Raw genomic sequence first — 221,602 nt, forward strand, 5'->3', positions numbered from 1 at the left:
CGAGAAGGATAGAACAATGTTATCTATGTTAGGTATTTGAGGTTACGATTTATGTAGCATGTTCGACTTTTTCGCAGTGTACGGTTCCGGCTAAACATCCACTTGCATCTTCCCTAGAACCGCTTTCATATTATTCGAGATAGACCTCATTTGTGGAGCTAAACAATCGTATCATTTTGAGTCTGCGCTCAGACTACCGTCTTTTTATACCCACATCGAAATATCCATTTCCGAACCTATAAAGTATATATATTATTGATCAGCGTAAAAAGCTGAGACGATCTAGCCATGTCCGTTCGTCTGTCTGTTGAAATCACGCAACAGTTTTTAAAAATAGAGGTATTAAGCTGAAACTTTGCACAGATTTTTGTTTGTCCATAAGCAGGTTAAGTTCCAAGATAGGCTATATTGGAGTATATCTTGATATAGCCCCCATATATACATATATATATATATATATATATATATATATATATATATATATATATATATATATATATATATATATATATATATATATATATATATATATATATATATATATATATATATATATATATATATATATCAATGCATGTGTATGTACATCGGAGATAGGCTGTAAAGCTTTTTCGGTAAATCGGTGAATCCGACTAGCTTATTGTGGGGATCCCAGATTGGCGGAGTTTACACCAAATATACTCAAATAACGTTCCAGCTTATCTTACCAAAGTAAAGTTTCCCATAAAGATTTCTCATGTGAATAAATGCTGCCCGTTTCAAGTTATAGCTTTCCTATTATAAAGGAGACCAAAAATGTGTTTGATGTTCTCCCCAGGATTCGAAACCAAGAATTCTATATACTACAGGAGAATCTCTAACTTTATACATTACATTGACACCTGTAGCTCAGGATGTAATTATAAGTTGAGGTCATGCGAACAGCTGAGTGCAATTTTTTATACCCTAAACCACCACTGAGGTGCAGATTTGTGTATTTGTTTCCACCGTTAAGAAGCGCACAAGTTCGACTAAAGCTCTCTCATTTTTGTAACCACCACCTTAGGATAGGGGGTATATTCATTTAGTCATTCCGTTTGCTATACATCGAAATATCAATTTCCGACCCTACAAAGTATATATATTTCGAATCGTAAAATTCTAAGACGATTTAACGATGTCCGTGTGTCTGTCCGTCCGTCTGTTGTAATCACTCTAGAGCATTCAAAAATTCAAATATTGAGCTAAAATTTTTCACAGGCGCGTCTTTTTGATGTACGCTGGTTCTTGACTGGGCCAAATAGGACCATATTTGAATATAGCTGCTATATAGACCGAGTTTCCGATAAAGGGACTAATGCCCATAAAAACTTTATTTTCCATCCGATTTTGCTGAAATTTGGAACAGTGAGTAGATTAAGGCTTCCCGACAACCGACTCAAATATGGTTCAGATCGGACTATATTTAGATATAGCTACCATATAGACCGATCTCCTGATAAAGGGTCTGAGGACCATAAAAGCTTTCCATATTTAGATATAACTGCCATATAGACCGATCTCCCGATGAAGGGTCTGAAGACCATAAAAGCTTTATTTATTACCCGATTTCGCTGAAATTTGCAGCAGTGGGTTATTTTAAGCCTCCCGACATCTAACGTAAATATAGTTCAGATCGGATTTTTAGATATAGCTGCTATATAGACAGATTTCCCGATAAAGGGCCTGAAGGCCATAAAAGCTATATTTTTTATCCGATTTTACTGAAATTTGGAATAATGCGCAGTTTTAAGCCTCCCAACATCCGACCCAAATATGGTACAGATCCGACTATATTTATATATAGCTGATATATAGACCGATCTGCCGATAAGGGGTCTGAAGCCAATAAAAGCTTTATTTATTACCCGACTTCGCTGATATTTGGAACAATGCGCAGTTGTAAGCCTCCCAACATCCGTCCCGAATATGGTACAGATCGGAATATATTTAGATATAGCTTCCATCTAGACCGATCTGCCGATAAGGGGTCCATTAAAGCTCTATTTATTACCCGATTTCGCTGAAATTTGAAACAGTAAGTTTTTCTGAACTTCACGATATTCAACCTTTATATGGTTCAGATCGGTTTACAATTGAATATATCTGCCAAAAGGACCAATATTTTGTTCTACAAAATTTAATAGTGACATATATAATAGACCATTCAATGTCCATGACAAATTTGTGTCCTTAAGATATCCAATTTTCACCGGGTTGTGAGGAAATGGAGTTTACATATATACCCGAGGTGGTGGGTATCCAAAGTGCGGCCCGGCCGAACTTAATGCCTTTTTACTTGTTGTCTGTATTTTTGTACCAAATTCCTGTAAATCTGTGCACAATTATCTGTGTCTTTCATGCGTTTGTTTGTGGAAGTGTGAATAATATGTAACATTTCTAAAGTAAATAGTCTTTTCTGATTAGATTCTTGTGCTAGTATGTCTACGTCTTTAAAATGTGGTGTATGCCCTGTTAAAGTGCAATGTGTTGCAAGTGCAGTTTTTTGTTCTAAAGGTTTGTCTTTCATTTTCTGTTCAGATGATAATCTTGTCTTTAATTTCGTTGTTCCCACATATGTCATTGGACATAAATTTGCTTCATCCCCGTTACATTTAATCTTATAAACTACATTTGATTTGTCTTCCTTTTTCATCCTTGATTTAGTCCTGCTGAATAAACTACTTAATGTGCTGTGGCTTTTTAAGGCAAGCTGGTATCTTTCCCTGTGTTACAAATTTGAACTAGTAAGTCTTTCCGAAAACCCTGGAATATACGTCGTTTTCTTGAAGATTTTTGGTGTTGATTTTCGGAATGACTTATCAGTTCAAATATATACAACATTAAATAGTCTATTCAGCAGGACAATCTCAAGGACGATAAAGGAGGACAAATCAAACGTAGTTTATAAGATTAAATATAACAGGGATGAAGCAAATTAATGTTTAATGTCATATGAAGGAACAACTAAAACGAAATTAAAGACAAGATTATCATTTCACAAATCTGACCAGAAAAATGAAAGACAAACCTTTCGAACAAAAAACTGCACTTGCAGCACATTGCACTTTAACAGGGCATTCACCACATTTCAATGACGTAGACATACTAGTATAAGAATCTAATCAGAAAAGACTATTTACTTTAGAAATGTTACATATTATTGACACCTCCTCAAACGCATGAACTTTAAGAAAGATACAGACAATTGTGTGCAGATTTACAGGAATTTGGTACAAAAACACAGACAAAAATGAGAGAGCTTTAGTCAAACATGTGCGCTATAAAGGAAAAGTCTATTGTTTTGCTTCAAAATTTCAAACCCTGATAAAGATCACCGGCGATGGTCGAAATATTGGTAAAAATTACAAAGAAAAAACCCCCAACTGCTGTTTTTGTAAATTGTTCGATGACCTCGAGCCAAATCAAGAAGTCAAAAGTTATAAAGTTCCAAAGGTCAACAATAAAATCACAGCATTTCTTAAAACATCATACAGTTAGGCTTTGCCCAAATTAAAGCTTTTTTTACATGTTTTAACTTAAACTCACCTTACTTATCTGTGATTCCAAAGACGAATTTCAAACAATAGCATGTTTATAATTTTTATACAATTTTGCATTTTTTATTCATTTCACTTTGACTTTGTAATCAATTTTGTAATAATTTTTTGTTATTGGTTTAGTTGTTTTTTTTTGTTCTTTTTTAAATTATTTTCATTTTTGGTTTTTGTGTTATCATTTCGTACTGTTTTCTTGTTTAGTTTTTGTTGAATTATAATTTCCTTTTGTTTATTTGGTAAATAACTTAATAATAATATTGTTGTTGGTTTTTGTTTCTTTTTTGTGTTTTTTTGTTTTTTTTTGAGTGTGTAACGCTTGTTTTTTTGGTTTGGGTGACATACGTCTTTACTAGAATTGTTTGTCATAATTAATTAATTAATTACTCTTCATTTAAATTTATTTGGTAATAATTTGTTTGTTTTAGAATGCTTGTTTGCTTGGTTGGTTTTTATTATTATTTAATAATAATCTCATAATCATCATTTCATTAATTTGGTTTGGTTTTAATTTCTTTTAGTTTTGTTACAATTTATTTATTTAAATTTTATTTTTGTATTTTATATAATGAAAATTAACACAGTCAAATATTAATGATCAACAAAATGATCATTTTTTGTATTACATCCTACAAATACGTACATATTATGTTTTAATTCAGTTTCTTTTTTCTTTAGAGGAAGGAAGGGAGATGGATAGAGGGGGTAGGGGGAGGAAGAAGTATGTTTTGAAAAATCTTTCTATGCCTTTGGGTAACTCTCTTTGTGTATGTGTGTAGGTTGGGGGTGGGTGTGGGGAAAGGTAGACTATGATTTATGTAAGAAAGTGTGGCCAGGTATGAACTTATAAACGTTTCAATTCATGGATTTTTTTCTTGTTATTAACTTTCATTTGTTATAAATTGCGCTATATAAATACTTTTTTCTTTGTTTTTATTATTTAAATTTCGTTTAATTTTTTTTAATTTAAGTGAGTGGTTGCAGGATTTAGGAGGGTGTGGTTCTAGGAATCTGCTTATTTATGTGTGTGTGTGTGGGTAGTGATATATTTCTTATGTGAGCGGAGAGGGAAGTTTAAGGGTTTCTCTTTGCTTTCGTTTAAACAATTCTTCTATATAGTGGTATAAATATTCGCGTTTTGCATTTTTGATTTCTAAAAAAATTTTCACATTTTTGCGCTCTAATCTCATTTTGAGGGGTAAGGGTTTTGTGATGGTTGGTGATGATGGTGCATTGGATATTGATATTAAAATTAAAACCGTGAATGGTGTTGCATCTAAATGTGTAATTCTTTTAATCATTATAGTTAATATTTGTAATTCATTATTGTTTGGAAAGGGGGAGGTTCAGTAGCGATTTGCTTCATTCATAAAAGTCTCATAAAATCTATATGCAACGCAAGATGTTCAAACAAATTGTTTTATGATTTTTCCCACAACTAAACTAAACGGAAAATTATCCCATAACAAAATATGTACTGCTTGTTAATGAGAATTTGCTCTGGGAGTAGGGGAGACTTGGGAGACATTTAGGAGTTCCCCCGTTTAGAGAGTTTCGATTGCAAATGCGAAATAATAAAAATTAATTGTTTTAATAAAGTAAAATTTAGGAACTTGTATATTTGTTAATAAATTGTTATTATTTTTATGGACGGATAAAAATAAAATTAAGTTTTAATTTGAATAAACAAATTTAATAGAGTTAAATTTTTGATTTATTATTATAATTATAATTATTTATAATTATATTATTTATTTATAATTATATTATTTATTTTTGCATTATTTTGTAATTTTAAAATTTTGGTGGATTTTTTAGTCTTTGACTTGACCTTTTTTTTATTTGGTACTTTAATATTGTCGCTGACATTTGAACCTAGATTTGCATGGGTTAGCAGTCATTTTAGAGAAAGAAGTATTCCACTGTTCCTTAATGGGTTACATTAACTTCTTTGGGTTGCATTTACTTCTTTTTTTGGGTTATGCAAATGGGCTAATTCCAGTAATATTCAATTATTGCTCATTTATTAATCGATGAGGCGATTTTTTAGATATTGGGCTGGAATAACTCTTCACGGGTAATAAATGCAGCTTTTATGGGTTTGAGACCCTTAACCGGCAGATCGGTCTATATGGTAGATATATCAAAATATAGCCCGATCTAAATCTTATTTGTGTTGGATGTCGGAAGGTTTAAATAACTTGCTGATTAAAAATTTAGCGAAATCTTTTTTTATTTGATATTTAAATATTGTCGCTTATAGTTGAACCTAGATTTGCATGGGATACCAGCCATTTCTGAGAAAGAAATATTCCACTGTTCCTTAATCGGTTACATTTTGCTTCTTTGGGTTGCCTTTACTTCTCTTTTTGGGTTATGCAAATGGGCTAATTCGAGTAATATTCAAATATTGCTCGTTTATTAATCGATAATGCGATTTTTTAGATATTGAGCTGGAATATCTCTTCACCATCTATAGTTAATTACAACCTGCACCATTCATACCAATTCTGTTTGGACCATAAATAGTTAGACAGATCGCCCATATAAGTCGAGCACTCAATTTGTCTTCCCGAGCCACTGAAGCACTTATTTTCATCTGATTTGACTGAAATGTGGTTTGTGAAATACAGATCTAACCTACTACACTCATATTAAATCCGGACCAGATAAGTTTTTAGTTTAGGTTGAGGCTGCTAACGAAGCAGTAAAACGAGAAAAGAATGGAATAATGAACGGAACCGGGCGGACCAGAGAAAAGCTCTCATACGCGAGTGTTGAACCCAGTTCAACAACAACATCTGTTTGTTAATATAAATACCAATATCTGAATTCACACTTGTCAAATAGCAACCCCAGCCATGTTAACTTGTACTAAACTTAAACACACATACCTGCCTCCTTGTAACTTCAACTTATAATGCTGAAATACATTTTTTATTTTAACCGATATATTTTGCATGACGCCTTGTTTTACTTTGCCACTGCCATATCTCGCTTATGCAGCAGCAACGATAGAAGGCGGTAAGGGTCATAATCCAACAAAACTGTTCAACATTTCGAAACTACAACTGTGCCTTTTTTTCCTCATTTTATTTGGGTTCCTTACACTTCCGGGAGATTTATTTCACCCAGCTACAGTCCACTAGAAGGGTCTGCCGAAGTTGTACATGGTCCTTCGAGCCGGATATCCAAGAGGAAAATTTTGTCAATTGTTGCTAAACTTTTCGATCCGGCGGGTTGCCTGTTGGTTCCTATCATTGTATTAGCTAAAATTCTAATGCATCAACTTTAGATAGATGGGACCGATTGGGAAAATTCTAATGCAGCAACTTTAGATAGTTGGGATCGATTGGGATGAAGAGATAAACCGCACTCTTTAGAAAAATGGGATATATTCATATCTTATTTCCCTGAGATTGAAAATTGAGAATTGTGCAGCAGCAACGATAGAAAGCGGTAAGGGTTATCAGCCAATAAAACTGTTCAACATTTCGAAACTAAAACTGTTCAACATTTCGAAACTACAACTGTGCCTTTTTTCTTCATTTTATTTGGTTTCCTTACACTTCCGGGTGATTTATTTCATCCAGTTACAGTCCACTAGAAGGGTCTACCGGAGTTATACAGCCGGGGCTTCGCTCAGTCCACCATTTTAGGCTTCTACAATAGTCCATAATGGCGAGGGGGCTTAGTGACTCGAGGTATAAAAAGAAGTATTTTAGGTATGGAAAGAAGTGATCACCCATAATCCTATGTCTTCTTCTCGCAATTGCGGGACATTAGCACAAAAAATAATTCGACTGTCTGTCTAACTCCTCCTTGTTTCCTCAGGCAACGTCAGCGATCTGATGTTGCAGTAACACTTTAGAATTCCTATTACAAGTTCAAAGTCATACTTTCTCAGCTCTAGGATAAGCGACATTATGGCCCCTGAAACGCTCGAACACAGGTGCTAGGGGAATCCTGCAACCCATGCCTCATTAGTGCGGTCACTGTAGAAAGTGTCCATCATACCAAGAAGCCCGCATAGGGGAGGGTTTGCTGGTTCGCGGTTCCCATTTCTAGCTAGCTCATCGGCCGCTTCGGTCCCTGGCACCTCTTGATGACTCAGGACTCAGTTGATCTTGAGAGTTTTTCCAATGGTTCCAAGAAACTCCTTGCTTTTCAGCGCCGATCGGTCGGCAGTTCCTACATAGCCATCCGTCTGAGAAAAGCGAATATTTCCTCCTAAAAGATGGCACCTCCGCCCAGAAGCCTATCAGGCCTGTTCCAGTTTGCGAAAAGAATTTCTTTGCCTTATTTCTTGCAAAGCTTGCAACATCGATGTTTGAATGCATACTCTTAGCAAACCTCTATAAAGTAAGGGAAGTACTTGAGAATTCGAAAACCTGGGACCCAGGCTTTTCGGGGTCCCTTGATATAAAATCCTCCGCGCCGCATATAGCTTCGGGTTTTTTTCTCTCTCGACCTATGAGTTGAATATAACTCCTGGACATCCATGCCGAACAAGCGAAAATTTTCGAGATCCAACTATATTTAAATACGACTGAATAGATTGGTTTACTGGTTTTAAGTCTCAAGGGCTAAAGCATAGATGGGCAATAACACCCACACGCATATAAATTGCTATGCCAGCGTACATAGGAAAAACGAACGGAAGCATACGGACAATGAAAGCAACTTCGTGTGCCTTCGTTCGGTCGGCGCATTGTAGTTACTTTGCCAAGCATTGTTTTTGTTTTACACTTGGTCGATTGTTCGGGTTTCGTCGCCTGTCTTACAAACACGATTTAGTATTTTCAACTATGGTGGTACGCCCATCACTGTGTAAAAGTCTTTTCCAATTGGGAAAAAAATTATTTCACCCTTGGAATATGGAACAGATCGGGTTATATTTGGATTTATCTGCTATGTGGTCGAAACTCTTGATTTAACGCCTTGAGCTCATAAAAGGTCTATTTATCTAAAATTTTAAATAGGACGTTGCGTTTCACCATATACCAAAGCTAATAATGTGCTGAATTCGATCAAATGGCACCATGTGTAGACAAAGTGCTTTATGCTCCGCCTTGCCGATTGGGTTCCTTGAGTTCATTCAATCAAAGTATATGGAATATGGAGCATAGAGATGGAAAATGCAAATTTTGCCCATGAACATTCCATTAAGAAACAGGGGCAAACTTCTCACATATCAATGAGTGCAGTCCGATTCAAGTTTAAGCTCAATGATAAGGGGCATCCCTTTTATAGTCGAGTACGAACGGTGTGCAGCAGTGCGACACCTCTTTGTAGAGAAGTTTTACATGGCATAGTACCTCACAAATGTTGCCAGCATTGGGAGGGAAAACCAACGCTGAAAAATTATTTTTGGATGATCTCGCCAGGATTCGAACCGAGGCGTTTAGCGTCATAGGCGGACATGTTAACCTCTGCGCTACGGTGGTTTCGTGTAATATGGAGCGTAAGGTTTTGTTAAGCTTATTTTCATCGACCATAAATATGGTCCACTTCCATCCATATGGTCCACCAAGAGCGTAATTCTGCAAAGCTTTAACCTGGCTTTTATATCCATAAGCTAGTGATCGGCTTATTGTATGCTCTTAGAATTCTTAGAGAACCTAGAAAAAGTCTTTTCCATGAATTCCGTGGTTCACATATTCTTAAGCTTTTTATAATCAGTCCCACATTGGTTAGAATCTGCTATAGTGCCCAATCCCAATCGATGAGACCTTTTATCCCACGCGAATTGGGAATTGGAATTACTCCAAAGAATTGCTGTCTTCTCCACAGGTTCTTCCAACAGCTTCGGAACTATTCTGTATAACTGAACCTGTAATTCAATGTATCCTATGGGCCGAAGGTTTTTCTGTTCCGCAAATTTTAGTTCTATTCGAGTATTTAAATCTCTCTTTTTTTAATCTTTAGTAATAAGCCACATGCATGGTTTAGTTTGGTATTCTCAAGACTCGCCGTCTTCTCCACTGGTTCTTCCAACAGCTTCGGAACTGTTCTGTATAACTAAACCTGTAATCCAATGAATCCTATGGCCCGAAGGTTTTTCTGTTCCGCAAATTATAGTTCTATTTTAGTATTTAAATCTCTCTTTTTTAATTTTTAGTAATAAGCCACATGCATGGTTGAGTTTGCTATTCTCAAGACTCGCCACCTTCGCCACTGGTTCTTTCAACAACTTCGGAACTATATTGTTTAACTGAACCTGTATGTATTCTATGGGCCGAAGGTTTTTCTGTTCCGCAAATTTTAGTTCTTTTTGAGCATTTAAATCTCTTTGTTTAATTTTTTAATTTGCTATTCTCAAGACTCGCCGTCTTCTCCACTGGTTCTTCCAACAACTTCGGAACAATTCTGTATAACTGAACATGTAATCCAATGAATCCTATGGGTCGAAGGTTGTTCTGTTCCGCAAATTTTAGTTCTATTTGAGTATTTAAATCTCTCTAAAGTAAATGAACATGTAATCCAATGAATCTTGTGGGCCGAAGGTTGTTCTGTTCCGCAAATTTTAGTTCTATTTGAGTATTTAAATCTCCCTTTTTTTAATTTTTAGTGATGTGCCACATGCATGGTTTAGTTTGCTATTCTCATTACAAATGTTATTTAATTTTATTTATTTTTATTAAACTACTTTATTTTGTTATTTATTAAATTAAAATTTTTTATTAAGTTATTTGGTTTTAATTTTCTATTATCATTTTTAAAAGTTTTCAACATTACTTTTATTTATTTTCTCCAATTCTCATTTATATTTTATTTAACTAAAAACTTGATTTGTTTATAACTGAATTATATTTGATGGTGCCAAACATTTGTTATTGTAATTCTTCTAAAAATGTTCAAAATAATTAAAAGAATCCATAAATGCAAATCATTTCAACTTCTGGTTTTGTAGCTTAAAATCTCATATAAATAGGTTATCCCAAATGGTTGGCCCACTAAATATCTTAACAAATGATAATGAGAAAAAGAAAAACAAAATGTAGAACACATTTGTGTATTATCTTTGGATAATAAAACTCAAAAAATAATTAACACTTTAGCGCTTGCAATCCAAGGGAACCACTTAAAATGTCCTTTTGAAACTAATAACAAACTCTTCTCATAACTAATTTTATTCACTTTTGGTGAAACAATATAATAATTCCTATTTCGATTAACAAAACAAAAAACCCTTTCTAACAATTAAACAAATTATTGGGTTTATAACAAAACATTTATATTATTATTTGTTTTTATTTTTTAATGAAATATACAACCATAAGTTTTTGTGTTCATAATATAATTAGCGAAGAAGAAGAAGGAGACAATTATTCCATATACAATTATGAAGTGGGTTATTAAATTATCTATTGGAAAAATATTTGAGTGTCTGTCTGCAGTTAGTTGACAAGTTTGCCTTTCACTTAAGTATTTGCCATAGTTGGAGAAGACTAAATGGTATATTTTTTACTTTAGAAATCCTGAATGTGTTTTATGTTGGAAGCTACCTCTAAAGTGAAATCCTGCAGGGTTCACATCATGTGCGCCCGGTGGTTATTTCACGGGTACCGACTTACTCCCAATCCTTCGATATGTTCTCGCCCATGGATGAGCAGCGAAGTAACATCTTAAACTTTTTGTACTCTTTGGTTTGTGGAACTCGACGATTGTTTTAGCTTTAAGCCACAGCCACCATGATGTCCCAGAGGTTTGATGAGTTCCGTGGTAGCAGATTAAAGTCCCAAGGACACAATTATTATCAATCGGGAAACAAATAGTACAGGACTGGCGGCCCTCATTTGTCTTTATAGTAGCCACTTTAAACGGCCCCTGCACGGACAACTACGGTTCGCTCTATTCCTGCGTCTGCGTTTTAATTTCTTAAGACGTAATAATAGGTGATAATAAACTTCGAGGTAATAAATAATAGGTGTGCATATTTGCCTCTTATGCCCTAAGCCAAAGCAAAAATTCCTAGGTAACATCTTTATAGTTTTTCGGCCGTGGTAATCTGACGCTTAATGGCTGTGTTCGTGGCGTTATAATTAAAAACAATGCTAGAAGTGGTTATCTCCTTACTAAATGTCCACTACATTTCTTTAGTCTATAAAAACTTCTCTGCGAAATAGTTGCGTTTATCGGACTTGGCTAGAAGTAAACATTCCCCTATTATGACTGGCACTGGTGAAAAACGGACATTTTCACAGTTGAAAACAAATATTTTTCGCAATTACTTTTTAGAAGCACTACAAAAATCTCAATTTTAACATAATGCAAATGCAAATTTTGCCCATGAACATTCCACTAAGGAACAGGGGCAAACTTCTCACATATCAATGAGTGCAGTCCTACACCACTTTGTAGAGAAGTTTTACATGGTATAATACCTCACAAATGTTGCCAGCATTAGGAGGGGAAAACCACCGCTTAAAAAATTTTATGCTAACCTCTGCGCTACGGTGGCCTCCAAATATTTTCGCAATTACTTTTTAGAAGCACTACAAAAATCTCAATTTTAACATGATACTTTTATTAACATTGTTTCATAAATTATGGGGGAATGTCCTCCTTAATAAAATCAGCATATTTTATTGCTTCAAAAACTATTATCTTAAAAAAAAGTAATCACGAAAAATTTCGCGAAAATCGAACATACACAGATAGGAAAAATATGTTTCAAAATCATGCGCCAACGTTGCCATTATCAAACACGGGCGTTGTTGGAAATATTGTCAACAAGCGTGAATGATTTGGTGAACAAGCGTTGTTGATTCATGCATCCCTTCGAAATGTGTATGTATACCAACCTTAAGTTTAAATCACTCTTAAAAACTTGTATGTGTATAGCCGGCCGTGGTGCAATATGGTAAGGCGTTTGTAAACACACAATGAGATTGATGGAACACAGGTTCGATACTCATCGGCACACAAAATCTTTTTGTAATCTTTAGATAAACTGTGGACTAGAAGTTGTCAGAATGTGAACATCGTGGACGTTTTGTTCAACATAACTGTTGTTGGTTTATAAGTATTTGTTGTTGATCTAATAACATCTGTGTGTTGATTCACTTTTATGAACGAATGTGGCCACTTTGTCAACGCCATCCGTTATTTTTTCTATGGGTGTAAAAAAATCCTTTATTGATTACACTCAAAGCGCAGTATGCACCTCTGGCGAAATTTTCGTTACCACAAGGAATGCATTGACATATCCTAAATGAAATTTTCGTTACTTCTACCATTACCGAAAAGTTCGCTTGCAGGTACGCAGCTCAAATGCAATTTTCTTTGCGTTACAGGGTGACATAATAGGCATTGGAAGAATTTTCTTGCAATAACGAATGAAAATGTAAATAAAACTATTTGCGACATGAAATAAAATTGTATAATAAAGTTATTTGCAAATAAAAACGATTAACTACAGCTCATATGTACTTTATTGGCCAAAAATTATTAAAATTTGGTCAAAATTATAAATCGATGTTTGTCGTCATCTTGTATTCTACACAACTATTTTTCATTGGCGACATAAATATCTTGACTGCAACTGAGAATTTCGCTAGTGGGGCATACTCAGCTTAAATGTGAATCAGACAACACTCACACTGAGAAAAATCTACAGGTTGTAGACTAATGGGAAAATCGTACGACAAATCGAATTTGACTTTGGCGCCTTACGCCATGACATAATTACCAGGTAGTGCACTTCTCTCTGTCATCGAGTTTTGGTTGTGTGTGTGTATTATAGTTAAGAACCATAACACACACAAACAACGAAAAATGGCGTAAACAAGTAACCCAGTGAAAAATTTTTGCCAATCGCTTTGAAGTCAGAGTTTTTTACGAAGTTTTCTGATATTATATAAGAATATTTGCCAATTTCTCAAAATTTCCATTAGCAATTTATCCGATTTTCGGCCAGGTTTCTTTCGATAATTTCTGCACATTTTATTATGGTTATGATCAAAAATCTGCAAATATTCTGCACATACTCGTAATGCAAATTTTGCCCATGAACATTCCACTAAGGAAAAGGGGCAAACTTTGCACATATCAATGAGTGCAGTCCGATTCAAGTTTAAGCTCAATGATAAAGGACATGTTTTTTATAGCCGAGTCCGAACGGCGGGCCGCAGAGCGACACCTCTTTGGGGAGAAGTTTTTACATGGCAAAGTACCTCACAAATGTCGCCAGCATTAGGAGGGGATAACCACCGCTGAACAATTTTCTGATGTTTCTGCCAGGTTTCGAACCCAGGCGTTCAGCGTCATAGGCGGACATGCTAACCTCTGCGCTACGGTGGCCTCCGTATTATCGCCTGCAAATGTTAAAAGTTACGATACTGTCAAACTGCATAACATTTCAAAGCATTCGATGTTTCAAGCCCCATGTGCAATGTCCGATTGTAAGGTTTGCTCCGAGTAGGGCCTCTCCATTGCCGCGCTTCAAATGCAAATTTGCCCATGAACATTCCATTAAGGAACAGGGGCAAACTTCTCACATATTAATTAGTGCTGTCCGATGTAAGTTTAAGCTCAATGATAAAATACCTCCATTTTATAGCCGAGTGCGAACGGCGTGCCGCAGTCTGACACCTCTTTCGGCAGAAGTTTTTACATGGCTTCTATGCATGGCATAGTACCTTACTGTCGCCAGCATTAGGAGGGGATAACCACCGAAATACTTCTGATGTCCCTCCCAGGATTCGAAGCCAGGCGTTCAGCTTCATAAGCGGACATGCTAACCCCTAACGGCCTCTATTGTCACGCATGGCTTTTGCAATATTAATTATGATGACCTACAATAACAATTCTGCAAAAATTACAGAAAAGTTTGAATTGGTACAGAATCACACTACCCATTTTGAATACAAAAGAATTGTAAAAGAAAGAAAGAAAAGAATTGAAAGGAGTTGTATTAAATTAATTTTGTATATGGTGCCTTTTATAAATTATATGGATTATGTACTCTGAAAGTGATTCTGAATCTGAATCGGTGCCTTTTATAAATTATATGGATTATGTACTCTGAAAGTGACTCTGAATCTGAATCGGAACCAATTATTATTCAAGATCTTGAAGTTTTTTCAACTATATGTTACCTGGAATTTAGCTCCTTGTATAATTTTGGATTTTTGTTGTTTGACAAATACTTAAGTGATTAAACTATTCAATAAAGGATATATAAATTGCTGTTTTAAGGACTGCATATATGAAATGACAAGCTAGAATTCTTTGAAATAAAAACACTTGGAAACGGATGAAATGTTGTCTCCTAATGTAGAAAGCGATTTTTTTCTCTAGGGGGGAGTTTACTGACAAACAAAAAACTTTCTCCCTAAAAATTGATATCCTTTCTTTGTTTGAAACAATAGTTCAATGTAAATGAGCTGAGTGTATGAATGGCCTGGCATATGATGTTGGCGTTTCTCTCTTTACTCGAACATTTTGTTATCCTATTTTCTGGATTTATTACAATTTAGTTTTAAAGTTTTTGGGAGAGTTGGGGGTATTAAGTAGAAAATTTGTGGTAATTTAAAATATATTTTATTTGGGAAGAAATTTCCTCAAAATACTTCATTTATTTGTTATAAATGTGGGAGTGATCTCGAACGTTTCGTTAAACAAGAGAGAACATTCAAACTATATTCCTTGGGAGTTGTGTTTTGGTTTTCAAAAATTTTTAATTTTTTTGTAAAAATTAAAAAAAAAATGTAAATAAAAGCTTTTGGATTTTGTTGGTTTTACTTGTCTCATTGAAATACATAAGTATAATGCTAGAAATACGCTCCGAAACCGTTGAGCATTTTGTTGTTGTTGTTCTTGTTCTTGTTGTCGTCTTTGTCGAGTAGTTATCAAATAGTGTCTTGTTTGTTGTTTACTTTTGTCTTAAAAATAAATTACTTTTTTTCTTGATTTTTTTTTTTGTTTTGATTTTATTGAGAATATATAAGTATTTTATTTGTTGTTGTTGTTTTTAGAATTTCTTGTTGCTGTTGTTGTGGATAAAGGATTTTTTTCCATTCTGTTGCTCTATTCTCGGCTTGGTTTAACAAAACGTAACGTTAATTTTTTTGTTTTCTATTTTTTCTTTTATTAAAATTATCACTTTGTCCATTTTCCCCCTTTGTTATTGGTTTTCCTTTTATTTTTGTGTTTTGGTTTTTTTTTTGAAAATTTATTTCTCGTTTTTTTTTAGAACATTTAACCCTTAACTGCTGTTGTTGTTTATTTTTTTGTTTCTTTTTTTTTTTTTTGGTTAAGTGTGTTTCTAAATTATATCCTTTTTAACTGTTTGCTTCCTTGCACTAACTTTCGTCCTGTTTTGGTTTTTCAATTTTAACATAACTGTCTTCTACTACACACATAGGAATGAAGTTTCGCTATGTGTTTTCTTACTTTTTGTTAGTTTGTTTGCTGGCGTTTCTTTATGAAATGTTGACTATATCTCTTTTTTTTGTTTTACTTTTTTCATTTGTGTTAAAAATTAAAAACCACAACTATATAGAATTTGTTTATCTCCTTTGTTTTTCCCTATCAGTTATTTTGTGTGTGTGTGTGTATGTGTGTAAATACATACGAGTATTAACGGCATAAGGGTGTTCAAAAATAACATCCTTCTTTGAATCTACTTTTATATATTCATTTCTTTTGGTTTTTTGTCTCTGTGTGTGTGTGTGGCTCTGTGGTGTATGTGTTATTTTGGTAGTTTGCGTGTGTATTTCCTTTCCTTGTTAGTGTTCGCATCACTTTCATAGTATTTTGCCTTGCATGCTTTTGGGCTGTGAATGAATTACTAAATCTTTGCGTTACAAGTTTAGAATAAATTGAATACCGTTTTTACAGTTAATGAATGGACTAGGACTTTTATTATAGATTTTTAATTTTGTTTGCCTTCTTCAAGCAGAGATAGGGAGAGGAAGAGAGAGAACTATATTTATGTTCTTTTTTTTATGATTTATATTTTTCGGGGTGGCAGCAATGATTGACAATTGTGTCCGAACGTCATCTGTGAAAGTGAAAAGTGTTCAGTACACTCTGCCACTTCATCATGTACAAAACTCGCAACGAAGAGAAATCGAGAAGGGAAGATATGAAGACGTCAAATGAAGCACCTCATACCAAATTTTGTAAAGGTCGGACCAAAATTGTGGCTGCTACAGACTTAAAAGTCTATATCGTATGAAAGATATATATGGGAGCTATATCTAAATCTGAACCAATTTCGTTCAAAATCAATAGCGTTCGTCTTTCGACCAAAAAAGAGACTTGTGCAAAATTTCATGGCAATCGGGCAATAAATGCGACATGTAACTGGATCACAAGAATACATGGACAGACAGACGGATCAACGGACATAGCTTAATCGCATCAGGAAGTGATTCTAAGCCGATCGGTATACTCATCAATGGGTGTAGCTCTTCTCCTTCTAAGCGTTGCAAACAAATGCACAAAGTTATAATACCCTGTACCACAGTGTTGGTGTAGGGTATAAAAAGAAAATGGCAAAGATCAATTTATTGAATCAAAAAAAATTTTGATTATATCCTGCAAATTTTAGTTTTTTGAGAGATTTAAAAAAAATATGCTTAAAAATCATATGTTATTTTTTATACATACATATGACAATCTTAGATTCTCTTATGAGTACGAAGAAGGAATATTGGCCCATGAGAATACCTAAATAACCTTCTGAAAGCTTATTAAAAATAATTACCTTATACACGCTAAAAGAATAATTCGTTTCACACAAAGGAATTTTTCGCCAAGTAAACTTCTTTTCTGAAAAACTTTGGATTTTGTTTACAATAAAAGTTCATGTTTATTTGCGATAAATTCTTGCAAGAATTTGTGACAAATATAAGGATTTTTTTACACTGACAGTGAGGGCGTCAAGTTCAAATTAATTTTGTAGTAACATAATTCAACCTCAAATGTTTACAAAACATAAGCAGATCTCAAATGATATTCAAACTCATTTTTAAAAGCATTTCATGTTCGCACAACTTCATTATGGCTTTGTATTATGATCTGCTGTATTCGCTATGCTATAATTAATACAACAAATTATTGTTGCTTTCGTACATTTAAATGCCTACTTTGCGATGGATATTTCTTTATAGCGTAAATATTACCAAACAATGTACAGTGCCACACATAACTATTGGCACAACCATCAATTTTTTACTTGACCGCTATTTTTCAGCCCCGTCTCCGAGTCTACTGAAAAAAAATATTTTTCCGAAAGAACCCATGTTGTTACTTATGGACAAATCAGTATATTTAAATATTTTAAAGGAAAATGTAAAAAGAGCGCAGACAAACGAATCTTACGAGGTCATTCACATTTTAACAGGACCATGACCCCAAATATTTTTCTCATGATGTGCGTATGTTGCTCATAACGAAAATCGCACATGTCCTGCCACATCCTCCGCAGTCTCCAAACCTCAACCCCATTGAGCATTTGTGAGATGAACTGGATAGACGTGTAAAAAGGCGGCCCATTTCCAATAAGTCCGAACTTAAGCAGGCACTTGTAGAAGAATGGCAAAAATAGGGGAGAAAACTACGTAAAAATTAGTGCATTCCATGCCAAATCGTTTGGACGCAGTGATCAAGCAAATGGGCTTGCCAACAAAGTTTAAATTAGACTAAACTTTTTAGATATTTAAGATATAATTTTTTTTTTAAATGAGATATAAAAAATTTTAAAAAAAATTTTTGGAACAAAAATTTCTGCATTAGTTAAGTAACAACATGGGTTCTTTCGAAAAATATATATTTTTTTTGAGTAGACTGGGAGACGGGGCTGAAAAATAGAGGTGATTGTGCCAATACTTATGTGTGGCACTGTATGTGCCTTAGAAATTCCTGTTGGGATTTCTTGTATCTGGAAGCCTTTTGTCTGTTGCTTTAAGATGTTGGTCATTGGACATAGCAGCTTTTTTGTACCTACGGCGAAACTTTAAAAAATTTCAATTTCGGAGTTTACCATCTGCACTCGACCGAGCTGCTCAACATACTGACTGCTCTTGCTCAGTAAAAAAATGGAAAAAAAGTTTTGTGAAATTGTCTATGCCAATGAGGAGTACACAATTGCAAATAATTGCAAGCCCATCGGCTTGCTTGTGATTATTTGCTTCTATACGTAAACAGTAATGTGCTATAGTTTGAGTATTTTTGCCCATCACTGGTCTATGTGCTCATATACTCATCTCTCTCTCTCCCTCTCTCTCTTATGCAAATGCAAATTTTTGCCCATGAACATTCCACTAAGAGACAATGCGAAACTTCACACATATCAATAAGTGCAGTCTAATTCAAGTTTAGGCTCAATGATAACGGGCCTCCTTTTTATGGCCAAGTCCGAACGGCGTGCCGCAGTGCGACACCTCTTTGGAGAGAAGTTTTACATGGCATAGTACATCACAAATGTTGCCAGCATTAGGAGGGGAAAACCACCGCTGACAATTTTTCTGATGGTCTCGCCAGGATTCGAATGCAGGCGTTCAGCATCATAGGCGGACATGCTAACCTCTGCGCTACGGTGGCCTCCCTCTTTTTCTCATAGGAGAGATACAAAGAGAATATTTATTGGTTCGGTAAACGAATAATCGTTTGCTGCTACCATACGGTTTCGACTGTGCACCTTTTGTGTCCTGTAGTGCCTCTAAGTAGGGGTTTTGCAATGAAGCAAATTGACTGTTTACCGAGTCAACTTAGCTTTTTGGTGGGTTATCCATTCAAAATAAGCTGGGTAAATCTACCGAATTTAAAAGAAATTGCTAACATTAAACTATGGAGATAAACTCCATAAAATCTTTGTAAATTATCGCAAGATTGAACTGGCTAGCTGATAATGTATTGAAGGCGCTAAAAGAACGTACTGTTCTCAACCTGAATAGAAAGTACCCACGATTGGATAGAAAAAAGCAAGAACAGTGTTCTTGGAACCATGAGGGTCTTATTTCGTAGGGTTCTTGGTGCCGTACGCATCTATGCCATACAAAGGCAACAGAGAACCAGTTCGTCACTATGCAAGTGCTAGCTTCAATGCACGTTTTGTAATACATTTCAATACTAGCTTGATATTGAACATTTTGGGCGATTTCGGTCGGAACCTCAGTTTTCAACGTTTAACAAATACAAATATTGCCCATCAACAATCCACTAAGGAACAGGGGAACAGTTCTCAACATTTTCAATATTTCTTTGCAAGTTTCAAATGCTTTTTCGGGACCAGCGTTTTCTTCAGACTTGCATGACAAGTGTCTACTAACAGATCTATTAGACAAAGTTCTGAAAAGGCAAAAATACTCGAAAGTGATGTGGGACCCCTTTATAGGCTGCAGGATTTATTGTAGGTTGTTAGGGATTGGCTTGTTGTTTTGTTTTTGTTTCTTATATTTCTTTCGATAGTATAAAAGTGTTAAGAAGTTTAAGATATTATATTGCTTGTCCTTGTGTTTAGGTTTTTTTTTGTATTAGGTTTTAAATTTTTTTTTTTGTTTAAATTTTGAGTTTTTTTTTTTATTTTTTGCCTAAAGAGAGTTTTGGGGTTTTAGTCCTTTTGGGTATCATTTTGTTTCGTTTAGCGTATATTTCAGTTTGTTTTTATTTTCATTCAAGGTGTGGAATAGACACTTTGATAAAGTAATTTCTCATTTGGTTTGGATTTTTAGTTTTTCGTTTTCTTTATTTTTAGAATATGATGTGGTTGGTGACATTTGAAATGACCGTATTTGGTTTAATTTAAATTCAATTATGGGGAGAGTTTCAATTATAATACCTAAGGGTGTATGGGTGTGAGGGTAGGTGAAAATGGATGAAGGAGAGTCCGATTGAGTCTGATAAATCGATTCAATTTGTTGGAGCGAAAAATTTCGTTTGAAAGCATTTACTGAAAATCGATAAACTTACATTTAAAGATTAAATTATTTAGAATATGATCTCAAATTTTCACAAATGTTCTCAAGAGAAATTTTCCCGCTTTTTTGTGTGGCCGTGGTGGATGTAAGTAAAATGGGGATTTGTGTGTGTGTTTTTTTTTTTTCTTAATTCTCAAAAAATTATATGTTCGTCTGTAGGCATGTGTCTATGTGTGTTCGTGTTTGTGGGTTTGTATTAGTGGAAATTGAGTTTGAGTAAAAAATATATAGTTCTAAATTTCCTCATTTCTTTTAACAGAAGGGATTTACTTTGTTTTAACCTTTTAGTGATATTATGTGTTAATTTTCCTACTGAGATCTTTATTTTGGGTGTGGTTTGGTGGCATAAAAATTAGAGTGTTTTTGTATTATTTTTTTTTCATTTTGGTTTTGTTTTTAATTCATTTTTGTGTGACGTGACTATCTGAACGGCTTTTTTTGCTTGTGATATTTTCATATTTACAACTTAGTCATACTTAAATATGAGAGAGAGTTTATTTTTGTTGTTTTTTTTACTTTTTTTACTTCTTTTGAGGAACTGTTGAAGACTTTGTCTTTTGTTCTAAACTAATACGTTTTTTAAGTAGAAAAACTATTGCACTTGTTATCTGAATGTCACAAGTTTTGCCATAAAAAATTGGAAAATTTTTAGCATCCACATAAAGTAAAAATAATCTAACGACACGCGCTGGATGAGCAGCGGCAACTCTATGCTTGTGAAATTCTAACCCCTGCCAACATATTCGATAAGGAGTCTGATAGAAATATCCATGGTCACAGGACTCCAATCGATATGGAATTGATAATGTAAGCATCTGCGAATAAGTTAAGCACAAGTCTATGCTTTGAGTTACTTATTCATAGCAAAAGTTCGGTAAAGTTTGAGCACATCTAGCAGATTTTTAACTGAACTATTCTCAAACTTCAATTGATAGAATTATCATTCTCAAACTTGATACTCAGTTATCATAGTAAATTCTTCTCAAAATTTCAATTTAATGAAAGTAGTATTCAAGGTTAACTGCGTTATTGAAATGATCCATTAATGCCATCTTGATATACACGGATCTGGATTAAGGGAAATTATAAAAGCCGTCAAGTGTTTTAATAGTTACGTATAAAGCATGAGATATTCGGGGAGTCAAGTGACTTCGGCATAATTAACCGCTTTAAAATAGAAAGCATACCATGACTGAATCTTGTTATGCAATTTTAAAATGGCTTCTAAGGAACAGTTGAAGTGGCAATTAAACCAGTAAGGAAAGACAAAAGTCGGGAGGAGCCGACTATAAAATACCCTACACCTACCCTACAATTATAAATTCCGGTAATATTCAAATATATATATATATATATATATATATATATATATATATATATATAAAAGCTATATCTAAATCTGAACCGACTTTCAAATCGGGCGATACATATACGTGGGAGCTATATCAAATTATGAATCGATTTTGATGACATCTAGCAGATATGTTAAGATCAGCAACGAAACAATCCACGCCAAATTTTGTGCAGATCGGTTGAAAATTGTAGCTACGGCCATTTAAGTGAAAATCAGGCGATACATATACATGAGAGCTATATCTAAATCAGAACCCATTTAGATGAAATCTTGCAGATATGTTAAGATCAGCAACAAAACAATCCATGCCAAATTTTGTGCAGATTGGTTGAAATTGCAGCTGCTACGGCCATTTAAGTGAAAATCGGGCGATCCATTTTTATGGGAGCTATATCTAAATCTGAACCGATTTTGGTGAAATCTTGCAGATGTGTTAAGATCAGTAGCAAAACAATCCATGCCAAATTCTGTGCAGATCAGTTGAAAATTTTAGCTACTACGGCCATTTAAGTGCAACGCGGGCAATACATATATATGGGAGCTATAACTAAATCTGAACCGATTTCTACCAAAATCAAAGCGCTCATTCTTGGGTCAAAAAAGTGATATGTGCAAAATTTCGTGATGATTGAACAAAAATACGAACTGCACTTTGGTTACAAGAACACATGGACTCACAGACGGACGGACGGCCATGGCTAAATCGAATCAGAAAATGATTCTGAGTCGATCGGTATACTTATCAATGGCTCTAGCACTTTTCCTTCTAAGCGTTGCAAACAAATGCAAAAACTTATAATACCCTGTACCACGGTGATGGTGTAGGGTATACAAATTTCTTTTTAGAGCCAAAGCCAATTCGAATGTTACATCTTTTTCATATATCCTGCTAGTTTTAGATATTCGCTTGGTTCACCATGCGATTTCACTTCGTTATCTGTGAATGTGTTATTATCCGTAACTGCGATTATCGGTAAGAAAATGTTGAATGAGGTACTATCCTATAACATTACCATGTTACGTTAGTTTACAAAAGTTTAAAGGCATTTCATCATTAAGCCTAGTTATAAAAGGTATTAAAGCTCTGTAATAAGAGATGGAGAGTATTCTTTAAATCCTTATTACGATTTGAAATTTTCATGTAATCGGAAATTTTGTATAACAATTTGAGGCCACCATAGTGCAGAGGATAGCATGTCCGTGAACCTGGGCTCGAAGCCTGGCGAGAACATCAGAAAGAATTTTTCAGCGGTGCATATCCCCTCCTGGTGTTGGCGGCATTGGTGAAGTCCATATAAAAACTTCTCCCCAAAGAGGTATCACACTGTCGCACAATGGCTCGGTTTCAGTTTTTCGTTGCAAAAGTAATATAATTGAATGATTTAAATGACATGATAGATAAGTGTTCTGCTTATGATTTCAATGTTTGATGCTACGACTTTGCTTATGCTTAGTTATGGCTTATCAAATTCAAAATTTGTTGAAAAATGATAACTGCGTCCGTTGTGGGACGTGTTTCGTAATTTGGTTTAGAATTACTCATCAGCCATATTAGGTGTGAAGGCTTCAAGAGCCGTACCAAAAGCGTCCCAATTTGCAAAGAAACATTTTCGATCATTCTCGTCTCGAAAGAGAAAAAACACAACTTATTTTTGGCATTTTATCACCACTGCTATGGGTGACAACCATAAATGACCTATTACGGAAGCTGACTGAGGAGGGAATTGAGCCTGTCTGCTACGCAGACGATTTTAAAATACTTCTAAAGGGTAAGGATCCGAACGAGCTATGCAGATGGCCCGAAAGGGTTTTGCATATGGCACATGACTGGGCTAGACCCAGAGGTCTCAATGTTAACCCTGAGAAGACTGAAATATGCCTGTTCACGAGGAAGACGAAGGTGGGCCAATTTAACACACCACGTTTCCTCAATAAGACGATTTCGATATCTGATATGGTCAAATACTTAGGTGCGATTTTGGACAGGAAACTGAATTGGAAGTGTCACATTCAGCAGCGTACTGAGAAGGCTTACAGATGTTGGGCACTATGTAGACGGGTTGTAAGTTTGAAATGGGGCCTGAATCCTAGGATTGTCTATTGACTCTGCAGGAGCGTGATTAGACCAATTCTTATTTACACCTCAGTAGTTTGGTGGACTGCTATGGAGAAAAAGTGCATTATAAAGACCATACAACAGGTTCAGAGAATACGTTGTCTGGCCATAGGCAGAGCGATGAGGACCACGACAACAGGGCACTGGAGACTATTCTAGATATCCGACCCATTGACAAGCAGATTAAGTGTGAGGCAGTCACTGCGGCTATGAGACTTAAGGCGATGGGAGAATGAATTGAGGATGGGTATAATCGAGGCGACGATAGGAAACCTGGAAGGAAGGGAAGAGGTTTCAAATCGGATACCTGGAAGGAAGGGAAGAGGTTTCCGATCGGATACCTGAGATGAACCTTGAAGTGGTCCTGGGGGTCTACATTGAGAACCCAGGTACTGAGACTGCCTGACCATAATACTACAGAAGCGCGATTAGACCAATACTTACATACGCCTTAGTAGTTTGGTGGACTGCTATGGAGAAAAAGTGCAACATAAGGACCATACAACAGGTTCAGAGAACATGTTGTCTTGGCATAGGCGGAGCGATGTGGACCACGCCCACTAGGGCACTGGAGACTATTCAAGATGTCAGACCCATTGACAGACAGATTAAGTGTGAGGCAGCCACTGCGGCTATGAGACTTAAGGCGATGGGAGCAGCTCATACCACCATCGCAGTATATTCGAGGGGACGATAGGAAGCCCGGATGGATTTGAAGAGGATTCCGATCGGATACCTGAGACGACACTGGAGGTCGAGTGCGAGACACTGCTGCCAGCGGCATAGTCTTGGATTGACGGAACCCTAGTTTTGCCATTTGGAAGTTGTTACACGGATGGATCAAAGTCAGAGGACAGATTGGGCCTGGGGGTCTTCATTGATCTGTTTTAGACTGCCTGACCATAATACAGTACTGCAGGCGGAGATCCGGCCGATCACGGAATACGTTAAATGGTGTGGTGCTAACGTCGAGTGTGAAAATTTTTACCGACAGTAAAATTGCCATTTGGGGCAATGACAACCAGGACGGTAAGGGCACGAACAGTTTTGCAGTGTAAGAAGGAGATAGACGCCTCTGAGGGTGGCAAAATCCGCCGGGCCATAACGTAGTAAGCGGAAATGAAAGGGCAGACGATTTGGCGGTCAATAAACTTGGTTAACCCGAAGCCTTTCGGATCGACGCTGTCAAAGTTAACGGAGTAGGCGACGAATGCGCATGCAACATTGTGGAACAGCAAAACGTTCGGCAGAACGGTGAAAATCCTATGGGGGGATCCAGATCGTGAGAAGACGAGGCTATTACTGAAAGGAAGTAAGAAGGAGGTTGGTTGGTATGGTATGGTTGGATGTTGGCATCACAACGGGACACATAGGACTACGAGCTCACTTATGTAAAATCGGTGCGGCAAGTGATAGCATGTGTAGGGAATGTGGGAAAGATGATGAGACGTTGCAGCATTTCCTTTATCATTGCCGGGCTTTCGCGTCTAACTCACACCGGCACTTAGGTGGAGACACAATACCAGATATGAACCAACTTAGGGGAGTGGTAATGAAAACAATTAAGGATTTTGAAAGTAGCACGGAATTCCTAACTTAAAATTTTCTTTTTAGAGGTTACTTTATAGTATTTAGAGCGCACAACAAGCCGATTACTGGCTTAGGTGTATGTCCATAGTGGCATGGGGCGGATTAATATCTGAATCCTCTTTTCAAACTAACCTAACCTATATGATTTGGGTACCACTAACATATTGCCTTGTATTGTATGGCATTTTTCGGCTTTTAAGTGACTTTTCAGTTATTTGCATTTCTTGTGGAAACAATGAGTGCAATAGTTTAGCTTGTGGAGTTTGTTGTTATAAATCGTTAAAAATGTAATTATTTGTGTGGTGTATAAGTGTATTTTTGTTGTTCATGTATTGGTGTGGGTGTTAAGAAGAGATGTTACATGTTTTGGTTGTCAAATTAAATAATATTTGTAGGCATGTATGTGTGTTATGTTGCTGTATGAATGTATGTATGTCTGTTTGTTTGTATAGCACTTAATAGAGTGTTGTATACTAAGAGTTTGTTTTTATTTATTTTTTTTTTGTTTTTCATTTATTGTAGTACAAAACAACAAACTATTAATTTTCATAAATAATTAATAGCGTTGATTCGTTCCGTTTGGTTTGGTTTAGTATGATTGCGAAGTTTTATTCCTACTTTCACTTGTTGGTTTTGTTTTTGGTTTTTGTTTGTTTTGTTTGCTTGTTTCTTTGGTTTACCTTAAAACATAATACCAACATATATAAATACACATTATGTATACTTATGTATATATCATAATCATAATCTGTAATTGTATTAATAATAATCATAATCATCTTTGTTTGTCACCTCCATAATAATTAGTTATTATTTGTGACATTGTCTTGATCGTTTTTAATCATTTTTTTTGTGTTTTTGATTCACTATATATATAATATAAGTATATATATACAATATTTGTTTTACTTACAAACTAAACGAATTTCTTCTAGGTTTTCTCTCTTTATTTCTGTACATGGTTTGTTTAGTTTTTGTTTTTCGAATATTTACATTAAAAAAGTTTTCCCGATTTATTCTTTTAGATGTTGGTTTAGTTTGTATTTGGTTTTGTTTTAGTTGGTTTTTAATACGTTTTTCTTTATTTGGTTTTTTAGTTTAGGCAGTATTTTTTTCTCTTAATTTTATATATTGTTGGTTTTGTTTAATTTTTTGTGTTTATTTTTCTTTTTTTTTTAACTTGCTCCTCATCATCGCTTAACGTTTAACCTAGATTTCGTTTTGTCTTCTAATTATCTCATATAATTTGTTTTTTTTTTTTTGTTCTTTTGTTTTGCTCATTCATAAAAAATTATAACTTATAAGTGCTTAAAATTTAGATCTTTTCTTACTGTGTGTTGGTAATTTTTTTGGATTTTTTTGTTCAATTTTCTTATAATTTATATTCCTTGGATTTTTTTTTGTTTTGGTTTTTTTCTTCTTTTAAATAATACAACAATTTATCAATCTGGTGCAAAAAATATGTAAAATTTCTTCTTGTTTTCCTTGTAAGTGCAAAATAAATGAGTATTTCAAGTGACCACCGATGCCTCGATTGAGTCCGTTTTGGTTTTTTTCCAGTCCACAGTATTAGTGATGTCGTCATAAGCGTCGTCAACCTTGTCCTTTACGTCATGGATTAATTGTAGTATAAAAATATGACTATGACTTAATATTCGTTATTTAGTTTTGGATTTTTCTTTTTAGTTTTTATTTTTTTTTTCATCTCTTTAGTTACCATAATTTTTCAAATGCCTAAAATATAAATTTGGCAATTCATCTTGGAAGCGCTTAATTTAAAAGAAAACAAATCTAACAATAAAACCTATAACATAAAAAATATTTATCGTGTTTTTTTTCTAATTAATATCCTATTTGCGCCATTCCTTTAATGATTTTGAGTAAAGGGTTTTTCTTTCATTTAACTTAAAGAAAAATTAAAAAACTAAAAATTTAATATAAAGATTTCTTTTGTTGATATTTCGTGTTTTCTTTTGTTGTTGTTGGAAAATTGTGCTTTGAATATAATTTGTTGTTCTTGGAGTTTATATGTTTTAATGTGCTTTGTGTGAAGAGATATACAAAGTCCTTGGGCCATGAAATAACAATATGATCACAAATATTTTTGTTAATAGCAAAATTAAAAAAAAAATTGTGACTTAAGGTTCAAATATAAGTAAAGATGACAAAATTGCAGATTTCCGTTAAAATGGGTATATATACCCATACTCATACATACACCTTGACTTACCTTGTAAAAATGCAAATTGCAAATTTTGCCCATGAACATTCCACTAAGGAACAGGGGCAAACTTCTCCCATATCAATTAGTGCAGTTCGATTCAAGTTTTAAGCTCAATGATAAGGGGCCTCCTTTTGATAGCCTAGTCCGAACGGCGTGCCGCAGTGCGACACCTCTTTGGATAGACGTTTTACATGGCATAGTACCTCACAAATGTTGCCAGCATTAGAAGGGGAAAACCACCGCTGAAAATTTTTTCTGATGGTCTCGCTAGGATTCGAACCCAGGCGTTCAGCTTCATGGGCGGACATGCCTCTGCGCTACGGTGGCCTCCAAAAAAAAATGCTAGTATCAAGCAAAATTGATAACGATCTATTTTTGTTTAGGAACAGTCCAAAATCTTCTCTGCGTCAAATAAACTCCCTTTATAACAACTGTATTCGCAGCAGCATCGACACCTTTCGTACAACTCCCATCAAAATCTTAGTTATACAGTCTGGGCTACCGTCTTTGGAGGAAAAGTTTTTATATTCTAGAAATAGAATTTAATCAAAGATTTTGTTTTTTTACGATAGCATTACCGATAGTGAGGTTTCCAAAGTTCTAATAGCAAAAAGGAAACCAAGATTACCGTCAGTCATACATGACTGTGTTAAAAATAATGTGTTGAATTTCAGTGAGAAGCTACCCAAATATCGATTAAAATATCCTGTTTGGATGTACCGGGAACACAGCTGTAATCTCTGTCTTGCGGACTTTGTCATGAACAATACTGCGAATGAAACATTTACCCAGCTGCACAGAAAAGACTCTCTCTCAACATTCTGTCTGGAGTTCTTATATACAGACGAAACCAAGAACGATGGTAACATCTCTTATCCAGTTGCTTAAAGTGCTTAAACAACTACTCATCTACATTACTGGCATCTTGCATGCAATTGATCACGCCATAGCAACAAAGAAGACTATAATTTTTTCTAATAGCTTATCGGTTTTAAAAGCCGTCACCAATACCTCAAACTGCCTCTGGTATAAAAAAATAAAATCATTCCTTTCTGGGTACCCGGGCATGTTGGTCTGACCGGAATGGAACATGCAGACTTCGCGGCTAAAAATGGGTGCTTTGCACAGCTGATAACAGATCAATTAATTGAAAGAATAGATTTGAAAAGGGCTATTACTATGGAACTTCAAAAACAACACTCCAACAATCGCAAACTATTTCAACATTATCACCATAGTGTAATAAATTCCAGCAACGAAACGCCAGTTTACCCCACAAATATTGGTAAGAGAAAAATTCGGAATTTTAACCGTCTTAGGATGGGCCATACCAATGCAACGCATCGACACCTGCTAGATAAAAACTTAAATCACTCTTGTCCGAAATGTGGTAATCCTCCATCTGTAAAACACTTCATAGAAACATGCGTTTCTCTTATTCAATATCAACGTACAATTCTTCATAACAAAGGCCTGGTGATTCTTAGGAACCCGTCTATTGAAAACATCAACATAGTATTCAATTTTTCAATATCTGAGTAAAAATTATATGTTATAAACAAATTCTTATAACTGTTGAAGCTGATGGCCATAGCCTTTCTTTTTTTTGTGTTTGTACATACATATATTTATATTATGTTGGAACTACTAAATGTATAAAATATTGGCATTTTGTATTTGTTTCTCTGCTTACACCCTGTTTATGTGCTGCATTAAGCCTAGTACTGACTTCGATTGTGCGGAAAATGTTGCTAAACATCAATTAAATTCTGTGAAATCTTACAATGATTCTAACAGTGTTGCCAAATTGTTTAGTTGTAATTAAAATTTTTTAATTGGCGTGTAAAGCGTTGTTTTGGTAGTGAACAGTTGTATGTTGACATCATTGTTATGATATGACTGTCAACCAAGCTAAAAACAAAATGTTCTATTTGCTGTCTAGCCAAACACACAGGTATTTTGCGCTTTCAGTAAATGGAACATTCTCTCCTCCCAAGGAGACAGATGCCACTGTAAGTAACTTGCATCTCCTGCTGAAAAGACCTGTCTTGTACGGATTTTCGCCTTTACCACTTTCGATAGGCAATTTCGCTGTCGCACGTAGAGCTTCCTGAAGAATATCTCTAAGAGTGCTGGCAAACTTCCCCTGCGTTGAGCAAAGTCTTCTGACTGAGAGAGTCAGGAACTCGCGCTTTTCGGATTTCGGGCATTCGTTAGTTTTGCGGTAGGCCGATGGCGTGGGACGACTACGTGGCATTGGCAACGCCGGACGGATCTTTCTTCGATGGCAACTTGGAATCTGTCTTCTCGGAGAGGTAGCTTTGTATAGGCAATTTCGCTGTCGCACGTAGAGTTTCCTGAAGAATATCTCTAAGAGTGCTGGGAAACTTCCCCTAACCGCAACTATCACGTCATCAGCATACGCGACCACGTTTACACCTTTTTCTTTCAGAGACAATAATATATAGTTAATGGCTATATTCCAAGGTAGAGGAGACAGTACACCTCCTCGACGTGTTCCTCTTCTGACACATCTTTTATAGATCTACAGTAATGCATATCTTAGTAAGTAAGATTTTAATATTTTAATATATTACGATAGTGTTGTTGATGAAGAAGGAACAGGGTATTGTGGCGGTGCTGATATCGGTGGCGACGAGGAGTGCTTCAAGAGTAGAGGCGTTCCGAACTTCACTGGTCCTTCTATATACACGGATTGGTCCAAGCTGAATGAGGGCACCGGAGCAGATGTTTTTATGGAATTCCTAGGGATTTGAGACTCACAAAGTCTTCTGGTCGGGCTTAGTGTCTTTCATATCCCTAATATATCCCAAAAAAAAAAAAATAACACAAAAAAAAAGACAAAGTTTCTTAAGCAATTGAAACTAACAATTTTTGTAAACAGATGATTGTCATTGTTCGCTGCATTTAATGAACATGTACATTAAAAAACTGCGAAATTCGACAATGTTGCTAGCAACGTAATTTGTAACGTTACGAGAGCCACTTTATTGTTTTTTCCCTTTGTTATTCTATTTCGTTTGTTTTGCATTCGCCCTAAAAGAGTAGCGACATTGTTTTTGTCAAGTTCATCAGCAGTTGAACGATCATAGCAGAACACACGTATGTAATACATACATACTTATGTATATTCGTTTTTTGGCACATAAGTACGCACATAACAACGCATATTTTTCTATGCCAATCGTTCTGCTTCTGTTTGTCGCTCCTCTGCTGTGAATGCAAGAAATGAGAAACCGCTAGCCCTTTGGTGGTTTGCTTGCAGTTCATCATAATAAAGCATTGCTGTTGTTCAAAGAAAATACAAGTGTTTGATTTGGTGGCAGACCGGGAGGCAAATATACATATTGAAAAAACCAAAGTTGAATTACCCAACAAAGTGGTTGGTACAATTATTGTAAAGTAAAGAAATACATTTTTGTGAGACAATAAAGGGCGCAAGTTAATATAAACTGGCAATGCTATTGGTGCCAAATTCATCAAAGGAGAAGAAAATAGATTACTCTGGTGAAAGTCAATTGTTCCTGGGACAACATATAAAACATCGCTGCCATAAAGAGCCAACAGTGTAGACCAGGGGTAAGAGACAAACATTAGAAGAGGTCTCGAAGACAATTCTGGTCCACGGAGTAAGTACATTAACATACTCAAGTCGAACCCTTAAGTTAGGAATTTGCCTAGTCGCATACTGGGCAAATTCCGGGGTTGTCAAAACAGGCAATCCTCAAACACCATTTAATATGAATTTTCTCATAAAAATGCTATTAAGGAATCGGAGATAGTTCCTTCACCTTCACCGTGCTGCTTAACCCCACCTCTTCGTACAGAAGTCTTAAAGGGATGAACAAATAACAAAATAACAATATTCTGAAGTTCTATCGCGGAAAAACCACTGATAGCGACACCCCGTTATTTTGCATCTATTCATACACTCGTTGTGATTTTCTAGATTGTTTGGGGATTTCCATTAACATTGCTTATGCTAGTCACGATCAGTGTCGCCGTTTTTGGTAGATTCCTACCAAAGTTGGTAGGTTTTTCTAACATAAAAACACCAAGTTAATTATGAAAATAATCGACATGGATAACTCACTCGCTCAGAGCGCAGGATAAAACCATGGATGTCTAGGGTCCAAATATTGTTACAAGAGGTCTCACTGCTTCAAAATTCAGGAAAAAGTGCGTAGGTTCTGATATTGACCATAACTGGTATGAGTTTGAAGGTATCTATTCTACATTTAGTAAATTATGGGTAGAGAATGTGACTTTTGTGCATTCAAGGTCATTAATCGGAAAACAGGGCATACAAATATGGGCAGATCTGTTTCATACTCATATGTTGAGGGGTCCATGCAACTCACTGTGATGACGAAAATTGGTTTCTATGCTCAAACACTTAAATCAGTAGATTGCTTTACCCAAACCCGGCAGGGTTGTACATTACAATCGGGCCAAAATATGAGATTACAAGATTTCTTTTCGGGAGATCAGCATATAGGGTTCTTATCAATACGTTGTATTGCCAATTATATGCATTATATCCTAAAACTATGCCTCAAATAATTAATAAAAGTAGTGTTGGCGAAAAAAGCTTTGCAAAAGTTACATTAGAGATTGCGACTAAAGGCATGCTACTAAAAATAAATTATCAGTAGCATTGCCAACTATAGCAGTTATGTTGCCAATCATTTTCGGCAAACAAAATACTTGCGCCTCAAAGTATGGTACAAAAATTTATTTATGAATAGCATTACCAACTATATAAACAAAGTTGCCAATTGGCAGATCACATTAAAATTGCTCCTAAAAGCATGCTAAGAAATTCCAGAACATTGCCATATATCGCATGCACCTAAAATCCTGTAAGTAAAATGCAGCACAGCGTTAACTACTGTTGCCAAATCACATTAAAGTTACTCCTAAGGGCATACTAAGAAATTTCATCGATTGCAACATTGTCATATATCACATGCTCCTAAAATCCTGTTAGTAAAATGCAGCACAGCATTAACCACTGTTGCCAATTTTTTCGTAGTTTTGTAATAGCATGCTATTAAAATGTTGGAAGTTTATGAGGCTTTGCAATGTTTTTTTTAAGTTCCACAGTATCTGGGGCACTAATTAATTCAAACTGAACGAATGAATTGGGTTAGACTGAACACTCATCGCGTAAATGGATTTTCCTTATCAATACCAATTTTCTTCTTTAAGGAACCCCAAAGAGAGCCTCGATTAGGAGAATTTTTAAGTTTTAAACGAACTGGGAAAGTAATAAGGAAATCAATTTAAATCATTTTGTAGAATCTACTCAAAAATGGCTAATTTGGAAAAACTATCAGTGCAGGAAATCTTTCTTACTAAAGTGTATAGGCCTTACAGTAATAAGTTCACTCCACCCCATTCAATAGCAATTTGTAGATAGAAGATTTTTTCTTACGTGATTTTTGCGGGCTCTTAGGGTTAATATGTTTCAAAATGTAAATAAAACAAGTTTATTTTATCCTTTTCTCGAGATTATAGAACAACAGTGGTCACTAACAAAAATAATAGAAGATTTTTGGTTGGGTTGAAAATTTTTTTAACTAAAAATGAATTAATATCTTTCTTGCTTTGCTTTCAAATGCCACAGGATATTTTCACAATTTCGAAAAATTGATCCAAGACATCTGTCGAACTTTTCCTTTTCTTAAATGTTTTTAAAAAATGTGATTCAATTGTCATTTCATATGGAAAACATAGCTTTTTTTGAGTGTGTAATTAATTGACATCTAGAGCAAAAAAGCAACGCTTTTGGCAACTCATCTGCCCAAAAGACCAAGGATTTATTTAGAAGTGTGTATGTGTGTGTGTCTCTTTGTGTGGTTAAGAACTTGTGGGATATTAAGAGGAAGACCATGTATAACTTTTGCCTTATGTTACAAAAGTGAATGAGAGGGAGAGAGAGAGTGAAAAACATAGTATGCCTTAAAGGGGAAGTGTTTTTACTATTCATATGAGATTTGGGTAAGAAAGAGGTGATTTTTTGGTTTTTGATATTCAAATGTTGGTAAGGCTTTTTAAATTTTAGTTCTTTTGTTGTTGTTGTTTTTATTGTAATTATATCTTAAAAAATGGGAAGCCTGATATAACTCGAAAGAGAGCGATGATGGAGAGACAGTGTTATTGAGTGCATGACAGAGTGCTTGCAAGGGGTAGAGGGGGAAAGAGAAATAGTTTTATAGAAATATCATTATGTAGATATAGTGAGAGTGTGGAGAGAGAGAGAGAGAGAGAGTGAGAAAAAATAGAATTGAAAGATTTTAGAAATAAAGACATCTGAAGTGTTCTTTGTTTTCAGAGGCATCGGTTGGCTTTGTCATTTTTGCTTGATTTGGTTTGTTTAGTTTTTGTTTACTTGTTCTCTTTCTTGTTGTTGTTGTTATTGAAACGATTTTCATTATAGTTGTGTTTGTGGGTTTTCTAGCTTCTAGCTCAAATATATAATAGATGAGAGTTTTTTTTCACGTGTGCTCTCTCTCGCAAAGTTTCAATTTGCTCGTTTCAATGTGAGAGATTAATTTAAGTCTTAATTTGTTCTTGTTACTTATCGAAGGGTAGGGGGAAGGGGGGGGGGGGGGGGTTGGGTGTGGTTAGGAAGTTTTGAGGGTTGTTGTGGAATAAGGGGGGTGGGGGGGGGGGTGGTTCATAAACAATGCTACTTGTTGACAGTATATAATTTTGATTTGTATGCGTGTTCATGTTTTAATTTTCTGTGTCTGTGTGTGGGTATCCCTCCTTGTGGGCCTTTTATTGCACCATTTAGAACTGAATATCTGTGTGTGTGGGTGTTTGTATTGGATTCATCATTATTTATGGTAATTAACATTTGTTTGTTTATTTTTGTTTTATATATATATATTGTATATATATGTATGTAGGTATAGGTTTCCTTCATTATTTTTTTTTGGATTTTTTTATTTATTTTTTGTTGCTCTGTGTTTCAGGGGAAATCTTCTCTTTACATTAACAATAAATTATAGCTATTCTTGTTCTTTGCTTACTAAAATTATGTTTTCGGGTTTTTGTTTCTTTTTGGTTTAATATGTATTAAATTTCATTTAACTACAACTAATGCGTGTATCTCTTGGTTTTGTTTGTTGTTGCGCGGTTGCTGTTGCTATAATGAGCCATTGTTGTTTGTGTGCCTTGGGCTGAACGTGGGAGATGAGAATGTGAGCATCTCCATCAAGCCTGGAATTTCTTGCACTTGCATTGCGAATTCACCTGCCTTTGCGTGTGCAAAGATTACTGTGGTAGTGTTGTTGTAGGTTTACTGTTTCACAGTTGTTATTGGTAGTGGTGATGGCCAGATTGTGGTTACGACTCTCTCTCTCTCTCTCGTGTGCTGATGTTGACCGTTGACTCTCTTTCGTTTTCGTTCTCGCACTTGCATTTGCATTGGATAAGTCTTTTTTTGGTTTTTTGGTTTATTTCTCTTCGCCCAGTAAGACCAGATCATCGGCCACCACATCGCTGACATGCAGATAGATTATCCAGTACATGAGATTAAAGCACACGAAACACACCGGAAACACTATGCGTGAGTATTTGTCTATGTCCGATGGCGTTATGCCCAAGAGCTTGTTAATATCCTAGAGTTAAGTTAATGCAAATAGAGATTGTCATCAAAAAAACAAAAATAACAAAAGATCATATAAAGCAAATAACATGAGGAGAAAGAGAGACAAAAGAGAGGGAGATAATAGATTAGTTGTGTTTCTGATCTCTGTGGGGTAGAAAAGTGTGGGCATAAAATTACTTTTTTTACCTTGCCCGGGTGTAGCAAGTGTGCTGGTACGGCGGCCTCAGCATCACCACCTTCGGGCGGTGCTCCTCCTCCACCTCCGCCACCAGCTGGCGGTCCACCTGGGGGGCCCTGGGGTCCAGGACCGTGTGGTCCAACGGGCGGGCCACCCCGTCCTCCGTTGACGGTATTCTCCAGGGTTCCACCCTTGGAATGAGCCTTGGGATCGTGCACTTTGAATCTCACCTCCTGGAACAAGGGTCCCACTATCGAGCAACCGCGACCACCAACGTTTTGTTGCATATTTTGAAAGCCAATTGGGCGGTTACTCACTGTTTGTTTGGGTACATGAGGATGACCATGGCTGTGATGGCCATGGCCATGCCCATGTCCGCCATGATCCACCACCGTATTCGGATTTGGATTGGGAGGCGGTTGCACCCCATCTAGTTGTTGCTGCTTTTTTTGCTCAGCCATCTTTTGGATCGTCATAAATCTTTGTTTTCGCATTTGAATTCGTTTTGCCATATAGCCCACAGTGGCATATTCTATTCGATTCAATTCAATTCAATTCATTTTATTCAAAGTTGGTCAAATTAAGTTGGGATGGGATGTTTTCGTTTAGGATTCGATTTGGTTTTGAAGAAAACAACATTTTTCGTTTTGGATTAGGTTCAGAAATCAATCATGAATTTGTCAGCAAACAAATCGTTAGTTCAAGGAGGGGTTGGGGAATGTACAGGAATATCACAACGAATCGAATTGAGTTTTGATTTTTCAATTAATCAATTTTTAGTTTTTTTTTTCAAATGTATGGATTTTTTTTTGTTTGGAGTAGCGGGTAAAGCCGTCGAATTTTGGTTTGGTAAAATTTTCAAGATTTTTTTTTGTATTCGTTTTGGTTATTAATGTGAAAAGAAAAAGACAAATGTAGAAGATAATAATAATGAACTTCGAATTGAGGGATTTCAAGAAACATTTTGAAAACTAAAAACCAAAGAAAAAAAAAATACAAAAAATCCGAAGAACACCTAGGTAACATTCAAAAGTAGAAATCATAACAAACTGTAGCTGTGTAACAACAATAATTGAAGTAAATTGATATTATTATGTATTTGGTAAGTACATCTGCTTACTAAAAAAGGTTTTCTCATTGCCTCACTGTGCCTTTGTATAGATAGTAATGTCCAAAAAGTGCTAAGCTAAGCTTTAAGCTTTCAGGTATGTACACAAAAAAAAAAATGGATTTGCAACTTACGAAATTTTCGACAAGTAAACTTCTTTTGTGGCAAACGTTGGGACTTTATTTACGATAAAATTACATGTTTTTTGGTAGATTAAGGAAAAATATTGTGACGCATACAAAGTTTGCCCAAATACCACCATTTACTACTGATATATGCAAATGCAAATTTTGCGCATGAACATTCCACTAAGGAACAGGGGCAAACTTCTCACACATCAATGAGTACAGTCCGATTCAAGTTTAAGTTCAATGATAAGGGGCGTCCTTTTTATAGCCGAGTCCAAACGGCATGCCACAGTGCGACACCTCTTTGGAGAGAAGTTTTATATGGCATAGTACCTCACAAATGTTGCCAGCATTAGGAAGGGAGAACCACCGCTGAAAATTTTTTTCCTTATGGTCTCGCCAGGATTCGAACCCAGGCGTTCAGCGTCATAGGCGCACATGCTAACCTCTGCGCTACGGTGATATATAGAACATGTTATTAGAAATTCCATCTGGTTTGTTAGTAACAACTCTTTTCTATACAAACTGTTTTTTATACCCTACACCATAGGATGGGGGTATACTAATTTCGTCATTCTGTTGGTAACACCTCAAAATATACGTCAAGACCCCATAAAGTATATATATTCTTGATTGTCATGACATTTTAAGTCGAACTAGCCATGTCCGTCCGTCTGTCAGTCCGTCTGTCCATCCTTCTGTCCATCCGTCTGTCCATCCGTCTGTCCGTCCGTCTGTCCGTTCGTCTGTCCGTTCGTCCGTCTGTCCGTCCGTCTGTCCGTCCGTTCGTCTGTCCGTCCGTCCGTCTGTCCGTCCGTCCGTCTGTCCGTCCATCTGTCTCTCGAAAACACGCTAACTTTTGAAGGAGTAAAGCTAGCGGCTTAAATTTTGCCCAAATAATTCTTATTAGTGTAGGTCGTTTGGAATTGTAAATGGGCCAAATAGGTCCATGTTTTGATATAGCTGCCATATAAACCGATCTTGGGTCTTGACTTTCTGAGCCTCTAGAGGGCGCAATTATCGTCCGATTTGAGTGATATCATTTTCAATAACTGTGCTAAGTATGGTTCAAATCGGTTCATAATATATAGCTGCCATATAAACCGACCTAGATTCTTGTTTAGTTTAACAAGGGAATTTGTCTATTTTAAATTTTAAAGCACTCAAATTAATTTTGCAACATGAATTTGGATTTTATGATACCTTAGGTTGGGTTAGGTTAGGTTTAAGTGGTAGTCTGCCATCAGACTCACTTGGAAGTTTTCGTCCATTGTGATACCACAGGAACAGAAGAAGGAAGATGCCTTCTAGTACCTACCGTTGAACCATCCAGATCGCTTTAAAAAGCCTAATAACTTGCTAATGTTCACATCCGCTAAATCAGACAGGTTCTCAAAGAAATGAGAACCTAAAGTGGAACTCCTTCTAACTGCTAGTGCGGGGCACACACACAGAAGGTGTTCTATAGTCTCTTCTTCTTCGATGTCCTCACAGCTTCTGCAAGAGTCGTTGCTGGCAACCTTCAGTCTGCCAGCATACTTTCCGATTAGACAGTGACCTGTCATGACGGACACCATGACTGAGACGTCTGTTCTAGCCAATGACAGCAAAGCAGTAGACCTCTTCAAGTCTAGATTAGGCCACATTGTTTTGGAATGCTCACAGCCACCTCTTTGTGACCATCTACCATTCGTTGTCCTTCGGGCCTGGTCCTGAAAACTTAGCTTACATGTCGCTAGAGGCATACTCACAGATTCCAGTATCCCTGGAATGTGTAGGGTAGTTCCTAGTCTTGTAAGCTCATCCGCTTTACAATTCCCTGGGATATCTTTTTGAACTTTTTTGAACTTCTTTCCAGGGATTTATTGGCTGCCTAGCAGTCTGAGAAGATATTTAGCCATTCCACCACTTCCTTAATTGCAAGGATCCCTGCTTGATACACACTGCAGTGATCGGGTAACCTTTGACCAGTTATAGATCTTTACAGCTCAGGTAGGATGTAATCCGCACTACCTGGAACATCGGATATTGTATCAAGAATAACACAGAGTCCGTAGCCGCCACATGACCAATGAGAAAGCTTCCTTTAACCTCAAGGCAGTGGTCGCTGCAATTTGGGTAGCCACAATGTCCAGAGGCATAAGATGTAGCATAAAATTCAGTGCATCAGATGGTGTCATCCTCAGTGCGGCTGTGATGCACAAACAAGCCATCCTTTGGATCCGGTTAAGTATTGACCATAGGTGGACTTTTAAAGCGCCATCCACCAAACAACAACACCATATAGCATTATAGGTCTGACAACTGCAGTATATACCCAAGGCATGACACGCGGTCTAAACCCCCAACTTTGCCAATGGTTTTCTTGGAGGTGTATGGGGCAAGAGTGGCCTTTCTTGCCCTTTCCAAAATGTTTTACGCAGCAATGAAATGCCCATGAACATTCCACTAAGGAACAGGGGCAAACTTCTCACATATCAATGAGTGCAGACCGATTCAAGTTTAAGCTCAATGATAAGTGGCCTCCTTTTTATAGCCGATTTCGAATGGCGTGCCGCAGTGCGACATCTCTTTGGAGAGAAGTGGCATTGTACCTCACAAATGTTGCCAGCGTTAGGAGGGGAAAACCACCGCTGAAAATTATTTCTTCGAACCCAGACGTTCAGCGTCATAGGTGGGCATGCTAACCTCTGCGCTACGGTGCCCTTAGGGGCGTGGCATTGAAAACAATTAGGGATTTTGTAAGAAGCACGGAATTCCTAACTTAGATTTTCTATTTCGAGGTTACTTTTTATTAAAAATATTTAGAGCGCACAACAAACCGATTACTAGCTTAGGTGTATGTCCATAGTGGCTCTTTTTAACCTAACCTAGATGCTAAGGCGTACACATTGGCGGTATGCATTGGCATCGAGGGGCTTTTATCAATATGCGGACCGGCACACTGATCCAATTCTTAGACCAGCACCGGGTGGATCGAGTCCTCAGAGTCTGAATAAACCATATGCTAAGGAACAGGTGAATAAATAGTGGGGACCCATGACATAAATATAGGGGAGAATCATTATCGCCACTCTTATCGGTGACTACAATAAATTACGTATTACGGATGCTGACTGAGGAAGGATTTGAACCCGTTTGCTACGCAGACGATGTTATAATTTGTCTAAGGGGAAAGGATACGAACCCACTATGCAGAAGGACCGAAAGCGACTTGCGGATAGGGGTCTCAATGTTAATCCAGAGCAGGCTGAAATCTACCTGTTCACGAGGAAAACAAAGTTGGGTCAATTTGACGCACCACGTTTCCTCAATTGAACGATTTCGATATCTGACAAGCAGCGATTTTGGACAGGAATCTAAACGGAGTGTCACATTCAGGAGCGTACTGAGAAGGTTTGCAGGTGTTGGACACTATGTAGAAGGATCGTAGACTCGCAATGGGGCCTGAATGCCAGGGTAGAACAGGAGCGTGATTAGACCAATACTTATTTACGCCTCAGTAGTTTGGTGATCAGCGATGGAGAAAAAGTGCAACAGGAATAATACAACAGGTTCAGTGAACATGTTGTTTGGGCGTTGGCGGAGTGATGAGGACCAAGCCCACAAGGGCACCGAAGACTATTAAAGATATTCGACCCATTAACATACAGATTAAGTGTGAGCAGTTACTGCGGCAATAAGACTCTAGGCGATGGGCGAATGGATAGAGCAAAGAAATAGGTAATACCATCGTGGTATAATCGAGATGTCAAAAAGAAACCTGGATGAATTAGAAAAGGTTTCCGATTGAAGCACAGTCTTGGAGTGACGGAACTCTGATATTGCCCTTCCAGATGGCTATACATGCTATACAGATGCATCAAAGTTAGAGGACAGAGTGGGCCTGGGGGTCTACATTGAGAACCCAGGGACTGAGATCCGTTTTCTACTACGTGACCATAATACGATCCTGCAGGCAGAGATCCGTGCGATCATGGAATGCGTGAAGTGATGTGGTGTTTAGGCGAAGTGTGTGGCAGTTAACTGGCCATTAGGGCAATAACAACCAGGACGGTAAGGTCACGAACAGTCGATTTGGCAGTGAAGGCCACAGGACTGCCCTCAATAAACTTGGTTACCCTAGAGCCTTTCGGGTCGACGCAGTCCAAGTTAGGGGCATGATCGACGAACGCATGTAACATTGTAGAACAGCGAAACGGTCGGTAGGACGGCGAAAATCCTAAGGGGAGATCCGGATTGTGAAAAGACGAGGTTATACTGAAAGCAAGTACGAAGGAGGTCAGTATAGCCTTCGGCATCAAAACAGGACACATAGGACTATGAGCTCACTTATGCAAATTCGGTGCCGCAAGTGATAGCATGTGTTGGGCATGTGAAGAAGATGATGAGACGTTGGAGCATTTCCGATGTCCTATGTCAGATTTCGGGGCTAACAGACACCGGTACTTAGGTGGGGACACAATACCAGACGTGCACCAACATAGGGACGTGGTATGGAAAACAATATAGGATTTTGTAAGTAGCACAGAACTCCTAACTTAGATTTTATTTTCGTGGTTACTTTTTATCATTTAGAGCGCACAACAAGCCGATTACTGGCTTAGGTTTATGTCTATAGTGGCATAGGTGGATTACTACCCACACCTTTTTTTCAACCCAACCTAATGGTGAAATCTTCAGGAACTTCGTCTGTGGTGAAGAATGGTTCTTTTACTCGTAAATTCAAAAATTGGTTTTAGCCAAAAATGTTTCGCTTTCAGCGATAGACGCCTTGTCACACGAAAAATTGATTCGTTTATTTTTTATTTATCACATGTGTCTTTTCCATTTGGCAAAGAGTGTGATCGTAGGAAGACGTACGCTCATAAGATTTATTTATTTTTTTTTATTGACAAACGGTGCAAGCATTTCTCTTTGAAAATAGAGAAATACATACCCTCCTTTCTTTTCTTTTGATGGCAATAAGCAAATTACAAAATATTGTGGCGATCGGTTTATGATAACACTTGCTGCCACGTAGACCAAACTTAGATGTAGTGGTTACTAAGGAGTCCAGTAGAGTATTTTAGGTCCTAGCATGAAATTGGTTAACTAAGTACACATTTATAAAGAACGTATTATTGAAATACAAATTGTACCAGGCTCCACTACTGTGACTATTGTAAAATTAATGGTTCTACTCAGAAACTTGTCCTGATGTGGCTTAGCCATGTCCGTTTGTCCGCACATACTTCTGTGCGGTTTGCCCGAATGCCATTTTTTTTATAATCATGGTGGTGATGGCATTGATTATCCAATCATCACGACTTTTTCCACATTTGTTTAAAAAACTTGGTATTCGTCACAAATTCTTGAATGAATTTATCATAAAAGGTGTAATTTTATCGTAAACAAATTCCCAAGGTTTGTCACAAAATAAGTTTAGAAGTCAACTACATTTGAAGAAACTTTTGGGAAGTACTAAAAAAAAGTTATTCAATGTCAATTTTAAGAATAAATTTCAATGAAATGTTCCCTAAATTTTACTAAGGTCTTCCCTGCTAAAAAAATTTAATAAAATTTTCATTAATGAAGAATATCAATAAATTTTTCTAACAAAAAAAAATTGTTTTAAGAAAAAAAAAAAAAAAAAAAAATTATAAAAGTTATAAAATATTATTCCATACACTGAATAAACTGTTGTCCCATTTTCTTAAGGATTTGAGCTAAGGATAAGAAAATTTAGTTTAAAGATTGTCAACGAATCTAATATCCAAATGTGTGACCACCTTTTTTGGGGGTCCATCCCTTCCCTAAAACCATGGGAATATGGGGCTTAAATATATGGTATTTGAGTGTAGAATTCGAATCTGATCTAAATATGGGGCAAAATCATCCCCTAAAGGGGTCAAATTGAGGACCATAGCAATATGGGGCTCAAATGAAAGGTCTTTGGGAGTAAAGCACGAATTTGATATCAATATTCGGGAAATGAGTCTATGGGGCCACCCCACCCCTACAAGGGCCCCATAAACTAAGGGTCAAATAAGAGGGTTCTTAGAGTAGATATATATTTTCAAGGCCAACTCACTGAGTGGCCGCCCATCCCCCAAAACACCCCCCATGCCGGTCTGTTTGCCGACTATGGAAATATGGGTCTCAAATTAAAGGTATTTAAAGGTATATAAGTTAAAGGAAGTTGACCACGTATCTGATATCAACATTAGGGACCAACCGTCTAGGGGACGTCCCATCACCATAACAACCCTCAAATAGGACGTATTTGCTCACCAAGACAATTTGGGTCTTAAAGAGAGTGGAACTAAATATTTATAGTTTTTAGGGCCAACCAAAAGTACAAATTTGTTGTTGAAAGTCACTCTTTGCAAGCCATACGCATGTTGCTTTGTTTGGGTGGTGGTGTTTTTGTTTTCTTTTTCTAGCTCGCGCTGCTTTTTTTTGGTTCATTTTACTGCAGCTCTCGGGTTTTCCTCTATCACTCTCTACTGTTACCTTTAAAAACAAATTTTAATAATTTTGGTATTGAACTCATGATCTCATGTTTGGTAGTCTTGTACGCATCCTCTAGCCTACCGACATCATCTTCTTTGTGATGAAATAAATCAATAAGTACTGCTGCACAGTAATAGGACTGGGACTCGAACCTGGGTTTGCAAGTCATGATTGGCATGGGAGTTTTGTGCTTTACATGGTAGTATGCCTATTTTTACAACTACCTAAACTTAAGAATTTGTTGAAAATCAACAAAATTTCAATAATTTTGTCTGTCAAGTCTCAAAATATTTTTGCCGAAACCCTACTTAAGGAATGCAAATGCAAATTTTGCCCATGAACATTCCACTAAGGAACAGGGGCAAACTTCTCACATATCAATGAGTGCAGTCCGATTGAAGTTTAAGCTCTATGATAAGAAGTCTCCTTATTATAGCCGAGTCCGAACGGCGTGCCGCAGTGCGACACCATTTTGGAGAGAAGTTTTACATGGCATGGTACCTCACAAATGTTGCCAGCATTAGGAGGGGAAAATCACCACTGACAATTTTTTCTGATGGTCTCGCCAGGATTCGAACCCTGGCGTTCAGCGTCATAGGCGGACATGCTAACCTCTGCACTACGGTGGCCTCCCTACTTAAGGAATAAGTTGACATAAATATGTTTATGTTGTCGAATCTTCAGAAATATGATGTTATGACATTATGGCTGAGTAACAGAAGGTCAGTTGCCGAAAACAAAAAGTGAACAGGGCCTAATGAACTTTGAGGATATCAAAATAAGCCGTAAACAAAGAATGTATGTAAAATTAGATAGAGAATAGAAATAGAAGTAGACATCCTCAATGGCAATTACTGTAAAATATTAAAAAAAAATTTTGTCGGCTCAATGCTTTTCGCAACCTCATTCAGTGAATCCAGTTCTGACATGGAAAATCTAGAAAGTTTTTTTAAACCCTACACCACTATTGTGGTACAGGGTATTATAACTTAGTGAATTTGTTTGTAACACCCAAAAGGAAGAGAGATAGACCCATTGATAAGTATACCGATTGACTCAGAATCACTTTCTGATACGATTCAGCTATCTCCGTTTGTCTGTCTGTTCGTCCGTCTGTCCATGTTAATTTGTGTACAAAATACAGGTATCAGTTTTCATCCGATCGCCTTCAAATTTGGTACAGGCATGTTTTTTGCTAGAGACGAAGCCTATTGAAATTGAAAAAAATCGGTTCAGATCTGGATATAGCTCCCATATATATGTTCGTCCGATTTGCATTAATATTGCAATAAAATGGTCTTTTGTTAACCGATTCTCTCGAAAGTTGGCAGGAGGGATTTTCCCTTGACTCTCAATATTACTGGGGAATTTCATGGAAATCGGTTCAGATTTAGATATAGCTCTCATATATATATCGCCGATTTCAACTTCTAGAGTCGCAGCAAGCGCATTTATTGATCCATCTTGCCAAAATTTTGCAAAACGCTTTCCTCGACGACTGCCGCAATACACATAGAGTTTGGTCAAAATCGGTTCAGATTTAGATATAGCTCCCATATATATGTTCGTCCGATTTGCAGTAATATTGCAATAAAATGATCTTTTGTCAACCGATTTTCTCGAAATTTGGCAGGAGGGATTTTCTCTTGACTCTCAATATTACTGGGGAATTTCCTAGAAATCGGTCCCAGATTTAGATATAACTCTCATATATTTATCGCCCGATTTTAACTTCTTAAGTCTCAGCAAGCGCATTTATTGACCCACCTTGCCAAAATTTTGCACAACGCTTTCCTCGGTGACTACCACAACATACATAGGGTTTGGTCAAAATCGGTTCAGATTAAGATAAAGCTCCCATGTATATGTTCGTCCGATTTTCAGTGATAATGTAATAAAATGGTCATTTGTTAACCGATTCTCTCAAAATTTGGCAGCAAGCATTTTCTCTTGACTCTCAATATAACTAGTGAATTTCATAGAAATCGGCCGAGATTTAGATATAGCTGTCATATATGTATATCGTCAGATTTTCACCCCAAGAGCCACTGCAATCGCATTGTTTGACCAATCTTGCCAAAATTTGGCACAACGCTTTCAGCGACGACTACCACATTATCTGAGAAGTTTGCTTGAAATCGGTTCAGAATTAGAAATAGCGCCCATATATATGTTCTTCAGATTTTGGGTAGTTTGCCATAATGCTGTCATTTTTCAACCGTAGTTTTTTGCTCGCCGAGATTTATCAAAATTGGTTCAGAATTGTATATAGCTCCCAGATTGTACTTATGGGGTAGATGTAGGGTATTTTACAGTCTGCACCGCCCTACTCTTGGCCTTCCTTACTGGTTTTTCACAAATTGATACAAGTGCAAAGGCTGGGGTATGAAGTCTGCAACACTGGAGTACATGCCACCGAAGGTCTCCAACAAAGCTTTTCAGAAGGCACCGAGAAAGTAGTTTACATGTTATATTGTGTAAGGATTTTTTTTATCGATTGTTTGTAGTATTCGAAAAAAGCATTTGCAAGCAAAGTACAACTAAATATGTTAAAATTTTTTGGCGCTTGCCGTATGTCTGCCTGCTATTTTGAAACTTAGATATGTGGAATTATATCGCCTTGGTCACCAAATTGCCTATGTGACCAGATGTAAGCTTTGCAAATATAGATTAAATATTTTTTTACTTTAACTCGCTGCTGTTTATATGAAATTAAAAAGGCATGAAAAACAAGCCTTAATTGGTATACGCTACTAAACAAAATATATTCCCTGGTTTCCACATATTTTATGCATTTAGCAACTTCGGTGCCAAATTTAAAGTATAATCCAGGACCAGAGGGATGAAGTCCATCCAAATCATTGTTTATGTAAAACTCGTATGAACGATGAATACATTCATTACAACCCATATTGAAAAACATTTCTGGAATCTAATAAAAGGTTTGGCAACAACATTCGTTTGCGTGTGCGTGCGGGTGGGTGTGATGCTTGTGATGCTATATTTCTTGAGCACTGAGGATACTAAAATATTAAATACTAGAAAAAAATGTCTAAAATTTTATGGCCATTGGGTATGCTTAGGTCGCTTTTTAGGGGTCGCCGAATTAATATTGCAAGGTACTTTAAAATGAATGGAATATGCAATATTAACGGGGTGACCTTAGGGACATAACATGTTCAAATATGTAACTTTGAATGCACAGAGAATGAAAGCGAAAACGAAAATAAAAAAAAACTCAAAGTAACAAAATGTGACAGTACTTTGCAAGGCACAGTGGGACATTTTAGAAAACATTGTCTTGGTTTTTGAAAAAAAAAAATTCTATATATTGTTTCACAGCTGTTTAATGTTATATTCTCTTTTGTAAGGCACACAACATTTAAAGACTTTGAAAATAAATTTAAGAAAAAAATCAAAATAAAACTAAAAACTATGAACACTACACATTATTTAGATGTAAGAAAAAACAAATTTTAATAAACTTTTTTTGAGAGAATAGTGGCCATATTTTATGATTTTTTTTTTTTTTTTGGAAAATAAAAGTTATCAATGTTATCTAATACAAGGCAATAGTGATAGAGTGACAAAGAAAAGTAAATGTGAGTGAGTGATAAAGTGAGAGCGATTGAAAAGGCAAATCCATAAGAAAAGCTTTGTATGTGTTTCTGTGAGTTAATGTATTATGTAAAAGCTTTGTTTTCTTTTTGCAATGTGTTGATGGCAAATATTTTAGGAATATATAACAAAAGTTCTACTTAGATGAAATTAGAGAGCAATATAGAGAGAAAGACAGATATCTACGAAAAATTAAAAGTAAAGAGGTATGGTGTTTTTTTGCTTTTGTTTTTGGCTTAGATTAGAAATGAGTGGTAGCGGTGGTATGGTTGGAAAAGAAAAGAAAGGTGGAAAATTGTTTTTGTTTTGATTTGTTTAGTTTCAAGCTTTTTAAATTTCTGTTTTTGCAGGATTAGTTTGTTTTGCTTTTTTTTAATTGTTTTTGATTACTAATTATATTTTTTTTTTTTTAGTTATAAGAGAAAATTTTGTATTGCTATTCAATATTTTTGGTTGTTGTTTAAGACCATCACTTAAAGAAAATTATTGTGTTGACACAGATACAAACTCATTGTAAGGGCGCTAAAACACCTTCGGCTAAAGAGTTGCAAGGTATGTATAACTCCTTAGAATATCTGCTTAAAGAAGGGTTAAAGACGTATGATTTGCGTAGATTTCTGTGCAAGCCAAACACAGACTTTTTCCTTCTCTTTTGAAGAATTGATTGATTGCTCTCACTATATTCATTTTCCAGCCTAATTTGGGCTTAATTATTACTTCAGAGCTCCGCTATTAATCAAACTACCAAAGAGCACTAACGTTATGTTACTCAATTCATTTGAAATCAGCTGTTTCGCCTTTATAAAATCAGCTGATTTCAAAGAATTGACGTGCGAGTTACAAAATGTTATTGTTTCTGGCAGTAAATCTTTTGGTACCACTGCACGTATAAGTAACGTTATCATTTATTTTAATGAAGTATACGCTCCATTGTCCCGAATTGTCTAAGAACGGCGCTGTACAACTCTCTGGCCACATTACATTAGATTTAAAAATAACGTTGATCACTTTTTTCGTTTTATTAACTTTGAGACCACTGTGGCATTGTTGACATAAAAATAATTGATAAAGGATGTTTTGCACAAATTGCGAATTGTATACCAAATATTGTGCGACAAATATTTAATGGATTTTTTAAAAGGCTTGAATGCGTTGTATTATTTTTTTTTTCAAGTTAGGTTTGGGTAGAATTGTAATGCGTTTCATGATGATACAACGTTTTATGTTTTAAATGAATTTACCATTATTGGCAAGGAAATGTTATTGAGTTTCATATATCATTTTGAAATGGATTTTTATGAGTGGAAAAAAATACATATGCCTAAATCCAAGGTATAACGTATAGTTGACATTCCATATCTGAAATTCAAAATGTTTACGCCTATATTAATCTCTTTAGGGACCATTTGGTGTTCGTCAGTCATAATTTTGCAGCAAACATAGTTGTAATGTTTTATGTATTCGAATTCAATAGGGCCAATAAAAGTAGCTTAAATGATAATTTTAGTTATTATACCCACCACCTTAGTATAGGGGGTATATTCATTTAGTCATTCTGTTTGCAACATATCCAAATATCAATTTCTGAACCTACAAAGTATGTATATTTCGGATAAAATTCTAAGACGATTTTACGATGTCCGTGTGTCTGTCCGTCCGTCTGTTGTAATCACACTAGATCCTTCAAAAATTGATATATTGAGCTGAAATTTGGCACAGATACGACTTTTTGATGCACGCTTGGTAAGTTCTTGAATGGGCGAAATCGGACCATATTTTGATATAGCTGCTTTATAGACCGATTTTCCGATAAAAGGAAAATCGGTCTTTTATTCATCCGATTTTGCTGAAATTTAAAACTGTGAGTAGTTTAAGGCTTCCCGACAACTGACCTAAGTATGGTGTAGATCGGACTATATTTAGATATAGCTACCATGTAGACCGATCTCCCGATAAAGGGTGTGAAGCCCATAAGAATTTTATTTTTTAACCAATTTCGCTGAAATTTAAAACAGTGAGTTATTTTAATCCTCCCGACATCTCACGTAAATATGGTTCAGATGGGACTATATTTAGATATAGCTGTCATAGAGACCGATTTGCCGATAAATGGTCTGAAGGCTATAAAAGCTTTAATTAATACCCGTTTTTGCTGAAATTTGCAATAGTGGGTTATTTTAAGCCTTCTGACATCTGACTTAAATACGGTTCAGATGGGACTGTATTTAGATATAGCTGTCATATAGACCGATATCCCGATAAAGGGTCTGAAGGCCATAAACGCTTTAAATTATAGATCGGTTCATATTTAGATATAGCTGCCATATAGACGTTCTCCCGATAAAGGGTCTGAAGGCCATAAAAGCTTTAATCATTACCCGATTTCACTGAAACTTGCAGCAGTGGGTTATTTTAATCCTCCCGACAACTGACCCAAATACGGTTCAGATGGGACTGTATTTAGATATAGCTGTCATATAGACCGATATCCCGATAAAGAGTCTGAAGGCCATAAACGCTTTAAATATTACCCGATTTCGCTGAAATTTTGAATAATGCGCAGTTTAAGCCTCCCAACGTCTGATTTAAATATGGTTCAGATCGGACTTTATTAAGATATAGCTGTCATATAGACCGATCTGCCGATAAAGGGTCTGAAGCCCATAAGTATTTAATTTTTTAATCGATTTCGCTTAAATTTGAAACAGTGGGTTATTTTTAGCCTCCTGACACCCGACCTAAATATGGTTCAAATCGGACTATATTTAGATATAGCTGCCATATAGCCCGATCTGTCGATAAAGGGTCTGAAGGCCATAAAAGCTTTAATAATTACCCGAATTCGCTGAAATTTCCAGCAGTGGGTTATTTTAAGCCTTCTGACATCTGACTTAAATATGGTTCAGATAGGACTATATTTAGATATAGCTGCCATATATACAGATCTCCCGATAAAGGGTCTGAAGCCTAAAAGCTTTATTTATTACCCGATTTTGCTGAAATTTGAAACACTGAGTTGGTTAAGACCTCCAAATATCCGACCTAAATATGGTTCTGATCGGACTATATTTAGATAGAGCTGCCATATAGACCGATCTGCCGATAAGGGGACTGAAGCCCATAAAACCATTATTTATTACCCGATTTCGATGAAATTTGAAACTGTGAGTTTTTCTGAGCTTCACGATATCCGACCTTAATATGATTCAGATCGGTTTATAATTGGATATATCTGCCAAAAAGACCAATATTTTGTTCTACAAAATTGAATGGTGACATATATATTAGACCACTCAATGTCCGCGCCGAATTTGGGTGCATAAGTAATCCAATTTGCACCGGATTGTGACGATAGGGGATTTACACATATACCCGGGGTGGTGGGTATCCAAAGTTCGTCACGGTCGAACTTAATGCCTTTTTTTCTTTTTTTTAACTAATTTATTATGTGAATAAATGTTAAAGCCTTGTGCTGCTTGTCGTGTGTCTGCCTGCAAATCTCTTTAGTTGTCCGTCCGTCTATGAACTTCAGCGAGGGACATGATACTGCAGCTGATAATTTGGAAACTTGGTCATTTCGTAATATCGTTACAGCCAAACTTCGAGGTGAAATAAAAGGGTTTTATACCTATTAGCATTGGATGAAGGTATAGTTATGAAATCACTCCCCTTATTACATCGTAAAGTATTAACATGAGTCTCCAAGAACAAACGAATATGGGTTTGGATATTGTAAATCGATGTCCTTTGATCTTTCAAAATGGCCCAGCAATATAAATTGGAAGTTATTCTAAAAGAACAGCATTTTATGTACTTCCAAAGTGACAAAATTTATTCTATTCCCACATCTTGAGAAGTAACGTAGAATTATATTGCATATCCCAAATTTAAACGCTTCCATGGAATATAAACTAGGGGGAGTTTTGAATGAATTCCATTATTTTTAGTTGGAAATCGACATATCCTTGATTGAGTGTTCTGTGTTCCATATGGCCTTTTTGAGCATTTGAGTTAGGTATTTAAAGAGGGGTTTCGCCATACGCCTGCAGTATTTAAGGTGGGCTTTCTTGTAACAGTTTTTGTAGCAGATTGTTTTCATGTCGACTTAACGTTGAGCTTTTTTTGGAAAAAAAACCTTGGGATTATTAAACGAACAGAATAAAAGAGCAAATAATATTTGGATGTAGAAAAAATGTTGCAACCCTGTGTTAAAATCACAACATTTGGTGCAGTTTTGGAGGACATCCCGATCCCCAAAAACTAAATTTTTTCTACGTGTTTAGAAGAAAACATTTTGCTCGGCGCCCTTTCTTAGTTCGTAAAGTACCCTAAGGTTCTATCCAACTGTTCAATGTTTTTTTTTACGGTTTTTTTTTGTACTCCCTGAACCAGCGGTTAAAAGTATGCCAATTTGTTTATTGTACACGACTTCACTCAAAATTTGATTTGTGGTTTAAGCTGTGGATAGAATTTTAAATTATCAAGTCTCATTTATTTAAAAAGAGTGATAACTCAACATTTTGTTTTATTCCGGCACATGTGTAGCAATAACTAACCATCAGTAAGATGATTGATTTTGAGTTATGACACTTTTTAAGTAAGTGAGTAATTTATGGAACTTAGTATCTAACATAGTGGAATGTTTCATGTGACTCTTGATAAATTAACAATAATTCGATGGTAGTACATTTGATTTTCAATAAAAACGGTGAGTAAAACAAGAGGGATTCATATGTATGTATATTAAATAATTTTTGTTTTCTTTAAAAAAATTGTCAACCAAAAATATGAAAAGTTTGCTAAATTTCTTAGTCTAAAGTGTCTCAATTTGATATGGGCACAGACAATGATTTTCTTGCAATTTAGTCAATTTAATGTATGAAGGCATTTCTGTGCAAAATTAACTACAAAAGACAAACAATTTATTACTTTTTTAATTGCATTGGTAAATAAAATAAATAAGAAATATAATAACTTAAAACAAAATTTGAAAATTTGAATTTTTATACCCATTATACACTATAGGATGGGGGCATATTTAATTTCATCATTCCGTATGTAACATATGGAAATATTGAACTGTGTCCCCATAAATTATTTATATATTTTTGATTGATGGTCTTAAAAATATAAGTCGATATAGCTAAGTCCCTCTGTCCGGGCGACTTTCATATGGAAATATTGATCTGTAACCCCATAAGTTATTTGTTTATTTCCGATTGATCGTCTTGACAATATAAGTCGATTTAGCCAAGTCCGTCTGTCTTTCTGTCCGCGTGTCTCTCCGTCTGTCTGTCCATGTGTCTCTCTGTCTATCTGTCTGTCAGTCCGTGTGTCTGTTCGTCTGTCTGTTCGCCTGTCTGTTCGCCTGTCTGTCGCATGTGCATTTACTTTCGAACGAGTTAAGATAGCCGCGTGAAATTAATTATACCCTTCACCACTACTGTGGTACAGGGTATTATAACTTAGTGCATTTGTTTGTAACATCCAGAAAGAAGAGAGATACATCCATTGATAAGTATACCAGACGAATTAGAATCACTTTCTGATTCCATTTATCAATGTCCGTCCATCCATGTTAATTTGTGTACAAACTACAGGTCGCAGTTTTCATCCGATCGACTCCAAATTTGGTATAGGCATGTTATTCAGCCCAGAGACGAAGCCCATTGAAATAGGAAAAAATCGGTTCCGATTTGGATATAGCTCCCATATATATGTTCGTCCGATTTGTAGTAATAATGCAATAAAATGGTCATTTGTTAACCGGCTCTCTCGAAATTTGGCAGGAAGGATTTTCTCTTGACTCTCGACATTGTTGGTGAATTTCATGGAAATCGGTTCAGATTTAGATATAGCTGTCATATATGTATATCGTCAGATTTTCACTCCTGGAGCCACTGCAAGCTCATGTATTGACCAATCTTCCCAAAACTTCGTACATCGCTTTTCTTGATGACTTCCTCAATGTTTGTAAAGTTTGGTCGGTTCAGATTTAAATATAGCTCCCATATATATGTTCGTCCGATATGCAGTAATATTGCAATAAAATGGTAATTTGTTAACTGATTCTCTCGAAATTTGGCAGGATGGATTTTCTCTTGACTCTCGACATTACTGGTGAATTTGATTGAAATCGGTTAAAATTTCGATATAGCTCTCATATATAAATATCGCCCGAAGTTAATTTCTTGAGTCACAGAAAGCGCATTTATTGGCTCATCTTGCCAAAATTGTGCGAATAGCTTTTTTCGACGACTGCCACAGTATCTGAGAAGTTTGCCTTAAAACGGTTCAGATTTAGGTATAGCTCCCATATATAGGTTCATCCGATTCTGAGAAATATTGCACAAAAGTGCTCATTTTTTGACCGATTCTCTCGAAGTTTGGCAGGAAGGATTTTCTTGTGACTCTAGACATTACAGGTGAATTTCATAGAATTCGGCATAGATTTAAATATAGCTGTCATATATGTATATCGCCCGATTTTCACTTCTAGAGTCACTGTAATCGCATTTATTGACCAATATTGCCAAATTTTTGCACAGCGCTTTCCTCGGCAAATGCAAATTTGAAAATGCTCCCCATGAACAAGAGCAAACTTCTCAAATATCAATGAGTGCAGTCCGATTCAAGTTTAAGCTCAATGATAAGGGGCCTCCTTTTTATAGTTGAGTCCAAACGGCGTGCCACAGTGCGACACCTCTTTGGAGAGAAGTTTTATATACCTCACAAATGTTGTCAGCATTAGTAGAGGAAAATCACCGTTGAAAATTTTTTCTGATGGTCTAGCCAGGATTCGAACCCTGACGTTCAGCGTCATAGGCGGACATGCTAACCTCTGCGCTACGGTGGCCTTCGGCACCTACCCCATTATCTGAGAAGTTTGTTCGAAATCGGTTCTGAATTAGATAAAGCTCCCATATATATGTTCGTCAGAATTTGCGTAATTTTCAATAATGTTCTAATTTTTCCATCACAGTTATTACAGTTTGAACATATTTACTCGAAATTTGATAAGGATTGCTTATTAACACATCTGAAATCATTCGCCGAGGTCCATCACACATTGTAGGGTATTATACAGTCGGCACCGCGCGACTTTTGCCCTTCCTTACTAGTTTTTTTACTGTAGGCAGGGGTCATGTATACCGATGCTAGATTTAAAGTCTTGGACACATTGAAGGCACATTGATATATCAATTTTGCTCAAATTTCGCACAGTGACTTGTGTGGTGCCCCTTGACATCTGTATGGAATTTACTTCAGATCGTACTACATTTGGATATAGCTGCCATATACACCGACTTCCCGATTTAGAGTCTTGGGTCCATAATATGCACTTTTTATCCGATTTTACCAAAATATGGCACAGTGACTCAGGTTAGGCCCTCGGACTTTGAAGTCGAGTATGTTCTATATCGGCTTATATTTGAATATTGCTGCCAAATATATCGATTAACCGGTTTGCCCATAAAAGCTTAATTTTCCGATTTCGCTGAAATTAAACACAAAATGCTGCGTTTAGATTACCAGACATGCTGAGTATGGTTTAGATCGGACCGTAATTGGATATGGCTGCCATATATAAAATGCGTATGATTAAGACGAAACTCGGAGAAGTGAGCTGTTTTGTAAGGCTTGAAAGAAAGGGTCCACATTAGACTGTAATTTGGTAAAAGTGTACGAGAACGTACGTAGAAAAATTTAACGAACAGTTGGTTTAACAAAATGCGATATTCGTGGTGGTAGGTATGCATGGAGTATTCGAGAGAAAGATTCTTAAATATATGAACCAGTTTGCGATAATGGAGAATATAGGCGACCACGAGCTCTATGACGATGATAGCATAGTAACACGCATCAAAATACAACGCCTGCGTTGGCTAGGTCATGTTGTCAGAATGAATGTCTTCATCCGCTCTAGCAAAGAAGTCTTTTGAAGGCAATCACGGTGGTACACGCAAACCGGGAAGACCAAAAGCCCGATGGAAAGATCAAGTAGTGGGAGACACCTCGAAACTTGGTGTCAGAGATTTTAGAATGACCGCAGAAGATCGAGGCGATTGAAACGCTATTCTACGTTCGGCTAGTGGAACAAATATTCTGTCATAGCCAATTAAAGTATAGTAAGTAAGGTTTCCAAAGTTCGGCACGCCCAACCATAATACGTTGATACTTGTTTTTTTGTATACCCTCAGCCATATGATGGGGGTATACAAATTTCGTCATTCAGTTTGTAACACCAAATATTCGTCCAAGACCCCATAAAGTATATATATTATTGATCGTCGTGACATTTTCAGTTATCTAGCCATGCCAAGCACCCTTATTTTCGGAGGAGCACAGCTAGGCGCTTGAAATTTTGCACAAAATTTTTCTTCGTATAGGTCGTATGGGATTGTAATTGGGCCATATCGGTCCATGTTTTGATATAGCTGCCATATGAATCGATCTAGGATCTTGACTTCTTGAGCCACTAGAGGGCGCTATTGGCATTCGATTTGGTTGAAGTGTTGTGGTATTACTTTCAACCACTGTGCCAAGTATGGTTCAAATTGGCTTCCATATAAACCGATATAGCTGCCGTATAAACCGATCTGGGATCTTGACACGACTTGATCTTGAGCCTCCAGGCGGAGTAATTATTATCCGATTTGGCTGAAATTTTATGTAAAGTTATTTTTGGTTCGCAACAACGATTTCAAGAAAATGGGTTCATAACCTGATACAGCGCCCATACAAATCGACCTCCCGATTATACTTCTTAGGCCCCGAGAGGACGACATCTCCCATGACCTTCAATATATGTGTCGAATATGGGCTGAATCGGCCAATAGCCTGATACAGCTCCCATACAAACCAATCTCCCGATTTTCCTTCTTAAGCCCGTAATGGGCGCAATTCTTATTCGAATTGCCTGAATTATCACACAATAACTTCCACTATGGTCTTTAACATTCGATTCCATTATGGTCCGATTCGGACCATTACTAGACACAACTCCAGTAATTCTTATATATTAGCATAGGAATTTTCACCCATTATCAATTCTTTGCGTAAAAAGAGATACCGGGCAAAGAACTCGACAAAAGCTATGCTTAGTGGAGGTTAATTAACATTCGGCCCGGCCGAACTTAGCACGCTTTTACTTGTTTTTTAATTCTGAATTATAGATAATTTATAAAATGCAAGCACACTATAGTAAGTGTAATTTTGTTTTTTTTTTTATGAAGATAGACATTAAAATAAAAGAAATTAAGCACACATTTCGATTTGCCATAAAATCTTAAACTCATCATTAAAATAAAAATGTTGTCCAATAATAATTATATATGAATAATATTTAATGCAAATAAAGGCTATACAATTGTAATCAACCAAAACAAAAAAAAATGTATCGATACCGTCATAAAATATTAAATAAATTCGTACAGTAATTTTTTTTTGCAAATTTTATTTGAATTGGAACTATACTCATAGGACTAGTTTGCTTGGAAATTTAATGTATTCTTCTCAAAAATTTGTTATGCAAAATTCGTGAATTCCAAGCTACATAAAAAGAATACTTAGAAAAAAAATGTTTTTCAATTAAAAGATCTGCAAATTTTCCTTTTTTAGAATTTCCAGTTTTTAGAAACTGAACTCGTTAAAATTAAAGATCTGAATTTTATATGACATGATTCTTTAATGTCAAAGATAATTTTTTTAAATTTTAAAAAATATATCTAGAAAAAATTACTTACCGTATAAAATTCAATTCACTTTATCTACAAAAATCGAGTTTGACGAGTCCAGCGTTGGTCGCCGATTTTATGGTTGCTCTTATAGTTTTGCAATGAAATAATTAAATACAGTAAATGAATTTCGCAATTTCTATATCATGGAAGTATGGATGAAGATTTATCGAAGAGTTGGTAACGTCGTTACCAAAGAAGTATATTTTTCGATTGTGATTTTGAGAGTTGTACAAAATTTTTGTTTGTTTCTCTTTCGAGACGAGCTCAATGATCGGAGATGCAAATGGAAAAGGAAAGCCAAAGATAGCAACACACACACCAACCACTATAGGGCGCGTTTCGTCTTTGGTTAGAAGTCTTTGCAACCTTATTAGGTGTGATGGCTTCAAGGGCCGTGCTTTGGTATGTTGTATATGAATCGTATTAATAGCGAAAACGCATCAATGATACATTTACCACTTTAACCACACTCGACAACCCTGACTATTAGCTATACTTTTCCCAATGCATTTATTTTTGTGTAATGACAGACATTCTTTCTGTGACAAATTACACTTCTTCCGTACTACACATGATTTTGTGAATCTGTTGGAAGTTGTATTGAAGGCTTCGAACGCTAATACAACGGCAATGGCTCTCGCTGTTGCTCCGTGTGCCCAGGTTCGAATCCTGGCCGGGCTCTGCCTAATTTTTCCATTTGCATTTCCGATCTCTGGTGTGTGTTGCTATCTTTGGCTTTCCTTTTCTATTTGTATCTCCGATCATTGAGCTCCTCTCGAAAGAGAAACAATCAAAAATTGTAAAATTTAATGATCTTCGCCCTAACAGGCAAAAACTTGAAATTAGGTTATATACAATATATACGAATATCGAATTAGAATAGAATATATGTTTTAAACTCGAAATGCATTTTGATTATGATGACATATCGAAAAAAGCTGGGCGGTGAACAATAAAACTCAACCCATGTGTACATAAATGGATAAGCAAAAAGAATAATGAATTAAGTAGGCTCGTTTAGGTTTAAGTGGCAATCTGCCATTAGACTCACTTAGAAGTTTTTGTCCATTGTGATACCACAGGAACAATAGAAGGAGTTGCAGAAGATGTAACTAACTATGAAATAACATGGATACGAGTATATCAAAGTGTTTGGGTGAAATGAAAAAAATGAAAACTGGAATTCAATGCAGAGTTTTACATCATTTGGAAAATGATACCATTGGATAACCTCCCCCATTGGCTAGGTCGTAAAATTATTGTCATATAAATATACCAACACAAGGGTAGAAAAAGTTCGGACCCATTGTTATGCCTTTTTTCAACAAAGTGGGTTTTTTATACCCACCACCGAAGAATGGGGGTATATTCATTTTGTCATTCCGTTTGCAACACATCGAAATATCCATTTCCGACCCTATAAAGTATATATATTGTTGATCAGCGTAAAAATCTAAGACGATATAGACATGTCCGTCCGTTTGTCCGTCTGTCTGTTGAAATCACGCTACAGTCTTTACAAATAGAGATATTGAGCTTAAACTTTGCACAGATTCTTTTTTTTGTTCATAAGCAGGTTAAGTTCGATGATGTGCTATATCGGACTATATCTTAATATAGCCCCCATATAGACCAATCGGCCATTTTGGGTCTTAGGCCCATAAAAGCCACATTAATTATTCGATTTTGCTGAAATTTGGGACAATGAGTTGTGTTAGGCCACTCGACATCCTTCTTCAATTTGGCTCATATCGGTTCAGATTTGGATATAGCTGCCATATAGACCGATCTCTCGATTTAAGTTCTTGCACCCATAAAAAGCGCATTTATTATCAGATTTTCCCAAAATTTAGGACAGTGAGTTGTGTTAGGACCTTCTACATCCTTCGTTAATTTGGCTCAGATCGGTCAAGATTTGGATATAGCTGCCATATAGACCGATCTCTCGATTTAAGGGTTTGAGCCCATAAAAGGCGCATTATTGTCAGATTTCGCCGAAATTTGGGACAGTGGGTTTTGTTAGGCCCTTCAACATTCTTTTTTAGTTTGGCTCAGATCGGTTCAGATTTGAATATAGCTGCCATATAGACCGATCTCACGATTTAAGGTTTTGGGCCCATAAAAGTCGCATTTATTATCCGATGTCGCCGAAATTTGGGATAGTGAGTTGTGTTAGGACCTTCGACACCCTTCTTTAATTTGGCCCAGATCGATCCAGATTTGACCCCGATCTCTCGACTTAAGGTTTTGGACCCCTAAAAGTCGCATTTATTATCCGATTTCGCCGAAATTCGGGACAGTGAGTTGTGTTAGGCCCTTCAACATTATTCTTCAATTTGGCCTAGATCGGTTCAAATTTGGATACATCTGTCATATAGACCGATCTCTCGATTTTAAGTCTTGGCCCCATCATGAACAGATTTATAATCTGATTTCGCTGAAATTTAATACAGTGACTTATGTTAGGCTTTTCGACATCCGAGTCGCATATGATTCAGATCGGTCTATATTTGGATATGGCTACTAAAAAGACCAATATTTTGTTCTACAAAATTTACCAATGTCTTGTAATTATTAGACCTCTCAATATCCGTGTCGAATTTGGTCCACATCGGGTCATATTTCGATAATGCTGCTATGGGGGCATATATAATGCTATTGTACCGAATTATGACAAAAGGTGGTTTACATGGATACCCACTACTATTTAAAGTTCGACCCGGCCTAACTTAACGCCTTTTTACTTGTTTTTTGTGTAGATAAGCTAAACGAAAACAAGTGTATATGGACTTAAAAAAATATATATATTGACAAAAATTCTGAGAGGCTACAGATTCTCTGGGGGTGGCTAAGTCCACCTCCCCCCCCAAAGGACTCCCTAGCCACGCTAATGCACTTAGGTCAAATTAACCCTAATTTTTGTCAGTTTTTCTAAAAGTTTTTCCATAACCTACACTATATATTTTTGTTTAGTTAAAATAATGCTAATGTAGTTAAATAATAAAATTTATTTTTATACCCTCCACCAAAGGGAGGGGTATACTAATTTCGTCATTAGTGTAGGTCAGTTGGGATTGCAAATGGGCCAAAATCGGTCCATGTTTTGATATAGCTGCCATATAAACCGATCTTGGATCTTGACTTCTTGAGCCAATAGAGCGCGCAATTCTCGTCCCATTTGACTGAAATTTTGCACGTAGTGTTTTGGTATCACTTCCAACAACTGTGTTAAGTATGATTTAAATCGGTTGATAATTTGGTATAGCTGTCATATAAACCGATCTTGAATCTTGACGTCTAGAGCCAATAGAGCGCGTAATTCTCATACGATTTGGCTGAAATTTTCCATGAAGTGTTTTGTTATGACTTCCAATAACTATACCAAGTATGGCATAAATCGGTACATAACCTGATGTAGCTGGCATATAAACCGATCTGAGATCTTGACTTCTTGAGCCTCTAGAGGGCGCTATTCTCATCCGATTTGGAAGAAATTTTGTACAACGGCTTCTATCATGACCTTCAACATACGTGTCTAATATGATGTGAATCGATCAATAGCTTGATACAGCTCCCATATAAAGCGATTTCCCGATTTTGCTTCTTGAGCCCCTACAAGGCGCAATTCTTATCGGAATGCACTGAAATATTACACAATGACTTCTACAATGTTCAGCATTCATTTATATTCGCAATTGGACTATAACTTTTTATATCTCCAATAGCATAACAGTTCTTATTCAATATTCTTTGTTTGCCTAAAAAGAGATACCGCGCATTGAACTCGACAAATGCGATCCATGGTGGAGGGTATATAAGATTCGGCCCGGGCGAACTTAGCACGCTTTTACTTGTTATTATTAAAATAATTATACCAATTCATGAGCAAATAAAAAAAGATGTTCGCATATGTTCTCAAATGTTGTTGAAATTATCCCTCACATCTTAGAATTCAAAAATTTTGCATTTTTTTTTTGTTTTTCAATATCGTGGCTAATGTAAAATGGAGAGAGATTCCTTTGAGTATATTTCCACAAGCATTTCGTCTTCTGGTGTTCGTTCAACTCAGCTGAAAAGTAGCAAATTTTCATTAGCAATATGTGGTTTATAATATGTCTATAATACTCAAACGATAAAAAATTATGATAAGTATGTTGTATTATGAGATTAGAATATTAATTTTGGTAATCGATATGAAGTACATGTAGAAAAATAAGATATTTCTGAAGCATATGAATACTTATTATATATTTTAAGATATTTTGTTTTAAATTTGTATATCTAATACTACACATAATATAAAATATTTAAGGAATAAGTGCAAACGATAATAAAGCCTTGAAGTTTTTTTTAGTAACTTCATTGTAGTTCTCGAAAGTTTAAAAGACCTGTACAAATAATGTTAATTCTTAAATACTATGTGCTCATATAAGCCTGCAGTACCTAAATTATATAGTTTAATTAAGTAACTATGTTGTTTTAATTGTAGTTGTATTAAATATTTCACATATATATATATACTTTTTTTAGGGTTATATATCTGATTTTCCTAATATACTCAGGTTCAATCAAATGCACTTGAATCGAAATTTATTTGAAACTGATACAAAAGTCACATCTAACAAACAGAATTATTTTCATTATACCAAATTGCCCTTGATTACATATCTCTATTAACATAACATAATCTGTATTTAGAGACAAAGAATTAGTAGATCTCATAGAAAACAAACTTGAAAAGGAAAAATTAAGAAAGAGTTAAATTATGCATTTAAATTTTATGCCAATTGGTCACCCAATTTTTTGTAGTTTGAGGTTTGATGGTGGCAGTTTGTTTGTTAAATAAACACTACGTTAAAGAAAATAGTAATTAATGAAGAATAAAAAACCACATTATATAGTTCCATTAAATATTTAATATAATTAACACTTTGGTTATAAAGTGATTGAATTCATAATAGATCAATTTGATAGACATCGTTGATATTACCTATAGATTACAAGTTAATTAGTCAATTGTTAATGTATATGTGGTATTTTTCAAAGCATATTGGTGTGGTCATTGTGTTGTGGTAATACATTGTAGTATGGTCCTAGATGATAAGACAATAAATGTTTGATTTTAGGTAAATATTGAAGAGCTGTAATAGTTCAATACATGCTGAATTTGGTCGTATTGAATTTCGTTGTCGTCATAATGGTGTTGAATAAACAGTTCTTAAAACTAAACCAACCTTGTTGTTGTAATGATTTCATATCATCAAGAATGTCATAACTCAATGTCAATCACTGCAACAAATGTAACACTATGCGAAAGGATTTATGTTTATATTGCAATTTAATTTAAGTTTTATATTAAAATATTTTACAATAGAAAGACTTTGAGTTTATGTGAACTTTAAAATTTTATCTTTTAAATTTTTTTACTTTAGTTTATTTTATTTGAATTTATTTCATTCTTTCTATATATTTGAGTTTTATGGTTTCAATTAGTTTTTATTTTAGTTTTCCTATAGTCATATAATATCGTAGCCTATTTCGCAGTTTCTCTTATATATATATACAAATAAATTCTTGTCTAATGTTATCATAATTGCCTATTGTTTGTTGCATATGTTACAAACTTTTCATTTAAGGGGTTTTAGTAAACCAATGGCTAATGGCTTAGAGTATTATAAAGTTCTGTTTAAGACTTCATTAAAAAGAAAAGGTATTTTGTTTCATTTTTTAAGGTTTCTTAGAATGTCATTGTAGCATACGACATGTTTTTGAGTTAACAGTTAGCATAATGAAATATGTATGGCATGAGATAATTTCGTCACAGTTAGAGTAATCGAGTACTCAAGTAATCATGTAATGAAGTCAATGCAGTAACCATATGATAATGTCACAATGTTGTATTTTTATTTCAATTTAAGACTGAGACAACACGAACATTTTTTACGTCGCGTTTTCGCCCATACGATGACCCACATACTCTATCTATGTGGGTGACGAAAATGGGCCGCAAAAAATGGCTCGGGTTGCCTTGGCCTCCATTAAGTCATTAGAGGTAATGAAGTAATCAATGTAAAGCGAATGCAGATTTTTCTCGTATATGGTTTTGGGTGCAATGTTTCGTATAGGTATTTAGTTTATGTTTTCTATGCTGTTCAATAAATTCTCGCATTATGTTCTACCGGTATCCAATTAGACCGAGTTAGGTTGTTTTTTTATTTTTGGGGGTCATGTCCTTGTATTTGTTTTAGGGATTTTTAGCTTGGACAGCCCCCAAACCGTTCCCTAAGTTCAATAATGTTTGTTGTTATGCTAATTAAAGTTTTTTTTTTCAAAAGGAAAGGGGTAGCCGTTGCATGGTGGTGGTTGTTGTGGTGGTGGTGGTGGTTATGATTATGTCGAAGTGCGTAGAATATCTGATGATAACCGCTGGAACGACGCCAAAAGCTATAGAAAGCAGGATACCTGTACCATTTTAAAAAAGGAAACTAATTGCGGCAGACACGTGATATTATGTGGCAAATATCACATGGTCGTCTTTGGTTATTGTTTATTTTTTTTTTTTTGGTTTTTTGCTTTGCGTGTGTACTTACTTTTAATGTTTCGCATATGCTTAGTGGTTGGCGTGACAAGCGTTTTGTTTTGTTTTTATTTTTGTTTTAAAAGGCGGAGAAGAATAATATCTGTCTGGCACATCGGCCCCCCTCTGATGTATCAGAATGGGAATAAAGTGCCTGCTGCGTTTGCGTTTTATTGTTTTGTGATAGCAGAACCATGATGAACAGATTGGTCCCAGCATGCAGCATGCTGCAAGCCGAGTGTCTGTGGCAAAAGTCTTGGCTAAGTTAGATACATACCTTGTTAGTCAGTGTCGAAACGACAGAGTTAAAGCGGGTAGGGAAGGAGCAGGAAAGACTTTAAGTAGGGGATGGGAAAGTGGCTAAGATATGGGCAAGTAGGGAGCTTGGGTAGCAAATCATCATCAGCAGCAGCAGCAGCAGCAAAGTTCAAGTGATTTCACCACACGCTGCGTTTTTATCTTTCATTCTGGGTTGTAATTTAGCATTTTGGATATTTCGTTGTTGGACTCTTGACGGAATTGGCGGAAGCTGGGCGTATATGATATCAGGGTATCATTGCAGGTTATGGCATGTTTTCACCCCATGTAAAGGCATGCATCTCTGCCCATTGTCGTCTAAACAACAAGGAGCAATGCATTTTTCATTGATTTCGTTTTCTATGCAATCGCATATTGCATAGAGACACTCTGGCCGACTCACTTAGGTGGCCGGCCCAAGTGCAGGGAAAACATGACATAATCTTGCTTTGCTTAACAGTCGGATGTCTGTCTCTGTTGGCTTATCTGTGATCAGTTTTTCTTTAGATTTTCTTTAAGTTCTTTTACTTTTAGTTATTTATTTTCATTTCGAAGCTGCTCTGCTGTAAATGCATGACGCGCGTGCCATGGGTGGGTGTTAGTTTAATATTTTTTTTATACTAATATTTGTTGTTGTAGTTAAAAAAGTGGTCTTTTGGCGGCATTAGGAATGATTACTTTTTTTGTTGAACGTTGTGTTTTTATAGTGGTATAGAGGAGAGCGAATGTAGAGCGAGAGAGAGAGAGAGAGAGGTAGTGAGAGTTCAAAAGGGGTCCGGTGGGTTCGAGTGACTCGAAACTCTTTGGCTTGGAAGGCGAAAAGTCGCAACAACAATGAGTTTGTATTTATTTTCTTCGCATGATGGTGATAAAGTTTCTTTTCGTTAAAAAAGAAACAAATACGAAAAAAGAGATTTCTTTTGTGTGTTTTGCTGTTCATTTTATCATGTTTGCATTTGCTTTTGTTTTGTCTTGTTCTGCAACGAATTAAGTTATTGGCATTAAAATTTTCTTGGATGGACAAGAGAGACTTAGAGAGATAGAGAGAGAGTGAGTGTGTGTTTTGTTTTATGTAGACCTCAAGGGGTCCTTGTTTAGTGGCTTTGTGATCTGTCCTCTTTGGATTGGGTCTCTTGTTCCAAGAAACTTTTGGCCTACACTGAAAGAATTGTTTCGTTTAGTAAAAGTTTTCAAATGTTGGCTTTGTTGATAATTTGAGAATTTTTGCAATTTTTTGTTTATACCTTAAAAAAAAAAAAATTTGCCAGAATTACCAATAAAATGTTGCCAGGGATTCCCTTTCCATATCCATTATCTCCTTAACCTCAGAATATGTGTCGCAAGTAAATGGGCGATCTGGGTTGTAGTTTTTTTTTTTAATTTTTGTGGGTTTTTTGTAGTAAACAAAAAATTTAAACAAAATATGTGAAGTATCAATACGAAGTAGATTTTTATAGCCCACGTCATAAAACGGAATTATCATAACTGCGTTATGAAGCCTAAAATTCGCAGATAGCATACGAACGAGCTAGATTTAGAACGTTAATCCAGAGAAGACGTTGCCACGAATTGGCCCACCAGGAAGACCCAATTCGTGGCAACGTCCTTTCTCCAAAAAACGGGTTTTATATCCGACCACCTCAAATCTTGGCCAGGAAACTCAGGAGCGTACTAGTAAGAGTTACAGTTGTAGAGAGGTACAAAGGTTGGAGGTGGGTCCTGATAGTCCACTAGCTCTATAGGAGAATAAAATTGCAAATTTTGCCCAAGTTCTCACGGAGAACAGGGTCAAATTTCTCACATATTAATGAGTGCATTCCGATTCGATTTTAAGCTCAATGATAAAGGACGTCCTTTTTATAGCGGAGTTCTCACGGCGTACCGCAGTGCGACATCTCTTTGGAGAGAAGTTTTTACATGGCATAGTACCTCATTAATGTTGCAATCATGTTACAAGAAGGTGAAAAAACCGCAGAAAAATTTTTTTCTGATGGTCTCGCCAGGATTCAAACCCAGGCGTTTAGCGTCATAGGCGGACATGCTTAACTCTGCGGTACGGTGGCCACCACTTTAGGAGAATAATTATAGCAATACTAACATACGGCTCAGCAGTATGTTGAACGGCGATGGAGAGGAGGTACGAAATAAAGACTTTAAAAAATTACAACAACGGAGGAGTGGAAAATGGTAGCAGCAGGCCATACTATCGCTGGCAGCATTCGAAGAGCTTTCGGATCGGAAACTTAGAAGCCACTTAAGGTCGAGTGCGTGACACTGTAGCCAGCGTCACTGTCTTGGTCTGATGGTATGTTATGCACCACTAATGGATCGAAGCAAACAGGTCTTGAGTTTTCCTTCTATCTGTCTGACCATAACACGGAAATGCAGGCGCCAATCCGGGCGTTCACACATTGTGAGAAGTGATACAATGCCAATGCAGGGACGTCGAGCGTAAACAGAGTATTGTAAGTTGGCTATAAGGGCCATAACAGGACGTTAAGGTTGCGAATGTATAAGAAGTAGATTAACGCCCTTTGCATTTTTTGCGTGTTAGGCCATAACCGAGTATCGGCGAATGAGAGGGCAGAAGATTGGAGTCGACTAACTTGGCGAAAGTGAATCTCTTAATGACACTTTTAAAGTGTTTGGTATTGAATAAAATAATAACGGTAGTTACTGACGAAAATTGTCTTATTTCTCTAAGTTAACATTTTTTAAAACGGTTCTTGACTACTATCGCATTTTTACATAACTCATAAATAACATCTCAAATCGATGCTATGGGCTTTTGCCCAATGGATTTCATTTCCAGTGTACTTTGTGCAGTACCGCGGAAATATCCTGGAAACTTGAAGAGTTGGCGTATTTGTCGAACGGGAACCTATTAATTTGCTTTAAGCGTCATATAACAGACATATTTAACATATCTCCAACAAGCGTAATGTAATCACGTCTATAGATACGGAAAAATTATGTCCAAATGCAAAATTGCTCATGCAAATGCAAACTTTGCCCATGAACATTTCACTAAGGAACAGGAGAAAACTTCTCACATATCAATGAGTGCAGTCCGATTCAAGTTTTTAAGCCTCCTTTTCATAGCCGAGTCCGAACGGCATGCCGCAGTGCGACACCTTTTTGGAGAGAAGTTTTACATGGCATAGTACCTCACAAATTTTGCCAGCATTGGGAGAAGAAAACCACCGCTGAAAATTCTTTCTGATGGTCTCGCCAGGGTTCGAAACCGGGCGTTCAGCGTCATAGGCGGACATGCTAACCTCTGAGCCACGGTGGCCTCCAAAATTCAAAATTTGCCCTTGAACATTCCATTAAGGAATAGGGGAAACTTTCCACAAAAAAAATAGTGCTGTCCGGTTCAACAGTTTAGCTCAATGATAAGTCCGAACGGCGTGCCGCAATGCGACACCTCCTTGGGGAGAGGTTTTTACATGCAATAGTACCTCACAAATGTTGCCAGCATTTGGAGGGGATAACCAAAATTAGTTGGCTTAGATGAAACTGGAAATTGTCCACAGCTTTGTTATCATTGGCTAAAACAGAGATCGCACTCAACGATTTCTGCGAACATCGCGAGTACTCTGAAGATGAGGAAACTAACAACACCTGCTGCATAAATGCTCCATATACGAAAATAGAAGAAGTTTCATATAAAGGAAATGAACATTTGCAGAATATCAAACGCTAATTAAAGGTTGCGACAACTTGTACAAAATCTGTGTTATTTAGGTCATGTTGAGTGAATATAAGAACGAGAAGATAAAAGAACTGGTCCTTCTAGGAAAAATCAATCGATGGGAGACATTTCGACACTTCGTGTTACTATTGGGGAAACGCCTTGAGATTTTTTCGGCATTCGTTTCGATCATCTAAGCAAGGATGCTTCCCTTTACTGTAACAATGTTTCTAAAGAAGTTTGTTTGCAGTTAGGGTGTACACTCGATTAATCGTTATTCGATTAATCCATTAAGCGTGACCTTTCAAAATAATCGGACAATTGAAAATGAAATATTTTCTAATAAACAAACAATCGAATAATATAGAACGATTAATCGATTAATCGTTTTGATGTTAAAAAAGTTTAGAAACATATGAATCGAGTCATTCGTCTGTGTTTTGTTTAATCATTTGAACCTTATTTGGGAAAAATTTCATTCGAATGGGATGAGAATATTTTGAATAAACTGGCTCCATTTGTCCTATTCACAAATCAAAACGACACCTATGTAAAGGTCAAAATCTCAAAAACGTAAATTAGACATATAAACCGATTAATAGTTGAATCGATTAATCGACAACCGCCTTCGGTCTTGTTCGATTAATCGTTGAGCCTGAGTTTTAAAATAAACGAATAATCGAATAATATTAAAATACACATAACCTATTTGCAGTATACTTAAGCAAACCAGCATGTTATGGTTATCTATTCCCATCAAGATTTCGTCCAGGGTAAAAGTATGATTAAGAGAAAGGCCAAGGGATACAATTTTCTTATTGAAAATAGTTTCATAAGTTAAATTTTCTTTAAGTATTTGAAAAAGTACAAACCGCTATAGCAGTAAACCTTTAGGAGGTTCATTTTTCAATAGTGCTGGAATTTTGTTAGTGTGTTAAATGTCAAATGTATTTTTTACAATTGCGTATTGCGTTATTCTTACGAAACAATTTCTTTCAGTGCATGCTTGTTAGAAAGTGTTGACTCTTCTGTTATATGTGTATATGTTAATCCTGTTTTTGTGGTTAGTATTAAAGTGTATTTGGTCTGTATATAGGAGTGCTCTTTTGTGTGATGAATATTTTTTATGTTTTTGTGTTTCTTGTGAGAGTATAGGCAATAAGCACAAGAAATTTCGAACTTATTGCGAGGTTTATAAAAATGTTGCTTTGTTTCTCTTTTGAAAAAGTAGCTTATCGAGGGCTTACTGTTGAAGTGAATTGGTGGTGGCTGTGGTGGTGTTCGTGGTAGTAGTAAAGTGTGGTGTATTTGTATAAGTGGTGTGTATGCAAACGAACACAACAGGTACTGGCTTGGTATTGTGGTTGGCAGCACATGTTGTCTTCGCCAGATAGCAGAATTTTGTACTATTACGTTATGCGTTTGTTTGTAAGATTTGTATTTGTATTTACTTTTCAAATAATTTACAGATAGAAGTAGAAGAAGAAGAAAATCTATGTAGTATACAGTAATAGTGGTAGATAGTAGTAGTAGTAGTAGTAGAAGTAGTAGTAGTATGTACGTTATATTGGGTGTCCAAGGCCATAAGCTAACAAAACATTCGTTATTGCACTTGTAATAGGTCTGTTCCCTTTGTTTGGAGAGGGTTGGGCCAATGTTTTGCCAGCTTTTATGGTTTTTGATTTTGTTGGGAAAGAAGGCTTGGATCAGTGTGTTCTCTTTGATTTTCTCATTAATTTTCTACAAAATGTACACGGATAAATTAAGGACACACTTATAAGAAAGACGACATAAAAATGTTTAAAAAGAAACACAAAAACGCAAAAAATGTACAGGAAACTCAATGATAAACGGAAAAGATATAGAATTAGACCAAGTACTTAGTAGATGTAGTAGAATACGGTTTACAAAGAAAAAAAAAAAGTTACACATGTACAAAATGTCAGAAGTTTGATTTTTGTTTACCCAATAAACTGGCAAAGACCATCACGAAACATGTTCCGAGATAGACGTCAATCGATTTGACATAAGAAATTTTCGGCAGCGCAGCATTTGTCGATGACATCAAAGTTGTCATGGTCAACACAGTGGTGACACCTAAAGCTACACGGGCTGGTGTAGCATTACGATTAAGCCAAAATGATACCCATGATATAATAACGATCAGTCCAGAGGGTATATAAATTTGAATAAGATAATAGCCCATCGAACGCACAAATTGTATCTCGCATGCAAGACGCGAGTAATTTCCTGTTGTTGTTAACGTCGTCGTTGTTGCAAATTAGTCCAATTTTTGCAACAAATTTGAATTCCATACAGCAGACATCGAACATCAGACATTAAACACCCGACATCGTGGACATACGTTTTATTGGGTAACGCATGTAACGCAGCGTGGCGTAACGTAGCGTAGCACATCGTTGTAACATCCATTATGATTAAAAGTGTATGTTTGAGTGTGTGTGATTTTATTTGGATTTTTTTTTTTCAAATGTTGTCACAAACACATACAAACGTCGCATTCGATCGCCGTGTTATAAGGGAGTTGTAGCAAAAAAAGTAGAGTAGAAAATTATTTATGTTATTACAAGGAATCTTCTCAACAAATTCTCATAAATCAAAAGACACAACATTTATAATTTTTATAAAAAAAAAGGAAAACGAAACAAAAAGTTCACAAAATCAAATAACTCAAATACAAAGGAAGAAACAAAATAAAAATTATTCAAACCAAAAATCGCTTAGGATTTCATTTGTAGGGATTTTGTAATAAGTTAATGTTGTTAATAATTAAGGTTACGTACATACACGCAGACGCACACTCACACAAAATGTTAGTAAATTAGTAATAATGTTATGTTAATTTATGTTGTTGTTTATTTTTAAAAAAATGTTTTCTCTTTAGACAAACCACAAAAACAAAATTCACAACAAACAATTTGGCATAGCATCAAAAAATATTCGAAACTATAAAAACAAACAACAACGAGACTAAACCAAACCATGGAAAAAATATATATATGTAATAACAACAACAAAACAAAAAATAAATAATTGTACAACAATGGAAAAATCAAAAACATACTTGTGGCGGGCAACAAATATTCGACTGACACAAATTATAAAATGATTTATTTCCTTTGGATGGTGATTGTTTGTGTGTTGTTAGTGATGGTGTAGTTAGGAGGTAGTAGAGTCTTGGTGGCGGTGGTGATGGCGATTACAGCGAGACACAAGGGTATAAAACACACAAATGAATGAAATGGTCAATAAGACAACAAAAAATCTCACAAAAAAAAGAAAACAAAACCAAACGGCAAAAGTAAACACAAAAGACCAATGACAAGTGCGAGTTGTGATGACAACACAAACAAATACTAAATCATAGCTGTGGCGTTGGCGGCTGCTTAGACGGCGGCGGCGTTGTTTGCTGCGCCTTTTTCTACAATATTCGGATTACAAAAACAGTGGCGCAAAGAGTATTTAATTTTTTTAAGCTGTCAATCATTTTCTTTTTCTTAAAAAGAGGCCTTTGGCCAAAATGTCAAAACTTTTTTCCATTTATTTCCTTTGATATTGGAATGTGATAGACATTGATTGTTGAGATTATTAGTAGCCTTTGTATACTCTGTGTCCCCCTGTAACTTGTAATGCAAAATGACTGTAAAAGGGAATACAAATGGCATAATAAATCAAATGAGACATGAAAATGTTAAAGTTAACAAATAAAGGGAAAAAAATTAAGGGAAATGTCAATACAAATAGAAGTAAAATGAAATATTTGAATGTAAGAGGAGGAAAGTCTAAAAAAGTCAATGTTCATTTTGTAATTGGGATTACAATTTAAAAGAGGTAACTAAAAAATGAAAATGAAAAAAATGAATCATATATACCTAAATAAGAAACAAAAAACAAACAAAAACTTTATAGAAAGAAAGACCTCGAGCTTGAATTAAAAACAACAATATTAAAATAAAATAAAATAAAATAAAATAAAATAAAATATAATAAAATAAAATAAAATAAAATAAAATAAAATAAAATAAAATAAAATAAAATAAAATAAAATAAAATAAAATAAAATAAAATAAAATAAAATAAAATAAAATAAAATAAAATAAAATAAAATAAAATAAAATAAAATAAAATAAAATAAAATAAAATAAAATAAAATAAAATAAAATAAAATAAAATAAAATAAAATAAAATAAAATAAAATAAAATAAAATAAAATAAAATAAAATAAAATAAAATAAAATAAAATAAAATAAAATAAAATAAAATAAAATAAAATAAAATAAAATAAAATAAAATAAAATAAAATAAAATAAAATAAAATAAAATAAAATAAAATAAAATAAAATAAAATAAAATAAAATAAAATAAAATAAAATAAAATAAAATAAAATAAAATAAAATAAAATAAAATAAAATAAAATAAAATAAAATAAAATAAAATAAAATAAAATAAAATAAAATAAAATAAAATAAAATAAAATAAAATAAAATAAAATAAAATAAAATAAAATAAAATAAAATAAAATAAAATAAAATAAAATAAAATAAAATAAAATAAAATAAAATAAAATAAAATAAAATAAAATAAAATAAAATAAAATAAAATAAAATAAAATAAAATAAAATAAAATAAAATAAAATAAAATAAAATAAAATAAAATAAAATAAAATAAAATAAAATAAAATAAAATAAAATAAAATAAAATAAAATAAAAATAAAATACTCAAACTCAAATAATCTGAAATAAACTTAACATATAAAATTAAATAAATTAAATGAAATAAAATAGAATAGAATAAACAACTTCAAATTAAAAAAACTTGAAAAAATTAATGCAAATTTGCACACAAACATTCCTTCCCTCGAAATATGCGTCAGAGACCCCATAAAGTATATATATTCTCGATTGTCATTTCATTTTAAGTCGACCTTGACATGTCCGTCCGTCTATCTGTCGAAAGCACGCTAACAATCGAAGGAGTTAGGCTAGGCACTTGAAATTTTGCACAAATACTTTTTATTAGTGTAGGTCGGTTGGGATTGTAAATGGGCCAAATCGCTCCATGTTTTGATATATTATCAATTATCGCCCGATTTGGCTGAAATTCGGCTCGTAGTGTATTTGTATCACCTCCAACAACTGCGCTAAGTATGGTCGGCCTACAACTGGTACAGCTGCCAAATAAACCGATCTTAGAACTTGACTTCTTGGGCCGCTAGAGGACGCAATTCTTATCCGATTTGGCTGAAATTATGCGTGAGGTGTTTTATTATGACTTCCAACAACTGTGCTAAGTATGGCTCAAATCGGTTCATGACCTGACGTAGCTGCCATATAAACCGATTTTGGGTTTTGACTTCTTGAGCCTGCAGAGGGCGCAATTCTCATCCGATTTGGCAGAAATCCGGCACCTGGTGTATTTGTATCACCTCCAACAACTGCGCTAAGTATGGTCGAAATCGGTCTGCAACCTGATATAGCTACCATATAAACCGATCTGGGATCTTGACTTCTTGAGCCTCTAGAGGGCGCAATTCTCATCCGATTTGGCAGAAATTTTGTACCACGGCTTCTTCCATGACCTGATTCGATCTATAGCTTGGTACGGCTCCCCTATAAACCGATTTCCCGTTTTTGCTTCTTGAGCCCCTACAAGGCGCAATTCTTATCCGAATGGACTGAAATATTATACAATGACGAGAACTACAACTTAATATAGCTCCAGAACAGTTCTTATTCATTATTCTTTGTTTGCCTAAACAGAGATACCGCGCAAAGAACTCGACAAATGCCATCCATGTTGGTATATAAGATTCCGCCCGGCCGAACTTAGCACACTTTTACTTGTTATAGCTGAGCCCGAACTGCATGTCCAATCTCACCATCTGTTGGTTAGATTGGGACAAGAAAATGCGACCTGTAAATGGTCGGATAGGAAGAAATGCATAAATCTTCTTCTCGATAGTGGTAGAAAGTAAAATATATTGTAATTTACTCCCGATTGTCAAAATCCACCTCAACGGTGTTAAGAATAACTTGACACTCCGACTTTATCAGATAATGTGTGCAAACCGCCTTAATTTATTTACTATAAAATTTTTAATTTTTTTTATTGCATTTAATTGTATAAGAAAAAGTTTTAAAACTGAAATCCCAACACTCGTTGACTTAAATAGATAAAAATATTTCAAATCATGGATGGACATTTCTGTTGAAAAGTATTGGATTGCCCAAAAAGTAATTGCGGATTTTTCATATAGTCGGCGTTGACAAATTTTTTCACAGCTTGTGACTCTGGAATTGCATTCTTTCTTCTGTCAGTTATCAGCTGTTACTTTTAGCTTGCTTTAGAAAAAAAGTGTAAAAAAACTATATTTGATTAAAGTTCATTCTAAGTTTTATTAAAAATGCATTTACTTTCTTTTAAAAAATCCGCAATTACTTTTTGGGCAACCCAATATAACAAATTTAAACACATAAATGATGGTGTGTATTATTAAATGAAAAGAAAAAAATAGTTTTAAATATTTGAAAAAAAAAGTTTAACAAAATATTTGAAATTGAAAATTAAGTCACAATTTGTAGCATTTGATACGAGTTATGTTAATGACGGCGATTATGATATATCTGTCGTTTGTGGCTTGACCTGGTTTTTTAATTGTTTTGCTGTTTTGCAAGACCATGACTACCGTGGGCTCCTACGAAATAAGGTGGCTTTTCTGACTGGTGGAATGGAAAATTCAACGAATAACCGAGTTGATGCTGTTTTATTTTTTTTTTTTGTCTAAGATGAGAGAGAGAGAGCATGCTGGGGAGGGCATTTCATATGCAGTTACGACTAAATGTAATATGAACTCCTTTATGGGCTGGCGTAACTTAAGTAAATCGTAATTACATTCGCTATGACTTTTGGGGATGTTTAGCATGATGATACGTTGATGAAATGTTTGATTGTTTTCATACTTTTGAATAATTATACATACACAGAACAAATGATTTTCAATAAATAACAATATATGTAGTAATGTTGGTTGGTTGGTTGGTTTATTTTAATTGGTACGATTAAATTTAAATTTGTTTAGCAAGTTTTTGTAGATATGCTATAATGATTATAGTTTATAGATGAAATAGTGAATAGATGATTAACTGATAGTAGTTTACTGATAGATAAAGTTATTGATTATGTTGATTATTGCCATAAAAATAAATAATTCTATGTGGTTAACAGTTCTAGCTTGGCTTTTTCTAATGTTTATAAAATTGAGGAAAACTAAAATAATGTTTGCTAAATTAAACGTTTTCTATGATACATTCCTCGTAAGATTCTATAAGCTAATTTATTTAAAACTACAAATAGGTCTTTTCAGATTTTGTTCTCATTCATAAAAGAATTGGTGTCATTGTTGTTGGTTTGTTGTTGATTTAGAGAGAAGATGAGGTTATCATGAAGGCCGAATTCGAAACTATCAACATTTTCTCACTATATCCTAAATCCAAATTTGTATTCTTTTCGGATTTGTTTTTCGCCTTAGTTTGAAAATGTTACAGTTTGAACTCTTATGTTGTTGTTTGAAGTACGAGTTTATGCGAAGACATTGAAAACCAAAGGAGATAAAGAGACAAACTCAGTGGGGATGGTAAACAATGAGCAAACAAAACTGTTGGAATATAATGAAGAGTTCAACAAAACTAAAGAGCTTCACATGCCATAAACTAGAATTCACAGAAAATGCATTCTTCCTAAAAACAAACAAAAGAATAATAAATAATAAGGACTTGAATATTGCATACGGATTCACAGAGTAAATTTTATCCAGACTGAACTAAAGGAGTTTAAGGCAACCATTTTATAAAGTTGGTTACAAGTCTAGGCCCTGACTCACAAATAACTCAGAAGTTAGTATAAGCCACACAACTAGAGATCACAAAATTTCATCATATCATTGAAGTTTGAATTTCGTGGCCTAATTGAGAATTGCTCTTGATGAAGATATACCAGAGCCTATATATATATAGAAAAGAAGTCGACTATATTGAAACATACGGTATACTGTATTCAAATGTAGTTGAAGCGATGCAGATGTTGCACAACACAGTAAATTGCTAAAAAGGCAATGTTGATATTAAAGATATCAGAATGAGGGCGTTAGAAGTAATAGTTGGATAAAAGTATGATAGTTGCCAGCAGTTGTAATTGAAACATTAGTATAAATATTTGCTGCATGCTGTAATTCAACGATTAGATTTAAGGTATGTACAGTGGAATTCAGATTTCGTGTTGCAAAATAAGACCAACTGATATGGCTTTTAGATTTTTCATTATACCATCCATCAAAGATGGGGGTACGCTTCCTAACCTGCTAGTAATCTGAAAGTTTGTACAAGTACTTCTTATTGGTCGGTTGAGATTGTAAAGGGGCCAAACCCGTTCAGATTGAGCTATTACAAATTTGCCCATTAAGAACCGCCAGGAGACATCTCAATAAGTGCGGTGCGATGCAAGTTTTGGCATGGCTGAATGCATCACAAATATTGTTGGGATTATTGAGGTGATAACCACCGTTAAAAATTTTTTCTGATGTAGTATATGAACCCAAATGATCATCATCACATTAGCGCCACATTAGCTTTCTAGATAAAGTTGTCATACAAACGGATGACCGATTCGAATTTTTTAGCCACTAGAGGGGCCAATATTGTGACAAATGAGTTATGGTAGGCGTTTTAATAATAATGCTGTAAATGTTGGCGGTCGAACAGAAATTTCTTTCAACTGCCATGGCACCACCACTGTGGTACAGGGTATTATAAGTTTTTGCATTTGTTTGCAACGCTAAGAAGGAAAAGAGCTACCCCTATTGATAAGTATACCGATCGGCTTAGAATCACTTCCTGATTCGATTTAGCTATGTACGTCTGTCTGTCTGTCTGTCCATGTATTCTTATGATCAAGGTACAGGTTGCATTCCTTGTCCGATTGTCATGAAATTTTGCGCTGATCTCTTTTTTAGCCCAAGGACAAACGCTATTGATTTAAAAAAAAATCGGCTCAGATTTAAATATAGCTCCCATATATATCTTCCATCTCATATGGTCTTTTAAGGCTGTAAAAGCCACAATTTTGGTGTGAGCTTTACAAAATTTGGCATGGATTGTTTTATTCAACGTCCTAATATGTGTGCAAAATTTCATAAAAATCGGTTCGAATTTAGATATAGCTTTCATATATACCTTTCATCCGATATGGCCTTTTAAGGCTGTAGCAGCCACAATTTATGGTCCGATCTTTACAAAATTTGGCATGAGGTGTTTTCTTTAAAGTTTCAAAATGACTACGAAATTTCATAAAAATCGGTACAAATTTAGATATAGCACCCATATATATCTTTTATCCGATTTGGAGTTTAAAGGCTGTAGCAGCCACAATTTTGGTCCGATCTTTACCTTATTTTACAAGGTGTGCTTTATTTGACGTCTTAATATGCGTGCAAAATTTCATAAAAATCGGATCAGATTTAGACATACCTCCCATATATATCTTTCATCCGATATGGACTTTAAAGGCTATAGTAGGCACAATTTTGGGCCGATTTCTTCAAAATTTAGCGTGAGTTGTTTTGTTTAAAGTTCCAATGCAAGTGTAAGGTTTCATATAAGTCGGTCTATGTTAAGACATAGCTCCCATATATATGTTTTGTTCGATATTGTCTTTTAAAGATGTAGAAGCCACTATTTTAGTCCGATCTTAACAAGATGTTGTACGAGGTGATTTATGTGACGTCTTAAAACGTGTGCAAAATTTAATAAAATTCGGTTTGTAATTCGGATATAAGTCCCCGATATATCTTTCAATCGAAATAAACTTTAGCCTGTAGAAACCACAATTTACGCATGATTTTGCATGAGACGTTGTATTTGACGTTGCAATACGTGCGCAAAATTCCATTAAAATCGGTCCCGATTTAGATATAGCTCCAATATATATATATATATATATATATATATATATATATATATATATATATATATATATATATATATATATATGTCTTCCGATATGGACTTTTAAGGCAGTAAGAATCACAATTTTGGTCACATCTTTACAGTATAGGGCGTGAGATGTTGTATTTGACGTTCCAGAATGTGTCATCAAAATTGGCACAGACTTCGATATAACTTCCATAATATCTTTTATCTGATATGGCCTTTTAAGAATGTGGAAATCCAAATTTGTTGTCCTATCGAAGGAAAATCTTACAAGGTTCTCTTTGATATTCAATAGGTATCCAAATTAAAGTCTGACAAGATTTCGAGATAAGTTCTACATATAAAGTACTACGTACGCCAGGTGGTGTAGGGTATTATATAGTCGGCTCCGCCCGATTTTTGCCTTACCTTACTGGTTTTTTTATGAACATTCACCATCCCATCTGAATCAAAAATTGTTAAATCTAGTTGGAATTTGGAAGAAAATCTTAAGACGCCCTGTACGACTACTCAATGTATTGAGTATTGTAGACTACTGATGGACAATGTAGCTATATTTGAAGGAAATCCCTATATATTCTAAGTCTTTACATATTTTAACTAATGCACTGTATCTGTCTGATGATGAAAAGCTGCAAAATCAAAATTCACAAATTTTTTATATATCATTTATAGTTAGTAAAATATATTGCAGCCTTAATTTAGTTGAATACCTAGTGTAGAAATTATGAATTAGGATTCACAATAAACTCGTGGCATCATTCTCCTCCAACCTTACCTATTTAAAAATTATGAAAATTTTGTATTGTTCATTTTGGGGTTCTTTTTATCAATCTTCAGCATTGGTAATGTAAAAACTCACTCTGTGCTCGTAAGCTGAATTGAAATTATAGAACTCTAATGTGTCCCAAACATTTCTATATTCAAAAGAGAAAGCTAGAGGCATTAAACAATGAACAAACCCTCAAATTTGCATGAGGGTGAATGATATTGAAATTACTTGATTTGACAAAATAACTTCTAGTTATCTATTATCTAAAAGAATTAATTTAGTACGTCTATGTAAGTATTAGCAACGATTAATAGGAATTCTATTACCATAAATATTAGTAGTTTTAACAAGTAAGGGTAAATGAAAAAAGAAAAAAAAAAAACGATATTGGTATTAAGATAAACATGCTAAATGTCTTATGAATGAAATTAGCGATTAGCTGGAATGAAGTTAAGTTTAAAAATTTCATTAAAAAAAATATAAGATAAAAAACTAATGTTGATTAGTAGCCAGCCAGTTTAAGGTATCTTAAGATTTTCCATAACTGCATTAAAAAAAACCATATTACAATTGTTGAAGCTAGTTCAACAGCATATATCTTTAGTTCTCTCAGTTTAAGCATTGAATTTTACATCAAGCATTTAATATTACTGAATTGTAAGATATGTTTAAGGAAACTTTATTTTTATCTATCAACTTTCACATGAATTCCTACGGTCTGGTATCTTTATCGCTTAGCCCTGTTGCGCAATGAAAGATTTAAATCAAGAAAAACAATAACATTTTCACCTCCATCTATGTAGAAGCGGTGAGCATGCTGACAGCTGATATAAACATAAAACAGAGATGGCAACTTGAATATGCCAACATCAATGAATATCGCTAATTGTCAGCTGAACACTCATTATCAGTCAAATACCTAAATAAAATTTACCAAAAAATTTTAATTATTTGGTTTTATTTATATACCACAGTAGTGGTATAGGGTATTATATCTTAGTGCATTTGTTTGTAGCACCCAGAAGGAAGAAAGATAGACCAATTGATAAGCATACCGATCGACTCTGAATCATTTTCTGATTCGATTTAGTTCTATCTCTCCGTCCGTCCGTTTGTCAGTCCTTCCGTCCGTCCGTCCGTCTGTCTGTCCGTCTGTCTGTCCGTTCGTCTGTCTGTCCGTCCGTCTGTCTGTCCGTCTGTCCATGGTAATTTGTGTACAAACTATAGGTCGCAGTTTTTATCCGATCGTCTTTAAATTTGGTATAGGCATGTTTTTCGACTTAGAGACGAAGCCTATTGAAATTGGAAAAGATCGGTTCAGATTTTGATAGAGCTCCCATATATATATTCATCCGATTTGCAGTAATAATGCAATAAAATGGTCATTTATTACCCGATTCTCTCGAAATTTGGCAGGAAGGATTTTCTTATGACTTTCGGCGTTAGTGGTGAATTTCATAGAAATCGGTTCAGATTTGGATATAGCTCCCATATATATGTTCGTCCGATTTGCAGTAATAATGCAATAAAGTAGTCATTTGTTATCCGATTTTATCGAAATTTTGCAGGATGGATTTTCTAATGACTCCCTACAATGCAGGTGAATTTTATTAACATCGGTTGAGATTTGGATATAGCTTCCATATATTTGTTCGTCCGATTTGCAGTAATACAGCAATAAAACGGTAATTTGGCAGGTTATTGATATCAACGCCTGGTTATTGATATCAACGCCATTCTAAAGGGTGGTATGCTAGCTTATTTCATACCGAGCATAAGCTTTAGAAGTGTTACCAAGTTCACACTGGTATATCTGTCAAACTAGAAATGACAGCTACATAATATTTGTTTTATTGACAGCTCATTAAAAAATATTTGTTTCTGAGTTTGTTCTAAACGATCGTTATACGAGATGGAATTCAGACGCAACAGTTTTATTGTGTTATATTTGCCTATAACATCATAACCTGCTATTGTTGGCCAACTCAATCACTTCAAAGTTTTTGTGTATGACACCATCAATTTTTATTATGGTACTGACGGCGTTGTCAAATGCCATGGTACTGGTCCAAAAAGCTGCAATAATATCTGAAATGATTCGGCGAGTGAATGGAAATCAAACTGCTAAAGATCTGAAAATATTTTGTGAAAGTATGCAACATATATTGAAAAAGGAGTTCATGGTAAAACCTTACAAGTTCCAAAAGGCACACGATCCTACTCCTAATCAACATAAATGTTAGGCTTGAAAGAGCAAAAAAAAATCCCAATTGAGCAATTCTTAATTTAACAAAACGATAGTGTTAACTTAAACGAGCGCACGTTCGAAAATTTGAGCCTATGGAGCAACCGAAGAATTTTCCATCTCAAGGGATGGTATGGGCCGGTATGACCACCAATGACCGCTCTTCTATCTTTTTCATTGATCCTGGTGTCAAAGTAAATGCGTCTTATAAACGGAACAACATTTGGAAATCTCCCTTAGCAGTGGGCACGGAAACATTTTGGTCATAGACCATGAACGTACCAACAACAACCTACCTAAATATTAACTTTTGCAAAATATTTCCTTTTAAGTACATATTACTAACAATTAATTAAATTTTCTTAAACTAAACAAACGAAAATGTTTACTTTAACGAACGCACGTACTAGAATATGAGCCTATGGACAAACAACCGAAGTAATTTTCCATCTCAAAGGATGTTATGGGCAGCTATGACCACCGATGACCGCTCTTCAATCTTTTTCATCTATCCTGGCGTCAAAGTAAATGCGTCTTATAAACTGAAAAACATTTTGAAATCTGCCATAGGGCCGTGGGCACGAAAATATTTTGGTCACAGATCATGACTCGGCACTGTGACAAAAGTCGGCACTGTCACCTAAAATACGTATAATCCAAGTATGGCTAAAAAATTATGTTCCGCTCTCTATTTCGTCCACATATTGGTGGCTGCCCAAGTCGCCACATGCTAATCCAATGGACTTTTTAATTTGGGAGCACGGTTAGGATTATGCATAAAATTTTTATACAAAAACGAAGGATAACTTTTTTTTATATGTTGTGATTTATTTGGCTGCTCTTGAAGGAACTTATTCTTTCGACTCAAATTAATACCTACCTAAATCAAACATAACCTACCTATATCTTAATTTATGTAAAATATATCTTTTTAAGTACATATTAACAAAAATTAAGTAAATGTTTCTTTGTAAAAATATTGACAGTAAGCAGCAAATAAAAAATGTTCAAAATTTCTTAACTCTTAAGTTTCGTTATAAGCAGAAAAGCATATTTTTTTTCTTATTTTGGAGTAAGCAAAATTTTTCCGACTGCTAAGTTTATGTTTTCCTTATTCTTAATAGTTAAGCTGGCTGGCTACTTTCATTAATATGGAGCATGTTAGCAAATTTTAGCTGGCTTTCGGTAACAAATTGAATTGTGAATGCAACACACATATAGTTGTTAGCTCTGAAATGATCAATAGCTTTCTCAGTTTTTGTTTTGTTGGTGATAGCTTTTCTATGTTTTAAATAAAAAATATATATATTTAAAAAAGAAAATAAATGAATATCATAAGGGGGTAGTTATAGAAAAGTAATTAATTAAGTAAATAAAGTTTAAGAACATTAACATAAATAAATATATAATAACAATAATATAAAATTGAATAAATATTTTTTTTTTTTTTTTTTGGTTAAAAAGAAATCGGTAACCGTCTACAGGTACCTGTGGTAAGACTGATTTCCATAGCTCTCTGACGATGACCCAAGACCTTAAATTGCGGTAGCGAGACCTCACTCGAGACACCAACCGAGTTCGGTCCTTCATTCCACTTATAGCGAATGTCACGCATGGTATAGCCGACTTTAGTTCATTACGTTACGTTAGGTTTCGAGTTCGGATTCGATTTGGCATATATATATTTTTTTGTATATATAAATATATATTTGATTTTTGATTTGGTAACGCAATCAATGTGATATGTTTTTGGTTGGTCGGTCCGGATGGGGTGGTTGGTGGTGGGTGGTGGTATATTTTGATTGTGGTGGGTTTTGTTTATACAGTTTGATATTTACAGTTATGGTTTTTTTTATTATTATTTTTTTTTGGGGGGGGGGGGGGACATGAAGAGATTCATAGTAGAGGTTTTGTTTTGGTTTTTGATTAAGGTTTTAGCGTTGATTTTCGATTTCGATTTTTGGTATCGTAGTAGGTTTGGTAGGTAGTAGTAAAATTGGTTATAGAGGCATGGCCATAAACAGAAGAAAAAGAAACAATTCATTGGATTTTTGTCAGTATTTAACCTTAGCAAATATAATGAGACTATTAACTAGAGTTTAGTAAACAACGTTTTTAATTTTAAGTTTATCAATTTTTGTCTATATATTAAAACAATTTTCATATTAAAAAAAAATCTGTAACATATTCCCTTTTGTTCTTTTCTTAATAGTCTCATTCAGAATTTCGTTTTTGTTTTGGTTTAGCTTTGCGTGAGAGGGATTTTTTGAGGGTTTTTGGCACGTTTCATAGTCCTGTCTTTGGGTTTAAATCAAATCAAAAAGCTTCACTGTTATATATGTTTAGATATATCATAAGAATGTGTGGTTATAAGTTGTATTAAATGAGCTACTGTTTGTTCATATCGGCAGTAGTAGTAGGTAGTAGGTTAAAGTGATCTATTAAATAAGTAGTAATTGCTTGCAATTGCTGCTTTGACTACGGCTGCTGCTTTTTTTTCACCTTGGTGGGGCAACAATTGCTGTGGCACTATTTTTAATAATTTTTTCTTTTATTATTTGTAAGGCATATGGCAAATAAACTCAGCTTAGCTTTAGTTGGGCATGGTTGTAGTATGGCACCATACCTGCTGATATGATATAGCTTAGCTTACATACTAAATAGAAGTTTAAATACTAAGTATAATAAGAAAATACAAATAAGATTTCTAAAAAATACGATGGAAATATTCAAGCGAGCTTGAGTTGTGTTCAGATCAAGTTATGATTTTCTGATTCTAGAAGCTAAACTGTTGTACTTATTTTTGTTTAGCTATGATTGTTCAAACCAAAATTATGATTAGGTAACACTTCAGTATGTGATTATGAAGGTTCTTTTGTAGTAAACACTGATGTAAAGATTTGATACTAAACCTACCTAGGATTATATATACATATTAGGTCAATGTATATTGTATTGCATTGATATCCCTAGCTAAGTTTCTAAAGCCATTTAAAGATATTCTTTCACAGCCATTTTGAATTTTTATACATAAGCTATTTAAACTAAATAATATCACCATTTCAGTGTCAATTTTCCCTTCTCCCAAATACCAGCAGCTTCAAGTGCACTTGTGTTAACTGCTGTATTTACAGTTTCCTTCTTTTTTGTCAATTTCGTTTTGGTTTTGTATGCTACATTTGTATATAAAAAAATATGTATGTATGTATTCACTATAAATGTTTCATGTACCTAGATGTGTATGCATGAATGTGTTTATATGCCATATATACAACTTCTACTATTATGGCAAAAGTAGCAGTAGTTGGCATTTGTTTTCATTTATACACACCACTACATACAATAGTATCTAAATGTTTTGAAATGATGAAAAGACCCTCCTCCTTGAAGATTTTGTGGTTATTTGTGTCATCGTAGTCGTTTTCATCGTTGCTGTTGTTGCTGCAAAAATTATATTTCTTTGTTCTCGAGTGTTCATTCATTCATTCAAAATCCACTTTTCATTTTGCCATATTGTTTGTTTGGCTAAATTGAGTTATAACTTATATTTTGAAAGGGTGTTCCATTTGCAGAAAGTATATGAATGTATTGTATGCAATTTGAAATTTAATTTATTCAAGTAAAAAAAACAACATGAGAATGTAATCAGAAATGAAATTGATCGCACACCAAGGGATTTATGATTATTTATTTTGAAACAAGTAAAGAGGCGTTAAGTTCACGACCTCGGGTATATATGTAAACCACCTTTAGTCATAATCCTGTGAAAAATGCATGCCTTATGCCCCCATAGCAGCTTTATCGAAATATGGTCCGATTTGGACCACATTTGACACAGATATTGAGAAGTGTAAAAAATAGAAGTAATTGTTCAATTTTGTAAAACAAAATATTGGTCTTTTTGGTAGCCATATCCAAATATAGACCGATCTGAACCATATACGACACGGATGTCGAAAAGCCTAACATAAGTCCCTGTGTCAAATTTCAATGAAATCGGATTATAAATATGCCTTTTATGGGGCCAAGACTTTAAATCGAGAGATTGGTCTATATGGCAGCTATATCCAAATCTGGACCGATCTAGGCCAAATTGAAGAAGGATGTCGAAGGGTCTAATATAATTCACGGTCCCAATTTTCAGCAAAATTGGACAATAAATACGCCTTTTATGGGCTCAAAACCTTAAATCGAGAGATCGGTCTATATGGCAGCTATATACAAATCTGAACCGATCTGGGCCAATTGAGTGGCCTAGCACAATTCATTGTCCCAATTTTCAGCAAAATCGGATTATAAATGTGGAGTTTATGGGCCTTAGACCCCAAATCAGCGGATCGATCTATATGGGGGCTATATCAAGATATAGTCCGATATAGCCCATCTTCGAACTTAACCTTAATCACGCTACAGTCTTTAAAAATAGAGATATTGAGCTGAAATTTTGCTCAGATTCTTTTTTTGTCCATAAGCACATTAAGTTCGAAGATGGGCTATATCGGACTATATCGTGATATAGCTCCCATATAGACCGATCCGCCGATTTAGGGTCTTAGGCCCATAAAAGCCATATTTATTATCCGATTTTGCTGAAATTTGGGACAGTGAGTTATGATAAGCCACTCGACATCTTTCTTTAATTTGGCCGAGATCGGTTCAGATTTGGATATAGCTGCCATATAGACCGATCACTCGATATAAAGTTTTGGGGCCATAAAAGTCGCATTTATTGTCCGATTTCGCCGAAATTTGGAACATGGAGTTGTGTTAGGCCCTTCGACATTCTTCTTCAATTTTGCTCAGATCGGTCCAGATTTGGATATAGCTGCTATATAGACCGATCTCGCGATTTGAGGTTTTGGGTCCATAAAAGGCGCATTTATGGTCCGATTTCGCCGAAATTTGCAACATGGAGTTGTGTCAGGCCCTTCCACATTCTTTTCAATTTGGCTCAGATCGGTCCGGATTTGGATATAGCTGCCATATAGACCGATCTCTCGATTTGAGGTTTTGGGCCCATAAAAGGCGCATTTATTGTCCGATGTCACCGAAATTGCAGACAGTGAGTTGAATTAGGCCCTTCGACTTCATACTTCGATTTGGCTGAGATCGGTCCAGATTTGAATATAGCTGTCATATAGACCTATCTCTCGCTTTAAGGTTTTGGGCCGATAAAAGGCGCTTTTATTGTCCGATATCGCCGAAATTTGGAAGAGGTAGTTGTGTTGGGCCCCTCGTCATTCTTCTTCAATTTTACTCAGATCGGTTTATATTTGGATATATCTGCTATATAGACCGATAACTCGATTTAAAGTCTTTGCCCCATAAAAGGCGCATTTATTTTCCGATTTCACTGAAATTTTTCATTGTGACTTATGTTAGGGTTTTCGACAACTGTGTCGTATATGGTTCAGATCGGTTTATATCTGCCATTTAGACCGATATCTCGATTTAAAGTCTTTGCCCCATAAAAGGCGCATTTATAATCGATTTCACTGAAATTTTTCATTGTGACTTATGTTTGGGTTTTCGACAACTGTGTCGTATATGGTTCAGATCGGTTTATTTTTATTTGGTCCAAATCGGAACATATTTTGATATAGCTGCTATGAGGGCATAAGGTTTGCCGTTTTCACCGAATTTTGACGAAAGATGGTTTACATATATACCCGAGGTGGTGGGTATCCAAAGTTCGGACCGGCCGAACTTAGCGCCTTTTTACTTGTTGATTGTCGTTTGAACTGGTAACACTTCGTTTCAGCAACCCTGTTCCTATTCTAAAAGAGTTGCACCAACTTAAAGCTATGTTTGCAAAAATCGAAGACTTTGGTGTGCTTTCAATTTAAATTTTTTGCTAAAAAGTGATTTTAAATTTTTTGAGCAAATTTTTGATTAATTTTCCGATGATACTGGAGATACAGTAAGTTTTAAGTTTACATAAATATATATTTAATGAAGATCAAGCATGTCATTTTGTGGCATCAAAGTTCTAATTGTAATTTTTAATTTTTGTTTTCAATGGAACACCCTTTTCCCTTCTCTACCTATCCAAGCGAAATTAATTTGCTATTGTGACAAAAACATTTAATTGCAAATACTGGCACCTCTTTGTGCACGACCATATGAGAGGAGGAGTTTTGCGAGTGTTTTTTTTTACCTATAAAATTTTTCTTTTCTTCTTTGCTACATTTTTTTTGTTTCGTATTTTTTCCTTGCTTGTGAAAATACGGAAATAAAGGAAAATTAAGTGCTTTTCAAAGCAGAATACAACAAGAAACAAAAAAATTAACATTAAATTAAAACCCCTGGAAAATTTAAATCAAAGGAAAAAGGAACTTATAACAATAAAAACGTTGAGTGTTTCATTTAAGACAAACCAAATAACACTTGTCAGAGTTGATTTCCTTAGAGCAGGGGCTCAGGTTTGAGGACTGGGCTAGGGGTGGGGGCAACAGGAAACAGGAAACTAAAAAAAATTAATTTACATCAACCAAAGACAAATAAATTGGTGGTACTGGCTTGGTGGTGGTGGTGGTCGTAGGTGATTGGGTGAGTGGTTGTGGCAATTGTTGTTAATAACGAAGAGAAAAGAACTTCTCGAGTAGTAGTAGTAGTAGTGGTAATTAATTGAGAGAATAAAGATGTGTTAGTGTTGATGGTTTATATTCAATGATATTCGATTGTTATTGTTTTCCATTTTCTGGAGGGGGAGGGGGGTTTGTGTTTCGTTTTTTCTTCTTTTTTGATTTAGTAGACGGACTAGAAGATGATGTAAACATGTAACAAAAAACCTTGGAAATGAAAACAATGAAACAGAGAAAAAACAGGAAGATACAACAATTCTTTATGTAGGGGCCAAAGGACAAACAAAATTAAAACAAAGAAGAAACAAATTAAAGTTAATTCAAAACGCAAGGAAGAGAGAAATTAAAATGTAAAACTGTATTTTTTCTTATTTAGTTTTGGAAATTGTTTTAATGGAGGGTACCTGTGGTTAGGTTTATTTCGGTCGCCCTCTGCCTGTGTCCCAAGACGCGGAACTGAGGTAGTTCGACCTCACTGCTCATGCCAACACTACTCAGTCCATCTTTCCAGAAGTAACGGATATCTCTCATCGTGTAACCGACTTTTGTGGTGTGGTATATGTGGTGTGTGTGTGTTTTTTTTCGATTTTATTCGGGGGCAATGTTCGAATTCAGTTCGGTATAACGAAATCGATTCGTGTTCATTGGCATTTACGAGTGTGCGTTCAATTTCATTTGTTTGGTCGTTCGTTCGTTCGATTTGTAGTGATGGGATGATTTGCGAATTGCATTCGTATTGGGTATTATACGCACGCACGCGCACATAGATGCACACACACACACGCATACCAAAAAGAGGACATTTCAAAAAAGTATAACAATATAAAATGGCATTTAATCCCAATTCAATGTTTTTGGTTTTTTTATTTTTGTTTAGTTGCTTCGTTCTTCTGTGAGAGCGATATGTAGTAGTAGTAGTAGTAGTAGTAGAAGTATTTGCTAATGCTTTATATGTAAATTAAGAATGAAATCAAATCAAGTCAAATGAAATTTACACACAGACACAAACACACACCGAGTAATAGGCTGCTGTGTTCTGCGAAATGATTACATTACATATTATTTGATTGTATTGATATCTAGATTTGAATTAAAATGCTGCTGGTGGTAGTGGTGATGGTGGTGGTGTTGGTAGTAATGGTGATAAAAAAGTTAAATGTTATTTCATTTCAATGTAATTTTTTCTTCTTCTATATATTCGGTGATATTATAGAAATGAAACAACAATGGAAAAAAGAAATTAAATTAAATATCATTGAAGCGTATGAAAGGAAGGTAGGCGTAAAATAAAATTAAATGTTGGGTGAATGACGACTGAGAGCGAAATGAACCGCAATGCAGGACTCCGTTGCTTAGCTTATCACACCGCAAGGTGCTGAATTATCACAACAGCTTTTTGAATTTGGCCAAAAAACGCAGTCCTGTGTTGGTGGCGGCGGTGGTGGTGATATGAATAAAATGTTAGAATATTGGTGTTCTTTATTTTCACGGTTTCTTTGGCTGTAACTGTACATCATGTTTCTTTAATGGTGCTTTGTTTGATTTGGTGAAATGTGATATGAACGTACAGAAATTAAAATATAGGAAAAATGTCTCTTGAGAAAATTGTTTAATATTGGTGCTGTTGAGTTTTTTTTTTTTTAATATTTCTTGTTATTGTCAAAAGTTGATTATGATGACGGAGGGAAATGTGTAAATGTAGGTGTATGGTTGATTGTTCTATGATACGAATGTGAATTAAAAAAGTTTGTTGTTATTGCGAATCGTTGGCAAAAAATTCAAAAATTTTTACGTTTCACAATTGGTTTGTATGTAAGAAAAATTAAAACAAAAAAAATGGAAATATTCCTAAAATGATTTTAAAGGGAGTGTTTTAGCAAGATTTCCATTATTTATTATTATTGTTTGCAGAACTACCAAAAGGAAATGAGATTGTTGTCTTAGGAAATGAACCCATCTTCACGATCTGGCTTTTTGAAAATTAGGGTAAATGCTTTTTAGAGGTGGGAGTGCCTCTCAGACAATTCCCTCCATATATGGATATCAATATCTTGCTCTACTCTCCAATACCGTTTATTTGAACTCCATATTGCCAATGTTGGAAAATAAGTTTAGTTTAGGAAGTGTTTTAGAGCGTTCCCTCCTAAGCTTGGCCCCAAAATTGGATATCAGAGTCTTTTTCTACTCTCAACTTCCTTTTATTTTTATTTCCATATTGCTATGACGAACGAATGACGAATAATCCATAAGAGGTGTTTTTTGAAGAGGTAAAGCTCAATCTAGATACTTGGGCAAAAATTTTAATGTCATATTCGTAACGTGCTCCCAAATACCTTTCATTTAAGTCCCATATAGCCATGTTTGGCTAATGGAACTGAAATGGGGTTTTTAGGGGAAGGGCTGTACCCATTACATGGTTCTAATTTATTACGCCATATTCCTTATTTTCTCCCTAATGCCTTTCGCTTAAGATCTTTATTGACATGAACATACCAAATGGGGGAGATTTGAGGCTGGGGCGCCCTCTGGGTACTTCGACCACATCTCCAATACTTTATTAATATTTTACTTTCCAATACATTTTATTTGATACACATATTGCCATAAACGGAACAAGCAAATACAAACAGATTTTAATACCCACCACCATGGCAGGGGTGTATACTGACTTAGTCATTCCGTTTGTAACACCTCGAAATATTGATCGGCGACCTCATAAAGTATTGTATATATACTCGGATTCTGGATCGTCTTGATATTTAAAGTCGATCTAGCCAAGTTCGTCCGTCCGTCCCTCCGTCTGTCGAAATCACGATAGCGGTCGAGCGCTTGAAATTTTTCATAGAGACTTATTATCGATTTAGGTCGTTGGGGATTGCAAATGGGCCATATCGGTTCAGACTTCGATATAGCGCCCATATAACCCGATCTCCTGATTTGACTTCTTTAGACCCTGAAAGCCGCCGTATAAGCCGATTATGGATCTTGACTTCTTGAGCTTCTAGAGGGCGCAATTATTATCCAATTTGGCTGAAATGTCGCATAAAGTGTTTTGTTATAACCGCCAACAACGGTGCTAAGTATGGTCTAAATCGGTCCATAAACTGATATAGCTGCCATATAAACCTATTTCCCGATTAGACTTCTTGAGATTCTAGAAGGCGCAATTATTATCAGATTTGGCAGAAATTTTGCACTCATCGTTTTGGTATGACTTTCAACTACTGTGCAAAATATGATTTAAATCGGTTCATAACCTGATATTGCTGTCATATAATTCGATCTTCCAATTTGACTTTCGGAGCCTCTTGAGGGCGCAAATATAATTGAGCTTCACTGAAATTTTCATGGTGATATTTTTCTATGACTTGTACGGCAAGACAAGTACAGTCCATATCGGTCAATAACTTCATATAGCTTATATATATTTGAAAAAGTAATTCAAAGAACTTCTTTGTTATGGTTTTCAATAACTTTGCCAAGTACGGTTTTAATCGGTCAATAAACTGATATAGTGCCCATATGAATCGATCTCCTGATTAAACTTCCTAAACCCCTGAAAGCCGTAATTTTTGTCCGATTTGGCTGACATTTTGCTGGAGCGTTTTGGTTCTTCTTCCAACAACCGTGTCTGTTTCGGTCCGAATCGGTCAATATCCTGATAAAGCTCCCATATAAACCGATCTCCTGATTAGTCTTCTGCATCCACTAGAAACTTTAACTTGTGCCTGATTTTCAGAAATTTGGTTCATAAAATTCATTTGTGGAAATATTTCGTAAAATTCATGGTGGTGGGTTACCAACATTCGGCCGGCCCAACTTAGCACATTTTTATACCCACCACCGAAGGATTAGGGTATATTAATTTTGTCATTCCGTTTGCAACACAGACCCTATAAAGAATATTTATTCTTGATCAGCGTAAAAATCTAAGACCATTTAGTCATGTCCGTCCGTTTGTCTGTTGAAATCACGCTACAGTCTTAACAAATAGAGATATTGAGCTGAAACATTGCACAGATTCTTTTTTTGAACATAAGCTGGTTAAGTTCGAAGATGGGCTATATCGGACTATATCGGAATATATCTTGATATAGCCTCCATATAGACCGATCCGCCGATTAAGGGTCTTGGGCCCATAAAAAGCCACATTTATTATACAATTTTGCTGGAATTTGGAACAATAAGTTGTGTTAGGCCCTTCGACATCCTTCGTCAATTTGGCCGAGATCGGTCCAGATTTGGATATAGCTGCCAATTTAAGGTTTTGGGCCCATAAAATGCTCATTTATTATCCGATTATTGAAATTTGGGACAGTGAGTTGTGTTAGGCCCTTCGACATTCTTCTTCAATTGATCCTAGATCGGTTTAGACTTGGATATAGCTGCCATATAGACCGATCCGCCGATTTAGGGTCTTAGGCCCATAAAAGCCACATATATTATCCGATTTTGTGACAGTGAGTTGTGTTATATCCTTCGACATTTCTATTCAATTTGGCCCAGATCGGTCTAGATTTGGATATAGCTGACATATAGACGTATCTCTCGATTTAAGGTCTTGCGGCCATAAAAGGCGCATTTATTGTCCGATTTTGCAGAAATTTGGGACAGTGAGTTGTGTTCAGCCCTTCAACTCCCTTCTTTAATTTGGACCAGATCGGCCTAGATTTGGATATTGTTGCCATATAGACCGATCTTTCGATTAAAGGCTTTGGGCCCACAAAAGGCGCATTTATTGTCTGATGTCGCCGAAATTTGGGACACTTAGTTAAGTTAGGCCCCTCGACATACTTCTGCAATATGGATCAGATCGATCTAATTTGGATATAGCTGCCACATAGACCGATTTCTCGGTTTAAGGTTTTGGGGCCATAAAACGCGCATTTATCATCCGATTTTGCTGAAATTTGAGACAGTCAGTTAAGTTAGACTCCTCGATATACCTTTTCAATATGGATCAAATCGGTCTAAATTTGGATATAGCTGCCATATAGACCGATTTCTCGGTTTTAGGGTTTGGGCCCATAAAAGGCGCATTTATCATCCGATTTTACTGAAATTTGAGACAGTGACTCGTGTTAGGCCCCTTGACATCCTTCTTCAATTTAGTTCAGATCGGTCAAGATTTGGATATAGCTGCCATATAGACCGATCCACCGATTTAAGGTTTTAAGCCCATAAAAGCCATATTTTGGGACAGTGAGTTGTGTTAAGCCCTTCGACATTTTTTTTTTTTAATTTGGCCCAGATCAATTCAGATTTGGATAAAGCTGTCATATAGACCGATCCACCGATTTGGGGTCTTAGCCCCATAAAAGGCATATTTATTATCCGATTTTGCCAAAATTTGGGACACTAAGTTCCGTTAGGCCCCTTGACATCCTTCTGCAATTCGGCTTAGATCGGTCCAGATTTTGATATAGCTGCCATATGGACCGATCTCTCGCTTTAAGGTACAATGACTTGTACTTATTAATATTTGTTCCAAATCGGAACATATTTCGATAAAGCTGCTATGGGTCTTAAGGTATGAATTTTTTCACCGTATATACCCGTATATACCCGAGGTGGTGGGTATCCAAAGTTCGGCCCGGCCGAATTTTTACGTCTTGTTACTTGTTCAACTGATGTTTGGTGCACTATTGTAAATTGGTGCTTCCATCTCCGCATACAAAGCACTCCCATGTGCAAGCATTGTTTCTGCGTTGTTGGCGCACCTATAGATACAATATGTTACGATATTTAGCGGACATGGGAGTAATAAAAACAAATCAGTAAAGTTGTTAAGATTTCCTACTCTCCACTTTGTATGTAAAAGAAGTGCTTGAGAAATTTACTTTGTTTGTAAACTGTATCACAGACTAATCTCTAAGTGTAGTAGTATGAATGATCCTTTTGGTAGCCACTGCAAAATGGTTAAATGCATCTTTCCACAACACTCTTTTTAGTGCGACATTGATGAGATTTTGGTTCATGAGTAAAAACAAAAATCTTAAATTAAGATGAGTATTTCACGATAATTATAGAATTTTTTAATATGACCCTTAAATTGTTTTAATAGACAATAGGTTTAAGAACGCAACAATATTGGATTAGTTTTGCTTTATGCAAGCAAAATGTTCAGATTATCCTTGGATTGTTATGGAATCAACCTTCTGCGGTTGCTGTAGAAGAGAAGGCGACCGAAAACCAACCAATTCGTTACGAAATTATTTTCACTGTTGATGTTCACTGAATTCTATCTTTTCTAAATCAATTAAAAGCAAAGGGGGTTTGACAATTTTATGAAGCAAAAAAAAAAAAAAATATTAGTTTTTCCGAAAAGTTCGTACAGTTTATACGAGGTTAAAAAATTAATATTATTTTTAATTTAAACTTTATGAGTTTAACATAACTTGCAATTATATCCTTTAAAACTATATGACTTAAACAACCACTTTTGCCATGGGTATAAACATGATTTTTATTTTTGTAGTGGAAAAACGGTAGATTTGAAAGAAGCTAGTGATGGCAATAGTGTCATGGACTTATGGGCAATCCCACTGGTGCTGTGTCATTCGACTTAATGGCTTGATTCATTCATTTTATACAGAGCCATGGTATACACGATTTCGGCAAAAAAAGATGTGTTTCTATTTTTTAAATTTTTAAACGGTTTCAAATGAACACATAAGGTAAGCCTGAACAAAGGTTGTGTGTCTCAAAGGAAAAGCCTTTGATTCCTTTGGTATGGTTCAATCAATTCAATAATATCAGCTGATTTGGTTGTACCATTTTGGTTTTCACACACAACCCTTGTGGGTCTGCTTATATCTCTAAAGAAATAATGAAACTTATTTCGTAACGTTTCTTAGGTGAAGACTCATCTTTAAGTGTTTCAATGCTTTATGTTATTGAGTCCGTTACTGAGTCAGCACCTTTTATTCCATTGTGATCATCATTGTCGTGATTTATTTTTTCATTTTTGTTTTTGGTTAAAAAAAGTGTGTCTCCTGGGATTTGGTTGGTGGAGTTGGTGAGTGTATATACTTGTAGGTGTAGGGATGTATTGGTAGATTTGTGTGTGTGTGTGTGTTCCTTCTTTGGGCAAATTCAAAAACAAAAATTTTGGTTTTATTGTTGTAGTGTGTGGGTGTGTAATCAAAATACAAAGAAAATTATTTTTAAAATAAAATTAATATCTTCATCTAGCATATCTTCCTATACATATTTCTGTTCGTTATCTGTCTGAGGCTTGTTCATATTTTTTTGCTTTATGATACAGTATCTAATTGCTTATTGGTCGTTGTTTGTAAATATATATATTTTTTTTGATATAGGTAAAAAAGCAGTGGTTTTATTTATATAAATTATATAGATAATATAAATATATAGATATGTTTTTTTTATACAGGGTGGCTGATAAATATTGCTACAATGATGAATATTGCTACATTTTTTTTTCGGTGTATGGAATACATTTTTCTTTTATTCATGTTAAATTAAATTATTAAATTAATTATTAAATTATTATTAATTAAATTAATTAATTAATTAATTAAATTAATTATTAAATTATTATTATTAAATAGAAAAAAAGTTATTACATTTTTTTTTGGTAGCGGCTTTCATCAGCCACCCTGTATATATGATATAGTTTATAAAGTGCCAGGTTAGAAAAAAAGCCGTTGATTTCTTTCTTATATTACGGTTCTTGAAAGTTTTTATTTTTTGTATATTTTTCGTTAGTGGTGCTATATTTTATACGTCGAACAAACAGCGCGTTTAATTTTGTTAGACCTTACACTCATAACAGGAAGTCTATAGCATGGTATAGGGTATTATCAAATGTTTTTATATTTAGAGTCGATAAAAATAATCATTGAGCTTAGCAATATATGTTTATTCATCTTGGAGTTTTCTTTACAGTTACAAAATAATATTGACCATTAACATTAGAAAGACTAAACAGGTCAAAATTACCGGTTGGAGCTAATTTTGAATTTAAAGTTTTTTTCTATGGATTTTTTAGGTTTTAAAACAACAATTTTAGGTCTTATAAGTTTTCGACCAAAACATCAAATCATTCATTTTGGCGAATACGGCAAAGTGTAGAAGCGCTTGGCCTTTGAATGAATGACCAAAACCAAAGAGAAAGAATGCCCTGCTTCTTCGTTATCGTATTTTTTATTGTGGGTCTCATTTATAAACAAGTAAGAGCGTGCTAAGTTCGACTGGGCCGAATCATGTATACCCTCCACCATGAATACCATTTTTCGAGTTCTATGCGCGGTATCTCTTTTTAGGCAAACAAAGAATAATGAATGAAAACTGTTATGCTATTGGAGCTGAATCAAGTAATAGTCCGATTCGGACCATAAATGAATTGAATGATGAACATTGTAGAAGTCATTGTGAAATATTTCAGTCCATTCGGATAAGAATTGCGCCTTGTAGGCGCTCAAGAAGCAACTGCGGGAGGTCCGTTTATATGGGAGCTGTATCAAGCTATTGATCGATTCAGACCACATCGGATCAGATTTGCATATAGCTCCCATATACATGTTCGTCCGATTTGGAGTAATACAGCAATAAAATGGTCATTTGTTAACCGATTCTCTCGAAATTTGGCAAGAAGGATTTTTTTATGACATGGAAACTGGTTTGGATTTAGATATATTGTAGTTCTCATAAGTATATATAGCCCGATTTTCATTCCTAGAGCCACTGCGAACACATTTATTGACCAATCATGCCAAAATATTGCACAACACCTTCCTCGATGACTACCACAATATATAAGAAGTTTGCTTGAAACCAGGTCGATCAAAATTGGTTCAGAATTGGTTCCCACATTGTATTTATAGGGTAGATGTAGGGTATTATAAAGTCGGCACCGCCCAACTTTTGCCCTTCCTTACTTGTTTATTATTCTCTCCACCATAAGGTGGGGGTATACTAATTTCGTCATTCTGTTTAAAACTCCTCGAAATATTCATCTAGGCCCCCATAAAGTATATATACTCTTGATCGTCATCACATTTTAAGTCGATCTAGCCATGTCCGTCCGTCTGTCCGTCCGTCCGTTTGTCTGTCTGTCCGTCCGTCTGTCTGTCGAAAGCACGCTATTTTTCAAAGGAGTAAAGCTAGCCGCTTGAAATTTTGCATAAATACTTCTTATTAGTGTAGGTCGGTTGGGATTGTAAATGGGCTATATCGGTCCATGTTTTGATATAGCTGCCATATAAACCGATCTTGGATCTTGACTTCATGAGCCACTGGAGGGCACAATTCTTATCCGATTTGGCTGAAATTAAGTATGAGGTGTTTTATTATGACTTCCAACAACTGTGTTGAGTATGGTTTAAATCGGTCCATAACCTGATATAGCTGCCATATAAACCGATCTGGGGTCTTGACTTCTTGAGCCTCTAGAGGGCGCATTTTCAATCCGATTTGGTTGAAATTTTGCACGACGTGTTTTGTTATGACTTCCTACAACTGTATGAGTATGATGAAAGTCGGTCTATAACCTGATATAGCTGCCATATAAACCGATCTTGAATCGTGACTTCTTGAGACTCGCATGAGGGCGCATTTCTTATCGGATTTGGTTGAAAATTCGCATGACATGTTTTGTTATGACTTATAATTACTGTGCCAAAAATGGTTCAAATCGAGCTATAACCTGTTATAGCTGTCATCTGGGATCTTGACCTTTTGAGCCTATAGAGGGCATAATTATTATCCGATTTGGTTGAAATTGTGCTTCTCCCATGACCTCCAACACACATGTCAAATATGGTCCGAATCAGTCTATTGCCTGATACAGCTCCCATATAAACCGATCTCTCTATTTTACTTCTTGAGCCCCTAAGAGGGCGAAATTGGTAGTTGAATTCGCTGAAAATTTTCACAATGACTTCTACTATGATCTTCAATATTCAATTCAATTATGGTCCGATTCGGACCATAACTTAATATAGCTCCAATATTATAGCAATTCTTTTCTATAGTCTTTTGTTTGCCTAAAAAGAGATATCGGGAAATGATCTCGACGAATACAATCTATGGTGGAGGGTGTATAAGATTCGACCCGGCACGCTTTTACTTGTTATTCGTTCGATATTTCGCCCATCCATTAGGGAGCATTTATATGAAAATAATAATTAGAGTAACAAAAAAATGACAAACAAAATTGAAAAGCTATATAACCTTCTTTACAAGTCGTTGTATGTTTTGTCAGCTTGATTTTAGAAAATTGAAGTTTTTAAAGAATAAAAAAAACGCACGGTCTAAAACCATACAAAAAGGAGTTGAAAGCAGAGTTTTATATATAGATTCTTAAAAAACAATTACGCCGAAACTTTTTTGCCTGCCAGATGAACTTAATGTTGCCGTTACTCAGAATCTAGTTTAAGTATAACTCTATGTTTCAAATGTTTACAATAATACATTTTTTTTTTGGAAAAATTTCACCCCTTTACCACTTAACTTTTTACGATATCAACTTCCTGTTTCTGTTGTAAGGCCTTTTTATTTAAGATAAAAAAAATTGTAAATATTCTGAATGAGTTGATTAGCTTTCATTTTTGAAATATATATAGAATATGTCGTCTAGGATTTCTTTTTGTTTTGTTTTGAGAGGGAGCATAAGCTGACTTAAAAACTATTTTAGATCTGTACAAAAATTATTATTACATATTAGATATGTTCTATACATTTTGTGGTGTGGGGGGGATTTAAGAGCAGGGCTATATAGTGGCTATATATGTATGTATGGATATAAATATATATGCAAAAAATAGTTAAGTACTTACAGCTTTCAATTTCAATGTGACACAATTGACGATCCATGGGGAAGTACTGAAGATTCATAGGGCAGGATGCGGTAATGGTTAATCTAGTCATGGCGGGAGAGACAAAGAGAAAAAGACAAATGTTAATAAATAGCAATAACACAATGGCCGCAATCATATTTGGAGGAGGGACGCTGAAAGTGAACTGTTCATAGTGCCTTTTTGTTTTTTCGAAACTTCAGCAACAGTAAAAGCAGTTCGGTGGTAGTGTGGGGGTGATAGTTGAAGCTTTAATGCACAACTTTTTAAATTACACATACACACACAAATATGGTGAGGTTAGAAGGACGTATAACTGAAGAATATTCACTTTGATCTCTTTATTTGTTAAGTGTTTACAAAAGAGATGCTCATTCCAGTGAAGTATGCACACAAACACTCTTAGATAGCTCTAAATAGCAACTCTTATATATAACTATGTTATTTACAGATACACTTATTTATACATATATTGAAGTATTTTTTTTTTTTTTTTTTAATTATTAAGAGAGAGAGAAAAATGTACAGATTCATAGATAGATAGAGTAAGAGTAGAGGAAAAGAGTATGTAACGAGTATTCAGCGAGTTCAATTGGTGAAATGATAATAAAAAAACAATGAACAAAGGACTAAGGAAACCCAAAAAATAAAACTTACTCTAATGCATACTTGTTAGCTGTATGCATTTTTCGTCTCAAGGAGTGGAGTGAGAGAGAGAGAGAGTTAGGAAATAAACATAAACGAAAAAAAAACGTATTTTACACAACTACTTAGAAAGCCGTTGCATTAAAGGAATGAGAAAAAAAATGTATTATACTTTGTAGGTTTGTTGTTTAAACTTTCTTCAATTGCTTTCTTATAACGATACTTGTTCAATACTTATTGAGTGGTTGATTGATTTAATTGTTTTCGTTTGTTTTTGTTTTGGTTTTTCTTTGCTTAAAATGTGTTGTTAATTGGTACTTACATTAGTTTGGAGAGCAAGAACTTACGCTTATGCTTACGATTACGATTGCGTTTTGCATGGATTCTTTGTTTCTTTGATTGAATCGAGTGATAAGTTAAGGCTTTGTCGGTAGCGGCATCCACGCCTTGGGCTGCTGCTGCTGTTGGCAGCGGTTAGCGTTTGCTTGGCGGGCGCAGACTTTTGGACAGATTCTTGTTTTAAGGTAGTAGAAAAATTACAAATCGAAGAAATTTCTTCACTTCTCCAAAGAAACTTCTCCATTGGGCAAACCTTTTTGTGGTGTAGCAAAACACACATTCTAATATATTGATTGTTGTTATTGTTTTTTGTTCTTGGTTCTTTGCTATGCGGTGGTGTTTCTGTATCGTTAGACTTTTGAAAGTGGAAACAATTTCGATTTATGGACATGCTTTGATAAATGTTTGGCGGTGGCGCTACATTGCCGGCTAAGGTATTTGTGCTGACATGTTTGGCAGGGCGAGAGGATAGTTAGGTATTTGATCTTTGCTTTTTAGTAATTTTGTATTCAGTATGATAAGGTAATGTGGGGGACGACAAATTGAATTCCCAGTTGGTTTCTGTTTTTTGTTTTGGCTTATGCTACTTTATAACACTCTGGCAAAGAAGATCGATAGTGATTTGGAAAGTTCCTTTTTAACTCAAAAGATTTTAAACTTGTTAGGTGGGTTATGAACTGAATATCAACTTTCAAATTTTGTTTTGAAAGTTTCCTTAGAGAGCGAATGATGCTTGTTTTTCAATAATCTTCACATTTTCTCTTTTTTCGGTAAATCTTTTGCGATTTCAGAGTGGTGTAAAGTAATTTAAATAGTCGGTTCAGTCCGACTTTGACCTTTTCTCACTTATTATGTTCCGCTTAACATTCATTTGTTATTTGTTGAAAACAAAATAAAGCCAATTGAACTCACTTTTTGTGGTGTGACATTTTAATTGATTAATGATATTTAATTATGGATATGATATATAAGTGACTAATGTGATGCGAACGACATGATGCAAAGGTGTATTTTGTTATTACATGAATATACATATATACCATACAATACTATTAACAATCGCTATTATATTGTAGATAACCAATCGATTAATTTTTAAATTTTGGGAATAGTTTTCCTGAGAACGCTTGTGGAGCATATCTTTAAGATATTGAATAATAGGCATCGAATGTTGTAACTACAGTCGCAGAATACTGAACACACTGTAGCGTAGGTTGATTACCAAATAATGATTATGGCTAACCTGATGTCAATTAATGTCTTTAAATCTTAATTAAAAGTTATTGAAACTGTCTATAAAGCCCTAGACCCGAGTCCGAATATCGAGTGTTCAAAAATCAATATTTAACAGATCATGTGTATAGAGATGAATGCCTTGTTACGGAGTACAGCAACAGAATACTGAATAACAGGCAACGCATAATGAGTATCAAAGAAATAATATTTCTGTCTTCATGTCTGTTAATGGGTATTGAATTTGTCAGCTTCGAATAAAAGTTATCTGTACCGGTTATAGAGCAAATACTGAATCCCTGACAATCGGTAGTAGAGCTGGCAAAATATCGATGGCACTATCGATATTTTAGTTTTAGCCTGAATATCGATTGATATTTTTCCTATCATACCATTGGTAAAGAAAAATTTTTTGAACAATTAAATAAAAATAAGCGATTCGATCCGATTGCGCCTATATAGGTTGTAATTTTCATCCGATTGGGCTAAAATTTTGCATAATAATTTATCTCATGACTTCCAAGTGAGTTTTATTCGGTTTGTGTATTGATTCTATATAAATCGACCACCTGATTTTTATACCCACCACCATGGGATAGGGAGTATATTTATTTAGTCATTTTGTTTGCAACACATTGAAATATCAATTTGCGATCCTACGAAGTATATATATTTCGGGTCGTCGTAAAATTCTAAAACGATATAACGATGTCCGTGTGTTTGTCCGTCCGTCTGTTGTAATCACTCTAGAGCCTTCGAAAATTGAGATATTGAGCTGAAATTTGGCACATATACGTCTTTTTGATGCACGCTGGTTCTTGAACGGGCGAAATCGGACCATATTTGGATATAGCTGCTATATAGACCGATTTTCCGATAAAGGGTCTGATGCACATTATTTTTCATCCGATTTTACTGAAATTTGTAACAGTGAGTAGTTGAAGGCTTCCCGACATCTAACCCAAATATGGTTCAGATCGGCCTATATTTAGATATAGCTGCCATATAAACCGAACTCCCGATAAACGGTCTGAAGCCCTTAAAAGTGTTATTCATAACCCGATTTCGCTGAAATTTGGAACAGTGTGCAGTTTTAAGCCTCCCAACATAGGACCCAAATTTGGTACAGATAGGGCTATATTTAGATATAACTGTCATATAGACCGATCTGCTGATAAAGGGTCTGAAGCCCATAAAAGCTTTATTATACCCACCACCGAAGGATTGGGGTATATTCATTTCGTCATTCCATTTGTAACACATCGAAAAATCCATCTCCGACCCTATAAAGTATGTATATTCTTGATCAGCGTAAAAATCTAAGACGATCTAGACATGTCCGTCCGTCTGTCTGTTGAAATCACGCTATAGTCTTCAAAAATAGAGATACTGAGCAGAAAATCTGCACAGATTCTTTTTTTTTGTCCATAAGCAGGTTAAGTTCGAAGATGGGCTATATCGGACTATATCTTGATATAGCCTCCATATAGACCGATCTGCCGATTTAGGGTCTCAGGCCAATAAAAGCCACATTTATTATTCGATTTTGCTGAAATTTGGGACGGTGAGTTGTGTTGGGCCCTTCGACATTATTTGTCCATTTTTCCCTGATCGGATCAGATTTGCATATAGCTGCCATATAGACCGATCCCTCGATTTAAGGTTTTGGGCCCATAGAAGGCACATTTATTTTCCAATGTCACCGAAATTTGAGACAGTGAGTTAAGTTAAGCCCCTTGACATACTTCTGCATTATGGCACAGATCGGTCGAGATTTGGATGTAGTTGCCATATAGACAGATCTCTCGGTTTCAGGCTCTGGGGCCATAAAAAGCGCATTTATTGTCCGATATCGCCGCAATTTGGGACAGTGAGTTGTGTTAGGCCCTTCGACATTCTTCTTTAATTTGGCTAAGATCGGTCCAGATTTGGATATAGCTGCCATATAGACTGATCTCTCGATTTAAGGTTTTGTGCTCATAAAAGGAGCATTTATTGTACGATTTTGCCCAAATATGGGACAGTGAGTTGTGTTAGGCTCTTCGACATTTTTCTGCAACTTGGCCTAAATCGGTCCAGATTTGGATGTAGCTGCCATGTATACCGATATCTCGATCGGCCCGGCCGAACTTAACGCCTTTTTGCTTGTTACTTCTAATATCCCAGCAAGCGCATTTATTGACCCACATCTTGCCAAAATTTTGCAAAACGCTTTCCTCGACGACTGCCACAGTATCTGAGAAGTTTAGTATTTAGTAATTATAGCTCCCATATATATGTTCATCCGATTTTGAGAAATTTTGCACGGAAGTGCTCATTTTTTAACCGATTCTCTCGAAATTTGGCAGGAAGGACTTTTTTATGACTTTCGACATTACTGGTGAATTTCATTGAAATCGGCCCAAATTTAGATATAGCTGTCATATATGTATATCGCCAGATTTTCACCCCTAGAGCCACTGCAAGCGCATTGTTTGACCAATCTTGCCAAAATTTTGCACAACGCTTTCTTCGACGACTACCACATTATTTGAGAAGTTTGTTCGAAATCGGTTCAGAATTAGATATAGCTGCCATATATATGTTCGTTAGATTTTGGGTAATTTGCAATAATGTTGTCATTTGTCAACCATAGTTATTGGGTTGCCCAAAAATTAATTGTCGGTAATATAGTAGTAATATAGTCGGCGTTGACAAATTTTTTCAACGGCTTGTGACTCTGTAATTGCATTCTTTCTTCTGTCAGTTATCAGCTGTTTCTTTTAGCTTGCTTTAGAAAAAAAGTGCGCGAAATTTTGTTTACATTTGTTTGGCGTCAATTTAAATATGGGTACCACATGTATTGAAAGAAATTCATTTAACAAACCGAATCAACGCTTAAACCCAATGAATTCGACCCGTTTTTAAAATGAATCATAACTGGAGATGAAAAATGGATTGTTTACAACAACGTTAGTCGAAAACGATCATGGTCCAAGCATGGTGAACCAGCTCAAACAACTTCAAAGGCTGATATCCACCAAAAGGAGATTATGCTGTCTGTTTGGTGGGATTGGAAGGGTGTGGTATATTTTGAGCTGCTTCCAAGGAACCAAACGATTAATTCGGATGTTTACTGCCAACAATTGGACAAATTGAATTCAGCCATCAAGGAGAAGCAACCAGAATCATAAAGGTGTCATATTCCACCAGGACAACGCTAGACCGCACACATCTTTGGTCACTCGCCAAAAACTGAGTGAGCTTGGCTGGGAACTTTTGATGCATCCACCATATAGCCCTGACCTTGCACCATCAGACTACCATTTATTTGGATCTTTGCAGAACTCCTTAAATGGTAAAACTTTCGGCAATGATGAGGCTATAAAATCGCACTTGCTTCAGTTTTTTGCAGATAAAGGCCAGAAGTTCTATGAGCGTGGAATACTAAATTTGCCAGGAGGATGGCAAAGATTATCGAACAAAATGGCAATTATATATTTGATTAAAGTTCATTCTAAGTTTTATTAAAAATGCATTTACTTTCTTTTAAAAAATCCGCAATTACTTTTTAGGCAACCCAATATTACAGTTTGAACATATTTACTCGCCGAGATCCATCAACATTGGCTTACAATTGGATATTGCTCCCACATTGTATATATATAGGGAAGGCTTAGGGTATTATACAGTCGGCACCACCCGACTTTTGTCCTTCCTTACTGGTTTTTATATGCAAGAGAAGATGCTTCACGAAACATTACTTACCATACATACAGATATAGACTAAGACCGGGTATCAAATTTGAATATTGAGTATTGAATGCAAATTGGAACGTTTCATGTAAAGAAGCATAATCCCATGGAGCAAAAGCCATTGGTAATTTCAATTCCTGCCGGTTGTAGTTGTATCAGAAAATCGGACGTATGCACTGATTATCTTGCTCGGTAGCTTATATTTAGGGGCCTGTGTACCATATATGTCTTGTCAGGTGCTTGATGACGGCATGATTTATATAAGTTACAATTTAGAGGATATCCTGAAAAGAATGCTCAAAATATTGTTTTCCGTATATCTTATACAAAGAGTTTTGAACGTCTCGTTCCGTAGATAGTATTTGTAGACGATTATCAACTACTGATTACTTTAATAATGACTAGAATTCATTGAATACTTAATTATTAACCTGGCGATTTAGTATTGTAGGGTATTGAAAGTCGATAGCTACCGACCTCTCCATGACAAACAGAAGGGTGATGATATTTGAAAGAATGTGTGAATAACCAAATATTTAAATCATACACGAATAGACAACATCAAAAGTTAAGATTTGTTTTGGCAAATATTTTTTTTCATTTAATTTCTTTTGTTTTTGTACACAAAATCAAATCAAATTGCACATACACACACACACACAGAGATAGAGAGAATGATAGAGCAAGAAAGAACAGTTAAAGAAGTGTTGGAAAAAATGTACAGAGAAACACAGAGATAGACAGAGAGCGACAGTGAGATAGACAGGAGATGGAAATCATAAAAATGAATGTGAAGAGATGAAATGCAAAACATAAACATTGACAGACAGATTATTAAATAGTTTGATAGGTAGACAGACAATCACAAAGACAGAGTTAGGAGATAGATGACGTTCATAGTTGTTGTTAGTTTACAGTAGTATTAGTAGTAGCAGTAGTACGACATTCAAATGTTAAAGCTTTGGATATGGCACCAAAGTGTTTTTGTTTTAGGGCAAAGGGATTTTTTTTTAATGTTAGTTGGTTGTTTTTAACGGGAGTATACACATAATTTTGTTTTGTTTTGCTTTAGACAATTTTTTAATTTTCTTCAAACAAAAAAAAATGGTGATTGTTGCTGTGGTTTTTAGTGGTTTTACCTAATACTTCTTGTTATTGATCCGGAGTGATGTACTCGTATGAATTCGTTACTGGTTGTTGCAATATGAAAATATGATTGTTTTTCATTTACGAAAAAGGTGTCAGGTACCCAAATGTTTTTTATGAACTCTGATCCAACCGATAGTGTTTCTACACCAGGTCGTTTTCTATACGCTAAACGAGGATCGGTCCAAAATTGACGGAAGTAAAAATCCAGTGTAAAGTCCTGTTTTGTTGTTTATTAACAGGACATAAACGCGCACATTTCGTTTGTGGTCCGTCATCATCATCAGGTGTGGCATTGTGGTGGTGATATCAACAGGATCATCATGTTACAGATATTTATTGGTGTTGGTGGTAGTGGGTAGTGGGGTATGACATCGTTGTCGTTGCCATGGGGTGTTGTTTAAAAACCAATAGGGTAATGGGGGGTTTTTAACCAAAACATGGCAACACAGACAGTTGGAGGGGAGTGAGAAAGAAGTGGGAAAAGAGAAAAAACCTTGTTAGTTGATACTTCTATGTTAAGGAATTTTTCTGGTAAAGAAATTCAAACAAAACTTTGAAAAATAAGAATAAATCAAATATGAAAACAATAGGAAAAACTTAAAATAATTCCAACTAAATCCCAAGAAACGTAAAAAGAGAACACAAAACACACACACACACACACATACACATAAAATTCGTGCAGTTTTTGTTGTTTTAATCTCCTTGCGGGACATTTATTTAGGCCAAACATGCTTTTTCACATACACAACGAACGTACGTACGTCACAACACTGATTGGAAATCAAAAAGAATTAATCACAATACCAACGGAAGATTTTTTGTTGAAATTCGGAAACACACAAAACTCAAAAAACAAGACTTAAAAGCGTCAAATCCGTTTTCAAAACAAAAACAGTCCAATTGTTATGCGATTGGTTTTGCTTTGCTTTGCGTTTTTTCAGGTTATTGCATTTGCAGCATGAGTTTTTCAGACATGTCTTTTGCTTATAAAAAAACAAAGACATCCATAAATACATTATCTATATATATATACATATATAGGCGTGGCAACTTAAAACATTTTCCAAAAAAAATATATATTTTCATTAATTTAATCGAATATCACAAAATTTTACACAACGAATATTTTTTTTGGTTTTTTTCGCTTTTTTGAGGGAGAGGGGCTTTAACACACACAACAATTACGCACACACTTAGTGAGGCAAGTTGGTTGCTTAAAGTGTTCTTTTTTTTATTAATGACTTGATTTTTAGCTGTGGTGCGTTTTGTGGCGCTTTTCCGTGCTTTCACTACAAAAATAACTTTGAACATTGCAATTGCTTAAACAACAAAAATTAGAGAAGTGAAAACAAAAACTTTGCATTTTTTTTGATAAATATTTACAAAAAAGAAATTTTACAGAATCCTCTCACAAATACTATGTCACAACAAGTACTTTTCGTTTGATGAGTTTGGCTTCTCATTTATTATGGCTTTGCTTTATGGATTTGATCTGAGCTCCTTGCAGCATTGGCTTATTATAATGGAGCCCTGTGTTAAGGTTAGTAGTCTCATAATTACTATACAAACTTATTGACTTATTATATGTATTTCGTTCTATTGTTATTGGTGGTAGTTAGGGTAACTGGTAGCATAGATAGGGGAATAGTTATAATTGAATTACTTCTTCATGTTACATTTCTCAATTTTACAGAACCAAAAATGATAGTAAAAGATGGGGTGACTAGGGAACTAGAGAAGGTAATCAAGTAGGGAAAGAAGTGGTATATATAGTTTAGCATCAGATAAATTAAACTATAGAGTAATTAATTGGACACATGAGTACATTTTTTAGCGGAAAAATAACGAGTTTTCATTTACTAGCAAACAATTTACTACAACACTGTGGGCTTTGGCAGTCGATTAGATTTAATATTGGCTTACATACGAAGGATGAGGTATATTCATTTTGCCATTCCATTTGCAACACATCGAAATATCCATGTCAGACCATATAAAGTATATATATATTCTTGATCAGCGTAAAAATCTAAGACGATCTAGACATGTCCGTCCGTCTGTCTGTTGAAATCACACTACAGTCTTTAAAAATAGAGATATTGAGCTGAAACTTTGGCCAGATTCTTTTTTTTTGTCTATAAGCAGGTTAAGTTCAAAGATAGGCTATATCGGACTATATCCTGATATAGCCCTCATATAGACCGATCCGCCGATTTGGGGTCTTAGGCCCATAAAGGCCAGATTTATTATCCGATTTTGCTGAAATTTGGGACAGTGATTTGTGTTAGGCCCTTCGACATCTTTCTTCAATTTGGCTCAGATCGATCCAGATTTGGATATAGCTGCCATATAGACCGATCCTCCGACTTAGGGTCTTAGACCCATAAAAGCCACATTTATTATCCGATTTTGCTGAAATTAGGGACAGTTAGTCGTGTTGAATCCTTCGACATCTTTCGTCAATTTGGCTCAAAACGGTCCAGATTTGGATATAGCTGACATATAGACCGATCCTCCGAATTAAGGTCTTAGGCCTATAAAAGCCACATTTAGTATCCGATTTTGCTGAAATTTGGAACAATGAGTTGTTTAAGGCCCTTCAATATCTTTGGCCTTGATCGGTTCAGATTTGGATATAGCTACCATAGAGACCGATCTCTCGATTTAAGGTTTTTGGCCCATAAAAGGCGCATTTATTGTCCGATGTCGCCGAAATTTGGGACAGTATGTTAAGTCAAGTCGCTTGATATACTTCTGTAATATGGCACAGATCGGTCTAGATTTGGATATAGCTGCCATGTAGACCGATATGTCGTCTTGGCCGCATGTTTTGGGGAATACCAAATACCTTTATTTGGGCCCCATATTGCGATGGTCAATAAAAAATTGTTGTTTGTGGAGTATTTTGGAAAAAGGGATCTACCCCTTTTTCCAAAGAAACTTGGTCCCGAAAGTGGATATCAATTTCGTGCTCTACTCCATACTACCTTTCAATTAAGCCCCACATTGTCATTGTCGGTAAATATGCCCGATTTAGGGGTGTTTTAAATTCTTGCTCTACTCCCCAATACCTTTCATTTAAGCTCCACATTGATATGGTCGGTAAATATGCCCGATTTAGGGGTGTTTTGGGGAGTGGGTGGTCCTCCAAACACTAAGCCCTGAAAATATATTAGCAACGTGCTCTATTCTCATATAATCGTATATCGTATATCATTAATTTGATCCCCATACCGCCATTGGCCTCAAAATTAGATATCAAATTCGTTTTCTAATCTCAAATACCATTCATTCATACCCCTTATTGCAAAAGGCAGCAAATATGTACGGTTTGGGGTATGGACCCTAAAAACTATGAATATCTAGCTTCACTGTCTTGAGTGTTCACTGTCTTATTTGGGGATTGTTATGGTGTTGGGACGTCACCTAGACAGTTGGTCCCAAAATTTTGATATCAGATTCATGGTCTACTCCCAAATACCTTTAATTTGAACTAATTTTTTCATAGTCGGCAAACATGACAGTTTTGTGGGGTGTTTTGGTGACTTGGCTTTGAAAATATATATATGATTCGTGTTTTACTCTAAAAAACCTCTAATTTGAGCCTTATATTGCAATGGTCAGCAAATACTTCCTATTTGGGTGGTGCTATGGGGGTGGGATGGCTCCATAGACACTTTTCCCGAATATTGATATCAGATGCGTGCTTTACTTCCAAAGACCTTTCATTTGAGCCCCATATTGCTATAAACGTAAATTTGTCTTCTTTGGGGGGTGTTCTCGGGGATGGGCGGCCCCCAAACACTTGGTGCCACATCTAGATATTAGATTCGTATTCTGCACTCAAATACCTTTTATTTAAGCCCCATATTGCCATACTTAGTAAATTAGACCTATTTGGGGGGTGTTTTAGGGAAGAGGTGGACCTCCAGAAACTTGGTCCCACATTTAGATATCATATTCGTATTCTACTCGCAAATACCTTTTATTTGAGTCCAATATTGTCATGGTCGGTAAATATTGCTGATTTAGGGGTGTTTTGGGGGTTGGGGTGGTCCTCCAAACACTTGGTCCGACAATTGGATATCAAATTCGTTTTCTAATCATAAATACATTTTATTTAAGTCCCATATTGTCGTGATTGCTATATATAAATATATGGTAGGTTTTGGGGTGGGGCGTCCTCCTTAGGTACCCCATCCGATATTTGGATGCCAAATTTTTATTTGTAGGTTACTATAAAAGAGCACACAAAATTTCGCACTACCAATCTCTGAGATCCGGCGTTTCTAAAAATTAGGGTAAGGCGGAGGGTCCGCTCCTCCATCAGATATCATTATGCACCATCAGTGAAAATTTCAAGAGTATCGGTTCAGCCGCTTCTGAGACTATAATGAACACACAAACAAACACAAATTGATTTTTATATATAAGACAAGCTGGTCCGGTCCACTTCGCTTAACCCTCAAAGGGTTTAAAAAAAATATTGTGCTTAAAATTTTTTGAAGCTGGTCTCAGAGTAGAGAGATATACAAGATATTGGTCCTTTATCAATCCACATTATTTAAGTCGAGAAGTGCACTACTCATAGACTTTTGAAATGAAGTCATAAAGTTACTATTGGATATAACATTAAAATAACCCTAAGGTTAACTCTTGGTTACTTCATGCCCCAAATTGGGATGCCAGTCTGTACTCCTAGGAAAGTTTAATTGTAGTCCTTCTTCATCCCGATCGGTCAACATGGCCAATCAAGGGATTCCTTAGGCGTTGGAGCACACAGCAAATTTTGACATTAGATTCGTTCTTTACTCCCATTGATCTATCATTGGAATACCATATTGACCTGGTCAGTCGTAATGTCCATTTGCAAGTTGTTTTTTGGGATGGGCGGCCTCCTGGACACTAAGTCCTTAATATTTATATCAGATATCTACTTTACTCTCAAGAACCTTACATTTGATTCACATTTTATCCCGCTTCAGCCACTTTTTCTGAAGGCAGATTTCCGGGGTTTGGTGGATCCTTAGATACTTATTGCTAATATTGCCAATTCGCATTACATTCTTAAAGATTGCTAATCTGATTCCCATATTGTCCCGATATGTTTGTTCGTCCTTTTGGGCGTTTTTGTGTGTAGGGCGGCCCTTGACTTTTGGTTTAAATACTCATACCCTCCACTATAGGATGGGGGTATACTAATCTCGTCATTCCGTCTGTAACACATCGAAATGTTGATTTGAGATCCAATATTAGAATTTGGATATAGCTGCCATATAGACCGATCTATCGATTTAAGGCGTTGGGCCCATAAAAGGCGCGTTTATTGTCTGATGTCGCCCAAATTTGGGACAGTGAGTTGTGTTAGGCCCTTTGACATCCTTCTTTAATTTGGCTCAGATCGTTCCAGATTTGGATATAGCTGCCATATAGACCGATTTCTCGATTTAATGTGTTGGGCTCATAAAAGGAACATTTATTATCCGATTTTGCTGCAATGTGGGACAAAGAGTTGTATTCGGCCCTTCGACATCTTTCTTCAACTATTGGATATAACATTAAAATATCCCTAAGGTTAACTCTTGGTTACTTCATGCCCCAAATTGGGATGCCAGTCTGTACTCCTAGGAAAGTTTAATTGTAGTCCTTCTTCATCCCGATCGGTCAACATGGCCATTCAAGGGATTCCTTAGGCGTTGGAGCACACAGCAAATTTTGACATTAGATTCGTTCTCTACTCCCATTGATCTATCATTGGAATACCATATTGACCTGGTCAGTCGTAATGTCCATTTGCAAGTTGTTTTTTGGGATGGGCGGCCTCCTGGACACTAAGTCCTTTATATTTATATCAGATATCTACTTTACTCTCAAGAACCTTACATTGGATTCACATTTTATCCCGCTTCAGCCACTTTTTCTGAAGGCAGATTTCCGGGGTTGGGTGGATCCTTAGATACTTATTGCTAATATTGCCAATTCGCATTACATTCTTAAAGATTGCTAATCTGATTCCCATATTGTCCCGATATGTTTGTTCGTCCTTTTGGGCGTTTTTGTGTGTAGGGCGGCCCTTGACTTTTGGTTTAAATACTCATACCCTCCACTATAGGATGGGGGTATACTAATCTCGTCATACCGTCTGTAACACATCGAAATGTTGATTTGAGATCCAATATTGACTTGGATATAGCTGCCATATAGACCGATCTCTCGATTTAAGGTGTTGGGCCCATAAAAGGCGCGTTTATTGTCTGATGTCGCCCAAATTTGGGACAGTGAGTTGTGTTAGGCCCTTTGACATCCTTCTTTAATTTGGCTCAGATCGTTCCAGATTTGGATATAGCTGCCATATAGACCGATTTCTCGATTTAATGTGTTGGGCTCATAAAAGGAACATTTATTATCCGATTTTGCTGCAATGTGGGACAAAGAGTTGTATTCGGCCCTTCGACATCTTTCTTCAATTTGGCTCAGATCTGTTAAGATTTGGACAAAGCTGCCATATAGACAGATCTCTTGATTTAAGGTTTTGGGCCCATAAAAGGCGCATTTATTGTCCGATGTAGCCGTAGGAGGAGGAGGAGTAAAGCTACCTACTTGAAATTTTGCACAAATACTTCTTATTAGTGTAGGTCGGTTGGTATTGTAAATGGGCCATATCGGTCCATGTTTTGATATAGCTGCCATATAAACCGCGAGTGCGCAATTCTTATCCGATTGAAATGAAATTTAGCACGACGTGTTTTGTTATGATATCCAAAAATTGTGCCATGTATGGTACAAATCGGTCCATAACCTGATATAGCTGCCGTATAAACCGATCTTGCATCTTGATTTCTTGAGCATCTAAAGTGCGCAATTCTTATCCGATTGCAATGAAATTTTGCACGACGTGTTTTGTTATGATATCCAACATGTGTGCTAAGTATGGTTCAAATCGGTCCATAACCTGATATAGCTGCCAAATAAACCGATCTTGGGTTTTGACTTCTTGAGCCTCTAGAGTGCGCAATTCTTATCCGACTTGAATGAAATTTTGTACGACGAATCCTCTCGTGACAATCAACATACGTGTTTATTATGGTCTGAATCGGTCTATAGCCCGATACAGCTCCCATATAAATCGATCTCTCTATTTTGCTTCTTGAGCCCCCAAAGGGCTCAATTCTTATTCGAATTGGCTGACAAATGCCGAGAAAAGCACTCGACAAATGCGATCCATGGTGGAGGGTATATAAGATTCGGCCCGGCCGAACTTAGCACGCTTTTAATTGTTAGATATAGCTACTTGAGAGACCAATATTTACTAATAAGTAATAGGTCCGAATCGGAACATATTTCCATATAGCTGCTATGGGGCATAAGTTATGAATTTTTCAACGGATTTTGACGAAAGGTGGTTTACATATATACCCGAGGTGGTGGGTATTCAAAGTTCGGCCCGGCCGAAGTTAAACCATTTTTACTTCTTTTTTGTTTTATTTTATTGTACATTATCCTATTCTGTTGGATATTTTTCAATAAAGTTTTATGTTATTTGGTTTTCATTTAGATTTATTTTATAATTGCAATTTTTGTTGTATTTTTCTACCTTGTCCTGGTTTATTGTATTTAATTTTAATTATTTCTTATATTATTTTACTTTTTTATCATTTTCGCTTCTTTTAGCCGACATTTGATTTGTGATCCTTTAAGATTTTGTTTTGTTTTGCCTTCAGCTAGTTTTTAAATACATTGGCAAAAAATCTTATTCAGTTTTTACTACCGTTTGATTAGCGAATAAGTCACCTGACTCTCATCCATTTACATAAACTTATTTTCACATTTTTTTTACGATTCCGCTATGAAATGTACTCAAATGTATATTTTTTATGGGTTAGTAGTAGTTTATAAATGAAATAAAAAAATATAACGAACGGAACAGAATATTTCGATTTAGTTTCGTCTAAGCTTTAGGACAGTCACGTCTTGAGATGACCATGATAGGAGATGCAGGGCAGGCAAGCAGCTTTAAGGCTTAGCTCTGGGCTCACTACTGAATGCGGGGAGCTTGTGTGAGAGACACCAGGGAATGATTTAGTGTCCTTTGACATCTTCTTGGATGTTATCATATACTTTTTTCTTGAAGGGACATAAAACAAAAAAATAAATAAATAAAAAAAGTTACAGCCACACATACATATAAGTGGGATTCTGTTTTGTTGTTGTTATCACTTAATGTATTGATTTGGTTTCCACTCGATTTTATCTTCGTCACTACGGTTACACTGGGTATTCTTTTCTTTGTGGGTGGGTTTTGAGGATATCCATGAGGACAGGGCAAAACTCAAAAAAAGGTATCCCTTTAAGGATGGGGAGTGTTATTTTGCTATTTTACTTTTCTTCAATTTCTTCTTGGGAGGTTTTTTACACTTCTGCTTTGGGGTTTTTTGTTTAAAGACTCTATACAAGAACACTTACGGAGTATGTGTGTGGCTAAGCCATTCAGACGATAACGACATGAGTATAGTATGTATGTATGGTTCTATGTGTTGGTATATTTCAAGTAGTAGATACGAGATGTATGCTAAAATTTCGAGAGGAAAATTAAAAGAAAAAAAAAAACATTTTTTTTTGGAAAAAAAAGAAAAGAAAAATATTTTAAACTATGAAAACAAAGCATTGTTGATTGTCGGCAAATATGGAAAAAGCTTCAAATTAACACATACGTAATATATTTATGTGTATGGGTGTGTTGACAAGTTTTTGCATGTGTGTATACGTGTGATTTTCACTGTATATATGAATTGGTTGTATGTTTTTTTTTTCAACTACAAGTGATCGATCAATAGTTGCCCCAATATTGCCCCGACATGGTGTTTACTTGTGGTGGTGGTGATGTGCGTCAAAACGATTTGCTAAATGTTTTTTTTTTGTCTTATGGTTTATCTTTTTTAATCACTAATTTATTATAGTTGAATGTGTTGGTGGTGTGTGTGTATATATTCCATATTCATCTATATCCATGTATGTTAGTATTACAAATGTATTTTAAGTCTTTTTTTATTCTTCATATATTCGAGCCACTTACACGCGACCCTTATCACTATTACATAAGTTCTAAATTTGTTGTTGGCAAAGTAAAATTAAAAATTTCCTCTAGTTGCAAATTAGGTGTAATATTTTGGTAATAACTTAAAATGAAAAATAAATTTTCGCCAAATTAATTGTGAAAATTACTATTTTTTTTAGTTGAGAAAAATTAAAATTTATACAAAGTTCAATTTGAAGGAATTTTGAAAACAATTATCAAAAGTCTATTGAAAAGGTGCTGGAAGGTTCTTTGGTTGGTAATATGATTATATTATTGGGTTGTTTAATGACTAATTTGAGGTGATGTGGTTGTTATAGAGTCTGACTGAAGATTGTAAGGCATTGCATCTTTGGCTTTTGATGAGGTGACCACATTTTTGGTAAGAAGAACATTTTAACAGATTTTGTCAGTACAAATAGTAATAATATGTTGGAATGGTTTTCAAAGATGTAGCAGGCCCATTACCCACTTATACGAAATAAAACCCAAATCTTTAAAAGCCTATGAAAAAAAAAGTTTTAGAAATCTCAAATTATTATTATTTTTATACCCTCCACCATAGGATGGGGGTATACTAATTTCGTCATTCTGTTTGTAACTACTCGAAATATTCGTCCGACAACACCCCATAAAGTATATATATTCTTGATCGTCGTGACATTTTGTGTCGATCTAGCCATGTCCGTCCGTCCGTCTGTCTGTCGAAAGCACGCTAACTTTCGAAGGCGTAAAGCTAGCTAGCCGCTTTGCACAAATACTTCTTATAGTGTAGGTCGGTTGGGATTATAAATGGGCCATTTCGGTCCATGTTTTGATATAGCTGCCATATAAACCGATCTTGAGTCTTGAGTTATTGAGCCTCTAGAGGGCGCAATTTTTATCTGATTGGAATGAAATTTTGCACGACGTTTTTTTTTTATGATATCCAACAACTGTACCAAGTATGGGTCAAATCGTTATATAACCTGATATAGATGCCATATAAACCGATCATGGGTCTTGAGTTTTTGAGCCTCTAGAGGGCGCAATTCTTATTTGATTGGAATGAAATTTTGCACGACGAGTTTTTTTACGATATCCAACAACTGTACCAAGTATGGGTCAAATCGGATGGTATCCTGATATTGCTGCCATATAAACCTATCTTGGGTCTTGAGTTCTTGAGCCTCTAGAGGACGCAGTTGTTAATCGATTGGAATGAAATTTTGCACGACGTGTTTCGCTATGACTTCCAACAACTGTGGTTAGTTAGGTTCAAATCGGTCAATAACCTGATATAGCTGCCATATAAACCGATCTTGGGTCTTGAGTTCTTGAGCCTCTAGAGGGCGCAATTCTCATCCGATTGGAATGAAATTTTGCACGAAGCGCTGCTATGACTTCAAACAACTGTGCTAAGTATGGTTCGAATCGGTCTATAACCTGATATACCTGCCATATAAACCGATCTTGGGTCTTGAGTTCTTGAGCCTCTAGAGGGCGCAATTTTTATCTGATTGGAATGAAATTTTGTACGACGTATTTTTTTTTATGATATCCAACAACTGTACCAAGTATGGGTCAAATCGTTATATAACCTGAGATAGCTGCCATATAAACCGATCTTGGGTCTTGAGTTCTTGAGCCTCTAGAGGGCGCAATTCTTATTTGATTGGAACGAAATTTTGCACGACGTGTTTTCTTATGATATGCAACAACTGTACCAAGTATGGTTTAAATCAGATGATAACCTGATATGGCTTCCATATAAACAGATCTTGGGTCTTGATTTCTTTAGCCTATAGAGGGCGCAATTGTTAACCGATTGAAATGAAATTTTGTACGACGTGTTTCGCTATGACTTCCAACAACTGTGCTTAGTTAGGTTCAAATCGGTCAATAACATGATATAGCTGCCATATAAACCGATCTTGGGTCTTGACTTTTTGAGCCTCTAGAGGGCGCAATTGTTATTCGATTCGAATGTAATTTTGCACGACGTGTTTCGCTATGACTTCCAACAACTGTGCTTAGTTAGGTTCAAATCGGTGAATAACCTGATATAGCTATTACATGAACCGATCTTGAATCTTGACTTCTTAAGCCACTAGAGGGCGCAATTCTTATCCGATTTGAATGAAATTTTGCACGAAGTATTTTGTTATGATATCCAACAACTCTGCCAAATAGGGTTCAAATCGGTCAATAACCTGATATGGCTGCCATATAAACCGATCAGGGATCTTAACTTCTTGAGCCTCAAGGGGTCGCAATTATTATCCGATTAGCCTGAAATTTTGTACTACGGATCCTCTCAAGACAATCAACATACGTGTTTATTATGCTCTGAACCAGTCTATAGCCTGATACAGCTCCCATATAATTTAATTGTGGTCCGATCCGGACCATATCTTAATATCGCTCTAATAGCAGAGCAAATCTTTTCTTTTATCCTTGTTTTGCCTAAGAAGAAATGACGGAAAAAGAACTCGACAAATGCGATCCATGGTGGAGGGTATATAAAATTCGGACCAGCCGAACTTAGCACGCTTTTACTTGTTTTTTTTTTTTTTTTTATCAAATAGATTGTAGTTTTCTTTTTAAGTTAACTATTGAATGACTTGGGTGAAACATTCATGTTTTCTTTCTATATTTTTAAATTGTTCCAAGTATGATCTATTTATACCTGTCTGGTAAAATTGTTTGTGATTATGAAGTAAGTTCTATCAGTGCTGGCTTAAATTCATTTTCGATTGCTAATAAGGTTTGCCTATCCAAATTGGAGATGTAACAAAAAGACCTCCTTCAATATATGATTCCTTAGAGATAATATTGCATTTAACACGATTGTTTGGCTTACTAAATGGCAATGTTAATTGTTACCAAAATGCAATGTTGAATTGATGGCAGCTTACAGTAGGTAACTTACTTTCTACATATAAAAAGACACCTATTGTTTGCAATATATGAAAACATTTTGATGAGACCCTGTGTTTATAGAGAACTTAATAATGTTAATAAGTATTTTCCAATAAATTCTAGTTCAATGCTAGATTTGGTCTTAAGTGCCATGTCATATTGAAGTGTATGTAAAGTATTCGACAGGGTTTAATAACTAAGTTTATTATTTCAACCAAATGCACAAGGAAAATGAACTGTGTATTGTGATCGACTTGGAATCACTTCCTGATTCATTTAAGCCATGCCCGTGAGTTCATATGTTTTCGTATACAATTTATGGGTCGACTCAATTATTAAAATCCACTAAAACTGATTTTCTTGAAACATGATACAGGTGAAAGAGGAAACCTAATTGGATTGCGGGAAATTGTTTTAGATTTAGGCCCGCTCCCGCCTAAATCTACTCTCAAATACCTTTTATTTGAGTCCCATATTGCCATAACGGGTCAATTAACCTATTGACATATTTTTAGGAAGAATAGCGCCACCTGGACTTGAACGCAAATTTTAATGTCATATTGTTATCTACTCCGAAATACCTTTCATTTGAGTCTCACATAGCCATGGACGGCTAATATGCCCATTTTGGGGTATTTGGGGGTGGGGCGACCTCCCAATACTTGGACCTATTTTTTATACCCACCACCGAAGGATGGGGGTATATTCATTTTGTCATTCCATTTGCAACAGATCGAAATATCCATTTCCGACCCCATAAAGTATATATATTCTTGATCAGCGTAAAAATCTAAGACGATCTAGACATGCCCGTCCGTCTGTCTGTCTATCTGTTGAAATCACGCTACAGTCTTTAAAAATAGAGATATTGGCACAGATTCTTATTTTGTCCCAAAGCAGGTTAAGTTCGAAGACGGGCTATATCGGACTATATCTTTATATAGCCCCATATAGACCGATCCACCGAATTAGGTTCTTAGGCCCATAAAAGTCACATTTATCATACGATTTTGCTGAAATTTGGGACAGTGAGTTGTGTTAGGCTAGCGGACATCCTTCTTCAATTTGGCACAGATCGGTTCAGATTTGGATATAGCTGTCATATAGACCGATCTCTCGCTTGTAGATTTTGGGGTCATAAAAGGCGCATTTATTGTCCGATTTCACTGAAATTTGAGACAGTGAGTTAAGTTATACTCTTCGCCGTCCTTCTTTAATTTGACCCATATCGGTCCAGATTTGGATATAGCTGCCATATACACCGATCTCTCAATTTAAGGTCTTTATTGTCCGATGTCGCCGAAATTTGGGAGGGTGAGTTCTGTTAGGCCCATCGACATCAATTTGGCCCAGATCGGTCCAGATTTGGTTATAGCTGCCATGTAGACCGATATCTCGATTTAAAGTCTTGGCCCCATAAAAGGCGCATTTATAATCCGATTACACTAAAATTTGACACAGTGACTTATGTAAGTATTTTTGGCATCCGTGTCGTATATAGTTCAGATCGGTTTATTTTTAGATATAGCTACTAAAAAAGACCAATATTTTGCTATACACAATTGAACAATGACTTGTACTTATTTGTATTTGGTCCAAATCGGAACATATTTCGATATACCTGCTATGGGGCATAAAATCACCGAATTGTGACGAAGGGTGGTTTACATATATACCCGAAGTGATGGGTATCCAAAGTTCGGCCCGAACGAATTTAACGCCTTTTTACTTGTTATATGTGGAACTTATCCCGAAATCTAGTTAGACTTTAATTTGAATACCTGACTAGGCACTGGTTGCTGGCTCTACTTTTCATTGAACTAGAACTGTATGAGAAATCACTCATTGACACGAGTGAGTTTTCCTTTTGTCATTAATGAGAAGTTTCGTAAAATACTTACGTACTCAATTCATGTTAATATTTGTCTACATAAATTAATAAAATTAGTTTTTTTTACAATTCTTGTTATTTGTGACGTTGGTAAGCTTTGAATCAAAATGTGCTATTGAGTGTGGAGTGTGGTATGTCAGTGTGTGTAACCTCTCTTAAAACACCTACAACATATTCCCTTTTACACACACATTCACACCTGGTATTTGAGAGTGCCAATTTAAAGTGAATCATTTATGCTTTATATACAAAGAGAGACAAATTTATGAATGTAAGTGAACATCAACAGTTTCGAAGTTGTGGACTTTAAAGAAATCACGATAAGGCTTTATACAGTTATTTTTGTTTTTGTTTTTCTTTTTGGATAAAAGCTTCTAGTGCAAATATTTATTTATGTCTGATGTGATAACCTCAAATGTGGTCAGTGAAATCGTCCATTGTGCATTCGAGCACTCGTGTTGGATGTGGCCTACATAAAAAGCCTTCAATTTACACTATTGAGCGTTTAGGTGGGCAGATGGGCAGGTGGTGGTTGGATGGAAGGGTCTGGTGTTTTTTTTTTTTTTTTTTTGATTTATGTCAAAAGAGTTAATGTCGTGCAGAATGAAATTATTATGGAAAAGGAAAAAAAGGAAGACGACAAAATTTACGATCGGGGATGCGAAACAAAATTTTGAAAACCAATGTTATGCTTAGAGAAATAAAAAAAAAATTGTACAAGGAACAACAAACCAAAGGAAATGATGTTTAATTTTTTGCTTCACATAAGGAAACTGTTTGGTAATAACAAAGAGAAAGAGAGGGAATCGACTTCTCAGTCATTTCATTAAAGAGCAACAGAGAGAGAGAGAGAGAGTGGGAGTAATATAGACAAAGAGAGAGAGAGAGAGACAGATAGCTTAGAAGGGTTGGAAGAATATTGTTTTTGTTTTTTTTTTTTATTAAATACAACGACAGCAGCAGAGTGATAGTCGAAGAGTTAGAAAGAGAGAGAGACAGAGAGAGGGAGTAAGAGATTAGACTATAAAACAGAAATAGAGACAATTGAGAGGGATCAAAAAGAGTTTAGAAGTAATCTTTAGATTATTGAAATGTATTGTTGGTTTAGAACATAGATAATATAGACACAGGATAGAATTTTGATAAATACAACTCATATATATGGCATATATATATGTATTAAGTTAATTTGTTATATATTGATATATATTGATGTATATATTTATATATATAAAGGTAGATATATAGATATTTTGAATGTTGAAACAACAACAACATCAACTATAACGCTTTCATTTCAAACATATTCAAATTTTGTTGTCAAATGAACACAAAAAGTATGGGAAACGAAATGAATTTGGAAAGAAAACCCTTGGAAACTCAACAGTAATAAATTTAAGATAAAATGTATGTATTAAACATTTTCTTTTTTATTTATTTATAACCTTTAAGAATTTAGAAGTAAACATTACATAAATCCATGATTATTTAGATTATATTTTGAATTATTATTAATTTCTTGGTTTTAAATCTTAAATTCTTTCCAGTTTTCAGGTGATGTATTTTCTTTGTACAAAATCAAACAAAAATTACGATTATAATGCTCCAAAGCGCTAAGCATGTATCGTACAAAATTTGGTTTTTTTTCTTTTGGAATTTTCAATTTTAAAACATCTCTGAAATCATGTTTGAATAAAAGATGATGTTAACAACAACGCTGGGAGAAAACAAAATGAAGAATTATTAAAACCAAAAATTTATTGCATAAGAAAAAGAAAATAGTTTAAAAAAAAAGAAATATCATTGACAAATTATAAAGACACATCGATTGTAGGCGTGAGATTTGTAAAAACCAAAAATTATAAACAACTCAATTAAGATAAACATTTAATCATTGAAAATTTTTCAAAAATATTTCTCTTTAGAAATTGTGAAAGTTACCAGAAAAACCCAAAAGAAAATCATAACTGAATGATTTGAAAACAATTGAAAAGTGTATATAATTGTGATTGATAATTATCGAAACGCAAAAAAACACATTTTGAATAAAATTGAAAAAAAAAAACATTTATTTTTGCTGAGTGTAGAGTTTTAGTTAAAAATTGTTGTTGCATATGTACCATGAGAACTTCCGAAACCGAACTGATACTGAGAACATACATTGTGACGCCAACCTCCACAGGGGGACCTGTAACATATACACACACACGTTTGTTTGCTTTTGTAGTAGTAATTTGAAATCAATCTTTGGTTGTTGTAGTTTTTTGTTTTGTTGCTTTAGTTTTAAAGAGTAATTTTTAGCATTTTATCTTAGGTTTTTTTTTTGTTTTTTGCATAATACATTTGATTGTTTGTCATAATTCAACATATTTATGGATTTTTATTACAACTATTTTTGCTTATTTGCACAGAGACGTTGACAAAAATTAAAACCTTAAGTGTAGATATGTTTTTCCTCTAAAGTGTCATGTGTTAGTATTATTGGTAGCATTTCATATCGCATATATACTTTTTTATTTAAATTTTCGCTTTGCTTATTTTACTTTTTGTGAAAGAGGGAGAGGTGCAAGGCAGGGTACGATTCTTTTGTATTGCAGGTGCTAATAAAATTTTTAATATTGTGCTATTGAACCCTAGGCCTTTTCACATAACAAATGCCGTCCAGTATTTAGATTTAAAAATACTCATAAAGGTGAAACTTTGTTTTAGGTAGCCGAATTTCGTATTTCGCCCTTTGACCAGAATGAGGGGTAAAGATGCTAAGGGTTTATATTTTTCATGGACAGTCTTATAGTAACATGACTAAGGATACACCGTGCTAGGGTCGTATTTAGCTTCATAGTTGGATTTCCAAAACAGTAACCTAGCCTAGAAAAATTTTTGCATTCAAAGATGAAGAAAAAATGTAAAATGGGGATATGGATCTAATGCAGAACTGCACCAAATGTTGGGATTTCAACATAGGGCTATCGCCAAACAAGTAAAAAGGCGTTAAGTTTGACTGGGCAGTACTTTGGATACCAACCACCTTGGGTATATACGTAAACCACCTTTCGTCAAAATGCATACCTTATGCCCCATAGCAACCATATCGAAATATGTTCTGATTTGGCCCTAATACTAATAAGTACAAGCCATTGTTCAATTGTGCATAACAAAATATTGGTCTTTTTAGTAGCTTTGTCTACAAAAAAAAAAATTCTTAACCATATATGACACGGACGTCGAAAAGCCTAACATAAGTCATTGTGTCGAAATCGGATTATAAATGCGTCTTTTATGGGGCCAAACCTTATTGAGTTATCGGTCTATATGACCGCTATATCTAACTCTGGACCGATTAGGGCCAAGTTGCAGAAAAATGTCGAACACAAAGCACTATCCCAAATTTCGACCAAATCGGACAATAAATGCGCCTTTTATGGGCCCAACACCATCCAAATCTGGACCTTACACAACTCACTGTCCCAAATTTGGGCAAAATAGGACAATAAATGCGCCTTTTATGGGCAAAAGCCTTAAATCGAGAGATCGGTCTATATGGCAGCTGTATCCAAATGTGAACCGATCTGGGCCAAATTGAAGAACGTTGTCTGAGGGCCTAACACAACTCACTGTTCCAAATTTTGGCAAAATGGGACAATAAACGCGCCTTTTATGGTCCCAAAACCTACAACCGAGAGATCGGTCTATGTTGCAGCTATACCCAAATCTGGACCGTTCTAGGCCAAATTGAAGAAGCATGTCGAAGGTCCTAACATAACTCACTGTACCAAATTTCGGCGTAATCGAAAAATAAATGCGGCTTTTACGGCCCCAAAACCTCCAATCAAGAGATCGGTCTATATGGCAGCTATATCCAAATCTGAACCGATCTGGGCCAAATTGAAGAATGGTCTAACACAACTTTGCAAATTGCAAATTTTGTCCATGAACATTCCACTAAGGAACAGGGGCAAACTTCTCACATATCTATGAGTGCAGTCCGATTTAAGTTTTAAGCTCAATGATAAGGGACCTCCTCTTTATAGCCGAGTCCGAACGGCGTGCCGCAGTGCGACACCTCTTTAGAGAGAAGTTTTACATGGCATAGTACTTCACAAATGTTGCCAGCATTAGGAGGGGAAAACCAACGCTGAAAATTTTTTCTGATTGTCTCGCCAGAATTCGAACCCAGGCGTTCAGCGTCGTAGGCGGACATGCTACTGCAGACACACAGACGGACATTGCTAGATCGTGTAGATTTTTATACCATCCACCATAGGATGGGGTTATACTAATTTTGTCATTCTAATTGTAACTACTCGAAATATTCGTCTGAGACCCCATAAAGAATATACATTCTTGATCGTCGTGACATTTTATGTCGATCTAGCCCTGTTCGTCTGTCCGTCCGTCCGTCCGTCAGTCCATCCGTCCGTCTGTCTGTCGAAAGCACGCTAACTTTCGAAGGAGTAAACCTAGCCGCTTGAAATTTTGCACAAATACTTCTTATTAGTGTAGGTCGGTTGGGATTGTAAATGGGCCATATCGGTCAATGTTTTGATATAGCTGCTATATAAACCGATCTTGAGTCTTGACTTTTTGAACCTCTAGAGGTCGCAATTCTCATCCGATTTGACATTTTGCTCGTGGTGTTTTGGTATCACTTCCAACTACTGCGCTAAGTTTGGTTTAAATCGGTTCATGTTTTGATAATGATTCCATATAAATCGATCCTGGGTCTTGACTTCTTGAGCCTCTAGAGGGCGCAATTATTGTCCGATTTAAGTGAAATTTTGTACAACGACTTCCCTTATAACCTTCAACATACGTGTAAACTATGGTTTGAATCGGTCTATAGCCTGATGGAGCTCCCATATAAACCGATCTCCCTATTTTACTTCATGCGCCCCTAAATGACGCAATTTTTATGCGAATTGTCTGAAATTTTACACTTCTTTTGTTTCATCATATGTTGGCATAAAAAGAGATACCGGGAAAAGAACTCAACAAATGCGATCCATTGTGGTATATAAGATTCGGCTCGGCCGAACTTAGCACCCTTTTACTTGTTTTATTATACCCTCCACCATAGGATGGGGGTATACTTATTTCGTCATTCTGTTTGTAACTTCTCGAAATATTCGTCTGAGATCCCATAAAGTATATATATTCTTGATCGTCGTGACATTTTATGTTGATCTAGCCATGTCCGTCCGTCCGTCTGTCCGTCCGTCTGTCCATCCGTCTGTCCATCCGTCTGTCTGTCCGTCCGTCTGTGCGTCCGTCTGTCCATCCGTCCGTCTGTCCATCCGTCCGTCTGTCCATCCGTCCGTCTGTGCGTCCGTCTGTCCGTCCGTCCGTCTGTGCGTCCGTCTGTCCGTCTGTGCGTCCGTCTGTGCGTCCGTCTGTCCGTCCGTCCGTCTGTCCGTCTGTCCGTCTGTCCGTCCGTCTGTCCGTCCGTCTGTCCGTCCGTCTGTCCGTCCGTCTGTCCGTCCGTCTGTCCGTCCGTCTGTCCGTCCGTCTGTCTGTCTGTCCGTCCGTCTGTCCGTCCGTCTGTCTGTCCGTCCGTCCGTCCGTCCGTCCGTCCGTCCGTCCGTCTGTCTGTCCGTCTGTCTGTCTGTCTGTCTGTCTGTCTGTCTGTCCGTCCGTCTGTTCGCCCGTCTATCCGTTCGTCTGTCCGTCCGTCCGTCTGTCCGTCCGTCTGTCCGTCTGTCGAAAGCACGCTAACTTTCGAAGCAGTTAAACTAGGCGCTTGAAATACTTCACATTAGTGTAGGTCGGTTGGGATTGTAAATGGTCCATGTTTTGATATAGCTGCCATATAAACCGGAGGCCACCGTAGCGCAGAGGTTAGCATGATACAGCTCCCGTATAAATCGATCTCTCTATTTTACTTCTTGAGCCCCCAAAGGACACATTTATTATTCGAATTGGCTGACATTTTACACAGGTCTCATATATATAATTTAATTGTGGTCCGAACCGGACCATATCTTGATATCGCTCTAATAGCAGAGCAAATCTTTTCTTTTATCTCTTTTTTGCCTAAGAAGAGATGCCGGGAAATCAACTCGACAAATGCAATCCGTTGTGGAGGGTATATAAGATTTGGCCCGGCCGAATTTAGCACGCATTTACTTGTTAATTTATTTATCTTTTTTTCACTGAAGGAAATGACAAAATCGATTTAGAATGTTAGGACGATCAAGAATATATATGTATGTATAATTTGTTGGGGCTCAGATAAATTAGTATACCCCCTATCCTAGGTGGTGGGTATAGGGAGATCGGTTTACATAAGAGCTATATCAGACTATACACCGATTTGGACCATACTTATTGCGATTTCAGCCCTATTGGATAATAATTACAGTTTTCAGGTTTTCAAAATTTAAATTCGAGGGACTACTTGAAATGGGAGCTATATCGGAATCAGAACCGATATTGCCCATTTGCAATCGCCAACGACCAATATCAGTAAGAAATATCTGAGCAAATTTTCGTGCGGCTATTCCATAGACGGACGGACGGACAGATATGGCTAGATCGACTTAGTATGCCAAGACGATCAAGAATATATAAATTTTATGGGGTCGCAGGTTAATGTTTTAAAGGTGTTTCAAACGTAATGACTAGATTAGTTTACCTTCCATCCTATGGTTGTGGATATAAAAGGTAACCATGTATTTACACGTCTGATTATGTGAGTACTCTTAGTATCTCTTATTAAAAACCGTCATAAAAATGAGTATTTTTAAATGTGTTATCTGGACGTGCTGTACAAGTTCTCTTTTGAGTACAAAAAAAAGTAAACAAAATAATAACAGTGCTTTCAAATTTTTCAAAATAACCGGTGGCTAATCTTTACTATTGTGAAGAGTATTTTTAAGAGAAAGGGTGTTTGATTAGCAATGACAAAGTATTTGATAACCAACTTTAACAGTACAGGCGGAGAAAATTGATTTTGAGTCATGTTCAGGGCAATTTTCTAAAAAAAAAATTGAGAATAAGTGAAGAAAGAGAAAATTTGTTTCTTTGTTCTTGTTTTGGTATAGAAGGGAAAAACGAATAAAACCGTATTAGGGGGTATGATAACATTGATTGATAATTGAATTACTGATTGATGATGAATGTTTAAGTGGTTAAATGGTTGGATGGTTGGTTGGTTGGTTGGTATGAAATGGAGTTCTGTGTGTAATCTAGACGAATGAAAACCAAATCAAACATAGCCTCGCAACATCCATTTTATGGCAAATCCGATGATTCCACTGTGATATCAGTAAGGGCGGCAGAGAAGGGGAAACTAAATGACTTTGGCCTTTTCTTTGCAAAATGGGACCGCCTCTCTAAGATCCTTGCTAAATTTGGTTAGCATCCTTTAAAGGATGTGTATTCAAAGGTGAACGCAAAATAAAAACGCTATTATACACTAATAAAGGCAATTTAACGCAAACTTAAAATTAATATTCTGTTTTGTTTTCAAACTGAAATTGGAAGCTTAATGGGAAAGAAAGTCGGTTAGAAAAATTAAAAATAAGCAATTTGAAATGGATTTTGAATAGAGCCAATGAGTATTTTTTTTATTATACTTAGATTCAGGTGAAGGAGAAATTTTAGAAAAGGATTTTTTTTTTTCATTTTAGTATTTCTCAACTACCAATTGTACAGAAAGAAAAATAAGTTGATGGGTGGGTGGTGGGTGAACTAATTTTTAAGGGGGTGGGCTCTAAAATGTGGTGGTTGGCTTCAAAAGTTGGTGATGGAGGTTGTGGTGGTAGTGGTGTTGTAAAAAACTAAACTCAAATACTGAAGTGCTTGAAGAGGAGTAGTAGCAGTAGTAGTAGTAGTAGCAGTTTTTGCATGGTCTCATTGCTTATTTTTTTTTGTCTCTACTCATTATAATGCTGTTTTGCTCACAGTTCGCTGGTTGCGCTAAGAGGGTAACAACTGCTTTTCTAGGATTCTGCATAATGCCATTATTTCGATTTATGTTTTTATTTTGCAAATTTCAGCCGGAACCTTGTAATACATTCTTGAGGAATAGTTTCATTTTCATTTTTGAAAAGAAACAAAATTTCCTTATTATTTATAAGAGGAATTCCGCAGTTCACAAAAGTAAAAGAACAAAGTTGAACGGACACTAATTGGAACAAACAATCGAACAAACAAACACAAGTGGAAAATAATATTTAAAAAAACAAAAATTAAGAAAACAAATCACAAAGGACAACTGAGATGACAAAAAAAAAAACAGACTCCAATGCAAATGAATAAAAGTTAAATGAAAAAAAATTGCTTAAGTCGTAACAAACAAAAGTGTTGATAGATTTATGAGTTTTTTTTTTTTTTGATTTTCTTTTTTGTTTTGTTAAAGTTCCATTTAATTAACTTTTCGTCAAAAAACACTTAAACACAAACTATTCGTTTTGTTAATACTTTTAATATTTAAAAAAAATATTTTTTTTTTTTGTTATTTTTGTTAACTAAAAAACTAAAGAAAAAGAGTAAGAGAAGGAGAGAGAGAGAGAAACACCTCTATTTAAACAACATAACCATAAATAAGAACTAATCCAAGAATCCGAATGAAATAAAACAAAAATTATAAAAAGAAAATAAATTTGAATAGCTTTTAAAGTTAAAGAGAGAAAGAGAGGTACATAGGTGAAAAATTATGTACCATTTTCACTTCAGATAGCGAGCTGATCGATAGCACATACATGGTGACACCAACTTCGACCGGGGGTCCTGAAATGTCATGTAGCATCAATATCAATATCCAAAAAATAAATATTAACAAAATTTTTGAGAACATTTGATTGGCATAATAATAAAACAAATCTAAATCAAAGCATGATTTAATAATAAAATCAAATCAATAATAAAAATAATACGAAATGTTGAAGGCAAATGAACACCCTTTCAAAATATTTAAGTAAAAAAGAAATATTTTCTTTAAGTGTTGGGGATTCTATGTTGTGTTATTTTCATTTTTTGCCTAGGATCCTGAGGTTAAAGCTGGGAATTTTTCTTGTAAATGGTTTTTCAGGGTAATAGTTTTTACATATGATTTTTAAAAATGATGTCTATTGTAATGGTTTGCTTGGTGTCTTTTTTTTTCTTGTATAACAAAAAAAAAGGTTAACATAGTTTTGAATTTTTGTTATTTTTCAGTGTTTTTGTTTTGTTTTACTCTGAGTCTAAGGTTAAAACAAACAATCATTGGTGAGTGAGTGGACTAAGTAGGATAAGGAGGGCAGGACTTGATTTACTTACCACCATAGTTGGGTCTTACTCTTTTGTCATAACTGACACTGAAGGAATCCAATATAGCCGATATATTAACATCTCCCAACATACTACCGCCAGCGGTTCTAAAATAACATGAGAGAAGAATATATATGCTAATATGGTTTTTGGCTCGCTACACAGAATGGGGGTTTGTTTAGTAGTTTTAGAACGACATCAAGTGGTACAACATCGAATGACAGTGACATTGTGGCGTATGAGTGTTCGAATATTTTATTTGCGGGTTTATGGCAACACGCATACGCCACAAGGTCCCTTGTCGGGAAGAGGGTGGTGAATTAAAGTTTTTTTTTTTCTTTGCTTGTTTGTTTTGGTTGTGGGTGGATTTGGAAACGAACACGTTCACGTTTTTTCATACATTCTAGTTTCTTTTTTTCATTTTTCGATATTCGTTTTATGTTTATGTAGTACAAGAGCATTCGGCAGCAAGTTTGTGACAGCTGTCGTCTGTTTTCTTTCTTTTTTGATTGTACTTTTTTTATTTATATTTTTTTTTGGTTTTATCTGCAAATAGAACTTTAGTTTTGTATGTCCAAGAGCATGACAATGAAGTGGATTTAAAGTGAAACTACCATGATAACAAATTCATAGATCTATATATATATATATGCATATTTTATATTTGAATGTTTGTATGATGTTGAAATATTTTCCATTTCATTCAGCTTTGTGGCATTATGGTACATTTGATTACGAGTTCAAATATATAAATAAATTCAACAACTGGAATACAAGTTGCTAGTCAAGACTTACAGAATAGATGAATGTATGAATACGACACGGTGAATGTGTGATAGAAAAATACCAAAAACTAAAGCTTTCTTAGAAAAATCCTTTCACAAGTAAGAATGGGTATACCTATGAGACTTTCATTGGCATAAAGTGGACAAATGAAAAAAAGTCAAATATAAATTTTCTGATTAAGGCATGTTCTGGAGAAAATTATTTTGTCAAAAATCACCAATTTTGCAAAAAAAAATAAAAACAAATAAGAGCGTGCTAAGTTCGGCCGGGCCGAATCTTATATACCCTCCAACATCTCGCGGTATCTCTTTTTAGGCAAATAAAGAATTCAATAAGAACTGTTATGCTATTGGAGCTATATCAAGTTACAGTCTGATTCGGACCATAAATGAATTGAATACTGAACATTGTAGAAGTCATTGTGTAATATTTCCGTCCATACGGATAAGAATCGCGCCTTGTAGGGGCTCAAGAAGTAAAATCGGGAGATCGGTTTATATGGGAGCTGTATCAAGCTATAGATCTATTCACACCATATTGGACAGGTATGTTGATGGTCATGAGAGAAGCTGTGGTACAAAATTCCTTCCAAATCGGATGAGAATTGCGCCCTCTAGAGGCTCCAGAAGTCAAGATGCCTGATCGGTTTAAATGGCAGCTATACCAGGTAATGAACCGATTTGAAGCATACTTAGCACAGTTATTGGAAGTCATAACAAAACACCTCAAGCAAAATTTCTGCCAAATCTGATGAGAATTGCGCCCTCTAGAGGCTCCGATATAAACCGATCCCAGATCGGTTTATATCACAGCTATATCAGGTTACATACCGATTTGCGTCATACTTGGCACAGTTATTGGAAGTCATAACAAAACACCTCAAGCAAAATTTTGCCAAATCTGATGAAAATTGCGCCCTCTAGCGGCTCAAAAAGTCAAAACTCAATAGCGATTTGCGTCATACCAAGCACAGTTATTGGAAATCATAACAAAACACCTTAAGCAAAATTTCAGCCAAATCAGATGAGAATTGCGCTCTCTAGAGGCTCAAGAAATTAAGATGCCAGATCGGTTTATATGGTAGGTATATCAGGTGATGTACCGGCTTGCGCCAAACAAAACACAGTTGTTGAAAGTCATAACAAACCACCTCATGCAAAATTTCAGCCAAATCGGAGGAGAATTGCGCCCTCTCGAGGCTCAAGAAGTCAAGATCCAATATCGGTTTATATGACAGCTATACCAGATTATAAACCGATTTGAACCATACTCATCTCGCACAGTTGTTGGAAGTCATAACAAAACACCTCAAGCAAAATTTCTTCCAAATCTGATGAGAGTTGCGCCCTCTAGCGGCTCAAGAAGTCAAAACTCAAGGTCGGTTTAAATGGCAGCTACATCAGGTTGTAAACCGATTTGGACCATACTTACGCACAAATTTTGGAAGTGATACCAAAACACCACGTGAAAAATTACAACCAACCGATTTGGACCATACTATACGCACAAATTTTGGAAGTGATACCAAAACACCACGTGAAAAATTACAACCAAATCGGATGAGAATTGCGCCCTCTAGGGGCTCAAGTAGTGATACCAAACACCTCATGCAAAATTTCAGCCAAATCGGTTGCGCCCTCTAGGGGCTCAAGAAGTCAAAACTCAAGATCGGTTATATAGGGCAGCTATATCAAAACATGAACCGATTTGGCCCACTTACAATCCCAACCGACCTACACTAATAAAAAGTATTGGTACAAAATTTCAAGCGGCGAGCTTTACTCCGTCAAAAGATTGCGTGCTTTCGAAAGACCGACGGAGGGCTCGACTTAGAATGTCGCGACGATCAAGAATTTATATACTTTATGGGGTCTTAGACGCATATTTTGAGGTGTTACAAACAGAATGACGAAATAAATATACCCCAATCCTATGGTGGAGGGTATAAAAACACATACAATTCAGAAAAATTCATAAAATCTTTATTTGAATCGATAGTACGGTCCATATAATTTAATGTTTGAAGATTATTTCATGCACATGTTGACCGTGACTAAGCCTCAAATGGTCCTACCGCTTAGTCCAATTTTGACATAGTCTTTCCAACATTTCGGCCGGTATCTCACATATATATATGATTCAATGTTGTCTTCCAATGCGTCCATTCAATAGACATGAGCTTTAACATAGTCCCACAAAAAATAGTGTAAAGGCATTGAATCGCTCGATCTAGGCGGCCAAGTGAACGGTACCGAACATGAAATAAAATGTTCACCGAACTCGCCTCTCAATAACACGATTGTTATGCGTGCTGTGTGGCATGTGGCGCCGTCTTGTGGAGCCACATGTCATGCAAGTCAAGCTCTTGCATTTGGGGCAAAAAAAAAAAATGGATATCATCTCACAATAGCGCTCACCATTCACAGTTAAGTTACGATTCGCATCATCTTTAATGAAGTGCGGTCCAATGATGCCACCAGCTCAAAAACCGCACCTACCTTTGACTTCTCTGGGTGATCTTCACTTAAAAATCGACAATTCTTCTCATTTACGTACCCATTGAACCAAAAATGAGCTTCATCGCTGAATACAATTTTTCGATAAAAAAGTGGATCTTCGTCCAAATTTCCAAGAACCCATTAACCAAAAACTTTGGGTTGCAGCAGGTCGTTCGGCTTCAATTCTTGTACTAGCTGTATTTTGAAAGGCTTCACACCTAAATCCTTCCGTAAAATTTTCCACGTTGTTGAGTAACAGAGGCCCAATTGCTGCGAACGGCGAAGAATCAATAATTGATGGTCTTCATTAACACTGGCTGATACAGCTGCGAATATGTTCTTCAGTTCGCATTCTACGTAAGCGAGTCGGTGGTTTAATGTCCAACAATGTAAATTTGGTGAGAAATTTCGTCTTATTAGCCCAAAAAGCCGCTTCAGTGGGTCGTTTGAACTGACCATAAAATGGAAGAAGCGCTCGATGAACTTTCTTGGCAGAGCACGCATTTTGAGAAAAAAAATTTAGCAATTTATAAGCATTGTTCATTTGTAAGACGATGCATATTTGAATTATAGACCAAACAGAAGATGTTTGACAGTGAAACAAAAGACGAAACGTGCGTTAGTTGTTTAAATCATTGTTGCCAAAAAAATAATAGCTAAAAAATCACCCTTAACCTCCCATATACATGTTTTTCCAATTTGGACTAACAATACCATATGATCTCCCAATTTTCACTTCTAGAGACTTAGCAAGCATATTTATCAATCGATCATCTTAAAATTCATCACAACGCTTTTCTCTACGACTACCACAATATGAGGCCAGAGGTTAGCATGTTCGCCTATGACGCAGAAAAAACCATTCTTCCGCGGTAGTTTCCCCTCCATGTTGCCAGCATTAACATTGGTGAGGTGTTTTGCCATGTAAAAACTTCTTTCCAAAGAGGTGTCGCACTGCGGCAAGCCGTTCGGACTCGGCTATAAAAAGGAGGTTCTTTTTTCTTTGAGCTTAAATCATGAATCGGACTGCACTCATTAATATGTGAGAAGCTAGCCCCTGTTCTTTAGTGCAAAATTTGCATTTTTATCACAACATGTGCTAATTTCGAAATCGATTCAGATTCGGATATAGCTCCAATATAAGTATTCGTCCCAATTGGATGAAAACTGCAATAATGTGGTCATTTGGCAACCGATACTCAAGAAATTTAGCGTGAATGGTTCTTTTGCGACCTGGCGATAACATTGGATCAAAATTTTCCTTCTCTCCAAAAAGGTGTCCCACTGGGGCACGCCGTTCATACTCAGCTATAAAAAGGAGTTCCCTTATCATTGAGCTTAAGTGAGAATCGGACAGCACTGATTGATATATGAGAATTTAGCCCCTCTTCCTTAATGGAATGTTCATGAGCACACTTACATTTGATTCTCTTACGACTGCTAAATTACTGGTGAATTTCATCGAAATCGGTTCAGCTCTAGGGTTGGTATTATATTCTGCTTACGGAAGAGTTTAAAAATCTAAGACGATCTAGCCATGTCCGTCCGTCTGTCCTTCTGCCTGTTGAAATCACGCTACAGTCTTTTAAAAAATAGAGATATTGAGCTGAAATTTTGCACCGATTTTTTTTATTCATTTATCGGACTATATCTCGATATAGCCCACATATAGACTGATCCGCCGATTTAGGGTCTTAGGCCCATAAAAGCCACATATATTATCCGATTTTGCTGAAATTTGGTACAGTGAGTTGTGCTAGGCCCCTTGACATTCAGACCGATCTTTCGATTTAAGGTTTTGGGCCTATAAAAGGCGAATTTATTGCCCGATATCGCTGAAATTTGGGACAGTGAGTTGTGCTAGGCCCTTCGACATCCATATTCAATGTGGCACAGATCGGTCTAGATTTGGATATAGCTACCATATAGACCGATCTCTCGATTTAAGGTTTTGAGGCCATAAAAGGCTCATTTATTGCCCAATGTCGCTATAATTTGGGACAGCGAATTGTGTTAGGATCTTTGACATGCTTCTTAAATTTGGCCCAGATCGGTCCAGATTTGAATATAGCTGCCATATAGACCGATCTCTCGATGTAAGGTTTTGGCCCCAAAAAAGGCGCATATATTGTCCGATGTCGCCGAAATTTGGTACAGTGAGTTAGGTTAAGCCCCTCGACGTACTTCTGCAATATGGCCCAGATCGGTTCAGATTTGGATATAGCTGCCATATAGACCGATCTCTCGATTTAAGGCTTTGGACCCATAAAAGGCGCATTTATTGTCCGATGTCGCCGAAATTTGGGACAGTGAGTTAGGTTAAGCCCCTCGACATACTTCTGCCATATGGCCCAGATCGGTTCAGATTTGGATATAGCTGCCATATAGACCGATCTCTCGATTTAAGGTTTTGGCCCCATAAAAGGCGCATATATTGTCCGATGTCGCCGAAATTTGGGACACTGAGTTAGGTTAAGCCCCTCGACATACTTCTGCCATATGGCCCAGATCGGTTCAGATTTGGATATAGCTGCCATATAGACCGATCTCTCGATTTAAGGCTTTGGAAAAGGCCCATTTATTGTCGGATGTCGCTGAAATTTGGGACAGTGAGTTATGTTGGGCCCTTCGACATTCTTCTTCAATTTGACTCAGATCGGTTCAGATTAGGATATATCTCTCTTTTAGACCGATCTCTCGATATAAGGTTTTGGGGCCATAGAAGTCGCATTTATTGTCCGATTTCATTGAAATTTGACATAGTGACTCATGTTAGGCTTTTCAACACCCGTGTAGTTTATGATTCAAATCGGTTTATTTTTGGATATAGCTACTAAAAAAATCAATATTTTGTCAAACATAATTGAACACTGACTTTTACTTATTTAGTACTTGGTCCAAATCGGAACATATTTCGATATACCTGCTATGGGGCATAAAGTATGCATTTTTTTATCATTTTGACGAAAGGTGGTTAACATACATACTCAAGGTGGTGGGTATCCAAAGTTCGGCCCGGCTGAACTAAACGCCTTTTAATTTGTTTAAACTTAATTTACGATATTAATTTCTAAATTTTTAATACATATAATTATAATTTTTCTAAATGCCACAATATCTTCTAACATTGGTTCATTGCATAAGATTAAGGTAGCCCACATAGTTTTTAGTTCACATGAGATTTCCTTCTCCTCCATATAGCAATTTTCCTTCAAAGAATATGATAATAAGCCCAACCACACAATGTCACCTCAAACCATCATTCCCTTAGCCAAAAATATCATATTTTCAATTTTGAGGGCAAAAGGCTATATAATGCCACCCCTCTCCTTTACCATATGATTACAAGCAGTTGCGCTAAGGCCAAACACGATTTTTTTCATCAGTAACTAAATATCGCTTTGTAAAGCGTCTTTAGGCAGCATATGATATATGTACTCTAGCAAATAGTGGTGATATAATTTTTTGACAAGCAGTGAACCTTCTTCATTCGTTGGCTAGCTCCTTTGCCCTTTTAATCTTCATTGTCAGAGTGGTGCCAATGCTATTGTTGAACACCATGAACGACCAACTTTGACATTATTGGCAAGTGTTTCCGTTTTGTGCCATAACTTTTATAACGACTTGCATATGACGGCTTAGTTTTTCTACCAAAAAGGAAAAAAAAAACTTTTTCTTGCCCCAAAATGATGCCGTTGCTTTTTTTCAGCTCGAGAATGAAAATAAAATAAAAGAATTTCAAAACATGTCGACTTGCAAATACATGCACACGTCTTTGTGTATGTGTGGGTTTTGTATATTCACGAGCTTATTTGCAAAGCTTGAAGTTGCAGGTTGCACTGATGGATGGCTCAAGAACAAGTGTGGCAGTCAACTAGGTCAAGAAAAAATAAATAGCCTAGCAGCTTTGAGGCAGGAGTTATTGAGTTAGAAGTTGGGCTGTTCGCAAAAGTGTTGTGAAGTAACTTTTGGCATACTTCAAGGTGTTGATGTGCCTTTTGATTTTGATAGGGAAAACAAAACTACAATAGATGTGTAGAACAATTCTGTAATTTTATATAAGAATAAATACCTTTCAAAAAACTTTATTTTAGAAGAAATTCTATTGCAATTTGATCTTTTGAGAAATGTTAACTATTGCAAAAGAAAAGGTTTTATGGAGATTTTGTCTTAAAAAAAATTTCGATGACATTTTGCCTTTAGAAAAAATTTGTCTTAAAATATTTTTTTTTTTATTGAAATTCTGTCTTTGAAAACTTTCCTTGAAATTTGCTTAAGAAAAGTTTCATTTAAATACTGGTTTTGTTTATGTAGTGTCTTGAATGAAATCCATTTTTAACCCCAACCAACCTATACTAATAAAAACAAGTAAAATGGCATTAAGTTCGGATACCCACCACCTCGGGTATATATGAAAACCCCTTTCGGCACAATCCGGTGAAAATTGGATAACTTATGCACCCAAAATTCGGCACGGATATTGAGTGGGCTAATAAATCTAAGTCACTCTGTTGAATTTTGAATTTCAAATTTCAACCAAATCGGGTAATAAATCGGGTAAATAATCGGCACATCGGTCTATATGACAGCTATAAATAAATACAGTCCGATCTTTACCATATTTGGGTCGGATAGCGAATGGCCTTACACTACTTACTGTTTAAAATTTCAGCGAAATCAGATAAAAAATAAAGCTTTTATTCGCTTCAGACCCTTTATCGGGATATCGGTCTGTATGGCAGCTATATCTACATATAGTCCTATCCGAATCATATTTGAGACGGATGCTGGGCGAACAAAGACTACCCACCGCTTCAAATTTCAGCGAAATCGGTTAATAAATAGAGCTTTTATGGACTTTAGACCCTTTATCGGCAGATCGGTCTATATGGCAGCTATATCTAAATATAGTCCGATCTGAACCATATTTGGGTCCTATGTTAGGAGGCGTAAAAGTACTCAATGTTTCAAATTTCAGTGAAAAAAATAAAGCTTTTATGGATTTTAGACCATTTATCTTGAGATCGGTCTATATGGCAGCTATACCTAAATATAGTCTGATATGGACCATATTTGGGTCAGATGTCGGGAAACTAAAAACTACTCACTGTTTCAAATTTCAGCGAAATCCAGTGAAAAATAAAGCATTTATGGACATTAGACTCTTTAAAGGAAAATCGGTCTATATAGCAGCTATATCCAAATATGGTCCGATTTTGCCCGTTCAAAAACTTAACCAGCGTGTATTAAAAAGACGTATCTGTGTCAAATTTCAGCTCAATATCTCAATTTTTGAAGGCTGTAGAGTGATTACAACAGACGGACGGACAGACACACGGACATCGTTAAATCGTCTTAGAATTTTACGACGATCCGAAATATATCTTCTTTGTAGGGTCGGAAATTTATATTTCGATGTGTTGCAAATGGAATGACTAAATTAATATACCCTCTATCCTACGGTGGTGGGTATAATTATTTGTGAAAAGTATCAAGGGCCTGGATTTACTTCATTGATTGCTTTCGATAGACAGACAAACAGACAGAGGGACGAATTAAGGCACGGACGCAAATTTGCCCAGGAATATTCAATTAAGGTACAGGGGTAAAATTCTTGCATATGAGTGCTTGCCGCAGTGCGACACCTCTTTGGGCAGAAGTTTTTACATGGCATAGTTCTTCACAAATGTCACCAGCAGTAGGAGCATTCCTGATGTTCTGCCCAGGATTCGAACCATGTTATTATTATGTTATTTCGATCGGCTTACGTGAGAAGGGCTAACTTGGATGTCTAATTCGTCATAGTTGGTTCATATAAGGATAAAAACAGTTTTTAACCAGTAAGGAAGGGCAAAAGTTGGGCGGTGCCGCCTTTATAATACCCTACTCCTACCCTATAAGTACAATGTGGGAGTTATATCCAATTCTGATCCAATTTGGATGGACCTCGGAGAGCAAATATGTTCAAACTGTAATAACTATGGTTGACAAATGTCAACATTATTGCAAATTGCCCAAAATCTGACGAACGTATGTATAACTTATCTTATTCTGAACCGATTTTGAGCAAACTTCTCTGATTAATGTGGTAGTCGTTGAGGAAAGCGTGGTGCAAAATTGTGGTCAAGCAGTAGCTCTGGGGTGAAAATCTGGCGATATACATGTATGACAGCTATATCTAAATCTGGGCCGATTTCCACGAAATCCACCAGCAATATCGAGAGTCATAAGAAAATCCTTGCTGCAAAATTTCGAAAGAATCCGTTTGAAACTGAGCACTTTTTTGCAATATATCTCAAAATCGGACAAACATATATATGGGAGCTATACCTAAATCAAAACCGATTTCGAGCAAACTTCTCAGATACTGTGGCAGTCGTCGAGCAAAGCGTTTTGGCAAGATGGGTTAATAAATGCGCTTGCTGTGACTCCCGAAGTTAAAATCGGGCGATATATATTGGGTTGCCCAAAAAGTAATTGCGGATTTTTTAAAAGAAAGTAAATGCATTTTTAATAAAATTTAGAATGAACTTTAATCAAATATACTTTTTTTACACTTTTTTCTAAAGCAAGCTAAAAGTAACAGATGATAACTGACAGAAGAAAGAATGCAATTACAGAGTCACAAGCTGTGAAAAAATTTGTCAATGCCGACTATATGAAAAATCCGCAATTACTTTTTGGGCAACCCAATATATATATATATATATATATATATATATATATATGAGAGCTATATCTGAATCTTAACAGATTTCCATTAAATTCACCGGTAATGTCGCAAGTCATAAGAAAATCTTTCCTGCCAAATTTCGAGAGAATCGGTTAACAAAAGACCATTTTATAGCAATATTACTGCATATCGGACGAACATATATATGGGAGCTATATCCAATTCTGAACCGATTTCTATGAATTTTACCAGTAATATTAAGAGTCATATGAAAATCCTTCCTACCAAATTTCGTGACAATGGGTTGACAAATGACCATTTTATTGCTGTATTACTGGAAATCGGACGAACATATATACGGGAGCTAAATCCATATCTGCACCGATTTCCATGAAATTCACCACTATCGTCGAAAGTCACATGAAAATGCTACCTGCCAAATTTCGATAAAATTGGTTAGCAAATGACCATTTTTATACCCTCCACCATAAGATGGGGGGTATACTAATTTCGTCATTCTGTTTGTAACTACTCGAAATATTCGTCTGAGACCCCATAAAGTATATATATTCTTGATCGTCGTGACATTTTATGTCGATCTAGCCATGTCCGTCCGTCCGTCTGTCTGTCGAAAGCACGCTAACTTCCGAAGGAGTAAAGCTAGCCGCTTGAAATTTTGCATAAATACTTCTTATTAGTGTAGGTCGGTTGGTATTGTAAATGGGTCATATCGGTCCATGTTTTGATGTAGCTGCCATATAAACCGATCTTGGGCTTTGACTTCTTGAGCCTCTAGAGTGCGCAATTCTTATCCGATTGGAATGAAATTTTGCACGACGTGTTTTGCTATGATATCCAACAACTGTGCCAAGTATGGTTTAAATCGGTCCATAACCTGATAAAGCTGCCATATAAACCGATCTTGGGTCTTGACTTCTTGAGCCTCTAGAGTGCGCAATTCTTATCCGATCAGAATGAAATTTTGCACGACGTGTTTTGTTATTATATCCAACAACTGTGCCAAGTATGGTTCAAATCGGTTCATAACCTGATAAAGCTGCCATATAAACCGATCTTGGGTCTTCACTTCTTGAGCCTCTAGAGGGCGCAATTCTTATCCGATTGGAATGGAATTTCGCACGACGTGTTTTGTTATGATACCCAACAACTGTGCTAAGTATGGTTCAAATCGGTCCATAACCTGATATAGCTGCCATATAAACCGATCTTGGGTCTTGACTTCTTGACCCACTAGAGGGCACAATTCTTATCCGATTTGAATGAATTTTTGCACGAAGTATTTCGTTATGATATCCAACAACTGTGCCAAGTATGGTTTAAATCGGTCCATAACCTGATATAGCTGTCATATAAACAGATCTGGGGATTTGACTTCTTGAGCTTCTAGAGGGCGCAATTCCTATCCGATTTGGCTGAAATTTTGCATGACGTATTTTATTTTTACTTTAAACAACTGTGTCAAATAAGGTTGAAATCGGTTCATAACCTGATATAGCTGCCATATAAACCGATCTGGGATCTTGACTTCTTGACCCCTAGAGGTCGCAATTATTATCCGATATGCCAGAAATTTTGTACGATGGATCCTCTCGTGACCATCAACAAACGTGTTTATTATGGTCTAAATCGGTCTATAGCCCGATGCAGATCCCATATAAATCGTTCTCTCTATTTTACTTCGTGAGCCCCAATGGGCGCAATTCTTATACGAATTGGCTGAAATTTTACACAGGTCTCCAACATATAATTTAGTTGTGGTCCGAACCGGACCATATCTTGATATCGTTTTAATAGCAGAGTAACTCTTTTCTTATATCCTTTTTTGCCTAAGAAGAGATGCCGGGAAAAGAAGTCGACAAATGCGATCCATGGTGGAGGGTATATAAGATTCGGGCGGCCGAACTTAGCACGCTTTTACTTGTATTGCATTACAGGAATTCTTTAAAACTGCTTCCATATAGACAGATTTTCAGATTTTATTTCTTGGGTCCACAAAGTAAATTTTTCATATGATTGCGATGATGGGAAAAGAATATTCAACTTCCTGGTTAAATACATATATATCTACTTTTCGTTACAGACTCCATCTGTTTCCTTGAGAGCTCAGAGGAGGTAAAGTCCTCCTATTCGAAAAAAGTATTGTATAACCGTAGGGTTATATTCGATATCTCATTTATGTACTCATGAAGTATGAGTTTCACATTGGTTCTCTTTTGACCCTCATATTAAAACCTGTAAGGAAAACCAAAGGTCGGACGGAGCCGACTAGGCTTCTGGGGGCTAAGCTTCCCCTAGAAAAGCTGTGGCAACCCCCCAGAATTTTAAAAATATCTTGGCTTTCAGCAAAAATTGCTAGTTTTATTGCTATTGAAAGGATTTTAGCCCCACCCAGAAGCTGGGCTGGCTTTGCTAATGATGGGAGCAGTATCTAAATCTGATCCGATTTTAATGAAATTTTTCACACATACTAGGACATCAAATAAAACATTTCATGCAAAATTTTGTAGAGAGGGGATAAAAATTGCCTTGTATAGCCTTCAAAGGCCATATCAGATGAAAGGTATATATGGGAGCCATAAGCGTAGAAAGGCCTTTGAAGGGTGGCTAAGCACCCCTAGAAAAGTTGAAGCCCTCACCTCCCGCACAGAGAATTTTAAAAATATCTTTACTTTTGGCAAAATGTATTGCTATTCACAGGATTTTAGCCAGCCCCCACCCCGCCCCACAGAAAGCTGGGAGCTATATCTAAATCTGATCAGATTTGTATGAAATTTTGCACACGTATTGGGACGATAAAAAAACATCTCGTGCTAAGTTTTGTAATGATCAGTAAACATTAATCTGGAGGCCACCGTAGCGCAGGGGTTTGTATGTCCGCTTACGGCGCTGAACGCTTGAGTTCGAATACTGGCGGGACCATCAGAAAAAAAACTCAGCGGTGGTTTTACCCTCCCAATGCAGGCAACATTTGTGGGGTACTATGCCAAGTGAAAACATCTCTCCAAAGAGGTGTCGCACTACGGCACGCCATTTGGACTCGGCTAAAAAAAAGGAGGCCCCTTATCATTGAGCTTAAACTTGAATCGGACTGCACTCATTGATATGTGAGTAATTTGCCCCGTTCCTAAGTGGAATGTTCATGAGCAAGATATGTATTTGCATATCTTAACCTGGACCGATTTTTATGAAATTTTGCATGTCAAATAGAACATCTTATACCAACTTTTCTAAAAATCCTACCCAAACTGTGACTTCTACAACCTTAACAGGTGATTCTAAACCGTTCGGTATACTCATCGATGGGTCTAGCTCTTCCCCTTCTTTGTGTTGTACCACAGTGGTGGTGTAGGTTATAAATGAACACTTTAATTCAGCGTCAATACAATACTTGCTTAGATCCTTGATGGTGGGTTTACAAAATTTTTGCTCTGGCATACTTATGACATATTCGAATTTATTTTAACTTCAAAGTGTTTTGCTTTTTTTTTCATTCACTTGGATGTAAACGTTGTTCGTGTGATTCGCCAAATATGAAAAATGGATACCTGCTGTTGAAATAATTGTTTCACTTTTGGTCTTCCCTTCACAATTCTTGGTGTTCGTTTTGAACTTTTCGCTCGGTAGGTTTGTTTTTAAGGACACTACATGCAAATGAGCTCGGCTAAGTTTGTTAAGGTCTCTCAACTACAAATAAACAATGAAGCAAATGCGCCAACTTTATGAAATTTATGCCTTGATATACATACACAGAAATAAAAAAAAACGAAACACCCTGCACAGCAACAACAGCTATAAAGGCAATTGCTAATGTCAAGTAGCTTGCGAATGGGCCTTACACAAGAGGTTAATATTAAATGGAATGAAAACATTGTAGAAGGACTCGAATCTTTGTTTCTGGGCCAGGATTAGCATAAAGTTGAATGCAACTTCATTTCAAAGGGAGAGCGAAAGGGGGGTGGCCAAAAAAACTTCCTTGCATGTGGGTCCTGAACTAATGATGCATGCTAATCAGCATTAACATTTATGGTAATCCTCCATGGTATAACCCAAATCAACGTTGACCTTTGAATGGCCAATGAGGCGAGGACATCAAGGCGAACAGTTCCCATCTTCAGGGTTAGGTTAAACGAAGGGTTATTAACAATCACTTAATTCTAGGTTGGACAGGCGAGAAAGTGTCTCCTCACATTATTATCTGGAGAAGCACACTTTGGTTCAACCCGCATGAGGTGAAGAGGTCACTTATGTGGCTTACATTAGTGGCCAGAAACATTCGGCTCCTGCCCTTCCTCTCAGTCCACTCTTACCATTTTGAGTATGCAGGCAATCAGTGTGCTGTTTTATTATCACCTCCTCTCCTTCCACTGCGGTGAGTTGTTTTAAAGTTCATGTTAGCAGGGCAAGCAACGCCTTTGATATGTCACAAAAAATAGCTGTGCAACGCCCAAAATATGTTTACTTGTCATTATATAATAATGGCCAACAGCATGAAACAGGAAATCAAAGGACCCTCCAACGGTGAGGCAGAGGGAGAGCATGGACCTGGCCAAGACAAGCACAAGCACAAGCACAAGAGAGTGAACAATGTTACACAAAAGTACACAAGCAGAGGATGGATACCTCACAGTGTGACCTGTGACCATTTGGGGGTCCTTGGGGTGGCGCCGCAGTGGCATGGATAATGTGGGATGGTTGGCTGGTTGCCTGGCAAACGAAACGAAACGAAAATGTTGCCAACATCATCACAGTCAAGAACATCAGTAATAGGCTCTTGTAATCTTTCTTTTCTTATTGTTGTTGTGTTTTTGTTTTTGGCAGCGGGGGCAGCTGTTCAAATTTCCTTTCTTTCGTTTCGTGCCGCGCCTGTGGGTGAGATGTGTCAAAATACTTGGTGACGCCCTTAACAATAACCATCTCGATTACAAGCATTTTTATCTGTGAACATTTTTCTTTACACACCTCCAACATATCTCTGGGAAAATTTACAGAAACACACACATACACGAATATACAAACACTTATCTAAGCACCCACTCACATGTCGTGACCATTCGTATGTGTGTTATTATTTCAGTTAAACCGGGCGAGGAGCGTTAAAGTGGTGAATAAAATAGTGGCCGAGAATGCGAGAGGAAGAGCCCCGAGATGACAGAGGCCATTGAGAAGTGCCAAATAAGAAGAACAACAAGACAATTTTGTTTATACATTTGTTGGGGTTTTTTTCCTCTTCTTGATACGAAAAGTTCACACCGCCACACAAACACTGACCTTATCTCCTGAGCTTACACTCATACAAACAAACACACTCACACACACACACACTCAACTTGACATGCTTTTAGCTTTAGATTGTCAGTCAGCCGTAACTGTATAAAAGTGTAGCAACAAATGTGTGTGTTTTTGTTTCGGTTGTGTCCTGGACACGTCTTTTAAGATGTTTAGATCGTGTGTGTGTGTGTGTATGTTTCGTGCAAAAAAGATATTACGATTATGTGTGACCCTTGTGCTGCTCAGTATTTTCCTTTCTTTCGCTCACACACATCGAAAGCAATTTAATGTCATTTTTAATGGTACTTGTAAATGCTATTATCGCTTCTTCTTCTTCTGCTGCTGCCATCACAGTTGCTATCTTTTGCTTTGGCTTTTGCCCATGGCATGCTTAGCCATTTATGTGGAACAACTTAAGGGGCCGCACAAAAAACTGCGAAACACTTCCAACTCTGGCTTTTTCTCTTTGAAGAGTTTAATAAACAAATTAAAAAAAAGAAAAAGTTGTGTTCTTTATAGCCCGGCCTTATAGGCTATCAAAAGCCATGTAGCCTTTGGTGAAACATGTGTGTTACTCTGGGCTACAATTGTTGTGGGCTCTTTAAGAAATTGTTTTCTCAATATATAATTTAATATAGAAATATGTTATTGAAGACCTTAGGGGCAACAAAGTTATGCCGTATTAAATAGGAACCAAACACACAAGTACATTAAGGTTTCTTAAAATACAAACCATCCTTAGGGAATCTATGTGAGCGAAAAAAAATATTTGGGAGATCAAGACACTTTGCAATTGGTGTAGACAGAAATTAGGTTTTAGCAAGCACAAAAACGACCATTCAGGCTTAAGGGTATACGAAAAAGGCCTCTCGGAGCAAATATATATTTAAATCGAAAACTTATCGTGTAGATTGTGTTTAGTGGAGTCTGTTTGAAGTAACACGAATTAACAAAAAACCAGTAAGGAAGGGCAAAAGTCGGGCGGTGCCGAATGTATAATACCCTATAGAATGGTGGAGATATATCAAAATCTGAACCGATTTCAAGCAAACTTCTCAGATAATGTGGAAGTCGTCGGGCAAGTCGTTGTACAAAGTTTTGGGGAAATTGGTTAATAAATGCGATTGCAATAGTTCTAGGAGTGAAAATAGGGCGATATATATAAATGAGAGCTATATCTAAATGTGAACCGATTTCTTTGAAATTCACCAGTAATGTCGAGAGTCATTAAAAAATCCTTCCTGCCAAATTTCGAGAGAATCGGTAAATAAATGACCATTTGATTGCTGTATTACTGCAAATCGGACGAACATATATGTGGGAGCTATATCCAAATCTGAACCGATTTCAAGCAAACTTCTCGGATATTGTAGTAGTCGTCGAGGAAGGTGTTGTGCAATATTTTGGCAAGATTGGTCAATAAATGTTGTTGCAATGGCTCTAGGAGTGGAAATCGGGCTATATATATATATATACTAGCTGACCCGGGCCCGCTCCGCTGCACCTTCTTTTACATTACATGGAACAAAAGTTTCCTTGGAATATTTCTTTTCGCCAATTAAAGAGCTTTAAGTGAAATACCATGCTAGGAAAATAGTATATCGCTTGGCTAAAAAGTTAAACAATATAAGTGCCTTTATCTGAATTCCATATGATCTTTATTGGTCTACGAATTTAAGTTTGGATGTAAGGTGTACTCCATTCTTAAAAAACCATATTTCAGTCCGATATTCTCAAGTTGTCTGATTTAGGGGTGTTTTCGGGGGTGAGGTTGTCCCCAAGATACTTGGTTCTGAAAAAATATCAGCATCGTGGTCTTCTTTCAAATACCATTTATTTAAACCCCATATTGCCATTGGTTTTGAGGGGAGTTTACAGTATGACGCGTCCCCCAAACTCATGACCCTAAAATAGGTTAATAAAATTCGTTTTCTAATCTCAAATACCTTTAATTTGAGCCACATATTGGCATGGTCGAAAAATTTGCATTGGGATGGTCCCCCAAACACTAAGCCCGGATAATATATCAGCAAAATGCTCTATTCTCATATATCTATATATCATTTATTTGAACCCCATATTGCCATTGCCCTCAAAATTGGATATCAAATTCGTTTTCTAATCTCATTTAAACTCCTTATTGCAAAAGTCAGTAAATATGTCTGGTTTGGGGTATTGGCCCTAAAAACTATGAATATTTAGTTCCACTCTCTTTAAGATCCGAATTGTCTTGGTGACCAAATATGTCCTTTTTGGGGGTTGTTATGGTGGTGGGACGTCCGCTAGATAGTTGGCCCCTTATGTTAATATCAGATACGTGGTCTACTCCCACATACCTTTAATTTGAGCTCCATATTTCTATAGTCGACAAACATGACCGGCTTGTGGGGTGTTTTGGGGGAATCGGTGGCCACTCAGTGAGTTGGCCTTGAAAATGTATATCGGATTCATGTTCCACTTTAAAAACCCTCTTATTTGAGCCTCATATTGCAATAGTCAGAAAATATTTACTATTTGGTTGGTGTGGTGGGGGTGGCGTGGCCCCATAGACACTTTTCCCGAATATTAATATCAAATTCGTGCTTTACTCCCAAAGACCTTTCATTTGAGCCCCATATTGCTATGGTCGTAAATATGTCCTCTTTGGAGGAGGTTTTTGGGGAGAGGCGGCCTCCCAAATACTTAGTCCCATATTTGGATATCAGAATCGTATTCTACATTCAAATACCTTTTATGAAAGACCCATATTCCCATGGTAAGTAAATAAGTTCTGTTTGGTGGGTGTTTTGGGAAAGGACCCCCAGAAACGTGGTCCCACATTTGGATATTAGATTCGTATTCTACTCGCAAATACCTTTCATTTGAGTCCCATATTACCATAATTGGTAAATATGTCCGATTTAGGGGTGTTTTGGGGCTTGGGTGGTCCTCATAGCACATGGTCCGACAATTGGATATCAGATACGTTTTCTCATCCTAAATACCTTTCATTTGAGTCCCATATTGTCGTGATTGGTCTAAATATATGTTTGTTAGGTTTTAGGGTGGGGCGGCCCCCCTAGGTACCCCATCCGAAATTTGGATACCAAATTTTTATTTTTAGGGTACTATATGAAAGTACACAAAATTAATTTCGCTTAAATCGCACCACCCACCTCCGAGATCTGGCGTTTCTGAAAATTATGGTAAGAGGGAGGGACGGCGCCCCCCCCCCCCCCAGATATCAAAATATGTAGTACCCTATTTTCACCACGGGCTCATTGTGCACCATCTGTGAAAATTTCAAGAAAATCGCTTCAGCCGTTTCTGAGTCTATAAGGAACACACAAACATACAAACAAACAAACAAACAAACACAAATTGATTTTTATATATAATATAATATATATTTTTATATTTTGCTGAAATTTTAAATTATGGGTTATTTTAAGTCTCCCGACATCTGACCCAAATATGGTTGAGATCGGACTATATTTAGATATAGCTGTCATATAGACCGACCTTCCGATAAAAGGTCTGAAGGCCATAAAAGCTTTAATTTTTATCCGATTTCGCTGAAATTTTGAACAGTGCGCATTTTTAAGCCTCCCAATATCCGACCCAATTATAGTAAAGATCGGACTATATTTAGATATAGCTGTCATATAGACCGATCTGCCGACAAAGGGTCTGAAGCCCATAAAAATTTTGCTAAAATTTGAAACAGTGTGTTATTTTTAGCCTCCTGACACCCGACCTAAATATGTTTCAGTTTGGACTATATTTTGATATAGCTGCCATATAGACCGACCTCCCGATAAAGGGTCTGAAGGCCATAAAAGCTTTATTTACTACCCGATTTCGTTGAAATTTGAAACAGTCAGTAGGTTAAGACCTCCCAACATCCGACCTAAATATGGATCGATCTGCCGATAAGGGGACTGAAGCCCATTAAAGCTTTATTTATTCCCCGATTTCGCTGAAATTTTAAACAGTGAGTTTTTCTGAGCTTCACGATACCCGACCTTAATATGGTTTAGATCGGCTTTGTTCTACAAAATTGAATAGTGGCATATATATTAGACCACTCAATGTCTGTTCCGAATTTGGATGCATAAGTTATCCAATTTTCAGTGGATTGTGACGAAAGGGGATTTAAATATAAACCCAAAGTGGTGGGTATCCAAAGTTCGGCCCGGCCGAACTTAATGGCTTTTTACTTGTTTTTGGTAATTTCTAAAAATGCGTTCCCGCTTACCTCAAAAATATAATTTAAGTGAAACAAAATTTTATTAAAACTGCTAATTTTAAGAGCTTCTAAGAGGTCTTAATGAAATTACGTCAATTCCATTAAATATTTTTGCTTGAATTTCCCAAGTCCCATATCATTACGTTAAATTGGCCTCCCACCCACAACGTATGCTAATTACATGGAAAACAAAAATTTCATATCCTTCAAAGTGCATCCTTGTTGATGGATGACGACGACGACGACAACAACCAAATGTTTACCCACATGCACAAATATTGTCAAACAAACACTTTTCCTTGGCAAGACCCCTTTGGCTTTTCAAATCGAGAACCCTCAGCGCCTATCATCTTCAATGATAGGCTCTTCTTACAGTAAAAGGCAGTTCGAGCAGAGGCTTGAATAAAATGTTTCCTCCTTATTATCGTCTTCCCCGCGCGTAAGGCACTTCTTGCTCTTCGCAATTCTTTTTTCGTTCATATTATCACTTGGCGTTGCATCTTAGGTCAGAGCAATAGCAAAAACAAATATGAGGAGAGAGAGCAAAAAAAAAGCAAAAATTGCCAGCAGAAAACTCTTCGTTGTATCATCTTAAGTGTCATTATGTTGAAATTGTTTTTTTTTTTTGCTCTGAGTGCGATTGAAAATTGTTTCAAGATGTTTGTGATTATCTTTTGACTTGAAATGGCAACCTATGGCCATAAACATAGAAACAGTGGAGAAACTTTAATGGGACCCCTTAATAAGGCAGCCAACCATAACATATTGAAGGATGTGTAAATGAATTTGGCCTCATCAGCAAAGAGATAGGGCTTAGTAAAGGATTTTAATACTGTGTAGAATTTTATGAGGATCCAATAATGTTTGACAATGACTCTATAGGTCTGAGATCTGTTTTAGACTGCCTGATCGTAATACGATCCTGCAGGCGGAGATAACGGAAAGTGTGAGCTGGTGTGGTACTAGCTCGAAGACGTCGAGTATGAACATCTTTACGGACACTAAAATGGCTATAAGGGCAATAATAACCAGGAGGGTAAGGTCAGGAACAGTCTTGCAGTATAAGAAGGAGATTAACGCCTTCTCTGAAGAAGGCACAATCCGTATCGTTGGGATGCCGGCCCATAAAGGAGTAAGGGGAAATGAATGGGCAAACGATTTGGCTGTGAAGGCCATAGAACTGCCGTCGATGAACTTAACCGAAGTTAACCCGAAGCCTTTCGGGTCGACGCCGTCCGATTCAAGGGCGTGAGCGATAAGCGCGCATGTAACACTGTGGAGCAGCGAAACGGTAGGTAGCACGGCGAAAATCTAGGACTAGGAATGACTACCTTCTACAGATTTTGGTGTCATACCGGGACACATAGGACTACGAGCAGACTTTTGCAAAATCGTTGCGGCAAGTGATAGCAAGTGTAAGGCATGTGGGGAAGATGATGAGACGTTGGAGCATTTCCTATGACATTGCCCGGCTTTCGCTGCTAACAGACACCGGCACTAAGGTGGGAACACAATACCAGACATGAATCAACTTAGGGGAGTAGTATGGAAAACAATTAGGGATTTTGTAAGTAGCACGGAATTCCCAACTTTAAATTTTCTTTTTATACCCACCACCGACGGATGGGGGTATATTCATTTTGTCATTCCGTTTGCAACGCATCGAAATATTCATCTCCGACCCTATAAAGTATATATATTCTTGATCAGCGTAAAAATCTAAGACGATCTAGACATGTCCGTCCTTCTGTCTGCTGAAATCACGCTACAGTCTTCAAAAATAGATATATTGAGCTGAAACTTTGCACAAATTCTTTTTTTGTCCATAAGCATGTTAAGTTCGAAGATGGGCTATATCGGACTATATCTTGATGTAGCCCCCATATAGACCGATCCGCCGATTTAGGGTCTTAGGCCAATAAAAGCCACATTTATTATCCGATTTTGATAAAATTTGAGACGGTGAGTTGTGTTAGGCTCTTCAACATCCTCCGTCAACTTGGCTCAGATCGGTCCAGATTTGGATATAGCTGCCATATAGACCGATCCTCCGATTTAAGGTCTTAGGCCCATAAAAGCCACATTTATTATCTAATTTTGCTGAAATTTGGGAAAATAAATTGTCTTAGGCTCTTCGACATCCTACGTCAATGTGGCTTAGATCGGTTCAGATTTGGATATAGCTGCCATATAGACCGATCCTCATATTTAGGGTCTTAGGCTCATAAAACACGCATTTATTGTCCGATGTCGCCGAAATTTGGGACAGTGAGTTAAGTTAAGCCCCTCAACATACTTCTGTAATTTGGTAAAGATCGGTTTAGATTTGGATATAGCTGCCATATAGACCGATCTCTCGATTTAAGGATTTGGCCCCATAAAAGGCGCATTTATTGTCCGCTGTCGCCGAAATTTAGAGCAGTGAGTTGTGTTAGCCCCATCGACATCTTTCTTCAATTTGGCTCAGATCGGTCCAGATTTGGATATAGCAGCCATATAGACCGATCTCCCGATTTAAGGTTTTGAGCCCATAGAAGGCGCATTTACTATCCGATGTCGCCGAAATTTTGGACAGTGGGTTGTGTTAGGCTCTTCGACATTTATCTGCAATTTGGCCCAAATCGGTTTAGATTTGGATATAGCTGTCATATAGACCAATATCTAGATTTAAAGTCTTGGCCCAATAAAATACACATTTATAATCCGATTTCAATGAAATTTGACATATTGATATATGTTAGGCTATTGGCACGAAGTGCTTTATGAGAATCCCAATATGTGTGCAAAATTTCATCTATATCGGTTCAGATTTAAATATAGTTCCCATATATAACTTTCGTCCGATTTGGCCTATTAAGGCGTTAGAAGGCACAATTTTGGTCCGATCTTTACAAAATTTGGCAAAAAGTGCTTTTTGTGACGTCCCAATATGTGTGCAAAATTTATTCAGAATAAGATCAGATTTATATATGGCTCCCATTTATATTTTTCTTCCGATATGGCCTTTTAAGGTTGTAGAAGCCACAATTTTGGTCCGATCTTTGCAAAATTTAGCATGGGCCGTTTTATTCAATGTCCTCATATGAGTGCAAAGTTCCATAACAATTGGTCCAGATTTAGATGTAGCTGCCATATATATTTTTCATCCTATATGGCCTTTTGAGGCTGTAGAAGCCACAATTTTGGTCCGATCTTTACAAAACTTGGTATGGGCCGTTTTATTCAATGTCCTCATATGTGTGCAAAGTTTCATAAATATTGGTTCAGATTTAGATATAGCTCCCATATATATTTTTCATCCGATATAGCCTTTTTTGGCTGTAGAATCCACAATTTTGGTCCGATCTCTAAAAAATGTTTCTTGAGATGGTTTAATTGACATTCCAATACGTGTGCAAAATTTCATCAATATCTATTTAGATAAAACTCCCATATATATCTTTTATTCGTTTCGACTTTTAAGGCTGTAGGAACCACAATTTTCGTACCATCGTAAGAAAATCGTATAAGGCTTTCCATAAAGTGCAGTCCGTTTCAAGTTTAAGCTCAATGATAAGGGACCTCCTTTTTATAGTCGAGTCCGGACGGCGTGCCGCAGTGCGACACCTCTTATGAGAAGAAGTTTTTACATGGCATAGTACCCCACGAATGTCGCCAGCATTAGGAGGGTATACCCACCGCTGAAAATTTTTTGATGTTCTCGCCAGGATTTGAACCCAGGCGTTCAGCGTCATAGGCGGACATGCTAACCTCTGCGCTACGGTGGCCTCCATTTCATATTTCAATAGCTATGCAAAATTAAAGTCTAACTAAATTTGGATATAAGTGCTATCAATAAAAAGTATTACGTATACTCGGTGGTGTAGCGTATTATATAGTCGGCTTCGCTCGACTTTTGTCTTTCCTTACTGGTTACATGTTATTTTGATACGATATTAAATATAGTGTCTGTTTATCATTTTTTCCAACACCGATTTCTGTTTTCATAAAAACATCGAGTGTACCTTTTAATAATCAGAGAATCGAAAGCTTCTCACATATTAAATTTCAAAGCGATTGTACCACAAGTAGGGCTAATGGTCTAAAAGGGTTGAACTTAATCCCCTTCAATTAATCAATAGGTGGCTTTCGTATTTTTCTTTCTCCCTAAATCTCTGAGTGTAGTGTAGCTGTTTTTGTTATATGAATAATATTTCGCCCTTTATAACTATTTATGATTCTCAATTTTAATTTTCCAATTTATGCCCTGCCATTTGCCCAATTTATGTTCTGCCATTCGCCCAAAAAAATTTGCATTCTGCAATGTTGCTAAGCCCCATCCAATGCAGCAATGCAGATAAATGCCAGATGCTTAACCTTTAACCTTTGCATCAGTCAGCTATTACAATTAAATTTTGAGTATGTAGCTGTAAGGTTAAATGTTAAAGGTATAACTGACATTTAAAACAAAAACACATCATCATCTTCTCCATCAACCCTTTGCACTTAGACCACTTGTACCATGCACTCTAGAACATGCAAATGCTTTTTGTTGTGAGCGAATAGTGCAATGGGAACATGGGTTTCGTGAAAAGAAGGCTATTTTTAAAACCAGTTGTTTTCGAATGAAATTTCGGAAGGTTTTAATATCATTTATGAATTAAAGAATGTTTCTTGTCCAGTGTTGACAATTAGTTTCATTTGCATATAATAAAAAACAAAATAAAATGAAACTACCTTCATAAGCTTTAGTGGTGGGCATAAAAATATTAAATTCAAGGAATGGGAAAGTTCAATATGAAGGAGATTTTTTATATGAGGTCTACATTTTTATACCCTCCACCATAGGATGGGGGTATACTAATTTCATCAATCTGTTTGTAACTCCTCGAAATATTCATCTAAGACCCCATAAAGTATATATATTCTTTATCGTCATGACATTTCATGTCGATCTAGCCATGTCCGTCTGTCTGTCGAAAGCATGCTAACTTTCAAAGGAATAAGTCTAGCCACTTGAAATTTCGCACAAATACTTCTTATTAGTGTAGGTCGGTTGGGATTGTAAATATAGACCATTTCGGTCCACGTTTTAATATATTGGGTTGCCCAAAAAGTAACTGCGGATTTTTCATATAGTCGGCGTTGACAAATTTTTTCACAGCTTGTGACTCTGTAATTGCATTCTTTCTTCCGTCAGTTTTCAGCTGTTACTTTTAGCTTGCTTTAGAAAAAAAGTGTAAAAAAGTATATTTGATTAAAGTTCATTCTAAGTTCTATTAAAAATGCATTTACTTTCTTTTAAAAAATCCGCAATTACTTTTTGGCCAACCCAATAGCTGCCATATAATCCAATCTGGGATCTTGACTTCTTGAGTCACTAGAGAGCACAATCCTTTTCCGATTTTGCTGAAGTTTTGCATGAGGTGTTTTATTATGACTTTCAATAACTGTGCTTAGTATGGTTTAAATCGGTCTATAACCTGATATAGCTGTCATATAAACCGATCTGGGTCTTCACTTCTTGAGCCACTAGAGGGCACTATCCTCATCCGATTTTGCTGAAATTTAGCATGAGGTGTTTTATTATGACTTTCAATAACTGTGCTAAGTATGGTTTAAATCGGTCTATAACCTGATATAGCAGCCATATTAACCGATCTGGGGTCTTGACTTCTTGAGCCACTAGAGGGCGCAATTATTATCCGATTTGGCTGAAATTTTGCATAAGGTGTTTTGTTATGACTTTCAACAGATGTGCTAAGTATGGTTGCATTCGGTCCATATCCTGGTATAGCTGCCATGTAAACCGATCCGGGGTCTTGACTTCTTGAGCCACTAGAGGGCGCATTTATTATCCGATTTGGCTGAAATTTTGCATAAATTGTTTTGCTATGACTTTCAACAGATGTGCTAGTTATGGTTCAAATCGGTCTATAACCTAATATAGCTGCCTTATAAACTGACATGGGATCTTGACTTCTTGAGCCTCTAAAGGGCGCAATTATTATCCGATTTGGCTGAAATTTTGTACAACGTCTACTGCCATGACCTTTAGCAAATGTGTCGAATATGGTATGAATCGGTTTATAGCCTAATACAGCTCCCCTATAAACCGATCTCCCAATTTAATTCTTCAGCCCCTAAAGTGCGCAATTCATACTAGATTTGGCTGACATTTTACACAATGACTTCTACTATAGTCTCCAATATTCAGTACAATTATGGTCCGAAATGAACCATAACTTGATATTGTTCCAATAACATAGCAATTCTTTTGTTTTATCCTTTGTTTGCCTAAAAAGAGATACCGTGGAAAGAGCTCTACAAACGCGAACCATGGTAGAGGGTATATAAGATTCGGCCCGGCCGAACTTAGCAACTTACAAATTTATTACAGATATAGCTCCCATGTATATGTGTAGCCAGATTTTCACTTCTAGATCCTTTGACCACGAGGCCACAGTAGCGCAGAGGACAACATGCCTGCCTATGACGCTGAAAGCCTAGTTTCGAATACTGGCGAAAACATCAGAAAAATTTTTGGCGGTGGTTATCCGCTCCTAATGCTGGCAACATTTGTGAGGTACTATGCCGAACATTGAAGCCATGTAAAAACTTCTCCACAAAGAGTATAGTCTCCAGTGCCCTTGTGGGCGTGGTCCTCACCGCTCCGTCTATGCCAAGACAATATATTCTCTGAACCTGTTGTATGGTCCCTATGTTGCACTTTTTCTCCGTAGCAGTCCACCAAACAACTGAGGCGTAAGTAAGTATTGGTCTAATCAGGTCCCATTTCGAGCCTACGGCCCGTCTACATATTGCCCAATATCTGTGAGCCTTCTCAGTACGCTCCTGAATGTGACACTTCCAATTCAGTTTCCTGTTCAAGATCACACCTAAGTATTTGACCTTTTCAGATATCGAAATCTTCGTATTGAGGAATGTGGTGCGTTAAATTCGCCCACCTTCGTCCTCCTTGTGAACACGCACATTTTAGTCTTCTCTAGGTTAACATTGAGACCTCTGGTCAAGCCCACTCATATGTCATATGAAAGACCCTTTCGTCCCTTCTGCATAGCTCGTTCGGATTCTTACTCCTTAAAAGTATTATAACATCGTCTGCATAGCAGTCGGGTCCAAATCCCTCCTCAGTCAGCATCAGTTCATTTATGGTGGTCAGCCATACGAGTGGCGATAAAATGCCCCCCTGTGGCGTGACTTGTGCCACTTTCTCCCTTATATTTATGCCATTGGACACACAATTTATCCACCTGTTCCTTAGCATATGGTTTATCCAGTCTCTAAGGACTGGGTCCACCCGGTACTGGTCTAAGGATTGGATCAGTGTGTCGGTCCGCACATCGTTAAAAGCTACCTCGATGTCAATGCATACCGCCAGGATGTACGTTTTGGCATCGAGGGATTCTTCTATTTAATGCACAACCTCGTGCTGGGCAGTCTCCACCGACCTTCCCTTGACATAGACATTCTGTTTGTATTTAAACAGCTTGCTGGATGTCCTACCCTTTATCATAGTGTCCACAATACGTTTCATGGTTGTGAGCAGAAAGGACGTAAGGCTATGGGTCTGTAGGCCTTTGGTGTTGCATGACTTGCCTTGCCGAGCTTGGGTATAAACACCACCCTTGCGTCCTGCCATACTATCAGAGTATATGCAAGTCCTAGACACGCTGTGAAAATTTTGCCAGACGAGGCGCCAGATAGTTTGTCTCTTTCTGTAGTTACGCCGGAAATATTCCACCAGATCCGAGCGACTTAAATGGTATGAAGCTCCTCAAGAATTCCTTCACCATAAATTCAGTTATTATAAATCTTCGATAAACGTCATTCTTCCGCCGGTTTCGGCGCTGGCCGTGCTATTCTAAATCTAATGTAGAGATGGTCAGAGAAAAAGTCTTCCATGGAGACTCTCCAATCCTGAACCTCACCGAACCTTGCCGATGAGGTTCGTCTGATCTAATACATCCTCCCTAATCTTATTAAGAAAGGTAACGGTGTTACCAATATTAACTGTTAATTAATTAAGGCAATATGAATCTTGTCCATACTGATTTTCTTCATCAGAGAGTGTGTAGCAGTCTCGCTCCGGTGGAGGTTCATCTGGATTACCTCAATCATTGGTACTCCTGTAATGGGCATCTTGGGAGTAGGTGATGATCTCATTAAGACGATCTAGACTTGTCTGTCCGTTGAAATCACGCTACAGTCTTTAAAAATGGAGATATTGAGCTGAAACTTTTCACACATTCTTTTTTTTTGTCCATAAGCAGGTTAAGTTCGAAGATGGGCTATATCGGGAGCAGGTGATGATCTCATCAAGACGATCTAGACATGTCCATCCGTCTGTCTGTTGAAATCACGCTACAGTCTTTAGAAATGGAGATATTGAGCTGAAACTTTTCACAGATTCTTTTTTTTTGCCCATAAGCAGGTAAAGTTCGAAGATGGGCTATATCGGACTATATCTTGATATATCCCCCATATAGACCGATCCGCCGATTTAGGGTCTTAGGCCCATAAAAGCCACATTTATTATCTGATTTTGCTAAAATTTGAGACAGTGAGTTGTGTTAGGCCCTTCGACATCCCTCGCCAATTTGGCTCAGATCGGTAAAGATTTGGATATAGCTGCCATATAGACCGATCCTCCGGTTTAGGGTCTTGGGCCCATAAAAGCCACATTTATTATCCGATTTTGCTGAAATATGGGACAGTGAGTTGTGTTAGGCCCTTCGACATCCTTCTTCAATTTGGCTCAGATCGGTTCAGATTTTGATATAGCTGCCATAAAGACCGATCTCTCGATTTAAGGTTTTGGGGCCATAAAAGGTGCATTTATTGTCCGATGTAGCACAAATTTGAGACAGTGAATTAAGTTAGGCTTTTCGACGTCCTTCTTCATTTTGACCCAGATCGGTCCAGATTTGAATATAGCTGCCATATAGACCGATCTCTCGATTTAAGGTTTTGGGCCCATAAAAGGCGCATTTATTATCCGATATCGCCGAAATTTGAGACAGTGAGTAAAGTTAACCCCCTTGACATACTTCTGTAATATGGAATAGATCGGATCAGATCTGGATATATCTGCCATATAGACCGATCCTCCGAATTAGGGTCTTAGGCCCATAAAAGCCACATTTATTAACCGATGTTGCTGAAATTTGAGACAGCGAGTTGTCTTAGGGCTTTCGACATCTTTCTTCAATTTGGCCTAGATCGGTTCAGATTTGAATATAGCTGTCATATAGACCGATCTCTCGATTTAAGGTTTTGGGCCCATTAAAGGCGCATTTATTATCCGATGTCGCCGATATTTGGAAAAGTGAGTTAAGTTAAGGCCCTTGACATACTACTGCAATATGGCACAGATCGGTCCAGATTTGGATATAACTGCCATATAGACCCATCTTTCGGTTTAAGGTTTTGGGGCCATAAAAGGCGCATTTATTGTCCGATGTCGCTGACATTTGAGACAGCGAGTTGTCTTAAGGCTTTCGACATCTTTCTTCAGATTTGGATGTAGCTGCCATATAGAGCGATATCTCGATTTAAAGTCTTGGCCCCATTAAAGGGGCATTTTTAATCCGATTTCACTAAAATTTGTGTCGTATATGATTCCGATCGGTTTATTTTTAGATATAGCTACTGAACTTATTAATATTTGGTCCAAATCTGAGCATATTTCGATATAACTGCTATGGGACATAAGGTATGCAATTTTCACCGAATTTTGATGAAATGTGGTTTACATATCTAACCGAGGTGGTGGGTATCCAAAGTTCGGCCCGGCCGAACTTAACGTCTTTTTACTTATTTTGTATTGAAAAACATTTTTATAATTAATTTTTTTTTTGTTGAAAAATTTTTCATTACTTTGTCCGGAGTCGAGAAACTTATCTCGACTCCAGGCAAAATAGTTCGACTCCGACTTCAAGGCTCCGAATCCGTAGCCCTGGTGCCAAGTATGATTCGAATTGGTCTACATCCTGATGTAGCTGCTATATAATCCGATCATCAGATTTGATTTATTTGACCTCTGGAAATCGGAATTATAATATATAGTCCTCATATGTTCAACTATAGTCCTCGCATCAGTAGATAACCCAAAGATACGAAATGTGGTCCATTATAGATATTTTTTTCAAAATTTGTTTTACTCTGCATTAATTGGCGGCTCAAAGTTTGGAGGAAAGTTATTTTCTTTGACTACAATCGGATTACTAACTTTTTCCACTGCATTTTGACCAATGCGTGTCATTTCAAATGGAATGTAAATAGAAATGTAAACCTCATTTGCAGTCGATAGCTAATGACTGCAGTTGCACTAAAACAAAAGTTCTGTTTCTTTAAAAGCAAATTTGGCTTTAACCACATATAGCTAATGAGGAATGCTTTGTATGTAGTTTGTATCATAAGTGCTCTTCTCTATCGAAAAAAAAACAAAATTCCTCCTAATATATCTAAAGCCAAAGTAGAGACGAAACCTTTTGTTTGCCATACGTGATGGATCACAAAGTAAGCAAATTCAGTTGCAGCTCCCTGATGGTGAATAATGGCTCTGCATTCAGGCTTTTATTTCATACGTTGCAGTTGTAAACGGAAGAACATTTAAGCACTCTAATCCCCATACCTCCCTTAGGTATGCGGCCTTTCATGCCAGATTTTATAACTGCTCGTATGCTGGATATGCTGCAGCAAAGCCATTTCGTGCCCTAAGGCATCTTTTGTTTTTGGGTTTTTTTTTTGTTTTGTTTAACTCATCCGAGCATGGCTACCACAGCGCTCATAAAAATCATTGGCTTTTGTTTCAATGCTGCAGTTACTCTGCGGTGAATGCGTCATTCCCATGTGGTGACGAAGACCAACATTACTTTGCTTGGCTCTATTCGTGGCTAGTAAACTTTGGAACAGGTGAAACCAGGCGATAGTGAGTTGGGGATGGGATTATTTAAATGAATGACGAGTTTTCATAGGCACGCAACCACGTGTTCAGCATTGGAGAAAAATATACAGCATTGAGTGTCCTCTACCCGGGTATATTTGCTTGAGGAAGTTATGCAAAGATTTTGGTTGTGTTTGCACGTGAATGTCGTGGAATTTTGTCATAGTTCGTGTTGTCCTCTTCCCAATGCCATATGGTTCTTGACAATAATTACAACAGAGCAACTTGTGTGTAATGGAATGCCGAATGTGTGGAAACTCTGTCATATCCTAAAGTATCCAAGTAGCATATGGCTATGTATTAGCGTTTCATCGGCCTCCTGACATACATTACCAAATGGATGAGAATGCACAGTGGGATGGTACCTGAAATAGTTTGTAGTCGGATACCATTCCATTTCATGACTTTTTTAGACATATAGAATTCGGATCGTCTTGATTCTTGTTGGGACGAATTATGCTTTTCGTTTGAAATTTCATGGCAGTTCTTATTATATCCTTCACCATAGGATGGGCGCATACTAATTTCGTCATTCTGTTTGTAACAGCACGAATATGGGTCTAAGAGGTCAAAAAAAATATATATTCTTGATCGTCATGACATTTTAAGTCGATCTAGCCATGTCCGTTCGTCTGTCCATCCGTCCGTTCGTCTGTCTGTAGAAAGCACACAAACTTACGCGCTTAAAGTTTTGCACAAATACTTTTTATTGTAGGTCGGTCCTTGTTTTGAAATAGCTACCATATATACCGATCTTGGGTCTTGACTTCTTGAGCCTCTAGAGGGCGCAATTCTCATCCGATTTGACTAAAATTTTGCAGGTGGTGTTTTGGTATCACTTCCAACAACTGTACTTAGTATGGTTTAAATCGGTTCATAACCTGGTTTAGATGCCATATAATCGATCTTGGATCATGATTTATTCAGCCGCTGGAGGGCGCAATTCTCATCCGATTTGACTGAAATTTTGCAGGTGGCGTTTTGGTATCACTTCCAACAACTGTGCTTAGTATGGTTTAAATCGGTTTAGCTGCCATATAAACCGATCTTGGGTCTTGACTTCTTCAGCTTTTAGAGGGCGCCATTTTTATCCGATTTGGCTGTAATTTTGCACGTGGTGTTTTGTAATCACTGCTAACAACTGCGCTAAGTATGGTTCAAATCGGTTCATAACCTGGTTGAGCTGCCATATAAATCTATCTTGGATGTTGATTTATTTAGCCGCTAGAGGGCGCAATTTTCATCCGGTTTGGCTGAAATTTTGCATGAGATGTTTTATTATGACTTCCAATAACTAGGTACATAACCAGATATAGCTGCCATATAAACCAATCTGGGATGTTGACTTTTTGAGCCTATAGAGGGCGCAATTCTCATCCGATTTGACAGAAATTGTGTAGAACGACTTCTCCCATGACCGTATCCAATATGGTCTGAATCGATCAATAGCTTGATACAGCTCCCATATAAACTGATCTCTCGATTTTGCTTCTTGAGCCCCTACAAGGTGCAATTCTTATCCGAATAGACTGAAATGTTACACAATGACTGCAGGCGGAGATCCGCGCGATCACAGAATGCGTGAGGTGGTGTGATGCGCAACGCGAAGAGGTCGAATATGAACATCTTTACGGCCATAAGTTCAATAACAATCAGAACGGTAAGGTCACGAACAGTCTTGGAATGTAAAAAGGAGATTAACGCCTTCTGTAAGGATGGTACGATCTGCATCGTATGGGTACCATTGGTCGTGGCTGGGGTAAAGGGAAATGAGCAAAAAGCTGATTTGGCAGTGAAGGCCAGAGAACTGCCGTCAATAAACTTTATTAACCCGAAGCCTTTCGGGTCGACGCTGTCCGAGTTAAGGGCGTGGGTGACTAATGCGCTTGTAGCCCTGTGAAATAGCGAAACGGTCGGTTGGAAGACGAAAATCCTATGGGGAGATCCAGATCGAGAGAAGACGAGGCTATTACTGAAAGGAAGCAAGGGACACATAGGACTACGAGCTCACTTATTTAAAATCGGTGCGGCAAGTGATAGCATGTGTTGGGCATGCGGGAAGGTTGATGAGACATTGGAGCATTTACTATCTGTCATTGCCCAGCTTTCGCGTCTAACAGATACCGGCATTTAGGTGGGGTCACAATAATAGACATGAACCAACTTAGGGCGTGGCATGGACAATGATTAAGGATTTTGTAAGCAGCACAGAACTCCTAACGCAAATTTTTTTTTTCGAAGTTACTTTAGTTATCCCAATTTTCAACCGATTCACACGAAATTTGGTATGAAGTGTTTTATTACTCATTGAGAAGCCTTGGCCAAATTTCATAACAGTTATGGGAAGTCATAAAAAGCCACCACGAGCAGAATCATAGCCAAATTGGATAAAACTGTCTGTTTTAGGGGCTCAATAAATCAAATCAGGAGATCGGTTTATATAGGAGCTATATTAAAATCAGAACCGATATGTCGCATTTGCAATCCCCAATGATCTGCATCAATAAGAAGAATCCATGCAACATTTCATGTGGCTAGTTTGAAGTGTTCGAACGCTTCCATGTTTTCAATAGAGAGACGGACAGACAGACGGACGGACAGACAGACAGACGGACGGACAGACAGACAGACGGACGGACAGACAGACAGACAGACAGACGGTCGGACAGACAGACGGTCGCACAGACAGACGGACGGACAGACAGACAGACGGACGGACAGACAGACGGACCGACGTGGCTAAATTCAAGGCCACCAAAAATGTTTATAATTTATGGGATCGCAGAGCAATATTTGGAGGTGTTACAGACGGAATGATGAGGTTAGTATATCCCTCATCCTATAGTGGTGTGGATCAAAAGCAATTTTAGTAGTTTATACATTAGAGATATTTTCACAACTAAATTTAGACCTCATGTTAACCGATCTGCTAGTGACTTTTTGATCCTTTGTCTAATTCATAACATTGCCTAAATATTTCATGGTATTGCGCACTGACTTATTTTTGCAATTTGTTCCATATGCGTTCCATTTAGCCCACTGTGCCTACCTTAAGTTCCACAAAAATGTGCATGAAAACACTACAATTGGCGAGTAAAATGCCAGGAAAAAACAAAAAAACGCTGAATTCTTTTCTTGGTTGCACCATCGAATGCGAGCGGTTGTGTCAACAAAACGTGCTATTCTTTTGTGGTGTGTGGTAGGGTGGCGTGCGTGTAGAAGTCTTTGCATGCCAGGGCCAGGCTCTAGCAATGCTATTGTGGTATATATGCGCCAAATGAGGGAATGCCGACAATTGTGCTATAGAGGAAGAGCATTTAGAAAATGTAAAAAAAAAACAAAAACATTATTTTAAATATATTCGAAAGGGAAAAAAGAAAACACACACACACATTCACAGTACTTTAGTTTTCAAAATTTATTACCATGGATGGTTGAAATTGTTGGTTGCTTGCCCTGCTTTCTAGCAGTTCTTGTTGTTATTGTTGTTGCTGCTGCTTTCTTTACGGTCTAACCAAAAATACTCTCGACCAAATTGATGGTGTACTAAGACTTAATTTTTGTTGTTGTTTCCATTTAATATTTCATAGTGGAGCTAAGTTGGAAAGTGCGTGTAACATGAGATTATTACTGGGTCAGAGAAAATAAGGATTTATTTTTATTCTGGTATGTGTGTGTGTGTGTTTTTCGTTGACTAAGTGTATGTGCATTGCGCTTAAGCGTTGCATAAAGAAGCCAAACGTCGTCTAAACTCATAAAATCTTGGCAGTATGGAGCATAGCATAACGCAACACACATACATATATAATTAAGGATAATTAATTATGAACTTTGACACATTTGAAAAGATGGGGTATAAATCGTAGTCAAATTATTATGGTTACTCTGACACCCATAAAGGCGATTAACCTATTTCTATTCCTCTTTTCATACAGAAGGGAATTACTGTGTGCACCTTCGAATGGTTTTGTACGAAAGGCTTAAGTAAATTATTCAACATGAATAATTACAGCAATTTATGAATCGTTAAGCTTTTCGAATTGTGTACATTGGAATGGCTCGATTAAGGCGATTTTAATGGTATTTAATTTTTTTTTATACCCACCACCGTAGGATAGGAGGTATATTCATTTAGTCATTCCGTTTGCAACACATCGAAATATGTCCAACCCTACAATCGGATCGTCGTTAAATTCTAAGACGATTTAATGATGTCCCTGTGTCAGTCCGTCTATCCATCTGTCCGTCCGTCCGTCCGTCCGTCCGTCTGTTGTAATCACTCTAGAGCCTTCAAAAATTGAGATATTGAGCTAAAATTTGGCACAGATACGTCTTTTTGATACACGCTGGTTAAGTTCTTCAACGGGCCAAATCGGACCACATTTGGATATAGCTGCTATATAGACCGATTTACCTTTTAAAGGGTCTAATGTCCGCAAAAACTCTTTTTATCATCCGATTTTGCTGAAATTTGAAACAGCGAGTAGTTTAAGGCCTCCCAAAATCTGACCTAAATATTGATCAAATCGGACTATATTTAGGTATAGCTGCCATAAAGACCGATCCCCAGATAAAGGGTCTGAAGGCCATAAAAGCTTTATTTATTTCCCGATTTAGATGAAATTTGAATCAGAGGGTTATCTTAAGCCTCTTGAAGTCTAACCTAAATATTGAACAAATCGGATACATATTTAGGTATAGCTGCCATATAGACCGATCCCCAGATAAAGGGTCTCAAGCCCAAAAAAGTTTTATTTTTTAACCGATTTCGCTGAAATTTAAAACATTGAGTAGTTTTACGCCTCTCAACATAGGATCAGAATGTGGTTCAGATCGGACTATATTTAGATATAGCTACCATATAGACCGATCTCCCGATAAAGGGTCTGAAGGCCATAAAAGCCTTAATTTTTACCCATTTTCACCGAAGTTCAAAACATTAGGTTATTTTAAGCCTCCCGATATCTGACCTAAATATGGTTCAGATCGGACTTTATTTAGATATAGCTGCCATATAGACTGATCTCCCCATAGAGGGTCTGAAGCCCATAAAAGCTTTATTTTTTATCCGATTTCGCTGAAATTTGGAATAGTGAGTTATTTTTAGCCTCCCGATATCTGACCTAAATATGGTTCAGATCGGACTTTATTTGGATATAGCTGCCATATAGACCGATCTCCCGATAGAGGGTCTGAACGCCATAAAAGCTTTACTTATTACCAGATTTCGCTGAAATTTGAAACAGTGTGTTCTTCTGAGCCTCACGATATTCGACCTTAATATGGTTCAGATCGGTTTATAATTGGATTATCTGCCAAAGAGTCCAATATGTTGTTCTACAAAATTGAATAGTGACATATATATTAAACCACTCAATGTCCGTGCCGAATTTTTGTGCTTAAGTTATCCAATTTTCACCGGATTGTGATGAAAGATGGTTACCATATATACCCGAGATGGTGGGTATCCAAAGATCAGCCCGGCCGAACTTAACGCCTTTTTACTTGTTTTTATTTGCACTGGATTTTTGTATTTTCTTGTGAAGGTTTTTTATAATAATTGGCCTCTAGCTAAGGCGGACTAAACGATTACAGAGCAACAGAAATATGAAGACTTGCCTTGATATTCTAAGAAATTTTTGGCGTTGACATCATTCAACTTGGTTTTTGGGTACATATTTTTGTTTGTTAGTTGTAAGCACATAAGCTATCGATGGAATGTGGTCTGCCTTCAATCTTTTTGGAAAATCCTGCACGAGATAATGTTGGAAGCACATCAGTTAAAAAACAGTTAATTAGGTTTGTAAAAGATTGCTTCTACAAAAGTGAAAATATCTTTATAGTCGGTCGTAGCAAATAAATGCAAATTTGAAAAAAATTTGCCTATGAACATTCCACTAAGGAACAGTGGGAGGGATGGACGGAGGGAGGGACGGTGGGTCGAACGGTGGTGACGGACAGAGAGATGGACGGAGGAAGCTTCGGATGGAGGGATGGACGGCCGTAGGGAGGTAGGGACGGGTGGAGGGACGGATGGTGGGACGGGTGGAGGGACGGACGGTGGGATGGAGGGAGAGACGGACGGAGGGAGGAACGTACGGACGGAGGGACGGATGGAGAAACAGACGGAGGGGCGGACGGAGGGACGGAAGGACGGCTGTCGAAATCACGATAGCGATCGAACGCGTAAAGCTAGCCGCCTAAAATTTTGCCAAATGGGCCATATCGGTTCAGAATTGGATATAGTTCCTATATAAGCAGATCTCTCGATTTGACTTCTTGAGCCTATGAAAGCCTCATTTCTTGTCCGATTTGGCTGAAATTTTGCACTGGCTAAAATTTCGAATATAGTGTTCTGTTATGACTCTTAACAACTGAGCCGAATAAGGTTCGAATTGGTTTATAACCTGATATAGCCCCAATATAAATCGATCTAACGATTCGACTTTTTGAGTCGCTGCAGGCCTTAATTTTCGTCCGATTTGGCTGAAATTTTGTACATAGTTTTAGGCCTCCTAACATCTGACGCAAATATGGTTCAGATCGGACAATATTAAGATATAGCTGCCATGAAGACTGATCTCCCGATAAAGACTTACATATAAACCCGAGGTGGTGGGTATCCAAATTTCGGCACTGCCGAACTTATTGCCTTTTTAATGGTAAATCCTTCATTTGTTCTATGTGGCTAATATTCAGCACACTAACTCAATTGTGTCTCATTTTGTCTAGTTTTTTTTTTGTTGATTAACTGAGTTCATATATTTGAAATGCAATTTTCTTATAGACTAATTTGCATTGTTTGACCTGAATAAAATATCATGTAAAATAAAATTTCATAATGAAGCTTTTTGTGTAAAGTTTTTTGGCACAAACAAAATCATTTATTTTTTTCGCCCAACCGAGGCCAAGTTGTTTTCTTTGTGTCAAACATATTTGTTCAATTTTGTACAGAACTGGAAATGTTTCATGTAACGGAAGTCCAAAAACAATTCAAATAATATATAACAACACATGTTGTTTAAGTGCTAAAGTATAACAGGTTGTACTGAATAAATACAACACTTTGAAGTGCTTAGTTCCATAAATTTAGATCACTATGTGATAAGGAAAACAAAAATGGAATATATTAAGACCAAATTTTAAACATAAATTTATTTCAAAATGTTTAACGTTATCCAAAATCTTTGGCACAACAAGTCTTAATTGGAATCTCCCTCAGACTCATATTTTGAAGAAAAATATTTTGTGCACACCCCAATATAGAAACTATTTCACATACATGGATATGTGTTTTTGTCCTTCGTGCTTGCAACTTTGGCAGTTAATTTAGGAAGAGCCTATTTTTCACTGAAAGTACTGGCACTCGATATAACAAAACGCATAAATACCTTTGCTACAACACCATGCCAAAATAAAACAAGCACAAGCAACTCTCGCTCACATACCACATGACCCACAACAATAGCATTTGCCATACGTCGTGCACACACATGTATGTGAGCCATGTGTGTGGCTCGTTCTAATATTTAGAAAACAAATATCCATGCCCAGGCAAGGTTGTTTGTGGCAAGTTGTATCATTACGCGATAAAAATTGTGAACGAAAATGTTTCTACCATATCAGTGTGTGTGTGAGAGATTTGATAGTGTGTTCTTTCATTGCTATCGATATACCCTCACACTAACATTAAAGTGCTTACAAAATGATGTGGGTTTTTTTTTTTGTGTTGTACCAGTCGCTACAAAATAGTTGTTAATAAATTTTATCAGCTTGACAAAATATTAGGAGTTTGGTTTTTCGACCATTGCCAAATAGAAGGACAACAGGTACAGTATGTATTGTGGGCAATGAAGGACATAGGAAAAGTGCACATGCCATGCACAGCCGCCTGACAGAAACATGTTATCAGTGACATGTGGACCAAATTCATGTATGCCTGTAAATTGGACAGATTTTTATAGATTTAACATCATAAATAGTTTAGTTATTTAAAAATTCTTTTTATACCCTCCACCATAGGATGGGGTTATACTAATTTCGTCATTCTGTTTGTAAGTCTTCGAAATATTCATCTCAGACCCCATAAAGTATATATTGGGTTGCCCAAAAAGTAAGTGCGGATTTTTTAAAAGTAAATGCATTTTTTATGAAACTTAGAATGAACTTTAATCAAATATACTTTTTTTACACTTTTTTTCTAAAGCAAGCTAAAAGTAACAGCTGATAACTGACAGAAGAAAGAATGCAATTACAGAGTCACAAGCTGTGAAAAAATTTGTCAACGCCGACTATATGAAAAATCCGCAATTACTTTTTGGGCAACCCCATATATTCTTGATCGTCATGACATTTAAGTCTATCTAACCATGTCCGTCCGTCCGTTCGTCTTGTCCGTCCGTTCGTCTGTCCATCCGTTCGTCTGTCCGTCCGTTCGTCTGTCCGTCCGTTCGTCTGTCCGTCCGTTCGTCTGTCCGTCCGTTCGTCTGTCCGTCCGTTCGCCTGTCCGTCCGTCCGTTCGTCTATCCATACGTTCGTCTGTCCATCCGTTCGTCTGTCCATCCGTTCGTCTGTCCATCCGTTCGTCTGTCCATCCGTTCGTCTGTCCATCCGTCCATCCGTCGTCTGTCCATCCGTTCGTCTGTCCGTCCGATCGTCTGTCCGTCCGTTCGTCTGTCCGTCCGTTCGTCTGTGCGTCTGTCTGTCCGTCCATCTGTCCGTCCGTCCGTCTGTCTGTCCGTCGAAAGCACGGTAACTTTCGAAGGAATAAAGCTAGCCGCTTGAAATTTAGCTTATAAGTGTAGGTCATTTGGGGTTATAAATGGACTATATCGGACCATGTTTTGATATAGCTGCCATATAAACCTATCTTGGATCTTAACTTCTTGAGCACCTACAGGGCGCAATTTTATCCGATTTGGCTGAAATTATGCCTGAAGTTTTTTTTCAACAACTGTGCTAAGTATGGTTGAAATCGGTTCATAACCTGATATAGCTATCATATAAACCGATGTGGGGTCTTGAATTCTTGAGGCCCTAGAGGGCGCAATTCCTATCCGATTTAGCTGAATTTTGAATGAGGTGTTTTATTATGATTTCCAACATCTGTGCCAAGTATGATTCAAATCGGTCCATAACCTGATATAGCTGCCATTTAATCCGATCTTGAATCTTGACATCTTGAGCCACGATTTGGCTGAAATTTTGCATATGGTGCTTTATTATGATTTCCAACCACTATGCCAAGTATGGGTGAAATCGATACATAACCTGATATAGCTGTCATATAAACCCATCAAGGGTCTTGATTTCTTGAGCCTTTAAAAGGCGCAAATCCTATTCGATTTCACTAAAATTTTGCACGACGTATTTCGTTGTGACTTCCATCAACTCTGCAAAGTATGGTTAAAATCGGGCCATAACCTTATATAGCTGCCATATAAACCGATCTGGGATCTTGACTTCTTGAGCCTCTATAGGCGCAATTATTATCTGATTTGGGTGAAATTTTGTACCACGGCTTCTCCCATGACTTCAAAATACGTGTCAAATATGGTCTGCATAGGTCTATAACCTGATACAGCTCCCCTGTAAAACGATCTCCCTAGTTTACTTTTTGAGCCCCTAAATGGCCAAATCGTTATACGATTTGGCTGACTGTGGTATCCACTACTGTGGTCTCCAACATGCATTCCATTATGGTCCGAATCGGACCATAACTTGATATAGCTCCAATAGCATAGCAATTCCTTTCTTTTATCCTTTCCTTTGTTTGCCTAAAACGAGATAGCGGGAAAAGAACTCGACAAATGCGATCTATTCTGGAGGGTATATAAGATTTGGGCTAGCCGAACTTAGCACGCTTTTACTTCTTAAACCAGAAAGGAAAGCTAAAAGTCGGGCGGAGCGGACAATATTATACCCTACATCATCGAGTATACATAATACTTTTAATAGATAGCACTTATATCCAAATTTAGTCAGACTTTAATGTTGCCTACCTATTGAAATATCGCATAGAACCTTCTACGATTTTCTAACGATGGTACGGAAATTGTGGCTTCTACACCCTTAAGAGTTGAAACGTATAAAAGATATATAGGGGAGTTTTATCTAATCAATTTTGATGAAATTTTGCATACGTATTGGGATGTCAATTAAACCATCTCAGAAAAAATTTGTAGAGATCGGGCCAAAATTGTGGCTTCTACAGCCAAAAAAGGCCTTATTGGATGTGTTAAATATATGGGAGCTATATCTAAATCTGAACCGATTTTTTTGAAACTTTGCACACATATGACGTTGAATAAAACGGCCCATGCCAAATATTGTAAAGATCGGACCAAAATTGTGGCTTCTACAGCCTTAAAAGGCCATATCGGATGAGTAATATATATGGGAGCTATATCTAAATCTGAACCGATTTCTATGGAACTTTGCATACGTATGAGAATGTCAAATAAAACACTCCATGCCAAATTTTGTAAGGATCGGACCAAAATTGTGGCTACTACAGCTTTAAAAGGGCATATCGGATGAGAGTTATACATGGGAGCTATATATAAATCTGACCCGATTATGATGAAATTTTGCACACATATTGCAACGTCACAAAAAGCACTTCGTGTCAAATTTTGTAAAGATCGGACCAAAATTGTGCCTTCTACAGCCTTTTTAGGTCAAACCGGACGAAAGTTATATATGGGAGCTATATCTAAATCTGAACCGATTTGAATGAAATTTTGCACACATTTTAGGACGCCACACAAAACATTTCTCGCCAAATTTGGAAGAGATCGCACCAAAATTGCGGCTCCTACAGCTTTAAAAGGGCATATCGGATGAAAGATATATATGGGAGCTATATCTAAATCTGGACAGATTTCAATAAAATTTTGCATGCATTTTGGGTCGTTAAAAAAACACTTCGTGTCAAATTTTGTAAGGATCGGACCAAAATTGTGGCTTCTACAGCCTTAAATAGCCATATCGGATGAAAGATATATATGGGTGCTATATCTAAATCTGAACCGATTTTTTCAAAATCAATGGTGTTTGTCCTTGGGCCGAAAAAGTGACATGTGCAAAATTTCGATACAATTGGACAACAAATACGACCTGCATTGGTTACAAGAATACATGGACTCACTGACGGACATGGCTAAATCGAATCAGAAAGTGATTCTATAATACCCTGTACCACAGTGGTGGTGCAGGGTATAAAAAGAATCTGTGCAAAGTTTCAGCTCAATATCTCTATTTTTAAAGACTGTAGCGTGATTTCAACAGACAGACGGACGGGCATGGCTAGATCGTCTTAGATTTTTACGGTGATCAACAATATATATACTGTATGGATATTTCTATGTGTTGCAAACGGAACGACATCCTTCGGTTGTGGGTATAAAAATTGAGACATGCGATACATGTTGGAGGGTATATATTGGGTTGCCCAAAAAGTAATTGCGGATTTTTCATATAGTCGGCGTTGACAAATTTTTTCGCAGCTTGTGACTCTGTAATTGCATTCTTTCTTCTGTCAGTGATCAGCTGTTAATTTAAGCTTTAGATTCGGCCAGCCGAACTGAACGTTAGAAGATCTAATATAAGAATATCTTATAATGTTAGAAGATCTAGTAGTACATTGTACTTGATAATATGACACTATTTAGGGATTTAGGAATGGTTCCTCATTCACCACAGTATAGCAAAGTCGAATAACCTGATACACTATTCCATAAATGAAATTAGAAATCGATTTGATGTAGCAAATAGCAGGAAATTTGGCCACATTTAATGAAGCTTAATTCCTCATTTCATTAGAATGTTGTTTTAAAGAGCTAAGAAAATTGTTCAACATCCCATACTACTACACTACTCCAAATGAGCCCACACATTAACACACTCACACACACACACACACGCACACGTCTATAGAATGTGTCAACTAGTAAACTCAGTTATTTTGTCATTCCACCATCCTGTTGGTCATCCGGTCAATTATACCATACACATATACCTACGAACACACAAAATTGTGTGCGTGTCTGTAGACGACAACGAAACCAATGACGATGACTCGGACGGCTGTGAATCGGCGATAAGCAGCAACAACAACAACAACAGCAATTCAAGCAACCACAACAACAATTCATTAGAATTTATTTATTGTTGGTAATGTAACAATTGTCAGTTTTGTGTTGGAATGTCATTAATAATAATCAACGTTTTGTAGTGCGGCGACAATGCTCAGTCAGATTCTCCAAATGGCCACCGCTTTTCAATATTAATTTCGTAGTGGCCTCCATTAATCCGTTATTGCGGCTGCTAATGTGTTGTTGGTATTTTGTAGAGGCAACATTACCTGCTGGAATGTGTGTCTGAGTGCGATTGACTAGGTAGGTAATTTTGCGTGCCCATATTTGTGCTTGGGTGATTATTATTACCATTATTATTATTATGGATGTTAGATGATTGGTTCCTGTATGGGAACAAAGGCAAAGAGAAAGTGGAACCCAGAGTGCGAGGTTGAATGCGGGACAATTTGACAGGGCATGATTAACAGCAATTTGGCTTAAATGAGGACAGGAGTTGATTTAGCCATTCCGGTAGGTGTAAAGGTATGTCATATGAAGTTTTCTTGTTATTGTTATTGCTAATGCTGTTGAGTTTGTTTGTATACAAGTGTGTGGATTTAGGTGTCACATGTAAACGCAAACAAATTTATACATGGTACCCAATGGGGAGTTGTATAGTCGTCATTGAGTTTAATAGCTTTTGCAAATATGTGCATTAGTTTCTCCCAACTCTCTGTTAAAGTCAATGTAACGATGACGCTTGTCAATATTAATCAACGCTGTGTGAAAAATTATGCTGAAAGGCGTATTTTAATTCTGAGGTGCAAGTTTTAAATAACCTTATGACAATGCTATTAGACAAATTGAATTTTTTTTGTAGCTTAGAATAGGAATTGAACACTTCAGGTTTTTTCGGAGTTTAATCGGTGAACTGTTTATAGGGGAGCTATATCAGGTTATAAGGCGATTTCGGCCAGACAGTTGTCATTTGCTAGATTTCAATAAATCTGATAAGATCTGTGCCATCTACTGGCTATATCTAAGCATGAACTATTAGAACAATTAGAAAAAAAATTGTAAATTTGGCCATGAACATTCCACTAAGGAACAGGGGGAAGGTTAGGTTAGTTTAGGTTGAAAAGAGGGTGATATAAATTCGCCCCATGCCACTATGAACATACACCTAAGCCAGTAATCGGCTTGTTGTGCGCTCTAAAAACTATAAAGTAACCTCTAAAAAAAAATTTTAAGTTAGAAATTCCGTGCTACTTACAAAATCCTTAATTGTTTTCAATGCCACTCCCCTAAGTTGGTTCATGTCAATGCCACTCCCCTAAGTTGGTTCATGTCTGATATAGTTTCTCCACCTAAGTACCGGTATCTGTTGGACGCGAAAGCTGGGCAATGACAAAGGAAATGCTCCAACGTCTCATCATCTTCCCCGCATGACCTACACATGCTATCACTTACCGCACCGATTTTACATAAGTTAGCTCGTAGTCCTATGTGTCCCGTTATGATACCATTAGCTATATTGACCTTTCTTTTTGCTTCCTTTCAGTAATAGCCTCGTCTTCTCACTATCTCGATCCCCCCATAGGATTTCCGCCGTCCTACAGACCATTTCGCTGTTCCACAATGTTGCATGCTCATTCGTCGCCCACTCCCTTATCTCGGACTGCGTCGACCCGAAAGGCTTCAGGTTAACCAAGTTTATTGACGGTAGTCCTCAGGCCTTCACCGCCAAATTGTCTGCCCTTTTATTTCCCCTTACTCCTTTATGGCCCGGCACCCAAACGATATGGATTTTGCCATCCTCAGAGAAGGCGTTAATCTCCGTCTTACACTGCAAGACTGTTCGTAACCTTACCCCACTGGTTGTTACTGCCCTTATGGCAATTTTACTGTCGGTAAAGATGTTCACACTCAAGGCCAGAGATGGTCCGTAAGACGATTTTTTAGGTTTCCGACTGTCAAAAAGTTGTAAAAGTCGAAAACGTCGTATACTTGTATAAAACGTAGAAAAAGTCGCAAACGTCATAAACCTTAATAACTCAGTGTAAAAGTTTGATTTTTAACAAATATTATTGTCACTTATTTGTTGTATATAGAAGAGTTTATATGTAAAAAAATTTCGCAATAAAAGAAATATTAAGTTTTTTTTTTTAATTTTTGCATTTACATTTTTCACACAATAAATTGGAAATATACGCAAATTTCAAGTCATTTTATAAAGTAACGTTTAAGGATTTTTTTGTGAAGCAAAAAATCAATAAATTATTGGTTTTCATCAATTATATTTAGAAATTGCAATTATTTTGTATCCTTTTGCAAAATTATTTGCTTCCCCCGTTTTAATTTGCTTTTTGAAAGCTGTTGTAAACGACATATGTTAAAAATGCATGACATCTGAGGAAGTGTCAAGTGAAATGGTACATGGAGTGTTAATTATGTTATTCAATAACAATACTTAAAAATAACATTACTTATTCAATAAAATACTTAACACGCCATCTTCCATTTCACTTGACATTACCTCACATTAGCATACTTAACACGCCATCTACCATTTCACTTGACACTACCTCAGATGTCATTCATTTTATAACAATATTGGTAAAAATCGTGTAAACCTACGGTAGCTTTTTCTAATTCTGAACCGATTTTTTCCAATTTCAATATTGTTCGTCTCCAGGAGGAAAAAATTACTTATGCCAAAATTTTTAGTTAATCAGATCAAAAATTCGACATATTTTCGTTCGAATTTTTTTTTCTGTCAGAAACCTAGTTTTTTGGCTAGGTTTACGACGTTTTCGACGTATGTAATATACGTCGGAAATGTATGTCATATACGTCACTGTTTCTGACAGGCCATCTTTGCTCAAGGCCCTAGCGTTAGCACCACACCACTTCACACTTTCCGTGATCGCCCGTATCTCCGACTGCAGGACCGTATTATGGTTAGGCAGTCTAAAACAGATCTTAGTCCAGGGGTGAACTTCTCACATATCAATGAGTGCAGTCCGAATCAAGTTAAAGCTCAATGATAAGGGACCTGCTTTTTAAAGACGAGGCCGAACGGCATGCCGCCGTGCGATACCACTTTTGGGAGAAGTTTTCACATCGTATATTACCTCACAAATGTTGCCTGCATTAAGAGGGGAAAACCACAGATAAAAATTTTTTCTGATGGTCTCGCCAGGATTCGAACCCAGGTGTTGGGCGTCATAGGCGGACATTTTAACCTCTACACTAAGGTGGGCTCCAATTAGAAGATGCTAATTGCTAATTTTGCCCATGAACATTCCACTAAGGAACAGGGGCAAACTTCTTACATATCAATGAGTGCAGTCCGATTCAAGTTTTAAGCTCAATGATAAGGGGACTCCTTTTTATAGCCGAGTCAGAACGGCGTGCCTTAGCGCGATACCTCTTTGGAAAGAATTTTTACATGGCAAAGTACCCCACAAATGTTGCCAGCATTAGGAGAGGAAAACCATAGCTGAAAATTCTTTCTGATGGTCTCGCCAGGATTCGAACCCATGCGTTCAGCGTCATAGGCGGACATTTTAACCTCTGCGCTAAGGTGGGCTCCAATTAGAAGTATTTGTAGAAAACTCATAGAAGGTTGCTGTACTCATTTGAAGTACAATTAGAGTCCCACCGTGCGTATGACTATTATTTTTAACTCAGGCCACGTAGCGTATACGCAACCGAGGTTTAAAGAATTGGTCCGTATATTTGAAATAAGCATTGCTCCTCTAGACAATCATTCGGCAAACCCTGTATGGAAATTGGTACTTTTGTAATATCCTGTTGGAGAAGATCATACAGGGTGTTTAAGCGTTGGTAAGAGTGCATGGGAATTGCGCTTTACAAAAGACTTGGCGTGGTATGGCATAAAAGACAACACAGAATTGTCTGGTAAACTCGAGCGAACAGAGCAAGTTAGAAATTATAACTTTGGGATAATCAGCAGTTTCATCGGAACGGTTCAGATTTACACATAACTCCCATATATATCTATCATCCGATATGCCCTTTTAAAGCTGTAGGAGCCACAATTTTGGTCCGATCTTTACAAAATTTGGCGTAAGATATTTCGTGTGACGTCTTAATACGTGTGCAAAATTTAGGTCCCATATATAACTTTCATTTGATTTGACCTATTAAGGCTGTAGAAGGCACAATTTTGGTCCGATCTTTACCGAAGTGCTTTTTGTGACGTCACAATATGTGTGCAAAATTTCATCAGATTCGGATCAGATTTATATATAGCTCCCATATATATATTTCATCCGATATGTTCTTTTAAGGCTGTAGAAGGCACCATTTTGGTCCAATCTTCACCAAATTTGGCACAAAGTGATTTTTTGATGTCCTTGTATGTGTGTAAAATTTCATCAGAATCGTATCAGATATATATATGTAGCTCTCATATATCCGATATGCCCTTTTAAAGCTGTAGTAGCTTCAATTTTGGTCTGATTTCTACAAGATTTTTCATGAGATGTTTTAATTGACATCCCAATACGTGTGCAAAATTTCATCAAAATCGAATCAGATAAAGATAAAACTCCCAAATATATATTTTATGCGTTTCGACTTTTAAGGCTGTAGAAGCAACTGTAGCGCAGAGGTTAGCATGTCCGCCTATGTCGCTGAACGCCAGGGTTCGAATCCTGGCGAGACCATAAAAAAATTTTTTCAGCGGTGGTTTAATTCTGGCAACATTTGGGAGTTACTACGCCATGTAAAGCTTCTCTCAAAAGAGATGTCTCACTGCTACACGCCGTTCGGACTCGGCTATAAAAAGGAGGCCCCATATCATTGAGCTTAAAACTTGAGTAGGACTGCACTCATTGATAAATGAGAAATTTGTCCCTGTTCCTTAGGGGAATGTTCATGGGCAAGATTTCCATTTTTGCAGAAGCCACAACTTTCGTACCATAGTAAGAAAATCGTGCAAGGTTCTATTCGATTTTTCAACTGGTATACAAAATTACAGTCTGACTAGATATATTAAAAATATTACGTAGACTCGGTGGTGGCTCCGACCGACTTTTGCCTTTCCTTACTTTTTTTATTTTACAAAAATCCCCATGATACGCATTTTGAGCAAAGATAGTTTCATATTGGCATTTTTATACCCACCAACGAAGGATGGGGGTATATTCATTTTGTCATTCAGTTTGCAACATATCAAAATTTCCATTTCCGACCCTATAAAGTATATATATTCTTGATCGGCGTAAAAATCTATGACGATCTAGCCATGTCCGTCTGTCTGTCTGTTGAAATCACGCTACCATCTTTAAAAATAGAGACATTGAGCTGAAACATTGCACAGATTCTTTTCTTGTCCATAAGCAGGTAAAGTTCGAAGATGGGTTATATCGGACTATATCTTAATATAGCCCCCATATAGACCGATCCGCCGATTAAGGGTCTTAAGCCCATATAGGTCTCACTTATTACCCGATTTTGCTGAAATTTGGGACAGTTAGTTTTATTAGGCCAGTCGACATCCTCCTTCAATTTAGCCCAGATCGGTTCAGATTTGGATATAGCTGCCATATAGACTGATCTCCGATTTAGGGTCTTAGGCCCATAAAAGCCACATTTATTATCCAATTTTTCTGAAAATTGGGACAGTGAGTTAGGTTAAGTCCCTCGACATACTTTTGCAATATGGCACAGATCTACCCAGATTTGGAAGTAGCTGCCATATGGACCGATATCTCGATTTAAGGTTTTGAGCCCATAAAAGGCGTATTTATTGTTCGATATCTCCGAAATTTTGGACCGTGAGTTGTGTTAGGCTCTTTGACATTTTTTTGCAATATGGCCCAGATCGGTCCGGATTTGCATATAGCTGCCATATAGACCGATATTTCGATTTGAGGTTTTGGGGCCGATTTCGCCGAAATTTGGGACAGTGACTTATGTTAGGCTTTTCGACATCCTCGTCGTATATGGTTCAGATCGGTTTATTTTTAGATATAGCTACTAAAATGACCAATATTTTGTTATACGCAATTGAAGATTGGCTTGTACTTATTAGTAGTTGGTCCAAATCGGAACATATTTCGACATAGCTGCTATGGGACATAAGGTATGCAATTTTCACCGAATTTTGATGAATGGTGTTTTACATATATTCCCGAGGTGGTGGGTATCCAAAGTTCAGCCGGCCGAACTTAACGCTTTTTTTACTTGTTTTTATACCCTACACCATAGGATGGGGGTAAACTATATTAGTCATTCTGTTTGTAACTCCCCGAAATACCCATCTAAGACCCCATAAAGTATATATATCGTCATGACATTCTAAGTCGATGTAGCCATCTCCGCCCGTTTGTCCGTCTGTCGAAAGCACGCAAACTTTCGAAGGAGTAATGATAGCCGCTTGAAATTTTGCACAAATACTTCTTATTAGTCAGTTGGGAGTGTAAATGGGTCATAACGGTCCATGTTTTGATAAAAGCTGCCATATAAATTGATCTTGTGTCTTTACTTCTTGAGCCACTAGATGGCGCAATTCTAATCCAATTTTGCATAAGGTGTTTTGTTATGACTTCCATTAACTGTGCTAAGTATGGTTGAAATCGGTCCATAACCTGATATAGCTGCCATATAAACCGATCGTGGGTCTTGACTTCTTGAGAATCTAGAGGACGCAATTCTTATCCGATTTGAATGAATTTTTGCACGAAGTATTTTGTTATGATATCCAACAACTGTGCCAAGTATGGATCAAATCGGTTCATAACCTGATATAGCTGTCATATAAACCGATCGTGGGTCTTTACTTCTTGTGCCTCTTAGGGGCGCTATTCTTATCCGATTTGAATGAATTTTTGCACGAAGTATTTTGTTATGATATCCAACAACTGTCTCAAGTATGGTTCAAATCGGTTCATAACCTGGTATAGCTGTCATATAAACAGATTTGGGGACTTGTCTACTTGAGCTTCTAGAGGGCGAAATTCCTATCCGATTGGAATGAAATTTTGCATGACGTATTTTATTCTTACTTTCAACAACTGTGTCAAATAAGGTTCAAATTGGTTTTAGCCTGATATGGCTGCCATATAAACTGATCTTGGGATCTTGACTTCTTGAGCCTCTAGAGGTCGCAATTATTATCCGATTTGCCTGAAATTTTGTACAACGGATCTTCACATGACCATCAACATACGTGTTTATTATGGTCTGAATCGGTCTATAGCCTGATGCAGCTCCCATATAAATCGATCTCTCTAAGTTACTTCTTGAGCCACCAAAGGGCGCAATTCTTATTCGAATTGGCTGACATTTTACACAGGTCTCCAACATATAATTTGATTGTGGTCCAAACCGGACCATATCTTGATATCGCCCTAATAACAGAGTAAATCTTTTCTTATATCCTTTTTTCCCTAAGAAGGGATGCCAGGAAAGTAACTCGAGATATGCGATCCATGGTGGAGGGTATATAAGATTCGGTCCAGCCGAACTTAGCGAGTGTTTACTTATTTTTGTGTAAGAGGTTTTTCAAGCAATGGAGTTAGAGTTTACACTATTCAAGATTTTTAAGGTGTTGGAAGAAAAATTTTTAAAAAATAATCATCCAATGAGAAGTGGCCTAAGTAAACGTAACAAATCATGGTTACGTTGGTTAGACATCTTGCTGGTAATATGGTCTAAAAGTCCAAAAAGATTTGCAATTAAGTGAATAATAAGAGGGTATTAGGTTGCTTATTTTATTAATCATTTATAACTTCTCAAATCTTCTAACCGTAAGAAAGGACAATCAGAGGGTTAGTTATTTATTTTGAAAATCACGAATCTACAAACGCCTGATGTGAAGCCTTGAATGACGTTTAGGCAATCCGTACGAACTTGAATTTCTGCTGGCCGACTATAAACCACAAAATCAACTGTGATTTCTTGATTGCCTTTAACACTTTAACCATAGTCGCGTGCAGTAGCAACAAAAGAAGTTAATAATGATTGTCCAGCAATAAAGCTACACAGCAACACTTCGAAAGCTGAAATTAAGGTTTTTTTCCATTATTTTTCCGTTGAAAAACCCCATAGACTCTCATAATCATTTGTACCATAATACCACTTTAAAAATATATATGCCGATAAGTTTAAATGAATTATGAAAGTAAAGCTAGTTGATAAAATGATTTTAACCACAGCAAAAATGTTAATCTATGATGGGATAATTTTTGTTTTGTTATTGTTGGTTAAATAAAGTCCATAATCCACAAAAAGGGGCATTATAAAGGGCTACAACACATGGAAAATAAAATCGTGTACTTACGCTGCATTTACTGTGGCCGCATGTCGCCTGGGCTCTTGGACCAGCATCGCCAGATTGAAGGCGAGCCACAGGGTTATGATCCTTGATTTTGGCAGACATGTTTGTAGTGTTTGATATAGCATTGAATCACACATGGTGGTGGTGATGACGACAACGGTGACGCTTGGCGGTGGCTGTTGTGAATAATGTATATCCTTTGTTTTTGCTGGTTGGAGAATGTGTTATCCTTATCGGTGATATGTCCTTCGTTTTTGGGGGAGGAAGCAGTTGTGTGAAAACTCTGGCAGCTGTTGAGGGAGTTTTGTTTTGGGGGGAATCTATGTTTGCTCTCTAGCTCCTTTGGCTGTTCCTTGTGGTGAGATCATACGTGCTTCTCAAGATCACAGGATCGTTGTTTTACGGGGGGAGGTTTCCTTTGGGGGTTCTCTTTAGTGGCTATAGCTGCTTGGTTTCTTGTGGTTTATATAAAATGCATGCATATCAGCCTAATGGAACAGTGTTAGTGTTAGTGGGTGTTGTAGCTACACCCGTTTTTGTAATATTGAGGGCAGATTTACTAACATCGTCATCATTTTTATCAGCGTCAGCATCATCGTTGTATGGTTTGTTTTTTTTTTTTTTTGTGTTATTTTGCTTCTTGTGATAGTGGACCAGTTTACAGTTTTCTACACTTCTAACCGGAAGTTTTGTGTTTTGTTTTCGTTTTTATTCCTTTTTTTTTGTTTTCTGGGAGCAGGTTAGTATGTGCCACTTACATTTCAGTGTGCGTGTGTGTGTGGTGTGGTTGAATATTTTAGTGTGTTTGGGGGGCAGAGAGATGTTGTCCAGGTATACGTGATTGGGTCTAATGGCTAAATGAAATACTCAAATATCCTTGAACGCACACATACACAATAGCCATTCATATACACATGCAAAGGAATTTTTGAATCCCAGCTTCCCTTTACATACGTAGGCCAATGATGATGATGATGATGATGTTGATGGGCTACTACAATACACGCACACACATATTTAAGTCTTATAGGCACCAACGAGCATTAGAACGATGAACAGACTTGGTTGTTTCTCTTTATTGTGGCTGCTGTTGTTGTTGATGTTATTTGTGTGTCCTTTCTAGCTGGCCATTAGCAGTGACAGTGTAGAGTCTGCTTCATTTTTATTTGGAAATGTGAGCGTAGATGTTGTTGTGTCCCTTTGGCTAGGGGTTTGTTTTGCATTTAGACCCTTGTTTGTTGATGTTGTTGTTGTTTTGTTTAATTTAGATAATTTTGTAGCCGCTACAGTCCACTGATTTCTAGGTTGGTTTTATTTGTTCTTGGCTTTTTATAAATAAGTCCGTTGTGGTTGTTGTTGTTGTTGTTCTGCTGGTTGTGATGCCCTGTTTTTGGAGTTTTGCAAAAAGCATCAACACGTGTGTATGTAAACATATGGTTGTGTGTGTGACATAAAATATCTGTGTAAGTGTATGTGTGGGTGTTAGGTTAAGTGAGTGTCTGCGTGTGTGTGTGTGTGTGTCTGTATTTATATGATGCTTTCAGAGACCTTTTGTTGGCTTCTATTACTTCCGTTGCTTTAATTACAACTATCGAGACACATTCTTCTTGGTCTTAATGGTTTTCCATTCATTGAAGCTGGAATGTCCTGTGGCCTGTAATGGAAGAGGCGGGGCCCAGATGATTGTAAGCCAATTTGTTGCCAAAAAAAAGCTTCTCTTAATTGTTATTGATGCTTTGCCATTAAGTGTGGGGGTTTTGGCTGGGATTGTTTTTCGTTTACGTTTTCGGTTTGGTGATAGTTGTGTTGTGCAGCCTTATTGTGCTCGAATTTAGTTAAAGTTAAACCGTCTATATCCTCATTAACAATTTCTTGTTGTTGTTGTTGCTGTTACTTTCAACGTTCACACACACTTTGTCACCGTATTTGCTTGATATTCAATGGCATTTCACCTTCGCACAACCATGATTTTGTTTTCTGGGTCTTGATTTAAGATTTTTTCCTTTTTTTTAGTCTTGGACTTTTGTGAGTTCTCTTTCTTTTGCTTCTATTTTTCCAACGAATATTAATTCTTGGGTCTGTTTTATAATACTCGTGTATTTGTTGTTGTGATTTAACATAAGCATTGTTTTAATTGAATTTTCAGAACTTTTCAAAATTCTCATTATTCCAGAATTTTTTCATTTATTTTTTAAACAGTATATCTTTTTCATTGCCACATTTTTTCATTATGCACAGCCTAAAATGAAAAATGGATTTTTAATTTTTTTTTTATAAATTTTTCGTTTTTATTATGGGTCTACTTTGGTTTTTCAATTTTTTTTTTAATTTTTTGAATTCACTTTTCCTTGCTGTCCTTATATTTCCATATTTTTCACACACTTATAACTTCACTTATAAATATTTTTCTTGTTATTTTAATATATGAGCAGAATTAACCGTTTTTCTCCTCTCTGTGCTTAGTTGTTTTTGAGTGGTGGGGGAACTTTGTTGAATTTTCAGTTTCTGTTTGTTTTTTTTTTCTTTTGGTATTTTTTCAAGCGCCCTAAAGTATGCTATGCAAACGTTAAGTATCAAAGTGCTTTAGGCACTGAGTAGAGGAGCCTATACTCGCCCTGTCACAGGACTCACAGCATAAGCAACTCAACGAAGTTAGGCGAAGTGCCTTGATACTGTTCTCTGAGTAAGAAAAATAAGCAAATGTGCAGATTCCAAGGAAGAGTTTAAAACATACTTTGCTCTGAGAACAATTAAGTAAATAAGCTCTCTCACTCTCTATGGCTCATGAAAAATGCTCTCTTTTATTCTACAGCCAAAGGAAAACACCTATTCCTTTATGTTTGTATGCAAGATTGTTCAAAATCCCTAACTACAATGGCTTTCAATTATGCATATGTCCATTTGCTAGGTCTGTTGACGATAGAAAAACCACCTCCAGCAGTAGTCTCCCTCTGCAATATTCTTATCCCTCTCTCTAAACTCTCTCTCTCTTATGTCTACTGCTACTCACTGCTAATAAAAGTTCAAAAAACAAAAACAACACAATTTTTGTTATGTTTGTTCGGGCGAAGTGCTCATCGTCATTGTCGTTGTCCTCTTCATCGTCGTCGTCGTCGTCATCGTTATAGTCAACACACTCGTATCATATGTTTTGTGAATTTTCTCTGTGTCATGGCATTTCTTGTCTAGTGTCCCCGTGGCCAAGTGTATATGTTTGTTGCCTTTTATGCTGTTTTTCGTTGCTTTTCTTGTTTCTCTTTGGCGTTTTGCCTTTTTCTATTTTGTTTCTGTTTGTCTGATTGTCATTGGGCGCTTGGACTATTATTGTTGTTTTTTATTTTGCATTCTTTTTTGTGACCAACTTTTATTATGTTGGCCAATAGGTATATGTTGTTAATTGGTTGCATTGTACTTTTAATTTTTTCTCTCTTTTTTTTTGTCCCCTTATTGTTGTTGCTTTCCTTTTGACATTTATTATTATTTCGTTTAGCCTTTTTGCTTTCACTGCTGCTCAGGCTGGCTGGCTGTTTAGTTGAATGTTTGTTTGGCTAGGGAGAGGGAGAGCACTAAGGTTCAAGTGTTTATTTTTTTTGCAGTGTTTATCTGTGTGTGAGCTGTTTTGTGAGATTTTGTGTGAATTTGTATTGCACACCCAGCCGTATATGTGAGTGTGTGGATGCGTGCGTTTTTGTGAGCCTAAATCAAAGTGACAAAGACTCATTTAATACAGCTGAAGAGTGTTGTTTAGGTATGCATGATTTTTGTGGGCTTGTGTGCAATTTCAGCATAACACACATAAACACACACACGCACTCGTCTGTATTTCCATTTAGAAAACCTATTCATTTTTAAGAGCCTTTGTGACATTTTAAGATGATTTTTTTTTTTGAGACAAAGTGAAATTATGCTTAAATGTATGAAATAATTGGATTTTGCAAAAAATTTGTCATATGTAAACGTTAATGACTTTTTGAAATGCAGTCATTATATGACTTTGCAATAAGGTTTTTTTCTAGGAATTAAAGCTTAATTTACCTTGACCTTCTGCAGAGTTTTGTCTGAATTTTTCCATTGCCGAAAGAGGGACATTTCGGCAGTGTGTAAAGCCTTTTTTAAAACAATACCACGGAGGTTTGAATCTTGAAAATAATGTCCAATCGTCCGGCTGTCTGTCTGTCCGTCCGTCTGTTGAAATTACGCAAACTTTCGTAGAAGTAAAGCTAGGTGCCTAAAATTTTGATAAATACTTTTTGTTAATGGAGGTCGGTTGGGATTGTAAATTTGGCAAATCGGCCCACGTTTAGCTGCCATATAAACCAGGGCTGCGGAAAGAATTCTCCACTTCGACTTCGGAGTCGACTCCGAGCACCTCTTTTTTTTAATTTTTATACCCACAACCGATGGATGGGGGTATATTAATATATATTTATATTACTATAAAGTATATATATTCTTGATCAGCTGAAAAAATTTAAGATGATTTAACGATGTCCGTGTATCTGTCTGTTGAAATCACATTACAATAAGCAAATTTTGTCCATGAAAATTCCACTAAGGGGCAAACTTCTCACATATCAATGAGTGCAGTTCGATTAAAGTTTAAGCCTCCTAAGGTGCCTCCTTTTTATAGCCCAGCCAGAACGGCATGCCGCAGTGCGACACCTCTTTGGAGAGAGGTTTTACATAGCATAGTACCTCACAAATGTAGCCAGCATTGGGTGGGGAAAACCACCGTTGAAAATTTTTTTCTGATGGTCTCTCCTTAATTCGAATCCAGGCGTTCAGCGTCATAGTCGGACATGATAACCTTTGCGCTACGGTGGCCTCCGAAATCACGCTACAGTCTTGTAAAATAGAGATATTGAGCTGAAACTTTGCACAGATTCTTTTTTTGTCCAGAAGCAGGTTAAGTTCGAAAATGAGCTATATCGGACTATATCTTGATATAGCCCCCATATAGACTAATCCGCCGATTTAGGGTCTTAGGCCAATAAAAGCCACGTTTTTGATCCAATATTGCTGAAATTAGGGGCAGTGAGTTGCGTTAGACCTCTTGACAATCTTCTGCAATTTCGCCAAGATCGGTTCAGATTTGGATATAGCTGCCATATAGACCGATCCACCGATTTAGGGTTTTAGGGCCATAAAAGCCACATTTATTATTCGATTTTGCTGAAATTTAGGACAGTGAGTTGTGTTGAGCTTTTCGACATATTTCGTCAATTTAGCCAAGATCGGTCCAGATTTGGATATAGCTGCCATATATACCGATCCTCCGATTTAGGGTCTTGGGCCCATAAAAGGCACATTTATTATCCGATTTTGCTGAAATTTGGGACAGTGAGTTGTGTTAGGCCCATTGACATTCTTCGTCAATTTGGCCACGATCAATCCAGATTTGGATATAGCTGCCATATAGACCGATCCTCAGATTTAGGGTCTTAGGCCCATTAAAGCCGCATTTATTATCCGATTTTGCCGAAATTTTGGACAGTGAGTTGCCTTAGGCCCTTCGAAATCTTTTTTCAATTTGGCTCTGATCGGTTCAGATTTGGATATAGTTGACATATAGACCGATCACTCGATTTAAGGTTTTGGGCCCATAAAAAGCGCATTTATTGTCCGATGTCGCCGAAGTTTGTCTATATAGCTGCTATGGGGCATAAGGTATGCATATTTCACTGGATTTTGACGAAAAGTGTTTCACATATATACCCGAGGTGGTGGGTATCCAAAGTTGGGCCGGGCCGAACTTAACGCCTTTTTTCTTGTTTTGAAATACCCCAGCAATTGTAAGTTTTTGAAATATGCACAAAATAACACAGAAAAGAAACAAGTAAAAGCGTGCTATATTCGGCCATGCCAAATCTTTTGCACCCACCACCATGGATTCTGCTTAAAGCGAACCCTTGTGAAATCAGTTTGTATTTGAATTACTTTGAAACAATCAAATCGGGTATTAATGGAGGCTTCAATGGTCTCAAGCAGTCAAATCAGGGTGTCAACATTTAAGAGCCCTATATACGTACCTATCATGGTGGGATTAATTGCGAGTATTGGCTTCTAAGAGCGCAAGAAGTTAAAATCAGGTGATCGGTTTTTATAGGGCTATATCAGCTTATAGACCGATTCGGATCAAATTTGGCACGGATGTTAGAAGTCAAAACAGTAGTTCCTGTGTCAAAGTTTAGCCAAATCGAATATTGAGGCCTCTAGGGGCTCAAGAAGTTAAAGTCAGTTCCCAACGACCTACATCAATGAGAAGTATCGGTGCAAAATTTCAATTTCTTGGGTTCGAACTCTATCATGATTTCGTCAGAAGGAAAGCTAGATCATCTCAGAATGTCAAGACGATTAAGAATATATACTTTATAGTGTCTAACATCAATATTCGAGGTGTTACAAACGGAAGACTAGATTTGTATATTCTCCATCCTATGGTGCACCTCAAGCTGGTTATAACTTATTTTTTAAAAATATTTAGCAATTAAATTCAAAGCAAAATGGATGCCCTTTATCCAATTTAAGTAAAATCTTTAAAGGTCTTAACCTTTTAGCTACTGCATCAAAAGTATCAAGGATAAAATTATTTTCTCTTCGCTACTAGTTAACTAGAGTACTAAGAAGTAAAAAAATCAATTTTCGAGAATATATGTTAGTTGGCTTTTTCTGTTGCAGAATGTCCTCCTGAGGACATTGGTTGCCAATTGTGCACCATGACTTCTCTAATGTCTTTAAACATGCAGGGAGCTTCAAAAGTGCTTAAACATCAGTGAAAATGACTTTTGTTAAATTATTTAAAATTTCATCCAATGTCACTAACCTTTGGAACAGAAATTAATTTAAGACCTCTCTCCATGAAATCTATGAATCCAATGAATCCAATCCTATCATAATTGGCCCTAGACGTTGCAATTATTATCTGATTTAGCTGAAAATTTGCACTATGACTACTGTTGCACACAACCTTGACATTTTTGGCTTTTGCAATATTATTGCAAGAACAAACACAGGACAGAGCAAGTTCTAAAAAATTTAAAATTTGCAAGAATATTGAACATACATACTTTCTTATGTAACAAAGGTAGATATATGTATATATCTTTCACATTCTTACCGCAATCTTACAATTTACCAAATTTCAAAGAGTGTTGATCCTCTTTTGATGATCATAGTACATCCAAGGTTTGGTCCAGTTCTTTCTATAATACGATATATCTCCCATCTATACCTCTCAACTGTTTTCTGATTTAGCTGAAATTTTGCATAAATAATTCTGTTACGACATTTAATATACATTGCAAGTTTGGTATAAGTTGTTGTATAACGTTATAATAACATCTTTAAGAAATGATTTTACAACTTTTGGCTACCGATGTCCACCACAGAGGATATGACTTTATAGGAATACACTACTCCAACTTTTAGCCTGATCTCAAATTTTTTTTTTGTCATAATCCGGTGAAAAATGCATAATTTATGCCCCCATAATAGTTTCATCGAAATATGGTCCGATTGGGACCAAATTCGACACCGACATTGAGTGGTCTAATTGGTACAAGACATTGTTCGATTTTATAGAACAAATATTGGCATTTTGGTAGCCATATCCAAATATAGACCGATCTGAACCATATACGATACGGACGTCGAAAAGCCTAAAATAAGTCATTGTGTCAAAATTCAGCGAAATCGGATTATAAATGTGCCTTATATAGGCGCATGACTTTAAGTCGAGAGATCGGTCTATATGGCAGCAATATCCAAATCTGGACCAATTCGGGCCAAGTTGCAGAAAAATGTCAAAGAGCTTAACACAACTCATTGTCCCAAATTTCGGCGAAATCGGACCATAAAACGCGCCTTTTATGGCCCCAAAACCTTAAATCAAGAGATCGGTCTGTATGGCAGCTATATCCAAATCTGGACCGATTTGGGCCAAGTTGCAAAAAATGTCAAAGAGCCTTACACAACTCAATGTCCCAAACTTCGGCGAAATTGGACAATAAACACGCCTTTTATGGCACCAAAACCTTAAATCAAGAGATCGGTCTGTATGGTAGCTATATCCTAATCTGGACCTATCTGAGCCCAATTGAAAAAAAAATGTCGAAGAGCCTAACATAACTCACTGCCCCAAATTTCGGCGATCTCGGACAATATATGCGCCTTTTATGAGCTCAAAACCTTAAGTCGAGAGATCGGTCTATATGGCAGCTATATCCAAATCTGAACCGATCTGTGCCATATTACGGAAGTATGTCGAGGGGCTTAATTTAGTTCACTGTCCCAAATTTCTGCGACATCGAACAAAAAACTCGCCTTTTATAGACCTAAAGCCTTAAATCGAGAGATCGGTCTATATGGCAGCTATATTCAAATCTGGACCGATCTGAGCCAAATCGGTAGAAGGTTCCAACACAACTCACTGTCCCAAATGTTGGCGACATCTTACAATAAATGGGCCTTTTATGAACGCAAATCTAGAGATCAGTCTATTTGGCAGCTATCCAAATCTGAACCGATCTAGGCCAAATTGAAGAAAGATGTCGAGTGGTCTACCACAACTAACTGTCCCGAATTTCAGCAAAATCGGAAAACAAATGTGGCTTTTATGGGTCTACGACCGGACCGACATACTGATCCAATACTTAGACCAGTACCGGGTGGACCCGGTCCTTAGAGACTGGATAAACCGTATGCGAAAGGGTCTTGCATATGACATATGACTGGGCTAGACCCAGAGGTCTCAGTGTTGACCCAGAGAAGACTTAAATATGTCTGTTCACGAGGAAAACGAAGGTGGGCCAATTTAACACACCACGTTTCCTCAATAAGGCGTCTTCGATATCTGACAAGGTCAAATACTTAGGTGTGATCTTGGACAGGAAACTGAATTGGAAGTGTCACATTCAGGAGCGCACTGAGAAGGCTCACAGATGTTGGGCACTATGTAGACGGGCCGTAGGCTCGAAATGGGGCCTGAATTCTAAAATAGTCCACTGATTCTACAGGAGCGGACCATATTACAGGTTTAGAGATCATGTTGTCTTTGCATAGGCGGAGCGATGAGCCACGCCTACTGGGGCACTGGAGACTAACTAGATATTCGACCCATTGACATACAGATTAAGTGTGAGGCAGTCACAGCGGCTATGAGACTTAAGCCGATGGGAGAATGGATTGAGGATGGGAGCTGCTCATACCATCGCGGTATAATTATGGCGACGATAGGAAACCTGAAAGGAAAAAGTTTCCAATCGGATACCTGAGATAAACCTTGAATTCGAGTGCGAGGCACTGCTGCCATCGTCACATTTTTGGATTGACGGAATCCTAGTATTGCCATCTGTAAGATCATGTTACACGAATGGATCAAAGCTAGGGGACAGAGTGGGCCTGGGGGTTTACATTGAGAACCTAGGGACTGAGATCGGTTTTAGACTGCCTGACCATAATACGGTCCTGCAGGCGGAGATGCGGTTGATCACGAAATGCGTGAAGAGGTGTGGTTCTAACGCGAGGACGTCGAGTCTGAACATTTTTACCGACAGTAAAATTGTCATAAGGGCAATAACAACCAGGACGGTAAGGTCACGAACAGTCTTCCAGTGTAAGAAGGAGATTAACGCCTTCTCTGAGGATGGCAAAATCCACATCGTTTGGGTGCGGGGCCATAACGGAGTAAGGGGAAATGAAAGGGCAGACGATTTGGCGGTGAAGGCCAGATGATTGTCGTCAATAAACTTGGTTAACCCGAAGGCCTTCGGGTCGACGCAGTCCGAGTTAAGGGAGTGGGCGACGAATGCGCATGCAACATTGTGAAACAGCGAAACAGTCGGTAGAACTGCGAAAATCCTATGGGGGGATCCAGATCGTGAGAAGCCGAGTCTATTACTGAAAGTAATCAAGAAGGAAGTCAGTATAGCTATTGGAATCATAACGGGACACATAGGACTACAAGCTCACTTATGTAAAATCGGTGTAGGGAGTGCGGGGAAGATGATGAGACGTTGGAGCATTTCCTTTGTCATTGCCCGGCTTTCGCGTCCAACAGATATCGGTTCTTAGGTGGAGACACAATATCAGACATGAACCAACTTAGGTGAGTGGTATTGAAACCAATTAAGGATTTTGTAAGTAGCACGGAATTCCTAACTTAAAATTTTCTTTTTAGAGGTTACTTTATAGTTTTTAGAGCCCATAACAAGCCGATTACTGGCTTAGGTTTATGTCCATAGTGGCATGGGGCGAATTAATATCTGCACCCTCTTTTCAACCTAACCTATCCTAAGCATGGGCCTAAGAACCTTAATCGGCGGACCGGTCTATATGGAAGCTATATCAAGATATAGTCCGATATAGCCCATCTTCGAACTTAATCTGCTTATGGACAAAGAAAGAATCTGTGCGAAGTTTCAGCTCAATATCTCTATTTTTACAGACTGTAGTGTGATTTCAACAGGCAGACGGACGGACAGACGGGGGGACAGATAGACGAAGATGGCTAGATGGTCTTGGATTTTTACGCTGATCAAGAATGTGTACTTTATAGGGTCGGTAATGGATATTTCGATGTGTTGCAAACGGACTGACAAAATGAATATACCCCATCCTTCGGTGGTGGGTATACAAATGGACTGATTGGATTTGCGATCGCTCGGTCATGGGTGTCGAAAGGTCTAAGAACACTACCTGTTCCAAATCGCGTTATTAATACGCTTTCTAAAAGTCCAAAGTAGTAAATCAGTAGAAAGTTTTGTATGATGACTACATGTTTCGAAATACGGCCCAACTTCGACTGTAATTGGTTCCAGTGTCATAAGAACGTATAAAACAAAAAAATTCTGATATTTGAAAATTTGCCCATACATCAATGATTGCTGTGCGATTCAAGTTTAAGCTCAATGATAAGGGACCTTTTTTGTAGCCGATTTCGAATAGCCTCAGAGTAACATCTCTTTGGAGAAAGTTTTTATATGGCTGCTTTGAATGGCATAGTACCTCACAAATATCGCCTGCGTTAGAAGAGGATAATCACCGTTGAAAAATATTTTTGATGTTCTCGGGAAGACCCGAACACAGGCGATCAGGCTCATAAGCGGATATGCTAACCTCTAAGCTATGGTGGACTCTACAGTTTTCTAAATTTCGCTGAAATTTAGTAATTAATATGTATTTTATGAGCCCAGGGGTGTCTTATTCAACTGACTGTTCTAAATTTCAGCAAAATCCTATCCCTATCCTATAATTAAGAGACCATGATCCTATATTGGGAGATCGATCTGTATAGCAGCTATATCAAAATAGGGAAAAGCTTATCCAAGTTTGGTTCATATGGGGGCTATTTCAGTCCGTACGTCTGTGGAAATCATGAAAGCATCTGAACAAGTAAAGCAGCTCGCCTGAAATTTTGCACAGATATTTGTTTTTGATATAGGTCATTGTGGATTAAAAAATGGACCAAGTCGGTTGATTCTCATATATAGCTTCCATAAAAGGTGACCTCTCGATTGTATGTTTTGAGCCATTATAGGGCGCTATTCGTATCTGGTTTGTCTTGAGCCAGTATAGGGAGCAATTCCTATCTGGTTTGGACTTCTGCTATGACCTACAACATTCATGCCAAGTATTGACCATAACAAGATATAGCACCCAAATAAACCGATTTCCATATTTTACTTCTTGAGCTGCTATAAATATAATTCGTATCCGATTTGGCTGATATTTTGCACTGTGATTTGATCCTCTACATCGAAACCCGGTATAGCCCGAATTCATCAATAACACCTCGGTAACACCTCGAAATATTGATATGCGATCCCATAAAGTATATATACTCTGGATCGTCTGGACATTCTGAGTATAACTAGCCATGTCAGACCGTCCGGCTGTCGAAATCACGATAGCTGTGAAAGGCGTTAAACTAGCCGCTTGAAATCGTGCAAAGAATCTTTTTATTGATCGTAGGTCGTTGGGGATTGCAAAGGTGCCAATTTGGTTCAGATTTGGATATAGCCCCATATGAACCGATGCTCCGATTTGGCTTCTTGAGCCCCTTGAAGCCTAAATCTTCATCCGATTTCGCTGAAATTTGGAACTAAAACATGTGTTACGAGTTCCAACTTCCGTGCCAAGTATGGTTTGAATCTGTTTATAAACATATATAGCCCCCATATAAACCGATCCCCGGATTTGACTTCTTGAGCCTTTAGAATCCTAAATTTTCACCTGATTTGGCGAAAACTTGGCTCAAACCCCGATCTTATGACTTACAACATCAGTGCCTAGCCTTATCTGAGTTGGTGATATAGGGCTCCCTAAGTATCGATAACCCGATATGACTTCTTGAGACCAAAACGAGGAAAGCATTGTGCAAAATTTTGGCAAGATTGGTCAAACAATGCGCTTGCAGTGGCTCTTGGGGTGAAAATCTGTCGAAATACATATATGACAGCTATATCTGAATCTGGGCCGATTTCTATGAAATTCACCAGTAATGTCGAGAGTCATAAAAAAATCCTTCCTGCCAAATATCGAGAGAATCGATGAACAAATTACCATTTTATTGCATTATTACTGAAAATCGGACGAGCTATATCCAAATCGGAACCGATTTGTTCCAATTTCAATAGGCTTCGTCTCTAGGCCGAAAAACATGCCTGTACCAAATTTAAAGACGATCGAATGAAAACTGCGACCTGTAGTTTGTACACAAATTAACATGGACAGACGGACAGACAGATGGACGGACAGACAGACAGTCGGACTTAGCTAAATCGAGTCAGAAAGTGATTCTGAGCCGATCGGTATATTTATCAATGGGTCTATCTCTCTTCCTTTTGGGTACCACAGGAGTGGTGTAGGGTATAAACAATTCAAATACAAACTCGGTTAATTAGATACATTTTTAGCGGAAGCCATGGTGGTGGGTACCCAAATTCGGCCCGCCCGAACTTAGCACGCTTTTACTTGTTAAGTAATTTGGTTTGGTTTCTAGTGTAATATCTGGAAAATTAGCTAAGGGATTGACATTTTTATTATACCCATAACCGAAGGGTGGGGGCATATTCGTTTTGTCATTCCCTTTGTAACACATCGCAATATTCATTTCGGACCCTATAAAGTATGTGCTCGATCATTGTAAAAATTTAGGACGATCTTGCCATGTCCACAGGTTTGTCCGTTCGTCTGTCCGTCCATCAGTCTGTCTGTTTGTCGCAATCGCGCCACAGGCTTAAAAATAAAGACAATTAGCTGAAACTTTGCACAGATTCCTTTTTGTCCATAAGCAAGTTTAGTTCGAAGATGGGTTATATCGGTCGATATCTTGATATAGCCCCCATATAGATTGACATTCTGATTTAATATTTTGCGTTTTGCGTAAGGCTCCTCGATATTCGTACTGAGTATGGCCAAGATCGTGCAAAATATGGATAAAGCTGCCATATAGACTGATTTTCAGGATTTATCGTCTTGGGCCCATAAAAGGCGCATTTATTACCCGATTTCGCTGAAATTTGTCACAAGCATCTACGTAAGGCTTTACGATATCCATTTTTTATATGGTTGAGATTGGTCTTTTTTCGGATATAGCTGCCACATACACCGATCTCCCAATTTAAGGCCTTGGGCCCGTAAAAGGAGCATTTGTTACCCGATTTTGCTAAAATCAGCCACGAGCATCAACGTAAGGCTTTCCGATATCTGTTCTATATATTTATTATCCGATTTCGCTGAAATTTGGCAAAGTGACCTAAGAAGGCTTTTCGATATACGGGTCCTATATGTTTTAGATCGATCTATATTTGGATATAGTTGCCCGATTCAGGAAAGAGGTCTAAACCTACTCTCTGTTTAAAATTTCAGCAAAATTGGGTAATAAATAAAGCTTTTATTGGCCTCAGACCTCTTATCGGCAGATCGGTCTATATAGCAGCTATATCTAAATATAGTCCGATTTGAACCATATTAAGTTCGGGTATGAGGAGGCTAAAAATAACCCACTGTTGCAAATTTCAGCGAAATCGGGTAATAAATAAAGCTTCTATGGCTTTAGACCCTTTATCGGGAGATCGGTCTATATGGCAGCTATATCCAAATATGGTCCGATTTAGCCCGTTCAAAGACTTAACCAGTGTGCATCAAAAAGACGTATCTGTGCCAAATTTACGCTCAATATTTCATTTTTTTAAGTCTCTAGAGTGATACAGACGGACGGACAGACACACGGACATCGTTAAATCGTCTTAGAATTTTACGACGATCTGAAATATATACTTTATGGGGTCTCAGACGAATATTTCGAGTAGTTACAAACAGAATGACGAAATTAGTACACCCCCATCCAATAATGGAGGGTATAAAAACAATTATAACCAATACATTACAAGTGCTAAGTTCGGCCGGGCACAATCTTCGAAACCCATCACCATGGTCACCACCAGAGGTTAGCATATCCGCCTATGACGCTGAACGCCTGGTTTCGAATCCTGGCGACACCATCAGAAAAAAAATTTCCTAATGCTGGCAACATTTGTAAGAGGTGTCGCATAGAGGCACGCCGTTCGGACTCGACTATAAAAAGGAGGCCCCTTATCATTGAGCGTAAAACTTGAATTAGACCGCACTCATTGATATGTGAGAAGTTTGCCCCTATTCTTTAGTGGTATGTTCTTGGGCAAAATTTCCAATTAGTATTTACATACCAATCTTCTGCCAAACCAGCAAAACTAAAGCTTTTAGGAACCGAGCAATAACGATCGAGAGACCGACTTACATGAGAGCTATATTAGGTTGTAGACTGATTTGAACCGCAGAACCTCAAAATTTCGGTCAAATCGGATAAAAATTACGGCTTGTAAGGGCTCAAGAAGCCAAATTGGGAGGTCGGCTTATATGAGATCTATATCAGGTTATAGACCGAGTCGAACCGTACTTAATATAGTTATTGGAAATCTAAACGGAACACCACATGCAAAATTTCAGCCAAATCGGAAAAAAATTGTGGGTTGTATGGGCTCAAGAACTCAAATCGGGAGATCGTTATATATGGGAGCTATATCAGGTTATAGACCGATTTAAACCATACTTGGCACAGTTGTTGGAAGTCATAACGGAACACCGCAGACAAATCGGACAAAAATTGCAGCTTGTAAGGACTCAAGAAGTCAAGTCAGGAGATCGGTTTATATAGGAGCTATATCAAGTTATAGACCGATTCGGATCATATTTGGCACAGTTGTTGGAAGTCATGACAAAACACTACATGAAAAATTTCAGCCAAGTCGGACAAAAATTGCGGCTTGTAAGGGCTCAAGGAGTCAAATCGGGAGAACGGTTTATATAGGAGCTATATCAGTTTACAGACCGATTTGAACCGTACTTAACACAAATGTTGGATATCATAACAGAATACTGCATGCACAATTTCAGCCAATTAAGACAAAAATTGTTGTTTCCAGGAACTCAAGAAGTCAAATCGGGATATCTGTTTATATGGGAGCTATACATAAATTTTAACCGATATGGTCCATTTGCAATCCCCAACGACCTACATTAATACCAAGTATCTGTGCAAAATTTCAAGCTGCTAGCTTTAAGCGTTCGGACGGACGAACATGGCTAGATCGACTCAGAACGTCGAGACGATCAAAAATGTGGGTACTTCAAGAGGTCTTAGACGAATATTTCGAGGTGTTACAAACTATGGTGGTGGGTATAAAAATATTTTTGCTAATTTTATTGATGAAGCGACTTTTCAAAATTTCAGATAGTTTCCATATAAAAACGGAATTTGGGATGTACAATTGTTTACACCCACCACCGTAGGAGGGGGTATATTCATTTTTTTATTCCGTTTGCAACACATCGAAATATCCATTTCTGACCCTATAAAGTATATATATTCTTGATCAGCGTAAAAATCTAAGACGATCTAGACATGTCCGTCCGTCTGTTTGTTGAAATCACGCTACAGTCTTTAAAAATGTAGAAATTGAGTTGAAACTTTGCACAGACTCTTTTTTTGTTCATAAGCAGCTTAAGTTCAAAGATGGACTATATCGGAATATATCATGATATAGCCCCCATATAGACCGATCCGCCGATTTAGGGTCTTACACCCATAAATGCCACATTTATTATCCGATTTTGCTGAAATTTGGGACAGTGAGTTGTATTAGGCCCTTCGACATCTTTCGTCAATTTGGCCTAGATCGGTAGAGATTTGGTTATAGCTGCCATATAGACCGATCCTCAGATTTAGGGTCATAGGCCGATAAAAGCCTCATTTATTATCCGATTTTGCTGAAATTCGGGGCAGTGAGTTGTGTTAGGCCCTTTGACATCCTTCGTTAATTTGGCCTAGATCGGTAGAGATTTGGTTATAGCTGCCATATAGACTGATCCTCCGATTTAGGGTTTTAGGCCCATAAAAGGCACACTTACTATCCGATTTTGATGAATTTTGTTACAGTGAGTAGTGTTAGGCCCTTCGACATCCTTCGTCAACTTGACCCAGATCGGTTAAGATGTGGATATGTTTGCCATATACACCAATCTTCCGATTTAGGGTCTTAGGCCCATAAAAGCCACATTTATTATCCGATTTTGCCAAAATTTGTTAAAGTAAGTTGTGTTGGGCCTTTCGATATCCTTCGCCAATTTGGCCTAGATCGGTCCAGAATTGAATATAGCTGTCATATAGACCTATCCTCCGATTTAGGGTCTTAGCCCCATAAAAGCCACATTTATTATCCGATTTTGCTGAAATTCGGGACAGTGTGTTGTCTTAGGCCCTTCGACATCTTTCTATAATTTGGCCCTGATTGGTTCGGATTTGGATATAGCTGCCTTATAGATCGATTTCTCGATTTAAGGTTTTGAGTCCATAAAAGGCGTATTTGTTGTCCGATGTCGCCGAAATTTGGGACAGTGAGTTATGTTAAGCCCTTTGAGATACTTCTGCAATATGGCACAGATCGGTCCAGATTTGGATATAGCTGCCATATAGATCGATCTCTCGGTTTTAGGTTTTGGGGCCATAAAAGTCGCATTTATCGTCCGATATCGCTGAAATTTGTGACAATGAGTTTAGTTAGTGTCCTCGACGTCCTGCTTCATTGTGGCCCAAATCGGTCGAGATTTGGACATCGCTGCCATGTAGACCGATATCTCTATTTAAGGTTTTGGGCCCATAAGAGGCGTATTTATTGTCCGATTTTGCCGAAATTTGGGACAGTGCTTTGTCTTAGGCTTTTCGACACTTTTCAGCAACTTGGCCCAAATCGTTCCGGATTTGAATATAGCTGCCATGTAGACCGATATCTTGATTTAAAGTCTTGGTCTCATAAAAGGCGCATTTATAATTCGATTTCACCGTGTCGTATTGGGTTCAGATCGGTTTATTTTTGTATATTGCTAAGGTACTTATTAGTGTTTGGTCCAAATCGGAACATATTTCGATATAACTGCTATGGGACATAAGGTATGCAATTTTCACCGGATTTTGATGAGTGGTGGTTTACATATATACCCGAGGTGGTGGGTATCCAAAGTTCGGCCGAACTTAACGCCTTTTTACTTGTTTTAGTTTAGCGGTATTTTCAGTTAAGAAACTTTCACTTAAGCGAACTTAATTGCATTAAATAACAGACAAACTAATGATCCCTTCCACCAAGTTTTAGTGAGGCGGAAATTTTCGATTAAACCGTATTATAATTATATGGTTTCAAAGAAGGTGAATATGGTTTCTTGGTTCTTCATTTCTCCAATTTGAAAATTGGCCAATTTGTGTGTAAATATTTATAATATTTTTTTTTGTTGTGCATTAAAAACTTTATTCTAAAATTTGGAAATAATTTTGATTTGAATATTCGAAATAAAATGTGTCTTTGTCTTTCCTCTTGATCCTCTCCTAATTTTATATTGCTTTGCTTTGTTGGAGCATTATGCGCGCTGCAAAAGCTTTCGCAAGTGGTGGAGATGGACTTGCTTAATACTTCTGAGATCAAATTAAGATTTGAAAATGTAACAGTATGCTAAGGAACAAATATGACACTGAGGCATGCAAAATGTTGGCATGGCCAAGGAGAATCTAATATTTTTTTGAAGGCTCCTATTGAAGTAAGCAGTCAATACTCATTAATAAATGTTTGGTTTTTTAGGCAAAAGTTTTGAACTATTAAACCTAAATTAAAGCGATCTTAAAGTCCACACCAGCCCTTGGTGTGGACGGTTTCCTTGGAGAACCAAGGAAAACATTGTATTTATTTTTATTTACAAATAAAACAAATCATTATCCTTTTTCAGAAATCCGCTACAAGTAACCTCCGGCTCCCTCCACTTTTGTGTTAACCATTAATTCCAGTCTATTTGTATCGTCAACAGTTGTGCAGTGCTGACCGAACGACCAGCCACCTTCTGTTTGTATATACAACCTTTAGCCAATCTACTCTAAATCATGTAAGTATTGTTTACCGAAAACCAAAATCCAAAAAAATATGAGTGAGGTGGTTGAGGGAAAAATGTTGGCCTAGTTTTAGGCTTTGCCTTAGCTTTGGCATTTGCTTTTGCATTTTCACTGGCGAATGTTTGTTGTCTAAGTCACTCACACACACACACACATACATGTACGTATATGTGTGGAAAGATATACACCTACATACATTGAGTTATACATTTAGCCTTTAAGGTCTTGCCTTGTTTTATGTAAATTTGTGTGTGTGTGTGTGTTTCAGCCTTTTTATGGTGTTTTCGTTTTATGTTGTTTTTGTTGTTGTTATTTCTTGTGTGCGTTTAGCGAAAAATTTGTTCATGTGTGTATAAAAGAGCGTGTTGAGCAAGTGAGTGAGTGCGTGAGAGTGTATGTGTGTCAGTATTTGAACACTCTTATCCATGCATGCGAAAAGGCAGAAGGCAGAAGAAGAAGAGCAGTAGCACAGGGCCAAAGGAACAGCATGACTTTGGCGTTTTAGACAGCCAACCAGACGCGCACGCACCAGGCCAACCGACCGAGCCAGGCAAACACACACACACACACACACGCACAAGCTAACACACATTGAGCCCAAAGCAGCCAAGTACCATGCAGAACACAAAATGTGTGCGCGTGTGTGTGTGTGTGTGAATATGTATGTATTAAACTCTGGCAAATACACAAGAATTCGAAACACTGTTCACACGGCAAAAGGAAAACTCTTCTGCGAGTGGCCCACAAATTCAATGGCCATAAACCAATTTCCGTTTAATATCCTTCTCCTTGGCGTTTGATATGACACATTTGATGCGAATGCGTTTTAGCACGATTTAAGCGTGCAAAATGTTTTCCAGCTCAATTGGTCACAAATTCACAAAATTCACGTTAAATCACTTATTTTCACTTTGGATTTTCTTTATCTTTTGTTTGTCAACGACAACGACGACGACGACAAAAGCGAAAATCTCTCTGTGTATACTATAGACGGGAGTATACATGCAGGCGATATTATCCTTTATTGTGGTTGGCACGATATCCTTGCTACGCCTTGATTTCTTGCTTTTTTTTTTGGTTATATTTGGCTTTTCTCCTCGAAGTTTACAATTTTTTTCCTTTCACTTAAGCTGGAAAAATACTTTTTAAATTGTTTGACATTTTCTCTATTTAAATCGTTGCTTTAATCACTTTGGCTTTTGCTATACACATTTATTGCTGGGGGATTACTTTTTTTTCCTTTGGCGTCTCGCAACGCTTAATTTTTAATTTTTCAGAATTTTACTTTTCGGCTGGTATGTGTATGTTGTTTTTTATACAAATTTTTTTTTGCTTTGCTTAAAAACTATTTGAGATAAATTTTCTTTTTTTTTGTGGTAAATTTCTTTTCTGATTCACACAATCTCTATATAATTTTTTGGATCTTTTAATTCTGTTTTAGTTGAAGAACAATCCATAGGTGTAAAAAACAAGCGAGTATACAGAGACCGACTGCCCCAGAGCTTACATCACGAAGAAATTCAGGGTGCGACCAGAATTTCATTTGAGTTTGGAAAATTTTTTACTTTGTCGCCAAGCCATTCGGGTCTTTCGCGAAATCCTGCGCAGCCTAGCTCTTGGTGAAAGCTTTCGGTTTTCTCTCGCGCTGCCTCTTTTGAGAGGTATGCTCAAGACAAGCTGTTTGAAGTTGTGTCTACACTTTGCAGCAGCACAAAGGCTCCCTTTCAAGGGTGTGGGTAGGAGAGGGAAATTTTCCGAGAAGGATATTTTTATGTTTCGCCTTCAAGCTAAGGCAAAGTGTGCAAGGCCTGAGAAGAAGGACGTAAGCTGTCATGCCCTATCACAGTAGGTTATGTTGTGCTAGCTAGCTGTGTGTGTGTGTGTGTGTGTGTTTGTACTGGGTCTCTCTCTTTTTTGGCTTTGTTAACTCAATCAACTTGTATCGAATGCGTTGAGGCTTCACTATAGTTTGCAGACCTAGGGAACACTTTGAGAGCATAAATTCTCGCACACACACACACACACTACTCACTGCCTTAGCCAAACACACTCTCATGAACATGTTGGCAAACTCACCGAATTCAGATTTAATCGAGTGGCACAATTGTGTATGTGCGTTTGAATGTGTATCCATCTTTATGTGTGAGAGTGTGTGTGTGGTTAATTGTGTGCATGTGATTGCCAGTTTCCCTTTGTGTCTGTTACTCGCAGATGAATGCGTTGCTTTCACGCATCCCTCCTTCCATTGCTGCCGAGCGTGTTGTGCGGGTGTATGTTTGACTGTGTCGTAGGCCCTTTTTTTTGGTTGGTTTGTTGTTTGGTTATTTGCACACATGTCTCCATTTACCCCGTCCGTCATTAATAGAGGAGCCGACAGCGACAGCGACAGTGGCAGCATATTTCCCTTACTAAGCATTGCATGAATGCCATATACGTATATGATGATGATAATAATGTAAAGCAAATTTGTGTTTATAGTAAATAAACAAATTTTTGGCATGTTTTGTTCCTGGAGCTTTGAATGTTATTTTGTCAATATAGAGGTCAAGTGATCTCTGTGAATTGGTCTAAAAATGAAACTTCGTTATGAAACAGTAATTTAGAGAATTACGCTTTAAAACCTTGCCAAAGGGTCCTTAAAATGGCAATGTTAACAAAAAAGAAAATAAATGTGTTCTCCTGCAGGTAATGTAACATACATAAGGCAAATTTATGAGAGACCACAGCATCTGGATTTTTTTGGTAGATTTATCACAAATTTGAAACTGATGTTATGTTATCTAAATCAAATATACACATTATAAAACCAGTAAGGAAAGGCAAAAGTCGAGCAGGGCCGACTATATAATACCCTACACCACCTAGTATGCATGCTGCTTTTAATATATTGGGTTGCCCAGAAAGTAATTGCGGATTTTTCATATAGTCGGCGTTGACAAATTTTTTCACAGCTTGTGACTCTGTAATTGCATTCTTTCTTCTGTCAGTTATCAGCTGTTACTTTTAGCTTGCTTTAGAAAAAAAGTGTAAAAAAAGTATATTTGATTAAAGTTCATTCTAAGTTTTATTAAAAATGCATTTACTTTCTTTTAAAAAATCCGCAATTACTTTTTGGGCAACCCAATATAACACTTATCTCCAAATCTAGTTAGACTTTGATTTTGCACACCTATGAAATATTGACATATGGATAAACATTGTATATGAAACCAGTAAGGAAAGGCAAAAGTCGGGCGGTGACTACAGGCGTTAGGTTCGGTCGGGCCGAACTTTGGATACCCACCACCTCGGGTATATATGTAAACCACCTTTCGTCAAAATCCGGTGAAAATTGCATACCTTATGTCCCATAGCAAAAAAACAAAAAAAAAGCAAATTTTTTGCCCATGAACAGGGGCAAACTTCTTCCATATCAATGAGTGCAGTCCGTTTCAAGTTTAAGCTCAATGATAAGGGACCTCCTTCTTGTAGCCGAATCCGAACGGCGTGTCACAGTACGACACCTCTTTGGAGAGAAGTTTTATATGACATAGTACCTCACAAATGTTGCCAGCATTAGGAGGGGAAAACCACCGATGAAAAAATTTTTTATATCGAAATATTGGGTTGCCCAGAAAGTAATTGCGGATTTTTCATATTGTCGGCGTTGACAAATTTTTTCACAGCTTGTGACTCTGGAATTGTATTCTTTCTTCTGTCAGTATATTTGATTAAAGTTCATTCTAAGTTTTATTAAAAATGCATTTACTTTCTTTTAAAAAATTCGCAATTACTTTTTGGGCAACCCAATATGTTCCGATTTGGACCAAATACTAACAAGTTCAAGTCATTGTTCAATTGTGTATAACAAAATCTTTGTCATTTTAGTAGCTATATCTAAAAATAAACCAATCGGAACCATATACGACACGGATGTCGAAAAGCCTAACATAAGTCACTGTGTCAAATTTCAGTGACATCGGATTAAAAATGCGCCTTTTATGGGGCCAAGACTTTGAATCGAGATATCGGTCTACATGGCAGCTGTATCCGAATCTGGGCCGATTTGGGCCAAATTGCAGAAAAATGTCGAAAACCTTAACAAGCCTAAGCCAAATTTTGGCGAAATCGGACAATATATGCACCTTTTAAGGACCCAAAATGTTAAATCGAGACATCGGTCTATATGATAGCTATATTGAAATCTCGACCAATCTGAAGAAGAACGTCGAAGAGCCTAACACAACTCACTGTCTCAAATTTCAGCGATATCGGACAATAAATGAGCCTTTTGTGGCCACAAAACCTAAAACCGAGAGATCGGTCTATATGGCAGCTATATCCAAATCCGGACCGGTCTGGGCCAAAATGAAGAAGTATGTCAGGGGGCTTAACTTAACTCACTGTCCCAAAATTTCGGCGATATCGGACAAAAAATGCGCCTTACATGGGCCCAAAGTCTTAAATCGAGAAATCGGTCTATATGGCTGCTATATCTAAATCTAGACCGATCTGAGCCAAATCAAAGAGAGATGTAGAAGGGCGTAAGACAAGTCACTGTCCCAAATTTCACCAAAATCAGATAATAAATGTGACTTTTATGGGCCTAAAACCATAAATCGGAGGATCGGTCTATATGGAAGCTATATCCAAATCTGCACCGATCTGAGCCAAATTGACGAAGAATGCCGGAGGGCCTAACACAACTCACTGTCCCAAATTTCATCAATATCAGATAGTAAATGTGGCTTTTATGGGCCTAAGATCCTAAATCGGAGGATCGGTCTATATGGCATCTATAACCAAATCTGGACCGATCTGGGCCAAATTAACGAAAAGTGTTGAAGGGCCTAACGCAACTCACTGTCCCAAATTTTAGCAACATTGTGTATTTAATATGGCTTTTACGGGCCTAAGACCCTAAATCGGAGGACCGGTCTATATGGCAGATATATCCAAATCTGGACCGATCTTGGCCACATTGACGAAGGATGTTAAAAGGCTTAACACAACTCACTGTCGCAAATTTCATCAAAATCGGATAATAAATGTGGCTTTTATGGGCCTTAGACCCTAAATCGGAGGATCGGTCTATATGGCAGCTATATCGAAATCTGGACCGATCTGGGCAAAATTGACGATGGATGTTGAAGGGCTTAACATAACTCACTGTCCCAAATTTCAGCAACATCGGATAATAAATGTGGCTTTTATTGGCCTAAGACCCCAAATCGGCGAATCGGTCTATATGGAGGCTATATCAAGATGTAGTCCGCTATAGACCATCTTCGAACTTAACTGGCTTATGGAGAAAAAAATAATCTGTGCATAGTTTCAGCTCAATATCTCTATTTTGAGAGACTGTATCGTGATTTCAACATACAGACGGACAAACGGACAGATACGGTACGTCAAATTAAACACCTCGTGCTAAATCTTGTTTAGATCGGTCTAAATTTGTGGCTTCTAAAGCCTTAAATATCATATCGGATGCAATATATATATGGGAGCTGGAACTGGCACTTGGATGAAAATGCCATTACTGAACTGCTGCGCAGGCATGCAAGATCTTCGTGTGCCTATGTGCTTAGGCGCGAAAAATTTCATTACGAACAGCGTCTGCGTACTAAGGTTCTTGCTTCTATGCGAGGAAGTAAAAGCTTATGGTCGTTCGTGAAAAGAGTAAAGGGTAGTTCTTCATCTATTCCCTACTCTTGTTAAGGATAATCAAACGTTCACTGCCCCGGTTGATAAGGCTAACCAGTTGGCTGATATATTAGCAGGGAACTTTTCCCTGCTGGAGAGCAATCAACCACTCCCCTCAATCGAAAAATGTATTTGGCGTCATGATCCAAATATTTTTTCGAACCCGTGTAGTTAAAAGGGCTCTTGAGAATCTAGACGTAAATAAATCTCCGGGCTCGGATAGCATATCAACACTTGTCTTACGCAAGTATTCTTTGACGCTCGCTCGTCCATTACGATACCTTTTCAACCTTGCCTACCGTGTGTGAGTCTTCCCGGCGCGTTGGAAGGTTGCGAACGTTCTGCCAATACCCAAGAAAGGTGAGGCAAACAACCCTGCAAATTGTGGGCCAATAGCGATATGCTCCGCTCACTCCAAGGTCATGGAGAGCATGGTTCATCACCATCTTGTGGAATATTTAGAGTCTAATGACCTTCTTAGCTACCAACAGTATGGGTTCCGCAGAAATCGCTCTACGGGCTACCTCATGGAACTTCTGTCGGAACGTTGGAGTCGCTCGATCCACCAGTTTGGTGAGAGTAAGGTTGTGACTCTGGCATTTGATGGGGTCTGGCACGGTGTACTACTATCAAAGCTTGTCGCATTTGGTGTCGGTAATGGCCTTGTTGGATTTATTTCCAGCTTTCTCGGAGATCGCACTATTCGAGTCGTTATAGATGGGTTCTCATCCAATGAGCATAAATTGATCGCAGGTGTACCCCAGGGCTCTGTTCTTAATACTTCTCTTTTTCTTATTTTCATCAACGTTCTGTTGGGTCAGGCATCGAATCGGATCTACTCATTTGCGGATGACAGTAATCTCTGTCATTCGTACTCATTCGACCATAGGCCGAGTTTTCGAGAGATTGAGTACAAGAGGCGAGTTATGGACGATACACTCTCCCAGAATTTGCTGCCCAATTCTGAGTGGGGTCAAATGAATCGAGTAGATTTTAATGCACGGAAGACTCAGTGCGGCTTGTTGTCACACAAACGATTCGCTGATCATATTTGTCTATCAACAGTGTAGATGTTGAGCAATCAGAAGTTCTTGATGTTCTGGGCATGATACAATAAAAAGTGATGTCCGTTGGGCTAAACATGCATTTGAAGTGTCAAAAGAAGCATTCAAGTGTTTAGGCTTTCTTAAACGGGGTAAGAATTACTTCACTCCGTCTGATCTTTGTAACATCAACACCACTTTCATAAGGCCGAAAATGGAGTACAACTCATATGTATAGGCTGGAACTTCAAAATCATCCATGGAGCTACTGGACCGTGTACAGAGGAAAGCGATGGCGGTGATTGGGGACAGTGGGGTATCGAATTCCATTGTCTCCCTTGAACATCGTTGCAATGTGGGTTGTTTGGCGCTGTTCTATCGGTACTTTCATGGTGTGTGTTTGTCTGACATTCGTCTTCTTATTCCTGATGTAAGAATGTATGTCAGGGATTCTGGACTTTCTAGGAACTCACACCCGTTTGAGAGAATTTATATTTCGCCCGAACCATACGTTTGTGGAATCGACTTCAGGCTATTGTTTTTCCCACCCACTATGACATCCAAAGATTTAAGACAAATGTCAATAAGCACTACATCCTCTTGCCCCCTCCAATTCCTAATTTTCTCTCGCCAACGCAACACACTGCATGAATAGGGGACATCCCCTGCATGTTGGCGTGGGCAACGAATGCGCATGTAACACTGCGGATCTGCGAAATAGTCGGTAGGACTGCGAAAATCCTATGGGGTGATCCGGATCGTGAGAGGATGATGCTATTATTGAAAGGAAGTAAGAAGGAGGTCAGTATAGCTTTTGGTATCATAACGGGACACATAGGACTACGAGCTCACTTATGAAAAATCGGTGCGACTAGTGGTAGCATGTGTAGAGCATACGGGGAAGGTGATGAGACGTTGGAGCATTTCCTTCGTCATTGCTCGGCTTTCTCGTCTAACAGACGCACTTAGGTGGAGACACAATACCAGACATGAACCAACATAGGGGCGTGGCATGGAAAACAATTAAGGATTTTGTAGGTAATACGGAATTCCTAACTTAGATTTTCTTTTTCGAGGTTACTTTTTATACACTCCACCATAGGATGGGGGGTATACTAATTTCGTCATTTTGTTTATAACTACTCGAAATATTCGTCTGAGACCCCATAAAGTATATATATTCTTGATCGTCGCGACATTTTATGTCGATCTAGCCATGTCCATCCGTCCTTCCGTCCGACCGTCCGTCCGTCCGTCTGTGTGTCGAAAGCACGCTAACTTCCGAAGGAGTAAAGCCAGCTGCTTAAAATTTTGCACAAATACTTCTTATTAGTGTAGGTCGGTTGGTATTGTAAATGGGCCATATCGGTCCATGTTTTGATATAGCTGCCATATAAACCGATCTTGGGTCTTGACTTCTTAAGCCTCTAGAGTGCGCAATTCCCATCCGATTGGAATGAAATTTGGCACAACATGTTTTGTTATGATATCCAACAACTGTGCCAAGTATGGTTCAAATCGGTCCATAACCTGATATTGCTGTCATAAAAACCGATCTTGGGTCTTGACTTCTTGAGCCTCTACAGTGCGCAATTCTTATTCGGTTCGAATGAAATTCGCAAGACGTGTTTTGTTATTATATCCAACAACTGTGTCAAGTATGGTTCAAATCGGTTCATAACCTGATATAGCTGCCATATAAACTGATCTTGGGTCTTCACTTCTTGAGCCTCTAGAGGGCGCAATTCTTATCCGATTGGAATGAAATTTTGCACGACGTGTTTTGTTATGATATCCAACAACTGTGCCAAGTATGGTTCAAATCGGTTCATAACCTGATATAGCTGTCATATAAACAGATCTGGGGACTTGACTTCTTGAGCTTCTAGAGGGCGCAATTCTTATCCGATTGGAATGAAATTTTGCACGACATGTTTCGTTATGATATCCAACAACTGTGTCAAATAAGGTTCAATTCGGTTCATAACCCGATATAGATGCCATATAAACCGATCTTGGATCTTGACTTCTTGAGCCTTTAGAAGTCGCAATTGTTATCCAATTTGCCTGAAATTTTGTACGACAAATCCTCTCCCATCATCAACATACGTGTTTATTATGGTCTGAATCGGTCTATAGCCCGATACAGCTCCCAAATAAATCGATCTCTCTATTTTACTTCTTGAGCCCCAAAAGGGCGCAATTCTTATTCAAAGTGGCTGACATATTACACAGGTCTTCAATTTTAATAGCAGAGCAAAACTTTTCTTATATCCTTTTTTGCCTAAGAAGAGATGCAGGGAGAAGAACTCGACAAATGCGATCTATGATGGAGCGTATATAACTTAGCACGCTTTTACTTGTTTATTATTTAGAGCGCACACGAAGCCGATTAGTGGCTTAGGTGTATGTCCATAGTGGCATAGGGCGGATTAATATATGCGCACTTCTTTCAACATAACCTAACTATTATGACACTTAGAGTTTTGAATAGACTTTATTCATGATTTCTGGAGTATTAAGCGGTAAAACAAATTTCCTGATAAATATCTCAGAGGATTCCCACAATATCAAACTTATCAATCCATCTCTTGTTAAGCTGTCTCATAGCTCCAATATGAATTCACGTGATTTAATGGGGCATTTTCAGACATTGTTCTCACATTTATCATGAGGCACTCATTAACGAACAATAAAATTGAACATTTGTGTGATTTGTGACATTGTGTTGTTGTTGTTGTCGTTGTTGTTGGATGGAAATTTATCAAGTCCATAAATTTTTTTAATTGTTTATCTTTTGCCATGACAGCGGAGACTTGCGTGTTGGCCCATAGTGTTAACCTGACACTTTAAATGAACACCTGATTAGTGTTTTTGGACATTTTTATACGCCTCGGGAAAAAGTGAGACGAAAAACTAAGGTGGAAGAAGGAAAAACGGAACGGAAAACACCAAAAGAAGTCACCATCAATAACCATCAAATGGATGATAAACTAAGTCATCAAAAATCTTGACAAGTGTAAATCCCATGGTTGACCACCTTAAGATGAAATTGAAGGATTGTCGGATATTCACTTTGATTGGAACATTGACGAAGGCGATGGCAATGGTTTTGACGATGACGACGATGATGGTTATGTTCTGCGTATTGGTGGAAATGGGACGATGGTGGTAATGGTGATGGTCTTGGATAGTGGTATTTGTTGTTAATGAATGGCCATGGTTAATGGAAATCCAGCCAAAGCACTGGAGCCAACATGACTGCACAGAAACGACAGCGACGATGATGATGACTTCCTCCATGCTCCCTTCTGGTTTACCATCGACAAACTAATTACTTAACATTAATATTATCCTCATTTGCTTATCGCAAAGTACAAATCACCATAAAAATGAATTTTTAAAATTGTATAAATGTAACCAAGTATGTGTATGTATGGATGTATACGTACGCCTATGTGCGTGAGTGTATGTATGTGTATGCTTATGCCACAACACAATCACGCACACAACAATATTCCAACTTTGCATATTCACTTCGTGTAGGTGGCATATTTTCAGAATTTCTCTTCTGCTCTGTATAGAAATTGCAAATATAAACAGAATCTGTCCGTCTGTCCCCTTGTCCTGCCATCAGTTCCTCTGGATGTGTGTCTGTCTGTCTGTCTGTTTGTCGGTTGCTCTTGAAGCTGGGGAGGAGCATTCAGTGGTACTACCGAATACTATCAGTTTGTATGTGTGTGTGTGTGTGTGCGCTTGGCTCTTTATGCTCGTCGTGGTTGTTGTTATTACTGCTGCTCCTATTGTAGTATGTTCAAAGTCTCAACAAGGCTCGAAGGCAGGCTGCCTGGCAGACAGCAGCACAGTAATGTGACCTCTTTTCGTTTACTGCGTATTTATGTACAGTGATGTACATAAGTGTATGATTATAGATTCAGCTAAAAATTATAACAAATTTATTTGAAGAAAGAAAATTTTCTAATGGAGGTCCATGTTTAACTCTCATAAACCTATCTCTCGATGTGAGTTTTTCGTTTCTTTCCGATTTGGATGAAATTTGGCACAGAGACTTCTGTTATGACTTCCAACATCCATGCCATGGATGATCCGAATGCAAATTTCCATTCAGGAATGGGGCGAACTTCTTACATATCAATGAGCGCTGTGCTATTCAATTTTGAGCAAAGTCAAAGTGACCTTTTTTTATAGCTGAGTCAGAACGGCGTGCCCCAAAGCCACACCTCTTTGGGGTGAGGTTTTTATATGGCTGTTATGTCATTTACATGACATAGTGCCTAAGAAATGTCACCAGCATTAGGAGGGGTTAACTAGAGTTTAAAATTTTTCTAATGTTCTCGTCAGAATTCGAACGCAAACGTTAAGCGTTAGAGGAGGCCTCCAGAAGATGATGCAGCTTCCATATATACCGATTTTTTTTCGTTCTTTGAGCTTCTAGAGGGAACACTTCTTATCCGATTTGGCTGAAACAAGATGACTTTTTTATAAACTCCAATATACATATCAAGTATGACTTAGCCACTTGTAGGAGTGCCAACTCTGTGGGGGTTTGAGGAACCTTTGGATTCTGGTTTTGTTTGATTTGCCAGAACTAAATCCAATATCGGTCGGTTTTCGCCAATTGTAACATGTGACCTAGTCTGAAATCGAAATGTGAATACAGTCAAAACCGCTTAACTGTAATAAGCTTTAGCGAAAAATCACGCATAAATTAAACTTGATGGAAAAAACACAAATGTTTATACCCACCACCGAAGGCTGGGGGTATATTCATTTTGTCATTCCGTTTGCAACACATCGAAATATCCATTTCCGACCCTATAAAGTATATATATTCTTGATCAGCGTAAAAATCTAAGATGATCTAGACATGTCCGTCCGTCTGTCTGGTGAAATCACGCTACAGTCTTTAAAGAAAGAGATATTGAGCTGAAACTTTGCACAGATTATTTTTTTGTCCATAAGCAGGTTTAGTTCGAAGATGGGATATATCGGACTAAATCTTGATATAGCCCCCATATAGACCGATCCGCCGATCTAGGGACTTAGGCCAATAAAAGCCACATTTATTATCCGATTTTGCTGAAATTTGGGACAGTGAGTTTTGTTTGGCCCTCCGACTTTCTTCTTCAATTTGGCCCAGATCGGTCTAGATTTGGATATAGCTGCCATATAGAACGATCCTCCGATTTAGGGTGTTAGGTCCATAAAAGCCACATTTATTATCCGATTTTGCTGAAATTTGGGACAGTGAGTTGTGTTAGGCCCTTCGACATCTTTATTCAATTTGGCTCAGATCGGTCCAGATTTGGATATAGCTGCCATATAGACCGATCTTCCGATTTAATGTTTTGGGGGCAAAAAAGGCGCATTGATTGTCCAATTTCGCCGAAATTTGGGACAGTGAGTTGTGTTAGGCTCTTTGACATTTTTCTACATTTTGGTCCAAATCGCTCCAGATTTGGATAAAGCTGCCATATAGACCGATATCTCAATTTTAATTCTTGACCCCATAAAAGGCTTGTGTCAAATTTCAGTGAAATCACAGTGACGCAGTGACTTATGTTAGGCTTTTCGACATCTGTCTCGTATATGGATCAAATCAGTTTGTTTGTAGATATTCAAACCAGAATGGTCTATTCAATCAGTCTTTTAAGACTTTATCTTGTTTAGTTTTTACCACTTTTTCCAGTTGGTAAGGGGCCTAGTCAAAGACAGTCTAGTTTTCCTAAGTTTGCAGTTTAGATTTTTAATTTTGCTCCCGACTATAGGGATTTGGCGTGCGTGCGTGTGTGTGTTTATGGGAAACTTTCTTAATTTCGCTATGGAGACTTTACCTCACGTTTTGTTTTTACTCGTGCCTGGATCTGTATGCGTGTATATGCGCCTAAGTCTCTCCTTCGTTCTGGTGGTATGTGTACTAGGGTGATGACTTTTTTACATCCTCATATCCCTGTATCAAATGTTTAGAAATTTTTATTTGGAATTCGATGAAATCTTTTGGGTATTCATTCAGAACTACAGATAGTTCTTCAAAATCTTCAGCGCAAAATAAATGACAATTGACTCAATGATCAGTAAGAAATGAATGAACAGATTTTACGCAACCTGTTTCGGTTTTAAGGCATCAGAATAAACGCAAGAAGAGCTAGAATGGCACGAGAGTTCCAGCGCGTATTGCAGATGTTTGGGATCTGATTAAACTTTTTAAAAGGAAACTCACTCCTCTCAGTGAAGAGACGGAAGACCCGATTGAGGTGAAGGAGAAACTTCATGTCGTCTCTCCAGTCGCCTGTTTCTTTAATTTGAGTTTTTCCATTTGTGAACTCTGCTTTCAATTCATCATAATTGCATATCAATTCATTTCTTCACAAAGAAGTACCGCATATTTGCGGATCTATTCGGTCTAGCTCATAATCCATGACAACTCGATCCAGCAAAAGGTGTTGGCAACTGATAAATTTGGCTACGGGATGACATTTTTCTTTGAACATTTGCTGCAGTGGAACTAAAACGGCTGTATTTTGGCCAGTATTTACGCCAGCTGTATCGAACCCAATCATCACAATTGATCCTCACAGGTTGAACTCATCTAACTCGTTCTGAGTCTGAGTCCTTCTGCGATTGTTTGAGCTTTCCCATCTTCTAATTTAAGGGATTTCAATGCCCTCAGCGAAAAACTGGTGGCACACCGTTACTGCTCCGTGGAACGAATGCTTTGAGCTTGTAACAAGGTATTTTGCTATGCGTGTTGGGTAATGCTTCCTTTTTCTCGTTGAAGTTGCAATGTAATCCTTCCAAGGACTATCTGTACTGTTGTCAAATAAGTCCGTGCTACTATCGGAACAATCCAGTATTGCTGAGTTGGTAAGTGTGTCGTTTCCATTGCCATATTTCGCTTGGATGGGTGTATGGTATTGGCAGCAGCAGGTTTGCCATAGGAAAAGCCAAAGTGGCCTTTGTCCTCAACTTGTAGTTTATAGAAGTTCTCATCTTCTTTGCACATCCATACGTTTTTATTGATGGTTCTTGAAACTGGGTTAGGTTTTTTGTCCACGTTTCCTTGTTCTTCTCCTTGTTAAAAGTGCTATTGTGAATGGAAGTTTTGTTCAATAACTTCAACGGAAATGCCTTGCCGTCATTCCGATTTTTCTAAACTTGTTGAGTGACACAAATCGATCAATGATCACCCATATACACTATGTATTTTTCAATATTTTACTCACAGGTATTTATGAATGGGCGCATTTTATTTTACGGTGGCTATATACGTGTACATTGCAAATTTTCAAAAAATTCCACATTAATGACCCCTCATAAAAGTGGTTTTTGTACAAAAATCATTCCCAACAGGTAGCCAACGAAAAAACATACATCAATAAAAATGCCCTTTACTTTACTAACCTAAATTGAATATAAACAGAGTGGCTATAAGAAAAAGCTAAAGGACAATTTAGAACAAACTTTTTAGTGTTCATTAGTTTTCAACCACAATCATTTTTCGTCAGTTTTCTTTAAATCTTAAATCTTTGGATACCCACCACCTCGGGTATATATGTAAACCACCATTCGTCAAAATCCGGTGAAAAATGCATACCTTATGCCCCTTAGCAGCTATATCGAAATATGTTCCGATTTAGACCAAATACTAATAAGTGCAAGTCATTGATCAATAGTGAATAACAAAATATTGGTTTTTTAGTACCTATTTCTAAAAACAAACCGATCTGAACCACATACGACACGAATTTCGAAAAGCCTAACATAAATCACTGTGTCAAATTTCAGTGAAATCGGGTTATAAATGCGCCTTTTATGGGGCCAAGACTTTAAATCGAGATATCGGTCTATATGGCAGCTATACCCTAATATGGACCGATCTGAGCCAAATAAAAGAAGGATGAGGAAGGGCTTAACGCAACTCACTGTACCTAATTTCGGCGAAGTCGGACAATAAATGCGCCCTTTATGGCCCCAAAACCTAAAACCGAAGGTTCGGTCTATATGGCAGCTATATTTAAATCTTCACCGATCTGGGCCAAATTGAAGAAGGATGTCGAAGGACCCAGCACAACTCACTGCCCCAAATTTCAGCGTCATCGGACTATAAATGTGCCTCTTATAGCCCCAAAACATTAAATCGAGAGATCGGTCTATATGGCAGCTATATGCAAATCTGAACCGATCAGGATCAAATTGAAGAAGGATGTCGAAGGGATTAACACAACTCACTGTCCCAATTTTCAGCAAAATTGGATAATAAATGCGCCTTTTAAGGCCCCAAAACCTTAAATCGAGAGATCGGCCTATGTGGCAGCTATATCCAAATCTGGACCAATCTGGGCCAAATTGATATTCCTCTATCCACAGGCATAACACAACTAACTGTCCCAAATGTTGACAAAATTGGACAATTAATGCGCCTTTTACCAAAGAATTAAATACCAAACCGATGGCTTTGGTGCAAGCAGATCCTCCTGCAGAGACAAAGAAGGAAATCTGGTAACTGACACAGACAATATGCTGAGGATATGGAAAGAACATTTTACCCAACTGCTAGTGTCCGATGTTGGCGGCGAAGAGGACGGGTTACCGCTGAACTATTTAAGACCGGAGGCGACTCGCTGAAAAGGCGTATGCATCAGCTTATCTACGCAATCTGGCTAGAAGAACGCATACCCGATGATTGGAACCTCAGCATACTATGTCCCGTACACAAGAAAGGAGACAAGACGCAATGTGCCAACTACAGATGAATAAGTCTCCTCCCCATCGCATACAAGATACTCTCGAGCGTACTGTGTGAAAGATTAAAACCTAAAGTCAATGAGATGATTGGGCCCTATCAATGCGGCTTTGGACCTGGTAAATTCATCCTATACCAGATATTCACACTGCGCCAAATCCTGGAAAAGACCCGAGAAGGACAAATTAACACCTACCACCTCTTTGTTGAGTACAAAGCCGCCTTCGATACTCCTTTACGTTCAAAGGTATTTCAAGCCATGTCTGAGTTTGGTATCCCTGAAGAATTAATAAGACTCTGCAGGATGACACTTGCTGATACGCGTTCCTCAGTAAGAATAGGAAAGAATCTCTCCGAACCATTTAATACCAAACGAGGTTTCAGACAAGGAGACAGCCTATCGTGTGATCTCTTTAATATCCTGTTGGAGAAGATTATACGAGTTGCAGATGTGAATAGAGATGGCACACTAATCACAAGAGAGCACATGCTACTCGCCCATGCCGACGATATCGATATCATAGGTCGGTCACCGGAAGTAGTAACTGCAGCCTTTGAAAGAATCGAAAGTGAATCAGTGAAAATGGGTCTGGCAGTAAATGGAGATAAGACGAAATGGATGGTTTCCATTCCCAAAACGGCCTGTACAACCGAGCAGATATAGAAAATGGAGAAAGTTGGGAACCACAACTATGAGATAGTCAGTAACTTTATCTACCTCGGCACCGCCGTAACCGAAACGAATGACACCAGTTTTGCGATAAAGCGAAGAATAATACTGGCAAACAGATGCTACTTTGGACTAAGTAAGCAGTTTAGAAACAAGGCCACCTTTTCGACAGACGAAGATTACACTATACAAGACACTGATACTACCCGTGCTGTTATATGGTTCTGAAGCATGGGTACTTGTGAAAGCGGATGAGGCAGTGCTTGGAATGAGAGAAAGATTCTTCGTAAAATATATGGACCAGTTTGCGTTAACGGAGAATACAGGCGACGTAGAACCACGAGCTGTATGACGACGATAGCATAGTTATACGCATTAAAATACAACGTCTGCGTTGGCTAGGTCATGTTGTCGGAATGGATGAAGAAGCTCCAGCAAAGAAGTCTTTTGAAGGCAAACACGGTGGTACACGCAAACCGGGAAGACCAAAAGCCCGATGGAAAGATCAAGTTGTGGGAGACTCCTCAACAACTTGGTGTCAGAGATTTTAGAATGAGCGCAGAAGATCGAGGCGCTTGGAACGCTATTCTACGTTCGGCTAGTGGAACAAATATTCTGTCATAGCCAATTAAAGTAAAATAAAGCGCCTTTCATGGTCCTCAGACCCTAAATCGGAGGATCGGTCTATGTGGCAGCCATGTACAAATCTAGACCTATCTGGGCCAAGTTGCACAAAGATGTCGAAGGACCTAACACATCTAATTGTCCCAAATTTCAGCAAAATCGGATAAAAAATGCGGCTTTTATGGGCCTAAGACCCTAAATCGACGGATCGGCCTATATGGGGGCTATATCAAGATATAGTCCCATATAGTCCATTTTCAGACTTAACCTGCTTATGGACGAAAAAAAAAGAATCTGTACAAAGTTTCAGCTCAATATCTCTATTTTTAAAGACTGTAGAGTGATTTCATCAAACGGACGGACAGACATGGCTAGATCGTTTTATGCTTTATAGGGTCGGAAATGGATAATTCGATGTGTTGTAAACGGAATGACAAAGTGAATGTACGCCCATCTTTCGGTGGTGGCTATGAAATATCAAAAAGTCGTCACCCTAAGGTGTACTTGTGTGTGTTTGCTGTTTTTTTTTGCTTTAGCGTTGTTTTTGTTTGTTTCCATTTTTGTTTTGGCAGTAAAGCTGCAGTGAATGTTTCACAGCTTGTTTAAAATTTAAACAGTCTGTTTTTATTTGGGCTTTATTTATTTTCGTCCACAACAAAGCCTCAGAACGATGTAAAACGACAGCGAGCATCGGCGGGAAGGAGAACAAGACTCCAGTGAAAGAGACGTTGCGAGTGTGTACTTAAATCTGACTTGAGTCGTTAAATAGTGTTGGAAGGTTCGTCGTAGTCTATGGGCCCTGCCTTGCTTGAGTTGTGGATATTGAAAGTCGTTGTTCGTCATTCGTTTAGTAGACGTTTTGCGTTGATGTTTCATTTGATAGCCTTCCTTCCGGTTCCCTATAAATTTCTACTACGTCTGTGTATTTGAAAGCGAAGGTGGCTTGTGGTGGTCCTCCTTCGTCTTCGTCTTATGGTGTTTTTTGGGTGGCTCTTTAGGGTTTTCGGTTTAACTTAAGCCGTTAGTCAAAGTCAGAGATACGTCCATACTCCGCTCCTCTGTGTTTGGGTGTGTGTGTGTGTGTCTATCTATGCCATTTTTTCTTTGGACCTTAGCAAGAGAGATGATAATGCTGTAAGAGGGTGACGGGTTATATTTTTGGCATTTTTGATAGAATTGTATGATTTGCTTTTTATATGATTTTGGTCTTTCGCTTGTGCCGTCTTTCTCGCTTGGTCGTCTTCAATATCAGCTGTAGATATATTTTATTTGTATACTAATTTACAAACCAACAATTACACACACACACTCAAGCTGACATTTGCTTAGATTTATATTTACAGGCGCTTGTTTGGTTGTCTGCGAATGTTTGTCTGGCTGTGTATGTGTGTTTGGCAGAGTGTGGTGGGACCTTGCTTTTGTACAATTTACTTACTTATTGATGCAAATGTGGGCGTTTTGTTTATCGAAATTTTGTTGTGCCAGAAAGCCTGTACAGTATCAGAACAATTATTATGACATGATCACTGAACTAAAAAGTATCTTTTCATTAATGCGTGTATTCTCGGAGTTTTTGAAAAAGTTATGTCCCTTATCTGAGATGGACCCTTAAACAGCTTAAACATACTGTAAAGAATCTCTGTTTTCGAAAAACTGTTTTAAGATGTAGCAAAATCTACAGAGTCAGATAAATAAGAAATATAAGAATGAATCTTTATACCCTCCAATATAGGATGGGGGTATACTATTGTAGTTTTGTCATTCTGTTTGTAACACCTCAAAATAGGCGTCTGAGATCCCATAAAGTATATATTGGGTTGCCCAAAAATAAAAATCGATTTATTTTTTAAAAAATCCGCAATTACTTTTTGGGCAACCCAATATATTCTTGATCGTCATATCATTATAAGTCGATCTAGCCACGTCTGTCCGTCAGTCCGTCCGTCTGCCGAAAGCACGCTAACTTTCGAAGGAGTAAAGCTAGCCGCTTGAAATTTTGCACAAACACTTTTTGTTAGTGTATGTCGGTTGAGATTGTAAATGGACCAAATCGGTTCATATTTTGATCTTGACAGTCTTGACTTCTTGAGCCCATAGAGCGCGCAATTCTTATCCGATTTGGCTGACATTTTACATGAGTTGGTTTGTTATGACTTCCAACCGATCTGGGATCTTGGCTTCTTGAGCCTCCAGAGGGCTTCTTGAGCATCTAGAGGGCGCAATTCTCATCCGATTTGGCTGAAATGTTGCACGTGGTGTTTTGGTATCACATCCAACAACTGTGCTAAGTATGGTCTGAATCGGTGCATAACCTGATATAGCTGCCATATAAACCGATCGGGGTCTTGACTTCTTCAGCTTTTAGGGGGGAGCACAATTCTATCCGATTTGGCTGCAACTTTGCATGTGGTGTTTTGGTATGACTTCCAACTAACCTGGGATTTTGGCTACTTGAGCCTCTAGAGGGCGCAATTCTCGTCCGATTTGCATGAAATTTTGCACGTTGTGTTTTGGTGTCACTCCCAACTACTGTGTTAAGTATGATTTAAATCGGTTCATAATCTGGTATAGCAGTCATATAAACCGATCATGGATCTTGACTTCTTGAGCCCATAGAGCGCGCAATTCTTATCCGATTTGGCTGACATTTTATATGAGGTGTTGTGTTATGACTTCCAACCGATCTGGGATCTTGGCTTCTTGAGCCTCAAGAGGGCTTCTTGAGCCTGTAGAGGGTGGAATTCTCATCCGATTTGACTGAAATTTTGTACGTCTTGGAATCACTGGTATCACTTCCAACAACTGTGCTAAGTATGGTCTAAATCGGTGCATAATCTGATATAACTGCCTTATAAACCGATCTGAGATCTTGACTTCTTGAGCCTCTAGAGCGCGCAATTCTCATCCGATTTGGCTGAAATTTTGCATGAGGTGTTTTGTTATGACTTCCAACAACTGTGCTAAGTATGACGCAAATCGGTATATAACCTGATATAGCTGCCATATAAACCGATTTGGGATCTTGACTTCTTGAGCCTCTAGAGGGCACAATTCTCATCTAATTTAGAAGAAATTATGTACAACGGCTTCTCTCATGACCTTCAACATACCCGTCTAATATGGTCTGAATCGATCAATAGCTTTATACAGCTCCCATATAAACCTATCTCCCGATTTTGCTTCTTGAGCCCCTACAAGGCGCAATTCTTATCCGATTGAACCGAAATATTACACAATGACTTCTACAATTTTCTGCATTCATTTATGGTCCGAATCGGACTATAACTTGATATAGCTGCAATAGCCCAACAGTTCTTATTCGATATTCTTTGTTTGTTTGGAAAGAGATACCGCACATAGAACTCGACAAATGCGATCCATGGTGGAGGGTATTTAAGATTCGGCTAGGCCGAACTTAGCACGCTCTTACTTGTTACTATACCTTTGTTTTTCATATTAGTTCACATAGTTTTCCGGGGGCTTGTTACTGGCTCAGCGCCCCAACCGCATGGGATTTGTGGGATTGCACATGTATCCCTCGTTGTGGCGAGCCGCTTGCTCCAAGATCCGACGCTCGCCCCCAGCCGTCCCTAACCTGGGAACAGGCCATTGGTTATTTGAAGGCGCCAATAACTCGCCTTGTCATCTCGAGTATCATTGGCACTCAGTATTTAATTAAGAGCCAGTGCCACCTGACTCCTCACTGAGACTCTCCTCTCGAAAATCGCTGACTGCCCGCGGCCGCATTTGCAGCTACTCCGCATAAAAATGGAGCTTTCCACCATCCGCAGCCCGGTAGCTTTCAGCTAAGCTTCCCGTGATAACGATGGGCACCACACAAGTCGGAGCTCAAAGTTCCAGCCTGTGTGGTGCTCATAGTCATCCCGTATCGGCCGGGTTCAGAAAACGAATAGCGTTTTAAAATTTTGGTTCAGTACCCAGCGGGCCCCCAAACCCCAAAACTCCTCTAAACAGATATATTCGACGTTCCTATCAATATGGGACTCAAATGAAAATTATTCGGCATTAGATTACAAATATGGTATAAAAAATTAAAATTAATATTAGCCGACCATGGTTATACGAGACTCAAATGAAAGGCATTTGGGAGTAGATTTCGAATATGATTAAAATTCGCATTCGAATATGACATTAAAATTGGCGATTTTCCTCCTAAAAATACGCCAAAGAGGTTAATTGACCCACTATGACAATATCGGACTCACACGAAAGGTATTTTTTGGGCTGCCCAAAAAGTAATTGCGGATTTTTTAAAAGAAAGTAAATGAATTTTTAATAAAACTTAGAATGAACTTTAATCAAATATACTTTTTTACACTTTTTTTTTTAAAGCAAGCTAAAAGTAACAGCTGATAACTGACAGAAGAAAGAATGGAATTACAGAGTCACAAGCTGTGAAAAAATTTGTCAACGCCGACTATAGGAAAAATCCGCAATTACTTTTTGGGCAACCCAATAAGAGTAGAAAACGAATTCGATATCCACATCGATATTCTTTTTATCGTAACTATGGATCCCACTGAGCAGCAAAGAAGTGGCGTCGCGATTATTTTGCAAAATAAAATAAATGTTCGACCCGTGAACTTTTTTCCACCACCTGTCTTTTAACCAGTTGCACTACAAAGTATAAAATTGAAACTATTTGATTTAGCTTGTCACAAATTCTCCTCTCTCTTTTCACAGAAAATATTATTATAGCCTTTTTCCTGCTGCAATCAGAAAAAAGCCCAATCATATTAAAACTGCAATTCACAATTCCCCCAAGTGAGGGAGAGCACTGGAATCCTTGAATAAGTAATCTCATATGAAATGGTATGCAATGTGCCAGTGCTTGTCATGGGAAATATTTCTTTGCGTATCTTCCCTCTAACGATTCGTATCATCAACGATAGGATATTAATAAATGAAAAGATTCTGCCATAGGTATTTGTACGGCTCAAATATTTATTATTTGCTGATTGCATTTTATAATGATTTCCTTTGTTCTAAAAAGTACTTTTATCCCATAAATTGCTTTGGTTTATTTGATGAAAGAAATCTTCATAATTGTCGTCTCGTTGGTTTCAATGCAATGCTGATGATCAAAGTTGAGGCTAAGGATTTAATGGTGAATGAGACATGACAACTGATTGAATATCTGATGAAAATTGGTGGTTGAGCACTGGAAAACATGTAAAAAGGCATTAAGTTTGGCCGTGGCAAACTTTAGATACCCACCACAACGGGTGTATATGTAAACCACCTTTCGTCATAATCCGGTGAAAAATTCATTATTTATGCACCCATAATAGTTAGATCCAAATATGGTCCGATTTGGACCAAATTCGGCAAGGACTTGTTCAATTTTGTAGAACAACATATTTGTCACGGATATCGAAAAGCCTAACATAAGACACTGTGTGAAATTTCACCAAAATCTGATAATAAATGTGGATTTTATGGGCCTAAGACCCTAAATCAGCAGATGGGTCTATATGGAGGCTATATCAAGATATAGTCCGATATAAGGCTTGTAAGGGCTCAAGAAGTCAAATCGGGAGATCGGTTTTATATCGGAGCTATATCAGGTTATAGGCCGATTGGGACCTTTCTCGGCACAATCGTTAGTCACAGTAGAACACTATGTGCAAAATTTAAGCCAAATCGGATAAAAATAGCGGCATGTAGGGGTTTAAGAAGTCAAATCAAGAGATCGGTTTATATGGGAGCTATACCAGTATATAGACTGATTTGGACCGCACTTATCACAGTTGTGGGTAGTCATAACAGAATGCAATGTGCACAATTTCAGCCAAATCGGATAAGAATTGCGTCCTCTGGTGACTCAAGAAGTCAAGATCCAAGATCGGTTTGTAGGGCAGCTGTATCAAAATATGGACAAAATATGGATATGACCCATTTGCAATCCTAACCGATCTACACTAATAAGAAGTATTCGTGCAAAATTTCAAGCGGTTGGCCTTACTCCTTCGAAAGTTAGCATGCTTTCGACAGACGGATGGACAGACCGACAGACGGACGCAATTTGGGACAGACAGAAGGACAGACGGACGGACGGACAGACCAACGGACAGACAGATGGACGGACAGACGGACGGACGGACAGACAGATGGACAGACGAATGGACAGACGGACGGACAGACAAACGGACAGACAAACGGACCGACGAACGGACAAACGAACGGACAGACGGATGGACGGACGGACAGACAGACAGACGGACGGACGGACAAACGGACGGACAGACAGACAGACGGACGGAAAGAAGGACGGACAGACGGACGGACAGACGAACGGACGGACAGACGGACGGACAGACGGACGGACAGACGGACGGACAGACGGATGGACAGACGGACGGAAAGACGGACGGACGGACATGGCTAGATCGACTTAAAATGACATGACGATCAAGAATATGTATACTTTATGGGTATCAGAGTAGTTGAGGTGTTACAAACAGAATGACGAAACTATGTTACCCCATCCTTTGGTGAAGGGTATAACAAGTAAAAAGACGTTTAGTTCGGCCGGCCCGAACTTTGGATACCCACCACCTCGGGTATATATATAAACCACCTTTCGCAAAAATCTGGTGAAAAAGGCATACCTTTTGCCCCATAGCATCTACAACGAAATATTGGGTTGCCCACAAAGTAATTGCGGATTTTTCATATAGTCGGCGTTGACAAATTTGTTCACAGCATGTGACTCTATAATTGCATTCTTTCTTCTGTCAGTTATCAGCTGTTACTTTTAGCTTGCTTTAGAAAAAAAGTGTAAAAAAAGTATATATGATTAAAGTTCATTCTAAGTTTTATTAAAAATGCATTTACTTTCTTTTAAAAAATCCGCAATTACTTTTTGGGCAACCCAATATGTTCCGATTTGGACCAAATACTTATAAGTACAAGTCATTGTTCAATTAGGTATAACAAAATATTGGTATTTTAAGTTGCTATACCTAAAAATAAACCGATCTAAACCATATACAACACGGATGTCGAAAACCCTAACACAATTCACTGTCCCAAATTTCGGCGATATAGGACTTTTATGTCCCCAAAACCTTAAATTAAGAGATCGGCCAATATTGGCAGCTATATCCAAATCTGGACGGATCGGAGCGAAATTGAAGAAGAATGTCGAAGGGCTTAACCTAACACACTGTCCCAAATTTCGGCGACTTTGGACAATAAATGCGCCTTTTGGGGCCCCAAAACTTAAAAAAAATCGGTCTTTATGGCAGCTATATCCAAATCTGAACCGATCTGGGCCAAATGGATGAAAGATGTCGAAGGGCCTAATACAACTCACTGTCTCAAATTTCGGCGACATCGAACAATAAATACGCCTTTTATGGGCCCAAAACCTTAAATCGAGAGATCGGTCAATATGGCAGCTATATCCAAATCTGAACCAATCTGGGCCAAATTGAAGAAAGATGTCGAAGGGCCTAAGGCAACTTGCTGTTCCAAATTTTAGCAAAAGCGGACAATAAATGTGGCTTTTGTGGGCCTATGACCCTAAATCGGAGGATCGGTCTATATGGCAGCTATATCCTAATCAGAACCGATCTGAGTCAAATTGACGAAGAAT

The 221,602-nt window shown here is 37.1% G+C and overlaps 1 protein-coding gene across 5 annotated transcripts; it reads right to left on the bottom strand.

Moving 5' to 3' along the window:
* Positions 1-34,813: 34,813 nt before the first annotated feature.
* LOC106089047 (gamma-aminobutyric acid receptor subunit beta) lies at positions 34,814-179,494 on the bottom strand. 5 transcript variants are annotated; one of them, XM_059361251.1, is made up of 10 exons: positions 178,727-179,494; positions 127,923-128,020; positions 127,327-127,394; positions 104,787-105,013; positions 97,678-97,760; positions 81,780-81,917; positions 69,233-69,517; positions 35,928-36,142; positions 35,610-35,840; positions 34,814-35,442 (listed from the first exon to the last, which is right to left on the bottom strand). In XM_059361251.1, exons 1-10 carry the CDS (start codon positions 178,858-178,860, stop codon positions 35,278-35,280), a joined length of 1,644 nt encoding a protein of 547 aa, XP_059217234.1. In that variant the 5' UTR covers positions 178,861-179,494; the 3' UTR covers positions 34,814-35,277. The 5 variants fall into 5 exon arrangements, with proteins under 5 accessions (XP_059217234.1, XP_059217233.1, XP_059217236.1 ...); XM_059361250.1 differs by having other exon boundaries at positions 35,610-35,843; XM_059361253.1 differs by adding an exon at positions 87,280-87,417 and having other exon boundaries at positions 35,610-36,142.
* Between the last annotated feature and the right edge of the window lie 42,108 nt (positions 179,495-221,602).

Source organism: Stomoxys calcitrans, chromosome 1, assembly GCF_963082655.1.
Source record: "Stomoxys calcitrans chromosome 1, idStoCalc2.1, whole genome shotgun sequence".
NCBI lineage: Eukaryota > Metazoa > Arthropoda > Insecta > Diptera > Muscidae > Stomoxys > Stomoxys calcitrans.

Excerpts from the sequence above, each read along its gene's own strand:
- LOC106089047 (XM_059361253.1), bottom strand. The coding sequence starts at position 178,860 with ATGTGTGATTCAATGCTATATCAAACACTACAAACATGTCTGCCAAAA. Across the intron at positions 97,761-104,786 it reads TCAATAACAAGAAGTATTAG|ATTAACCATTACCGCATCCT; the intron begins GTAAAACCACTA and ends CGCCATGACTAG. Across the intron at positions 87,418-97,677 it reads TCACATTGAAATTGAAAGCT|TCGGTTACACGATGAGAGAT; the intron begins GTAAGTACTTAA and ends ACACCACAAAAG.